The following is a 288358-nucleotide window of genomic DNA, read 5'->3' on the forward strand; positions in this document are numbered from 1 at the left end:
ATAATTTCTGTCTATCACAAAGTGTAAACATCTTTAACACCAATTAGTGTAATAACAAATTGTCTGGAAGTTTAATTCTACAAAATTAATGGTTGGCATATCAAATTTCATTTTTTCTCAATTTATTTTCTAAAACCCATTACAAATAATAAGATATTTATGAAGAAAGAACACAATTTGTATTGCCAATTTGGTAAATACCTTTATAAAACAAGAATGCATTTGTGAAATGCAATGCAATTGTATCATATAGCACTAGAAAAGTTTATCATTTGCTTGTATGTAATGTATTTATCGCCTCACCAAAAACACCTCTCAGTTAGCTGCATTGGTAGAGCCTCAGACTGTGAATCTAAAGACTTGAATTTGACTCCCAGACAGCAAAGGTCACTTCTGCTGTGATTGATCATAAAATCCTTTCTATTGTCATTTGCACTATACCTCTGTTCTGGCATGTTCAGAAGTTGAATTGGCAGTTCTTTGCAAAAATTAAGGCATCTAGTGGAACAAGGCAGTGGTGAACTCATCGTCGGATGCCCACGATTGATAAACATGTTACATAACATGCAATCAACCGTGGGTAAAATGAATCGATTTGCGTCGATATACAGCAACAGGTGCGTAAAATATCTACCAATGACATCACGTTTTACAAAATCTATATTCTTCAACAGCGGAGGTAAAAAACAATAAGAAACAAAATGGCAGCGCCCACGGTTAAAAAACTGTTGTACGTGTCTTGCTTAAATCAATGGAAAAACCTATAACCACCAGTTCTAACAGGAAGGAAAACATCACGCTGTAAAAGTAAAGTATCTATACTTTTTTGCTGGACATCGTTTAATTTTTCTATGTTGAACTTTTCACAAACTGATTTTAACGTGTCGTCTATGGTTGTCGCCATATTGTCTGTAATACCGAACGTCGTACAGAACGAGCGTTTTGATTGGGTTTAATCGCCTCATGAAATGGTGAGGCAGCCAATGAAGTAGCTGCCTTTGACACACCTCTAATCGACTGAATATCGGCAAAAAATCCCACGGCTGATGAATGTAAATGGTTCGGCCGTGGGTATCCGATGATGTGGTGAACTGGGCTCTGGTAAATTCAAAGTGGCTTTCTGCTGTGATTCAAAGGATATTTAATTATAAAACACCCACTTACCTTTACACAAAGATCAATGTCAACTAAATCTTTAGGAAAATATTTCAGCTGTGTGAAACAAATCACAATTATTGTATGAATCTAATGTTACAAAGAAGAACAAAACAAACTATTAAAAAGAACTTGGATCATGCAGGAATTTTCAAAGGAAAAGAATTCAATTAAAATCCATTCAACAGTTGCTTGTCTTGAATAATGAACAAGTCAAACATGTCTCTAAAGACACCCTGAAGTGGTTAATGAGAAATGTAGCTGTATGCAAATTGCAATAACATGTGATACCTCAACACCAAGGCCAGGTCAAGAATGAATCAAATCTCATCTATCTTTTAAATAGTCAAGTAAAGAAAAACAACATTGTTAACAGAGAATTTCTGTAGCATGACTTCTAGGTGATGCAAATGTCATAATAAGATCTAGATCCAAGACACTGCTGCAGTGAATTTTTAAAGTAAGTTCTTTATATTTCTTGGAAACTGGTATATAATCAAAGGCTTCAAAATATGACTGCCATAGACTGCAGACAAATTATGACACATTAACATCCTTTTAAAATAGGAGAACATATTCCTCACCTTGATTAATAGTATAACCAACAAAGCATTTTAAAGAGAGAACATGAACAAATTAAATGTTCATCTTTTGCAACAGTTAATGGCATAGCCATAGGTCATCAACACATCATGAACTACACTGAATTGAGTCACACAGAAATATTAGCCAGATTTCAGCTGCAAAAAAATAACAATAATTTGTTCAGAAACCATGTCAACTGCTGATTATAAAGTGGTAATAAAAGTAACTACTCCTCCATATCAATCTTTGACTGCCAAACTTAAATCTAATGCCATGGAGAACAAGCCTATTGCTTTAAATAGTGCTTTTTGACTTAACAAAACAACAGCCTGGATAATTTTTCAAGCTCAAAAAGAGCCATAATTCTGTCAAAATTCACGTAAGAGTAATCAGCCTTTGAAGTTAAATCTGTTCCGTTCAGAAGTGCTTGAGATGCTGACTTGCATTCAAAAGCTTAATCAAATGTGTCATTGACAACTTGTTGACTGGAGACAAGTTAAAAATAAGATGCACTTACAAAAGCCAAGGACCCCCACCTTTACATTATTCTGTAGTGACCAGCCTTGGTCTGATGATTCATTTTCATTTTTACAAGCACAAATATAAATGTCTATGTGACAAAATGTTATAGTGCTTCTTCTTGCTATACTTTCATTTCTAAACGATAGAGGAGTAATTGATCTTACAAACAAGGGGATTAAAAAAGTAAAAAGTTTTAGAATAATAATTATATACATATATAATTATTTCATTTAAGGGTTGTTACATCCTTAATTACAACATACAGGATCTTTAACTATGTTCTTAAAATAAATATCTTTGAAAATAAATCAGAATTAAATTAAATCTTCTTCTTATTTACAATTTTAAGGAGCTTTTGATAGACTTGTGGAATGACAAGATCTATTTCTATAACAGCTTTACTGCAAATAACAAGCAATTTTCTACTGATTTGATCTTAAACAAAACCCGAGTGTCATCATGACATGGTAGCTTAATGACAATCTTGCAGACAAATTAAATTTCTGAAATTCATTTTTCTTGGAAAACTTAAAGTGTAAAGTTTTATTATTCAATAAAATATAGCTCTATTTGGAAGCAGCCAATGAAAGATTGCTTCATTTTGAAACAGAGGCAATACTCATAGATCAAGGTAAAGTCAATCTGTCAAATTTGCACAAGGGAAATAGAAAAGGAATGTCATGTTAATAATTCTTTGCTCATGTGTGCATTTGTTCAAAACAAAATTACAAATCATTCAACTGGCATTTCAAGTTGAATTATTATGGCGGTAAAATAATGTATAATATTGAACTGATAAAAAATTTGTCCACCATACAATGTCACCGGCCAAGATACATGCTCACATAAAAGATCTACAATAAATCAAAATTCTTAAACTTTATATTTATTCACAAGGTGTTCTTTATTCAGGTGGTCTTTAATACGGGTTTGACTGTAAAGACTTCAAATATTTCAAAATAAAAGGTATACAGCAAGCTTACAATAAACACTCAATGATATAAGGATAAACAACTAGTGAAGATAACTCATTTCATACTATAGTCAAACCTGTGTTGAAGACCACATCTGAATAAAGATCATGGTAATAATAAAAACTACTTTTCGACAAAGTTTCATTGGTTAAATAGATTAAAATTACCTTCAAATAAAGACAACTTGTCTATAAAGGCCAATTTCAGCCTCACCTTTGGATGGTCATTGCTCACAGTTTTGACTGTATTGTGACAAAGAAAGCGTAAAAAATATTGCAAATCCCCGAGAATAAAGCAAGAAGAAAACAAGATATGGAAAAACTGTCAGTATTGTCAAAAAGTGTGTCAATTTTTCCCTGATAAGTAATCTCCTTATCTATGCTTGAGAACATGAAAGACTTAAAAGTACAAATCTTGAAACCTATTAAAAAACACAAATGACAGGATATTGTCACAAAACCAGTCTGCTTATACTGAATGAATTATATGATAGATCAGTGAAGGTGTGGTTGAAGTCCTTAAAGAAATGTAGGAGCAGTTGCACACAGGAAATATTCCACTAATTTAATTCTGAGAAAAATCTCAAACCACTTAACCCCTATATGATATCCGAGGGAATTTGGCTGACAAATAGCTCTGTGAAGGTTGAACATTGAAATCCCTTAAGAAAAGCAGAAGTTTCATACAGATAGAACTGTGACATGAAAATCTGGTTAAAAAAACTTTATCTTGGGACATTAAAAAGTGACACAGAAATCTATATGTGCATAATGGATGAAGACAAATATGGCAGAAATCAACAGGCCTGAGTTAGCGTGACTATATATATTAATGGCATAAGTTATAATTATCCATAATAGCTTTCAGAGAGTTAATTATGGTAAAAATGAAAATAAAGATCTTCAATGAGAATCCCTCAGCACAATAAGAGCAATGTTCAGTACTATGTCATTACCTCGGTCATTATTGTAATATCTCATCAGAAATAGATATTCTTTAAAAGCACATTGTGCCTCAGAAATGAATAAATATTGACTTCTATAGAAAAATGGAACATGAATTTTATAACTATGCTAATTTTTTTGTAAATGAAGTTGCCCTAGTTTGTATATGAAGTTGTCCTTTGACAGCTCAGTCATATTAAAACAGCAAAATAGAAAAGCACAGATCAGCCACAGCAACATTCCTAGGCAGGCTGTCAAGCAGCTAATCAGTACCAGTTACCATTACTTTTGCAAGGAACTGATAAACTTCTGTACATGCAAGAGCAGAGGTACACTGCCATTGATTGTAGAAATCATTTCATGATCAAATTAAAAATGATTACTACAAAGTGACCTGCAACATCCGGAAATCCACGATGCCAGTTTCATAGTTCAATGCTCTCATATTGAGCTGACACGACAGTGTGGTTATGTTGATAATATAATTTTTCCAAAATTTTGGATTTTCAAAATAGAAAAACTTGGTGGGTGTGTTTTGGTCATTTGGTAATTTCCAGAATGGCTTTTTCTTGGCCTGATTAATCTGGATTGCATGAGAATCATAATGACACTTTTATCTCCAAGAGAACCTTGCAGACACATCCAATTTCATAGATTTATTTCTTGCTTTATCTTGTAAAATGTTTCCTTGGTCATGGCCACACATGTGTATTTGTTTGTACTTTAGGAACACTATCAATTTTCAAATCAGCTTTCACAATGAAATTACACATATCCAAAATCAGAAACATCATTTCTAAAAATACTTTTGAAATGACATCTATAAAAGACTTAAGCATGCATGCTTATTTTTTAGCTTCTTTTAGTGTATTTCTCATCAATTTTTGAAGTGATCATGACCAAATGACACACTGCCAGATTATTTTTTTGGGGGAACATCTTGTTCTTAAAAATGATCAATCTAACTGTTCATTACAAAAATTGTAAATGCTGAAACCTTAAGAAATTCGATCAACAATTACAGCCAATGTTTCCTTTTCTTCCCCAGCTATTAATCTTAAGAGTAGATTCACTTTATAGCCCCCTTGGGTTCTGTAGCTTGCATGCTTTATTCAATTTCACAGAGCAGAGAAACAAGAAAAAACATAATTTCTTTAAGCAACCAATGCTTGTTCTAATCAAATTTCCAGTTCATTTCTGCTTTATTTGGAACATGACTTTGCAACATGTGTATTTGTTTAAAGGCCCATTAAACCATTATGCCAATTTTTTTTTAAAAAGCCTTTTTCTTTTTAGTGTCCAGTGTTACAGTAGCCAAAACGTTACTCACTGCTCATACGTATTGTAGCTAAACCATCACTTGTGTCTTTTGCTTTTTGACAATTAGTACACTTAAAGTGATTGATTATTTTTTATGGCAGGTATAATACCACTTTTTTTACATAATTATGACTACTTTTACCACAAATTATTACACATTCAGTGCTATTTACTTCAGCAGGGATGGCATGGTCTATTGTTCCTATAGCCCTGGTTGTCCAACAGCCATGTATGGTCAAGTGAAAATTTTCATGAATTTGCTATATAAATATCAATGGACAAGTAAAAGAATGCTTCTGATGAAATTGGACAAGCAAGTCAAAATCAGATTTTGCCAGCCCTGCTTCAAGTGATAAGCATCTTACATGTTTTAAATCTATTATTACAACATTATAAAACACATGTTTGCCCATTCTGCTGAAAGAAAAAAAAATATATCTAAGGCTTAATGTACCTTTAACAAATTTACAATCCAGAACTTTTTAGTTCACATTAAGCTAATGTTCTAACAAATCAGTTTACATATCAATGAGCAGGGTATTTTATTTAGTATGAAAATAAACCAAACTTAAGTTCTTTATTGTCTCTTAAATCTGCAGAATAATCATAGATTCCAGGAAGTAACAGAAATATTCCATTTATTTCATTCCATACTACAGCAGGCATAAATATTACATTTTATAACAGTTCTCTTTCATGTAATTTTCAATGAAATTCAACATGCAATCTTCTTAGAAGAAGGAAATAAAGTTGCTAGGGATAACTAAGATTTTACATGTGATTGTTCAATTACTATCCAGATCAGGAAAATTGCGCAACAATTAGTATAATTATTTCGTCAATTATCCACCAATTAATTAAGACAGATCTGGGGTTATAAACAAACAGCAAACACCCTTTTAGCAATGATTCTAATGGAGAAAATATGTAGCATGCTTTGAAGAGATTGTCTATCAGGTTAAATCTTAAAAGGATTTAGAAACATCTTCATTTAAAAGACCTATACACTCCTACAGGCTTCTTCTTTTAATATAATCTACACATTTGTTTTTTTTTGCTCAACTAAACAAAGTGTATGGAAATTGGTTCAACTCAAGCATTTGTTTTCTTAGATACTGGGGAATAGCATGGCATCTTTTTTTTCTTTGTTTAATAACTTCCTTGTTATGTAAGGGATCTACTTCAAACTTGCAGGGCTTGGTCTATATAACCATCCACATATAAAAAATGACAAGGTTTCATAATTCTGGTATTTATACATTAACAAGAACACTGCATGTTGTGTTAACTCCGATCTGTTATGAGCAACAACTATTTATAACCAATCTGACAAAAAATCTAAGTTAAGAAGGAGTAAAACCCAAAAGATAAAACTTTAAGAATTTTGACCCTTTCCTAACAACTGTACTTTGTCATGATAAGCAAGTAAACCAAGTTTCATGTTGAAAAGTTTAAAAATATTTCAATAATGGGCTACATTAAAGTTTTGCAAGAGATCAATAGTTAAATGCCACAGTGCTTATAAATAACTTATAATATATGACTTCTTCTTCGGAGTAGACAAGCTGAAAATGATTCCATGAAAATTATTTCTATTGAGAGTTTCATATAATTTTGAAGTTGTTTTGCTTAATCTTAAGATCCTTATGACAATGGTATATGAAGCCTTTATCATATAGAGTCTCACAATAGTTAACTAGACTGTCTCCTTGACAGCTCTCTTAAACGTAGTTCCAAGAAAAGATTTACAATTTTGTTGAAAATTTACAATTTCACCTAATATAGTGTATGAGAAATCAGTGAAAATAATTTACATTCCCCAGAAATATGGAGTGTCTGTTGTTATGACGACATTATTTATTGTGGTTTTACTACAGACAATAATATTCTACATACAACGCTTCAGATGTCAAGGGGTCTGTAATATCTAATATCATCTTCATTTCTCATGAATAACAACTACAGTAAATTCCACTTATAACAATATCGCTTACAACATTGCTGTTGCGGAGTTCCGACTCTTGTTTTCAAACTGGTTGCCTTTTGGATATAAAGATATCCAGATATGTTGATATAAATTCAGCTGTCCCTTGAATACCATTATAAGTGGCTTTTACTGTTTGTGGAAAATGTCCATGTATATCAAGGCATGAATGCGAGCTTCTTGTCAAATCATTTAGATTTGTGAGCATAATGCCTTTTATGCCACACTTTGGGGTTATTAATTGCATCCTAATCAGCACAGAAAATAAGGAAACTTGAAAAAAACTAGAACTGCCACTATCATGGCGTGAATACCCCCGCATACCACTTTGTCAGAATCAACAGTGGCCATTTAGAGCTCAAGGACAACCTCCCTGCCAAATCTGAGGTTACTAAGCCAGTGCATTGCTAAGTTATGTATTCTACATGCTTCAAATGTGAAAATGTCAAAATCAATACATTGCGGACAGGACATTCTTTAGCAATTGAGAAGAAAAGCTTTTTTTTTGTCAAGGTCCCTGTGACCTTGACCTTTGACCTCAAAATCAATAGGGGTCACCTTATAGTCATGATCAACATCCATACCAAATATGAAGACTGTGGGTCAAAGGAATCTTAAGTTAATGGGTGGACAAACTTTTTGAAGTCAAAGTCCCTTTGACCTTGACCTTTGATCCAGTGACCTCAAAATCAATAGGGGTCATCTACTAATCATGACTAACCTCCATGCCAAATATGACGACTGTAGGTCAAAGGAATCTTAAGTTATTGGGCGGACAAGCTTTTCGAAGTAAAGGCCCCCTGTGACCTTGACCTTTGACCTGGTGACCTCAAAATCAATAGGGGTCATCTACTAATCATGACTAACCTCCATGCCAAATATGAAGACTAAAGGTCAAAGGAATCTTAAGTTATTGGGCGGACAGGCTTTTTGAAGTCAAGGCCCCTGTGACCTTGACCTTTGACCTGGTGACTTCAAAATCAATAGTGGTCATCTACTAATCATGACTAACCTCCATGCCAAATATGAAGACTAAGGGTCAAAGGAATCTTAAGTTATTGGGCGGACAGGCTTTTTGAAGTCAAGGCCCCTGTGACCTTGACCTTTGACCTGGTGACCTCAAAATCAATAGGGGTCATCTACTAATCATGACTAACCTCCATGCCAAATATGAAGACTAAGGGTCAAAGGAATCTTAAGTTATTGGGCAGACAAGCTTTTTGAAGTCAAGGCCCCTGTGACCTTGACCTTTGACCTAGTGACCTCAAAATCAATAGGGGTCATCCACTAATCATGACTAACCTCCATGCCAAATATGAAGACTGTAGGTCAAAGGAATCTTAAGTTATTGGGCGGACAAGCTTTTTGAAGTCAAGGCCCCTGTGACCTTGACCTTTGACCTAGTGACCTCAACATCAATAGGGGTCATCTACTAATCATGACTAACCTCCATGCCAAATATGAAGACTAAGGGTCAAAGGAATCTTAAGTTATTGGGCGGACAAGCTTTTTGAAGTCAAGGCCCCTGTGACCTTGACCTTTGACCTAGTGACCTCAAAATCAATAGGGGTCATCTACTAATCATGACTAACCTCCATGCCAAATATGAAAACTGTGGGTCAAAGGAATCTTAAGTTATTGGGCGGACAAGAAAAAACCGACGGACGGACGGCCGGACGGACGGACAGCTGGACAAGCTGATTCCAGTATACCCCCCTTACAACTTTGTTGTGGGGGGGGGGGGTATAATTATCAACAAAATTTTAGTCAATGGGTATCTTAATCACTTGTAAATGTTTCACAGAATGGAAGGACAATGACTTCATTATCATAAATATGGGGTATAATTAAGCTTTTAAGTTTTCTGAAAAATCAGAAAAGAATTGGCAAAGTGTTTCTAATTAGGAATAATGATTATGTGACTGTGGTTTTCTTCACAATTCACCATTGTTCCATTTACTTCCATATGATGATTGTGTTTCAGTGCCATTGTCCATATAAGGAAAGTTATTTTTCTTTACAGAATTTCAGTACATTGGCATAAAAGCAGCATGCCTCTAGAAGATTATGTTGCGAAAGGTCGTTATAATCAAGAGTTGTTTAGCTACTTATACTATAAATGTCTTACCTGTGACCTTGAGCCCATCGGATCTTTCACACCAGACAGTTCGACCCTTGGCATGCGTCCATTCAGATGTCTGCCAATGGAAGGAGAAACATTTTGTTGCCTCACATGGTCGGCTCTCCCACAATTGTTCAGGGCATGGTGGATTGTTGAGCTGGGCCTTGGCTAAGATAGCGCGGGATCGACTCTGTACACCTCTTGTATAACCTTTAAATAAGTTGTACATAAAAGTAAAACATGATCAGCAAAATTTTTTTTTTCTCCTATAAGTTGATTAGAACACACAGGCACCACTTTGTGTCCTAAAAAAAACAATCTGATGGCATGACACCTAAGGCCTTTGACCATCAGTTAAGCTGTTAAGTTTCCACATGACCTTTACAGTGCTGTTGGCACATGAAACCTAGCAACTTCTGGCATTCACAAGTCCAAAGCCAGGTCAACCTGTATTTATAATTATGGTGTCTGGCAAAAAAGGCTCGATATTTTCCTGTTTGTTATTTAGATATTATATCTCAATCTCATCTCTCAAACCTACAATTCACATCAGAATATGTCCACTGCAAAAAAACATTAAGGTAAATGTTGTTTGGCCTTCACGCCTCTTCTAACACTAAATTATTATTTAAGTCAAGCAGTGTTTACCTACTCTGTAATAAATTTAGACTTAATAGCTTTTCTAGCAACAAATTTCTAATAAACTTCATTAAACACATTAAATGTTAAAATCAGTTGGCATAATTCTAAAATCTGCTGGAATTAACCTCCATTTGCACATCAATAGTCCATTTATAGGGTAAAAGATTTACAGACATAAAAAAACACTTCTCTAAAAATGTCAGACACCTCTGTCTAAGTGCACTGATTATCTAGATGCAAATTAATGTATTTAATGATGACTCTAGTTCTTCAGGAAAGCGTACAATTTCAGACAGCGTTAATATTAGCATTCAAATAGTTATACTTTGATCTTGTAAATGTGGTTGCAACGTATGCACATCAGATATCCGGGTGGCTTTAAAATAATCTAAAAGAATATCCTTTTTACAGGAATTTAAGCAAGAATTTGAGAGACCATATATAAAATTGACTGACAAAACCCTAAAAAAAAATCCCTTTTTACACTGCAATGAGGAAAAACATTTTTACATATTCATTTACTTCATTAGAAGTTATCTGGATCTTGGCAAATCTAGGCCTACCCATCTAATACTAGGGTGCAAACAAACGTTTACAACTTAAGCTTCTTGGTGCACTGCCAGTCACAATGGAGTGGTCAATCAGTAGATGTTATTGCCAAAACATTTACCAAATTGTAATGGTAAATGTATCTGTACTGGGAAATACCAACATTTGCTATGTTTCAGGATTTTTCTAAACAAGAGGGCCATGATGGCCCTAGATCGCTCATCTGATCCATCAAACTCATCCGAACAATTACCTAGACAAGCATACTGACCAAGTTTGATGATAACTGAGTCAAAAATGTGACCACTAGAGTGTTAACAAGGTTTTTGCCATATTTGGGCTGTGTGACCTAGTTTTTTAACCCAGGTGACCCATAATCAAACTTGATCTAGAAATCATCATAACAAACTTTCAGACCAATTTCAAGGATATTTGGATCAAAACAGTAGCCACTAGAGTGTTAACAATATTTTTCTATTTTAGCTCCTGTGACCTAGTTTTTCATCTTCAAACTCATCAGAGAAATTACCTAGACATGTATCCTGACAAAGTTTGTTGATGATTGAGTCAAGAATGTGACCGCTAGAGTGTTAACAAGGTTTTTCTATTTTTAGCTCCTGTGACCTAGTTTTTCATCTGAGATGACCCATGTTCAAACTCATCCGAGCTATTACCAAGACAAGAATCCTGACAAAGTTTGATGATGATTGAGGCAAAAATGTGACCACTAGAGTGTTAATGAACAAGTGTGGACAGACGACAGACATTCAACGATCCTAAAATCTCACCCTGAGCTAGCTCAGGTGAGCTGAAAAACCTTAGTATTAGCTCCATTTTTATTACAATGACTCTTAGTAAATGGAAATTACATACTATGAATCTGATAGTTTGTTTTAAGTTGCATCAAGTCAATATAGGTCATATGGGGACTTTCAAGCTTTACTGGTGGAGTGAGACGTCAGGTGCCATTCCTTGCATTATTTCAGTTACAAACAAGCACCTGCGTAGAACCATTGACGTTCCCTAAACCAGCTGAATAGACAGGTTATTAGATAACCATGTTTATCATCCATAAAAGTGTCAGAAATATCATTTTACACTTTCTTTCTTAAGTGTTCTAGTCTGTAACTTAAGTGCCCTTTCACTGCAGTGACATCTGCAAATTGTTTTTTACATATTCTTCAATTGTTGAGTGTCAAGTGAATGACCTGTTAAGTCACAGATATCATTTGTTAAAGTAAAACGGAGAAAATTCTATTTCACGCACTCTTTTAAAATGTTTTCCCTTGGGTTTGCAGGGCAATGACTTCATAATATCATTATTCTGCAGAAACGCAACTGTTTCACAGCAAGAGTGAAAAGTACTTTTCATACAACACAAGATGTCAACTGCCTTTATACAAACACAGGAAGAATATATCAATCTTACTTGCAACCAAAAATATAGGAATAAGACAGGAATGTTTCATGTTAAAACAATAAAATATAAGAATTTTACAGCAAATATAAGAACTTTCAACCTTTCAAACCAATAAAATAAAGAAATTAAATTTTCACAGTGAAACAAGGAATGCTCAGAGGACTCTTGGGAAGGTTTAGGCATAAAAAGTGTAGGAAGAAATCTTTAATATATTATTTAAATATCTAATAATCTTTATAATAGTCATGTAAACATGTCACAAAAACCTTGTTAATTAAGTTTTTTTAAAGGTTATTTATAGTGCATAGATAAATTTTTCAGCCAATTTTGATAATAATTAAAATGGGAGGAGTTTCTGCAATATGAGAATTATTCAATTGGCTGACAGTTACCTCTGATACCTAAACTTGCATGAACTTCTATTTTAAGAAAATGCTCTTTAAAACTAGATTATATACAGGAAATTTTAATTTTATACTTACGTGGTCTATCATAGTTTTTACAGTCAATAAAACAGTCGTTCCATTCAGTCCACTCTGTAACAATACATTCACCAGGGCATGGTATTTTACATGGTTGCTCTATCTGAAAATAAATTAACACAAATGAGCTGCTCCATGACAAAACCAACAAAGTGGGTGTGACAACAAAGTGTTTGTGACCAGCATGGATCCAGACCAGCCTGCGCATCTGCAAAGTCTGATCAGGATCCATGCTGTTCTCTATCAGTTTTTCTATTTGTAATTGGGTTTGCAAGCGAACAGAATGGATCCTGATTAGACTGCCAAGGCTGGCCTGGATCCATGCTGGTCGCAAACACACTATGTTGGTTTTGTCATGGCACAGTTCAAATATACAAGCATTAAAATCTGACACAAAAGGAAGTCAGACCCTGAAAGAAATTGGAAACTATTTGTTGACAAGACATGTGATCTTCAAATAAAATAGAAATATAATTCCAAAATACACTTAACTAAGAAAGTGTCTGCGACTATTTTAGGGTATAAAGAAATTAATCATAATTTTTTCATACATCAATATATAACAGATGATACTGATACAATCTTTCAAATATAGAAACCTGCCATAGAAACTGTTATCTGTTTATCCTATATTTAACAATATATAGACACATGACATCAGTTTCAATATTAAAAAAAAAAAAGGAAAAATTAATAATAAATAGAGGATATTGAATGAGTGTTAGTTTAATACTGAATTTATTGAACAAGTTGAATAAAACTATATTTTGCGAGTTTCTGGCAGGCATAATACTATTTTATTCAATAAATTCAGTAATTTATCACACACCAAAATAAAGACCATTTTTCACTGAAGCGCATATTGTATAACGCTTACATTTCGCGCATCTTAACGCTATGTTTATATCATGCAAATGACGTCACATCAAAATATATGCATGGCCTTGCAATACCATTTTTACGTAGTCGCAAAAGCGGCATGGGTATGTGATAAAAGCTCCTATTTTCAGTCCTAAGACAGGTTAAAATCTTTTTTTCAGTTTTTTAAATACTGTAAATGAACTTACAGGAAGTATAATAATATTTAAGTCTGGATCACAGTTTGTTGCATTAACAGGAAGACCGCCATTCGCCTCACATGTTACATTACGTGTCTGTACACCATGACCACATACTCCTTTCTGATTGGTGCATTCTGACCAATCAGAGACAACCCATGTGTAACAACCTTTAACAAAACATGGCTTCCTCTGCTCAAATATGTCCGGGCACTTGCGGCCATTACCTCGTGGTTGTTCTACAATGTCTCGCATACGAATCTGCTGGCCTGAAAACATATGGAACAGTATGAATTTTACACTGTGTATAAACTCTTACAAGGTCAAACTATCTGGAGGTCATACTGAATATAACCTATGACCTTTTTTCTTTGTTGAACTATAACTAATAATTAGCACATAATGTCTTACACATTGTAGTATTTGCTATCTCTGAAATTAAATTATTTTCCAATTAATACTTTAAAGAGCAATCAATATAAGCTAATGGCCTAGTGACAGTGCATGAACATCAGCTACAGACAAAGATTGCTATACTTGATACATTTTGTACTTAGAAAGTAAGATAAGGGTGAAAAAACTAGGTCTTTTTTCACACATAAATGCTTATAAATAGCTATGAAAATTCCAAGAATATGAAGCCTGTCAAGGCATTTTCTTGTTAAGATAATTATAAATAGAAGATAAAATATAGATCAAAATGATCAAGCATTATACTACTCTCATGAAAGGGCATAAACATTAAAATTTTATCCATAGTTAAAAAGCACATCAAGCCTTAGAAATACTTTTTCTTTCTGTAGAAAAGGGCAAACATTGTTTTACAGTTTTAGAACATTTTAGATGCTTATCATCAAAAGTAAATAGCATTGAATGCGTAAAAGTTTCTGATTTCATTTCAATACAAAATACTGTATCACTATAACTGTACTAATTCCAAAACCCTTAACAAAGCAAAAGATGGCTTGGCTATATGGCCCATATGTATCATTTTGGAAACTGTAAAAATCATTTGAAAGATTAAAATATAACCATTTTTTGAGGCTTAATGGAGAGAAAATTTCAGACATGAGCAAATACATATATGACAGTAGGATAAGTGATTATAATTTACTGACAATTTAAGAGGAACTCCATTTTTAGTCAAAGATGTCATTCAAATTGGTATAAAAGTTTCATAATTATAGCATTAAAAAGAGCGTAATTTCAGTCTGAATATCCCTGTGATTCTAGGTCTTGTACTTATCCAAAATTCAAGAGACAGCTTAAAAAAAAACTTGAGTTTTTTTATTCAAAAAGATAAAATTTAAAAATAATTAAATAAAAACTTTTATCAATGACAATAATAATGCAATACCAGTTATCTATATATTATACATGTATTTTAATTTCTAAAATCATTCAATTAAATCCTATGACTGGGGGAGTATAAACTTTAACACTTTTTATTGATCACACTATTGGGAATGGATATGCTCAATATCCTAAACAAATTGTGATTTTCTTTAGTAATAGATTAAGATTGGGTGAAAATAAATACAAACTTTTATTGTACAAGTTACTAAGAAATTTGGACCTGAGAATTTTTGCAATCGGTGAATGAGTCTTTCGATGGAAAAGTCCATGAAATAAACTCAGCAGGAAAACATTTAAACACTTGTTAAGCTATATCCAGACATATATCTTAAGTCAATCATTTTTTAATACCACCACAAATCAATTTGCTCAGTCAGTCTCTCTTGAATTAGCAGTCACGGCTTTATCTCATCATTGACTGGAACTATATCACGATGGCATGACATCATTTTTGAAAATCCTAAGTATCTGACATATAAATGTCAGCTAAAAAACAATTTCCTCCACTTTAATGTAAATATTATTCATGAATGCCATATACTTTACATCAGTCATCATTAAGACCATTACCATCTGTTTTTTTTTTATAACACTAACATGCAATCCCAGTCAGGAAATGGACAAAAGTCCTCCCATTAAGAAATGACAGGGCTGACAAAAGCCCTCACATGATAATGCCCACTCCTTTTCACTGGAGGCTTTTGTCCACCCCGCCTTTTTCATGGGAGGGATTTTTTTCTCGCCCAGTCATTTTTGGATACGGAGGGCTTTTGTCCGCCCAGTCTTTTTTATGGAAGGGATTTTTTTTCGCCCTGTCATTTTTAGATGGGAGGGCTTTTGTCCTACACTCATCCTAGTATTTCATAATACAGTATTATACTGTGACTAAATGACAAAACATGCCCTGTATTGTAACAGCTTTTGTATGTGTTCAAATGTGTGATCATGTGCTTTAGTTGTCATCATTCATTGGCGCAGTTGTATTTGAGAATTAGTTTCATTTGAGAACTTTCGAGAACCGCTGCCGCTTGATAATAAAACGGAATATATTTACTATAAACTATCTAAGTTATAGCCCTTTCCTTTTGTTACGCCTTTTATAACTTGCTTGAAAACATTGATGGCTCGAAATTTTGCCGTTTAATTTAAAGACCGATTCATGAGTCAAAGTCCCAATAAGTCAAGTTTTTAGACAAGTCCTTTCAACTTTGACTTACCAAAGTTCTTCTGTTCTCTTTCAATTATGGTACATTATTATGTCAAGAAGCATAAATGTTCTATCAAATAGATAGCCTTATCTTACCTCATCTAATAAAATGTATACACAATTAACAGAGAGTGACTTATTGATGTAAAAATCTGGATTTTTTTTTAACAAGATAATTCACATTTTACTTTCAAAACAATGTACTTCAAGATTAAATGTAAAAAGTTCATTCACCAGTCATTACACTAGAGATATTTCCAAAGCTTCAAATTGACTGAAATTAATCAAATAACTCTCCTTATTTACAATCAACCAAGAAAATGCTGTTTATTTCACAAATAGAATGGATTGACCTTGATAAATAAACATCTTCATACAAAATAAAGAAAAAAATATGTTGTTTTCATTTTTCTGTCTTATTTGTTGTTGTTTGGTAATATATTAAACAATTTGATTGGTCTGTAATGGGCACAATTTTTCATTAAGTATTTCAAATATTGATAAAAAAGAAACAACAATAGAAATGTATCATTTGGATATTCTTGTAAAATATTTCTTGATTAAAAAATGTTGATAAGATTTCTAATTTAGAATAAACATTTAGATGATGAATAATAATATTTTCATCTAGAACATTTTATTTATTGCTATACATGTATTCAGATATGTAATATCGGATAATGTGTTTCACATTTACCAACATCATTCATATAATTTTTTCAAGGTTTGTTGTCATGTATGATACAAAACACTTTCAATAAAATTATCTACGGATTTTACAGTCCTTTCATTATAGACCGATTCATTTTAAGGTGACACATGGCAACTTCTCAGATAAAAAAAAAACATCCTGGTAACTCTTCATTGTATTACTTCAAGCAACATTCAATTGTTGGCCAGCTGAATAGTTTCCTCACATAAGAAAAAATTCAAGTCTTCAGTTGTGTTTGTCTACTGGGACAAAAATTTAATGTCCTCTTAAATAGGGACAAACTGCGTGAACTGGGACAAAATGTCTTCATAAACTAGTCCAAAATGTCCTCATAAACTAGGACAAAATATCCCCATGAGCTAGGACAAAATGTCCTCATAAACTAGGACATAATGTCCTCATTAACTAGGACAAAATACCCTCATAAACTAGGACAAAATGTCCTCATAATAATTACATACCTAGATTACAGGTGCTGCTACACTGACTCCAGGAAGACCATTCTGTCAACAAACAATCAACATCACATGGTATCTGACATGATACAACCTTCAGTTCTGTGGACTCTCCCAGTGCCTTAAAAAGGTAAGAAACAAAATAAAATTTTGTGTCAAATGCCATTTTAGAAGTTTTGTCAGTCTAAAGATGTATAGTGTGACAAAAAAAGCAAATCTATATATACCCCCACCCCCAAGAAGAGGAGGCTTTAAAATGAACACTCTTAGTGCTTGACGTTTTAGTCATACTCACAGTTTTCGTGCAAAACAGTTATATACCTACAATAATTTACCTAACAAGTCTTCTTTGACTATGTTCCAGTCCAATACAAGCATGCTTATCTGCATGCTTATCTGCAAGTAACTAACAACTTCTCCACTTAAATGAGTGGTGGAAGACTTCATGGTTTGCAATATTTTTCTGTTAAGGAAGCTGTCACACAAAATACATGTGCAACAAGGATTTAAACATGTGAACCCATGGTCAGTTACCCACAGCAAAAGTCATTCATGACAGACGTTAAACAACCAACCAAACAAAACAACCAACCAACCAGCAGATGGGTTAAATCAAATTAATAGGAATCCCTTTTTCTCAAATTCATTGAAGAGTGTCAGGGCCTGAATATAATTGATAGCAATTGCAAAAATATAGAAACTGAAATAAACGATACCTCTTCAGTTACTTAACAATGCTTTAAAATGCATAAAGCTATAACTTATATATATTGATTATGATTGACAATTATTTTTTCCCATTGTTCCTATTCAACTTTTCAAATATTTCAAAGAACACTTTGTTGTTGGTTTTTTTGAAAGGTTTTATTTCCCAATCTTGTTGACAACAACCTTAAAACGTCTCATAACTCAACAGTATAATTTCCAGGCAACAATAAAATATCTGCGTGCGATTTGCAAGTTAATTCTACGCAGAAAAAAGTTTTATTCCTGTCTGAAGACTTTTTATTGCCACCAGAGACGTGAAAAGAATATCGTATTGCATACATATGGGAATATATTGAATAAAATCACAGTGTATGTATTATATCATAAGATAATACATAAGTACAAATCTCACGAGATATGAAAGTAGATTAAGATTTTACGGTTTGTTATTTCACATCTGAGACATCGAGATTTTACTTTACTTCTTCCATCAATACATTGTAAACAGACAATTTTTTTTTTTTATCAATACATTGTAATATTTATATCTACTTTACTGCAACTCTTGAAATATAGTTATTAAGTAATCAAGTGTGTTTTAGACACCATGACTTTCAATGAATGCTACAAAAGTGTGTGGTATTTAAATTTTATGAACTTAGGGCAGGGACGGACTAAGAGAAACCACACTTCATCACATAATACGTTAAACTGATTGATTAAAGTCGACTAGTTCCGATCATAATAATGATCTTCACCAGGACAAAAATTGTTTGAAAAATAACAGTTATTAAGTACTATTAAAGTGGTCACAAAAAGTCATGTGTTACTAAAAAAAAACAATATGTTACTATTTATAACATGAAACTGGAATTTTAAATTTTATAAATAAACATTGACCAATGTCAGGTTATATCATAATTAACCAATGTCACCCTGATCTTCTTTAAAGACTTTTGATCACATCTATTTTTCAAGAGAAAGGGTGTTTTCCATAGCAATGTTAAAGTAATATTATGCTCATATTTTCATTGTCAAGTTGAGCTGAATTTACTTTGGATTTCAAAAGATTGACTATTATAATAGCACTTGCCAACAGCAGCTGATAATATTGGAAAACTTAAGAGTAAAATGTAAATCTGCCTAAAATATTAAAAGACTGCCACACTTTTTCTATAAATTGAAATTTACATTTAAAATCTGGTTAATGTTTATATCAAATTTTCCTGGGCCATGCAAGTTATTAATCGTTCACCAAAATTATCAAATTTAAACTAATTACTGCAAAATATAAACTAATTTTGTCAGTCACCTGTTCATTTACTGCTTACCCTTGAATGGGCATAATGTCACTTTAATATTAAAGAATGACCAATATGTTGATTTGCTTACATGATCATTAAGGTCTGTTATCTATTAATAACTAATAGTAGCAGGCCATAGTAGCAACGCCAAAATACCATAAATCAAGAGGGTGTGATGTTGAATAAAACTTTTTCTTTTACCAAAGATGTAACCTTTAATAAACCTTTTATTTCTACCAACAAAATGCGCCTGGTCACCTTTAATCAACTTTTTTTACAAAAAGGTGTGGCCTTTAATCAACATTTCTTTTATCAATAAGGTGTGACGTTGAATAAACCCCTTTACCAATAGGGTACTCTTTTGTTTCTTACTAAGAAATAAAATAATTTTTTGATTTTGAATTTTTTAAGAATTTAAACATTATCAATAATATTGAGGAAAATATTCACCTCAGTACATTTCTCATCTTCTACAGTTCTGCCTGTTTGATCCTGGCAGACTGGGTACCTCTCTTTATGACCAACTCCACATTCATCCTCCCCATAATTCACCAGACAACTGGTCCAGTCAGTCATCACCCAGATATACTCTACACAGTTGTCTCCCCTTTTACAGAAGTCATCGTCAAGCAGGCGCGGACAGAAATGTATCGGATCATCACTAGGCTGCCGTAAAACCGTGCGATGTCGTCTCCGAGTCTGATTTGGATCTGCACATGGCTGAAAAAAATTGTTCATTATTATTAATCTGGTTTGGATCTGCACATGGCTGACAAAAATTGTCAATTGTTATAAATCTGGTTTAGATCTGCACATGGCTGACAAAATTGTCGATTATTATTAATCTGGTTTGGATCTGCACATGGTTGAGAAAAATTGTCAATTATTATTTTTCTGGTTTGGATCTGCACATGGTTGAGAAAAATTGTTCATTATTATTAATCTGGTTTGGATCTGCACATGGTTGAAAAAAAATTGTCAATTATTATAAGTGTGGTTTGGATCTGCACATGGCTTAGACAATTTATCCATTATTATTAATCTCCATTTCCACAATTAGAACATCAATGTGAATATGTTTCCTGCTTGAGACAACAGCTAATAATAATATGTCCTTAGATTTAAGTACTGACTAGACTTTAAATGCAGCATAATCTGAATGTGTTTCAAATATGACCAAAATATCTTTAAAAATATATAAAGTTTGATCTGATTCTTGGATATTATAATCAGAGTTTGTATTTATCAAATATCTTTTATGCTGGTGTAATTCAATCAGTTAAATTTTACATAATATTTTTTTGCTTAAATTGTCCAAAAAGAAATCACCAAAGTTTGAAATAAATGCATTCAGAAAAGTGATTTTTAATAATTATTTGCATGAGCACTGTTTGCATGAGTGAATAAATCAATACTGTCAAAATTATTTAAATGAAGCAAACTTTACATTTTAAGACTGATTTCTTTACATGTTAGTTAAACTTACTTATATAAAACACCTTAAAGTACCGATTACTGAAAAACTTGCAACTCCTTTAAAAAAAAAAATTGGACCGACTTCCTATATGTGCAGCCCATATTTACTAGTGATAATAAAGTAGAAGAACAACAATCATTATAAAAATGTTCTATTCATTAAAAGTTAACAAAACTAGGCACACCTGTTGGCATCTTGACCATTCTGACCACTCACTGACCACACACTCCCCAGCACATGGTGAGTTACAGAATCTCTGTCTAGGTGGTCTCTCGTGGAAGGCACACATATAATCCTCTAACACTTCATTGATAAACCCATGTGTTGTTAAAACTTCACACCTGAAATAATTCAATTAGTTACAATATTATATTTGATTTTTTGTTTGGTTTGTTTTAATAGAGAAAAATATGGCAAAAAATGTCTCCTAATGCAACTACAATTTCATAACGTCGCTGTGACAACATATTTGTGAGAAAAATTTGGTGCCATGTTTCTGGTAAAATATCAAGGTAAAGACTTGAACATTCAATATTGAAGATAAAAACTTTTTAATGAATAAACATAGAAAAATGGTAGAAAAATATGATTTTACACTTCTAGAATGTGAACTAATGTCCTCTCTTACACTTTTAGACTGTGTACCATTGTTTTACATTTGCACCTTACACTACAAGACTTATACTTTTGGACTGTGTAACATTGTCTTCCCTTTCACTTCAAGGCTGTTAACCATTGTCATACACTTCTTGACTGTGTACCATTGTCTTACCTTACACTTTTAGGCATGAACCATGGCCTTACATTTCTTGTCTTACCTTACACTTTTAGTCAGGGTGCAATTACCTGTTTTAGCTTATACTTCTAGACTGTGAAGCATTGTCTTACCTTACATTTTTAGTCTGTGTAGCATTGTCTTACACTTCTTGACTGTGAAATATTGTCTTACCTAACACTTCTAGACTGTGTACAATTGTCTTACACTTCTAGACTGTGTACCATTGTCTTACCTTACACTTCTAGACTGTGTACAATTGTCTTACCTTACACTTCTAGACTGTGTACAATTGTCTTTCTTTTCTAGACTGTGTACCATTGTTTTACCTTACACTTTTTAATTGTGTACCATTGTCTTAACATACAGTGTTCCATTTTGTTACCTTACTCTTCTATACTATGTACTGTTGTCTTACCTTACACTTTTTAACTGTGTTCCATTGTCTTATCTTACACTTTTAAACCCTGAACCATTGTCTTGTGACCTTTCACCTCTATAAAATGAACAATTGTCTTACCTTACACTTCTAGACTGTGTACCATTGCCACAGATAGCACCATAATCAGGTATACAAGGATCCCACTTGAAGGTACGCCATTTGTTTTTACGACAGTCAGTTTGGCATACACGACTCTGGGTTTCCTGCAAAAGTAAAACACTGTATAGAAATACATAAAAATCATCGAAGCTTTTATTCCAATTTATGTAACTGTTTGAATACGTAGATTCATGTAATCACTTGCAGCAAAAACATATTTGCAGTCATGTCATATTAAAAAAACCTCAGTGGACTCCCTTTAATGACACTTACATGTATATCAATTAATGAAAACAGATTAGTAGATAAATACTTACTTTTCCAGCATTATCCAGAGAGGGACACAGTCTACCTCCATCAGAAGGGTTCTGTTTTATATGTCTGTATCTCATCTGAGTACCAGTCCCACAGGAAGTAGAGCAGTCTGTCCACAGGGACCACTCTGACATAATACAGTCAACTGGGCATGGTATAAGGCACATTTCCTGTTCATATGCTGAAATGGAAATTGTACTTATTGCATCATAATGTATGTATGCAATAATATCATTTCAAACTAATGAAAATAGGAGAACATAATGGCAGGTCATTGCTCATAAAAATTTATCAGAAGATAATCTGAACTTAAGACATAGCTTTTTTTCATTATAAGGCAACCATGCATCAACCCCAGAAATGTCATTTTTCAGGTGTATGAACACGGTTTCTTGATTTGATTGACACTTCTTGGCATTATCAAAATGCACCTATTACCTTTTTTTCTCACATCTATTCAATATTGGTCCTTTATTGTCACTTCTCTAAGATATGAATATATTTAAATATAACAAACTTTTTATTCACCTTGATTTCTTACATTTGGTATTAAGGGATGACTCCTTTGCAATGACTTCCTTGCAAATTAAATTTACTTGTTTTATTATATATTATTGGACCATCATTTGCTATGATGCAAGAGTGGGGAATCATGGAATACAATTTTATTAAGACCTTACGTTTAAGTGAGCATTTATTTGCAGCTTCTACCTCGCCAATCTCATTCTGGCAGGCCAGAACCTTGTATCTCTGTCCAGGACCGCAGATCGCATTCACACCGTAACTACCTGATAATCGAGGAAGTGGAGTAACGCCTTCAGTTCTTTCACCTGAAATATGTAGCATTACTGTTTACTTCCATTTCTTCAGTACCGTATTCTGATAAAAACTCTAAACTCAGTTTCATTTGATTTATACAAAATCTATTTTAGTTCGATTGTGTAGGAAGCTATGAGCTTACACAAACACTTTTGAATCCGTTCCTGGAACCAACCTGTACTGAGCAATGAGTGTTAAGTTTCTTGCTCAAGGAAACAACAACTTGCCCCTGAAGGGGTTTGAACCCATACGGCTAGCGATCATTAGATTACTAGTTCAACCTGTTAACTACTCAGCCATGCCATCACGTTTCATTTAAATGATCTTAACTTTCTCATGTGATCAATTTGATTTTCAAGTTTTTGTTTTTTTATCAAATACAGGAGAGGAAATCCAAATCAATCAAACAAGAATATATTAACTTTGTGGGTTTTGAATAATTAGATATATCACCAAAGTACCTACAAAAGTACTTTTAAAGAACAAAAGGCCAAAGATTAGACAGCTACATGGATTGCATCTGTCATGTTTTTATTTATGAACCATATAGCTCTAGACTGAGCATATCTTTTTATTCATGAACCATACAGTTCTAGATTGAGCGTATCTTTATAGTTTATTCAATCTTTACCTTGGAATGTCCTAGTCCGGTAGTATGTCTCGCCTTCATCAAGAACACATTCAGACCAATTACCAATGGCAACAGGCTGGTGTGTATCACATAAACATTCCTCAAAAGAGTCAAGGGGGTAGAAGCGGGTGTCCTGGCAGTGTAGTTTGGTTACTATTCTAGGATCTTCTGCAATAATACAACAATTTTCAAATTTTCAATTTCACATATATTAAATACTTCATTTGTAAGTTTATATCACTTTATTATGTACTACCCATCTGTACTAAAAAACATTAATTTACACAGAAACAAAAATATATATACAAGAGTGGCAACTCAAAATGGTGGGGAAAGTATCAAGGGCTATAACTCAAAATGGTGAAGAAAGTATCATGGGTTATAACTCGAAATGGTGGAGAAAGTATCAAGGGCTACAACTCAAAAAATGGTTGAGAGAATCAAGAGCTATAACTCAGAAAAAAAGGAGAAAGTGAAAACAAAACATACCAATGAATGTTATAATATAATCTTATCAAAACCAGCTTGATAAATACATGTCTGGGTGTATTTTATTTTCTCTTTGCTTGTATATCAATACTATAATTCAATTTTCCTATATCTGAATACATATCACCGGGGAACAAATACAATTTTCCCATGCATGAATCAAGCGTAAATGTTGACTGTAATGAGATCACTACATTTTCGGTAATGCATTTACCCCAGTAATGTATTTACCCCACCCAGACACATCTATCAGGACTGGTTATGTAAGTGTGTTTGAAAAAAGTATGTCACACCCTGAAGCTGAAATAATGAGATTCTAGGATGGAGATGCTGGCAGCAGTAACAGGACATCAGAATATCTTATTTTAATTAATCAGTCATGAAATTAAATCTATTTTTAGTTCACATAATTCATGGTTACATAACAGCTATCTATTTTTACTGACATTTAGAAAGACTAGTTCATAGTTTAGGCTTTCTTGAGACCCAACAGCACTTGTTTAAATTTAGTTACATAGCTAATTAAAGAAATAAAGTAGGCTTTCAGCAAAAAACTTCTTTTAAAAAAAATTTGCAAATCCAATTCCCCTGTCAAAATAAATTACAAATAATATATGGGATAAAGCATTCATTATTAATTTTAACAAACTCAATAGAAACAAATATATATACCTCAATTGAAACCAAAATGTATTGTGTTTTATTCCAAAGCAAACACAATTCAGCTTTATTTGTCAAGAAACACGTCATCAAAATAATTAAATTGATTGAAACAGACAGAAAAGTGATAAATATGTATATGAGAGAAGTAGTATGAATATGTTAACCAACATTCTCAAGACATTTTACTAACCATCTTTAATTTCTTAATCTTAAATATGCTTTCAGAAATTAAACACTTACCTTGCTTGAACTTTAAGTAATTAGTTTTTTTACAAAAGTTATAGAGCAAGGTTGTGCAGTCTACCAGGTTCTTATCATGTTGGTTGCTCAATTTTTGTACTTGATACTGAACTCCCTTTAAACTTCAAATGGACTGTTCCAAATACAAAGCAGGGGAAATCTGTTATACAAAATTACTGTATAAAGGACTAAAATCTATTTGGTCTCCTTATCCAAAATCTTTTCTTCCACATCATTTAATGTTTTTCTTCTCCAAATCATAAATGCATAGTAAGGTAATACAAAGAGTTTTCTACAGAAAATATCAAAATGTCACAAACCAATAAGTTTCCTTGTTCTAAATCTTTTGCCATTACACCCATTAACACACTGGCTCCATTCTGACCACTCCTCAAACACACATTCTTCATTACAAGATTTGTAACATGGTTTGGCAATTTTGGGTAATGGACCAATGTGTCGTATACAAACGTCAATAGGCTGGAGCGTGCCATTCTCTATTCTACATGACACATCTGTAATGGAAAATTAACAAGTGTATTTAAAGTTGATGTTTAGTCTTTTTTTGGTACAAAGAAGCAAAATTCTTCAATAATTAAAAAAGTCCCAGGAACTACTTTGTAACAGTAAACATAATATAAAACAAACTTCTTGTTTTCTAACTTTGTTAAATAAACAAAGTTCTCACCTTGACAACTTCTAAGTTTTGCAAGAGTTTTGGCACTGATGGCCTTTATCCTTACATAGATGATACCTCTAAATTTGATGACTTCAAAAATTTCATATAGAACTTATGACTGACTTTAACAGCCTTATTCTATACAAGATATAGTTCCTTCAGCTTCTACATAAAACCACACCTCTGACAGTTACTGAGAAACATTAATACACAAAACAAAGCCCTGGTCTTTCTTGCAAACTCAGTATACCTCTGGCTATGACAGCATAATTCTTGAACAAAGGATAAGAACATACCTCTAGCTTGTAAACCTTGACCACATTGAGGTATTTTATGAGGCGGAAGGGCACATCTGCTCCATGTACCAAGATCCCAGTAATAACCTTCGCAGAATGTTAGATTGTTACAATGTTTGACCTCTGTCAGTACATTAGGGCACGGTGCTCCTCCATGTCTTGGCTCTTGGACAATATGGCGTACTCTGGTCTGTCTTGGTAAAATCTGAGTGGCTAAAACAATTATAAGTCATAGTACATATTACTATTTCTTTTATCATGAATTATTTTCAAAATAAAATGTTTGACAACTGTTCAATCAAGATGTTAATTAATGTTCATTATGTCTAAATAAACTACTGAATTATTTTACAATGAAAATTACAATATATTTACAAAGTGACATTAATAAATTTTAAATTCATTCATTCCCCTTAGTTTACTCAAGATAATACAACAGAACAATGAACATCTTGTGCAACAACTCTTTATTAAATAACCAGAACAGAACAGAAATTAAGTGAACTCAAGAATACACAATAAAATCATTATGTCTATATTATCAAAGTTATCTGAACTTATCTGAACATAAATTTTCTGTCATAATTTTATCCCCCTTTACAAAATAATATTTGTTTCTATTAGTGATTTAGAAAAGAATTCTGTAATTGTATTATAAATTGTTGAAGCTAAACATGTGGTCAAATGACTGACTGCCATCCAATTATACTATGTCCCAAACTTCATTATAATGATCAAGGGTCTTGGTTGATAAAAGCTCCGTAACCCCACCCAACTCACATTTCATTGGTCATAAAAATATGAGAAAAGAACAAGTGTAGTATCTGTAACAACTCTTGTTCATTGTTTCAGGCAAAGTACAAATAAACAAAGTCATGTGGATGCTTGGGCTGCCTAAGAAAAAATTTGAGTCACACCTTTTTTAAGTTAGTTGATCAATCAGGTATAAAACCTTCAAACTCAATTAACTCAAATTTGAAGATGTGATAAAAACACTGTTGAACTGAGAAACTTACACAAACCCAATATTATTTTATTCAAGAAATGAGACAGAATTATTTTGTAGTCAACTAGGTTCGCTAGAAATGACATTATATTCACAGGTATTGAATACCTGAATATATATTTAACATGGCTCCATTAAATGCAGAATATTAAGGCAATAAACAGACCTTTTCTCAATTTTATTCCCCTTCTTTTAGTTCATAACCAGTATTTTACAAAATAATATTTGTTTTTATTATAAGTGAAAAAAAATCTGTAAATTAATATATCAAGGTTTAAATAGGGTGACAGTGTAGTTTTACCCTACAAAATTAGTTTTTTAACCTTTTACCCCATGAGCATATTGCGAAAAATGGCCGTTTTCATTGAAAAGCCTCCTGTAACAAGTTCAAACTGCTATGAAACTATGAAAAATGCTTCAATACTGATGAAACTTGGCACAAATGTTGACTACACCATAGCCTCTGTAACAGCATGCTCAATCGTAAATTTCCTGTTACCATGGCAACGGGGGGACGTCTCAAAATTGCCAAAAATCACTATTTTGCATTGTTTTTTTCCATCAAAACTGATTTCAAAGTGCTGCAACTTCTCAATGAATTGAGATAGAGTAAAAGGCTTTTCAGCGTCGGTTACTAGTTACCCTAAGATCGACCTGAGGCCATTTTTAGCTTGTCACATGTCCAAAACTTTCTTGGCGATGAGGGGGACTCCGCCCCCCTTCAAACCCCCCAAACAGAAGGGGGCACATCCCCCTTCTGGCAACCCCCTGATGTAACATTTAGATGGGGGACGGCGCTGAAAAAGTGGTCACTTTTTTTAACAACATTTCTCAAATGAAAACCAGTGTTTGGGGCCTAAATTAGGCACTTTTTCACTGTTTGAGGCCTCAAAAAGGGGGGGGGGGGATGGGGGCAAAAAGCCGTCGAAACACGCTTATATGAGGGAAAAGGTTAAAGTGAGTATGATATATACTTGTAAAATATGACATAAAACATGTAAAATAAGGGAAAATTGTCCGCTATTCAACAAAGGAAAATAACAAAAGAAATGAACTCTGAAAAAAAAATTTATACAGTCGAGACTGCCTTAGCGACCCCCTGGTTTAAACGACTCCCTGCCTTATCCGACCTTGTTTCAGTACTCCCAACGTATTTTCCTCTATAAATGGTCTGAATTAAACGACTCCCTGTCATATGTGACAAGCGACCTTAATTGTCTGGTCCCAATGCAATGTTTTGTCTGATTTAAACGACTTTCACACCTTTTAATTATCCGTTAATCAGATAAAGAATACCTATTTTAACACCCAGAGGGCCAAAATAATTAAGTCCAATTATAATCCAGCACTGTAGCAAACAAAGTCTACACACCTCTATCTCAATTACACAATTAGCGTGTATATACCGGTAGATACATGCAGGTACCAAGTGACGTAGCGTCTGTTCATGGAAAGCATGATGAAATCGATGTGTGTGTAATGTACAAAATGGCCTGAATACTTGTGTTAGATTTTTTTTTAATTTTAGAGTGCCCACGGAAGATTTTTTAGGAAGCATTTTTTTAATTTACCTTTCTATGGCTGCATAATTAATACGGAAAAAATAAAATATTGATACCGAACCAGAAACAGCTTTGGATATGGCAATTGTTTAAAGATCCTGTGACACAATTTTTTTATGGTTTTATTTCATAAATATGATGCTCAAATTAAGATTTGTCAATATTGTAAGTTCAAATAAACATTATTTATAAAGATATCACCCAATTTAACATTTCATGTAAATAAAGGCCATTAAAGGGAGGTAATTAGAACTTTATTTTCTATAAATTCTAAGTCAAATTTTCCAATAATAAATCAATGCATGTAATTTATTGATTAAATTTAATGTGAACAAATATTTGCAATACACATTTTACATATTCTTTGATGTTTGAAAATTGTTTTATTTGCATAATTATATCCATATATATTTTTTTGCAAGATACGTAAACACAGTAACAATATCAATCACAAAACATACAGGATCTGTAAGTCACATTGGTATATAGACAGATAGATGATATTTAAATTTAATTTTCTTTGAGACTGTATTTAGAGACTCCCTGTCATATGCGACCTTTTTCTGAAGATCCCTTGGAAAGTCACATATGACAGTCTCGACTGTATATGAGAACAACATATTTCTGAACTGCACAGAGACAAAAAAATGTGTTCAAGTTTACTGACCTCTATCTATGTTTGTGCACTGAACTCTCCCTGATTTTAACTTTGAGATGTCTATATTAACTTGTTTTTTTTAATGACAACATTAGCATTTGATAGTTATTTTTAAAACAATAAAAGGACCATTATTCCATTTAGTTTAACACTGAAAATACCAGGTATCAAACTTTTAAGAGACAATATTTGTGTGTGTTGAAGAAAGAGTGATGAAATTTATCTAGAGTGAACAACTTATAAACAATGAAGTCAGTATCCTCAATTTAATAATGTCTCCATAAACAGAAAAACAACACAACAATTCAAAGACAACAACCGAAAATAACAAAATACGAAAGCTCTTACCCTAGTTGTTAAGATTAATTTATATTAATGTCTATTTCAAGACAGAATTTGAACAATATAAATGGTAGAAAATTCAATGTGGTAAACAAGCTTTAAAACATTAAACTCCAAAAGGGTGTTACTTTTCATAAACAATTTATGTTAAAATAGGTCAAAAAAAAAATTAAAACAAGAAATATGGCAATGTCATGAAAGCAGATTTTGAACAATAGCAATTGGAACCCTGGACTTTTTCTTATTAACAAGAATGCATAAATGGATGAAGGTCATTAAAATGCTGAAGACACATCTGAATTACTCAATATTACGCTTGATCTGTTTCAGTTTGTACAAATCCATTAATATATCACTAAGCTTTATAATATGATCAAGGTCATTAAAGATTCAGGGTCATAATCACTTGTATGTTGTTCAAAATTTGTCCAAGTATTTGTCCTCAAAATTGAAAGATATATGACTTTGACATTCAATCATTTTCAGGTTATATATCCATTATTTCACATGTTGGTTCTCTCTTATAATGACAAGACATGAACTAATTTTCAAGATTAATGTTCCATTTAATGAAGGTCTACGCCAGTAACTAGTGATCTAAAGTTGTGATCATTTGCTAACTCCTTTTTCTAGTAATATTAAAGTGAAAAATAACCTAAATTGAAAAGCGTTGAAATACTGTTTACTCAAATGAGGCTAAGAAAACACAAGCATACCAGTTACAATTCATTTCTAAGTATATTTCTTAATCATATTGCACATATATTTCTGTTTTAAGTGCCCCAATTGATATTTGTAAGAAATTCAAATATATTTTTTGGCTTTTGGACCTCAGTGGAGTTCCTTTAAAACTTTTATATTTCAAGATAAAATAAAGTTTTGCCTAAAATATAGGGCCAGCATTTCATAAATTCTGTATTTAATTAGGCAATGTCTTAATTAATCATATTAGCTATCTTAAACTCTTTTTTATGTTAAATTTCAAACATTTATGCATTTTCATGTATTATACTGAGTATTTATCAAGTTTGAAATTATTCTAAACCACTGAAAGTAAACAAGAAACAGTTTCTTTGTTGGAAATATTGAACTAAAGTGATACTTGTTTGGTACATTTATGCATTAAATGTTTTTACAATACCTTCAAAACAAGAGGCGCTGCATTCAGACCAATCCGAGTATTCAGTGACCTCACAGTTGATAGGGCATGGCACTTCACAGGACTCCTCCGTGGATGGTTTTACCTTTAATGTACATCTGTAAGATAAAAGAGTATATCTGTACATTTTTTGTATAATAAAGTGCTATAAAAATATCCCATCACATATACATCTGTAAATAAAGAGTTAAATGCAGTAACAATACCCTAACACATGTACATAATTATGCAAATAAAAGTACATTTAAGCAAATGTACATCTATAGTAAAGTACAGTTTAACAGATTTGCACCTGCTAATAAAAGATGACAGTTAAACACATGTACATCTGCAATTGATAAAGTAATGTGAAGGGCATCATTTAGTAAATGTACACATATATAAAAGTAATAAAGTACAATAAATTTTGGATATGTTACAAATATGTTCATCTGTAAATAAAGGAGTACAATTAAATTGGGATATGTTAAGTTAACGTAAACCTGTAAATATTATCAGGATACATTGAATATATATGGGTTAACTTCTACTGAGGAGCATTCTAAGCTCCCTGTAAAGAAAGTCAATGTTATGTCTATATTTATCTACCTGATGTCATTGACCATTTGACCAAGTAGACTGTAACAGCCAACATCCCTCTTCCTTTTACCTGGCCCACACGGGACACCATTCTCCCTAGAGACACACATACCCCAGGGGTCACTTTGCCACACGTATACAGCACACTCTATGGTTGTAGGACATGTCTTTATCTCCTGGAGTTCTCTGCTAAGTGGACACATCTTTCCACCTGTTGGCAAATTTTCTTGTATAAGTATAGATAACTCTTGTGAGAATAAAGCAATTTAGCATGTAGGAGTTACTTCCCTTACATCAAAAAGCTCACACATGATTTTAGCAATAATTTTTTAGATACTCAAGAAACTACAAAACATGCATTATTTTTTGCAGTTATCAATAATTTCCACAAAATATGATAAAGATTTGTAAAGTACAGAGATATCAACATTCAAGCTGCTAAAAAGCCCACCTCCCGGCACAAGGGGAGCAAATATAGGACAAACAAACCTCTACCAGACTGAGCTAGAATCATTCTCTCCCTTGTTTGTATGGGCGCGTCTCTGTCCCGTCCCTCCTGACATAAATTAGGGCACTGTGACCATGGACTCCAATGTGATACAATACAATCCCCAGGACACGGAACACTGCAGTCCTCTTTCTGTGCAGGTTTTTCACTTAGTTCCTCACACTTTGTGTCGGCTACCCGTAACTGTAAACACAAAAATGTATAAATGTACATGATTGTATAAGTTTTCTATAACTATATATTCAGCATTTTACAATTTACCTCACTGTTAAAGTCACAGATGACCTCTTTCTGAAAATGTCCACACTTGAGCCTGCATTTCTTAGCCTTAAATGTGCTTAAATTATACCAAATTTAGAGTTTTAAGGTTGCTTAGGATAAAGAAACCAGTTAGATATGCAGGCTGCATGAACTCTACGCTAATGGCATAAACAAGTTATTCTATTCCTGCTAACATTCCTAGCACTAGAAAAAGCCATATCAAACAACATATGGCATTTAAAACGACATTTCCTCTTGTGCCATATATTGCCATCTTTATTGAATTTATAGGACAAAATCGAAAAGTGACTCCCATAAATCCTCAATGAATAGATGCTTTCCTGACAGATAAAGTAACAAAAGATGTTATTTTACACATTCATCAAAGTTTTGTGTGTATATACAATTGTATAACAGTAGACAGTATATATTGATGTGCATTAAACATGAAATGTCAACTATAGATAAAAGACAGAAGAGCATTTTGATATCTGGATCAATGCAATGTCTTTTCTTGTCTTAAAATTCATTGAATGAGTAGTTTGCCTTACATAAAACACTTATCTTTAGGGTGTTATATAATATCTGTCCCTGTAAAAATTTTATTACTACTTATATAAGTTTATTACACTTGCCAAATACATCACTTTACAGTAGATACAAAATATATCTGTGATATCTGATGATGGTTCACACTGTTCACTATTCAGTCAACCCAAAGCAGTGAGGGTAAAAAACCTAAACCACTTGACCATGGACGCCCCTACATTGTCTAAATAGCAAACAGTGTAGACCATGATCAGACTGCACTGGTCACATGGATAGAATTTGCCGCCAACAGCAGTTTAAATGCTTGCAGGTTATTTTTTTCACAGGTTGGGGAAGCAACCCATTCAAAGAATTTTTCTTTGGGGAAGCCGCCCTATCATAGCCCCTGCTATAGAAGGAAAAAAAGGCCTTGGTTGTAACTTAAACTGCATTTTCTAGTTCAATACCTTTCTTTTTAGTTTTTAAATTCATGTTTTTGTGTTGCACTGTATAATGCTATGAAGATGTATTCTTACTCCGATTTTATTTACACAGGAAATGGTTCTGTAAGCAGTGCCAAGACCACATGGTGGTGATGTGTTGATATTCAGTAACTGGCAGGCTCCAACTGTCATATTCCAGTGGAAACATGGCTGGGGGTCACAAGTTTGAGTCTCACTAAGGTGTGGGCACATGTTACCTTTACCTCTCACCTCTGTCAGAATGTTCCTTGTTCTATACCTCTGACCTGAAAATTATTTACAAAACATCAAGAAATTTCTCCTTCAAATATTACTGGCTAAAAGATTTGTCATCACTCGTCAGAATTATTTTTCCCAAAAGTACAGTCTTGACAAACAACAAAACTGAAGTACTGCTTTTTATGAATATTCATTTTGGACTCAGCAAACTTCTTAACAATGCTATGATTAAAATGGTACAAGAGGTGAGGTGGCCTAAGTAAGACTGTCTCTCAATCCAGGAGACCATGGGTTCAAGATCTACATTTGTTATGATTATGTTTTTCAATATGACATCAGTACTACATGGACTTTTAGGAAGCAGACTTGAGACTGGTTTAAAAAAGCTTCACACTTCAATTTTTCCCCACCATACACAATACAAGATACAAAATGTAAACAAAGCAGTATTTTGACTTCCATACGAAATACTAATTGCCTAAAAACAAAAGCAATAGATAATTTAGGTAATTGGCCTGTGAGAAAGTTTAAAGGAACTTTAACAGGACACAAAGAAAGCAGAGCTTTTGAGAAATAAAAATAAATGCATTTCTGGGGCACAATGGGCCTTTAATAGTAACATATTTTGAATATTAATGTAACTGAGAATTGCTTTAAATATGATGGTCAAATCTAAATAATAGCGCCAAATGCTAAAGGCTAAATGGATTAAACATACCTGTACCCTCATTAGTTCTTCTACGCCTGAGATAGAGTTCACAGTCCGTGACCTTGCACTCTGTCCAGTGGGTCCAATGAGAAACAGTGCAGTCAAGGTCACATTCTGCTCGACAAGTTTGTGAGGTCAAAGGTCGTTTATCTTTACAATAGCCATCAGGTACTGGCTTTTCTCTCCCATTATCTATCAATAACAAAACAATTATTTACAAATTGCAAGTACAATGTATTTTGAAAATAATAGATTTGTACATATCATATAATTATATGAACAGAACTAAAACTTTGGTTGGTTTTGACGCTAAAAACCTTTGCAATAACCATGGTATTAAAGTTCAATTTTAAAGCAGGAGAAGTTCAAAATACAATTTTCAGGGTTCCCACAAAGAAGAGAAATCAAAATTCCCTGACTTTTCCATGACTTTTCCCTGACCAAGACCATTTTTCCCTGACCAATAATAGCGTCAAGTTTTCACAATCTTTCGAGCATTAAACATATTTTTTTTTGTATGCTGGCCTCCTCTTCCCTATTTTCCTCCCTTTCTTTATTTAAAATTATTTCAGATACACAATACATATATATGAATATATGCAACAATTGTCTTTAGCTACTTGTGTAGTTTAATTTCAATTAGCATGAGTACATTTATCTAAAATGAAAAGTATTTGATAACATATGTCATGCTCAAATATGTTTCATTCTCGAACATATAAAGCAGTGTCATCAAATTTTTGAGATACTAACTACCATAGCTAGTTTAGTGTAATTCCTGCTATATACTAGTATTATTAGCTTTGCCTACATTTTGCTTTTCATGAAGCCACTTCATTACTTGTCATGTTTTTTCTTGTTAAAACAAGTTTTCAATTGATAACTAACATTTATTCAAGTAAAATGCATGCCTATTTCTGTCAATCCTCCATTGATTACACTGCTTTGTATGGGGAGGGGCCAAAATATAAAAGATTGCATTTGTAAGTAAATGTTATGCCACTGCATCAATGTTACAGAAGTAGATTTTTTTTTGTTCTATATAACTGAACTTTACCATATGCAGTTGTGTCTAGTGGATTTCAGGGTCAAGGTCATATTTCAGCATGACATATGAAAATAAATGTGCAGACATGTCTAAATGTTAAGATACAAAGGCCATATATAGTGCAATAACTGATTGGTGTTTACTGTATTACATTGCTGTTTTAAACTTTGAAATACAGTTACATTTTTTTTCTTAATTTTTTCTTAAATGCTATCTTTTTAATTAAGCATTACCTATTTCTTATAAATTAAGATTTAAAAGAAGATTTTTTAATATTTTTACTAAATGTAAATAATGAAAATCAATGAATCAGCGAATATTGACCCCTCGGCTATAATTTTAACAATCCTGGTATAGGTCTATTACACAAATTTTCATGCTAATCTATAGCCTTTGACAATTGAGAGAAGATTTTTTTTAAATTTTTACTAAATGTATCAATATATAAGGAAAAATTATGACCCCTTAGGCTGGCCAATTTTGATGCTATGGGCAAAATTTGAGCAACTTTGGTAGAGGACCTATAGATGATATAATATACAAAATATCAAAGCCCTATTCCTTGTACCTTCAGACAGTAAGATATTCTAAGTTTTTACTATATGTGCAAAATGAAAATCAAGGACCCCAAGCATGGGTCAATTGTTAGAGGTCCAATAGACGATGCCTTTGCAAAATATCTAAGCTCTTGGCCTGGTTGGTCTTTAGAAGAAGTTTTTTTTTTAAATCTTTTTTTTCTTATAATTTCTTTTTGTTGCCATGAAAACCAGTTTCTTGCAAGGAATAAAATTATTTTAACAAATTTGGAAGCCCTTTACCAAAGGAACAATCCTGCCAAGTTTGGATAAATTTAGACTAACAATTTAGAAGATTTTTTACTTCACTATTAAGTTAAAGTTACTTTAAATGACAAAATATTTCAAAATTTTTTTGAAATAAGCATATTTTTTAGAGTAAGATATTTACAAGAATAAAAAAGATGCTCATAATGATAAATAAATATAAAGATACCTAAAATAATCAAAGAAACTGCCTTAGCCTTGACTGAATTTGCTTCCTACAGTTTGACCACCATTTTTCTCTTACAAAATTCCCTGACTTTTGCTTATTTTTCAAATTTCCCTGACTAATTTCAGAATTCCCTGACTTTTCCCTGACCTTGAAAAAAAATCAGTTTTCCCTGACTTTTCCCTGACCGTGGGAACCCTGATTTTCAAGGAATGAGGTTTAACTCAATATAGCTTTATGACAGTTATATTGTACTCCCTTAATGCTAAATTGGTTTCTGTGACTTTCCTTTGTAATTTATCAGCCATATAAAGACAATAATATAACCAGACTAATGCCCATCTACTGGACAAGCCTGACAACTGTTATTGGCAAATTGTTCAAAAATAGAAACAAAAAATGTCAAAAAAAATCTAACCAATGGGCATGTGTTTCTGTAAAAAGAAACTTGACCTTTTAAAATTAGTTTTGGCCTTTGGCTATAACCGGATATACTTACATATACAACAATTTAATGTCTTAAATATACATCTTGAAGGTAACTGTAAATGTCAAGTTTTAGCAATATTAATCTTAAAGTATCATATTCAATAATATACTATTTTTAATTTTAGGTAAAATACTTTTAATTTAAGAAATTAATTGAATACAGAATATGTCTAATTTGAGTAAAGGAAAGCACAAAGTATGTTCAGGAAGCTGCTTTTCCCTTTTACTGATAAAGTTAATTTGATCCTTTCTTAAACTAGAAATGTGTCATCATGCCACGGATGCCCCCGCATGCAGCCAAAATTTCAGATGGTGCATTAATTATTTTTTTCATTTTAAGTTCAAAAGCCCTTAAAACTTTTTAATGTTAACAAAAACCATTTTCATACAATGTTCAAGGCACTGAAATTATTCAGTCTTAACCTTTTAAAAATAGCATATTGCATATTTGTAGCCAAAATAATGGCTAAAAGTATGAGTGCTGAAACTGAAAGTTCAAAATTTTTCCAACATTCAGGAAAAATAAGTTTGTCTAAAATCATTGAACCACGACCAAATTCAAACTTAAACTGCTTATTCCTAAGATGTATCTATATTATTTTCAAAGTGAAAGGGACATAACTCTGCCAAAAAATCATCAAACCATGACCAAATTCCAACTTGTCCTGCCCATTCCTTTGACATTATCTATATGTCAAATTAAGTTGAATATGTAACACTGTTGGGTAGATAATGAACAGAAACTGTAAATTTCATATTATTTTCAAAGTGAAAGGGGCATTACTATGCCAAAAATCATTGAACCATGACCAAATTCAAACTTGACCTGGGGATTCCAAAAACATATCCATATGTCAAATTTGAGTTGAATGTGTTGTACCATTGGTGAGATAATAAACGGAAACTGAAAATTTCATATTACTTTCAAAGTGAAAGGGGCATAACTCTGCCAAAAATCATTGAACCATGACCAAATTTGAACTTGACCTGCGCATTTCTTTGACGCATCCATATGTAAAGTTTGAGTTGAATGTGTTGTACCTTTGGGGAGATAATGAACGGAAACTGAAAATTTCATATTATTTTCAAAGTAAAGAGGCATAACTCTGCCAAAAATCATCGAACCATGACCAAATTCGAACTTGACCTGTATTTTCTCATGACATATCCATATGTCAAATTTGAGTTGAATGTTCTTAAGATAATGAACGGAAACTGATGATGAGGGAATGACGGAAGGATGGAAGGACGGAACAGGGTAACACTATATGCCCCGGCCATTACATGGCGGGGGCATAAAAATCTCCCAGCTTGTTATTCAAATGACATTATGAGGGGGCAAGAACGATATCAGTCAATTTAGAATTTGAAGGGAGCACCAATGCTGTCGGTCAATTTAGAATATTAAGGGGGAAACAATGCTGTCAGTCCATTTAGAATTTTAAGGGGGCAACAATGCTGTCAGTCAATTTATAATTTTGAGGGGGCAATAATGCTGTCAGCCAATTAAGAATTTTGAGGAAGCAACAATGTTGTTTATGTGGGCAAGGATGCTGTTTTTTCGGTGGCAACAATGCCATCATTTAATTAAGAATTTTGAGAGGGCAACAATGCTGTCAGCCAATTTAGATTTTGAGGAAGCAACAACGTTGTTTATGTGGGCAACGATGCTGTTTGAGGTGGCAACAATGCCATCATTCAATTTAGAATTTGAAGGGGGCAACAATGCTGTCGGTCAATTTAGAATTTTAAGGGGGCAACAATGCTGTCAGTCCATTTAGAATTTTAAGGGGGCAACAATGCTTTCAGTCAATTTATAATTTTGAAGGGGCAATAATGCTGTCAAACAATTTAGAAAATTTAAGGGGGGAATTCTGCTGTCAGTAAATTTAGAATTTTGAGGGGGGGGGGGGACAATGCTGTCAGCCAATTTAGAATTTTGAAGGGACAACAATGCTGACAGCCAATTTAGAATTTTAAGAGGGCAACAATGCTATCAGCCAATTTAGAATTTTGAGGAAGCAACAATTTTGTTTATGTGGGCAACGATGCTATTTGACGTGGCAACAATACCATCATTCAATTTAGAATTTTGAGGGGCAACAATGCTGTCAGCCAATTTAGAACTTTGAGGAAGCAAAAATGTTGTTCATGTGGGCAACAATGCTGTTTGAGGTGGCAACAATGCCATCATTCAATTTAGAATTTTGAGGGGGCAACAATGCTGACAGCAAATTTAGAATTTATAGAGGGCAACAATGCTGTCAGCCAATTTAGAATTTTGAGGAAGCAACAATTTTGTTTATGTGGGCAACGATGCTGTTTGAGGTGGCAACAATACTATCATTCAATTTAGAATTTTGAGGGGGCAACAATGCTGTCAGCCAATTTACAATTTTGAGGAAGCAACAATGTTGTTTATGTGGGCAACAATGCTGTTTGAGGTGGCAACAATGCCATCATTCAATTTAGAATTTGAAGGTGTCAACAATGCTGCGGTAAATTCAGAATTTTAAGGGGGCAACAATGCTGTCAGTCCATTTAGAATTTTAAGGGGGCAACAATGCTGTCAGTCAATTTATAATTTTGAGGGGGCAATAATGCTGTCAAACAATTTAGAAATTTTAAGAGAGGAATTCAGCTGTCAGTTAATTTAGAATTTTGAGTGGGGGGGACACAATGCTGTCAGCCAATTTAGTATTATGAAGGGGCAACAATGCTGACTGCCAATTTATAATTTTGAGGGGGGCAACAATGCTGACAGCCAATTTAGAATTTATAGAGGGCAACAATGCTGTCAGCCAATTTAGAATTTTGAGGAAGCAACAATTTTGTTTACGTGGGCAATGATGCTGTTTGAGGTGGCAACAATACTATCATTCAATTTAGAATTTTGAGGGGGCAACAATGCTGTCAGCCAATTTATAATTTTGAGGAAGCAACAATGTTGTTTATGTAGGCAATGATGCTGTTTGAGGTGGCAACAATGCCATCATTTAATTTAGAATTTTGAGAGGGCAACAATGCTGTCAGCCAATTTAGAATTTTGAGGAAGCAACAATTTTGTTCATGTTGGCAACAATGCTGTTTGAGGTGGCAACAATGCCATCATTTAATTTAAAATTTTGAGGGGGGCAAATATGATGTCAAACAATTTAGAAATTTTGAGAGGGCAACAATGTTGTCAGTTAGTTTATAATTTTGAGGGGGAAACAATGTTGTCAGTCAATTTATAATTTTGAGGGGGCAACAATGCTGTCAAACAATTTAGAAATTTTAAGGGGGGAATTCTGCTGTCAATAAATTTAGAATTTTGAGGGGGAGGGGGACAATGCTGTCAGTCAATTTTGAATTTTGAGGGGGGCAACAATGCTGACAGCCAATTTAGAATTTTGAGAGGGCAACAATGCTGTCAGCAAATTAAGAATATTGAGGGAGCAACAATGCTGTTTTAGGGGACAACAATGCTGTCAGTCAATTTAGAATTTTGAAAAGATAACTAAAACCTGACATTTGTCATTAAAAGGAGGGACAGCTCTAACTTTTGAGAGCTGCTTACCACTGTTCTGTACACAGAAGGCTTTTCTTGTCTGTAGGCCAGTTGTACATCCATAACTTCCAGGTGGAATCTCACAGTCACTCCAACTTGACATTTTCCAGTATGTTCTAAAACAATGAAAAAGAAAAATGAAACAGTTTCACAGTCTCATAAGAAAAAAATTTGTCTTTTTTTGTGTGCATAAATCATGCAGTTCAGAAACATGTTCTAAATCATGTTTGACAGTTTTTTGCAATCAGTTTCAATGACACATGCTACAATGTATGCAATCAATAATCTTTTCTTTGTGCAACAATATCAAATCTTTTTGGCAAATCATTTTTCATTCTATTACTTTATTACACTGACATGAGTGGTTGGCAGGAAAGCGTGCTTGACTATTCTCAATGCTTGATAGTATAACGAGAGCCTTGGAAATGAAGAATTTTCTAAGTTGAAAAAGGGCCATAATTCTGTGAAAATCCATGTTAAGAGTAATGGGTCTTAAGCAGTGAGCTCAAAAAATGCTCTCGATAAAGTGTGTGAAGTTTCAACTCATTTCCCAAGTTTTGGAGATACATGCTTAACTAAAGTGTGACCCTGATGCCTGGGCTAAAAGTAGCTAAAATTTTCTCTCTTTTTTGGTATCTTTTAAGTTATAATGATAGGTCTGTACAAAATTGTTATTAAATGTAAAACATCAATGTGTGAACAAAGGTTTTCAGCTACATTTACATACATTACATGTGTAAGTGTCTGAACAGAAGAATTATAAAATCATATAATTCGAAAGTTATCACTTTAGTGAAAATTTATTGTAGATATTAACAATGAACAATGTAGAATCATATCCTTATAAAAACTTAAGTCTATAGTGTGCAGATATATTGTTTTAACTACTAATAGTTTATACACTTTTTTTTCGTACTTCTATTCTTATACAAGAAGACCAGCCCTCACAAAGTTATCTGAAATTTTCTTTATATATTCGATTCTAAGATTAAGCTAAATAAAATACCAACTACTGATTCATTTCAATTGTTAAAGCAAAAGATGCAAATGAGCTGTCCATGATTGAGATTGAAAATGATCTTCAACCACCATTTCTATAAACTTATATAGCTATGCATTTCCTGATTGGTTGCTTCAAAGCACATGCTTCAAATCTGACCAATGGGCACAAACTTTACAAAACTTAACAAACAGAATAGGCAGAAGGCAATCATGTTCTATATTAACACAGCATAGCAACTTTATACCATCAAGCTGATTATATGTTATTAATGCAACTTTTGCGAGCCTAAGTAAAGCTTTAATACTAACAGACACACAAACGTACTAAGAGGATCCATAAACAAGAGGGCCATGATGGCCCAAAGTCGCTCACCTGTATATAGGCCCCTGGAGCGGGGCCAGTTTAAACCCCAGGGCTTTTATTTGAACAAACTTGGTTGTATATGTATGCATGTATATATATATATATATATATATATATATATATATATATATATATATATATATATATATATATATGTATGTATGTATATGTATATATATATATATATATATATATATATATATATATATATGTATGTATATGTATATATATATATATGTATGTATATGTATATATATACATATATATATATATATATATACACACACACATAATATGTATATATATATCTATATATATATATCTATATATATATATATACATTTATATATATAAATATATATTTATATATATATATATATTTATATATATATATATATAAATATTAAATATATATGTATATATATAATATGTATATATCTAAAAAAAAAAGTCAAGCTAATGAATGACCCCCGGGGCGGGGCCAATTTTGACCCCAGGGCTTTTATTTGAACAAACTTGGTAGACACCCATGAGAACATGTTTCATGCTAAATATCTTAGCTCTAGCTCTTTGAGTTCTTTAAAAGAAGATTTTTTAAGTTTTTACTATATGCACATAGGGAAAATCAATGACCCCCGGGGCGGGGTCAATTTTGACCCCAGGGCTTTTATTTGAACAAACTTGGTAGACACCCATGAGAACATGTTTTATGCTAAATATCTTAGCTCTAGCTCTTTGAGTTCTTTAAAAGAAGATTTTTTAAGTTTTTACTATATGCACATAGGGAAAATCAATGACCCCCGGGGGCGGGGCCAATTTTGACCCCAGGGCTTTTATTTGAACAAACTTGGTAGACACTCACTAGAAGATGTTTCATGCTTTATATCTAAACACTAGCTATCTGGGTTTTTTCAAAGAAGATTTTTAAGTTTTTGCTATACACAGTCATATAAGGAAAATCAATGACCCCCGGGGCGGGGCCAATTTTGACCCTAGGGCTTTGATTTGAACAAACTTTGTAGACACTCACTAGAAGATGTTTCATGCTTAATAGCTAAACTCCAGCTATTTGGGTTTTTATAAAGAAGATTTTTTAAGTTTTTGCTATACACATATAAGGAAAATCAATGACCCCCGGGGCGGAGCCAATTTTGACCCCAGGGCTTTTATTTGAACAAACTTGGTAGACACCCATTAGAACATGTTTCATGCCAAATATCTTAGCTCTAGCTCTTTGAGTTCTTTAAAAGAAGATTTTTTAAGTTTTTACTATATGCATATATAGGGAAAATCAATGACCCCCTGGGGCGGGGCCAATTTTGACCCTAGGGCTTTGATTTGAACAAACTTGGTAGGCACTCATTAGAAGATGTTTCATGCCAAATATCTAAGCTCTTACGGTTTTTTAGAAGAAGATTCTTTAAGTTTTTCTTATTGGTTGCCATGGCAACCAGAGTTTTTAATGGAATTTAAATTTTTGAACAACTTTGAAAGGGGTCCACCTAAGGATCATTTCTGTAAAGTTTGGTTGCAATTGGCCATGTAGTTTAGGAGGAGATGTTGTTTGAAAAGTTTGACGCCATTTTTTGAAGGACGCACGAAGAGCTTTTCAAACAAAAATGCATCTGGATTGACCTACATTAGTACTTACTGGTAGAGAAATGAGAATAATATATATTAATGCAATACAGCCAAAGAAAGGCATGTTATTATTCTTGACGGGCAAAACAAATGAGGTAATAAACACATAAGTAAGATAGCAGGTGACAGATATGATTTGGAAAGACATCATTCGAGTGTACCAACTTACAGACGACTGTAACAATAGGTATATCAACAAGCAAATATTACGTTTCAGACAATAATCTTTCAGCCTACACAGACACAGAAAAGATATAATAGGTATGGCAGAGTACATCAAATAACAAACATGTTTTCAGACTTGTCTCCATCTGAACCAACAGCAAAAGGAACAAAAAGACAGACTTTTACATCAAACTGCTACATGTAAAAGCTCAAAAATTATATGAAAACTGGACTTGACAATATACTAAAACGAAGAATAATTATTATAATAACTATAATTAACAAATACCAAAATACTTTAAAATTTTATATACAGGTCATACATATACATGCTTATATCATTTAATTTTCATTCTACATAATTATGTTGTTTTTTTTATTAGTATTACTATAATCAAAACAGACAACACAAAAGTAATAGTCTGGTTTCAAAATATATTACATCCAATATGCATGCTACATTTTCAGTCTTTCTGACGCGTTATTAGAATACAATACTGAAAACTCATATATCTTACACCTCAAGGTAATTAAACTATACATCATCTCAAGTGACTTACTTGTATGCAAAAATCAATTAAATTTGTGTTAATTTTATCTATGGATGCAAATTTGTTAACAGTGTGTGTAATGCAATGCATATCATAAAATATTATTATAATATTGATTAGTACGCACATTAAACCCTTACCAAGCTAATTTATATCTTAAATGGACTTTAAAAAAATCGTTCAATTCGGACAAAACCTTAATCATTTTAGGGAAAATTTTTCACAATTAAGTACTGACAGCAGAAAAGCAAACAGTGCAGACCATGATCAGATGAAATTGATGTGACGGCTGATCTTGGTCTGTACTGGAAGCATGGGTAGATGAAGGCTAAGGATTAATTAGTATGTATTAAAAGTAAAAAATAATAATAATAATAATGATAAAAGATACCATTATTTTTTGACCACTTAAAAAATCATTTATTTTTGCAACTAGCTAAAAATATCTTAAAATTGTAAAAAGTACATTGTGCTAATTCTTAAAAAAAACAACAATGTGCTCTTTTGTGCAGAATAAAAATTGTTCTAGTTTTAACAGCATTTAAAATGTTAAGAAGTTAAAATATTAAGCATCTAGGGCTTTATTAAATTAAGAAAACATGTTTTAATTAAAAATTAGAAAGATTGGCTTCACTCTAAAGTTTAACTGCCAATAAAATTCACGCTTCAAAAGAATTGTTACAATAAAGCATGACTTATGTATCAAAGCCAATTCATCAATGTTTTACAATTTGGCACTCTTTTCTTAAAAAACAGTTAACTTTAGAAACAATTAAATTGATAAAAGTTCACAAATGTTATAAAGGAAGCTAAAGGAATCTCTTTTTAAAGATAATAAGTGTCAATTTAAATGACTTGTAAAAAGGCATGACGCTAATTGGATAATAATTGCTTTATTTTCAGCATGCTAAATTCTGTAAGAAAATTACATAAACAAAAGTTACATTATATATTTGCCAAAAATAAAATTCTTACCTTTTGTATCTTTTTAAATTAAAGTTAAAACACATGTTTTCATCAGAAAAATATGTATTTCACTAGTAAAATTTTAAATGAGGACATTTAGTATGAAGACATCATTCTAATGTTAGAAGTAAGATATATTATTTATATAAAGTATGTTAGAATGGTTATTTAATTCATCCCCTGACCATGAACACTTGACTCCTTCAACAACAAAGATATGTAATTCAACTTCATTTTATGTTTTATTAAGCACCAGTCAATAGATGGCAGTGTAGGGGATAAAGGGTAAAATATTGAAATTGGAAATTGTTTTTACAATTTGTCTGTCCGTACACTGCTGGGACAATGCCATTGTTTAGTTATGGCACCAAACTTTCACAAGATATGTGTAACTCATAGTGCCATGGCATTAGCTTGGATTTTACCCTTTGACTGATGCCACAGAATGGGATTTCTAATAAGACATTATTTCATTTAGTAAACTAATATTATATTATATCCCTATTGAGAAGCATATAAAATATGATTTTGGTAGTAAAGCAAAAACTGAGACAATAAAACCAAAATTATTGTCAGTATTAAAGCATTAATTTTAATTGATTGGTAAAGATAATGGTGGTAATTGGATAATAATAAGTTTTATTTTTAGCATGCTAAATTCTTAGAAAAAGCTTTGAATACACAAGTGACTATTATCAATATTTGCAAAAATAAGCTCCTTACCTTTCAAAACTAAAATAAAATAAATTTACAATCATTTTAATGAAGGAATAAAAAAAATAATTAAAATACAAGTTTATTGAGATGTAATGCAATCGTGATCTGTAAATCATCATTTTAAAATGTAAAATATTTTTTCCATATTAGCACATAACTATTTTCAGTTATCTCTTACCATGCAAAATATCTATAATGAACTTGTCTACATTTCAATCTAGGCAAAACCATCTATTAATTTGGGGGAAATTTCAAAAAAGAATTTGACTTTAAATAGCATACAGTGCAAATAACAATGCACTTGTCACACGGGTAGAGAAAGCTCAGAGTTTATAAGTATTTGAATAAGTCATTGTTTCTATTTTTTGTAACAATGACCAGTTGCCCAAATATTTTCTTTCCTTTTACATTGTATAGAATAAAATGTCTACCCTTTACAAAAAATTTAACTTAAGACATTAATAATTCAAATAAAATGCATCACTAATTGTCTCTTCCTTGCTATAGTTTAAAGAAATTAATATCCATTTCAAAATATTATATAGATACATGTAATGATAAAAGAGAAGTAAAAATATAAATAATATAAATAAATTATATAGTTTAAAGTAAAGCAATATTATATTGTAGTAATCAGAATCCTTTGTCCTGCTCACCTTAGCCAAGAAAGAATTTATGATTCCAAAAATGTTTTATATCATGCAGTCCTAAGAATTTTTACAAAGAAATCTTTATTTCTTTGCATGGATCTACTAATTTTAACAAAATTAAATTCATATTTTTCATACAATTCTAACAACTTCTATGACAAAGTTTTGAAACTTAGATTTCAATAAAGAAACCAGTTCCTAAATGGTCATTTTCAAATATACTGTACCAGGATTAGCCAATAAAGTGATCTCCAAACTCTTGCCTTATGTTTCTTTCAAAATAGAAATTCCAAATATATTAAAAATATTCAAAAACAATCAATTTAAACCGCTTAATTAATGTCATGCTCTTAAATTTATTTTTGCATTAAGTTTTTCCTGTTGTTGTTGTTTTTAAATCTAATTAAGTATTTAGTATATATACATAATGTAAACAATCACAAAAAATATTCAAAAAAATACATTTTGAACTGCTTGTCATGTTTTTATGCCATTTTGCGTTAAGTTGTTTTTGTGTTTTTTTTTCTTGTTTTGTTTTTTGTTATTTTTATCTAATTCAGTATATATACATAATGTAAACAATCACAAAACACAATGTCACTATAACATTCACCCTACATTCAAGCAGTAGAATACATACTTGTCAAACTTTAAAGGGGCGGAGCTAACAACCTCAACCTCACTGAAAACAGGTCACACAAAATGCACATTCAGTTTTTGGTTCTTCACATTTATAAGGGTGTTTTTTTGTTGTTGTTTTTTGGTCATGTTAGTAGCATAGCAAACTTAAATGTACAGATTATGAGATTTATATATAGTGAGGCAGGCATACTAATGAACTGTGGAAAAAAAATGTCATGTTTTGTAGTAAATTTATCAGTTCTTATTTTCTGCTTCCTAAAATTTATGTACGTTTTATAGTAATCCCCGAATTACCTAAATGTTATTGTCTTTGATCATAGCATTAAACTTCGCTGAAAAGTGTGCAATTTTAAGTAAAAATGCAGCAGTCAAAACCAGTAATATAAGTGACAGGAAGTTATTTTCATCGTTATATTAATTATGGCGGTACCCGAGGGCACCAACACCCTACAAGATATTCTACAAATATTCATTATTGGCTGGTCAACCTTCAAATAAGACAGTTTTCTTTCTTTTCAGTGTTTCAGCTAAGTTAGGATATCCCTAATATTCAAAATGTAAACAAAAACATTTTTGACCTAAAAAATGCAAACAAATGGTCAGCACAGAACAGTTTTCACTTAAAAAAGAGAAAAAGAGAGTATTTAAAAAAAATTAAAGCCATGAATTTGTTATGTTTGGATTTTTTTATTACTATTTACCAAAATCTCCTATGCAATACTTCCAGAGGCAATACAAGAATGATTCCTCTGTACAGCTTTACTTTTTTTCTTTCAAATTCTGGATCATAAAGCTAAAGAGAGTGCAAATATTAGAATAATCTAATCATCAAGTAAATATGGTGTATAAAGACAATCAAAATGATTTTTAATAACAATGTAATTTCAAAGGATAAAAAAAAAACAGAGCAAAAATTAATAAAATTGAACAGGAAAAACTGGTTTTAATTAAACATGTTCACATTTCCAAACAAAGCTTTGGATAAATTGATTATAATAAAACTTTTGTTTTAATTCATGAAAAAATGTTAACAGCTAAAAAGTCGTGGTATATAAAACACAAAATGAGCTGCGTCATTTCAAAACCAACATAATGCGTTTGCGACCAGCATGGATCCAGACCAGCCTGCGCATCCGCGCAGTCTGATCAGGATCCATGCTGTTCCCTTACAAACCCTCTTACAAGTAGAGAAACTGATAGCGAACAGCATGGATCCTGATCAGACTGCGCGGATGCGAAGGCTGGTCTGGATCCATGCTGGTCGCAAACGCACTATGTTGGTTTTGTCATGACGCGGCTCAAATCATTTTGTGCAGACTAAGCATTCTATGCTTAATAATCATAACAAGTGCATGGCAATTAATAACTTGAACTAATTACTTGAACTAAGATATAATAGAACTAAGCTCATTCCCAAGGCAGTTACAAGAACTAACTGTTCTGTACTGACCTAACACAACTTCCTGATAGAAGTATCACTACATCCTCATCTCTGAAAAATGTATGTATTTATGCATGACAAATAAAACTTTTGTCATATGAAACTGCAATCCCATACCTACATAATTATGTAACTTAAAACACCATTTAAAGGCCCATTATGCCCCAGAAATGCTTTATTTTTAAGTCACAAAAGCTTTTCATATTTGGTGTCCTGTCATAATTTTTAAAAAGTTACTTGTTGGCCAATCACTTAAGAACCATCTTTTGCTTCTGTTGCTTCTGGAAATTAGTCCAGTCATAGTGATTAAGTATTTTATTTGACAGTCAAAAGACTACTTTGTTTACATTTTGCTACCTTAATTGATGGTTGCCCTTTCGAAAGAACGAAAATTTATTTGTTTCTAAGGCATAATGTGCCTTTAACCTATAACATAAAAATTAAACTGTTTTGAACTGCTTCAGTATTGACTGGTTAAGTGACTAATAAAACTCAAATGCCATGTATAAGAATTAAAGTTTTCAACTTTTTTTTGAAAATTCTCATATTTCTCAAAATGATAGTTTTACATTTTCCCCCAATTTAAACCTTGGTCATTTACCCCAAAATAGCTAGAAAAGACCCTGTGATCACTTTTTAGAGAATAGCTAGAAATGTTTTCAATCAGACAAATTTTATCATGTAGGAAGCATACCTAGCAAATGGTAATTTCATAATGACGGCCTTAACCTAAGAAGTGTAATAGCTTAATAAATTAATTAATACTAATTAATTTTTTTTCAGTGTTTTATTTCCTCTTCCTCCCATACCAGTGTATGCTCCTTGATTTTAACCACAGTATGAAAAGTATGCCTGTCTCACAGTGTCATAATCTGTACATGTGTATTTATGATATTTATCATTTTAACAGTTACATCATAGTTTTATAATAATTTTTAAAAAAAATGACAAATGGTTAGAATAATGTCTGATATTATCTCTTCTTCATGTATATGAAAATTCATTTACATTACAATTTCAAGTGTTGAGCTATATTAACAAATACATGTATATAAGTATACATACACACACAAAAAATAAATGTGATGATCTAATCCTTACAGAAATGTAAAAAAAGTGTAAAGTGTCAAGCCAAATGATAGTAATGATTTTAATTTTAAATGATAATCATAACTTATAAATTTGCATTCAAATGCTTTCATATCTGCAGATTTTGACAAAAGCCAATGCAGTTAAATACACCGATATCTAAAATTTCGATTAAAGCCATTGCAGTTGAGTGCCTTGATATATTAACATTTTGACAAAAGCCATTGCAGTTGAGTGCCTTGATATCTTAACATTTTGACAAAAGCCATTGCAGTTAAGTGCCTTGATATCTTAACATTTTGACAAAAGCCAATGCAGTTGAGGCCTTGATATCTTAGCATTTTGACAAAAGCCATTGCAGTGAAGTGCCTTGATGTCTTAACATTTTGACAAAAGCCATTACAATTTAGGACCTTGATATCTCAAAATTTTGACAAAGCCATTGCAGTTGAGTGCCTTGATATCTTAACATTTTGACAAAAGCCATTGCAGTTGAGTGCCTTGATGTCTTAACATTTTGACAAAAGCCATTACAATTTAGGACCTTGATATCTCAAAATTTTGACAAAGCCATTGCAGTTGAGTGCCTTGATATCTTTACATTTTGACAAAAGCCATTGCAGTTAAGTGCCTTGGTATTTTAGCATTTTGACAAAAGCCATTGCAGTTAAGTGCCTTGATATCTTAACATTTTGACAAAAGCCATTGCAGTTGAGTGCCTTGATATCTTAACATTTTGACAAAAGCCATTGCAGTTGAGTGCCTTGATATCTTGACATTTTGACAAAAGCCATTGCAGTCGAGTGCCTTGATATCTTAACATTTTGACAAAAGCCATTGCAGTTGAGTGCCTTGATATCTTAACATTTTGACAAAAGCCATAACAGTTTAGGACCTTGATATCTTAACATTTTGACAAAAGCCATTGCAGTTGAGTGCCTTGATATCTTAACATTTTGACAAAAGCCATTGTGATTGAATGCACTGATAGCTCAACTTTTTGGCAAAAGCCATAGCAAAAGAATGCTTTAACATTTTAACAGTTTTGAAAAAGCTAGTTATTGAAAATCTTGACAAATTAAAGTCATTACAATTGAATGTCTTGACAAATTAAAGCCATTGCAATTGAAAATCTTGCCAGTTTGACAAATTACAGGCATTGCAAATGAATATCTTGGCAAATTAAAGCCATTGGAATTAAATATCTTGATATTATGACAAATTAAAGCAATTTCAAATTGACTATCTTGACATTTTGACAAATTAAAGCCGTTGCAATTGGATGCCTAATCATCTGAACATTTTGACAAAAGCTTTTGCAGTTAAATAATTTCATACTTCAACATTTTGAAGGAAAAAAAACACCATTGTATTTGAATAATTATTTATGTGAAAATCCTGTGCGGACATAAATGTTATTACAGATGCAAAGGCCTTTGTAACAGCCTCTTGGTTTGTAAACAATATGTGAACATATTATTATGCTCATCCACTTTATAGTCTTTTCCTGAATTATTTTTATCTGAATATAGGGTGACAAGTTAAAACAATGGATGGTGATGCACGGCAAGTCAAAAAAAAAAAAAGTTAAAAAATTAAATGAAAGATGCATTTTTTTCTACTAAACTACACATTTCTATTAATTTCAAACTCACCTTGCACATGGCTTCTCCACATTTGACTTTAATGAAAAGTAATGAATGAGTTGAGGACAGGGCTTGCCAGCACCTAGTGGAATTTGTAGAATACTGCGAGATCGAACCATATACCCCTGGCTTCGGGAGCCATCCTCTTGAATACAGCTGTCGTTGTGTGGCGACCATTGAGACCACTCCGACACCATGCAATCCTGTGGAATGATACAAGTTTGGCTGCCAACTAGTTGTGAAACGCTTGAGCGTAAATGTTCCACGCAATGCCTGAAATGAATGCAATATAATACAGTCTATAAATGGAATATGAAAATGATTGAGAATGTATTAGCCTGAATAAGTTATTGAAATCCTCTCATTAAATGTCCAAAATGTATGTGATTAAATCAATGACATACTATTTCTGTACAAGTCTTTAAAGCTGATTTAATGTCTGAAAAGGTATACAACTGAGTTAAAGTTGTATGATATGGGGTCATAAAATAAATGTTTTGTAGTGAATTCCCCCCAAAGAAAATATAGTTAATATCATACAATACCTGGAAGATCTATAATTGAGGTAATGTCTAAAAAATGTCTAAAAGGTTAATTGACTTAATGTTATACAATGCCTGAAAAGTTTGAAATCTACTTAATGTTACACATTTAATGTCTGAAAGGTTTGTAAGGTTTGGTAATGACTTATTGTAATACAATACCTGAAATGCTTATAATTGATTAAATGTCATGCATTGGCTAAAATATCTTATACCTGAAAAGGGGTCGGACTTGGTTAATTTGTAAATGACATACAATACCTTACAGATGAAAATGTCTGAATTAAGTAAGTAAGTGAATCATCCATTCTGTAGAATATCTTATTATGTTAATTGCTCATACAATTCCTGAAAATGGCTTTTAAGACAAAAATCATACTGATATTGACTGTGTAATGTATGTCAGCATGCATGCATATCTATCTAATAAAGGTGATAATTTTTTGACTGAAACATAAAAAAAATTATATTTATCATTTTTTACAAAAACAGCCTTTGATGTATGCAATATTTGCTGTAAAGCAAATATAAATTTAAAAAAACAAAACAAAAAAAAACCTACATAAGTTATGAAATGAGCTTGTATATAATAAAAAGTCTGTGTCCCATTTTCCCAGACCTTTCATGCCCTCATTCATAACATTATACAGAAGACTTATTATATTTTTTTCTCATTTATAATATATATTTTATTATATAATTCTTATCAGAGATGATTACTATTAATTGATTATATCTCAGAATTGATAACTATTGCCTGTAACCTAACATTTAATCCAATATTTACAATATTTTACTGGGAATTCCATGCTAGAATAAATATTAGATATCTGATGGAAACTGTTAATTGTACCTAAGGGAATTTATTACATTAACATTACAATATTCATGTAAATGAGATGGTAGTATTTTTTCCTGATATAAAATAGTACAATCAAAATGAAATGGAATGGAACATGCAAGGCAATGAAATTGTAAGAGTATGTGAAAATTGCACAAGTTAATTTAATAAATGATTGACAGTAAGGCCTTTCTGCACTAAAGTTCATTGAGTGGAATCAAATCTAAATGCGAGACTATGTGATTAGAAACTTCTTCTGATGATAAAAATTTTTGATTTCTTTTGAATAAATAAGCTTGTTTTGTGATTTATTTCTTGGTTAAAAGCAATACAGATATGTCTACAGATATCTTTCGTGCATATTTTAGATATAAATGGGCACATGACCAATAATTCTTTGCTTAAATTAATCATTTAAAACATTTTTGATAAGCCTCGAACCCTTTTGACTTAAAAATAATTTGAGTCCATGATTATTAAACATGCTCATGTATATTTGATTCCTGCAAAGCATATTTCACACAATTCTCAAGACAATCAATGCTATTTAGGTAAGCCCAGAGATAGGGATACTTACTTATATAAGACTAAGGTTCCGTAATTATTTATACACTGAATATTTCTCTTTTGAAATCCTATTTGAGGGTGAACTTGACCTCTGATATTAGACGTTGCATTGAAAGGAATACAATCGCCCCAAGCTCCAATATTATACGTAAATACATCCACACAATTATCACAGGGAATCATCTCAGAGAACGACGGACATGAATGACCGCCATTTGCAGGGGGAATAATCAGCTCTCGCGTCCGAGTTTTATTTACAATTAAGCATTTATCACAGTTATTTAAATTCCATGAGGAAAACATAGAAACAACACAATTTTGCTGACATCTTAAATCACACTTCTGTTCCGTGTCCGGTTTCGGTTCAAATTGCAAACAAATGTCATCATGTGCTGGATCACCATTTTTACTCCACATGCATGTAACATTTCTGTAACGGATGCCGTGTTTAATGGAACATGTACGGTGTTCAGGACGGAGCGTGCACTCTGACCATTGGTCTGCCACCCATTTGAGGGCGCTCTGATGGTGGTCACACACCTTGAAACATTCCTGCCAATCCTGAAACAACAAAACTTTCATTTTTATTTTTACCCAACAAACTTATTACTTTGTATACTGAAATTGCTGTGCTTGAACTGGAAATTTAAAAACTTCAAAATCAAAATATTTAAGAAGTAAATAGTATATATACAGGCCAGTTCTCTGCAAACCAATGGTCCATTGTAAGGCTGATCAAACTATACTATTGCCAACTTAATTTTAGCTTTTTTTAAAACTTACTCACAATTGCACAGAAAGTCAAAGCCAGACATGATTGACCATGGTAATTGTTAAAATAAATTATAGTTCAAGGTCAAACAATTGTCAGATATTACAAAGGATAATATCGGAGTAATGCCAAATGGCAACAAGGGCAACACATGTGGTGTTAACGTTTGTCTTATAATTGCATGTTAAAAAGGGGCATAACTCTGAATTGCAAGTTAAAAAGGGGCATAACTCTGAGTATATAGCTTTCAGAATTATGCACCTTGTCTAACAACTTCCCCTTGTCATGTATAGCAACTTTTTAAAATATCATATATTTTTAAATAATTGTCTACATTAAAATTTTAACATGACCACAACAGCACACTAAACGTTTTCTTTGAAACAGACTAAAAATGAAATATATGGTACGAAGAAAACTTATGAAATAATTGTCTTTAAGTGGAAATTAAAATATACTTTTTTGTAAAATTATCAAAGTACAATAATAAAATGTACAGATTTTTGTCAAGGAAAAGATTCAGAAAGTAAGTCAATGAAAAGGTACATTAAAATCTCCTTTGTAACTTTCAAAATTCAGTAAGGGAGATAATAGAATCTATCATTGGGTTAGATAGAGGATAGGGAAATCTCAACCCGAGGGTGATCGGTTCCATCGGGAACGAGCCTTGGCGAGTTCCCGATGGAACCGATTGCCCGAGGGTTGGGATTTCCCTATCCTCTATCTAACCCAATGGTTGATTATTTTTCTCACTCATCTGAACACACAAATATCAGTGAATCTACTTGCTACGCCCATTACAACGTACCTAGTTTTGAAAAGGGGGCGGGGCTTAGGCGCCTGACTTTCTATGATTTAAAAGCATTATGTACGTCCGCAAAAAAATGTTCTGACCAAGTTTATGTGTGAAAAATTTAATGAAAATAAATTCATATGAGACCCCTCATGAAAAAGCAAGGTTATCATGATGAAACACATCGATATTAAAAACGGAAAGTACCAAACTATAAGTGTTTATAAGGAATTCAGTCCATACTTCAATGGTTGACAAAAAAGCGTTTACCGTTTGCAAAGGTTTTTCTACTTTTTCGGTTATTTTGGCCGAATATTCAATTAAAATATATCAAAATGATATTCGTCATCAAAAAGCATCGTTATCATAACAAAAAACATGAATGTTTTTCAGGCAAAGTGTCATAATATCCGATTTTACGAAGAACGTTTCGATATTTTAAAGTGTGCTATTTTTAGTAACAGATCGTTATTGGAAAGGGCGGATCTAGGTAGAGTAGGACTCATTGCAGTGTGAAAGTTAATATCAATCTATTTTGATTCCGTAGACAATTTAATAGATTAGCTTACAAATTTTTAATACATTTTGACCTTTTGACGTTTAATTTTTGTTAAAATAGGAGTGAATCGCGTATTATTTAGAACTGCTGCACGTTGAGTGTGAGATAAGCCCATGTGAGATAAGATTTTCCAACACCGCTATTTTTAGTATCATTTAAGGATTTTTCTATCTGGTTAGTGAGAAAACTGGAGTTGTACCTTAGCTAAAGGTTTTTTTAATCAGCTTCATTCGGAAACAGCTAACATAAACCTTTCATTAAGAGATTATATAGAGAACATTGTAATTAAACTGAAAGTATATGTTTGTGTTACCTTTGGTTTTGATGAGTGTGAACACAAGTCTTCATCATAGGTATTATAGTTGAACTCCCCTGCCTCGCTACAATAGACATGTCTGTACTGACGTCCTCCTTTCCCACAACTTTCATGTTGGCAATCAAACCATGCCCCTAAAATAGTCAAACATCAAAGATAAGACAACTCTTTCTATATATTTTTATATATAACCTCCCTTGATATATTTGATCTATAGGCAATAAAGCTGTATCTCTGAAATATAAGCCTTCTTTTAGTAAACAAACTTTGTTTAAGCAATTAAAATTTATCCCTTTTGTAACGCTTTTTTCCTGCTATTTTTTGGGGGAAAAAGACCTCTGGCATAAATTTGGAAATATTATTTGACATTTTGAGAAAATTGAGAAATTTTATAAAGTTGAATATCTACCTTATACATGACTTTTTGGTTTTTTAACATAAGTATGAACAGATTAACCTATAAACAAGTCAAAACAGTTCAATTTTTTCAAAAGACTTTTGGCCTGCTGTTTTGTTGTTGTTGTTTTTTTGGCTCCTGGAGGTAGCTCTTACCAAAGCTGTCAACCTACTACCCATTCATTATTTTAATGGAGCAAAATAGTATAACAGATATTAACAGAAAAACAAAATGTTTCCTCTTTTTTCCATACAATGCTATCAATTTCAAGATGTTATTTCTGTTATAACTTATACCAGTAATTGAGTATGAAAAGGTTGGAAAACTTATTTTCTGTTCTTTTTTTTCAACAATTATTAAAAGGGACCAAAACATTTTTATTACTAAGATACAAAGAAAATAAGAATCATAAATAACCGTAGGTAAAGATATAATGTTGGATATTCCGGGAGATAAGCCAGTTTCAGCACCTGCAATAGTTTTAGCTTAAATACCCCGGAAATGGAAAATCTTTATTATCAAAATATTGATACATTAAAACAGGGTGCAAAATCAACCCAGATTATCATTCCAGTCCTTTCATGTTGGTAAATACAACTGATGTATAACATGCAACTGAAAAAACAGCAAATTATTTTCAGACATTACATTTAACAGGTGAGTTCAAAGAGAATGAGATTCCTGTTAAAATATTTACACTATTTTTTACATTTAATGCAACAAAAACTCTCTCTTTTGTCAGCCTTCTCTCAGTGCACAGAGAAGAGTAAAGAAAATAAATAAACAAGCTAATGACAAGACGAATGCAGTATGGAGAACTAAACATAATTTTCTGAGTATGTCCAAACATATAGTATCATAATGCTATACTTCAAAGTAAAAAAGATACTTTTGTATAAAATTTTAATAAAGCACCTTCATTCATTGATACTTTTATTTCTATTGTACAGTAATCATACTTAAACTATTCTATCTCATGAACAGAGAAAACTAATCTGCCTCTCTGTTAATCAGAGTCCAACAATTCATATTCACATTTAAACAAAAACCAAAAAAAGATCATTATGGTAATTAAGTACATATTTTATCTGATTTTTCCAAGTATGTGTATGTACAATGGGAATAATGTGTAATTATTAGGCTTGATTGTAATTGCTTAACATTCTAATGGTGGAGATGCGTGTTTCTGAGTAACCACAGTTGAAATACTGTCAATTTTTTTCAAACACTATCTTTTCCAATGGAAATACCTATATTCATGTATTTTATCACTTCCTTCCATTGACACCATGCTGCATTCATTCCAAAAAATGTTAGCAATTCTAGGAACAGCTGTATTAATATGAATTTTCAATGGAAATACCTATACATTTTATCACTCTGGAATTGTCTTTCCCTTTCATTGACACTATACACTATTCATACCAAAAATATTAGCAAATCTAGGAACAGCTGTATTATGAAATTTCAAATGGAAATACCTATACATTTTATCACTTTAATGGAAGTGACTTTCCTTTCATTTACTGACACAAGGCTCTTTTCATACCAAAAATGTTAGCAAATCTAGGAATAGCTGTATTATGAATTTCCAATGGAAATACCTATACATTTTATCACTTTAATGGAAGCGTCTCTCCTTTCACTGACACAATGTTTCATTCATACCAAAAATGTTAGCAAATCTAAAAACAGCTGTATTGTGAATTTCCAATGGAAATACCTAAACATTTTATGACTTTAATGAAATTGTCTTTCCTTTCATCGACAACATGCTCCATTCATACCAAAAATGTTAGCAAATCTAGGAACAGCTGTATTATGAATCAGGTTTAAAAGAACATTTACCGTCCTTGGGCCAAAAGCATTCTCTAGAGTTAAACATATGTTCTTAATTTACGGACACATAATTTTGTCTGAGACAAGAAAACTGTGAACTCTTTCCTTGCCTTAAGACATGATACAAATAATCAAACATTAAATCTATTTTCTGATTAATATGTTCCCAGGGAAAACAGAGGCAATGATGGTACCTTAATGTTAAACTTTCTGATAATGCTATAAAGGCACACACATGTCTAGGGTGCGGAATTAAAGAGTTTACTTAACTGAGATTTTTTGAATTTTTTTGAAAATCTATATCCTGCTGTTTTTGTTACAGATCATTCTGCTTTTTGCTTCGAATTTGGAGATGTCCATCCAAAATTATTCCAGGGATTATATTATCATAATCTTTTAAAATTTAGCTACCAACTGTAATATAGAGACTGGTCATATTGCATGGATGTGCAGACTGACCTTGCTCTTTACTGGCATGACATTTTGTTTCCAGCATGGTAAAAATTCAACCAAAGGATTTCAATGCCACAATGCTGAAAATGTGCAACTAACAGCGGTCTTCCGGTTGGACTGTTGAAATGTGCAGGCTGGTAAGGGGTATGTGGGATAGCAATATTTGACTATTGCCATTATTACCTAATTTACGGATAACATCATACAAATAGCAAAAAAAAAAAATCACATAAATCAATGAACAGTTTTGTCCAGATGAAATGATACAGAAGTCCTTTTAAGATATTTAGCATAGTTAAAGGGTTAAAATAATGTAACAGAGCATAGTTACAAAATGCAACTGAGCACTAAAATCTTTATTCTGCATGTCACCATCTAATTAATTTAAATTTCCTGTCATATGCTTTTTGAGTTTGTTATTGTGACTGTTTTTCCTGAATATGACCATTTTTCTAAACATGTCTGTTTTTCACAACATTATTTTGATTTGTAGTTATGAATTTGTCACAAGTAGCCTTGTTACAGAACTTTATTGTGCCAAATTACTATCCATTGCTCTAAATTTGTTAAGAAAATTACTTGCTATGTTACGCTGTAAAACATAAAAATTTAATCATAATGGGCTGTCCCAGACACACTAAACAAAATTGTATGTAATAAGGGGCATAAACCATGTCAAATCAGAATGGTCTGCAATAACTGGCATCTATTGTTTATTAAAGTGTAGGGTGGATATTTGAATGTAATGAAAATGGGGCATTAAGGAAGGACACTTGCACAAGATAATATATTGAACTTTACAAGTTTCCAATGGAAATGGTCCAACATTTACAGTGTCTAACATACCAAGCCCACATATCTGGGTTCAGACATTTGGTTTTATGTTGCTAATAACATGGTAGCACTTGGTACATGAAAAGAAAATATTCAGAAATTTCAGTTTATTGGAAGCACACAGTTAAGAATTTGTGATTCATTACCCAAACTCTATTTTTATAGAAGAAATATCTTTGAAGACGACAACATAAATCATAGACATTTATATAAAATCAACATACCAATTACCAAATTATTTTATATACTATGCAAGTATCTCTTTATACAATTTTATAGCACTGCAACAAATCATTCCATACTTACAACATAAAGGGAGGTAATCAATGAAGCAGAAATTTATGACAATTTTGTTATGTATTAAATTTTATTTTAGCTATAACTTAAGCTATAACTATTTATATAGACCATTTATCTCTAAATCAAAGAAGTATATTAACTTTCACAGGGCTTATAAAAGAAATCATGGATATTTTAAGTCAAGTTGTATTCCAGGTGTTACAACAGCATAGAGAAATTTATTTCCAAATACCTTAAGTAGTTTTAAAGATTGATATTCCATGCAAAACTTTAGCCAAAATTTTTCCAAGTTGAAAAAGGGCCATAATTCTGTCAAAATCCATGTTGAAATTATATGCCTCTATCATGATCCCAAAGACTTGTATTAAGTTTCAAGTGAATACCTTAACAGTAGTTTTGAAAATTGATCTTGCATGCAAAACTTTAACCAAGAATTTATCAACTTCAAAAGGGGCCATAATTCAGGTAAAATCTATGCTAGAGATATGGGCCTTGGAAAGTGACCTCTTATTATCCTCTTAAATATGTGTTTATTTACAAGAATGATAAGATATGATGTTAAATACAAAACTTTACAAAGTGTTACCCCTATGCCAAGTCGGCAACACCCACAACCAGATAAGTAGGATAGCCCAACCATTCTTCGAAAAGTCGTGGTGAAAAACTCATCATTTGTAAAAGCATTGTATTCATTCATCTTATTTGCTCAAAATAGGTTTTTTATTTATATTACTTTTGTTTCAATTGTTGCACAACAGGGACTGGAGAAAATCTCTTACCAGACTCCCAATACTATCCAATAACTTGGTATTACTTTGTCAATTAGTTTAAATTTACCAAATATAGCTTTTTTGTTCATTGCTGGGATAATCTAATTTCTGTTTCTGATCACAAATGAGGAAGTAAATTTATATTAATCCTAGATTCTGATGAATTAAAGAAATAGGAAGGGTGACACAAATTGATAAAAAATTTAGCTTTTAACCCTTACCACACTATTTACCTCAAATGGACTTGTCCATCTTTCAATCTGGACTAAACCATTCATCATATCTGGGGAAATTTTCAAAATAAGAACTGACTAATTAGCAAAGAGTGTAAACCATGATCACAAGTCAAAGGGTTTGAGGGGTATTCAAATGATCCCAATTCCAGCAAACAAAGTTAAACTGTACTTTATTTCAGATGCACAATAACTTTTAACTTGGAAGCTGAAAGGCTAAAAATAAAATTTTCTTAAAGACAATTTAACACATATCGTTGACAAACTTTCGTAGTAGTTTTAATTCAGCATTTACTTCAAAGGAGTACATTTATTTCAAAAACAAGTTCTGTGAATTTTCATTCTATTTTCACTTTAATGATATTACACAGTAAACTTTCCAAATTTAAATATTTTTTTTAAATCTGGAGGCAATCGACTTTAACCCTAGACTGAAATTTCAATTTACTTTAAAATTACTCACAGCTAAAAGTTAATTCATTATCTTTAATACCTTTTCTACTTTGAGCTTCCAAGCAAAATAAAAATTGAAAATCTTCTCAATTTTCTGACTAATAATTTCCCAGTGACAAAAACCTATCACCTCCCTGGCAGCCTGAGGTCTTTTAACAAAGAAGCAATGAGGGTATTCACATTAATTTCTCTCATTGAATTGGTTACAATGACTCCTTTATGAAAACCCTGCTGATAATGTCATCTCTAAAAAAAAAATGTCAACTAAAAAAGAAAAAAAATGTCATGTCTTAAAATTAAAGAGACGATACACATATTTATTACATGCTTTTCGGTGGTTTATAGAAATATATCAGTAAAATAAAAACTGATAATTTCACTGTTTTGAATATTTGAGCCCGGTACGTTGTTTCAGTGAAATACAAGCGTTCACAGTACTGGAGACCAACTTAATGATGTGACGTCGTAAATGACGTCACGTTGTATTATTATTTGGCGCCCTTTTTATTTAGTACTAGGTTAAAATGTCTTTTTAAACGTTTCTATGCATATAATAAAAAGAAATTTGTTAAGTTTAATGTAAGATCGGAATATATTTCACTGAGTGAGCACCAAAAGATATATTTCACGAGTGGCGCAGCCACGAGTGAAATATGAACTTTTGGTGTTCACTACACTGCACTAAACAAATATCCTCTTTATATCATATTTTTCATCCTGAATGACTGGGAAAATATTTGATCAGAGCATTGAAACAGTTTTACTTTGACTTTTTTTTTTATATTTTCTACTTAAGTTATCCTGATGCAACTAAAGGCTATGACTTTAATTTGATTTAAATCCACTAAACAAAACATGATACTAAGAATTTCACTTATAAATTATTAATTATTATTATGATATAACCATTCTTTTATTATTATTATTTTTATAATTATTATAAACAAGGGCTGAAAATCATATCCAACATTGCTGTTTTCTAGGGTTAATTAAACACTTTATTTCCTCCTTTAAATAATGCAATGTAATAAAGTTTTTGAAGGGGCAATAACTACTGTAAAAAGTAACAACAGCAAACAATCAAAAGATATTCCATACCAGATGTATTTATACTGTTATAATTATTATCATTTTAACAATAAGTTACTGTCAGTTATAGCTTTTACATGTGGACCTGTGTCAAAAAAGTCTGTCTACTGAGATTTGACTTGTAATTACCAACAACAACATAAAGTCTACAGATATAACAACAAAAATATTCATTTCATTACAATCAAAAGGTACTATTACGTAAGCATCAAGTTCTTGTGGCAATTATGCACTATAGATTGTTATGGTTCACCTTTTTATATAGCAACACTAAACATATATTTGAAAGAGGTAAGTCTTTTGAAGAAAATACCTTGAATAACTCATTTTTATTTAAATGTTCCTTAGGTGCTAATAGTGTGGCCTATAAGTTTACATATTTGTTACATATATAATATGTCTTTAATCTATTGAGGTATTTTATATAATGTCTAGATTTACTGCACAGCAAGCCGGCACTATGCATTCCCTTTGATATAGATGCATCATAAATCCCAGGCAAATTTAATAGCTGAACATATACATCCTTGACAGATCTGACATAACTTTGAAGTTGTATTAATGTTATACAAGAAACACTTTGAATATTATATTTTATGCATTGAGTCTACCATTAAATTTATTTTCCAAAATTTTAGTAAAAAAATGAACAAAATCAACAAAAGCCAAAATTATATATGATTCATGATTTTGGAAAACTTTTTATTGCTATCAAGTGCTAACCCAATTAAAAAGTATGAAAATATATTAATAAGTTTTCATGAAACCATCAAGATGTTAAAGTAAATGTAAGTAAATGAAAATCAAAATAAAAAACACAAGTTTTTTTAAAAGGTTATCAGTGTCTCTGAAAGTTGCCAGACTAAAACCATCATTATCATTCTGATCAGGTATGAACACATTACAAATGATAATTAGTATTAAGTAAACACAAACTAGACCTATCACTGAAGGTGATTAATACCCCCACCAGCAACTTTGACTTTTGAAAAATAAGTAATCTGAAGAAAAATTTGAACACAAACTATCAACTGTGTACAAGTACATATTTCAATTAATTGTGATCACAACTGTGGTCTCCAAATAAGCCTGCTTTTCACAAAGTTTGATTACAATATCTCATTCCTAACTCTAGTTATTGTCTGGAAACCATTTTTCTATTTTAAGTAACACTGTAACAGTGACCTTGACCCTAGAGGGTCCAAATGCAATAAAAAATCAGGTCTTCATATAAGCTTCCTATACACCAAATTCGATTACAATATCTCATTCCTAACTCAAGTTATTGTCCGGAAGCCATTTTTCTATTTTTTGTAACGGTGACCTTGTTCCCAAGGGGTTCAAATGCAATACCAACCCGGGTCTTCATATAAGCTTGCTTGCAAGTTTGATAACAATATCTCATTCTTAACTCTAGTTATATTGTCCACAAACCATTTTTTCTATTTTCAGTAATGGTGACCTTGACCTTGACCCCGGGGGGTCCAAATGCAATAACAACCCAGGTTTTCATATAAGCTTGCTATACACCAAGTTTGATTACAATACAGAGCAACAGATAAGCTTTAAAAGTGAATTGGGTATTACTCCATCATTTCCTTTGGAATTGGGTATTGGCTCCATATAATTGGGTATTCCAAAACTCAATACCCTATGATTTCAAGATCAATTGGGTATTCAATTATGAAGATATGAATTTTATTGTTTTAATATCAATAAAATTAAAACTGTTTAAAAAAAAAATAGGATTAACAATTTACTAGTCTAATAGGATTAACAATTTACTAGTCTAAGAACTTTTCACAATTATTTTATTTTTTATATAAAATGCTCATGTTATATTTCATAATAGTTTTAACAAGTTCGTTTTCTGACTGATTTTTTATTATTTACGACTGTTTTGTTTCAAATCATTTTCCCTTTTGTATGACGCCATATTGCTTTCAAAGCGTCTATTGATACAGCTGGGACCTACTTATTGACGGTCTCCGCAAAATCAACGGTCTCTGCCGGTCTGTAAAGACCGTCGACCTGAGTAGACAAATCGACGGTCTCATGCTTTATTGATATGGCTTAGTCGGTCTTTGGAGACCGGGGACCGTCGAAGACCGGAGACCGTTGATTAGTTAGCATTTATTCGGGAATCTTCAGATAGCATGCATATCTATATAATTTGTCCAAAACTACGAGCATACGACAGATTAATTTTGCGGTGATCAAAATGACAATGCGCACGTGTTTTTAAGACAATTGCATATTTTATTTTTTTAAATGGGTTTTGATACGCATTCTTAAAACATCAATTGCGTATTTTATAAAATTAATTGCGTAAATAAGCAAATACGCACCTTATCTGTTGCTCTGCAATATCTCATTCCTAACTCAAGTTATTGTCCGGAAACCATTTTTCTATTTTTAGTAACGGTGACCTTGACCTTGACCCCAGGGGGCCAAAATGCAATACCAACCCAGGTCTTCATATAAGCTTGCTATACGCAAAGTTTGATAACAATATCTCATTTCTAACTCTAGTTATTGTCAGGAAACCATTTTTCTATTTTTAGTAATGGTGACCTTGACCCCAGGGGATCCAAATGCAATACCAACCGGAGTTTCCACATAAGGTTGCTATATACCAAGTTTGATTACAATACCTCATTCCAAACTCTAGTTATCATCCGGAAACCATGATGTGGACCGACCGACGGACCGACCGACAAGCTGACTCCTATATACCCCCCCTAAACTTCGTATGTTTACCGTCACTAAATTTTTCTTAACATTTTTATACAAATGGGGCATCTGTCTTTATCTTCAAACTATTTCTACAAGAATCAAAAAGTCCAAAGTGTCTGTGGTTTCTGACTTATATTATTTAAGGATTTTCATTGGTCAGTGAACATTCTATGCTAGTTTCTGACCAATCAAAAACCTAAGATCTGAGATTGAGCTTAGAAAAAAATCATTATATATAACCTTTGACCTAGGTTTCCTTGTATGTCAACAATAGTGGTAGATTCCAGAACTTAAAAGTGAGCTATATTATAAAGTTGCAAGAACTTATTTCACAAACAAGCTTAGTTATGTTTACACTTACTGCACACAAGATAATATTTCAGTTACTTTGATAAGATATCAGGTATGTGACTTTGATGATGTAAGATATAAAACATAATGTATTATTAACACAACATGGAGCCCAGCATGCACCACAACATCATACAGCAATATTAATCCCAGGTAAATTGTCTCACAAAGGATATTTTTGTTCTTCTCTTTTCATTAAAAGATTGAGAATGGAAGTATAAAAATCCTATTTTACTTTCTTAATATAGTTGGAATTAATTAGAACAAGTCTGATTTTCTTTTTTATGGAGCATTTAATTTTTCTTTACAAATTTCCTGCAATTTTTAACAAAATTTCCTGCAATTTTTAACAAAATTGTCTGCAATTCGTAACAAAATTTCCTGTAATTTTTAAATTGATACACCATGGTAATGACAATAATTATTGCACCCTATCATTAATATCTTTTCAAAATGTTTGATTAAATAAACAATGGGGAGGGGGTTGAAATGATAAATAAACAAGATATGTTTGTAAAACATGTATGCCCCCTATCAGCAGCCAATTATTCATGTGATAAGGTAATTATGCATGACTTCTGACCCAGTGATCAAACAATTAATAAGGGTTATCAAGTATCTACTGGTCATGACCTTGACCTTTGACCCCTTGACCCAAAACTCAATAGGGGTCATCTGCTGGTCAAGACAAATCATCATACAAAGTTTGAAGTTCCTAGGCCTAAGCGTTTTTACTTAATTGATCAGAAACCGTTTTTACTAACAAGGTCAATGTGACCTTGACCTTTGACCCCTTGACCCCAAAATCAATAGGGGTCATTTGCTGGTCATGACTAATCACCATGCCAAGTTTGAAGTTCCTAGGCCTAAGGGTTCTTGTATTATTGATCTGAAACCGTTTTAACATACAAGGTCAATGTGACCTTGACCTTTGACCCCAAAATCAATAGGGGTCATCTGCTGATCATGACCAATCACTATGCCAAGTTTGAAGTTCCTAGGCCCAAGTGTTCTTTAGTTATTGATCAGAAACCGTTTTTACTTACAAGGTCAATGGGACCTTGACCTTTGACCCTTGATCCCAAAATCGAAAGGGGTAATCTGCTGGTCATGAAAAATCACCATACCAAGTTTGAAGTTCCTAGGCCTAAGCGTTCTTAAGTTATTGATCAGAAACCGTTTTTACTTACAAGGTCGATGTGACCTTGACCTTTGACCCCTTGACCCAAAACTCAATAGGGGTCATCTGCTGGTCACCACCAATCATCATACAAAGTTTGAAGTTCCTAGGCCTAAGCGTTTTTAGTTAATTGATCAGAAAACCGTTTTTACCTACAAGGTCAATGTTACATGACCTTTGACCCCTTGACCCTAAAAACAATAGGTCATCTGCTGGTCATGACCAATCACCATACCAAGTTTGAAGTTCCTAGGCCTAAGGGTTCTTAAGTTATTGATCGGAAAGCATTTTTACCTACAAGGTCAATGTGACCTTTCCCTTTGACCCCTTAACCCCAAAATCAGTAGGGGTCATCTGCTGGTCATGACCAATCACCATACCAAGTTTGAAGTTCCTAGGCCTAAGGGTTCTTTAGTTATTGATCGGAAACTGCTTTTACCTAACAGGTCAATGTGACCTTGACCTTTGACCCCTTGACCCCAAAATCAATAGGGGTCATCTACTGATCATGACCAATCACCATACCAAGTTTGAAGTTCCTAGGCCTAAGGGTTCTTTATTTATTGATCCGAAACTGTTTTTACCTAAGAGGTCAATGTGACCTTGACCTTTGACCCCTTGACCCCAAAATCAATAGGGGTCATCTACTGATCATGACCAATCACCATATCAAGTTTGTAGTCCCTAGGCCTAAGGGTTCTTTCGTTATTGATCGGAAACCGTTTTTACCTACAAGGTCAATGTGACCTTGACCTTTAACCCCTTAACTCCAAAATCAATAGGGGTCATCTACTGATCATGACCAATCACCATACCAAGTTTGAAGTTCCTAGGCCTAAGGGTTCTTTTGTTATTGATCGGAAACCGTTTTTACCCAAGAGGTCAATGTGACCTTGACCTTTGACCCCTTGACCCCAAAATCGTTAGGGGTCATCTACTGATCATGACAAATCACCATACCAAGTTTGAAGTTCCTAGGCCTTAGGGTTCTTTACTTATTGATCGGAAACTGTTTTTGCTTACAAGGTCAATGTGACCTTGACCTTTGACCCCTTGACCCCAAAATCAATAGGGGTCATCTACTGATCATGACAAATCACCATACCAAGTTTGAAGTTCCTAGGCCTTAAGGTTCTTTAGTTATTGATCGGAAACCGTTTTTGCTTACAAGGTCAATGTGACCTTGACCTTTGACCCCTTGACCCCAAAATCAATAGGGGTCATCTACTGATCATGACAAATCACCATACCAAGTTTGAAGTTCCTAGGCCTTAAGGTTCTTTAGTTATTGATCGGAAACCGTTTTTGCTTACAAGGTCAATGTGACCTTGACCTTTGACCCCTTGACCCCAAAATCAATAGGGGTCATCTACTTGTCATGACCAATCACCATACCAAGTTTGAAGTTCCTAGGCCTAAGGGTTCTTTAGTTATCACTCGGAAACCATTTGGTCTACGGACCGACGGACCGACAAGTGCAAAGCAATATACCCCCTTTTTTTGAAAAGGGGGCATAATTATATGCTTAATTGAGTGCTAAATAAAAGTGGGTCTTTGGAAGTTTGTGATTTCATTATATTTTTGAGTCAGAATATATTTGACTGTCCTATACCAATATATGACTAATGTATCTTTTCAGCAACACACTACCACATTTGTATTAGTGTTTTCTATTAAACTAATCACTCTCTTCAATAGATCATCATTATGTTAGAACAAGTCTATGCCTACAATTTTATATACCAGTACATGTATATACTACATGTATGCCTAATATACATGTCTATATAATTTTCATGTACATATATTTCTCTCCTGGACAACATAAAAAATAATCAAGTAAATTAGGCAAAACAATGCCCCAAACTTTTCCCCAAGAAACTTGTATTCTGAGTGATATAGATACTATTAATATAAAATCAATTTAGCTTTATTCCAAAACTCGGCATCAAATATAGATTTACACTATAGAGTATACCATATTTGATTATGGCTTTTGTACATCTTTTCTGACAAGAATTGCCATAACTTGGTTAATAAACCTTCCAGAAATGAGACAACTTACAAAATGTAGAGATGCCACAGATACTGGTATTGAAGTATACATATAATGTGATCAAAATATCATATAATATTAGAACACTGGCAACACAGAACAATTCTCTTATCAAAGGATATTCTCGAAACATAGCCCTTGATTTTCTTCAATAAACTTGTCAAGCTTCAATTTTTAAAACTTTCCCCTTTTTTTAATCTATGTTTTTTTTAAATTTTGTTGGGTTTCATGTCCCATCAGTACAGTATAGGTCATATTGTGATTTTCCAGGTTTAGTTGTAAAGGAAGATGTCAGGTGCTCTGCCGTGCATTATTTCAGGCACAAAAGGGCACCTCAGTAGAACCTCTTAAGCTAGCTGGATAGCTTCCTCACATGGAAGAATTCAAAGTCTCTGTCTTAAGATATGAACCCAGTCAAGGGGCAAGTGGTTTGAAGACAACAACCTTAACCAATCGGCAACGGACGCACCACTTTTCATTAAAATTTTTTAATTTTAGACATATGTTAAAATGAGACTTTACAGTTAAAATCAGCCAACAGTATAGAGAGCCTGGATGGTCAAGACTATGCATATGGTAGTAAGACTTAGTAATGGAAATCAGATGAAATTTGTCCCAATCGATCATCGGTTCAGTTGGATGGGACATAATCGATAACTTTTCGGATAAAGTTGCGTTAAAAAGAAATAGGGAAGTGACATTTCATCCAAAGGCACTTGATTATAATTAGTAACATGAACTTCATTTAGAACTTTTCAACACAGTTTTAACCTTATATAGTCATAATTTTACGGAATAGATTTTATTTTTCAATAGATGTCAAATAATAACATTCACATCACATTATATTACTATTGTTTACATCACTTATTGATCCTGTTCAACTCCAAATTGTCTCTGAGATATTTTTTTGCGATCGGCGAGGTGTTCCTAAAAGAAAATTACTGTCAGAATTAATTCCCTTTGATACTTCAAATATTTTCGACGTCGTCGCGGAACAAATTTTTGTGAATCGATTATTGTCGATTTACATAACAGTAACTGATTATCGGCGACTTGCAACAATCGGAACATCACTAGTAAGACTTATTCATTGTTCTGACCTTGCTCTAAACTGGTGGCAAAAGCTCATCACACTTATATATACTTCTGTCTTCGAAAAACACTTGAAAAGTCATCAGTGCTGGCTGTAGGAATGTCAGAACATGTGGAAAAAACCTGCTGCAAAAACCTCAAAATTATTTACAGACATTTCTATAATACAGGTAATTTCCTATCATTATTGAACACCTGATAAAATATTTACACAATTAAAACATAATGAACAACAAGTCTTTATGATGTATTTAAGGAAAATATCTTTGTCTAATATTTATAGCAAATGTCATTCTAAACAAAAAGTTTCATTTAATGAATTGACAAATTTATTATTGAATATTCATTTTTTCAGTTTCCTATTTAATCATCGTATATAAATCAACAAAAATATGAACTCATTACCAGCACATTTGTACTATTGTTTGCTGTAAAGATTGCATTACAGACTAGTTTGCTTTCTTCACTAAATCATCACATGGAAGAATCAATCTGCAAAAAGCTGATTACTTTCAAAGATCTCTTTATCCTAGGGAAGGGTTGTGAAAAAAAGAGACATTGACCCGACTTGTTCCCTTCCAGACATGAACAACATCATCCAAACCAAATAACTTTTAAGATTAGATTTCTTTCCTTCTTTTGGTTAGGGCTTAAAGAATTGTCACACTGACACGGTCATGTTTTAACAAGAAAAGTGTCCTTAGGACACTTATATCCCATTTCATTTTTTCTGTTAAAGTGCATATTTTGTGCATTTTTGAATTTAATAGGTAATATAATTATATAATGTTAGTATTTTAACTAATAAGTGTCACAAAATTTTGACTGAAGAAACTCTAGTTAGTACATGATTGGAGCATCTGACCAGGAATGTCAAAGGATGCCAAAAATAATTTCTGCATGACATAATCTGTTATAAATTATTTACAAAATTGTTTGACAAACACATAACTTGATTTATATTGTTTATTATTCAAACTTAAACTAATAATCCTCTTGTACAAACATATCAAGACATTTTGATGAGTTTTCTAGAGGGCAAAATACATAATAATTTGTCAAAGAAGTTTCTGATAACATTTAAAATCTCTCTTTTGTTGGATGTAAAATTTAACTGCTATAAAACTGTTTTGTTCTCTCCAACAATCATTGAAATAAACAATAAAACAATAATAAATACCCCATTATCTGTTGATAATCTTTCACTTGGAAGCGGAAATCATTAAACTGTTGAAATATTATTCATAATCTATCCTAATCTATTTAAAAGCTAAATATCCACATATAAAAGCAGTAAAATATGAGAAATGGGAAAACTTTGTTAATATTGTCTAAAATTAAAGAAAGAATTTTTGAATACCCAAGTATTCAAGCTAATTGAATAAAATTGCTAGGGAGGGAATTAAGGAATAAAATGGAGTTAAACAAACTTCTCTGAATAATGATAATTTTGTAAAAAAAATATTAACAAACAAAAAATGCACTAAATGTGTCCTTGTGTACACATATTTACATATATTTTGTATTTCCTGATATGTCCTTAAGATTACATATATTGTATGTCCTTTTATGTCCTTGAGATTACATACATAAAATTTATGTCCTAATTTGTCCTAAAGATTACAAATATAAAACTTATGTACTAATTTGTCCTAAAGATTACATATATAAAATTTATGTCCTAATATGTACTTATGATAACATATATAAAATTTATGTCCTAATATGTACTTATATAAAAAATTTATGTCCTAATATGTACTTATATGATTACATATATAAAATTTATGTCCTAATATGTACTTATGATTACATATATAAAATTTATGTCCTAATATGTACTTATATAAAAAATTTATGTCCTAATATGTACTTATATGATTACATATATAAAATTTATGTACTTATGATTACATATATAAAATTTATGTCCTAATATGTACTTATATAAAAAATTTATGTCCTAATATGTACTTATGATAACATATATAAAATTTATGTCCTAATATGTACTTATGATAACATATATTAAATTTATGTCCTAATATGTACTTTTGATTACATATATTAAATTTATGTCCTAATATGTACTTATGATTACATATATTAAATTTATGTCCTAATATGTACTTATGATTACATACATTGTGTGTTCTAAAATGTCCTTGAGATTACTTGTTTTATGTCCTAATGTGTCCTAAAGATTACATATATTGGACATCCTGACAATTTAGAAGAGAGGAGGACAATTATAATCTCTCATAGCTTAAATTCCTGGCTAAATCTTTAATGTTAAGTATTGTATTCATACCTTCAAATGATTTTGAATCAAATACAAATGTAATAGATTATAGTTTTTTTTGTTTTTTTTTTTGTTGTTTGTTTTTTTTTGTAGAAAACCACAGAAATCTTTGAAAATACGATTTAAAACAAAATGCTCTTGCTGAGAAAATTCAGCATTAAATACTAATCTACAGGGACATATTGTTTGTAATATGTGCCAAATTGTTATATATGGTATAAGAAATGGGAAAATATTATCTACAATTTGTATGCAAAATGTGCACACACCAGACACATTTTCTCCCAATGTTTCCATATTTAGACATGAAATTAGATATCAAATTTGGCATTAAATTAGACATAATAGATTGATCTACCATAAGCACCACACTTTATGATTTACTCTTTTATGTTGAAACTGATACATGCAAGGAGTTCTTCTTGTCTAGGTAATTGCTTGGATGAGTTCGAACTCATGCTAACATCAAACAAAATTTATTTAAAGGCAATATCAGTCACAATTGTTTAACCTGTTGCCAATATTATGGTAAAAACTCCATTTTTCAAGCCAGTAAACTGTGAATGCATTTGTAGGAATTATTTCAGAATATTAAACAAGAGGGCCATGATGGCCCTAGATCACTCACCACTTATCAAACTCATCCAAACAATTACCTAGACAAGCATTCTGACCAAGTCTCATGACAGGTGAGTCAAAAATGTGACCACTACAGTGTTAACAAGGATTATCCATATTTGAGCAGTGCGACCTAGTTTTTTACCCAGGTGACACATATTCAAACTTGACCTAGAAATCATCAAAATAAACTTTCAGACCAATTTCCAGGATACTTGGATCAAAACAGTAGCAACTAGAGTGTTAACAAGATTTTTCTATTTTTAGCTCCGGTGACCTAGTTCCAAATGTGATTTCGAACTCATCCAAGCAATTACCTAGACAAGCATCCTGACCAAGTTTGACGATAATTGAGTCGAAAATGTGACCACTAGAATGTTAACAAGGTTTTTCCATATTTGGGCGGTGTGACCTAGTTTTTCATCCAAGATGACCCATGTTCGAACTTGACTTAGAAATCATCAAAACAAACTTTCAGACCAATTAACAGAATATATGGATCACAACAGTAGCCACTAGAGTGTTAACAAGATTTTTCTATTTTTAGCTCCGGTGACCTACTTTTTCATCCGAGATGACCCATGTTCAATTTATTCCCAGCAATGACCTAGACAAGTTTCCTGACCAAGTTTGATGACAATTGAGTCAAAATTGTGACCACTAGAGTGTTTTAACAATATTTTTCTATTTTAAGCTCCTGTGACCTAGTTTTTCATCCGAGATGATTCATGTTCGAACTCATCCGAGCTATCACCAAGACAAGCATCTTGATCAAGTTTGATGATGATTGATGCAAAAATGTGACCGCTAGAGTGTTAACAAGGTTTTTCTATTTTAAGCTCCGGTGACTTACTTTTTCATCCGAGATGACCCATGTTCGAACTCATGCGAGCTATCACCTAGACAAGCATCCTGACCAAGTTTGATGATGATTGAGGCAAAATTGTGACCTCTAGAGTGTTAACATGGTTTTTCTATTTTTAGCTCCTGTGACCTAGTTTTTCATCCGAGATGACCCATGTTCAAACTCATCCGAGCTTTCACCTAGACAAGCATCTTGACCAAGTTTGATGATGATTGATGCAAAAATGTGACCGCTAGAGTGTTAACAAGGTTTTTCTATTTTTAGCTCCGGTGACCTACTTTTTCATCCGAGATGACCCATGTTCGAACTCATCCGAGCTATCAACTAGATAAGCATCCTGACCAAGTTTGATGATGATTGGGTCAAAAATGTGACCGCTAGAGTGTTAACAAGGTTTTTCTATTTTTAGCTCCGGTGACCTACTTTTTCATCCGAGATGACCCATGTTCGAACTCATCCGAGCTATCAACTAGATAAGCATCCTGACCAAGTTTGATGATGATTGGGTCAAAAATGTGACCACTAGAGTGTTCACAAGGTTTTTCTATTTTTAGCTCCTGTGACCTAGTTTTTCATCAGAGATGACCCATGTTCGAACTCATCCAAGCAATTGACTAGACAAGCATTCTGACCAAGTTTGATGATAATTGGTTCAAAAAGTGTGACCGCTAGAGTGTTCATAAGGTTTTTCTATTTATAGCTCCTGTGACCTAGATTTTCATCAGAGATGACCCATGTTCGAACTCATCCAAGCAATTGACTAAACAAGCATCCTGAAAAAGTTTGATGATGATTGGTTCAAAATTGTGACCACTAGAGTGTTCACAAGCAATTGTGGACGGACGACGGACATTCACCGATCCTAATAGCTCACCCTGAGCAAGCTCAGGTGAGCTAAAAAAAACAACAAACAAACATAAACTGAAATATCTAGGTCTGCACTAGTTGTATTAGAAGGATCTGTGCAGACACGTAACAGGATAAAGAGTTATTAAAGGGACTCCAGTGAGTTTGTTTTTTTACATAAAGGGATTGGAGTTTTTTTTCTGGTTTCCGGGAATAATGATTTTTATTGTGCAGAAAATGATCAAAAATGAAATGAAAAGCATTACAACAAATTCACTAAAAAGAGTTAAATATCTTGATAGAATTTGATTTTCAATTATATTCTGTGTTTATTTTTTATTATCTTTTGCAGACTTTTTCATTTAAAGGGCAACTTTTATTATAAAAATATATGCAACAAATTCAAAATTTATGTTTTTACTGTAATATGCTTTTTTGACCTAAGTGGATCTCTTTTATGACATTGGCAATATCTTTTTTATTTGTGCTTCTTTACCTATAAAGTAGAAAATATATCACAATGGCATTGAAATATTCTTTCATAAAAACATTTATATTCACAGATAATAAATAATAACATTAAAACCAATTGGGGAGCTTTAAAATATAATTGATCTCTGTAAAAAATTAAACCAAGCTTAAATAGTACAAGTTATTTTAAATAATATGTGCTTCTAGAGAATAAAGTTTGTTTTTTGGACACATAGGTTATTTATTTAAAGACATTATCATTTGCTGCAGCACCACAGAAATGTGAAGACTCATTTGAAGCCTTCAGTAAAGTACTCTGACTAACTATCAATCGATGCATAATTCTCATCAAAATTATTATACAAACATTGTTTACATTACAATATTGCAATACCAAAGGACAATTACTAATATTATTCTCTAATTAACACTTATACACTTAATAGAATTGAGGAATCCATATTTATAGTGTTATGTATATTATGAAATTAAGATATTGTCTTATGATGCCTTCAAAAAGAACAAAGCACTCTTAACATTCTGCCTTTACACAATATAATAATAACAGTATAGATAATAAATGATTAATTTCAGGTGAGTATGAAGATTAATGGTAACCAAAGTATGTATAATTTATCCCATCAATAAGAGTCCCAGCATCATGTCTCTTTTATTTAAGTATAACAAATTTCAGGAAAATTTCATGATAAATCTATTGCTTTCAGTAAATGATAGCTCTTTAGTTTGGTTGTTTTATGTTAACATGTCTATTTTCAACATAATTAGTGTAAATTTCATAATATACTACATAAAAGTAAAGCTACTCGATGCAACATCAGTAAATAAACATAGTTGTAATACATAACCATGCCTTTTAAATTGCTAAATTTCAGGGTGGAAATCATTTTAAAAATTTGGAAAATGAACACTCATTTAAAATGTATGGTAAATCAATTTCATAACAGTAGTTCGTTCATTTTTAAGGCCTTTAAAATATACTTTTTAAGTAAAATCCTTTCCGAAAGGTCATCTTGAGGTTATCATAATTTTGGTGGTGTTTAAAAGATTCCTGTTTATGTTCAATTTCCAAAAACTATGTATGAAATTAATGGATTTCCTATTGGTTCCAGCAATACATTATCCTAATTCTAATTTATATATGGCACTCTCTAGCATTTCCTTGTAAATATGTTCCCTAAACTCAACAACGGACTTTAACACAATTATCACCTCTGCAACAAACAAGAAAGCACTTTACCATATATTTTATTCTTTCCTGGATGTTCATAAATTGAGAGAAAACAAAATAAAATACAAGTCAACTGAACTGTCTTGGGGAAATGACAGGAGTCTTGTAGCATGTTGTTGGGTTTTTTCTCAACGCATCATACCCTTGACCCACTGGCTGTGAAAGTATTACTAAAACCAACAACTCCGTATTTTCGACCCATAAGGGAGGAAAATTTCAATGCACAATGGGGATACCCTCCACTACAATTTTCCTTTTATGAAAAAACTTTTCTGCCATTTTATAGCCAATAAAAGATAACAGCTTATTGAGACAGTGCTTGTTCCTGTCAGTTTAATCTGTAAAAATGTGAGGGAGAAAATGAATATCTTCAAACATTTAATTGAATTATGTTCAATAGATCAAAACTAATGGTCAACATATCAAAATTAATGTTAAATAAATCAATTTGTAGAAATGCCATAACCACAAATATTTCATTGTTCCCAAGGTTTGTCTGTTTCTGAAATTTGTCTAGAAATATTATAATGATTGTTACTGAACTAATGTAGAGTTCAAGACACCCAAAGTATACCCTGCAACAATAAAACAGTTTTTGCTCATTTAAGTTTGTCTGTTTTAGTGTTAAAGTACTATCAAGCTTTTTGTTTATAAACAAAAGCTTGATAGTACTTTAACACTAAAACAGACAAGCTCATTTAAGTTTGTCTGTTTTAGTGTAAAAGTACTATCAAGCTTTTTGTTTATAAACAAAAGCTTGATAGTACTTTAACACTAAAACAGACAAACTTAAATGAGCAAAAACTGTTTTATTGTTGCAGGGTATACTTTGGGTATCTTGAACTCTACATTAGTAATGTTTTTCCAATCTTGAGGCAAAAAAACATGAGTTTTATATTTGCCAAAAAACATCTATTTATCAATAGCTCCATTTATTCTGAATACATAATCTGAAATTCACTTAAATTATAAGCAACATTTGATCAAGTAATTGTACATTTCTAGAAACAAACCTATGATAACTAATAAGAAAAGTATATGGTAAAAACAATTAAGTAATATTTCTACTTGTGTGGTAGAAAGTACACATGTCTGGGGCAACACAAGTTTGCACAGACATTACCAAGTTTCAGTAAGGCCAATTTTTTAACATTATCTAGAAACTTAACGTAACTAGTAATTTAGTTTCTTGATTTCTTAGACATTACATTTTCTTTTTAATATTGTACAGCAAATCTTTACATTACTAAAATGACTGCCAGGACCTGTAATAATGTAAAGAATTTTCAAAATATGTTCATAACAGCGGGCAGTCTTGCTTAAAAAAGCAGCAAAAAAGTTAAAGCTCCGGTTTGAACCAGGTGATAATAGGTTTTGAACTCAGAAAAGTACACCTCTTGCAGTTTCAGTTGTGTCCCAGACAAAGTTCAAAGTGCAATAATTCCAAGAGAAGGCAAGGCAGAGTTAGTTTTCTTTGCTCTGCACTTCTACTCAATTAGATCTATCTACCAACTTAGTTTCTTGTTGATACCTCTTGTAGTTTCACAGTAATATCTCGGACAAAGTTCAGTGTAAAATTGAAAAAGGGCAATAACGCCAAAAATAGGCAAGGCTGAGTTACTGCTCTTTTGCAATGCACTTCTTTTTAATGAGATCTATCTACCGACAAATGTTTATGTTAATATCTCTTATAGTTTTAGAGCTATTGTCCTAAACAAGATTTTTCTAATAAGAGAGATAATTCCAAAACCCCGGCAAAACAGAGTAATGGTTCTTTGGCACTGCACTCCGCTTCATTGCCCGCTACCACTATGTGCAGTTTAAACAAATTATGTCCAATGTTTTAAGGTTATGCTCCGTACGGACAGACAAGATGGCAACTATATGCTTTCCCTTTGGGGAGCATAAAAAAACAAAACAACCCCAACGTTAAGAACTTACCTGTCTTCCAGACATATCTAATGGCATTGGTCCCTGAGATAATGGCAGACAGTAAGAAGAACAAGAACAACACGAGACAATGGAGATGGGCGTGGCTCTCCGCAGTACTACCATGTCCCATAATCAGGTGTAACGGTCAAGAGCACGTTCTTCATGTAACGGACACATTGAGAACCTCTCTAGTCGACATTTCTCATTGTTCTGTCTGAAAATATATAAGACATAGAATTATAAACAAATAAAAGTTCTTTGACACTTTTTTATAATCAGTTTTATTGAAATTTTTATATTTTTTATTTATTATTTTTATGTTTTATTATTTCATCCATTCTTAAAAATAATCCCATTATAAGATTGCTTATAAGCCTTGTATTGAGTGACAAATTATTTATCAATTTGAAGAATAAATTATGACCTAGTCGTAAGACATACTCATAAACACTAACTTCTTTAAATACCAATATGTCAACCAATTTTCTAAATTACAAGATAAATGTACTCCATTTGATGCAATAAATCTTTAAAACTAGACAAAACTTTATAAACCGTTATCAATAGATTACAAAACAATTACAACATCTGTCTGGTATACCGATGATAAAATATTATCTCCCTTGAACACCATTAAATAAAACTATTAATGAATTTGTTCTTATGAATGATGAATAGCAAGCTAAATATATACCAAATAATAAACCTTTTATTGAAGAACCAGAAGTATCTCTTAAATAACCAATATATAAATAACTGGCTCTCAGATTACATATCTTGAAAAACACATTAATGAAAAGCAAGGCACTCTTTATTAAGTCTCAATGTAAGCTGATTACATTAATAACAATTAATAATCAAGCTCACTCACATACAAATACAAACAACTGCTGAATATAAGCTCTCATAGATAACCTGAATACATACATCTTGTAAAGAACATAATTGAACACACATCAACATAATTCAATATCTCTATATTAAACACCAATATATAAATATATTTATTGTAATAATATATTAAGGAATATTAAGCTTCCATGAGTACCAATAATATATTATATTGACAATATTAATGACTCCTTAAAATACTAATACATAAATTACTAAAAACATCAGTTATAAATCATTAGAAGTCATTTTAAAGAACCAATGCATAAATCTATTGTGTGTATTTGAGTTATTTATACTTGCAGTGGATTGTAAATTATGGCCATGTCAAGTCATTTCAGATTTATAGAGGATAGTGCAAAATACAGAAAGATGCCCAAATTCAAGAAGCTTCTCCTGGTTCTTCAAGTGTTTAAGCAGTCATGCATGGTACCTCAATTTTAAGTCTAATTTGAAAGACTAGTTAGTAATTTTAGTTGGCCAGCCACAATGTCAAGATTGCATGTCTCACACTCTATCCAACAGAACTGATTGACTGATAAAGTTGTCTTAAATACCAGTGAGTTAATAATCTATTGACTAAAATAACAAGCTGTCTAAAATACCAATACATCTATCACAGAATACATTGACTTGTCTAGGATGCTGGATGTCTATAATTTCTAGTAAAATTTCAGACAGTCTCATTAGACTGGTACTCATGTTTCAAATTGTCTTAAATAAAACCAGCCACAAGAGCACAAAATCAGCCACAAGAGCATAGAATCAGGTAAAAGATTCTTGGCACTACAGTCACAGTCTATAATTTGATACAATTATTAACCAGCATGAATATATTTAGCTTCTTATTTGCTTATTTTTGCATTGTTTCAACTTCTATGAAAGTGATATTTGAGCATTTAGTGGCTTTTTCATTTCAATAATTTAGTTGTCACATTGATCTTCTTTCTTGTGCTATGGCACAGAATTTCAGATAATAATCTTAATTTTAGAGTTAATTTCACAACAGAAAGCACAAGAGAATTTATATGTAAGCGCTCTCTTGCTGAATTTGCATTTAAAATGGTCATTGCAAAAGCATGTAAAGGAACTCCACTGAGGTACAAAACATAAAAACATAAAATTTGAATTTCTTTTTTAGATCAGCTGGGGCACTCAAAGCTCTTAAGCTCAACTATTTGAGCTTCCTCACAAGAAAAAAATCCAAATTCCCACTTCACAGCAGTGTGGGAAAAGCAGTTCAAGGTCAACAACCTTTATCACTTGGCTATGGATGCCATTTGCTCATTTGATTGACAAGACTGTTTTTCAATGACTTATACTGTTTAAGAGCTAAAAAGTCTATACAAACTGATAATTTTGCATAAACCATCTTTGACACTCCCATGATAACATTTAATAGCACAATAAATGTATTCTCATACATAAGAATTCTAGGAAATGTCTTAAATTCAAACACGTCTCATTTGATTACAATAACATAATAATTTCATTCTATAACATCCCCTCATTCATAAGAAAGCTTTGATCTTGTAATTTGTCTTTTATGATAATATTTTTGTGAAGCAACTATATTAAAAAAAAATCCCAAAATTTCTTTCACTTGCATTATTATCATCTAAGCAAAATCAAGCAGAGATATTTCCTGGCACAAAGTATTTGTTTAATCGGTTGGATAAGCTACTTGATAAGTTGTTATTTAATGATAAATCTATGTAGTGGCCAGATAACATCTAGATATTGAATAAATAATTCTATAATTTATATTTCACATTACACCTGTCTCCAGCTGATACAGGGTTTACTATAAGTGAGTTCTAGATTACAGTTTCTCTGAATGAAATAATTCTACATGCAGACAAAATGATAACACAAATCAAAGATTATGATTCCAGTGGAGTACAATTTATTCTACATTGTTTCTATCAATGGAATTCCTTTGATTTGTCAAGTAGATCATCAGGCTTACTAGACAAATCACAGAGTTTAAATGTTCTTGACCTTTGTGTAAGTCATTCTGACTTTTTGCTTGTTTCATATTAAAATGAAACAGAAGTTATTCTTGCATATAATCAGACTTGCATTTCTGGTAGTTTTACCCATGCTGGAAATGTCATCTGGCATGGGGGATGCCAGATGAGTTGCACAGCATTTTAACATTATGAAAGAAGTTGTAATTTCATGGAAAATTATTGAATAAAATTAAATCAAAATTTGGAAGGAAATGAAAACCATAATAAAAACTGAAAGTTTATAGAAACCCTTGCAGAAAAAAACTATTTCAAGTCTATGTCAATAAAAAATATCCTATACAGTCAACTATCGTTATCTCGCTTTTCTCGATATTTCGTTATATCGATGAAATTTTGAAAGTCCCGATTTTCTTCTTTCTTTATCTATATTGGAAATATTTGTTTATCTCGATATTGTTATTTGGATATTTTCATTATCTCGAAGTAAAATTTCAGCCCCTACAATAATTTTCACGCTATTATCCTCTCTTTATCTCGACTAATAATTTTTGTCTCTTCCCCGCAGAGGTGCGAAAAACACAAACCAGACGATAATCACTTAATAGCATGTGTCATAATGATGACTATGTTTGTAACAAGTCGAGCTTTGTTTATAAAAGTTTACCTAATTATCGATTGATTTATGTCCAAAATGAGTGAATCTTCCACTTTTTATAAAATATACTAACATTGTATTTAATTCATTGTGACTTTAAATGTAAATAAAAAAAGTGTTTAGTATAGAAACAAAATCATTGCAATATTGTTTTAAAACATCGAAAAAAACTTCAAACAGCAGTATTATCTCGACATTTCGTTATCTCGATATTTTTTGGACGGTCCCGATGACTTCGAGATAACGGGTGTCGACTGTATTTATATCTATCAATTTACAAGTAGCTTTATACTGTTCAAACACTTGTATTATAATGATAAAACAACTGCATGAAAACTATTGTTTTACCTCCTATTTTCTATCAGTTAGTGTAACAAATCATCATAAAAATCTTCATTAGAGCACTTGTAAATCCCAGTTTCAGGATATTAATTAATAATTAACTTCAATGATGAAATAATTAACAATTAGATGAGGAAACTAGTGTATTACCACATGTGAATTGAACCAGACTTGCAGCCCACACATTATATTAAATTATCATTCTCATAATTTTTTATTCATTTTATTGCATTTTAAATAAAGCACTGCTTTTAACGAAAAGGAAGACAAAACAGTTGAATAGTGGCAATGTTTCAAACAATGCAATTTGTTAAATTTTGGCTTTCATTTTCGTTTTACAGAATAATACAGTTAATGTTATTCCTTTGACTTTCACTTTGCATTACCATTCACAATAGAGTTATCAACTGGTTGTGCTTATAATTAAAATATTTACCAAGTTGTTACAGTAAAAGTTTGCCAACTTCGTAACTCGGCATAAGATGGCAAAAACCCACATTAAATTTTGTCAAGTTCTGTTTGCAAAATGCTGCTGTACACCATATATAAACCTCATTTTAACAAATCTAAAGCACAAAAATCCTCCTGTAAATTTACCATAAACAATTATAAACAACAGAAATCAAAACACCATTAAAACTTTAAGCACCATAAATCATAACACCATTGAACTTTAAGCACCATTTAAGACTATATACACTAAGAAAGCGTTAACAATTAAACTCAAACACTCTAGCCTTCGTGTACAATTGTCTGTCAATATGTAAACTAAAGCAAAACTATCAGAATACAGTCGAAATCCCATAGCTCAGACCGATTCATATAGAGAATGACAAAATACAAAGATTAAGTCTATTTAATATATTGAAAAATATCTTGATAGGAACCTTAACTAGTTAATATAGACACCTGTTTGTCTACAGTATACCCAGAGGAAATCTACATAGCAAATTTGCAATAGCAAAATGTCTCTTTATGTCAACATAATTCTTGATAAAATCTCTGACAAAACAGATAAATTCTTCTCTGCAGCTGATGACTAGTTATAAAAAAGTTCTATTATGTTACCTAAGCTGCAAAATTTTAAAAATCCTACAGTCAGTTCTAAGAAATGAGAATGTGTATGAGGACTCGGGTAATGCTATTTTCAAATGTCAAGATATAAAGACTATATGCTTTAAAATATTGCCTCATTTAATCAAATGCCAGAATGTCCAAAAAGAGATTGTGCTTAAAATAGTCACTTTTTAAGAATCATTATCCTTCTGGTTTTCTTTGCCATCTGAAAATCTCAAAGATAGATTCAAGAAAATATTTCTAAAATGCCCAAATACTAGTATTCACATATTTGTTTTTGTAAGACCAATTGCTATGGCACAGTTACAGCTTTTCGTGAGAAGAACATGTAAAAAGCTTTTCATCAACATTAATTTAATGATATTAGCAATAGTAGTTTTATATAATCATTTGGAAAAGTGCTTGATGGTTTAAAATCATAATTACATAGGCCATGGCAATCATATAAGTAGACTCACCTAACTTTTGATTGAGCCTTCCAGAAAACACTCACATCAAAGAGAGCAATACCCCTAATTGTATGTATGTTTTAATACACAGAAATCAGTACTATTGGGTTTAGACAAGTATTATAATGATATACTCACTTAAAAAATTTTTTCAGAATAATCATTTTCTTTGTGCAAAGTAACCTGAGAAAAGAGTTTAAACTCAAACACCTGGGCTTAGAATCAAACTAAATGTCTATTTTCAATTTAATCCCAAGTTGAATTCTTTTTCTTATCTTTTTCATATTTTCCATTTTAACTGCCCCTGTGGATCTATTTACAATTTTCAAATTCTATGCTTTTAGGCTTATATACCTCTGTTACCTACAGTTACAGGAGGGAACAAGAGCCATGTCAACATGGCCATCCCCCGCCGAATGTGTTTGCTCATTGGAAGAATGTATATGTAGTAGAACAGAATAATTCTATTTTAAGAGGTCTTTTGGTAATGAAAACTGATGGCTATACTGATTACAGATTTGAAACCTATATGAATACTGATGGCTGAAAATAACAAAGGGCAATAACTGAAAAATAATGCAGGGTAGGTTATCATTCTTGTGTGCTGCATCCCTCATCAGTAAAATCTATCCACCTATGAAGTTTCAAGTTGATACCTCAAATACTTTTTGAGAAAAAAATTGAATTGAAAAATTAAGTATGAAAAATAACAAAGGGCAATAACTCAAAAATTATAAAAGGTAGAGTTATCATTCTTGCGCAGTGCACACCTCCTGAGTGAGATCTATGCACCTATGAAGTTTCATTTTGATATCTCAAAGGCTTTTGAGTTATGCTCTGGACAAAAATCATTTTTGAAAAATAACAAAGGGCAATAACTCAAAAAATCATGCAAGGTAGAGTTATCATTCTTATGCACAGCACTCCTCCTCAATGAGGTCTATCCACATATAACATTTCTCCTCAATAAGATCTATCCACCTATGACATTTCATGTTGATATCTCAAACACTTTTTGAGTTATGCTCCACTCAGGTGAAAAATTAGGTATGAAAAATAACAAAGGGCAATAACTCAAAAATTATGAAAGGTAGAGTTATCATTCATGTGCACTGCACACCTCCTGAGTGAGATCTATGCACCTATGAAGTTTCATGTTAATATCTCATAGGCTTTTGAAGTTATGCTCTGGACAAAAATCAATTTTGAAAAATAACAAAGGGCAATAACTCAAAAATCATGCAAGGTAGAGTTATCATTCTTGTGCACTGCACTCCTCCTCAATGTGGTCTATCCACCTATGAAGTTTCAAGTTGATAACTCAAATACTTTTAGAGATATGCTCCGGACAAAAATGTCGGACGGAAGGACGGACGGACGGAAGGTCGGACGGACGGACGGAGACTATTTCTATATCCTCCGCCGAAAATTTTCGGCGGGGGATAATAACCTTTGTAAATGAAAATTAATATAAAAACGTCAGCATTTAGCATGACCAATTCATCCAGTAAATTTTTACTTAGGAGAAGGAGCAATAATTATTGGCCTATTATCATTACAAAAAGCAACAAGTGAAACAGTAATAAAACAGATTTCATTTCACATTCGGCATTCTGTTGTCATCCTTTTAAAGAATGGGTAAAAATCATCAGAAAAGATACCAGTAGAAGAGCAATAGGAACAAATTAAGTATATAATAATGTATCAGACAACAATTTGTCTACAGAAAACCCTGAGGAAATCTTCATAGCAAATTTAAACAAGCAAAGTATCACTGTATGTCAATCTAATGACTACTAAATATGTTTTATCACTATGGCCTTTTCTGAAATGGTCACTGACTTTATAGTATTTGTAATATTGTTGTGAAAATAACACTGACAAGGAATATGAAATGCTTTTAATTAAAGCAGCCAACATCTAGAATTGTTGGTTTTTTATGTAAGTACTAAATGACTTATTTATTATGTATTATAGATAATATCCGGAATTCTTTACGTATTTTAATAACTTGTAGGTATTTTCTGTGGGTGCTAAGTTCAATCACCTTATTTGTACATTCAAAGGTATTTTTACTCAGTACAACATTACAGGTACTCATGAACTCTGCAAATGTAGGTTTTCCCCATCTAGTAAAACTGACAATAAATGTTGGTCCAAACATGCAAAATGACTGTTCCAATACATATGTCAAAAAGGGTAATTTAAAGAAATTTACATACTTTATAATTTCATCTGGATCAGAGTTAGATTTAAGATTAATTCTTTTATGGTAATAAATGAGGGTAAAAGTCAGCAACAGAAATCTATCAGTATAATCAACAGTGCAAACAAACCATTAATGATAAATAAATGCATAATTATATACAATTTTAAAATTGTTCAAATGGATACAAAGGCTTTTCACCAAAGTTACAATATTTTGAAATACATGTATTCATTATGCTATAACCAAACCACAAATTTGGACAATTTTTCTCAATATCTTTTAGTTGTAAGAAACAAAACATACTACTATCATACTATATAAGGAAAAATGTTGACCTAGAAATGAGATAATTGCCTGTAAAAGGCAAAAACATATAGGTTTTATACCCTGTAGACTATTTAAGAGCAAACTGAACATCTGTGAGTCAGATTAAATCTAAACATTTGAGAACTAACAGGACAGAAAGGAAATACATCTCCTGTAACAAATAAGTTTCTAAAGGAACTTGGACAATTCTAAATTAAGGACAAGAAAAACGAGAAAAAAGCAATGAACATCTGTTGTGTAAAATTATAGCTTACCATTTGTTTGATTGTACAGGAATCTTACACTTATAGCTTTATCTCTTTCATCTTAATTGTTGTCTTTCATAACAAGAAAGCATTTTCTTAATATAATAATAGATTTTGTTATTCTCCTATATCTTGTCATATTAACCCTTATAAATATCTTAAATGGACTGGTCCATCTTTCCATTAAATTTTGGAAACAATAAAACCAGATTCAAACAACAGCAGTGATTTTTTCCCCTTAATTTTTGTTAGAGTCCTGTCAAAAGAACCATTCGCGATCCAAAATACAAACATTTTTTTCCCGAACCAAAAAAGTTCCAAAAAATATTAGCTTGAGATTTCATATTATTCCAGTTATAAAATCAACAAAAAATATACTTGATTATAAAAATTCAGAATGCCCAGATGAAACATGACTGTTAACAAGCATAAATGAAATATTCAAAAGAAACAAAAATGGAGACATTGATCTCTAATGTAAAGATATATCAAACAACAAATGATATTGTGTTAACTTTAAAAAAAAGCAAACTTAATTTTGGCATTGCACAACACATTGTTCCCCAATTACACCAGACCTAGACCATTTTCTAAAATTAAAAAAAAACAGTGATTAAAGGAGCAAACATGATTTCTCTGTCAGTAAATCATAAAACTAGCATATGACATATTCTTCTTACCCCTGCGAAAGCATGTTCATCAATTCATGAATTTTCATGAACAGTTCATGAATATTCATGAACATCTTTCAATTGTTCATCATCTTGGCAGAAATGTTCATGAACAAATATTCATGAACATTCAAGTTCATGAATATGTATGTCTGTTCACGATCATGTTGATGTGTTCATGAACATTTTGGCATCATTCTTGCTCTGTTCATGAACATTTTGGTATGTTCATGAACAAGCTGACAATAATCATGAACTTTAAAAACAAATTTGTCTTTACAATTCTAACCCATGTGAATACTTTTTAGTGTTAGAAAAAAAATTCAGTTCATGAACTCATGAACTGAAAAATTGTTAAAACACATGTAGAGCTTTGTTTCTGGCGGCCATGTTGACTTTTGCATTATGGGTGTAACCAAGGTCAGCCAACTCTTGTTGATGATCAGTGAGTTCATGAACTGATCATCAACAAGAGTTGGCTGACCTTGGTTACACCCATAATGCAAAAGTCAACATGGCCGCCAGAAACAAAGCTCTACATGTGTTTTAACAATTTTTCGGTGCAAACTTACTTAAAAATGGAATAAATAACAATGACTTAGCAAAATGAAGAAAAAGTGATGTATTTACATAATGGACTATATAAAATCTTATTGAAAATTGTGTCAAAGAAATAAATTGAAGAGCAAACTGGCAAGTCGTGAATTCTAATGACAATTCAATTTGTACATAGGGAATCAATGAGCACAGTGTTTAACAAGTTTCATTACCTGTGTAATGGGCTTTTGTGTTTTGTATTTGTACTAAAACACTGTCTATTGTGCATTTTATGGCTGGTACAAATCAGCAGTCTTAGAATTAAATGAAAATTGATTGTGATGTCACATTATTATGACCCCTGGGAGAAGTTTTTGAATTGTTCATGAACATATTCATGAATAATTTCATGAATGTGCATTTGAACAAGTTCATGAATGTGCATGAACAACAAATGAGACTTTTTTTCTTTCATGGACAATTCATGAATCGATATATTCATGAATGTTTAACGAACATATATTCATGAACATGTTCATGAATATCTTGATTCATGAATTGTCCGTGAACGAAAAAAAGTCTCATTTGTTGTTCATGCACATTCATGAACTTGTCCATGAATATGTTCATGAACAGTTCATGAATTATTCATGGAATTCTCGCAGGGGTTAAGGCCCCCAATAAGAAATTCTTCTATTTAACTTTATCTCTATAAAATACTTTATATATCATTATAATAAACATACATTATCTTTCATAAGTTTCAATTGTAAAGAAAGCTATAAATCTACTCAAATGCTCAAGTACCCTCTTGAAATTCTCTCATGAAAATGCATTTTGCCAATTCACAAATGAAAAACAACAAAACAGCAAGTGTTACCTAATGAAATGAGATAGTTGCAATGATTACTGAAATAAATTACTCAATATGCGGTGGTAGGTACATAATAGAACAGCAACACAGTGCCACCATGATCAAAGCTTAGGTCAGACTGTTACATTTCTGCATTAGCTGTTGCACACCTAAACAGAAGCAAATAGTTACTTAGAAATAAGGATGCATATGAAACGATATGTTTAAAATTTAATCTGGAGCTAAAACTTAACATGTTCTTAAAGTTAAAAGAGCACCATTATATTTTCCTCATTGCAACAACTTTTTTTGTTGCTGCAAATAACAGCATTTTGCTGTCTAACCTAACAGAATCCAAAGAACTCCCCCAAGAAACCCTGAAACAACATTTGAAAGTTAAAAAAAAATAAAAGATTAGATGCCATTAAGAATGCTGTAAATTGAAAGAAAAAAGAAAGAAAAGTACACCTAAAAAAACAACAACAAAAAACAAGAATCTGCATAGAGTTTGTACAATAACAAGAAATAGAAATATGATTTTGTTAAGATAAAGCAAGACACTGAAAATCAAACACAAATTCAATTTAAAGATAACTGATTATTTCTTGTAACAAGTATTTCAAAATAAAAAATTCCTTCATGATGAAAGTGGTAAAATTCAGAGTGTCTAGATAATGTCCAAAAAAAGACAGAAAACACGTATAACAAAAACAACAGAAAAAGAATTGATGATATGAAATAATAAGAACACGAAAACTACAATAAAGAAACTCTTGGATGAAAACTGAAGCATCAAAATCAACTCGGTGCAGATTAAGTAAGCAGAAAAGAAAAGTTCACATCAAATAATTTTTGGTTCCTTTTAGTTTCATTTTAAGTCACACAAACACTGTTATGTTCACAATTATGGCAACTTTCAAGCTTTACTGAAGGGAAACAATCTCATGTGCCTCTACTGCATTATTTCAGGCATGAGCAGGTACCTGATTTGAACCACCAGTATTCTATAAAATAGCTAGCTCATATGAAAGAATTCAAAGTCCATGACAGAACCTGAACCCACAGTGGTAAAAGGAAAGTTGTTTGAAGTCAAAAACATTACCTACTAAGCAATGGATGTAGCAAAACAAAACAAAATATGTCAGCAAATTAATAAATCATAGGTAATAAATTATGTTCTAGCATACATCTATTTAAAACAAAGTTTACAAAGGCAAAATTTCAAAATGTTTATAATAGATTATATATTTATTTGATTGTGCAGTTCATAAACAACTAAACATTGCAACCTGATGTCTTTTTATTCCTGGCAGTATCAGAATTTATTGACTTACAAAACCAATATTTTGAGGAACTATGTTTGGATTAAAGAGGCAATCTTCATACTATGGCTGTATCTCAGGAAAAATCTGAAGTGACAGTTTTTACAAATTGCCTTTCTATCTCTAACTGATGTATGTTATTGAATATCAAAGTTTACAATTTAATTGAATGTGAACAATGACCTGTTAGATTCTGGAGCTGATTTCAAAGAAAATCTTTTCTGCAGTCTCATGAATTTAAGGTTCAGACTAGTTTAGATATACAAATACAATATAAGCAAATTTAATGAGCAAACTCTACAGAATAATCTGATGGAAACCTGAACTTGTGATTACAGACACCTTTTTGTCTAGAAAATACCCAGAGGAAATCTGACAAATTTTGAGGACCTATTTGTCACATGTAGTCAGTAAGCTGTTAGGTAATTGTGATGTAATAGAGGCATATACAAATAAGGTCACCAGATTATACCTTTCCTTATGTGGCTCATTAAATTCAACATTTGAATGCATTGTTAGCTTCTTCTTTTTTTCTAAAAAGTGCCAGAATTCTAAAGGACAAGAATCAAAACAAAAATTATACCTGATTAGTAAAAGAGAAATATCATTTTGCATTTTTCTTTACTTAACAATATGACAATATATGGTCTTGGAAAAATATATTAAATGTTTTGGACCTATTTAGATGTATTGGCTTAACTGTCCTGGACTGTGGTTATGAACATAATTATTTCCTGATAAAGCAACAATACTAGTTACCACTTTCACCCTGTTAAATTTGCTTTAAGAACTAGTATTGCTTTGCCTGCTCTGAATTTGCAAATGTTGTCAAAGTTTAAATTGAAGGGATTTAAATTTCAAAATGTTAAAATTATGAAGTACAGTCAATAGTCAACAGTATTGAAACTTCTCAGATAGCAAAAATTCAAAAACAGGCTATTCATGGATTAGGTTACCGCCATAAACAGTAGCAATATAAGAGTAAAGTGTATTGCCTTCTTCTGAAAACAGCAGAAATATTGCTATAAGTCTTCTGAAGATCAAACAGTATAACTTAATTGCCTTCTTTTAAAGACAAAAGTGAAAATATTGTAATCTTCTAAAGAGCGAAGTGAAAACAGCAGAAATATTGCCTTCTTCTAAAGTGTAAACAGCTAAATATTGCCTCTTTTTCCAGAGCGAAGTGAGAAGAGTAAAAATATTGCCTTCTATATAACAGTAGAGTAAATACAGCAAAAAGATCCCTCTAAAGAGTGAAGTCAAAACAACAGAAATATTGCCTTCTTTTAAAGTGGTTTGGGTCATTGAAACATAACTATGCTCTCTGTGTGATATTTTCCAATTTTGAAAACTTTCAAACACAACTTTATAACAATGAATAACACCTACTTAAAGACATACAGCCAAAGAAGAGCAACACATTAATCAAATATGACATTATAAGAGAAAGTAACAAAAATATGGATTTCAGACGTTCAGTTTGTCAACAGAATACCCTAAGGAAATCTAAAAAAGAAATTTTGTACAGGAATAAGTCTCTCCAATACGTAGTGAAGTTTCTGATGTCACAAAGGCAAACCCAGGGAAATACCAAATGGGTTTAAAACTAACAAGATAAATTTTGTAAAAAGTTCAAGAAATTGTACAATTAACGTTTTCATAAATCCTTTGATCATATCATGTGAGAGTAAAAATTTAACAATAAAAGTTTGTCTTATTCATCCATAAAATATGAAATTACAGAATAAATTGTTCCCTAACTAAATATTCAGCAACTCAATCGTGTTTGGCAAGTCTGGTATTATTTGACATCTATAAAATGCAATCTACTTTTCAATGAACCAATCTATAGACATGTTTCAGACCAATTTATCTTGTTTGTTTTTGGATTATTTTTTTCAATTACACAAGCTTTTTGTATGACCCTTAAATTGGTATTGTTTTACATTGCCCTTTTGGATGCTTTTTCTCAAGAGTGATAGATACATGGCCTATAAGTAATTTTGTATAAATCAAATGTCATGAAGATGTTTATTTGTCAATTACTTGACCACTAAGGCTTGCTGACATATTTCTAAATTTATTAAGTTTGGTTTCAGGATAAACATTCACATGAGCTCCTTCCTCAATTGAAGCTTTCATGTAACTATGGCACTTGTGAAAACAATAATATCTCGTAATAATGAAACAGCTTGTTTTCTTGTCATCAAAAACAAATCTGATACACAAGTAATCTCCCTTTTTCATGACAAAATGACATTATGAAATGGTCTGATAAAAAACTAGAATCGTAACATTTAGTCCCCCATGTAGTTCATGAACAGAGTAATGCTAAACAAGCATCTCTAATGTTTGTTGCTAATGGAAACAAAAAATGTTAATTTCATGTAATAGGGGAATCATACACCATTTATATAATGAAGAAGTTACTGAATCTTCATGCCAACAGCAATCTTCCTTTGAATTATATTTGATAGAGCCATAGAAATACAACCATCATGATAATTTTCTGGTGTTCCAAAAGATAACAAAATATTTTTACTATTTAACAATGGTTAAAGGAAATATCATATTATACTAATTTTCACAAGTATGATATTATTGTTACAGGCATTTGTAAAAAAAAAATTGCTAAAATTTCATTTTTAATACAAAAGTAAAATGTTAACTACAGCCATTCATGTAATGGGGGTTTTTCTAATGGGGGTTATTCAAAGACTTCAGACATCATAAACAATAGAATTGTCAGAAAAAAACTTGAACGAAAGTTTTAAGTCTGCTCAATTTCTACATTTACATAATAATCAAAATCATTCACTTAACTTTGATAATTCAGGCATAATATTCAAAAATGTCAGATTATGACGTTATATCAATGATATAAATTGAATTTCTGTTCTACCTAGATGAATACAAGATTTGGAATCTGACATAGGATAAGATAAAAAAAATATAGGCATCAAAAATAACTGTTCAAAAAATATTGTTTTATTTATATCAGTTTTTCATGCATTATCAGAAATTTTACTAACTCAAGTGGTATATGGCTGAAACAGTTCTTTGGTGTATTCAACAAAGTGGCTTTCTGCCTGATCCTGAGGTTAAATAACAAAAACCCAGCCACCTAAGGTATTAATCAATCTAAAAACAGTTAAGATATTTGAGCAGCAAACTGTGTAGTCAGGTCATTCTGCAAAAGTGTGTTACAGGATTTTCATTTTTTATTCCGAGAAACTGATGTACCAACAAAATCAACCACTTTAGTCATGGGTCAAAGGCGTTATTTTAATCTACATGCTGAAAATACAATTGATTTTAACAACATTTCAACTGATGATATGGACCGCCAATCTGTTACTTATGAAAACCATGGTATTGGTCAGTGGGCTTTCCTGCACGGCCCTAGGGTTATTAAACTTATTTCTAAGTTATGTCTTGAATCTTAGGAAATTCATTGAACAAACTACATTCTGTGCCAGTTTTTGACCTAGACCAAACACATACCTGAAATCTGAGTTTGAGCTTAGAAAAGTTCTATATAAATTCATTGGATTTTTTCCTTCAACACAGATTGTTTTTTTTCCCTTGTAATATCCTTTGAAAATCATACAATGTATTTTCATTAACATCAATTTTTCATCTTCTCCATTCACAAAATACTGTATAATCTTTGCCCAGTTCCAGGGAAATGGTTCCTACCCTATCAGTTCTGCATGAAAAAAGGCCCTGGCTGGTGAAGGCAAGTAATCATCTAACTCATTTCAAATGAAAAATTAAATTTTGATATAAAAAAAAATCTTACCAGTTTGATATACTTTCCCTTGATAAATGAACTGGAAATACAAAAAGAGATGATATTAATGATAAGAAAATCAGTAACAAACTCAAACAGTAACAAATGACAGATGGTACAGAAATTGTTATGAATTTCAAAAATAATGATATTGAATTTATCCTTTTCTGCATTATCTTTTATAAATGACTGGTAAAGTCATCTGACAAAGAATTTCCACTGAATTCATGATGAAAAGGAATCAGTTGCATCAGTACACTGTCATTCTGTATTTTATGACATATCAATCATCATGATATATTTAAAATCAAACTTGTTCAAAAACCTTCCCTGCTTTGCATCTGGAAATCTCCTAACATAATTTTATTGAACATAACAGTGCCATACTTGGTGAAAGGCTGGTCTATTTTGAGCCACAATGGATTATAACAAGATTTACAGTAGTTTAAAAAATATTTTAGTTCAAGTAACTGTTGATTTTAGCTTATTTGAACAATTTTTGAGTCCTCTTCCAGGAACTAACTAGCAGCGGTATCATTCAGGATTTCAGAAGGACTTGAATACACAATACCCAAGTTGAGAGGCAGAGTCATTTAACCACTAGGTCACTTCTCGACATTAAAAACAAATCAACTAAAATTTGCTACCTATCAACATGTATTTCATGATATTATTTTTTCAAGTGCAATTTTCATCTTGTGTTAATTATAATAAACTGCAGGAGCTAATTACAATAAGATAATATTCAAATCCCAATGCATTTTTTAAAAGTGCAATCTGACAGTATCATAAAAACCACCTGCTTCAATCTACATACAATTTACCTAGAGGAAATAGGCCTAAAAATTAGCTGATATTCACGTATAATGGTACCATATGAAATGTTAAATTCAGAACCATAGAACATGCTAGAGCATTGTTAAAAGACTCAGAAGAACCATATTAAAATGCTAGTGCATTGGTTCAAGACTTTGAACCTTCTACAATGCTAATATGTATAATGCAATACTTAAACAATCATAATGCCTTGAAACTATTGAAAATTTAAATGATATACAAGCATTAATTCACAAAGGAATAAGAATACTAGAGATTTTCAAAACATTTTGTAATCACATCTTCTAGAAAAGGTTACCTGGAGCCATTTTCTCCAGCATGTCATAACCCAATGTCATCACTTCAATTCTTTGATAACTTTGTGAACAATCTAGAGAATATGTTTAAAACATACAGCCATAAAACCTATCAAAAGACACTACAATATATCTCATATATTTTAAACAATATTCTTGTCTTTTCTCTGAGGTGATAAAATATTCATGAAATTCTTCCTATGCATGTAACAAGATTATATTTAACAGAGTATTGAAATAACTTCTTTAAATTTCAATCCAAATGAAATAAATTGATAAAATATGATATGAGATTGCTTTAAGTAATAAAGAAAAATTACAAAAAGTACAAAGGGTAAGTATGAAATATATCTATTATCACCAGCTTTTATAGCTCTATAAATTTAACAAAATATTAAGGGCCTTGTCACTTAATAAAACTGAAATAAATATATATACAATTTTATAAACTCAATGCATATCACCAGTATAAATCTGAACAACAAAAATTTTGAACATATATATAAACACTAACAATTAGGCTATGTGGAAGAAAGAAAAAAAAAATCATTAAAATTTGCTGAACATTCTCTCTGCATTGCACAAACAGCATTGATTTTCATTTACTCTAAATTTATCATTTACCTTAAATTTGATTAAGAGGAAAACTTTATTTTGTTGAACTCCACTTTAATGTCTTCTCCAAATTTCCTATTTTGTCACAGCACTTACTCAATCCCCCTTACTTTTTTCTTTAGTTTACTGACGCCAATGTTATACCAACAAAATTTACACAAAATATGAGAAGTTTAATAAACCATGATTTAATTTATACATCATATAATTATTTGATAGTGATTTTGCTAGTACTATTTATTATGCTAGATAATTAAAGAAAATATAGAAAATAAGAATAGAATATATATATTTATTGATCTAGAAAATACAAGATATTTTTACCAGCAAAAGACTAGCATGTAACCAGTTTCAGTACATAATAATGTAGTCCGGATTTTACAATACCAGCTAAACAAAACACACACTCAAAGAAAATTATATACACACCAGCGTGTGATCTTACAGAAAGATTCAATCTATATAATCATTTTAAACAATTCGTATATTGTTCTTACAACAAAAAGAAATCTGAATAATAATCTAAAGACAAAAACCATTGGTGATGAAAGGAAATTTTGTTTGATGTTGAAAGGAAATATCTCTTCCAATCGATAACAGTGTAACCTTGAATAAAACATTTAAAACCATTTTAAAATAATTTTCTTTTCATCCTTTGATACTCATTTAAACTGTAATCTTTTTAAAATCTTCTAAAATGACCATTTTCTAGCTTGATGAATTGTTTAACATATCCTAGAGCCATTAATGGCAATTTGGACATGATTTTAAAGCTGACTGCAATGCCAAAACAGTGCACTAAAAATGTTATGATAATGTTCATATGGGAAGACTGTTTTCTCAAATTTCAGCCAGTTTTATGATCATGACACCAGCATTATGATCTTGGCCAGCTTAATCATATCTTGGCCAGCTTTATGATCATGACACCAGATTTATGATCATGGCCAGTTTTATGATCATGGCCAGCTTTATGATCTTGGCCAGCTTAATCATATCTTGGCCAGCTTTATGATCATGGCACCAGCTTTATGATCATGACACTGGCTTTATGATCATGACACTGGCTTTATGATTTTGGCCAGCTTTATGATCATGGTCAGTTTTATGATCTTGGCCAACTTTATGATCTTGGCCAGCTTTATGATTATGACATTAGCTTTATGATCTTGGCAATCTTTATGATTATGACGTTAGCTTTATGATCTTGGCAATCTTTATGATTATGACATTAGCTTTTTGATCTTGGCCAGCTTTATGATCCTGGCAAGCTTTACAATCATGTCATAGGTTTCAATAAACGTTAATAAATATATTTGACCAAGTGACCTAGTATCTAAACAACAAATCATCATGCATAACATGTTAAGTTACTTTGTGTTTTGAACAACCTTCAAGAAGATTAAGCAAAATCTGACAAATATTTTGATCAAGTTACCCAAGATTGTCAATCTTTATTCTTGGATATTTTGTATCATGGCTATTATTTCAGTTCTAGTCATATTTGAATGATTTGACCATAGAAATTTAAATGTGAACAATAAATCATTGAAAGCACTATGCAAAAACACAGTGGTTAATCTTAGCTGAAGTCTCAGAAACTTATTCATACTTGAATAAACATTTTAGAGGCTTTTTTTTTTCTTTTTAGAAATCTATCAAGATATACCATAATTTAATCTTTAGCTAGAAAATTGTTACAAAACATCCATTTTTTCAGAATGACAGTCAAGCCATTTAAGAAACCATCGTTTATTGACCAAGTTCTAAATTCCAAGACACCCATAATTATAATGTTGTTTTTTTTAACTTTGCACAACAATGCTCTAATGCAACATACAATTTTCCAAGTCACTTGTAATTCTGTTTAACATTAATTCCATGGAGAGAAATGTTGTTCAGAATTTATTGGAAAAATAATTCCAAGTGAAGGGATTATAGAGCAGATGGAAATCTACGGAGACATTATGATTATGGATGCCTTACAATTGTTTCTATTTAATTACTAAACTGTTATGTTCATTAAATATGCAATTTTACTATAAAACTTAAAGGAGGAACAATATGGCCTTTGCTTTGTCTGGAGTACTCACTAGCTCATTTCCAGCTGTCACTCTGAGTCTAAGAATTTCACCATAGACTTGCTCCCGGTCTTCAGCCGCCCTACTTGCCTAAAAAAACTTACATTCATAATCTAGATTATACCACGAATAATAACTAGCAACAATATCAGGCAAAGGATATAATAAAATATAATTATAACAACACTACATAAGAGATAAAAAAACAAACACAAAAATGATTATCCAAATCATATAACAGTATTAGATTTCTCCATATTATATTTCACAGGTAATATCTTCACCTAAAAAAATAGGAATGTTGAAAAACAGTGGAAAAAAATGAAAATCCAAAAAACTGGCAAAAAATGAAAAAAAAAAAAAAAATATAAAATACATATCAAATTACAGAAATACAGAGATTATCAAATATACACATTATATAAGAGACATGAAGCAAAAATTATACATACTTGCGAAGATAACCAAGAATCGAAAACATATAATTCAACAAACAAATAAAATTTCTGAGTTCTATCTTGTAGATATTAGTTCTGTCTCCTCAGTTGTATAACAATTAATCCACTTTAGTAGAGAAGTTAAATTAAATTATATATACCAAATAATTTAGAATAGGGAGATATCACATAATACATATCTTTCCAATAATAAATAAAGATAAAGGAGAAAACCTCACTTCTCACACACACATTTCTGGAAATAAATAGAGGGGAAGATATACACTCATCCTCACACATTACCCCACACACATATATATAGGATTATAAGGGAAAAGAAATATACCTCACATAACTTTCCATTTTATAAGCGGAAGTATCGCATCACTCCCTCACAACCACTTTCTGGTTATACGGGGAGTATCCTCACTTCCACTACAATGAGGGAGTATCCTCACTTCCTCACACATTTTCTGGTTACAGAGGGAGTATCCTCACTTACTTTCCACTAGATCAGTGGAGGAGTAAATATACATAACTAATGAAAGTATTAGTTTGTTTTCCTTAATAAGTTTAGGTCTGCAGGTGTAAAAAACACACAAGACTTTTCATACTAAAAATATTCTTCTTTTGATTCAAAAAATATATATACAGTATAAATAATCTCTTTGACCTTGAAATGAGACATTGCTGCCACAATGATTTAATATATATAAATATTTGCAAACATTTATTATTGAAATTATTTAGTAAATTTTCAAAAATTGTACAAGAATTTCAAAAATCTTGGAAACAACTTATTTAAAAGAATGTAACATTTACTAACATTTAATTTATTGAATTCAATTCAAAAGCATCATAGAAGATTTTGGCTACATTCCCCCCCCCCCCACATGTCAGCAAATTGGTAAAAGAGACACTATATCACCCACCTAATGCAGTTTTTTGTCAGAAAAATTTGGAATGGCACATCTGCAAATTGATCTAAGACCTGAAGTATGCTTCCATTTATGGCAAATTTTCGTCAATTTAATTTAAACTGAGCAATGCCTTGAACAGTCCAACACCTAAACAAAGTAAATTTAGAACTTGAATTTAGAACTTGTCAATCAAGATTAACTTTTTTCAACAAAAAATAAGACTTAAAAGTCCCAATTAAGAGTTTCAAAGAAATTATCCTGAAATAATTATAGATGATATAAATCTAAAACTAAGCAAATTAACAATGAATGGATATTTTCATTTTAATAAGTGTTAAGAAACAATAATTAATGAACATCAATCAAGAAATTTTGTCTTTTCCATAAACAGCAGTAGTTATTAAAAGCCATTAAGCATAAATTGCTAGTAGGCTGGGCTTATCTGTAACATGATATTATTAAAATTTTAGTTATTTTCAAATTTCCATATTGTAAAAACTACATGATAATGATGAATGAAAACTTATAATAAGGCCAGTCACTCTTCAAAGTACAGTAGGACTTTGGTAAGTCAAAGTGAAAATAAGGGACTTGCATAATAACTTTGAGACAACGGAACTTCGTCTCATGTAACTTATATAATAGGTCTCAATTTAATGACAAAATTTTGGGTCCTTGGTGTTTACAAGTGACTTACAAATTTAAGGTAAAACAAAAGGAAAGGTTGGTTAAAGTAAATTGTGTGATCATCATGAGACACAGGGTCTCTTAAAAGATCCAAAACAAAACTAATTCATATAATGCAAAACAGCAATTATAATCATTTTCAAATGAACTTATTCTCAGACGTAGAAACATATAAAAGTTGTGTAAATTAACACCAGTGTTAAAAAAATCTGCACATAAATTTGACTGATGTATTGGTTATAATAAAGACAAGAAGCGCCGCAATGCGGCGAAAACCAGGTTTTCAACGTCCAAGTTTTGATGTGACAGCAATCAATAGGTCAAAGTGCACTGAAGTTATTGAGTACAATCTGAAAATTCTATTGTAAGCAAATGACCTTGAACTTGCTCCCAGATATCTAAGTGGCAATCCAAAGCTGCCACTCAGCAAGTTTGGTGTCAAAAGGTCAAAGCAAACTCAAGTTATAACATGAAAACTAAATACATTAACCTTGATCACAGACACCTGGGTAGCAATCCCAAGCTGCCTCTTGATATAAGCTACCCATTCATCAAGTTTGGTGTCAATAGGCCAAAGCAAACTCAAGTTATTGAGCAGAAACTAAATTGCTATTTTTAGTAACAGTGACCTTGACCTTGATCACAGACACCTGGATAGCAATCCTAAGCTGCCTCTTGATAAAAGCTATCCATACACCAAGTTTGGTGTCAATAGGTCAAAGCAAACTCAAGTTATTGAGCAGAAACTGAATTTTTATTTTAGTAACAGTGACCTTGACCTTAATCACAGACACCTGGGTAGCAATCCCAAGCTGCCTCTTAATATAAGCTACCAATACACTAAGTTTGGTGTCAATAGGCCAAAGCAAACTCAAGTTATTGAGCGGAAACTGAATTTCTATTTTTAGCAACAGTGACCTTGACCTTGATCACAGACACCTGGGTAGCAATCCCAAGCTACCCCTTGATATAACAGGGATAAAAACTTACCATTTAAGCTTGGTGGCCACCTGGGCCACTGACTGTAAAATTTTGGTGGCCCAGTAAATATATTAGTGGACCAACAAATTATGAACAGAAAGGGACTAGCACTAGCAAATATTTTTTTAGCCAATTTTTTGGCAACAAAAATTGCGTGCCTGTATTTTATTTTCAAATAAGGCAGAATGGTATGGCATGAGGTATTTAGAAAAACATAATCTATATTGTCCACTTTTTTATTTTGGTTCCTACATTTTTTATCACATTAACACATCAAACTTATTAAATTTACAGTCAATAATTATAAAAGCTTCCAGCTCAGTAGCTATGATATTTGCCTGGTTAAAGTCAGTGGCATGACAGTAACAGCAGAAACACATTCCTTTTCCAATGTGCTGCTTCAGCTTGCTTGGTTAATGACAAAGATTTGGCTTGAAGACTATCTGTATCTGAAATAATACAGAAGAAACAAGCTTGAAAGTAAGAAGAGTGAAGAAAATAATATTGAAAATTCTAAACTAAAGACAATTAAGGAATAAAATCACATGTACTACTGTCATTATAAGAGTACAGGAATCAGTATAAGTTATCTTTATTCTTTTGTATGTTACTTAACTGAATCTTTCTTTAATATTTCACAGTCATAAGCCATTTATAAATGAATACTTCTGCAAGAGCTTTAGGGGTTACAAAACTTAAATTTGATTTTAAGTCAAATCAAGGTCAATCTTTTTTTCCAAGGAATTTTCTGTAAAGTCAAATGTCAAATAAATTTCTTGTAAAGGCATAATTAGGTTAGAATAAAATGGCAATCACCCCCCTCACTTGAAGAAAAAAAAGAAAAAAAACAACCAAAAAAAAAAAGAAAAAAACAACCATTACTCTTAACCAATATTTTCTTTTGATCTGTTTATCAACAACGATAAGATTTTCTGAATGCAAACTTACCGTCAACAGGTCAAGTTGTCAACTGCAGAACATAATTTGTCGCTATTTCATACCCAAACTTCAGATTTGATTAGCGATAATCTTGATTAATCTTGGGATGCCGCTTCTTATTGTTTTATATTAAATATTTAGACCCAATTTTCCAATGCATATTCAACAAACTGCCAGGTATGTTCACGACAATTAGTGTCATATTTATCAGGTATTAGACTGTGTTACTTTTCATATCGATATTTAATACAGAAGGGGAGGTAAAAATATAAACCAGTCAATGACCCACAAGAAGTAGACTGTGTCGCTGTCTTTTGAGATAAGAAGCGTTAAAGCGGAAATGGAAAATGGAAAACCAAATGTGTACTTTTCCATTCTTAAAATAGCAAATGCTAAATTTAGACTGGAGATTCCAAAAGTATTTGAGCCAATCGTGATTTTCTTGAGCCAAGTTAATAATTTTGGAGCCAATTTGCTCATTTGCTCCTTTGATTTTTCACATGAGTTGATTTAATGGCGGATATTAATATTATCTAGGCCGATTTTTTTAGTCGCCGACTGGACGACTATTTTGAAATTTTTGGTGGCCCAATTACAAATTAAGTCGCCGTGGGCGACTGGGCGACCGCTAATTTTCAGCCCTGTATAAGCTACCCATTCATCAAGTTTGGTGTCAATAGGCCAAAGCAAACTCAAGTTATTGAGCAGAAACTGAATTTCTATTTTGAGTAACAGTGACCTTGACCTTAATCACAGACATCTGGGTAGCAATCCAAAGCTACCCCTTGATATAAGCTATCCATACACCAAGTTTGGTGTCAATAGGTCAAAGCAAACTCAAGTTATTGAGTGGAAACTGAATTTCTATTTTTAGTAACAGTGACCTTGACCTTGGTCACAGACACCTGGGTAGCAATCCCAAGCTGCCTCTTGATATAAGCTATCCATACACCAAGTTTGGTGTCAATAGGCCAAAGCAAACTCAAGTTATTGAGCGGAAACTGAATTTCTATTTTTAGTAACAGTGACCTTGACCTTGATCACAGACATCTGGGTAGCAATCCCAAGCTTCGTCTTGATATAAGCTATCCATACACCAAGTTTGGTGTCAATAGGTCAAAGCAAACTCAAGTTATTGAGCAGAAACTGAATTTCTATTTTTAGTAACAGTGACCTTGACCTTGATCACAGACACCTGGGTAGCAATCCCAAGCTGCGTCTTGATATAAGCTATCCATACACCAAGTTTGGTGTCAATAGGTCAAAGCAAACTCAAGTTATTGAGCAGAAACTGAATTTCTATTTTAGTAACAGCGACCTTGGCCTTAATCACAGACACCTGGGTAGCAATCCCAAGCTGCATCTTGATGTAAGCTATTCATACACCAAGTTTGGTGTCAATAGGCCATAGCAAACTCAAGTTATTGAGCGGAAACTGAATTTCTATTTTTAGTGACAGTGACCTTGACCTTGATCACAGACACCTGGGTAGCAATCCCAAGCTGCCTCTTGATATAAGCTACCTACACACCAAGTTTGGTGTCAATAGGCCAAAGCAAACTCAAGTTATTGAGCGGAAACCAAAAGTTGACGCCTGCCCGCCCTCCTGCCCACCCGCCCGCCGACTTCGGCATTACAATAACCCGGTTTTCGTTGAAAACCTGGTTAAATATATAAGGGAAATGGGAAAAATCAAGACTTATTTTAACTCCATCGAGAAAATTAAGTAATCAAAGTTCCACATACAGTAAAGACTGTCTTAGCGACCCCCTGTATATAGCGACGTTCTGTCTTTAGTGACCATAGTTAGGTGCGCCGAACAGTATTTACTATATAAATGGTCTGTATGTAGCGACTCCCTGTCTAGTCCGTACAACGACCATGATTTAGTCACCCGTTACGGTATTTGAGCTGTGAACAGCGACTTTTGCAAGGGGAACAAGGCTTGAACTAGGTGACGACTTTGGCGAAGAACTCGCCTTCGGATCAGCGACTTTGCCTTAAACAAACTTCAAAGAGATTTTGAAGTCGCCCGATTTTTATAATTTTCCGTCATACTTATTTACGCCGCTAGGTCTGTTAATAATTTGTTTACCTCTCAATTACAACCAATTACCGTTAATCCGCTAATTAAGAACGCGTGTCAACATCAACAAAGTTAAATACACGCCGCAAGGCAAGAGTTCACTATGTTTATCTCATTATTTGTTCATGCGATTGACGAATCAGAACGCGCGTTTTATCTACGGCAGGTTGCATTGACCAATCGGCGACACACTAATACACTGTGGCAGTTTGTTGACAATTACACAAAATGGCGACAGATTCAATCAATTTTCGCCGATGGAATGATTAAAGACACCTGCATATACATAAATGCCGCGGTGTTTTGGCGAGTAAAGATTAACAATGCCAAACGTCTCAAAGGTGAGGTTATGTTTGAAACCTCGATTGTTAATTTTTTTCGGAGCACTTATCTGTAGAAATTATGTGAAGATTTGTTAATACATTGAACTCCGTAAAGTAAACAGGCTGATTATACAAAATTAAATGTCTCTACAGTAACATCTCATTAGTAAAATTGAAATTAAACATTTTTTTACAAACAGATTTATCAATATAAATTACATTTTCATGAATATGTAACTTTTGAATACTAATGTTATGGTGTAGTTTATAATCTTAACCAATTATACATGCAATTTTAATACTCTCTTGTTTTTTATAAATGATATTTGTTATGTTTAATATCAAAAAAATTTAATTAAACCCTTAGTATGGTACTATCTATATATATTATATTTTCAACATAATATTGGTATGATATGTTCATATATCCGAATAATGTAGAGACTGTCCACAGTGACTCCCTGTCCATAATGACCTTTTTTCTTTTCTCCCATCGAAGGTCACTGTAAACAGTCTTTACTGTATAGACAAATGTTTGACACAAATTCATTCATGTTTTTGAACTTCTGTGGGCAATTAAGGTTAGATTACTCAAAGACACTAATTCAATTGGCAACTTACCCCCATGTTTTGAGATAAGAACAAGAGCACCGCTAGGCGGAGCATTATATGCCCTAAAGTGATTTTTTTTTTTTTTAGTAAAGATTAAGCAAGTGTAAGACATTGGAATTAAGTAAATAAAGTATTACCTCCTTCAAATAACAATCCTCCTTTGAAGTTTGAATATTGTGGTCCAAATGGAACTTAAGTTATGCTCCAGGAACTGTTTTCAGTTTTAAGGTCATAGTGACCTTGACCTTTGACCTTGTGACCCCAAAATCAATAGGGGTCTTCTACCTAATATGGACAATCATCCTATGAAGTTTGAACACTGTGGGCCAAATGGGACTTAAATTATGCTCCGGAAACTGTTTTCAAGGTCATAGTGAACTTGACCTTTGACCTTGTGACCCCAAAATTAATAGGGGTCTTCTACTTAATATGGACAATCATCCCATGAAGTTTGAACACTGTGGGCCAAATGGGACTTAAGTTATGCTCGGGAAACTGTTTTCAGTTTTAAAGTCATAGTGACCTTGACCTTTGACCTTGTGACCCCAAAATCAATAGGGGTCTTCTACCCAATATGGGCAACCATCCGATGAAGTTTGAACACTGTGGGCCAAATGGGACTTAAGTTATCCTCCGGAAACTGTTTTCAGTTTTAAAGTAATAGTGACATTGACCTTTGACCTTGTGACCCCAAAATCAATAGAAGTCTTCTAACCAATATTGACAATCATCCTATGAAGTTTGAATATTATGGGCTAAATGGAACTTAAGTTATGCTCCGGAAACCAAATTGCTAACGGACAAACGGACGCCAGGGGGGTATAACATAATATGCCCGAAATTCTTGCGGACATATAAAAAGGTGGCATTTACAATATCAATACATAAAAAAAAAAAAAAAAAAATATATATTTTTATATTTTTATATTTTGATGCTTTGTTTGGTGCACTTATCTCTTTTATCATGAATTGAATTGTTCGTATTTGTTCGTTTTTCCGCTAAAGTGGGCGTGACGTTAATTGTAAAATTACGACGTCACGTCCGTTGATATTATTATTATTTATTTACCTTGAAAAAGGCATACATTTGCCGAAACGTTGGAAAAATAAAAAATGATATTATACGTGTTATTGCTGTGACTTTATTATTTTAATATCAATACATCAAATTGTAAACCATTCAAGGTAATACTTTTAACAAAGACAATCCTGTTATGAATATTAGACAAACATATTAGACTGACCATTATTTTTCTTCTTAAACCTTCAAATTTCAACACCTTAGGTCATCTAATATTTAGAAAGACAGTCTGGCAATAAATTACAATTTCGAGACAGCATCTGTATAAATTTTAAACCACCAGTAAGGTCAACAGAAGGTATTGTTCACAAGTTTAAATAATATATACTCAAGTCTGCCACAAAATATAATTTATAACAAATTTCTTCTAGCTTTTTTCTAGTCATTCTTGACTGGCATTTTAGAAAGCTGATTCAGTCTATTATTGTTTTGTTTTTTTTCAGTTACCATTCAAACAATGCTTTCTGAGAGGAGTGCAATTTTTTTACAAAAGTAAATAGGAGAATTTAAACTACCACTAAATTGGGGGTTACAAACAAACTTTCACAGTTACAGCTTCGAAATATTTAGACTAAACGCAAGAGGTTGACTAGTGTGAAGTAAAAGTAATGGGGGATAAGCTAGGAAAAAGCCACATTTTGCAGAGTTCCGGATAACACCTATTGACAGATTCAGAAAATTTCGTTGAATAAAAAAATATTGCACTTAGTCGATTGATAAAATATTATACTTTGTTTCTTCTGATATTTTTGTAAGAAAAATTAAATTTTCCTGAGGCTTTTCAGTTTTTTGCATGAAACCACCATGTTGAAGTGCATTAAGTTTCAAGAAATATTTTGAAAATCTTGGGCCAAATAATATAAAAAAAAATTCATTCTCTCCATGTAATCAGTAATCTTGTGTGTCATTAACAGAAATTCATCCCTTTCATCTTAAACTACTTCAATCATAAAACATTGTTGAATAACATTATAACACTTTATAACTAAAACAGTTTAAAAGATATAATCATCTTGTAAAAAAAAACAACAATTCATCTCATTAGATTTGATTGGTTATTAAAATCCAGAAAGAAAATGCAATCATGAGATGACAATAACATCCATTTATACTTCTTTCTTGTCCATATTTTATGTTCTTCAAGCACAATTTACTGCTTTATGTGGCAAACGTTATAGTACATGCATAATTTTGTTTGCGCTTATTAAACCAACCAATTAATTTGTAAAATGAACATTAAGCATTGCTTTGACTATTTGATCTCTCCAATAGTTTTATCCTTAACTTGGGAAAAGTGGGGTTTTTTGTTTTCTTTCTTTCCAACTCCCCGGCCCCGTACAAGCAATCTTTTCCTGTAATAGCTTCATAGTGCACTAACATTTACAATAGATTAGTCAACCAGATGTTATTATTTTCAAAGTTCTTTTTCTCATCCAAATTAGCTGTGAAAACCCAAAATATTCTTAATTCGGACTTAATCTTTATTTTTGCCAGTCGCAATATACGCCAGTCACAGAAGCTTTTGATAGAGATGTGGGCATTATAGCAATGCATATAGGAGATATTCTCTTGGCAATATCCGGAAAATATCTGGATATATTATCATCTCTAGTGATTTTTTTATCTTAACTTTGACCCCTATGTGTGACCTTGACCTTGGCTGCAGGGACCTAAATTTTGCAAGCCACTCCTCCTCAAAATAGTGAACAATTGTGCCAAGTTATATTGAAATCCCTTTATGCATGTAGAAGTTTTGCTCAGGACAAACGTTTTTCTATGACCTCTAAGTGTGACCTTGACCTTTGACCTAGAGGCCTGGTTAATGAGCACGACACTGCTTCTCATAGTGGTGAATATTTGTTTGAAGTATCATTAGAATCCCTCTGTATGTGTAGGAGACATGCTCTGGACAAAATCTCTATATTTTATCATCTTTAGTGACCTTGACAATCATCTTTAGTGACCTTGACAATCATCTTTAGTGTCCTTCACCTTACATATATTAACCTAAATCCAGTAGTCATGATAATGACCATTTGTGTTTCAATCCCTCAATTTATGATGACTCAATGGTCCCAATACACATTTTCGTATTTTTATCTGAACTTTGACCCCTATGTGTGACCTTGACCTTCGCTGCAGGGACCTAAATTTTGCATGCAACACTCCGTCTCACAATAGTGAACATTTGTGCCAAGTTATATTGAAATCCCTCTATGCATGTAGAAGTTTTGCTCCGGACAAACGTTTTTCAATGACCTTTAAGTGTGACCTTGACCTTTAACCTAGAGGCCTGGTTTATGCGTGTGACACAGCTTCTCAAAGTGGTTAGCATTTCTATAAAGTTTCATTAAAATACTTCCATGGGTGTAGGAGATATGTGCAGGACAAAAAGTGGAAGCTACCAGCCCAGCCGCCCGCCAGGAGGGAAACTATAATACAACCCGTTTTTCAAACAGGCGTATAAAAATTGTAATGTAAATCTGAAAATGCAGAGTTCCATTCCTTTTCCCAGCTGTTTTCATGAATTTTCTTTGCAACATTACATTTTAAATAATTTTTTGGGCTTATATGATTATGATGTGGTAGTTTCATTTTCCAAGAAATTGCAACATCCTTTTTAAACAAAGCTTCATAATTTAATTACAAATATTTGCTATAATTTATTGCTGCAGCACTTTATTCTAAATGGGTAAATAATACAGTTATTCTGTCCTCAAAAGAGCCATTTAAAGTTTCTAGATAATTATATTCCTTTAATACCAACCTTTAACTTCCTTAAATATTATCCCATATTCTAAATTCTTACATCAAAGTCTCCTAAATCAACTATCATAAGAGAAAATTGTCAGTGAAATAAAACATAAATATTTATTACTTCATGCTACCTTCAACTGGAAATATCCTAAATAACTTCAGCAATTATAACATAAATTTTCAAGTAATATATGGATGAAACAGATGTTATCATCTGTTAATATTGTTTATTAAAAGAATTTTATCGTGAAAATCAATGGAACAAAAATGATCATCCTTTGCCATGCAGTCTGTTTAAGGCTCTTTGCAATGTTGGCTGACTGAACATAAAATTTCCCCCTTGATATCCCCAAAATTGACAGTTTTAAAAATTAAAGCTGTACAAATCTATCTAATTAGTCCAGCATGTTTAAAGTTACTTAAATAACCTTTTGTCACAGTCTCAATAGTATAGCAGTGATTTTCCTACTTATATAACAGACTCCGAAAAAAAGGCCTTTTCCCAATTGAAATTTTCTTTGAAATCATTCAGTTTTCCCAAAAATCTGAACTTAAACCAGCTTTTTAACTTCCCAAATCAGCAATTTTAGCAATAATTTTTCCCAAAATCAAGAAGCTAAGGCCTCTTCCCAATTAAGTGAGAAAAATCACTGTATAGTTTTCTGACTTTAACCTAAAATCATCAAAAGGATTTTGTTTAAAACTAAAGGAAATTTAGTTGACATTAAAACTGAGACGATCAAAAGCCAAAAGTAAAATTATTTCCTTTCTATCTATTACATAATGAAACATGTTAAAATTCAATACATTGTCTAGAGACATTTCCTATCAGGTGGGATCATCAAAGGTAAATGTGTTTTCCTGCATTAACACCATTACAACAACAATTTAACCTTATATCAGCTGGAACATCACATTTCCATGAAGACAATCATTATTGTCATACAATTTATTGCTATGTTATATATAACTAGACAATTTTCAATGCTTTAGACTAATTTAATTAAAGAATCAAATTTGTGCTAAAGGATTTAAGCTATAAAAAAACAAGAAATGTGGAACGACACATATGCTCCCCTTTCTACCCCTTGACTCACATTATTGGTAATTTTGTTATAGAAACTTGCCATAAATGGGTACAAAAAAGTGTTCAATTATGGAAAAAAGAAAAATAATGAAGACTTTGTGATAAAAAGTTTTCAAGATATAAATGAGCGGAAACCATTCTGACATTTAAGGCCCCTGTGACCTTGACCTTTGAACTAGTGGCCCAAAATCAGGGGTCATCTTTTAGTTATAACCAATAAATATGTGAAATATGAAGACTTTGTGATAAATAGCTTTTAAGAATAAGCGGAAGGCATACTAACATTCAAGGATCCTGTGACCTTGACCTTTGACCTAGTGACCCCAAAATCAATAGGGGTCACTTACTAGTTATGACTAATCAATATGTGAAATATGAAGACTTTGTAATCAATAGTTTCAAGATAATAAGCGAAAACCATTCTGATGTTTAAGGTCCCTGTGAACTTGACCTTTGTACTTAAGTCACCCAAAAAGCAATACGGGTCATCTACTGGTAATGACCAATCACTATGTGAAATATGAAGACTTTGTGATAATTAGCTTTATAGATAATGAGCTGAAATCACACAACCATTCAAGGACCCTGTGACCTTGACCTTTGACTTGGTGACCCCAAAATCAATAGGGGTCATCTATAAGTTATGACCAATCAATATGTGAAATATAAAAACTTTGTGATAAATAGTAACAAAGGTAATCAGCAGAAACCATTCTAACATTTATGGCCCCTGTGACTTTGGCCCCAAAATCAATAGGGGCCATCTACTAGTTATGACCAATCAATATGTGAAATATGAAGACTTTGTGATAAATAGTATGCAAGATAATGAGCTGAAATCATACTACCATTCAAGGTCCCTGTGACCTTGACCTCTGACATAGTGACCCCAAAATCAATAGGGGTCATCTATTAGTTATGACCAATCACTATGTGAAATATGAAGACTTTGTGATCAATAGTTTTCAAGATAATCATGGAAACCATGTGGTTTACCGACAGACAGACCTATCAACAGACAGACAGACCGACCGACCAACATTAGCAAAACGATATAAAAACATTGAAACACAAGGTTACCTGAAAACCCACCCTCCTTCCCCTTTCAAAGTAGTAACAGAATGCTTGAATGACAAAATCTTGAAATAACTTATCTTTGGATATATATGTCTGGTAAACAATCTTTTATTAAAAAAAGAAAGATTTCTATAGCTTTAATATTCTTAATTATTGTTTAACAAAAAGCAATCTTTACAAAAAACCTGCAAGGTAGTAGGAATCATACTTAATAAAATGCACATACATAAATCTTGTGCACTGCCATGAAAGATTCTTTCAGTCAGTCAGGGTCAATGACCTCTCATGTATCACTATTTTATTTGGAAGATCATATATTATCTGGGCAAGACACAAAAATTGTAAGTCTCTACAATTATTACACAGACAATATCATTATTATGTTGCCATGCAATACTTATATCAATGTCAAATCAAATTTTAATACAATATTAACTTGTTTATATGAGTGTGAGTGTGGGTGTGTGTCCTACATATTTCTTTTGAACAAACTAACATACATGTGTCCTTGATTTTCAAACAAATAACAACAACAATTGAAGTACCTATAACTTAAAGACCACCAGAATAACATAATGGGATATTTGCTCTTTTTATAGCCATTATGTTAAGACTAATAGCAATTTAGCTCTATGATACTCCTTAGTGTAAATTAAAGAGAATTTGTACCACACAAAAAAATCTGTGATATTTGTTAACAGATAGTAATTAAACAACAAACTCCAATTTATCAAACATAGTAGGATATTTTCAGTTTAAACAATAAAGTAAGACATATTTTGTTCTCATTTTATAAGTAAAGTAAAACATATTCCTATTAATTTGAGTGTTTAAGTAAAAAATATTCTTATATTAACAATAAATTTAAACAAGCAAAGAAAAACAATATTCACAAGATAAAGCCTGCAACATTTTGTTTTTGTTATGTTGGAACAACACCAATGTTTCCTTTTTCACCATTTTGTTTCATGTGCTAAAAATATTTGTAAGGTAATGTATATGAGTATTCCAGTAAAACGATTTTAGTTTTTAGGTGGAGATCATTCATTATCTGAGACATTTATTGTTTTCTTGTTTATTTACTTTGAATTACTATATAACAAGCTGTTATCAAATTTATACAGGAACCATTAACTTAAATGCAAGAATGTTTAAATGGACTACAATAGAGTAAACTTGTTCAGGTGCCATGCATTTTAAATGCTCATTAGAAAAAATAGATTAACATAGTTTTTTATCAATAAAATTCATTGCATTATGTATGCTTTTTCTAAAACTTTGTCCTTCCAACGTTTTTGGTACAAACAAAAAAATGAGGGTAAAAAGCATTGATTTATTATCAGCACCAAATTGGTATAACATAAACCAGTCTAAACAATAAATAGAATAATAATATGTTATGATTTGAAATTATGGGCTAATGATAGAAACATGCTCTATTAAATTGACATAAAATCAAATACAGTGAAAAGGAACGAAATAATGATTTACAATTAGGACTAACTAGTATAACTTAATGAACCAGTAATAAACAATTTATCATGACATTCTGTACTTATTAACACTTTTTTTACAGGTGGAAACGTATACAGCAAAAGACTTTTAAGTGCAATACCTGTCATTTTTATATTTAGAAACAATTCTCTTATTCAAATATTTCAAACTTAAAGGAACTCCACTGAGGTCCATAAGCCTTAAAACATAAACTTTGATTTTTTAACAAAGTTCAGCTGGGGTACTTATAGTAGAAAGCTATGCAATAGATAATTGAAAAAATATATTATAAATAAAATTGTATGTTTGTCTTATTCTTAGCCCGATTTGAGGAAAAAGTGTTGCAACGCTTATCAATTCTTAAAACAAACTTAAAAGGAACACAAAGATTCCTAATTAAAAACTAAAAAAAATGAAAAACATATTTTTAGCAAAATACATAATGTGAATAGGTAATAAAATTAACAACAATCTTATCAAAGGCAATTAATTGCAATAAGCACATCCAAATACATTGTAAAACAAAAATTGTTTTTTCAACTTAATGGTGTTAATATATACTTATCTAAACTTTCATATCAAATGGGTACACTTTCTATGTCATCTTTTAATATTTATTTTTGTTTTGGGTGGGCTCTGAACAGAAGTGAAGTTTTACTTAAGGTGTGAATTGGAAGTTTAAAGAATGCACTTTAAAGTTTTACACTTTCCATAATATAAATAAATGCATTAAATTTGAATGGGTTGGGATTATATCTCCCTGAAAAGTAGTATGACATTTTTGAAAGATATACTTGTATATTAAAGACATGTATAGGTTACTATAGTGCTCACATACAAAATGTCTTGTAATTTTTCTTACAAATATGATTATGAGAGTCAAAAACCTTAAAACATTTTATCTTTAAACTTTTATTAACAAGGACTGTTGCAATCTGATTTTCGATCTCAATTTTTGATAACAGCTTTGAATAAGAAAATGGTATTCTCTGATATACAATTAATATTCAAATTCAAAATTTCAGCACAGATGGACCTTATACATGACAGTTCTAGCTTTTAAGATAACATTATTCTTCCTGTAAAATTTAGGAGTTAGAAACAGTTATCAAAATAACTCCATTTCTGAGTAATGGCGCCCCTATTTTATGATGTTCCATAGTAATGTTTATGGAATATATCTGTTATGAAACCACATTAATTATCTCACATTGCTATATAAGATGTCTTATAAAGATGAAAGAAATTTCAAATATATCTCATTTTGTATGATGGATCTGTAACAGATAACAATGTATGGAACACTTTGACCAATTGTTGGTGAACATTAAATCTTTGTCCTGGCACATCCAATTCATCTTGCCACCAAAAACACTGCCCATCTATCATGTCCAAATAAAAACACATTCCATCAATGGATTAGCTAATACTATGTTTGGTCAATTTTATATCTTTAGCCTGTAATTGGGCTTGCTGTACTGATCTTTGGGTTATTAAAGGCTATTTTTACTGCCTTTTATAGAGTGGCTAAAGAGTATTTGGCTTTTCAGACATATAAATCATCTTAGAATATATCAAAATTTAAAACTAATATAATATTTACTTTATTAATCTGATAATTAGATTAAGACTGCTAGGGAACTTTGCATTGCGCTATGACGCCAGTCAATGTAATTACTACAAGTTGAATACTTTTGTGGCTTACTTTATTGCTTGTATAATATTTCACAAAATGAGAAAAATATCTTGATGAGATGAAAATTTACATATCTGTAAATTTACACAACCTTTAAGAAACTTTTGCCTCAATTTTGATTATCTTAGTTCTAGGAATACAAACTCAGTGCTGGATAAATGGCGCCAAAAATGATGTGAGGTAAAAATGTGCATTCTAACTGTAATTTACATAGGAACTGTAAAGCTGATATCTGTCCCAGAAGAAATATTTCAACTTTAAAATAAAGAAACATGCTCTAGATATAGGGAGAAAAATAAGCAAAAAATAAATCATTAAAATTATTAGTCAATAATACAGTTATATAAAAAAAAGTTCTAATGTTTACTGCCTATTCTATGAGAAATTCATAATTAAATTACTTCTGCTATCTTTTCTTGGAAATAAAACAACAATAATTGACAGCTTTTCAAATGTTTTTTTTCCTTAGCTTGTCTGACATTATAAGTTTTTTTTGTATATAAATTGGGACAAGACATGAACAGTATCTTTTCAAATTGTTCTCTTTATTTCACTTTGCATTAAAATCTAATTAGAACATGATATTTTGTCAATTCAAATTTACTTTTAGCACTATCTCATGCAAGAATATTGGCTTCTAGAATCCACAAATGCTTCATGAAAGTTAATACCAGTATTTAAACTGTTATGATTTTATAAATGCAGCCATAAAAAATAAAGCACAGAAGGCGCTGAATATGTTTATGTCTCAGAATGTCAGAAAGGTGAAGGTAATGAGATTATAAAACAATTTGTTTTTGTAAAGTGCCACCAATGCTTTCAAGCGTTTTAATTGTAGTAAATTGGCTATAAGACTTATTACAACACTGATATTCAATCCAATGTTTATTTGACTTCAACAATTTGAAAAAAAAAAAATGAGTTGCCTTAACTGGAATTTGATTTCCAAACCTCTCGCTTCCTAAGCGAGCGCGCAAACCCCTCGGCCACGGTAAATTTATATATTAATGGTCTGAAGAAAACCATATTATTCTATATTAGGGTTTGTCATGACGCTAACTGTTGTTTAACACTTGTGTAAATAATCATGGCACTTACTAAAAGCATGTATATCTATAAAGAATAAAACAATATTAGAAATCTTCTGCCATTCGGGAATTATTTTGCTTGAAAATTAATGCGTCTGTCATTTGACCATATTTACGCAGTGATCTCCCCTGAATTTTGAGGCATTAGTGTTGCATATAAAGGTAAGTAACCGCTTCAAAAAAGTGGACTTCTTTCGGCATTTGCAATTAACAGCATTAGAGTCTGAAATTTCGCTACCATTATTTGTTTGGTCTGACAACCCAAACAAATAAAAATTCCTTTACTCTTCTTATCAACATATTTAATAAACAAACAAAATTATGTACATTAATATGAAATTATTTATCTTGTCTATGCAAATGTACCTTGTCAATGAAACTTTTAAGCAGCAAAAGTGTCTCTATTTCCGATTTATTCCTAATATTTATGTGGCAAGTTTGACTGCTATACTTCAAGGCAAATTTTCTCTGAAACTAGGCAAATCTATTGGGTGTATTGCAATGCAGTGCTTTTTAATTGCAATCTAACAAGTGCAGGGTTATCAAGGGCACTTCGACTTGGAACAACTTTGTCCATAGATATCATCATGTAAATGAGCATGAAAAAAGCATTATTCTCACTGATAATGAGAAGAAATTTAATTATCATTCCTTCAAGGATACCAGGACAGTTGACAAGTTACACAATTTACTTTTTTTGTTGCAGGTGTTAGAATGAACAAGGCATTGTTCAACTTAAATCTAATTGGAGATACTGCATACTCCATTACCAGACGAAATCAACCAATCTGAGAATTGCCTCATTCTTAAATGTCCCTGACAAACTGCTTTGTTGGTGAATTATAGAGTCTGTAATCCACTTGAAGAGAAGTTAAGACCGGCTATTGTCACAGGAATTCAAACTATTGTGCATCAGAATGTAACTAAATCAGCTGTAACTTAGTTAAACCCAAATATCCTTCATTCCAACTTTAGATTTGATTGCCTCTTACTTAAGATGCATTCTGTTCAAGATTAAACTATTTTATGTATAAAGAATGAAACAAGCAAGTTGTTAAACAATAGGTGGTGCTAATTAGATGGATGTCCTCTCTTGTATGGAATAATCCACTGAAAGACTTATTAGGTTAGTATGAAAATCAAAAAAAATCTGCAACGTTCAAGGAGTATGAAATTTCATGATTATACACAATTGACAATGCTCCATACCATTCTACAGTCTGATATACAGTTATTTTTCTGTAAAAGCAAACAAAATGACAACTGTTAAAGAACACTTTCCTATTCTACTCTCAAATTTCAATTGATCTGAAATTTCATTTACTCCATAATTCCAATGAGTATGAATTTATTTACTCCAAAATTTCATTTATTACAAAATTGGACTAGTCCTCCAAAATTTTACTCTTTAAATTTCCATTGACTCTGAAATTTCACAGACCCTGAAAATTCATTTACAATGACATTACCAGTATTTCAAGAACCAAATGACATTTGACAAGTTTTGAAGCATATAATATACCCAATGGATTCTGAAATTCCTTCTTTTTCTGCTTAGTTAGAAAAAAATAACAATTTTATGACAATTGTAGTAGAGTACAATCTAATTTTCGTAAACCTGATGTCTGAGACATTTCAAGAGGTGATATGAGAACTATATAAGTACACAAGTTAATGCACTGAGGGCAGAATTACTCCATAAATGTCTTTTTAATTTGACTTACAGTGTCCAATCTATCTTTAAAGATGATTAATGTCTCCACAGAGACACAGAGTTATTGAAAGATAAAGCAGCTGCACTTCATGGCATTCACAATTTAAGCCTTTTCTTGTAAAGTATACCATGTACTACTTCTTTGGACCGATTTGGAAAAGAAAATGATTATCCCCTCCCCCCACCCACCTAATAAAAAATAATAAAAAAAACAACAAGAGCACCGCTAGGCGGAGCATTATATGCCCGAAAGTATTTTTTTTTTTAGTAAGGATGACCTGAACCGTTGACCTTTTGACCCCAAAATCAATAGGGGTCTTCTACCCAATATGGACAATCATCCTATGAAGTTTGAACATTGTGGGCCAAATGGAACTTAACATATGTTCCGGCAACTGTTTTCAGTATCAAGGTAATAGTGACCTTCACCTTTGACCTTTTGACCCCAAAATCAACAGGGGTCTTCTACCCAATATGGACAATCATCCTATGAAGTTTGAACATTGTGGGTCAAATGGAACTTAAGTAATGCTCTGGAAACTGTTTTCAGTTATAAGGTAATAGTGACCTTGACCTTTGACCTTTTGACCCCAAAATCAATAGGGGTCTTCTACCCAATATGGACAATCATCCTATGAAGTTTGAACATTGTGGGCCAATTGGAACTTAAGTTATGCTCCGGAAACTGTTTTCAGTATCAAGGTCATAGTGACCTTGACCTTTGACCTTTTGACCCCAAAATCAACAGGGGTCTTCTTCCCAATATGGACAATCATCCTATGAAGTTTGAACATTGTGGGTCAAATGGAACTTAAGTTATGCTCCGGAAACCGTTTTCAGTTTTAAGGTAATAGTGACCTTGACCTTTGACCTTTTGACCCCAAAATCAATAGGGGTCTTCTACCCAATATGGACAATCATCCTATGAAGTTTGAACATTGTGGGCCAAATGGAACTTAAGTTATGCTCCGGAAACTGTTTTCAGTATCAAGATAATGCTGACCTTGACCTTTGACCTTGTGACCCCAAAATCAATGGGGGTCTTTTACCTAATGTGGACACTCATCCTATTAAGTTTAAACATTGTGGGTCAAATGGAACTTAAGTTATGCTCCGGAAACCGTTTTCAGTTTTAAGGTAATAGTGACCTTGACCTTTGACCTTTTGACCCCAAAATCAATAGGGGTCTTCTACCCAATATGGACAATCATCCTATGAAGTTTTAACATTGTGGGCCAAATGGAACTTAAGTTATGCTCCGGAAACCAAATTGCTAACGGACGGACGGACGTACGGACGGACGGACAGACGGACGGACGGACGGACAGACAGACGGACGCCAGGGGGTATAACATAATATGCCCTTTCGGGCATATAACAACAAAGAATAATGCAATTGCTATACTAAGCATGGAAATGAATTAAGTCACTTTTAGAGTAAGGGCATAAACAATTTATGCTATTGTTACAGTATTAATACTTTTAGAGTCTCTAAAGTTATTTTTACAATATAACGTTTTTAGTAACAGATCCTGAATTTCAGAAACACTTAAGTAGTGCAAAAAATAGAAAAATTGTCGTCTTAGAAACTTATAAATCCATCTTTTTACTGGTCATGCAGAATGTATTGGGAATAAAAGTTCTGGTCTTCAGAAAAGTGTTTGGGAATACAAAAATTGCTGCTATTAAAGAAATATTGATAAATGCGTAAAAAGATCACGATAAATGAGATAGTGACAAAGTAATTGACCTAACAATAATTTTTGATGAATGAATTCGCCATGTACTGACCTCAACGCTCAATCTACTGTCCTTCGGTTATTACATTTACATCAGCAGACCATGATTGTACCAATTTTTTCTTACGTTTACCTTTTTTTTTTGTTCTTTTTTTTTTTGTTGTTTTATTTTTTTTTTCATGGATGGGGGTGGAGTTGTATGAAGTATAATTGACTGAATTGACAGAAATTTTCAATAGGGTTGTCATTATTAACAGATTGGCGATCCATATTATAAGTTGAGATACTGTTAAAATCAGATGTATTTATAGCTTGAAGATTAAAATATCCCTTTTGACCAATGGCCAAATCAGTTGTTTTCATTAACCATCTTTTGCCTTAGATGAAAAAGAAAACTGCCTAAGGTAATTAAGTTCTTAAAACATTTAACTGCTGGGATTATAAATCGGCCTAATGCTTATCAAGCTTATCTGAATATCAGGACCTATATTTGGCATTGGCTAACATTTTATGTAATCAACTAATTCTTCTCATTTTTTTTATTCAAAACTTAAGACTGCACATCTTAGTTCATCAGACCAGAAGCAGTAAATGTTATTCCCTGAAATATTATGGGTATTATCCTTCAATAAACCCAAAGATGAAAACAGACACAAAGATAAAACAGACCCAATTCTAAACAATATAGAAATTGACAAATATGCCATTTTCCAATTCCTATGTGAGATATTGTCTTTATTTGCAATGGTTAATCTGGGGAAAAGGTGCATTGTCAGAAATGATAAATGGCAACCTTTACTGACAAGATGACTGTATAAACATCCCCAGAACAACTTTTCCCAGACTATAGATTTTTGTCTCCTAAAATCTACTGATATAATAAAAATCATAGATCTTACTATCCTGTATTCTTTGTAAATTTAATTGTGACCTAGATTTCAATTGATGAATGAATTAAAAACCATTTTTAAGATAATGTAATATTAATATACTCAAAAACACTCTTCCCACACATAATTAATTTTGAGCTTTCATCATTTCTGGATCATATCTGAACACATTTTCAGAAATCCTTTATTGCAGTTTTAATTGCCTACAAACATTTTAGTACATAATATTAGTGTTCTTCATCTTTAAAATGACAAAAATCAAGCAAAAATTAAGAAAACAAGAGGGTTTGATGACATGTATCGCTCAACTGAGGATTATGGTTTATATGGACAAAATTTCATTATTTGGTCATTAATATTTTATATTAAAGAAATTTACATCAATATCAGCCAAGAATTTTCAACAAAATCTGCTGTTTGCTTGAGAAAAAATTCTATTTTTAGATCTGGAGACCATGTTGTTCAGTAGACTGGAACAATTTTCGCAACTTTTTAAAAAGTCAACTATTATGATCCTTCCTGTTAAGTTTACATTTGAAATTAATTCTGGTTAAAATATGAATTTACTACTACTAGGAGTTGCTTCTACTTAATAATATGACATTCAACTTTTTATTTGATAGCTTAATCATAATGATGCAAATTAAGTTGTTTTACATTTGCAAAATTTTGCCATATTTCACACTATGCGGAACATTTACATATTTATCAAGAAAATTTATATCATTACATAAATATGCACAACAAGTAAGTGTAACCAAACTAACATAAGTAACAATTTATAGGAAACATTATCCCCATTAAAATATTTTCAAAAAGCTAAAATGTAGCATAATGAGCAGTTATGGTTGTTGTAAATATTCAACAAATAATTTGAACAAATTTGTCCCAAAAATTGTAGAAATATCACAATTTGAAATATCTACAACATAAAATGACAAGTAGACAAATATCTTTTTTTTGTGATTTTGAGATCTTTATTTGCATCTTCATGATTATTATATTTGTTAGTGCTAATAGCTATTAGTAAAGCCCCCCCCCCCCCTTTTTTTAAATAGTAAAAGAAACAAAGTATCAAAAACAAGAGCAGTTTATTATCAATTCAAGAAAATAAGCATAAATTTAAGCACATCTGATGCTTCCAGTATTTATAATCAGTAAGGATAATAATTTCCAGTAAGTTTTTTTTTTTGTGTCCCATAACAAATTTAATTTTGTAAATACTTACAAAAGGACATTCTGCTGTGTAAACATGATTTTATGTAATGACTTTCTCTATAAGCAAAAAAACAAAAATGATCGCTAGTCATTTTCATTGACAAGGTAGCAGAAACTGCACTAGCTATCAAAACTTTTTTTAATGATCATAGGTTTTGCTTCTCCTACAAATCATGATAACACTAAATATTTCTTCATTTTAAATGTCTTTTTATACAAGACATACTATTAATGACTGTAACACAAAGCTGAAGAAAGAAAAAATCAAACTGATAAGGGAATATTGCTGCTAGTGTAATCTTAAGCAATTATGTGTTATTACATGAGATTCAATCTTCATAATTGTGACAGAAGTTATTTCCCCTTCAAAGTAATTTAGTATAGAATGTCTCTGTGATTTATAGCTTATCTAATCTATTAATACAGAAAAGAAAATCTGGAAAAAAATTCTCCCTCTTTTGTGATGTACAAAAAAAAAACGCACATGGCATATATTCAAAATAAACAATCAGACAAATTAGTCTATGAAAATTCTGCCATTTTTTGCATGCATTCCTTCATAAGAGAAGCAGGGTAGACTTCTAAAATTAATGGTGATTACATAAATAATGGCAGTAGTGAATTTGTAAAACAAACAGCAGGATCTATAAGTAATATTACTATTAGAATGAATGAGAACTTAACCAATTTTCTGGCATAATTCTACAATTATCTGCACACAACAATGCATGTGTTTTTCTTGCACAATATAACAGTATTTAATAGTAAAATGGCTGTCTATTGGCGTAAACATGTCATCAGAAGGTTGTTAGCATTTGGTTCTATTTGTTAGACTATTTATTATTTCTGTACTCAATCAAATTAATGGGAAAACTGTCTTAGAAAACAAGAAAACAGTTTGTTGTGATTTCCCCATCTTTCTGCAATTCTTATACAATTATGATCTGTTTTGGCACCCAGTTTCCTACAAAATCATGTACATGGTAAACATGGCTATGTTAATGGCAGCAATGTTAAGAATAAGGATTGTTTAAGAGATATGGGGTAGGTGCCTAGTGGTAAAGGAGTGGTGGCCTAGTGGTACAGGAGTGGTGGCATAGGGGTAAAGGGGTGGTGGCCTAGTGGTAGATAGGTGGTGGCCTAGTGATATAGGTGACTGCCCTCTCAACCTAACAATCACAAGTTTAACCCCTACTCAGGACATGACTCTGTTGCTCAGCTCACATGATGCCAGTACCAGCAAAATTCCATTATAAAAGTAAGTTGAAAAACTAGTTTCACAATTAAGCCTGAATTAAAATGTTTGAAATAAACTTACAAGGATGACTATTTTTGATATCCAAAGACTTCCCTTTAAGCAAGCGATGTGCCCTCGTCCAATGAGCATGGTAATACTATTTTAGTTTGGAAGTCAGTGTTCATGAGAATCCTGGTATTGTAATAAGAAGAAACTGTCAACGAAAAAGGCAAAAAAAAAAGTGCTAAAAATGACGATGAGCACAGCCAATTCCTCTCTTCTCATCATTACATGTTGGTGCAGGTTTTTAGGTAAAGCCTGTGTCACATTACACTCCGATTAGGTTTACGATTGAGTACCGATGCCTGATCGGACTGAAATTGCCAATTTTTTAAAGGTCTCCGGCCGGTGACCCTCCGGTGTCAAGTGACCGGTGGGGCACCGTACGGATAATCGGAGAATTTTAGTGCAGAGTTATTTTCTTCCGGCATCCGGTACATCGCCATCGCAATGTAGCAGACACGGTAAAATACCCTCTGATACCCGACCGGACACCTTTTGTTATCGGTTACATACCGGTTAGAAATTTTACCTCCTGGGCGCCAAATATTCCTCCAGTTTCCGAGCGGTATCTGAGCGGTCACCGAAGGCGTCTCGGCAGATTACTGACCGGGACCCGGATGGACGCAGTACGTCGCACGTATGGTCCTAAAATGTCCGTAAGGATAGCGTTGGGCAAGGCTTTGACCCGTGTTCAATTCTCGGACGACGGTGAAGGTCACTTTCGTTCAGTACCTTGCGAAAGTGAAAAAGATAATTACTGTTTAACTGCTTGAACGATGCGGTGGCTGAACTGTGCTCTGGTATGTATATTACTGCCAAAGTCCTCAGGGTAAATCATAAATAACACCATCATTCTCTCATTAGACAGCGTGCAGAGCTGAATCGGTTAAATAGCTGGACTTGTAATCTGTACATTGTGGGTTCGATTCCCGGGATGACCAACTGAAATTACTAGGAATCTTTTAGACGAGACTTTAAAGCAAGGTCCCGTGTGAGTGCTGAAACACTTTGATAGGTAAAAAAGGAGAAGATTATTTTAGGTCCTGCTTAGCTCTTTGATGTTGGTCATCCTGTGTTGCTAGATAGTGTCGGGGTTGCGTTCATTGAACGCCGCTTTCCTTATTGATCTTGTTTTTCATATTTTTCTGAAATGGGGGCATCTTGCTATCTGTATCTTGCGCTGTCCTCCAACATCTAGAACGACTAATACTCTTCTGGAGGACTCTTCTATACGGGCAACCGATGGCGAGTATTTAGAAACTCTCTCTGTTTTCACACACGTTCATGGCGGTTACTAAAAGTTTTCAAGTTTCATTTGCAATCTTTTATGGAAAACTTTGATTTCAGAGTGTAATATACCTTCCAAAACAGAAAACAAAGAAGGGGTGGGGGAGAAATCAGAGGAGAAGAGGAAAAATGCCAACAAAAGAGGGGATGTGAATAACGGCCGGAAAATGGGATAGTATGCCATACGAATACCGTCCGACAGCCGACCAGATATCGCATGTACACTTTACCGTCACAGTACGATTGTTGCAAACAGGCCAGATAACGGAATGCAACTGGAGATTTATCGTACGGTAGTCTGCCAGGTACCTTTAGAATATCGACCGGTGTCCAGAAAGAAGACGCCAAGGGTTTTCACCGGATGTCAGGGCGGGTACCTTTCGGAAACCGTCCGAATACCTAACTGACCACAGAGGGAGAATGACCGCCCACTTCTTCCCGGACATGATTGAAATGTTTCTCTCCGATCTCAAATTATCAACGGTGTCCCATCGATCCCTCTATATCGGCCCGTCCCCGCTTGTAATGTGACGTAGGCATAAGTTAAATGAAGACTGAATAAAATATGATTTGCCATTTGAAATTTTATCAGTTAATTATGTACATCTTTTACTTGCTATTTGTTAACTTCACTTATAATTTACATCTTCAATTTGTAATTATCACTGAATCCTTAATTAACAACAATATAATTATGTGTCAGAATTGAATCTGCGCAGGGTTTGCAGTTTAAAACAATCCCCCCGCCCCCATTGATTTTATTTATGGACTCATTGTTTTTAAATAAAAGCACCCTCAAACTCATTATAAGGAATTTCTAGATTAATCACTGCATTAACTGAACACTATTATAATTATGTTAAAAGCCTTGGCAAAAAGCCCCAAATTACCCTTTCTTAATTTGTCACAACATATTATTTTAAGGTCTGTAACGATGACTCAGATACTGGGATATTAGTGATTCAAACCATGACATTATACAGTTGCCTTTTAAGCAACAATATTTTTTTTTTAATGACATAAATTAACAATAAGATCATTTGTGGTTCCATTTATGAATCAGCAGGGTTCGAATTGTGGAACATCATATTGAATTGCCTGTTGGCTGGCAATCAAAGCCTTAAAGATCTTAATACAATAATAGTTATTTCATGTTCTGTTCTGTTATTTCAGGCAATGGAACTATATGCATTTACTCCCTTTATCATCAGATCCCTTTAACATTAGGCAAGAAATTATGTCTTCATAAAATAAATAAATATGCCTTATACAGGTGTCAAAGGCTAATTACTTTTGTTCCTGCAGGTTACAGGAAAAGCTTAGTCAATGAAGGTGATCTAATCTTGAAGAAAAAAAACAACAAAAAACAAAAAGAACAAGAGCACCGCTAGGCGGAGCATTATATGCCCGAAAGTGTTTTTTTTTAGTAAGGATGAAGCATTCATTAGACATGGGAATTAGCTGTTCATCCTATAAAATTTTACAGATGAAGGTTGATTAATACTTAAGTCATTAATAATGACCTTAACCTTTGACCTTGTGACCCTAAAATCAATAGGGGTCTTCTACCTTATATGGACAATCATCCTATGAAGTTTGAATATGTGGGTCAAATGGAATTTAAGTTATGCTCCGGAAACTGTTTTCAGTATCAAGGTAATAGTGACCTTGACCTTTGACCTTTTGACCCCAAAATCAATAGGGGTCTTCTACTTAATATGGACAATCAACTTATGAAGTTTGAACATTGTGGGTCAAATGGAACTTAAGTTATGCTCCGGAAACTGTTTTCTGTATCAAGGTAATAGTGACCTTGACCTTTGACCTTGTGACCCCAAAATCAATAGGGGTCTTCTACCTAATATGAACAATCATCCTATGAAGTTTGAACATTGTGGGTCAAATGGACTTAAGTTATGCTCCGGAAACTGTTTTCAGTATCAAGGTAATAGTGACCTTGACCTTTGACCTTGTGACCCCAAAATCAATAGGGGTCTTCTACCCAACATGGACAATGATCCTATGAAGTTTGAACATTGTGGGTCAAATGGAACTTAAGTTATGCTCCAGAAACTGTTTTCAGTTTTAAGGTAATAGTGACCTTGACCTTTGACCTTGTGACCCCAAAATCAATAGGGGTCTTCTACCCAATATGGACAATCATCCTATGAAGTTTAAACATTGTGGGCAAAATGGAACTTAAGTTATGCTCCGGAAACCAAATTGCTAACGGACAAATTGCTAACGGACGGAAACTGTTTTCAGTATCAAGGTAATAGTGACCTTGACCTTTGACCTTTTGACCCCAAAATCAATAGGGGTCTTCTACCTAATATGGACAATCATCCTATGAAGTTTGATAATTGTGGGTCAAATGGAACTTAAGTTATGTTCTGGAAATTGTTTTCAGTTTTAAGGTAAAAGTGACCTTGACCTTTGACCTTTTGACCCCAAAATCAATAGGGGTCTTCTACCCAATATGGACAATCATCCTATGAAGTTTGAACATTGTGGGCCAGATGGAACTTAAGTTATGCTCCGGAAACCAAATTGCTAACGGACGGAAACTGTTTTAGTTTTAAGGTAATAATGACCTTAACCTTTGACCTTGTGACCCTAAAATCAATAGGGGTCTTCTACCTTATATGGACAATCATCCTAAGGAGTTTGAACATTGTGGGCCAAATGGAACTTAAGTTATCCGGAAACCAAATTGTTAACGGACAAATTGCTAACGGACGGAAACTGTTTGCAGTATCAAGGTAATAGTGACCTTTGACCTTTTGACCCCAAAATCAATAGGGGTCTTCTACCCAATATGGACAATCATCCTATGAAGTTTGATAATTGTGGGTCAAATGGAACTTAAGTTATGCTCAGGAAATTGTTTTCAGTTTTAAGGTAATAGTGACCTTGACCTTTGACCTTTTGACCCCAAAATCAATAGGGGTCTTCTACCCAATATGGACAATCATCCTATGAAGTTCGAACATTGTTGGCCAGATGGAACTTAAGTTATGCTCCGGAAACCAAATTGCTAACGGACGGAAACTGTTTTCAGTATCAAGGTAATAGTGACCTTGACCTTTGACCTTTTGACCCCAAAATCAATAGGGGTCATCTGCCCAATATGGACAATCATCCTATGAAGTTTGAAGATTGGGGGCCAAATGGAACTTAAGTTATGCTCCGGAAACCAAATTGCTAACGGACAAATTGCTAACGGACGGACGGACGGACGGACGGACGGACGGACGGACGGACGCCAGGGGGTATAACATAATATGCCCTTTCGGGCATATAAAAATTAAAAAAACATTAAAAAACAGTAGCATCAAAATAAAAACATTGGTTCCTGCAGGTTACAGGATGAAAGTGATCTCTTCTTTAAAGAAAACAAATAAAACAACAGAAAAACAAAAAACAACAGCAATAAATAACAGTAACATCAAAACAAAAACATTTTCAATTAACATGTCAAAACTAATTTTGATATCCAGTTACTTGCGGAGGTGGCGTGATGCTGAGACATGAATGGAACATTAATCTTTCTAAAGAAATCATTTAAAAATGTTTTAAAGAATGTATGAATATACAGAGCCTCTGAGAGGGTAACAGTCTTGAAAAAATAGACTTAAAGGCCTTAGACAGGCAGTTTTATGCTCATGTTAAACTGAAACATTTTAAGGCTAAAAAATTGTTGTCAAAATAACATCAGATATTTTATTTTCCCACAATGTTTAAATGCTATATGTTATTTACAACAAAATCAAAGAAAAGTGATTTCTTTTAAAAAGGGGTATACATATATGCAAAAGAAATTTTACATTTCCTTCTATTTTCATCATAATTCCATTCATTACATGAGAAATTAAATATTTGCAAATGTTCTAATTATAATGTCTAACATTGATAATGGAAAGTAAAATGTGTCTGAATGAAACCTTTTAATAACTTTCCCTGACATTTATTGGTGAACAAAACTGGAGAAGTTTTGCTAAAATTTGCATTCAACTGCAGTAAACAAACACTGTTTCTTATGTTGATATATCAGGAAATTCTAATTGCTGCTATTTACTTAACTTAGACCTATAAGTAGTTATGAAACTTGGACTTTGTAATCAAAATTTAGATTTCCCTATACAAAGACTTGATATGTCAACTTCCTTAAAAGAACAAATTAAAGGAAATATATTTATTCAGTATTTTGAACTTTTTATTCATCAAAATAACAATTCCTTTTTGTGATATTTATACAAATACTCCCTGTTAAATTCAACAGAAGCATTATCATCTTTTAGTAAAGGCCCCAAGCTTATAATGGGAAAAAAAACATACAGCATTTTGGGAAATTTAAGTTTAAAAAAAATAATTGAAAAACTACCTTATACAATGACTTTTCAACATTGATTTCTGTGTGTATAGTCACATACCCTGTTACTTTTTAAACAGTTTTTACAATATCTATCAAAAGTTGAAACATGCAGTTTGATTTCTTTGACTGCTGTTGAGAATTTTTTGAGAGGGACATTGGCAAGAAAAGAGGTTATTTTTATTGGGATTTGGACCTTAAATTATTTGGAGTTGGACCTTAGATTATTGGAAATTGGGCCTGAACTGATTGAGATTTGGACCTTAAATTATTGGGATTTGGACCTTAAATTATTGGGATTTGAACCTTAAATTAGCCTCTTGTGATCAGGAGAAAATGCCCAGTTAAAACACAGAAGAACCTCAAATGAATCAAAAGAGTCAAATACAGACCATGGCAACAAGAGACAATATAAAAATTGACAAATGTTCAGCTACCTATTCCTATTGGAGATATCATCTTTCTATGTTAAACTAGCTTTGAGCTATTATTTTGTCTAAATACTGATCAATAGCAACCTTTAATTAACAAGAAGTTAAGGATGAAATTTGTAAGAGAACAAGATTAGGCCAAAATAAAAAATATGTCTGGTTCAGGGAACCCGACCGACCCTATTTTTTTAACGCCGACCCTAAACTTTTTTTTTGATTTTCGGTACGAAAATTTTTGGGTACGAAAATTACAAATGTGAAAATTTTGTTTTACGATGCCTGTTGAAATAGCCGATGAGTAACAATCTTAAAATAATAAAAAAATATTTAATCTTATATGATCAAAATCAACAACAAGTAGAATTGTGAATGTTTCTGCAGGAAACAGACAAATTTTCAATTGTCACATATTTTCGCGATGCCGCTTTTTATAATTAAAAAAATCGTAACCAAAAGGAAGATATGTTTTGTTAAAATGTGTGTAATAACACTTAAAATATAGTTTAGGAATTAAATTTACTAAAGATATTGTTTACATTAGTTGAGATGGAGCCATTACCAGTATGTGTTTGTAACATACAATGAATATTTTCCTTTTTAAGGGAGGGGGGTGTAAGAAAACAGCATAATGGTCTGATGATGTATGTTTTTGAAATAATATTTCAAATCTTTTCAATCACTTTTATGGTACAGTGTTTTCCATTTGGGGCATATTACTTTTTTCCCGAATAAGCTTTTTCTCTGTTTAAACTCTGACTCCCCAACCCCTTTATAGTAACTCTGCTATACATCATATTTGTCAACTGCATAAGTGCAGCAGAGATGGCTTTACATATTCAATGTGATCTGGAACTCCTACTTTTTTGTGCTTGGGTGTCCCAAGACTCCTTCATTGTGTGAACCCAGCAACTGTTGGCACCTGGAGTTGCACATATATATCTATAGACTTGCACCCCCTGAAGACCATTTGAATATGTTTAATATTAAAATTATATATAGCTGTGTTATTTTGGTCCCCGGAATAGTGCATATCAAATGCTCTAAGCTTATAATACAGCATTATTATTAACTTGTTACAGAGGTGACCCTTGATCTTTTAATTGTCAGACCTGTCAGATGCAGGTTAGCATAGAATAGCTGGTGATTCAAAAGGAAAGGGTACATAATAAGCAGAATAGAAAGCAAATTAGTATGAATACAGGTGCTACATGGTTAAATGACTACATACAAGAAATAAACAACACAATATCACATGCTGATAGTTTATTACAAAATGGTGTTTGCATTGATTGATTACAATCTTTGTTTAAGTATGTTAAGCAAGCAACACATCTATATACTGATAAGACATTCTCCCAACAAAAAAAAAAAAAAAAAAAAATTCCCTACCCTCCTAATTTTTTGGACCAATGTTTCCTGAACCAGACATATTTTTTTATTTGGCCTTATAGAATATAGAAATGATTGGTCAGTGTCTGTCCAGATTCCTATCTTTAATGGACCTGTGATATAAAAAAACAATGATATATTTGACATTGTGTGTCTACTCTAGGACATCTCATTGTTTGAAAAGATTGATATGTGATGATCTTGCACTTTAAACAAGTGCTTGTATCATTGGACCTGTGATATAATGAACATGATAAAATTTACATAAATATATTCATAAAAGAGCACTGAGTTGACTGTCGTAATATCACTTTGGCTCTAACTGCTTTCTAACAAGATCATATGACTTTAAAGTGAATTTATTTTACAATAAAAGAGAAACAATTATTTTGTGAATTGGTTAATGATTCAATGGGCACATTTTTTATAAGTATTTCAAAAATAGATAAAACATTAAACATATGATATTCTTATGAAATATTTCTGGTAAATAAAGGGTTGATAGAGTTCTTAAGTGATTTAGTATGAAAATGATTATATGACAATAATAGTATTTTGTTCTAGAACACTTTATTATCTGCTATGTATATATAATTATGTCATATAGGTTCATATATCTAACACTTACCAACAACATCCATATATACATAATTCTTTCAAGATTTATTGTCATGTTTGATACTTTGAACACTGAATACTATGAACATAATTATTTATAGTATTGCAGATCTTCTATCATAGACCATGCATTATTATGTACTCATGATATAATGATGTTGGTTACAGCATAATTATTTTCATTTAATTAAGACTGTTTGCCCTCTTCTGATTCAATCAGATAAAAAGACATTTTTTCCTGAATTGTTTTCCTGTACTCTGTCAAACAAATGGAAACAGACAATGTAGACAAAAAACTAGCATGTTGTGAATTTTTTCATCTTTTTATTCCTAAACAATTAAGCGATTCCTCTCTGTATCTAGTGGACTAGCACTATTTTCAATATGAAAAACATTTTTTGTTAATTTCAGCAATAATGGTCCAATCAGAATTCTATACCTTTCAGACTGAACCGGGTGGCATGGGCTAGTCGCAATCATCAACACTTGTTCAACTCCTTTGTTCATATAATTAAACCTGTATGACATGTCAATATGCAGTATACCAATTCATAATTTTATTTCAGTACATTGAATAAAATACAAAATGCAAGTAAAATGATCAAAATAGCATTACTTGTGCTAAATCACATTTTAAACATTTCCTTGGGAAGGATCATTGATAGTTAATTAATAAATAAAAGTTTAGAACCACCTGGTGTCCCCTCCCCTTTATTTCCATCCAGAAAGATTAGATTGTTTTGAAGTTATTATTATATGATGCAATGGGCATTTTATCATTTGTTACAGAAATTCATCAATCAATCTTCAACTCTGCTTTTGCTTAATATGAGAGATGCCAATATTATTATCTTCATCATCATAATATAAGTCCACATTTTAGTTCAAATTGTACACATAATATTTTTTTCTTCTTTTATTGTAAAACAAAATCTCAAGGACACATGCACAAATTTTTTCAGTTCTAATTGATAGCAAAACAAGAATTTAAGAAATTCAATATTCTTTGGTGCTTGCCAGCATTTATAAATATCAAAGTAAATCAACTAGTCTTTTACTTAACTATTCAACAACAAAATCTAAGAAGAATTTTATTTATATATTTATTTATTTTTGTGAAGTGCCACAAGGATGCTTTGTATGACTTGTGTACTATTAAGTAAGGTCCATAAAAGTTCAATATCACATATGATTCCAGCTTTATATTTGTTTTAAACATTGAAAATCATCCTTATTTGCAATCATTAAGTAGGTGCATGGTGAAAAGAAAAATTAGACACTTACCTTTCACTTTTAATATTTTGTATAATCCAAATTCACAAAAACTTTTCACTTTGTTTTTATTTACTTTAAATAACACCAAATCAAGGAATATATTCCAAAAGAGAAGTCATTCACATCCTGAAAACACAAAAATGAAATAACAATCAAGCAGGCTGTAAATTTGGTTCCGCTGTGGACAATAAAACATTAGCCAAATAGAATCAAGCAAATCACTAGGAAAAAACAAACAGTGTGAAGAGTGGGAAATAGCAATCAGCATTGTTGTTATATCTTCAATAACTAGACAAGCACTTCACACATCAGCTTGCCACTACATTACAGGTTTGAAGTGGTATTGCAATTTTCCTTTCCTTTGTTACTAATGATAAATTAATTACTCATATAAAAGCCAGGGATTCTGGCATTTTGATTGGTTTTCTCATAGGCAAGTCTACAAATTGACCAACAGCCATCTTAATAAAATTTGACTGGTCTCTCAGAATAAAAAAATAACATGCATTTATAACAATTTTTATCACATAAACCGTGGCGCAAGAGTGTAATAAAGCCATTTATTACATGCTTTTCGGTGGTTTATAGAAATATATCAGTGACATAAAACTGGTAATTTCACTGTTTGAAACAGTGAAATTACCACTTTGATAATTTCACTGTTTTGAATTTAAGCCCCTTACGTTGTTTCAGTGAAATACCAGCGTGCACAGTACTGGGTACCAACTTAATGAAGTGACGTCGTAAATGACGTCACCTTGTATTATTATTTGGCGCGCTTTTCATTCACTATTAGGTTAAAAGTCTTTTTAAAACGTTTCTTTACATGTAATAAAAAGAAAATTTGTTTAGTTTAGTGTAAGATCGAAATATATTTCACCTTGTGAACACCAAAAAGTTCATATTTCACTCGTGGCTGCGCCACTCGTGAAATATACCTTTTGGTGCTCACTCGGTGAAATATATTTCGATCTTACACCGAACTAAACAAATATCCTCTATTTAATAAAAACGATAACAGTGTTTGAAATTTGCAGTAGTCCTATAGCCCCAGACTACTAAATTTCTCCTTTGGCTACCAACTTTTCACAGTAACAAGCCCGACCAGGCTACTGTATTTTCAGAGGCAATACAAACAACTGTTTTGAACAAATGAATCATGCTAGTCAAATGTCTTTTGGGCTAGTGAATATTCAAATCTGGTAGTCCGACCAGCCTAGTCGATTCAAATCCTAATTTCTTACACTGCGATAATACACTAGACAATATTACACTAGTGTAATAACACTCTGATGTGAGGTCATTTGCGCTATAAACATAGTGTTAAAGCGATAATGTTAGCGTTACACTGTAGGAGTGTCAAAAAAAAAGACTCTTAAAAGACTCGTTAACAGTTTACCTCTTATTTTATATATGTGATATTTTTAAAAGAATATATTATATTCATGTTGATTCAATACTAAATTTATTGAACTTGTTGAATAAAAAAACAATATTCTGCTGACCAGAGGCTAGCATAATATGATTTTATTCAACTTGTTCAATAAATTTAGTATTAAACCTACACTCATTCAATATCCTCTATAACTATTGACTTTAGCTCTTTGTGACACACTTGTACTGAGGCACAAGAACATTAATTTTAGCTCAACAACAAATTTTCCAGACAATTTGTAGAATCACATGTAGTTTCAATGTAATTATCAAGATGCAGAAAAAAAACACCAGCCAATTTTCATACAAAATGAGAAATTAATTATTAAAATTTTAATCAATATTCATTTTTTTTCTTCCTACTCTCTTTCATCTTTCATTCATTTCAACATCTAAAATGAAACAAAGCAACTGAAATTACTGTTACTGGGTTGAAACACTATATAATTTATTAAATGCAACAGTTACATTGAAAAAGCCTCAAATTAGCATCCAGTATTCAACACTGTTTGATCTATCAATATTAATTTTCATTTTTAAAATGAACAAAATAAAGTTTTCACTTCTGTTTTCAAAGGAACAAGCATTTGAATAATGACCAATATTATTAATAGAAAATGGAACTTTTAATGATTTTTGTAATTAATTACCAGTTTTTATCCATTCTTCAAAATTTGAAAATTATGATTGGCATGTCATTTCAGAATGGATAATTCATTTCAAACTTATCAAAAATTCATGCACTATCATTCAAATATAATAGTAACAAGCAAATAAATCTTTCATTTCGTTTTCTGTAGGAATCTGGGGAAAAAAGTTTATTTTTCAATATCATACTGCAAAGTTCATAGTACTATAAAAATAATAATTATCAAATTTATTTAGCCTACTTTTAACTGTATGGCTAAAAAGCACAGGGTGGTAATAGAAATTTGCACAAAACCATCATCATTAAAATTTCAGAATGTGTTCCATGATAACACAGCACAGATTTGAATGATTTTTTCTAATTCATGGTACATTAATACAAAGATATCAATTTGCTGGAGTTTTTAACAACTGCTTGAAAAGTATCATTATATTGTCTTTATTCACATATTTCTATTTACCTCAAAATTGTTCCATTCAATGCATTGAATTCCAACAAATCTATTGTGTTTCCCAAAGATCATTAAAATGCTATTTAATGCCTCTTTAATAATCCAAGTTTAGATTTTGTAACAGGCTGTACTTACCAAATCTCTAAAGGAATATAATTCTATGTAGTTGATCGAATTCCTGAACTATTTGCTTTATATTTATAAATCTGCAAATCCTACTTTGAAATATATATGTAAATAAATAATAATAGAAATTACATTAGTCAAAGTCACTACACATAGCTTGTAAAGATTTTTACAAATAGTACATTTATTCAATCACAAAATTGACAGAAATTTTAAACTCATTCAGTGAAAAAAGAGGTATTACTATCATTATAATTCTTGTACTTTTGATTTAAAAAAAAAAACAACAACAAAATTTAAGTTACGGCAGAATTCATATTACGAAAAAAACTTTCGGTCAGCGTTATAATCCCCATATTTGTTGTAATGAAATAACGTTTTTCTTTATCGGTGACGGGAACAAATCTCTGGCAAGTAGATGACACAATAAACAAACCTTTTATCCTCTTTATACAGCAATTACTTTGCAAATAATTTCGACCCAAAATGTTTGATGATTCAGGTAATGAATCCTACATGAATACAGAAGTGCTAAAACTTACTTCAGGCACTTTTTGAATTTGCTGAAGCCATTTTTTTGAATGTCAGTGATTATACAAGTGTGAATACAATGTAGGTAGGGTATTTAATAGTGTTTTAAGAAAATTGGCTTAAAAGTACAACTTTAGAATGTCATTTACTCAACTCTTGTTATAACATATCATTTGAAATCCTACAATCTCAAAATAAACATCTTACTTATATTCTCCAAAAATATATAATCTGTTAATTTCAATGGCTTGAAATGTTAAAAAAAATTCATTTCTTCCTCTTTTTCCTTCTTAATTTTAAGGTTTCTTTTACTTTGAACAAAATTGCATAAGAAAAAGGATAATCACAGTCTTTAGTTTTCAGTCAGGCTTTTTCAGTAAATATAATTTACCTTACAGAATGTAACTTTTATGTTAAAAACACTGCCTCAATTCCTCACATTCAAGGCAGGTGGGATAGATCTAAATTATCATCTAAATTATCATTTAAATTATCACAGGTAATATTTATAGTGAATTATTATCATTTCATGTAGAAAATTTATTTCATTTTGCCCGTCAGGAACAATTATAGTTTGAAATTATCTGCATCTATAAGTCTTCCTTGGCACATTATATAGCAGTAAAAAGTTAATTATTTATTTATGTTAATTTATCATAAATAGTGTTAATGCTAAAAATAACTTCCCCTTTACATCAAATCTTGACAAGTACCATCACAAGTTTACATTGAGAAGTTATTTTTCTAAAAGATTTAGATATTTACATATAAAAAATGTTTATATTATAACCTTGCAGTTATCATACATGTATATTTTCATCTATTTCTAAATCTACAAAAATTTCTATTCATTTATTATGCCCACATTCTTTTAAATTTTAATATAGTTTTGCTAGAGTCTTGTAATTTTGCAATATTTTCACTGTAATATAATCAAAACATATGATTTACTTTGGTATATATGAGTTTTAAACTGATATAAAAAATTAATCATAATACTGTATCAAATCTACCTGTAAAATAATAATATGTAATAAAGTCATTAAAAAATCTAACCTGCAAAACTTAACAACAAAATCCATATTCATTGAAAAAAAAAATCTTTGAAAAAAAAAAATAATAATCTTCAAATTAAGACACAAATAAAATCCAAAAGCATATAAAAATTGCTTTAATTTTGCACTGAAAACTTTATTTTAATTCTTAAATCCTTTAAGACAATATTGATAAAATCGGAATCATTAGAACACAATAAAATTTACATTTGTAATCCACTTCCTAATTTTAAAGCAAAACATACCATAAAAAGTCATTAAGCCTAAAAGCTTACCTTTTCAAATGATTCGCACTTAAAAGTATCATCATATTGACTCGAAACTCCAATAATGGTAACGTCAAATTTTTTCATGAAATTTAATTCCTTTTTTAATTAAAATATTTATAACAAATTATTCAAAAAAGATTTGTCAGTAACAAAGGATATTAAATACTTTGTTTACATCAGATTAATAAAGAGGTTGCCGTACTAGATGAACATGTTTATGACGAGGCTTAATCAATTGAAATATATATATATATAAAAAGGCTGAATTAAATAAAATAAACAAGTCAAACCGGTCGTAAAACTAACTTTGAGTGCACATTCTTCTCAGTGGTTACAATCTTTGTTACAATGCGTTCATTTTTAATTCCTAACCTGCTAAATATCTTAAATGAACTTGTCCAGCTACTGGGATTTGGAACAGACAGTTTATTTTGACAGTCCATTATTAATTATGGGGATATCAAGATATTATTTAATTTTACCCATGAAATATGGTGCTATATCAGTCAAATATATTTCATATTTTTTAAAAATAAATATGAAATATAAATATGAAAGTGGGCGGAGTCAAAACTCATATTTATTTTAAGGGACTTCTTTCGCCATTTTATTTGAAAAATCTGATAAATACAAAACAATTTTCTGATGAATTTTGTTTTGAAAACAATCTAGAATGATAGAAAATGGTCTAACTAAGAAAATAAATCCAAACACCAATATCTTTAATTCAGTCATTTACGCTGTACAGACGTTTAAAGAGTTGTTTACCTGACGTCACAATGTAGCGCTAAATATCGCGTGCAAAACAAGACATAATTATATTACATTTGCGCTGTACAATTGCAGTTGGGTAGCAAGCAAGGGGGGTCGTTACCATTTTTCTTTGATAATGAAATTAAATTTTTCGTTATTTTTTCGTTTTTAATGAAATATGATATATATTTTCACTTAACATGATAAAATGCCACATATTTTCACTTTTCACAGCTCGTGAAAATGTATGGCATTTTATCATGTTGAGTGAAAATATATTCCATATTTCACTCAAACGAAAAAAAAATCCTCTTAATAATTTACAGTTAGTCAGTCCCAGCAGAATAGAACCTGCTCAGACTGTAGGAATATGCAGACTTACATGGTGGGGGGATCCCTTTTTTACATCCCAACAGCAGGTGTTGAGCCCTATACTTCACTTCAGTGTTGTTATATTTTTCTGGTCCTTTGGGATCATTGATTCCAGCACATAAAGTGTTGAAGATTTAGTACCGCTCAAGTCAGTGCTAGGGGGCATGAGGGATGATTATCCCTCATGTACAATCTCAATCAAACGGAGTCTGCAATTTTCATGTTATTTTTCTAATTTTGATGCTTCGAGGAAACCTTTTACCAGATTTCTATTCAGCTGGTGGTGGCTTATCATTTTCTAATTCAAAAACAGAAAATAGTTTACCATGGTATATCAATATAGTGCATAAATATTTTCATTAATAAAACACTTAATTTAACATTAAAACTGTCCTTAAGAAACCATAATAAAATGGATTTGAATGAGAAAATTATTAATAAGATTTATTAGTTATAAAATGTGAGCATCTAGTTAAGTCTATATAAGACTTTATCTTCTTTCCATAAACTGTTTTCTTAACTTCTACAACCTTTAAGTACCAATCCATACTAGTAGGAAATATTCAATTTCATTACAGATGCTCCACTGATTCTGATAAAGTAGGAAACATGCAACAAAAAACCTACTTTATACCACATAGGGATTTGAAAGTCTTCATTTAAATAACAATATAATATAATGTAGATCATATTTAAGTCCCCTAGGAATCATTTATGGTAAGAGAATGTACAATTGAGATAGGGTGAAGAGTCTTCACAACTTACTAACACTGAATAAGACCAAAGTATAAGATCTCCATTAAAACAAATAAATTGATCAGAATGTTTACTGTCTGAACATCTTCAGGGTTTTCATAATTAACAGATTGGCAATCCATATTATCAGTTCAAATGCAGTTAAAATCGGTTGCATTCTTACCCTTGACCAAATCAGTTAATATTATTAGTAAGCACTTGTTTCAGATGAAAATTTAAAAAAATATTTCTTACAAAGATTTTTTATTCATAATAGAAACATGCAAATGTATCAGAAAAGATCCCGCTGAGGCCTGTATTCAGATTCCTGGTTTTAAACAAAAGTAACAATGTTCTAAACCACCGAGCCAAAGTATCAAGTTCCTGACGCAATTGTCAGAGGTTGAACTTATTGTCACCAAGGTAGGTGTGGACTCAACTGCAACATATCCTAAATTAACTTTTAATTAAGAAAAAAATACTTGAATTTAGATTAACCAGCTTAAAAAACAATAAATTGCAAAAACAGATTTTTTTTTTTTAAATTTACTATTATCTTGTTATTGTTTGTGTATGGAGCTTTGTGATCAAATTCTAACATTATTTTGTCGCATAATGAAATATAAATTAAATTCTAAGATTTAACATTGCAGGAAATACTGTACTGCAAAATTAATGTATCTAAAAGTAAACATGTTAATGTGAACAATAAACTCTATTGCAGATGTGTTCTTTTCTGTCATAATCATAAAATTCATTGTAGAGATGCCATTTCTATTGCATCCATTGCAGAATGATATGCTATTTTCGCTTCTATGTAAACAATTAAGTAATAATTGTAATAATTGCAGACATGTTAATTTGTAGTACCGTTTAATGCAATCAATGTATGCAGAACAATATAACATATCAATCTAATTTAAATTATCTTCACATTTTATTAACTACCTACTGAAAACAGTAACTTTTTAACAAATATTCTGCAGCGTGTATTTTCTTTGGTTTCAGAAAATCACTTAACTGTGAATTCCAAGGGTAAAAACCATCATCAATTGAACTTTGTTTTAATTAAAACATACATGTTTCTATATTATGGAATAATTATTGACCAACTCCAGATCAATATATTCATAAAGTGACATTGTTTACTGACCATACAAAATAAAAATTTGGCATAATTTTATCCCAACAAGCAGCATACAGCATGCCCACAACAGAAAAGACCATCTAGCTATGAGATTATAATTTTCACCTGACATATAAAATATTTGCTCATCTAAATAAGATTGAAAACAAAAACCAGGTAATTATTTTATTAAGTGTGAGGTCTGTTGAATAATAAAGAAATCATCTCTGAACATCTTTTCATCATTAGTTAATATTAAGATGATATTTGGGATTTATGCGTGTTTACGTAATCCTGGTACCGGTTGAAATGCACTCACATCAAACACTCCTGCAACATTCACTAAAGCTTTTAACAACATAGTTTATATAACTAAACCGATTAGCAACATTTATGCAAAAATATCTTGTAATCAAGAACAGAAACATAATGGGAGTGAATATAAAACAGTGCCAAGAAGATTAAGCTGGGTGTTTTGTTACAGAATTCCTGAAAAAAATAAACACCTATCAAGTTTTTGTAACTAAGTACCTATAAAGTAATCTGGTGCTCTAAAAAGCTTGCACTTTTATGAGAAGTATCAAAAGACCATGGTTGATATCTCTCTTCCATGGCCTTAAAATAATGTTTACAGGTTCCACAGGTTCCACTGTATATAAGTTTACAAGATCAGACACTTTAAAACAAGATAATACCTTATTGTAAGGATCCACAGTATCCACTAAAAGCTGCATCTTTTTAATTTCAGATAAGACAAAAACAAAATGAAAACATTTCAGTAAGTAACAAAAACAAATTAATGTTTCCTCCTTCAAGATTAATTTTTTTTCTCTTTATAACTACAATAAGACAGTAAATAATTAAGTTCAAAAATACAAATGAAAAAAAAGGACACAAAAAATGCAGCTATCAACAGGCCAAAGAGACAGCTGAAGATTTATTTAAAACCATGAGATGAAATAAATATATTTTAGTTGTAAACTTGTCATAATTGGTTTGTGGCAAAGTGTGTGGCATGCAAAAATTAAGGTATTAATTTTCTTCTTAAATTTGTCATATCTTTCAACTGTGTGACAAAATTGTGGTATTAATCATAAAAATATGACAGAGATAATTAATATATAATTGTAAAACATATAAATATTAAGTGGACTAATTAGTGAATTTGAATATATTTATTTCGGTCCCTAAGCACAGGACATATTAAGTGTAAAATGGATCTCTGTTAACTATAATCACTATGCTGGACCAGAAAGTGAAAAGCCTTTTGCCACCAATACAGTGGCAGGCCAGAGTCCATGGATGCTTGCACATCCATGCAGTCTGACCACAGTCTATACTAATTTGGTTGATCAACTTTAAATTCTCAAAACTGATAATGGACAGTTCCAAAAATCTTAGCTGGACAAGTCCATTGCAAAGTCAGCAGGTAAAATGGTTAATGCAAAAAAAATTAATTATTAACATTAAACTACCCTAACCCTCCCTAAAACCTTTACCAGTATAACTGATTCTTTCTTTGTTGTGAATGTTTTTTATAATAACATGCAAAATATCTATTACTATCATCATTAGTTGATTGATTGATTGATTGATTGATTGATTGTTTGATTGATTGATTGATTGATTGATTGATTGACTGATTGATTACCTTCCAAATTTTTAATGGCAGCTAACTAACAGTAACTGTACATCTAAATAAATAATTTCAATTTAAAAAGTGCACTTTCATCAACAACCATGATAACATTATTATACCTCAGTCAAGTATTAAACACTTTATAAATGGCTAATCATCATACTGATAAAAAATATTTACAGATTTACTAGTAAGGCAGACAGACAACCAAAATATGACCAAATAGGCTTTAAATCTCCAAAAAAACTAGCCGATACAAAAAATTTGCAGTATATACTGCACAAATTTCTACATGACTAGTTAAACACCGTGTTATTCAGTAGGCAAGAAACATGTAATTAATGATGCCACTAATTTCCTAGGAAACACAGATAAATCTTCAAGATACACTCATCAAACACTACAACAACATATCATAACCTGGTTGTCCTATCAATATACAACAATTTATCAATTACTACATGATAAAGAGATATCATGAGAAATTCTCAAACAGTTTGGACAGCTTGCCTACAACATTATTCACCCTGTAGCAACAGTAATGCAAGTAATTGGTTACATAAACACCAGAGGTTGTAGCTACAAGCACCAGCTGTTAATGTTTGGACTATTAGCATGTATTGGCTAGTCTTGTTGATTGATTGTTAATTATCCTATCCTATAAAAGATTAGGATGAACATTATGTGAAGAATCAGGAAACTGGTGTTATTCCTGAAACTGCATTAAGCTCAAGTTTGTTTTGTTAATGACTTTCCAGTTTTACTGCTGTTGGTACCCCTTCATGCATTTTCCAGGCACAAGCTGTCACCTGAGAAGAACCCCTGATCGTTTCAGATTTACAAATGAAATGAAAAAGGTATATAAAGTTTTGAAGAAATGATTTGCCTCTACTGCAAATATTAAGCTGTGTCATGTCTGCTTATCATTGCTGTTGGTTGCTTAACTTAAACATAATTATTGACAAGGGAATTAAACATAAGTCCAATTACATACATAAGTCCAACATACAAATTTAGAACTGTGTGGGTATGATCTTTGACATTTCAACATCAAAATATTAGAAAATTCATAAAACAATTAACTTCAATTCTATTAGAATTTCATAAGAGCAACAATTTATAGGAAATAAAGAAAATGTGACTAGAAATTGTCACAAAACCAGATTACACAATGTGAAAGAAAATCAAATTGCAACAACTATGCTGAAGATGATCAAATCACAAGATCTCCAAAGACAAATGATGACAATCAGTCTGTGAAATTTTGGCTGAAATCCCCTGAGGTGTGTTGGAAAAGTTTACACCCACCTACCTATGGGCCAACATGAACCCAACTTGATGACATGTTTTCCTCTAAAATTTTAAAAATTGTACTATGAAGAAATAAAAAAAAATTTAAATTTAAAATTGTACTTTTAATTAAGAAATATAAACGCTAAACTTTGGTGTAATCAAAAACACTTACAATTACATATATGTGTATCATAGCAACTGGCAAAACCAATATGTAAAAATTATCATCAAATCAAAATCCTTTTTAAAAATAAAATCCATTAAATACCACCGTCTATAATTTTCCATAGTTCTCCAAGCATAATATTCCCATTCCTAAACAAAAATGCCTTTGACTTTATCATTAACATATCTAATAAAATTCAATTAATGGAAAACACTGTATAAAATCTTGACAGTTTGTTCCTATTATATGTAATATAGATGCTATCATAGTTTATAAAATACCTACAAATGTTTATTTATAGCATGTAAAAAATGCTAAATGCATCATTTTGTAACCATTCAATGTTTCTTTTTCCTAACATATCAGATTTGGCTATCTTTTCCCAACCTTGTAGAATATTTAGTATCTGTTAATATTGCCAACAGTAGTCAGTAAGTGCAAGTTAAAACTGTACAAAGACCTGTTTAAAGAGACCACCTTTGACACTTTGAACCTTTCAGAATACTTAAATTTCCAGTGATCTTCTTGCCACATTAATGCCATTGGGCATTTTGTCCCGATCTAATTCTATAATCAAGATCATTGTACCAATTTTCTTACATCGGTGAATCTTCATGTACATCTCAGAGGTATGACAAGATTCCATCTTTCTAAACTCAAAAAGGCCACTAGGCTTTTAAGGTACTTTTTAAAGAATAATAAATATATACATGTATATCTATCAAAAACACAGTCATGCAAAGTAGTCTTAATTCTCAAACCTGTAAGTCAGACAAAATGTAATAATTTGAAATGAAAAAAAAAACTTAAGAAAATCTTTATGGACACTAATCTGGGTGTTTCTGGGTGTTTCTCAAAAACAGTTACAGTAATACAACAAAATCTGTATTGCCTGTCATGGAGATGTACACGAATGTAAAACATTTTGACATTTTGACAAACATTTCTAAGATATAAATCAAAGTTTCGTCAAACATTGATTGTAGCACTCAAGAGATCCCCAGTCTGTAACAATATACCATGGCAAAAAATACATCTCAGAAAATCAGCTATCAATCATAAATGCCTTTTCAAGCTTCTGCAAATGTGATTGTAAATACTAAAGTTTCAAAAGAGAATTATTCACTTATGAAAAATTAACTATGCCAACTTTTGATATTTCATTAGACAATGAAGAAGCTTTTGCCAGCAAAAGTTAACTCTTATAAGTACTTATAAAATTAAACTTGAACAACCTGATAAAAATAAAGAGTAGAAAGGAAAAGGTCAGAATTTCGAAAATAAAGACAACAGCAGTTGTAAGCTAAACCCATCACACTAGATCAGTGTTCTCACTGAGATAATGTTCAAGTCAAAGGTGAGGGAGTAGTTCAATCATGCATCCCCACAGCAACACATTGTCATCACCATCAGACACAGACATTAAACAGATATCAACACCAAAATGTTCTGATAAGAATGGACTGCCATAAGGATGCCACAAAAACGCAGTAACCTCGCCTACCAAGCCATTGAAGCCTCACAGTGTGAAAGCTGCGGTTATCCATGAGGGTTGCACTGAAATTGTGTGTAATTCTCAAAGATGTCACTGCATCTCTTCTGTTCTTATACTGCCTTAAAAGTACAGTATAAGTACTGTAAGTGTCATTGCCATGAAAGCACTGTGGATGCAGTGGCTGTGCTGTGCAAGTGCAGATAATTGACAGGAATGCAATAGAATGCCCATATACCTCTGTTAGTAACTCTTGGTCCCTTAACAATATGGAAACTCCAACTGCATGAAAAAGATCACTGCCCTCTGCAAAATGAAGCTACACCATACCAACACAGTGGAAATCCAGTATGTATGGAAGCAACTTCACATTAAAAATATTTTTTATTCCACTGTGTCATACAAGGTTAAATCAAATATAGTAATGGAAAACAAAGTACTTCCGCCCATTGTTTATGGCACATTTTCTTTCTCTTGGAGACCGTAAGTCACTTTTACTGGAATGGCATGGAAAATTTAAAGTTCCTGGCAGGATTCAAAGCGACAGCAATGTGGAGAGAAGTTTCTTGGCTTAAAAATTCATCCTTTCTAAAACAGTAAATGGTCAGGGGTTATAATTTCACTGAAATTTATCTTTAAGCAGAACAAAATATATGCTGTTTTACTCCTTTGAATGAAAAAATGAAGGCAGACAAGCAAGGGCAAGGAAAAATGGATGGATAATTGCTGGCACAGAATGGTTCACCGTTGCATCATTATGTGTCTTTATATAAAGTTTGAGACACAGTCATTTGTTCCACAGGAAATGAGCAGATATATTCCAACACATTCTCCTTTCACAAAATGGTTGCAGACATATTAATCAAATTAATGAGCAATGATACTAAAATAACAACTTCATATGGAGATATTTTTAATATCATAAAGTGTAAACAACTCTTCTAATATTAAAAGTACAACACTACTTTATACTAGTATAAGAGGACAAAAATTCAACAGCTATGGTAAAATGCTGCAGAAATAGCACTTGGCAACTGCCAAAGATATTACATAATTCACTTAACATTCATCATAAAATCACAAGAGTTTCAGGTTTTTTACAAAGTTATGACATCCATATGAAACCATCAAATATATCACACAAAATTTATTGTATTCATCATCTAGAAAAAAACTTCTTCCTATATTTCAACTGCAAGTGTTTGTTGAGTGAATGATAACAATTGAAAGTTGTTGTTTTTGTTACATTATGAGAAGGTGTAAAAGAGGTCTCTTGAAAATATGTAACTTGAAATGCTATTTATACTTATCAGCACTTAAAATAAAACAATAATTATATACATAAAAGGGAAAAGATACATGATGTATAACGGTAACTGAGCCAAGGACATGCTTGTATATTAGCTGACTTATATTCGACATTCCAATATGTGGCCTTGACCTTGAGCCAACACAAAGGTGACATAGGTTCAGCACATTGCTTTTAAAACCCATGGACAATGGATGGACTGACTGACCACTACAGCAGTAATAAGGCTCAATTTCCAGACCACACTCCCCTTCCCCAATCCACACTTTAAATTGTATGTGTTGAGGGACCAGGGGTATAACAAGTGTTGTAGTATTTTCTCAATTTCACATGCCCAAATTTGTTATTAGTATTTGCATTTCAATGACATGGCATTAAAAATATATATCTTTAGACAGATTTTGAAAGTGTTTTTTTTTTGGTTTGAATTAAAATTACATGACACTACTGTGTGCATATGCATGAATATTGCAGTTTTTGTCCCATGCAATTTTAAACATCAGCATTAGGTGATATCACCTTAAAAAATAGGATAATTAAATTTGGCCAGCCTATAATTATTATCAAGTTATACTATCAGATTCTGAAAACCTTAAATAACATATAACAGACTGTTCTTACTTTAAAATGGGAAATCTATTTCAAATATTTGGCATGGTTATAATGCCGAAATGCATAAAAAGGAAAACTGAAACCTTTTCTTTTATTGAATGCATCAAATGGCCACTAGTTTTTCATTTAAATGCACATTAATTTACTCATTGTCATAGACATTTATTGATGAAAATAGTTTTGTTGAAGATGTTACAAGTGTTAACTATTAGATAATATACTTGGTGTAAGCCTTGTTTAATGATTTCCAAGCATTCCATTACATTTCAGTTAATAAAATTATCATCGGTTATTCAAATATATCAAGTTAAATATTGTTACAATTTTCAATTTTCCAAACTGCAAACCATGCATGAGAAAAAACTCTCAAAATTGAGTATCAATCATAAAGGATTTTCCAGCTCCAGAACATATAATTGTCAGATATAGATTTAAACTTGGAAATTATTCAGTTATGAAGAATTGCTTTTCCTATTTTTGACAAGCTATATATCTCAAAACATTTGGAAAGTTATTAGAATTTATGTACAAGACAAGATCATCAATTCTGAATATCTGAAAGACATGGAAATACAATAAAGTACATGAACAGGCAGAAAAAACAAAGGAAAGAAAATTAGAAACATTTACTGACAAGAGGGCCATGATGGCCCTAGATATTCATTGTAAGAAATGGACAGAAATTTTTAATTAAGAAGGAGGTAATTACCCTACTGATTATATAAGGGAATGTCAGTTTTGTCATTCATAAATTTTTATGGCAGTCCAATAAGAAATGTAACTTGTTAAATAACTGATAATGCTGTACAAGAAGCCACGGTAAGTATCTAAGATTTTTATTTGTTTGGGTCGTCAGACCAAACAAATAATGGTAGCGAAATTTCAGAGTCTAATGTTCTTAATTGCAAATGCCGAAAGTAGTCCACTTTTTTGAAGCGGTTACTTCCCTTTTGTATGTACACTAAAGCCGAAAAATTCAGGGGAGATCACTGCGTAAAGATGGTCAAAGACAGGCGCATCAATTTTTAAGCAAAGTAATTCCGAATGGTCGAAGATTTCTAATATTGTTTTCTGGTATTTTCTGATCGAAAATAACTAAATACAAAGCGGACATTCAATCTCTGACACAGAAGTTTATGACAAACCTAACAACAAGTAGTTCTCAAAACAGCTTAAAACTAGCGATTTAAAAGAAAGAAATATTTTATTTTGTTACAAGTATCCAACAAATTACAACGCATTTAAAGTTAAACAATAGTGTTGGCTTATAGAATTGTCAATAAATGCACAATCACAAATTACGCGGATGAATATGATTTTATCAATGAAAATACTATTTTTAGCCATGTAGATTACCGAATACTACACAAACCGAGTAGTGGAATATATAGATTCTACATGTCGGACTGTTTGGGCGAGAGGATTTTCGCTAAAATATTTACTTCAATTTTAAACAACAGGTTTACCCTGAACAAAATACCTCGAAATTAATTAGGATTACAAACCTGAATGCAATGGAAGTTCTAAATTTAGAATGACTTGATATTATTCAGACATACTGTGTATAACTTCTCCGTGGTACAGTGGTAACGCGCTCGCTTAGTGAGTGAGAGGTCTCGAGTTCGAATCCCAGTCGAGGAAATTTTTTTTTTGTTAAATTCTTTTTTTAATTGTTTTTGTTAAGGAAGTAGCCATGATTTACAAGGATAAAGTGTGGCTGTCGTAAAAAAAAAGTACATAAATGATTTTTTGATGCAACTCTAGTTATGCAGAATTCCGTATGTGCCTTACAAAATGAATTATAATACATAAAAATAAACTTATACAGGAAAATGCATACAGATATACAGTACGATTTAGATTGCAAAGATCAGAAAATACCAAAGAACTTGTAGCCCTTTGATTCTTTATAAATATACATGCTTATAGTAAGCTTCAGGATTATTTACATCTGTGTTAAACAACAGTTAAAAGTCGTTACAAGCCCTAATTTAGAATAATATGGTTTTCTTCAGGCCGTTCACATATAAATTTAACCGTGGCTGAAGGGTTTGCGGGCTCGCTTAGGAAGCGAGAGGTCTGGAGTTCAAATCCCAGTAAAGGTAACTCATTTTTTTAAATTGTTAAAGTCAAATAAACATTGGATTGAATATCAGTGTTGCAATTAGTCTTATAGCCAATTTACTACAATTAAAACGCTGGAAAGCATTGGTGGCACTAAACATATAATCTCACAACATGCACCTTTCTTACATTCTGAGACCCAAACAAATTCAGCGCCTTCTGTGCTTTGATTTATACATTGGATTTTGCACATGCTGATTGGTACTAATGTACAAGAATTCTATGAAGTTGGTTATATATTGCCTCAATACATATACATGTATTAACTATACCATATCTCCCTGCCCATTATTTAATAAATCCTCAATTAGATATCATTTGTTTTGAACACCAGTTTCATACATTACTAAGGGCCATATTATAACATCAAAGGAGCTTGACAGGTCCAAAAGCCTTAAATTTTGAAATCTCAACATAGATCAACTGGGGCACACAAAAAATACACAATTTCAATTTGGAACGAACATGAATATTAGTAAAAGTGAAGTGAGCAAATGGTCTAAAATTCTGTAAACAAGTGATTGCTTCAGACCTTTTTATAAATATTGTACAAATCTGAAAAAAAAAAAATTCCAGACCTCTGACATGGCAAAAATGTCTGTGGAGTCCCTTTAACAAGGCATATGTCATACAACTTGTCAAGGAATAACATCAAAGCCTTTTATTAATTAAAGATAATTACACAGACAGTTATTGCTTTATATTTTACTTTGACATCCTCACTACATAAGTGAATGCAGGTGAACATTATAATTGGGATAATAATGAGACTTAGTGCAGGCTATAAAACAAACTAACATTAATGCAAAGTTAGTTTGCAAATGTTTGCATAACTACATCAAAATACGTCATCAGCCTTAATCAGTCGATGTAACGCACATTTTCGTAATACCATCATAGATTAGGCAATTAAACGCAATGCACCAATGAATGTTTTTACAATAACAGTGCAGATCAAACTTTAGCAGGTGACATGTTAATTACTAGAGTACCACAATTTATTGGTGTACTTTAATGAAATATTATCAGTCACCACTTAGGTTTATTAGTTCGATTGTGTAGGAAGCTATAAGGTTATTGACACACTTTCCAATCCGTTCCTGGAACCAACCAGTACAGTGAGCTATGAGTATAAAGTTTCTTGCTTAAGGAAACAACGACTTGCCCCTGATGAGGTCTGAACCCATGCAGCTAGCGATCATTAGATAACTAGTCTGACGTGTTAACCAGTCACCATCTTTTTTACACAGAATTTAGTGAAGGAAGCTTTTAGCTTATATAGACACACTCTTGAACAAACCAGTACTGAGCAATGAGTGTAAAGTTCGAAACAAAGCGGATAGCGATCCTTAAATTACTACCCCAGTGTGTTAACCACTGGGCCATGCCGCCACTTATGATCCAATGCCAACCCATGTTTTTTGGCTTTAGTGGAGAACATATAAGTTAATCAATTAAATGCCCTAACATTATGCCATGATACGGAAGTCAGGCATATATGTCCAGTTTTACTGATGTTTTATTTCTGGTCCTTCAGATAGCAATACCTTTGACACTGGAGATCTAAATCTGCTGAAGCAGGCATTGGTCCTTCAGATGGCAATACCTTTGACACTGGAGATCGAAATCTGCTGAAGCAGGCATTGGTCCTTCAGATGGCAATACCTTTGACACTGAAGATCGAAATCTGCTGAAGCAGGCATTGGTCCTTCAGATGGCAATACCTTTGACACTGAGTATTGAAAATTTGCTGAAGCACTACCTTTGACACTGAGTATTGAAATCTGCTAAAGCAGGCATTGGTCCTTCAGATGGCAGTACCTTTGACATTAAAGATTGAAATCTGCTGAAGCAGGCATTGGTCCTTCAGATGGCAGTACCTTTGACATTAAAGATTGAAATCTGCTAAAGCAGGCATTGGTCCTTCAGATGGCAGTAACTTTGACATTAAAGATTGAAATCTGCTGAAGCAGGCATTGGTCCTTCAGATGGCAGTACCTTTGACATTAAAGATTGAAATCTGCTAAAGCAGGCATTGGTCCTTCAGATGGCAGTACCTTTGACATTAAAGATTGAAATCTGCTGAAGCAGGCATTGGTCCTTCAGATGGCAGTACCTTTGACATTAAAGATTGAAATCGCTGAAGCAGGCATTGGTCCTTCAGATGGCAATACCTTTGACACTGAATATTGAAATCTTGGTCCTTCAGATGGCAATACCTTTGACACTGAAGATTGAAAATTTGCTGAAGCACTACCTTTGATACTGAAGATTGAAAATTTTGCTGAAGCACTATCAAATACATTCTTTTGATGGGTTTCTGATTAATTCATATGTATGTAATGCTTCACACTGAATACTGACAGGCAAATGCAAGCACATGGTAAAATACCTATGTGAAATGTCACAGTCTTCTATTTATAATTATCATTACTAACACTTTGCAAAGAATAATATTGGCGAGCACTTAAAAGAAAATGTATGTATTTATACAACATTACAGAACAATAGATGAAAGAATGCATAAGAAAATCACGGCTGAAAACAGGTGCCAACTAAACAACAAAGGTTTCATAAATACACATCTTCATCCTAGGCTTTTTATGTTATGAATTTTGACACCTCAGGCTGGTTAGAAAAACATAAGAAGACAGTCTACAAGATCAAAACCTCACCTTATAATTATCTAAGAAACTGTGAAAATATCCCAATAATCTGGAAGATTATTAGTAGTAATGCCTTTTCTCACTTTAGCTGATGCATTTCTGTTTAATAATCAAAAACAAGGCACTAGGTGGCCTTCCCTCTACATCAGACATTATTTTAGAAAATGAAAAAATTCAGTTACAGGGAAATGGTAGTACAGTGTTAATTGTCAACATAAATCATAGAATCTGCCTGAAATTATACCTAGTATAGATCTTATCACAAGTCATAAACCTTACAGATAGCATCTATCATTATGACATTATGCTGTTATTTTGTTGCTATAGTTGATTTTTCTTCCCTTATTTTGCAATATTCTAGCATGTTGAACAGATAGTTTTCTTTTAATGACAATTTATGATTTCCGCTCATTTACAAAATGTAAAAATTTCCTTGTCAACTGACATTATTCTTTTCCACAAACTTATCTTTATCCTTTGTTTAGTTGAACAATTTGTTTGGTTTTACGGTGCACCAACACAGTTTAGGTCATATGGAGCCAAAATTGTGTTGGTGCATTCTAAAACCAAACCAACAAACAAATAATTCAATTAAAGAAATGAAATTCGAGTTCTTTGCCAGTCAAGTCAATTTTATTTATAAAGCCAGATACATATTATACATGTAACAATAAAAAAAAGCTCTAATGAGCTTTTTACACCAACTCCTGTACCGTACTACATATTATAATCAATACTTGGATAAAATATACAATATGAAAAACATGGTTAGGACATAGTTACAATGCATGATTTTTAAAGGCTTTTTAATTTTTTTTTCACATAGTAATAATATAATCTTGCTATTAATTTGGAACCTTTTTGTTTTCTAGTATGACTGTATGCAAATGCAAGCCAACCTATATCTAAATTTTCTGCATATGATATTTATTATAGCAACTAGGAATCAAATTAAATTCCTACACATATTGACAGTTTTCTGAAAATTCTTCTGCAAAATAAATCAAGACATCTCATAAAATTCTGACATCAACACATAGTAATCAGAGCATGGTAGGAAAAGAAACAAGCAATTTCATTACAACTCATAACCAATTTTCCCACTTGTTCAATATAATAGTTGTCAGAACAACATATGATGCCTTGACAGCGAATTTCATTTTTAAAACTTGGTTAACACACTCTTGGTTAATGCACTTCACAATGTACTTTATTTCACAACAAATAGACTTGCCCCATTTGCACCACGTCATGATGTTTCCACTTATCAATTAAGCCTCGCTTTCAATTCATCAAGTCTAAAAAAACTGCTTATCAAACCATATTGTTCTCTAGCCTTGTTTTCATATATATACCAGAGATATTTAAGAGAGAGAAATAAACTGTTATATTTATATTGGATAACAAGTGTGGGTTATACCGATTTTGATATTAAAGGGACTCCACTGAGGTTTTTCTTGACATGACAAGACTGGAAATATTTTTTCAAGATTTGTGTACAAGCTGATGAAGGTCTGGACCAGTAAAATGTATACAAAATTTCAGATCATTCCATCACCCCATTTTTCCAGAACAATCATTTTTATTATGCAAATGACACAACAATAAAAAGCTTTACAATTCTTTTTTTACTCAAATCCCGCACCAAAAAAAATTCAAATTAGTTCCGAGTATAATTCTTTATTATCCTTTGCAGATTTCTCCATTATAAGTGCTTCAATAGATCTTTAATGTAAGGTTTTCACATTTCAATTTTTAGGCCTTTAGACCATAGTGGAGTTCCTTTAATCATAAAATTTATGTACCATACTGATATAAATCAAAATATGTTCAATTAAATAGCCTACAGCCTGGGATGGCAAAAAGGAAAAAAGTCACACTCACATATCTAGATAATACTTACATCAATCCAATTTTTTCCTCATTCCTTTCATCTATTCCATCATTTCATAAATCCTGATTTGAACAACACCTGAAAAATATAATTTGATACATAAGTTGCCGCTTTTCATTTCTGAATCTTAGTAACTGGAAGCTTTCAATCTAAATTTTATATTTTTCCCAACACGTCGTGAGTCTTCAATGATATTTATTTTTTTTTTCGTGAATTCTTGATTAAAAATATCAGTATATAAATATATCACAGACAGAATAATTTACACAATAAAGTTAACAATAAAATCCGCCTACTAAAAATTCCTCCCAAAAAACAAAGCACTTTTATCCAAGCAATGTAATAAGTTTAAAGCTTCCACTCTTAACAAGCCTTTGCTAAGAGAACTAAACCATACTTTCAAACAAGCAACTTACACAACATTAACCCTAAATTATCTTCCTGACAGTACCATTGTTTAAGACTATTATTCACCACTTAAACATACATTAACTTATTTGTATGGTAGACATCTCTTACATAAATGCATGATATATGCTTATATAATACATGCAATGTTTCAGACACCCGCTGAAAGCATTGTTTTTGGAATAATTGCACCCTGGCTGAGGGGTATATATTTACTTATTGCACAGACAGACCAGCAGGTTTCATTTATAAACCTAGCTAGTGGTTACTTAGAACTCTAAGCCTCCAGTTCCAAAATTACAGTTAATTTAGCTCTATTTGTAAATTACAAAGATCTGGCTCAGATGCCAAAATTTTGACATACAGTTGTACATAAACTATTACTCTATACTATCATTGTATATAAGTATAAACTATTATATAATTCCCTCTATCATTTTGTAAATGAAATACTCACTAACTTTCTATTATAACAATAATTTTGGATAATTCAACAGGTAACTGTATGCCAAAAGTTAAACTATTATAGATAGAAAAAAAGGTAATTTCAGGTGGAATTATTTCAAAAAGTTTCCTGGAGTGTATATACATAATTATACAAGTTAAAACATAAGGAATGAGCACTTATAATAAATCATTGTGTGTGTTAATCATAATAATAACATTGTGAGGACTTCCTCACTTTGATACTTAAAGAAATATTTTTACGTAATGAGGTTAACAGAAGATAAAGATGCTGTAATTAAATTGATCAGCTTTACAGTACCAGTTCATGTTTCCTTTAATATTATGTAAGCTCTGATGTTCCTTATTTATAATTCTGAATCTAATATCTTATTTTCACATCACATGGTTTCCATAAAAAGATCTTAATATGCCTTTATCAGAAATATTCTCTGTCCATAAAAAAACCTTTTGTATCATCAAATAATAAGATTATAAGATAATCAACAAAACTAGAAAATGTTTAAGATATATAAACACTTCTTTATGTCCATAAATCATGTTAAATACACATTAATATTTTTCAGTTTCATTTTAACACGAACAAACAGAATCAATCATACAAAATAAGATAGAATCAAATAATGTAAATAATTATACTGACAAAAATAAAGAAGACAAAAATACTCAAGGACCAAAGATAAAGAAACTCAAGAGGTGGAAAATCCTCTAATTCAACAAAGATACATTAAATAATCAAATCAAGATGTTTTCATTAAAAGGGTTAAATACAATGAGTATAGAAGTACAAGAGAATAAACAAATTAGCTACTTATCTCACCATGTCATACAAACTTATTCTATGCTATGATTGTTTCATGTTCAATCCTAACACCAGGTGACCTATCTAATTAACAAAACCAAGGTTTCCTCAGGTGGAAAAGCTCATTTGATCTTGGCTTTACCATACAAATAATTAGTGGATCCTTCCCTTCAAAAGGTTGGAGATCACAATAAGAGAATGCCAAAAATGATTTAAGAGAATTAAACCAGCATCAGGTAAGTAATAACAAAGTTCCTGCTGCTAGATCTGCTGTGATATACAAGTCTTTGTTCACTGCTATATGTCTTCAATTAAGAATATAAAGTCTCTCATGTGACTTTTATAAAGCTACACAGTGATTCAGTTTGGTGAAGGCTTTATGTTTGTTTATTTGCTTGCTTTTATGGTGCACCAACACAGTTTAGGTCATACAGCAGTGCACCAACACAGTTAGGTCATACGACAGCACATCAACACAGTTTAGGTCATACGGCAGCACACTAACACAGTATCTGTTACGGTCATACGGCAAAACCACCAACACAGTTAGGTCATACGACAGCGCATCAACACAGTTTAGGTCATACCGCAGCGCACCAACACAGTTTCTGTCATATGGCAAAACCACCAACACCACATACGACAGCACACCAACACAGTTTAGGTCATATGGCGCCAAAACAGGTGAAGGCCATCAAATATTAATTTTGTGGGGGAAAAAAGAATAAAAATTTTGAAAATGTTTAGATTTAAAAACTAGTCATCGTATGTCATAAATGAAGCACTGAACACAAAATAACAAGATAACAGAGAGTGATATACATTTATTTGTAGTCACCAGAAGTTGCCAGATATGGGCAACTCACTGATATACAGATAACTCTTCTTACAATGATATCGCTTATAAAGATATACCATTTATAGACTTTTGCCGGGGTCCCAACTCTGTTTTCAAATTGGTCACCCCTCCGTTATTACATTATAAATAAGGTGGTCCTCTGACTAGCATTAAAAGTGGAGTTTGCTGTAGAATTTTCTTTTTTTGATACACATGTAATGTATACAGAAATAACTTCATTCCTGGAGAAACGCATCATTACAAAGGAATCTCATGCGAAAGACTGATTATAAATTGTAGTTAAAGTAGTGGGGCCACAATTTTGCTACTTCTGCATTGTTTTTTTACTTTTACCATGCTAAATTTTGTTTGTGAAATATCTATGCCCATTATGTGGACTTCTTAACTGTGAACTTTGTTAACTTTTAGTGATTAAGATTTGGTGACCTTGACTTTTGACCGTCATCTCCATGCACAATCTTAAGACTGTAGACTTTTTATTGGTTGGACAAGGTTTTTGTCTACTGACCAGCCCAATTGATTAAGCAACAATATGCAAAGTAACATAAACTCTTTGTTTTTCCTAAGGGGGCATAGATATTTGTCCCCTATAAAATTTGAACAATCAATATTTGTAGTTTCAAGAATTTAAATATCAAAAAATTTCAAAATTAAATTGAGCAAACAATATGGAATCAGATAGACTGCTAGCTTGCCTCTATCCTAACAATCATGGGGTAAAAAGGGCATTTCCTCTTGCTATTAAAAAGAACATTAAAAAAAGTTAAGAGCAAAGAAAAAATACCACCCAACTCAAGAATGTATTCAAGTTTATGTATATTTATCAAGAAATGCACAAACTTATCAAGTTTAATAACAAGTGTTGCAGTGAGTGTATTACAGCATGTTAGTTGAGAGACAGTATTTACAAAGATTTAGTTAATGATGTTTGTTTTCAAGTCTCACCTGTGTCTACCTGTACATTTCTGCAGGTGTAACAATAATCTGAGAGACAAAACATTTCTGGAACTGCATCAAGACAATGTGTTAAACATATTTCTATTCCAAGCCAGAAAACTAAGATACAATTCTGACAAACATAATTTTCTGTACAAATGAAGCGTTTTTTGCCCTCAGTTATAACATTAGCAGACTCAGACTCTTGAGGGATTAGTTAGGGTCTTTTCAATTTATCCTAAGGGAGTCTACAGTCTGTAATAGCATGAAACAAACATGTGTCAAAACTGTTAAAGCTTTAAACCATGAAATTATTCATGCAAGTAAAGGAAAAGAACAATCAGAAAACAATCAGAAAATCATCAAAAAGTCAAAGTAGAAGATGAAATTGAATAGAAATAAATCAGTATGCCAGTGCACACCTTAAGAGAATCTTTTCTTTGACATTGTCACTTGAAGCAAAATATAGAGAGGTTATGGGTCAATACAGTTTCTTTAAGGACAATTGTATAACTTTTTTCAGCAACTGAATTTTATATTAAGAAACATTTTGGCCTTATACTTAGCTCAAATGGAAGAGCACATTAGTTATCATTGGGTCACTGGTTTGTATCAATATTTATTTAATCAAGTGAGGCATCAATGATGTTCATTGAAAAAAAAAGACTTAAGCATCAGAAAAAGTCATATTTATATATAAATGACTGAAGTAATTCAAAAATGCCAAGTGGCTACATGGCCGAGTGTTTAACATGTCAGATTAGTAATCTAAGGATTGCTGTGAGCATGGGTTCAAATCCTGTCAGGGGCAAGCCCTTGTTTCCTTGAGAAAGAAACTTATACTTATTATTCAGTACTGGTTGATTCCAGGAATGGATTTGAGAGGGTTTCAATTAGCTGATGCTCTTCCAACACAATCAAACTAAAATAAATAATTATATAGTAAAAGTGCCAAACTGAAACTAAGTTGACACACATAAAAACATCACTGCAAAAGTTTATAACTAAAAATCTTGACATTAAGGATTGAACCAAAATGCATTATATCAAATTTTCTCTCAGAATAAGGCTGACAGGGCAAAATAAATTAAAATGAACTTGTACAAATTGTCTAACTATAAATACATCAATCTGATCATCTCCCAGGGAGCAACCAAACCTACCCACTTAGAAACTACTGTATTATTGTTACTATTACAACAGAGTATTCCAAACACAAACTGTTTTATGATGTTATTTCCCTGTCAGAGAACATGGAGCACAAAGGTGTAATGATATAATGATGCTTATCATGAAAGTTTAGATCAATTTTATGATTTTTTTATCCTATCTCTTATCTATCTCAGATATTTAAAATGACGTAAAATTACTAAAATTACAGCTGTATTAGCTATGTATACGATATGAAACGGAGGGTAATCTTTTCTAAATCATTAAATACCAGAGAAAAGTAAGAATCTTGTATATTTTGGGATTGAATGAAGGTAAAGAAAACATGCAAATTTCAAATAGGCATTAGTCACCTGAGTAATGTTTTTCATGGGTTTTTGGTTAGCAACAAAATTATTGTTTTTGTTTTTATTAATAAAATTATCAATATTGAAGATTAACATAAATTTTTACCAAAGTCAAATTTTTTTTTTTTTCAAAGTCAAATTTCCTTTATTACACACATTTCATGTTAACGTGAATAAATGTGGTTAGTAAAGTAGAGGCTCTTTAAACAAATGTACAATGTATATATAATTTGAGTGGTAAAATAATTCGTAAAAAGAGTATTTATTCATATCATTTGCTGAACTGCAGTACGTTCAATTAACAATGTATCAAAACCACAAATTGTTAAAGTTCTTAGTAAATATGTTACCACAAAAAACCGTGAGGAGTCACGTAATTTAGACACTCTCTAAGGGTATAATTTCGTTTTATATTACCTTTCTTTTTATTTATCGACAAACAATGAGAATAGTTACAAAAAAGAAAAAGGAAAAAGAAATAATAATATAGACAACTGACAAGTGATGTACAATTATGTACGACATAATATTTTAAACCTTTACAATGAAATTTCTAGACTCATACTTATAAGCTAAATGAAAAAAGTGTCATACTATTTAGACAAATATTATAACAAACAAACACTTTACTATGGGTAATAAAAGATTAATCTGTGAAATATTCGTGTAATAGTCTTGGAATGTAAGTAATTCTTGGATTGTAAGTAATCACATATGAGGTGAATACTAATTTAATTATCTTAAAATTATTGTTCTAACAAATTTACATAATTTCAAATCACTCAAACATTTTGTAAAATAAAATACCTGAAATGATAAAATGCATCATGTAGTAATCATAATTGAGAATTTCTAAAAAAATTTCCACAACAGCCAATTAGGAAAATTTAACATGGTAATCACTAGAAACTTATGAAATTTAAACATATTCACTTTGTTCATATGACAAAAAACATAATTATAACAACAGTGTTTTCATGAAAATGAATAATATGCTTAAAAGTTAACTTTATGGAAAATGTTCACATTTTTTAGAAAACGTTTAAATTTTTTAACGGAATTTAAAGATTAAATTGTTAATCTTAAACAGTTTTTATGAAATGCCTTTATTTGGTGTGATTTATGTGTAAGAAATATCACTGACAATACAAAGTTTAATACTAGAGAGTTATGTTCTTTGCACCTTACCATCTTTATAAAACTCATTAAATTATGCAGAAAATCAATCATATATGAATTCATTTACTAATGGAACAATTAATTCCAACGCAAAACATATCTGTCCTGACCATCAATTTGTTATAGTCCGCCATCACAAGTTGTAAATCAAAGATAAATCAGGGACCTTAATTAAGTGAAAACAATTAGTAGATGTAATATGCTGGTAAATCAATTAGCATACCTCTGCAAATATGAAAGAATATTCATTACAGTGTACTATAAGTAGAAATACATCAAACAATGAAGAGGAGAAATTCCGGTCATTGTTTGTTTTTTTTTATCAATTACTGTACTGCTTGAATAAACTTCATTTCTTTGACTGCAATTTTATGATTTTGTCATCACAAAATAACAATATTTCATATTTGTTTGTCAGAAAATTAGATCATAAACAATACATGGTTTAATGTTTCCTAACAATTTTACAGACAAAAGAGATATAAAACATTAATATCAATTAACAAAACTGTTGTATGCAATGTCTTTAATCATTTGCTTTTCTCCTTGGTTAAACAGAGGTTAGTCAACCACAAAGACTAGGATTGGTTATAAACATTTGTATCTCTGATACTAAGAAAATTTCCAAGTTCTGCCAAGTATACTTTTATACAAGTGAAAGTCTGCAAGATATTCAGCAAGCTTTAACCCTAAGCCTGCTGGTGGTAATTTTCAGCAAGTCTACCCATGCAACCAATGCAGACAGAGATTGACTGGCATTTCCATCCAGACTGAGTGATTGATCAGTTGAACAAGATAAGTGTATATTAATGAAGAAGGTAAGTGGTTATAAAGAAGTGGCTGCCTCTGAAGGACATGAAAAAGCCACCATATTACCTGAACAGTCTGAATGTGAAACCAACCAGTATATTAACAAGAGGGCCATGATGACCCTAGATCACTCACCTGACCCATCAAACTCATCCAAACAATTACCTAGACAAGCATTCTGACCAAGTCTTATGACAGGTGAGTCAAAAATGTGACCACTACAGTGTTAACAAGGATTATCCATATTTGAGCAGTGTGACCTAGTTTTTTACCCAGGTGACCCATATTCAATCTTGACCTAGAAATCATCAAAACAAACTTTCAGACCAATTTCCAGGATACTTGGATCAAAACAGTAGCAACTAGAGAGATTTTTCTATTTTTAGCTCCGGTGACCTAGTTTCACATGAGATTTCGAACTCATCCGCGAAATTACCTATTACCATATTTGGGCGGTGTGACCTAGTTTTTCATCCAAGATGACCCATGTTCAAACTTGACTTAAAAATTATCAAAACTAACTTTCAGACCAATTTACAGGATATTTGGATCACAACAGTAGCCACTAGAGTGTTAACAAGGTTTTTCTATTTTTAGCTCCTGTGACCTAGTTTTTCATCCGAGATGACCCATGTTCGAACTCATCCGAGCAAGTACCTAGACAAGCATCCTGATCAAGTTTGATGACACTTGTGTCAAAAATGTGACCGCTAGAGTGTTAACAAGATTTTTCTATTTTTAGCTCCTGTGACCTAGTTTTTCATCTGAGATGACCCATGTTCGAACTCATCCAAGCTATCACCTAGACAAGCATCCTGACCAAGTTTGATGATGATTGAGGCAAAAATGTGACCGCTAGAGTGTTAACAAGGTTTTTCTATTTTTAGCTCCGGTGACCTACTTTTTCATCCGAGATGACCCATGTTCGAACTCATCCGAGCTATCACCTAGACAAGCATCCTGACCAAGTTTGATGATGATTGAGGCAAAAATGTGACCGCTAGAGTGTTAATAAGGTTTTTCTATTTTTAGCTCCGGTGACCTAGTTTTTCATCCAGGATGACCCATGTTCGAACTCATCTGAGCTATCACCTAGACAAGCATCCTGACCAAGTTTGATGATGATTGATGCAAAAATGTGACCGCTAGAGTGTTAACAAGGTTTTTCTATTTTTAGCTCCAGTGACCTACTTTTTCATCCGAGATGACCCATGTTCGAACTCATCCGAGCTATCAACTAGATAAGCATCCTGACCAAGTTTGATGATGATTGAGGCAAAAATGCGACCGCTAGAGTGTTAACAACTAAATGTGAACGGACGACAGACAATCATCGATCCTAAAAGCTCACCCTGAGCATGCTCAGGTGAGCTAACAATCCAAAAGTTCAATAGATTAAAAAAATGTCAGGGGAAAAAACACAAGAATAACAACAAACCATTCAATAAAATAAAACACCCATGGGTGTTGTAAAAAACTCACAGCTATTTTTAACAAAGACAGATTATTGTACTTTTATGAGACAATACCTCTTTAAACTTGTTAAGAGACCTAGCACAACAATATCAATATAATGAACTTTGTTATATTTACAGGAATATTTGGTTAAAGTTAATGGAAAATTATCATCATGAGATTTTTTACCTTCACCCTTGTCTGTAATAAAGGGATCATTACTGTTGGAATAAATGACAAAATAAATGTCGATTTCAATAAAGAAATAGAAGTGATATAGAAACAGAAGTGATGCAGGGTCTGCCATTCTTTCAAAATTTCACCTTTAGGTTAATAAATTTGGCTATTTATAATTGGTTACTTAATTGAAAAAGCCAGTTATGAAAAACAAGTAATGACAATAGCATGAAATACTATAATAACAAAGAAATTCCAAGCAACTATGATGTGTCTTTTTTATTTAAAAGTTCAAATCATTTCATGCATCTGAGTTGCTGTCATATATCTGAACAGAAAAATATGAGATTTTTCAAAGAAATATGTCACCTTGATACTGCCTTTAAGTTTCCTTGCTGCTAAATGCAAGTTAAACCAATTTTACATGCTTTAATCTGAAATAGTCTTACCTAGTATGTATAAAAAACATAAGTCACCTTTACCAAGCATGCATGCCTAAAACAATGTAAAATTTATTATATTTTAGTATAAAATCAGTTATTATAGAAGATCTCTTGTGCAAAATTTTTTTTTTGATCAGGTACACAGTATTGGCTACTAAGTTTGGGCCTGGGTACCAACTATTAGAATGTACCCTATTTGCAACAGGGCTGCAACAATTGCCTTTAATAGTGTTCAACAGAATTCTGCACTTTAAATCTATTTTCATTGTAATTAGTTTGTTAAATTATTGTGTGGTAAAAAAACATCTTGAAAACACTTTAAAGACATTTGTTTGTGTACAACAATAAGTCAAGAAAACTCTTTAAGACTAAATTACTTCTGTCTCTAAATGTCTCTAATTGTCTCTCTGCTATAATGTGAATATCTTCTCTTTAAATGTGAACAAAGTGTGTCAAAAGCATAAAATTTTTATATAATAGGATCTATTGTTGAGAAAACTTTAATACAACGCAATGACACAATTCTAAATAATGTAACAATAAGTGCTTTACAAAGAACAAACACGGAAGTCTAAAGGACCGCTATTATGTAACCCTGTGCTGCAATACATTTTTTTAACCTTATACCAACTTTTAACTATGACCTTGACCTTGGAAGTACATTCTGGTTTTTAAGCTCTGTGCATCATCTCATAATAGTGATTATTTGTTCCAAGTAATTTTAAATCTTTTAAGCAGTTTAAAAAAGTTGATGCAGACATGAAATGTGTTCTTTTATATTGGCCCTTTAAGTGTGACCTTCACCTTGGAAATTGCAAAGTGACTGTTGGGCTCTGCATGATGTCCCAGAATGGTGATCATTAGTGCCAATTTTTCAGTAGTATAAAGATTATGGAGAAGACACAAGATGTGGACTTATTATATTTGACATTTAAATGTAACCTTGACCTTAGAGATATTGACCTTATTGTGGGGGTCTGCACATTGTTTCATAATGGCGATCATTTTAAAAAACTTTTTTTTTTGTAAACAGGGCCAAAAAACCCTTCTTTGTAGAGGCCGAATATAGGCTGCTTCCCCAACCAAACTAGCCTCTTTTTTTCCCCAGTTTGGTCCTCAAAATTCCCCAGTCTTTTGACATTTCCCATAGAATTAAGAATAAAGTTAAATAATGGTGTTGAATTAAGGTCTTTTACTGCCTTATTTGTATTTCCCAGTGTTTTTTTGCTTTTCTATTTTGAAGACCTTGTTAAAAGTTTGTGTTAAATTTGAGACCCCTTTTCCCAAAGTATGCCAAAATCATGCATATTTTCCCCAAGAAAAAGGCTGAGGCCCCTTCCCCAAAAATGGTGTTTTGGCCCTGGTAAAGCTGTATTATGTCCATGAAATGGCAGATGAACTAATTAAACAACATGCATAACATAGAATTCCAAAAAAACATCACAGAAAAAAGTAAATCTTACTATGTCTAGGTTCCAGAAGTTATTTGTACAACACTAAAAAAGAGTTTTTTCTTAATTACTATTAGGCTGAAAATGCATTTTGCTGTTAGGTATGTTAAATAATTATACACGGAGGTTAGTCTCTGTTTAAGTTATTATACTGACAGTTTGTAAATACTTTGTATCCAACATTTGGCATCCAAACACACAAAACATAATTTTTGTGTCTATACTAATTTTTTTCCTTCCATTGTATCCCAGGGTTTTATAGGAAACTAAACTAATTAAGTGGTCATAAACTTCACAATGAGATAGTGATAGTTTCGGGTCATGTTTTAGACCAAGTTGTAACAACAACAAAATTACCATTTCTTGTCTTTGGTCTAACTAATTTTTGCAGCACAAGAATTGATAAGGTTAATGATAATTACAGTTTTGTTGTGTTTATTGTTGCTTTTTCCAGTAAATGATAATCAAGTAAATATTAACCTTTTACGCTGCTGGAACCAAAGTGATAAGCCTTTGACCAGACCAGCATGTATATCCATGCACACTGATCAAGCTCTGAAAATGTTGGTAGCTTAATTTTTGTATTTTACTGTCATGAAACATATTAATAGAATGGCCTATTAATTCAAACCAAGACAAACCCATACATGCTATAAATTCAGAATGCTTAGGGCTGTTTTGTTTGCACCTTGAATAATGTTATAATCACCTGTATAATTAAAATTCAATATGAGTCAAGGAAATGGAAATTTTTTTTAAAAAAAAATGAAAGAAACCTAAATTAGTTTAATTCCCTTGGTATGTGAATGAGTATGATTTCTTATTAAAATGTAATTTTCTACTTCTGGAAATAATGTGCCAAACGACTTAATGCCCTATCAATAGCTTACAGGAAATGTAATTCTTTCATCTACTGAATGTCTGGCTGGAAATTGTAGTAATGTATTTAGATAAAAGGTTTCTTTGAAGGCTGATTAAAATTTAAATAAAGAAATTGAAACCTTTCAAATGGTAACTACTTTTACAAAATATTATCCATTTTAAATGAAATAAAGTCTCAAATAAAAAATTTTTATAATGGAAATATCTTAATGAGCTATTGAAACTGTAAGAATTTATGAAAAATTGATAGCAGTAACATTTAAATGCTTTTAAGTGAATAAACTTGTGAATATTTCAAACAATATATCACACCAACTAAACATTAAATATTTAAAAAAAATAAAATATATCTAATATTTTCATTGCAAAAAAAAAAATTTAAAGTAAAAAACTCTCAAATTTCAAATAGACAAAATTATCAAAATCTAAAAATCTTAGTTTGATGATGAGAATAATACTATATTTAATAAAATCTTAAACATTGAACAATTCTTGTGGCATTTATATATTAGTTACTTCTATGAAATACAATAAATAAAATGTATAAAAAAACACCTGAATGAAAATTTTAAGCTCCAAGAAACTTGTTGTTTTCATTAGGTTATTATACATGTATAAAGTCACATCAACACTGTAAAGTTGAAATGGAGACTTTCCAGCTTTTACGGCTAGAGGAAGACCTCACATGCCTCTCTGTGCATTATTTCAAACACTAATGGACACCCAAGTAGAACCTGCAAAATTCCATAAGCTAGCTGGATAGCTTCCTCACATGAAAGAATCCACAGTCCTGATTCAAACTTCGAACCCACAGAGGTGAGGGGCCATGCAGTAGTTTGAAGTCAATGACCTTGTTGTGGTGATGAAAAAATATGTTTTAATAGTGTTACTAAAAATAGAAGCAGGCCTCTATCCCACTTGTTGTGGTGTTGAAAATGAAAAGCCTTAAGTTTTCTATAAATAGAATTTAGTTACTTATTACCTAATATTTACTTTTTAATGTTCTTCGTTTGTTCAGGAGTACTCTTTAATGGGATAAAATCTAATCGTCAGGATGACACCACCCTTTGAATGCAAAGGGAAATAAAACACAAATGTTGAATAAATTGAAATCAATCAAATTTTTAATGAACTAAGTTTTTATTTACACTTAACTAATGTTGACAAAAATGTACTTTAATATAAACTGTTTGTAATTAACCAAAAATATAATAATCAAAATAAACTAGTAAATAAAAGATTTAAACTGGTTGAAAGTTGTTTAAACTGTCACTAATTAAAATATGAAAAATAACCTTAATGATTCTGTGCTGTTAATAACTAATAAATCTAAATTGTAGCAAGCCCTGTTTTAATCTATATCAACAAAAATAAAGATCTAATGATTCAAGATGGCTGCCACTTAAAACAAAGAAAAGATATTCATTAATCTTAAATTAATTCTGTAAAAAATAAATTACTAAAATTACTTACAAAATTATCAAAAATGTTTCAGGGAATTTAGATAATCTCTAAAGTTCAATTATATGCCAAAAAGCCTAAAATAAACTAAATAATTAATTGATTAATCAACCTTAGAGAGCTTTCAGAGATGTTGCCTCTTCAAGCATTAGTAACAGAATGTCAAAACTGCCTGAGATGCCTGATTAAATGAACTTTTGAATCCCAAAGGGACCTAGCATCTACAAACAACTCACACTTTATGTAACAACTTATCTGATTGGTCTGCAATTACAGTCAACCAGAATTTACTTAACAAATGTTCTAGGCTTATCAGTTCTTTACATAACTAGTCTAAAAATAGATTATGATTCATGGAAAAGTTTAACATGAAACAATATTGACATTTTCTATAAAAGATGATAATAATGACTAAGTAATACAAAGTAATCAAAATAATCAAAATACTAATAAGAAACTAAACATATTTACAAACATATATGAATGCTAAATCAGTAACTTGTATCCCACTAAGTTTAAAGGCCAGTATAAGTTTAAGTAGAACCATTCTCTATATGTTGTATATAAAGAGTCTTAGGCCATGTTAAGTTACTGTTAAAGAGTGTATCAATAAGTTCTACTAACTATTATCAACTATAATCAACATTAAACTAATGAATGATAAGAATGAAATGTCTGTAAAACAATACAATATTCAATATGATTAAACTTTAAAATAAACTTAAATCTCAGTTAAAGTTTAAACCCTTAATATTTCTTGAAAAATATGTATGAAGATTATATATGATTTACTTCTTTAGTAATATTATACAATATTATGTAATGATTATATAACCTGTTGTAGTTGGAATCCAACTTTACAACAATACACCGGTTTTGGAAAAAGAAAAAATTTATTGCAAAAAGCAATAAATTTTTTCCAAGATAAAACTTGAACTTAAACTGTATCATTAAGATACCTCAAAGAAATAGCATATTATCTTATCAAAAATGTTCATGTCAATATAATATATGGATGAAACTATAAAGTATAAAACAATAAACTAACAAATCTACTTAAAGAATGAATAAAGAACATATTTACAAAAATGTACAAGCATGCAGTCAATGTGAAATATTATTTATCTCATATTACATGGAAATAGAAATATCTTATCAATAAAATCTATGCATCATGTAAATACAAAATGAGAATATAATAATTAAAATGTCTTGTCCTGGAATAGAAGAAATACTGTAATACAAGTGTTATATTATCTATAAAGTATAATAAAAGTTGTACAATATTATTCTTCTTTCTGTCATCATCGGGGTTTTCTAGTTTCGTCTTGTTCGGGTTTACTTTTTGTCATGTTCGGGGTTAATAGTGTGCTGGCACAGCCACCTGAAATGTTCATACTGTGCCCAATGTCTTTGCACTAGATTTTGTCACAATTATGGGATTTGATACTTATGCACGATAACAAGGTATGTTTAGTATAAGTGCATGATGGCACAACCACCTTAAATGTTCATTGCACCCAATGTCTTTGCACTATTTTTTACATGTTGCGCGATATCATTTAAATTTGTCTCTCAGATGCACGATTTGGTAATTTGTTTCTCAGATGCGCGATTAATTATATTTACTCAGATGCGTGATTTATTAATTTCTTTCACTTTGCGCGTTATTCATTTCACTTGTATCAACACTTTATTCTACACTTTAGATTTTCTTAATCACTATTCATAAAACATTTTATCACTATTCATATAACACTTTACGCGAATTTTCTTTATCTTTTTCTACACAAATCACTTTCTAGAAAAGAACATCACCTTTTAATAGAATCAATACTGAATTTAACTTTTAATTTGTATAATGCCAAAAGTTTTAATAAAGAATCAGTTACACCACCATGTTAAAATACAATCATAAGAAATATAGCTTTGACAGAAAATTAACAATACTGTATCATTAATAAAGTAGCATCAAAATGGTTAACAATTATACTATAAGTAAACCAGGTCTATCTCATACAACAAAAATATATGATATCCAACCTAAATCTTGTTAGTCTAATGACATGCAAAAATACATATTAACTTTTAAATAAATCAAAGTTTCACACCACTGTGAAAAAATCACAAAAAGCATATGTGTTAGACCTAGCTGCGATGGAGCTATGCACATCTATGGTAAGCAAACGCTTACTTTAGGATCATTACTTAAGTGAACAAAGAAATGTCTGTGAAACATATCACCAGACGCCTATAGATCTTAAATCCTATAGAAAATCTCTAAAACTCAAAAATTTGATGTTTCAAAACATCAAGCCCATAGCAATTTAAATTCTATATAATGGCATACATCAAAAGCCCATAGCAACTTAAATTCTATATCATGGCATAAAAACTTATAGAAAATTAGAATCTATATAATGGCACCTCAGTCCATAGAAAACTAATTTCTATCTACCAAAAATACAAAAATCTCATAGAAACTTAAATCCTATATCATGGTACCTCAAACCCATAGAGATTTAATTTCTATCTAAAAACACAAAAACTCACTAAGCACAATCTAAAGCAGCCTTACATAAGTTCAAACAGAAAAATTTGTACTTCACAAAAAAGTTAACAAATAATCACACAATATCAATTATTGTAACAAAAATTCAACTCAACATATCAATATTTTATATGTATACAAAAGTCTTTTTCTCAACATAACAAAAAACAACATGGTACGGTATGACAGTGTAACTAAAACTTAAATTACTTTCTTATCAATTTGATATAAATTGAAAAAGGAAACTTAATAAAAGGTGGCATCTTTTCTATCACCCTAAATGTTTTTATACTTGTTTCGAGTATTATTTGTCAATATATGAACAAACTCGGGTTTGCTCAGTTTAACGCAGTCGCGATTTGAATAGTTACCGATTTTCTTCTCTCTTCTCGGATACACGCAAGCATCTGGTCTGTGGTATTGGTCATCTGATTTGTACGTGACATCTTCTTGTGGTATATGGTCTTCGTCGGGTATTCGTTTGTTGTCTTCTTGTGGTCCGGTATTGGTATTGGCATCATCATCATTGCCTATTGATATTTTATCGTATATGACTACTGATAGGTTATCGTAAATAGTAGCCGTGCAGACTGTCCAATCGAAGATTGCATCTTTTGGTCTGCTGTTTTCATCCGTTATTTCGTCATCTATAATTTCTTCAGGATTAAAGGGTTGTCGTTTGGTTTTCATTGGCATCGGTCTTTGATCTTTTGTTGAAGTGAAGCGAATATTGTGACTGAATGATCTGTCTTTGGTTCCAACTTTATTGTTAGTATTTGTCTTTTGAATAGGCGTGGAATCGACGAACATCACTTCTTTTACTCTACCCGATGCCGTTGGTGGTCTGTCTTCTGGTTCATTGTCGGCCATTTCATCGAAGTTTTGGGTTAGTGTTTGGACTGACTCTTGGCCTGCAGACTCAGTCCATTGAAGTTTAAAGTTTTCTTTTGTAGTCTTTCTTTTCTGACTTTCTTTTGCTTTGGTTCACTTTGGATATTCTTCTTTTCTGGGCATTTTGGAGCTATGTGACCTACTTTATAACAGTGGTGGCAAATTAATGTTTTAATCATCTTTGGCTGATACACTTTCTTTACAACTTTTTCTTTCCTGTAAGTATGGTCATCTAAAGTTGATTTTTCATTCTGCAGAGATTGAGTAAGTTCCCTTGCAAATTGGGAAAACCTTTCTTCTGTTATGAATCTCTTGCGGTTGAGGCGTCGTAATTCAGAAGGTTTCTGTTGGTGGTAAGTTGTTGTGGATGAGACGTGATTTCTTCTTCTAAAACTGTCTTTACTGGCTTGATGATGGATTATCATATCTACTGCTTCTGAAATGGTTCTTGGAGTTCTTATTGATATTTCATATGCCATTCGCTGATCTTGGAGTCCTTTAAGAAGGTATTCGATCGCTAATTCTGCATAAGTTGTGGTGCCAACTATGTCTGGGTAAGCCTTTGACATCATGATCTGTATCTTGGAGGCATATTCTTGGATGTTTTCTTTTGGACATTTTTGGATGTTTTCTAACTTAGCTCTATAAGTTCTTGTTGGTATTCTGTGGCTAAAACGTTCTGTTAGTGCTTTGATGAAGAATCTTGTGTTGTTTCTTATGCCGTCAGATAGATTGGTAGTGAAGGATGCTGCATCCCCTCTCATACATAATATCAGGTTGTCTCTTATGTTGATTTCGTCCCATCTGTATCTTTTGCATAGTATCTCAAATTTCATCCAGAAACTTTCCCATTCATTTGGTTTTCTGAAGAAAAATGGTATTGATGGTCTCGGTTCATCGTAGTGTCTTGGCTGGTGTGTATGTAATACTGGATATATGTAATCATACTCAGGACTTTGATGGCTGTTACAGTAGTGGTGTGTTAAGTCTAGACTATTGACTGGAGAGATGTGGTGTGAATAGTCTTCTCTGGTTCTGTGTTGTGACTTCTCGAGTTCATTTATTTGTTTTTGTAAGAACTCTATTTCTGCCTTCAGAAACAGGTTTTCTCTGACCGAATTCTCATTGTGATGTGAAGAAGGTGAAGGCAGTTGTCTGGAGGAGGTTGTTGAATAATGGTTGTAATAGTAGTTGTCGTCTCTCTGGTTGGAAGTTGGGTATTGTAGTGTAGCTTGTAGAGGAGAATAACCTGAGTAGAAGTAGACATCTTCTTCTGACGTGTTGATGCCGACATTGGTTTGAAGGGTTCTAGATAGTGGTTCCATCTCGGCGTAGTGTTAAAGTGTTTAGCAGCTGGTCATGTTTGACTTTGAGCTTTCTTCGACCATTTGACGAGGTTTGACAATATGAAGTTGGAATCTTCTTTCGTATTATTTCGGAGCCAATGTACGGGCGAATTTTGGTAATATATTATTTCGGAGCCAATGTACAGACAAATAATGGTTTGCCAAGTATAGTGCCTTTTAAAATAAAAATTTAGAATTTATATCATAAAGATAGATCGAAAGCTTTCTGATTATACACACTATATAGCCTAAAATGTGTGTTTGTGAAATAGGCACTGTCGGACGCTGAAAATAAAGTTGTAATTAGTTGGAAATGACTATGTACTTCATAAATCAATAACTTTGGTTGCTATTGATCTCTGTACTTATGATTTATATTTCTGGGTAAGGGACTCTCTGGGTATTGGCCTTTATATGAAATTAAAGAGGTAAAATAGGGCTGGCTGGAAGATAGAAAAGAATTTTACAACTCTAGGATCATATATGACACGCTTGTGCTTCCAGCTGCCAGAACAGTATAGCCAGAAATATATAATCACCTATTATTGTATAACTAATAGAACGATTACCCCATATAACATCCAGCTTGCCGGACTGCCGCAAACGTATAGCCGGAAGGATGTCAATGTATTCACCGTCCTACCTTATATAAAATTAACTGAAGCTAAGTTAGCTGTTCAGGCTTGTGACAAGCTTCAACCTTCAGGCCGCCCCTATCAGTTGAAATAGAACAGATCACCCAGTAGCAGTTGAAAGAAGAAAAGATAGGTCAAGAGTGTTTACTGATAATTGACTTCACTATATTGCTATTAATTGATTTTGTATTCAAAAATTTACTTCGACAAAAATCTTTATTTTCAAAAATACAAAAATTTACTTATTAAAAATACTGTACACCTGAGTTGAGAAAATTTACTTATTTTCAAAACTATCAATACAAAAATGTACTTATAGAAAAATATTAAAAATAATGTACTCCCGAGTTGAGAAAATTTACTTATTTTCAAAACTATCCCGATACTGACACCATTGTTGTGGTGATGAAAAAATATGTTTTAATAGTGTTACTAAAAATAGAAGCAGGCCTCTATCCCACTTGTTGTGGTGTTGAAAATGAAAAGCCTTAAGTTTTCTATAAATAGAATTTAGTTACTTATTACCTAATATTTACTTTTTAATGTTCTTCGTTTGCTCAGGAGTACTCTTTAATGGGATAAAATCTAATCGTCAGGATGACACCACCCTTTGAATGCAAAGGGAAATAAAACACAAATGTTGAATAAATTGAAATCAATCAAATTTTTAATGAACTAAGTTTTTATTTACACTTAACTAAAGTTGACAAAAATGTACTTTAATATAAACTGTTTGTAATTAACCAAAAATATAATAATCAAAATAAACTAGTAAATAAAAGATTTAAACTGGTTGAAAGTTGTTTAAACTGTCACTAATTAAAATATGAAAAATAACCTTAATGATTCTGTGCTGTTAATAACTAATAAATCTAAATTGTAGCAAGCCCTGTTTTAATCTATATCAACAAAAATAAAGATCTAATGATTCAAGATGGCTGCCACTTAAAACAAAGAAAAGATATTCATTAATCTTAATTAATTCTGTAAAAATAATTACTTAAATTACTTACAAATTTATCAAAAATGTTTCTGTGAATTTAGATAATCTCTAAGGTTCATTTAAATGCCAAAGTGCCTAAAATAAATTAAATAATTAATTAATTAACCTTAGAGAGCTTTTAGAGATGTTACTTTTCCAAAAATTAGCAGCAGAATGACAAAATTGTTTGAGATGCTTGTATAAATGGACTTCTGAATCCCAGAGGGAGCTAGCATCTACCTACAGGTGGCACTGTATGTAACAACTTATCTGATTGGTCAAATTACAGCCAACCAGAATTTACTTAACAAATGTTCTAGGCTTATCAGTTCTTTACATAACTAGTCTAAAAATAGATTATGATTCATGGAAAAGTTTAACATGAAACAATATTGACATTTTCTATAAAAGATGATAATAATGACTAAGTAATACAAAGTAATCAAAATAATCAAAATACTAATAAGAAACTAAACATATTTACAAACATATATAATGCTAAATCAGTAACTTGTATCTCACTTTAAAGTTTAAGGATAATATAAGTCAAAGTAGAACCATTCTCTATATGTTGTATATAAAGAGTATTAGGCCATGCTAAGTTACTGTTAATGAGTGTATCAATAAGTTCTACAAACTATAATCAACATTAAACTAATGAATGATAAGAATGAAATGTCTGTAAAACAATACAATATTCAATATGATTAAACTTTAAAATAAACTTAAATCTCAGTTAAAGTTTAAACCCTTAATATTTCTTGAAAAATATGTATGAAGATTATATATGATTTACTTCTTTAGTAATATTATACAATATTATGTAATTATTATATAACCTGTTGTAGTTGGAATCCAACTTTACAACAACCTGAACCACTCAGCCACATACACCCCTAACAAGACAATGTTATGAGATAGAATCTCACTTATGGCGGAGTACATGTAGTTCATAGACCTGATCTTGAGACTAATACTTCGTGGTAGTAAACATTTGGAAAGACTGAAGTATGGAACAGGATAGGCTATTTTGTACATTTATAACATCTACATCAAAATCACACATCTACATCAAAATCACCCCATGATGTCAATGATAATTGTTGAACCTATTGACATTTCAACATTCAGTCCATCTCCACTTGTTATCACCTACAAAATTACAGGCTCTATTGCCACTGAAAGAAGTAATATCAAAACCACAAGTTGGTGATTGCTGAAAGTCAGGTAAAAACACCACAGGGACTCCTTGTATTTAATCATCCATGGTAAATATGTCAGCTACTGAAGCTGGAATTTTATGATTCATTTTTTATATGTAAATAACATGTGTGAGTAGTTAATAATTATGTTGAAAATGCTGCATTTGTTCAATAAAAAAAAGAACCCTCTATAGATGTGAAAATTGGCTTCATTAGAAAAGAAAGCTAATGTATTGTGGCAACTTTTTAACAAGGATAGTCTCATTATGCAAATAAATGATGATTCAGGTAAATTACTGTTAAGTTTATTCTATTGTGAAGGAACTGAATTAATTTCCTAGCATATAAGATTTTCATTCCCTTCTTACACAGTTTTATGAAGCAAGAAACTGTCCTGTCCAACTTGGACCATCCAATCATAATGACGAAGGATTGGATATCATATTTGTATTTTCAAGCCAACTCCAGGAACACTGAACGTGGAAAAAAAAAGATTATAAAAATTACAGATCTTGATGACAGAAATTATATTATCATAATTCAAACATAATCTATGATAATTATGATACGGCAACTTAATTTCTTTTGAATATTGATCAATTATTTTAACAACTTTCTATAAATATTTGATGCATTTTTTTTTCATCTTTAGATTCCATATTTTTCAACCGATATTCTATAACACACAGTTGTAATGATGGTCTCACATACATCAGTCTATGCAAAAGTCAATTTTTTTTTCAGGCCACAAGGACCGAGACCCTTAGGTTTATTTCCGGCCCGGATGATATTTTTCCGGCCCAGACATTTCAAGCATTATTTTATAATAACTCGGTTGAATGTAAAAATGATTGTCTTTCTTTAAATTAGTGAGACTATCAATATAGAAACATAAGAAGATGCTGACCAATTGAAATAACTTAAGCAGGGTTCTCACTAGGTTTTTAAAAAGAGGAGTCCTTGGACTCCCAAGCACAGAAAAAGCTTTTTATTCAGGAAAATGGTAGTATGTCCCAAATGGAATACATTGTACCATAAAAGTGATTGAATAGATTTGAAATATAATTTCAAAAACCCTACATCATCAGACCATTATGCTGTTTTCTTCCAGACTCACTCCACACACCCCCCTCCCATAAGAAAATATTCATTGTATGTGACAAACACATACTGGTAAATACCTCCGTCTCAACTAATGTGAACAATATCTTTAGTAATTTTAATACTTAAACTACATTTAAGTGTTATTACACACATTTTAACAAAACAAAGTTTCCTTTTAGTTACGATTTTTTTTAATGATAAAAAGCGGCATCGCGAAAATATGTGACAATTGAAAATTTGTCTGTTTCCTGCAGAAACATTCACAATTCTACTTGTTGTTGATTTAGATTATATTAGATTAAATATTTTTTGATTATTTTAAGATTGTTACTCATCGGCTATTTCAATAGGCATCATAAAACAAAATTTTCAAATCTGTAATTTACGGCAAAATTTACCGTTGTTGATGAAACTTTTTGAAGACAGAGCTGACTGGTATTTATTTGACGGGTACAAAATAGATCTAAGGTTGGTCAATATCTTCTTTAATAAATTCTTTGCATCACCGGGTACTTTTTATCAATCATGTCATTGATATTTTTGACTTTTTAAAAATTTTATTCGGACATGAGGACTGACGGAAAGGATTTTTTCTCGGACCGCATGATTTTTATTCGGCCAGGACCGAGGACCGACGGACTTTCGCACAGACTGATACATTACTAAAATTAAGAAAGAAAGACAATAATAACACATTACCAGAGAAGCAAAAATAAACAAGATATGTTTGTAAAACATGTATGCCCCCTATCAGCAGCCAATTAGTCATGTGATAAGGTTATTATGCATGACTTCTGACCCAGTGATCAAAAAATTAATAAGGGTTATCAAGCATCTACTGGTCATGACCTTAACCTTTGACCCCTTGACCCAAAACTCAATAGGGGTCATCTGCTGGTCATGACCAATCATCATACAAAGTTTGAAGTTCCTAGGCCTAAGCGTTTTTAGTTAATTGATCGGAAACCGTTTTTACCTACAAGGTCAATGTGACCTTGACCTTTGACACCTTGACCCCAAAATCAATAGGTCATCTGCTGGTCATGACCAATTACCATACCAAGTTTGAAGGTCCTAGGCCTAAGGCTTCTTTGGTTATTGATCGGAAACCGTTTTAACATACAAGGTCAATGTGACCTTGACCTTTGACCCAAAATCAATAGGGGTCATCTGCTGGTCATGACCAATCACCATGCCAAGTTTGAAGTTCCTAGGCCGAAGCGTTCTTTAGTTATTGATCAAAAAACCGGTTTTACTTACAATGTCAATGTGACCTTGACCTTTGACCCCTTGATCCCAAAATCAATAGGGGTAATCTGCTGGTCATGACAAATCACCATACTAAGTTTGAAGTTCCTAGGCCTAAGTGTTCTTAAGTTATTGATCAGAAACCGTTTTTACTTACAAGGTCAATGTGACCTTGACCTTTGCCCCTTGACCCAAAACTCAATAGGGGTCATCTGCTGGTCATGACCAATCATCATACAAAGTTTGAAGTTCCAAGGCCTAAGCATTTTTAGTTAATTGATCGGAAACCGTTTTTACCTACAAGGTCAATGTGACCTTGACCTTTGACCCCTTGACCCCAAAATCAAATAGGTCATCTGCTGGTCATGACAAATCACCATACCAAGTTTGAAGTTCCTAGGCCTGAGGGTTCTTAAGTTATTGATTGGAAAGCATTTTTACCTACAAGGTCAATGTGACCTTGCCCTTTGACCCCTTAACCCCAATATCAATAGGGGTCATCTGCTGGTCATGACCAATCACCATATCAAGTTTGAAGTCCCTAGGCCTAAGGGTTTTTTCGTTATTGATCGGAAACCGTTTTTACCTACAAGGTCAATGTGACCTTGACCTTTGACCCCTTAACCCCAAAATCAATAGGGGTCATCTGCTGGTCATAAACAATCACCATACCAAGTTTGAAGTTCCTAGGCCTAAGGGTTCTTTTGTTATTGATCAGAAACGTTTTTACCCAAGAGGTCAATGTGACCTTGACCTTTGACCCCTTGACCCCAAAATCAATAGGGGTCATCTACTGATCATGACCAATCACCATACCAAGTTTGAAGTTCCTAGGCCTAAGGGTTCTTTTGTTATTGATCAGAAACCGTTTTTACCCAAGAGGTCAATGTGACCTTGACCTTTGACCCCTTGACCCCAAAATCAATAGGGGTCATCTACTGGTCATGACCAATCACCATACCAAGTTTGAAGTTCCTAGGCCTTAAAGTTCTTTAGTTATTGATCGGAAACCGTTTTTTACCTACAAGGTCAATGTGACCTTGACCTTTGACCCCTTGACCCCAAAATCAATAGGGGTCATCTACTGATCATGACCAATCACCATACCAAGTTTGAAGTTCCTAGGCCTTAAGGTTCTTTAGTTATTGATCGGAAACCGTTTTTGCTTACAAGGTCAATGTGACCTTGACCTTTGACCCCTTGACCCCAAAATCAATAGGGGTCATCTACTGGTCGTGACCAATCACCATACTAAGTTTGAAGTTCCTAGGCCTAAGGGTTCTTTAGTTATCACTCGGAAACCATTTGGTCTACGGACCGACGGACCGACAAGTGCAAAGCAATATACCCCCTTTTCTTCGAAATGGGGGCATAATAAATAAAATAATGGAGAAATCTAGCTCAAACTGCTCAGTATCACAGTTTTTTTCAATATTTTAAGTAAGAATATGAGTTCTTGAAACACAATAAATAATACCAGGTATTTTCATTTAAAAGGTACAATTTTAAACCATTATTTCACTAGTTATATAAAATATGATGCATGAGTCAATAATTTAGCAGTAAAACAGTTCTTCAACTTCCTATCATCCATCATAATCATCACATAACAACAGATTTTCAGGGGAAACAGCAATTATATGTGCATTGTCCAAAAAGAAAGAGAATTGTTTCTTTCAATGAAAGTGTGCATTCAGAGAAAAAGAGAAATTTAAGAATAAAAGATTCCATTACAATCATATACCCAATTATAACATTAAGGGGGATACAAAGGACAAAAGTCACTTTTTTAAATGCATTCAGAGAAAATGATAATATAAGAATAAAATATTTTCTTACACAATCATATATACCCAAGAATAAATAAAGTGTGTTAAGAGCAAAGAAAAAAAGTCACTTTTCTTATCTTGAAGGCAAAAAAATTGATCAATGCGTTAAGTCTCTTTAAGTGATCAGCATTGTCAAAAATACCATATTAAGAACAAACAAGAATAACTTAATGACATATGTTAAACTTATTTGTCTGTCCGTGCAGCTGTAACAAGACAGAAAACAGTTTATGGCCATACTTAAAGCAAGTCTCCACTGACAAATTTGTCTGAAGGGGATGAGAAGTGAAAATTGGAAAATCACAGTTTATGCACTTCTCACTTCAAAGTTATGGTTATTTATTTGAGTCTGCAGCTATGTTTACCAAGGTATCATGATCAGTGTATACACCAGACTATTACTGGGTAATATAAGCTGTAAAAGATACATTATATATAACAAACGGTATATATAAAATATAGTCCCAATCCTGGCATTAATTTAGTGACAATATGTGAATCATTCCATACTGAAATCAAAACCTCAACCTAAAGTGACCATATGTGAATCATTCCATGCTGAAATCAAATCCTCAGCCTTTAGTGACCAAATGTAAATCATTTCATACTGAAATCAAAACCTCAACCTTAAGTGACCATAATGTGAATCATTCCATGCTGAAATCAAAACCTCAGCCTTTAGTGACCAAATGTGAATCATTCCATGCTGAAATCAAATCCTCAACCTTAAGTGACCATAATGTGAATCATTCCATGCTGAAATCAAATCCTCAACCTTTACTGACCATATGTGAATCATTCCATGCTGAAATCAAATCCCCAAGCCTTTAGTGACCATAAGTGAATCATGCCATGCTGAAATCAAATCATCAGCCTTTAGTGACCATATGTGAATCATGCCACGCTGAAATCAAATCATCAGCCTTAAGTGACCATATGTGAATCATTCCATGCTAAAATCAAATTCTCAGATTTTAGTGACCATATGTGAATTTATCCATGCTGAAATCAAATCATCAGCCTTTAGTGACCATTTGTGAATCATTCCATGCTGAAGTCAAATCCTTGGTTTTTAGTGACCATATGTGAATCATGCCATGCTGAAATCAAATCATCAGCCTTAAGTGACCATATGTGAATCATTCCATGCTAAAATCAAATTCTCAGATTTTAGTGACCATATGTGAATTTATCCATGCTGAAATCAAATCCTCACCCTTTAGTGACCATATGTGAATCATTCCATGCTGAAATCAAATCCTCAGCCTTTAGTGACCATATGTGAATCATTCCATGCTGAAATCAAATCCTCAGCCTTTAGTGACCATATGTGAATCATTCCATGCTAAAATCAAATTCTCAGATTTTAGTGACCATATGTGAATTTATCCATGCTGAAATCAAATCATCAGCTTTTAGTGACCATATGTGAATCATGCCATGCTGAAATCAAATCATCAGCCTTAAGTGACCATATGTGAATCATTCCATGCTAAAATCAAATTCTGAGATTTTAGTGACCATATGTGAATTTATCCATGCTGAAATCAAATCATCAGCTTTTAGTGACCATATGTGAATCATTCCATGCTGAAATCAAATCCTCAACCTTTACTGACCATATGTGAATCATTCCATGCTGAAATCAAATCCCCAAGCCTTTAGTGACCATAAGTGAATCATGCCATGCTGAAATCAAATCATCAGCCTTTAGTGACCATATGTGAATAATTCCATGCTGAAATCAAACCCTCAGTCTTTAGTGACCATATGTGAATCATGCCATGCTGAAATCAAATCATCAGCCTTAAGTGACCATATGTGAATCATTCCATGCTAAAATCAAATTCTCAGATTTTAGTGACCATATGTGAATTTATCCATGCTGAAATCAAATCATCAGCCTTTAGTGACCATTTGTGAATCATTCCATGCTGAAGTCAAATCCTTGGTTTTTAGTGACCATATTTGAAATATTCCATGCTGAAATCAAATCTTCAGCCTTTAGTGACCCTAATTATGTGAATCATTCCATGCTGAAATCAATTCCTCAGTCTCTAGTGACCCAATGTGAATCTATCCATACTGAATTAAAATCCCCAGGTTTTTAACCATATGTGAATCATTCCATACTGAAATCAAATCTTCAGCTCAATCCAGAGAGAAACCAACTGAATCAAAGTCAGTAACCTTGAAGTCTCCCAAATGTCTAAATAAATTCGATAAATCTTGTCAGAAGACAAATCGAGTTTTTAAAACAGCTGTGATTTTTTGCTCATTTTTTACAATTTATTTTTGTATTTTTATCATAAAACAACTTCTTCTGAGGAACAAAACTTACATATTATGAATGGACCATGATGCAATAATGGCTGTAGAAATGCGGAAAAGCGGTTTATTAAAAGATGAGATGAAGTCATGAAATGTTGGAATATGATATTTGTTGATAATATTGTTCTTAAATATTGATTGTTGTAAGAGATATTAACCTTCAGCTATGACATGTCATTTATAATATTGTGAAAATATAACAATAAAATCTTAAAACATTGACAAATTCTGGTGACATTTCAATATTAATAATTACTTCCCATGAAATATAATAAATATAAAAAAAACCTGAATGAAAGTTTTAAGCTACAAGAAATTCCATATTTACTAAAAGTTTGTTTGTTTGTTAGTTTTGTTTATTGGATTATAAGACACAGTTAAGGTCTTAAAGTGATATTCCACTGCTTTACTTGAGGAAGAAGACCTTAGGTGCCCCTTTATATATGCATTATTTCAGGCATGAGCAGACACCTGAGTAGAACCATTGCCATTCCATAAGCTACCTAAATAGTTTCCTAACATGTAAGAATCCAAAGTCCCTGACGGGATTCAAACTCGCAGTGGTGACAAGTGATTTGCAATCAACAAATTTAAGCACTCCTCCATGGAGTCTCAAATAACAAATATATGCAAAATTCTGATTAATATTAAATTGTATATCTTTTTTTAAAGTGTGTTTCTGTATTGTTTTCATTTGAGGTGAAAAATCTTGCTTTTAAATATTATTTAGAATACATCAAACAAATTCAGACATTACAGACCTCCCTCATAAAACAATTCTCCAGCAACGGCATGCACATTTCTTCCTGATAATAATTACAGTTATTATAGTCTGGCTGAGGCTGTATTTTCTAACTTCAGGAAACTTTTAATTTGTAAACGAAGATGGTTACTTTAGACTTAGTTGGAAATTTGTCATCAATTTGGAGATATACATTATAAAGCAACACAGAATTTTAGTAAATATCAAATTTTAGATCTTGATTGAGAAAATCATGTGCAATTTCATTAAAAGTATTTTATTAAGATAAAGCCATATATCTTTAGATCTAATTCAACAAACATTTAAACTGTACAAACTGTTACCCAACAGCTAAACCTAGATGGACTCTTGTTTAATGTTACAGAAAGAACTTGTTTACAAGGAAGCACCACAAAATAAGGACCTCCTTAATTTGGATACATTCATTTGTGCCAAACACTTGACTAAATCTATTTATCAAGAAAATGACACAAAACAATTTGTTGCCATGGGTTTACAGACAGTGTAAGGGTTCATCAAGCCTTAGGAGACTGACAAGACAATTTATCCTGTGACCAAAAACATTCTAGCATAGGTCAAATAGGGCAAGAGGAAGAGGAGAAAATGTCACATCAAATTTAGATCCATAACTGAAATGTCTTATTGTCTGGAATTGTATTCTTACAAAAACTTGAAAATTGTAGAATCATTGTTTGTTTGTTTCATTTTATGCCTTTTCCCCAACAGTATTTCAGTCATATAGGTGGGTAGTTTCCTAACCTGAAACCATCGTTCCTGGAGAGTTACACCAGTTCTAGACTACCTTCCTCCGCGCTTAACTACCAAAACATCTCCCGGGGATCGAACCCACGCCAGAGGTAACTGGATTAGAAGTCATCGACTCTAATCCCTCGACCACGGAGGCAGTGTAGAATCATAGTAACAAGTATTTGAGACAATATTGTTTTTTTTTCAGAATTTTGTATACCATTATAGCATTAATTTATATATGTAGAATAAAAATGTTCTCAAATAAAAAATTCCTCTTGCATTACAGTATTTATAAAACAGAGATAATTTCTTTTTGACAAAACACAAAAAAGGGTGTTCACACTAAGACCACAAAGCATTAAGATTTAAAATTTGATAGCACAAGTCCTCATTAAGGTCACTAAATGGAATTGATAGCAAAAGACACAACTAAGGTTATAAAATAAAAGCACAAGTTTCAAGAGAGCAGAGATAAGTATTAAGAAAGTATCAAATGATCAAACTGTCTGCTACTGATGGAGTGTGACATGAAAAACAGAAATTACAATGTCTGTAGACTATTTTAAAGCTTGCACAGTGTTTAGGATTTTAGCCACTGTATTAACTTTTTTTCATGTGAATTATCCTAATAAAAATGGATATGTTCATTCTTTCAATCTTCCACAATACCATTTATCACTTTGAGAGAAATTTTCAAAAATTTCACTGACTGAATAGCAACCAGTGCACAGAGGTGCCAGCTGTAGGTCGCAAGGCTAGAATCTGTTGCCATCAGCTGACTTGACGGAAATAATTTTCCAGAAAGCTTACCCTTACTTTACTGAAATACTTAATGAAAATACTTCGTGGACTTGGCCTTGTGAATTTTCAAACTTAAGGATTTCAATATATCAAAATATAAGAATTCAGCAACTAACAGTATAGTACGAAGTTCTTCCTCAAATAGTTTTTTAACCATCGTAACTCCTGAACCTGGATAGCTGTTAACATATTAAATTTATTTTGATACACTGCATAATTAAGGAACATGCTCATTTTATAGTGTTGATTTCCTATAAAGTTAACACTTAATTCATTCAAATGTGCTATCAGTTCATCAATAAATCAACAATACGCATATGATAAAAGATATCCTTTAATGACAAAAGATAATAATCATTTGTACATAACTATACATAAAAACTTCAAAATCAAATAATTTCTCATGAAACAACACATTATAATAATGTCCTATTTTGTACATCATGCAACTCTTGATTATTATGAAGAAGAAGACCATATTTCAACATTCCAACTTAAATATCACCTTCCTGAATATGTCAAATTACTTAATCAGAAATCTAAGACTTCTAAAACTATCTGCAAATTCAATGCAATGCTGCATTATGTCATGATCAATAGGCAATCAGAAGTTTCACAAGTAATAAATTATCACTTTATTAGACTTCTCAATCAGAATTTATCTATTCTTCCGAGGTAACAAATCATTTCAATTCCCATTTAATTTCATGAAGTATCCTGGTAATCTAAGAAATGTTATTTGCCTCACGTAACCAACATCTTATATTGGCATGCAATGCATTCATTTTATACTCTACTGTTCCATCTTGAATGTTTTTGTTCTTCTTATTTATTTTAACTCTTATCTTTTGTGATAAATTTTTTTAAGATTCATTTGAAAATGTGGACATTTATCATTTAAATTTGTTTATCATATTAGTTATAAAGATTTTGACAGCTTATATGGCCTTAAACAACCTGTTCTTTGTAAATATAACCCGAACCGCATAATTCACAATACAGCAAACTTCCTTTTTTACAGACATCGAAATTTCCACTTGTCCCCTTGTAATTACGAGTAGAAATACAGGGTGAGTAGAAAAATGATGCCAGCACATTAGATTTAGAAGCTACTTCTGCAGGATGAGTGACTCTGTAAATATTTTTCAGTGCCTGTTTTTAGAGGAAATTATGAAATTACATAATAATTTTAAAGCAGCCGTGTAAACTATATAGTTTATATTAACGGCATGGTTATCCAATGGAAAATGATTTTACAACATGCAGTATTATAATTTATTTTATTTTGTTCAATTAAACAGTCTATATTTTGTAATATTGTACTTTATTATTATATATCTGTTATATCCATCATTTTATCAGCATATATTTACAATTATTCATTTGATATTGTTTTTGTTTTTTTCATTATTATTTATTTATAGTCAACATAAAAACAGTATGATAAAAGTCGGTGTTTTTTTTACGATATTGAGGAATCAATGACATGTCCCTTATTTGGCCGGGTAAATTTAAAATGCATTAACAAAAATGTTGATGATGAATAAAATGAGTAAATTTAACTGACAATGTCGAGTCTTGACAACCTGCACTGTTAAATAGGGAAAGGCAAGATACTGAAGTTAAATGTTTGTAAGGTTGGTATTTTATACTGGTAATGAGAGTGTTCTACTAATAAGCTAAAATTAATATGGTTAACAAAGATTAAGTAATACAGAAAGATTTAATGAGATTATAAATGACTTACTGCAGGATAAGTGGCATTATATGCTATGTTTATGTATGACAGATTAGAAAAACTAAACTAAGATTTTAGAAAAAATTAAACCAAGATTTCTCCAGAGATACTTGCATTTCAAATAATGTAAGCAGTAAAAGGAATTCATTTACTTTTTAAAAGTGAACCAATTTCTTGCAGAAAATATACCTTAATGCAGAAAGTTTGCTTACACTAAAGACACATTATTAATGTACAGATATTTTTCAGAGTCTCTTCTCCAATGTAATCCTGTTATTTAATTAATCAATTAAAACTGTGTAATTAAGATCATCTACAAAAACTTAAGCATAGCATTTAATTAGTTCATTGTATTACCAGAACACAATCAATTGTAAAATTTTCAATTGTAGGCAGTGTAAATTCAATCAAAGGTTTTTATAATGAAATTTCAAATTCTTGATATTGCCAGCTTAAGGCTTGTTGCTTGACATCATTCTTCAAAGTTGTCAGTGCTTGAATGCATTCAAATGATTGATCTAGCATGGAAAAAATAAATGTTTATCTCAGAATAAGGCATCAAGAGTTTATTTAATGTAAGAATAAGAATAAACAGAATAAGAATAAACAAATAACCGAACATTTAGAAATTATTCAAAGCAAAAATTTTTTTTAAGAAAAAGAATGAAATAACAGTCATTTTGTAACACCCCAAAACTATTGGAATTGGGAAAATAAGCATTGTAAAAGGGGCCAAATTGGGACTTTTAGAGGATTATACTCACAGAAACTGATAAACACTTTGAAAATAAAAAATGCTTCTTTTGATAGCATATTAGTATTCATATTGTTTAGTATAAGTTATTTCAAGGGATTTCTTCTTGGACAAAAATAATACTTTTCATTAAAGAAAATCACCAACAAATATTTAGACTGACATCTAATTTAGTTTATATTATAAAGAATTCATTTAGTTCAATTGTGTAGGATTAGCTCTAATTTAACAGACACACTCTTGAATCCATTTCTGGAACACACCGGAGTTCTGAGCAATGAGTGTAAAGATAAAATGGCTTGCCTCTTACAGGGGGTTAAACCTATGTGGTTAGCCATCCTTAAATTTCTACTTAGTTAACCACTCAGTCATGCTGCCACTTACGAATGAATCATGATTGGGTAATTGTATGCCTCTCAACTGGGTAAAAAGCATATTTTTGTATTGGGAATGCCTATGTTTATGTATAATATATATGTAAGGAAAAAAGTCTGAATTTATGTATAGTAAATATGTAAGGAAAAAAGTCTGAATTTTAGTGTATAAAGCTATATATAATTATTTGCTGTCTGTAATTAAGATTATTACAGAATACCAAGAATGGATGAAATTTGTCAGTGTAATGTATTGACAGCAATTGCGACATGTATGAAATCATAGCTAAATCTACTATAATAGCAGCAGAAATATTTTATTTCGTAACATTTTATTCTGATTATGAATAATATTCATAATTGAGCCGTGTCACGACAAAACCAACATAGTGGGTTTGCTACCAGCATGGATCCAGATCAGCCTGCGCATCCGCGCAGTCTGATCAGGATCCATGCTGTTTGCTTACAAACCCTATAACAAGTAGAGAAACTGACAGCGAACAGCATGGGTGTTGATCAGACTGCGCAGATGCGCAGGCTGGTCTGGATCCATGCTGGTCGCAAACCCACTATGTTGGTTTTGTCGTGACACGGCTCATATTATATTACAGAGACTAAATTTCTATCTCACAAATTCAAGCAATAACCATTAGGTTATGAAAACTTCATTATTTATTGTATCTTTTTTATAAAATATTTCATCAGATTAAAGCTTTTATAAACATTAAGAATATAGGCTACTTTTTTTTAAATAAAAAAAGTAAAAAGTAAAATGTAATTAAGTAAAAGTTATATGATTCTTTTTAATTAGGGCCATTCCAACTTTAATAGAGGAGTAGTATATAAAGTAATTTAATAGTATTATGTGTTTGGTCTCACAGCATTCAATGACTGATTCATGACCGTTATATTCACCTTAATTTGCATTTCAAAATCACTACAAAGAAAAATTACTACAGGATTGAGAATAATACCCTGATTTTTTTTTTCTGGAAAGTTTTCAGACACTTATTGTAGCGCTAATACTTGTGTGGTAACTTTAATACAGTAGTTAGAAACAGGTGCCCCCTCATTTATATATAAGTAGTAACAATGTCATGTACAAAGGTACTAATTACTAAAACATATGTTCTGTTAGACAATAAGTATGATACTTACGGAAAGAAAGAACCTGAATTCTTTACAAAACAACAACACTACTGTAAACCTGGTGAACAATGTTATTATGATATTTTGACTGAAAAATTAATTTCTATTTCTACTTTATTTTCTATTGATATTTTTCTTTAATTATAACAACAACTTTTAAAGCAAATTAGCACACTAGTCTTCTCTACTTTAAGGTGTTATATTTTCAAAAGTGCAAAATATTTTGATTATCTGCTTTCAATTGAAGATCTGTCTAATAGTACTATATTTTTTAATGAAACGGCATAAAAAAGGTGTTTTGTAGTTTACTCTCCAGACCATGGTAGAGTTCAGGCAGGCAGACTGTCAAGCAGTGTACCAGTTCTAGAATCTGATACCTTCGCTTTTGAAAGGAACTGATAGCTTCTGTGCATGCCAGAGCAGAGGTACAACGTGAATGACTGTAGAAAGGATTTTATAATCAATGTTAACAAAAACTAAGTAGCCCAATTCACAGTTAAAAACACTAAAACTAAAAAAGTTTTAACCCAAAGGGTTTGTGGGTCTGCACAGTTTAAGCTGGCGGGCCCTTTAAACTAAAATTTTTGAAAATAAAATTTTGCCAATGTAAAACGGGTTTTAAATAAGCTGTTTATTTAGTGATTTTAGTTAAAAAACCCTTTAAATTTTCCCTTTTGCCTGGAACAAAAATCCACCTTTGGTTTAAAAAACCCCCGAAAAAAAAAACCCATCAAAATTTTGCGGGATTGTCACATTAAAAATTCATTTTATTAATTTAAAAAACTTTTTTGTTTTAGGGGGTCAAATTAAGTTTTAAAAATTTTCCCAAAATTTAATGCAATTTCAGTTCAAAAAAAAACATTTTCAAAAAACAGAAAGGGGAAAAAAATAAAAAAAAACCTTTTTTTAAAAATTTTTCCCAAAAAGGGCATTGTGTAAACCTCGTTTTCCTTTTCTTTATCCAGGGAATGCGGGTTCCCAAAAAATGAATGAAATTAAACGAAAAATTTCTTTTTATAAAAAATTTTAATTTTTCCAACCCCCAAAATTTAATAAAATTTTCAAAAAAAAATAAAACCTTAAATTTTTAAAACTTTTTTAAATTTTAGACTTGTTTTTATTTTTTTTCTTTTTTCAAACTTTTTTTAGAAAACGGGGCATTATACAATATATATGTTTTATTTAGTGTTATGTAACATTTTTTAACGGTCGGGTATGAATGGTTTAAAGGGTTTACGTTTTTGGCGTATTGTCTTTAAAATTTTGCATTTTAATTTAAAACCCCTTATCAACGTGGTTTGGCATCGGAGGAGCATGCAATTATTTTTTTTCAAAACCGGGCCGGGTTTTGGAAGTTTTTCCCTGCCATTTTTAGTGAAATATATCGTCCAAAAGCCATTTTTTTCGGGAAAGGGAAGAATTCGTACTCAATATTATTCGAAACTAAGGATTTGTACTCAATATTATTCGAATTTAGCCTTCGTAATCGGTATTATTCGAACAGGACAATCATGCAGATATGTTTTTAGACCCCCTGGACATTTAGATGTTTTGAAAATTAACATATCACACAACTTTATTGGATATCAAATGGAAGCGCCAAAGGAAATTTACTTTACTCAGTTGTTTGACTGCCAGTGGAAATTTTGCTTGAGAAAAGATGAAAAGATTACAAGTTGTAAATATTTCCTCATTTACACTGTGCTGGACCTAAAGTTATCAATTTACATGGGCAAATGCAGAACATTAAACTGAAAGTGAAAAAAAAATTATTTTTGACAAAATAGAAAGCTATTGCAATCCTAGAAAAAATGAAGTGCTAGAATCACACAGATTTTGGGTAACAAAATCCAGATAATTATTCATCATTTTGACAGTTTTTCTTACAGAGTTTTGAAAGCATGTTGAGTCCAGAAATATATTTTGAAATATGTTATTTACAATCAAATCACTCAGTCAGGCTGAGCCACCCTTAACATTTTTTACATAACTCCTTAGACTATTGATATATATATATAAGGTAAAATTATTAGCCATATATGAGCTTATGATTGCATGGGCAGTTAAATTAAAGCCATTAGTAAAAAAAAGGGTTGACCTGGGATAACCAAAGTGAAGAGTGAAATATGACACTCAAACACAGGTACATTTCTAAATATTTAGATTGATGTTTATGATCAGATTTAGCACAAATAGTAATTTAATTTCCCCTGATACCACAAAATTTTGAATTTATTTAGAGTCCTGAAGATCTTTTTATGATTGAAATCTTAACTGAAAAACCAGGTTTAACTGAATAATTATAAAATTCCTTGCCACAATGATAACTTAGAAGGTACATAAAGCCAGTCAAAAAAAAATATTTTCTATCCATATTCATCATTCCTGGACCTCCATCCATTTGATGAATTTCTCCAACTGGTAAATTTTTTCATCTTATTATGATTTGTTTGTTAATATAAAAGATTTTTTTTATGTTTATATTAAAGCTAGAATAGTCTGTAATGGCTAAGATAGACAGATAAGAACAAAAACTATTTAGTAAACATGAGTTACATCCCTTCAAATGGAGATAAAGATGAAACCCATAAGAAATTGCCATGTCTGACAGACAGCAAAAATTATAAATTTCTGCAGGGCTCAGTTTACTTAGGCCCATTAGGAGGTAGTGGTAATAACTGTGGGTCAAAAATGAAATGATATCATTTTCAAGGGATGTTTCTGATATGATTTACTTTAAATAATGGCTCATTATCAATGAATGTTTTCTTTGACTTCTTTGCCCATTGTGTAATAGATAATTGACATTGCCAGCTAGATAGCTCAGCTGAGTGAGTCAGTTACAGCCCACATACATGTATAATATTCTGATTCAGGTTTGATTCCGGTTTTTCAAAACTGCACATTTTTTTCTCACCCTGTGATATTTTCCCACCCTGTTACTTTTAGGGTCCAATATATGTTTATGATGGTATACATAACTGAGTTTCATAAGTCAATTCACTTTGGTTACTTAAGTGTTGCCAATGAAAAAGGAAAACATTTCAATATGCTGTGGATTATGGTCAATACATAGAACTATGAGACTGAAAATATTTAAGCTGTAGAGGCTGCTGAATATGGTATTCCAAGGGTTCTGGGTTTTTTTGGTAGTGCTGAGGTAGGTATTCTGAGGTGTCTCTGGTTTGAGTTTTAGTCAGTCTGCATTTCATTTTTCTCACTCTTTTGATATTGATGAAATATTTTCAGCCTCATTATTGGCTGGACTGCATATATTAATGATTTATTTGTATTAAAATCAATATTGTTAAAAAATTTAGTTATTGTCTGTATTAATGCATGTGACTTTATTTTTTGATAAGGCATCTTTTAACAGTACTACTTCTAATTTGACCTTTTTTTGTATTGGGGGGAAAAGCCCTTAATTAACTCCTTACCAGTAAGTTTTTATTGTACACGCATTGATGATAGCTTGAAAGGATTTAGCTTAAAAAAGATACTACATGAATCTTTTTTTTTCCTATTTGGATTCTTTGTTGAAATATTTATTGATTGTCAAAAAAACTATATGGAGTTCTCCTCGGTGACATTAAACAAGTCCCAGCTTGGCCATACATGCACGACCTTGCAGACCATGAGACAGGATGGTCTGTACCAAGACAAATCCGATATCGAGACCAGGTGGACAGGGACAGACAGTGATGTTTCAGATCCCCCACTCAGAAAGGAAGTTACTACACTCAAAAAAGGTCCTGGTCTTCAATTACTTTCATTTGCTTACTTGGAGTAAAGGTGCCGGAAAACAATAGTATTTTGGTATCACAAAAAGCACAGACTGTTGATAAAAGTCAAACCAAAAAAAGATACTATAAACTGAATTCATAGATTATATAAAAGAAATTTTATTAATTCTTTAAGTTTATAGTTTAACAAAAAAAAAAAAAAAAGATACTGAGTATTTAAATTTTGATATATAGCATATTAACACACCACAAAGTGGCATTATGCCATATAAATTTTCAACTTAGTGCTTAAATACTTTCTGACATGAACTCAGTAAGCAAACATGATTTACTAATCTTTGGATTCCCACACTCCTCTCCACCTAGCTCCAAATGAGATCCACTTGGTTGACCATAACATGTACCATTACCTTCATATTGTTTTTGTTTACAGTTTGGAATGAAAAAAATGAAAGTTTATTTTCTAGATATTATAAAGCTTAATTTTATTAAATTTCACAAGGCTTTTTCAACACATCAACAATGTAATTGTCATTTTTTTTTTTGAAAATGTTTGTTGGACTGCTGGTCTGATGCATGTAGATGCTGTGTTGGCATATAGCGATTCCCCTCTTTTGTGTGTGTGTGTGCATGCATGCGTGCATGGTGTGTGTGTTTTATACATTATATAGTTAACATCTTTTTGAAAACATCTTGTCCAATTGCAACCAAATTTACAGGGTTGTTCCATGAGTAAAGGTGGGCTTTCCAAAGTTGTTCAAAGACTTTAAATGAGGCCTAGAGCATAGATATTTTTTGCAAAAGGCATTGTCTTGGTAGACATTCACAAGATTTTACATTATACCCTGGGTGTCAAATTAGCCCTGCACTAGGGTTTCATAGATTTTTTTCCTGATATGTATGTAGTTAAAACTTAAAATCTTCTCCTCCGAATTGACAAAGACTAGAGGTTAGATATTTGTCATGAAACATTTGGTAGTTAACCTCTTACCAAGATTATTCACGTTACAGCCCAAGGGTCAAAATTAGCCTCACCCCTGGGGTCATATATTAAGGTTTTCCTTATATGTATATAGCAAAAACTTTTTTTTTAAAAATTTTTTTTTATCAGAAGGTTTTAAGGCTTAGAGCTTTAAAGATACTTGCGTAAATAATATCATAAAAGTACGTCCTTTACCAAAAGTTGTTCAAATGTTGCCCCTAGTGAAATAGCACCAGGGTGTCATAGGTTTTTCCTTTAAATGTATAAACATGTATAGAAAAAAAAGGCTAGATGTTTGATATTTGGCATGAAACCTTTACGGGTTGTGTAATAAACCTCTATCACTATTGTTCAAATTATAGCCCTTGGGTTTCAAAATGGCTCTGCCAAGGAGTCTTTTTGGGTTTTCATTATATGGTATGTATACAATAATTTTTTTTTTTAAATCTTGTCTGAAGGTACAAGGTTTACCAGGCACCATTGGTGTCTTAGGATTCCCTTAAAAATGTATATACATGTATAGAAAAAAAAAAACTTAAACAGTATTCCCCTCTGAATTGACAAAGACTAGAGGTAAGATATTTTGGCATGAAGCATTGTTTGTAGTCGACCTCTACCAAGATTGTTTTTAATTTTAGCCCTGGGATAAAATTTGCCCCCTTGGGGCGGGGGGGGGGGGGGAGTCATTAATTTTCGTAATGTACTTGTAGTAAAAATTTAAGAATGTACAAGGCTAGAGCTTAGGGCTTTGATGCCTAAATTTTGTCAAGTACAAATGCTTTTATTTTTGAAATCAATAATTGCACTATGGAGTGCATTTTTTCCAGTGAATGCGTTTTGCATGTAAACAAAAATGTTCACCTAACTTTTAAGTCTTGCTGAATGATTCAATACCACATTTTTTGTAGACTTACAAAACCCACATGTTTTGGTCTTTTTTTTAAAAGTAATAGATAAAAGCACTGAAGACTCTATTTTACTATTTTTTAGCATTGTATACTGCAGATAAATAAACCGGTTTTGAAAACTGATTTCTGTATTGCTCTTCAATTTTCGCAAACCATATAGTATTGCCTGGAAAAACACAGCACTAGTCTGTATGAACAACACCTCTTTCTTGTCCTATTTAATAACTTGAGAAGAAATAAGCCTAGATTTGTGTTCGAAATTGATTGTAACCAGCAGATGACTTTCTATTTTTGAGTTCAGTAGATTAAAATCACATTTGGTCTTTTGATGTCAAGCAATGTATACCTCAGTGCTTGCAGTTTGCTTTGATTTTTAGAAAATGTATTGGTCTATTATTATATCTAACTTGTACTCAATGGATTTCAATAAAAACTTCTTCAGAGTGATCATAATAATACTGTTGTTCATATTTCTGTGGAAAGCATAATCCACATTTATTGCAATTTTGTTCTGGAAAGCAAAAATAATATTAAAATCAATATGTTGGTTTATATTAATATTTGCTTTCTTTCAAGACAAGGATGTATAATATTATACATATTATTAAAATGTATTGTAATGTATTGCAATGTATTATCACACTATGTATGATTATGATTATGTACTATGTACAAGTCGAAATAAAATAATGTTCTGTTCTGTTCTGTTCTGTATTATTTCATTAAATCATACAGATATATATGGCCAGTAAAATAAAACAGAATACATGTATAAATGTAAACAAATTTAAGAAATTATCATATTTCCTTTAATATTTCCTAACTTTCTTTCAAGACAAGTATGATTAAAGGTAGGATGTTAAATAATATTTCATTAATTATATAGATATTTATGGACTGTAAAATAAAATAAAATACATTTATGACTGTATGTAATCAAATTAATGACACTGTCATATTTCCTCAAATAAGGTTGTAACTTCCCTGAAACAAACACCATAAATTAATATTAAATATAATGGTAGCAATTATCAGACATAAAAAGACAAATAGTTCATTCAACCAAACAGACATAAAACATAAACTATAATTGAAATCATTTACAGAGTTATTTACCATATTTTGTATATAACAAGCCAGACTATTTTCTGCAGGGAATTACGCCTTCACTTATCGGAGACAGTAATGCAGTGGTATTATTATGTTATTATATAATGCATGTGCATGGTTGGTAATGACATTTATGGCTTTAGATATCTTACATACCACGAGAGTCATCTCCAAGTCTGGCAAGTTTTATGATACTATTTTATACCAAGTCTTCAGGGCATGCTTGTATAATACTGTAGATGTATAATATTCACTATTTTAACAGTACTGCAAAGAGAGGGTATGCTTGTACAATATTATGCTTGTATAATATCCAACTATTTAGAGAGGGTATGCTTGTACAATATTATCCTTGCATAATATTATTCTTGTATTCTATTCAACTATTTAGAGAGGGTTATATTGTACAATATTATTCTTGTATTCTATTATATTCTTGTGTTCTATTCAACTATTTAGAGAGAGTATGCTTGTAGAATATTATATTCTTGTATTCTATTCAACTATTTAGAGAGGGGTATGCTTGTAGAATATTATTCTTGTATTCTATTCAACTATTTAGAGAGAGTATGCTTGCAGAATATTATATTCTTGTATTCTATTCAACTATTTAGAGAGGGGTATGCTAAATATTTGTGTTCTATTCAAGTATTTAGAGAGAGTATGCTTGTACAATATTATTCTTGTATTCTATTCAACTATTTAGAGAGGGTATACTTGTACAATATTATACTCTTGTATTATATTCAACTATTTAGAGAGGGGTATGCCTGTACAACATTATTCTTGTATTCTATTTAACTATTTAGAGAGGGTATGCTTGTACAATATTATTCTTGTATTCTATTCAACTATTTAGAGAGGGGTATGCTTGTACAATATTATTCTTGTATTCTATTCAAGTATTTAGAGAGAGTATGCTTGTAGAATATTATATTCTTGTGTTCTATTCAACTATTTAGAGAGGGGTATGCTTATAGAATATTATATTCTTGTGTTCTATTCAACTATTTAGAGAGGGGTATGCTTGTAGAATATTATATTCTTGTGTTCTATTCAACTATTTTGAGAGAGTATGCTAGTAGAATATTATATTCTTGTGTTCTATTCAACTATTTAGAGAGGGGTATGATTGTAGAATATTATATTCTTGTGTTCTATTCAACTATTTAGAGAGGGGTATGCTTGTAGAATATTATTCTTGTATTCTATTCAACTATTTAGAGAGGGGTATGCTTGTACAATACTATTATTGTATTCTATTCAACTATTTAGGGAAGGTATAGACACTATAATGTTTGTATAATATATAACTATTATAACAGTATTGGCAAGAGATGGGGGACATTAGTTTAAAGGACAGTGACCTAACCATAACGTTTTGGATGTGCAATGAACATAGCGAGAAGCAACAAAACAATAACAAAACCAAGTTTGTTATCCTACTTATCTATGAAGGCAAAAATTTCTTATACTTACCATTTACTCTTTTTCTTTGTGAAATGTAAAATCCAGTTGTATTAACACAGCTGAAAAAAGTGCCGAGGCAATCAAGCATCTAAGATTGTCACGTAATTTAATGTAATGAATGATAAAATAGTGAATCACTTAATCCAGACACAATAATTGTGTGACAATGTCAATGTCTTGTTTATAAATCCACTTTTACGATTCTGCTTCTTTCAGAGTCCTTTAGAATATTTACAGTGCACTTTATATCAAACATTTAAATATACACATTTCAAAAGAAATAAAAAATCACCTTATCTTAATATCCACAATTCTTACTTTCACTATAAGTAACAACACTCCACCAACTCTATTTTAAAAGCAAACTGTCAAACTTTAACAAGTTTCTCTAATATCCCAAATGAAAGAAACTTGTTCTTTAATTTTCTCTCCCAAGAAGAATCTGTAATCCAAATGTTCAAAGAAAAACAATTACAAAAATCTGAAAATTGTTCAGAACACACTTCTAGATTTATGAATGATTAAAACTATGAGAATAAATTTAGAGAAGTCACTACAATGATCTGTTTTCACAGTAGGAGCTGATTATCTGTATTAATATAAGATGAAACGGAAACTTAGCCCGATCTCTAATCACTGTAAGAGTATAGTTTCTATTCCATCCTGTAGGATAGCAATACTGCCAATGTAGTAGTTCTCTAAACCAATACCTCTAGTTTATAAGTCGGATGACTTTCTTAAAGCCCATAGTATTTGATACACCAAATCCTCTGCTTGAAAACACTCAATCTTGTCTTTTTTTTTAATTCTAACCAAATGAGAGAATTGGGATTATGGTGATCTTATAAAAAAAAAGAATTTTCGCTTCTATATGTTTTTCAAACATGACTTGAAAGAAAACAAGAAACTTTTACAACAGGGAAAAAATTATATAAATTCATGTAAGAACACAAAATAGCTCTCGGTATTTAAGTGAGAAAAATAAATCTTAATAAACACATACGAGGCATCATTAAAAGTAAAGAAAAATTTAAGCATTACCACACAAAGTCATGTACAATATTAGAATGTACCAGTAATTATGATGTCATGTCATGATTAATTTAATTTTTTAATAACATAATTATGAAGAGAAAAAGAGAAAGAGAGAGAAACTACCTGTTTCCTATTATCTCCATAGTAAAAAATTAAACATCAAGTATGTAGTGATGAAAGACATAAAATAAGTGTTTTTATTGCTATAAAATTGCAAACTGATGAGATTAAAGAGTTTCTTAATCACTAATCTTTGATTGCAATCAGTTAACACAGGATTTCTGATATGGTAGAGTAGTGATTATTCTACAATATATATACACGGTTAAAAGTATTAATTAATCTGCTGATATAATTAGAGTTTAAATTTTTCTTTTTTCGTAATTCATCATAATCTGAGAGTTATGTAGACATTATAAACTGTTATGCAGACAGTAGACTTAAAAATTTTCAAATCTTATTCGTTCAAATATAAAGTTGCAACTTTTTTATAATTTATGCTCTATGCAATTGTTTGATTAAATAGAACAAAGTGTTTGTTATTATTATGGTCCAATAGGATTGCAGAATTTTAAATAAATCCTAACAAATTGACTTCAATGGCAAATTGGCTAACCTATTAATCAGTATTGTAAATCAACAGTTGTTAAAATTAATTTCAAACACTATATTAGAAAGCTTTTACCAGAATAAATTGTTGCCCCATTCTTGACCAATTTAATTTTAAATGCTTACTAATGAACACTGATCTATACAGTGTGCATTACAATTAAACCTTCAAATTAGTGGTGCTGTCTATATACTTATAGGAACTGTAAGGTGTAAGATTAGCCTCTCAACCCAGGGATCATGGGTTTGAGCTCTATTCTGGTCACACCCATGTTTCCACATGGGACAGACACCTTACTGATTAGTATCATGAGTGATTCTAATATGTTCTCATAATTAAGAAAAAATGATTATGTTTAAACTAATCATAAAACTATAATATACAGTCACTTATTATTGTAATAATTTCAGACAGGAAGTTGACAGGCACTTGTGTAGAAAAATATTAGGAATTTAATTGACATATTTGATGATTTGAAAATAAAAACACATAGATTTTGCAGAAACAAAACAAACAAGAAAAAGAAAACAGTAAAAAAATGTTTATTGATAAAGATTGCCAAGAAGGTGCTTAATAATAACAAGTGGTAAGTGTAATATGTAATATTGAAATGTTTCAAGGAACATTATGAAACATTATGAAACGGTCTGGTTGTATCAAACCCATCAATAACATAGAACAACACTTATTCTTCACACATTGACAATAAAGCAATTTCAATTTCATTTCTGTCAAATTTCAAATTATTTCATGCAGTTTTCAATGAAAGCACAGCAAATGGGAATTCTTATTCAATACATCAATATAATAGGCTGCAGTGCACTGGTACCACCATACGTATCTACTATAATCTAGAAATAATAGAATCCTTCTATAATTCAGTAAGTCATACAAACAATAAAATGGCAGTGAAATGTTGACTACATCAACTGCCAAAAGGTATAATCACAAACACATGTCCTAGGTAAATAATGTCTTCCAAACTGTCAGTGCTCATTTCAATTACTGAATTATTTACTTCCAGTGGATGCCTAGTGGAGTCATATACACTATAATAAATTTTTAAGTGTTGTATGATCATTTATCTCCGGAAAATCTCAGGTTAATAATTTCTGCATGTTTTCCTGAGTAGATGATTACTTTATTACAGTATAATATACTGTACACCTTCATTTTTTAATATCAAAATGATAAAATTAATAAATCACAAAAACAAACTGTTTATCTATAGGGATTTTGTTTGTTTGCTATTCTGTTTGTTACTCTTTTTTATCTTTTTTTTTTTAAAGAAAGATTTTCAGTATTTAAGTCATGTGTTTGTTCAAAATTGATATCACTTTCAATTTAATAATATATATGAATGATATTTGAATGATGTGGTAATGATGAATAAGTGATATTATCTGTTTAAATGATACTTTGGACATAAATGAACCACCTTTCCCTCACATTCACTCACAGATTTTAATGAATTGTAAAATACAAGATGACTGCAATTGTCTTTGCCAGATTTCAGATGATCATATCCTAAGGCCCTACTCATACAGTAATTATGGTAACTATATTCTTGTTACAATAACTAACAAAAAGTAAATATTTTCTAGTACATATGTAGTTAAGCAAAGTGTCTACAACATGATTATAGTTATTACATACATTTATACAGCACAACTATTCAGCACAGACGATATTTAAACCTTAGGCATGATGGAGACTAATAATATCTGTCATAAGTGATATTATATCTGTTTAAATGATACTTTGGACATAAATGAACCACTTCTACCTGACACCCACACACAGATTTCACTGAATTGTATAATACAAGATGTTACCAGATTTCAGATGATCATAATTATCCTAAGGCCCTACTCATACAGTAATTATGGTAACTATATTCTTGTTACAATAACTAACAAAAAGTAAATATTTTCTAGTACAAAATGTAGTTCCACAAAGTGTATACAACAATCTTATAGTTATTACATACATTTATATAGCATAACTATTCAGTGCAGAAGGTATTCAAACCTCAGCCTTCTTACACATGTGACCAGTGCAGACTAATATCAGCAAGCACACCTTTGTCATCTGATCATGGTCTGCACAGTTAGCCATTCAGTTAGTACATATTTTGAAAAAATCCCTAAAATGGATGAATGGTTTTGCCTTGATCAGTGTTGCATCTAGCATTAACTGAATTAAGTTAAAAAGATCGTCAGATGCTCGACTTGGCTTCATTGACTTCATTAAAATGCGCGTTCTGCAAAAAAATATGCGCAAATTGAGGAAGCACTTAAAAAATGAAAACACTGCTCATTTAAAACGTTTGAGTCAATTAAAAATATAAAACGGTAAAATTAAGGATACTTTTTTTAAAAACAAAAAGTGCAAGAGCAACATGGGCAACAAACCTGATTTTTTCGTCAAACCCAAGTTTACCACTTTTGCAACAGCAAATTTTACATTAAATTAATTAAAAAAATTTTAAAAATATTCACCCTTTTTGATCATTTTATAAAGAAATCTTAATTTTTTTTTATAATGATATTATGTAGGAAATTAGAGCTTCTTAGTTTCACTATACTTTGATTTTTAAATTTAAACATCAAATTTGTTTATTATATTTTAAAAATGATACATTTATGCTCCCCAAAATTATAGTGAACCCTTTTATTTGAATTAAGTGTTCAAATTTTAGCATACCCCTTAGCCCAGCTACTAATTTCCCCTCGGGCTCCCAATTTTTACAGTACATGCCCGACCAGGCTACTGCATTTTCAAGGGGCAATATAAAACAACCCTGTTTTTGAACAAATGAAATCGTGCTAGTAAAAATGTTTTTTGGGCTAGTGAATATTCCAATCTGGTTGTCCGACCGTAGCCTAGTCGATTCAAATCCTAATTTCTTACACTGGAATTACTCAGATTCTGTTCTGGTTGTTTAATATGGAGAGTATAAGCTCAAACCTATTGATTTCCTGGGTTTCAGAAAACATACTGAAACAAAACAACAAGACTGCAACACATGTTTTTTTCATTACTTTCAGAACAATATATTGGTACAAAATTTAATTCGTTTTACTAAATAGTTAGAACAAGTATTCCAAGAATGCCTGTAGTAAAATGCTTCATTTACAAGGAGGCAGTTGAGGAATGACCATCACTAGTGGCAGCCAATGTAAACATGTTTTGCTCAATTATCAAGGATAGTAAACTAGCTGGTACTGTTCTAGCAAATTGAAGGCAAAATTAATGATTTCCGAGTCACTGACCGCACCATTATATGACCACTTAACTCCAGGTTCTTTGTTAATTGGAAAAGGCAATTATTTGGTTACATAAATAATGATCATAAGGATTAGAAAATGAAAATGAAAATTAAAAAAAATTAATGTCTGAAAAATTATATTTTCCTTATTAAAAGTACTCAGTAACTTTCTGCATACCAGATTTCATGAATGACAATCTTATGAAGCTCCTGCCATTAATATAGCATAGTAATTATGATATCCTTCAAATGACTGCCACTTTTTTGCAAACATTTTCATAGAGACCCCAATCTAAAAGTGTAGTCTGGGCACTGGGGTCTTTCAACCTCATGAAAATGTGATTTAGTTGAATGTGACAAAATTGTATACATCTGAGCATGTTGTTTCAGGAAGCTACTGTATGTACAAGGCATCATGGTTACTGTGCACTGTATGCTCTGCCAATAAAAAAAAGAACTAAAAAAACAAAAAAAAAACATCGAAAAATACAAGTGGTGACCCTGTATAATATGTTTCTTGTGCATGCATGATTTTGCAAATATCTTGCAAATTTCAATGGTTATAGCAAATATACATAATAACCACATCATAACTACTTTCAGAATTCTCAATCAAAGAGTTTACTCAATGCACCTTTTGAAAAGCTTTTGACTTGAAAGTGAACCAGGAAACCAGAGGAAAAAACAACAAAGCATTCTCTAATGTTTAGAAGAGATCAAAATATTATGAACCCACATAATAACACAATAAAGCAACAATAAGGTTAATAGAATGGGATATAAAAAAAACCCTCTTTCTGTTCCTTTATATTCATAATAGATACATAAAAAGACTGTAGAATCTAGTAAAAATGTATATAACCATTTGCTCACAGAGAAAGAAAAGGCAAATATTTTGTCTCTCTAATAAATGGAAACTTAAAAGTTATAAAAAAAATATTTTTGCAGATCATTGTCATATAGCAGCAAATTAAGTCTGTCATAATATACCTTGTTTCCATTGTCATTGCACAGCATTCAGGTTCTTTTTCAAGGCATGTGTTCATTATATTAGCATGCTCACAGTCAGTATTCTATGGGATCCCATTGCATCTACTGGCATTGCCACTGCAATTCTGTGGCAAATGTTGCAATAGTACTGAACTTTTCTAATAAACACCATGAGAATGTGGCCCTAGTGTGGCAGGGATTTAGTGTATGGTCAGAGCCGTACAGAAAATAACATAGATGTTAAATGTTGGTTTCCTTTATTAAACTTACACCATGACTTATCCTGCTTTTGGAACATTGAGAGCTGTCTGGTTTTTTTAAGGATTCAAACTTCAAATGCAGGCAACAGCAATTGAGCCCTGTCAGACATTACAGTTGTGCAGTTTTAAAGAAACAGTAGTCTGGCTTCTTAAGGCTTGTTATTTTAATAACTGCTTAACAATGGAGTTCTAAGCTCTTTTTCTACATTTTTGCTAATTAAAGACCAAAAGACAGCATTAAATTTTAACAACAAAACATCTCACCTTACTATATACTGAAGACTTTTATGGTATTAGTATACTTTTTTCACAAAGGCAAAGAAAGAAATTTTAAACAAGTTCAATGAATTTTTTAAAATCTTGCATGATTAAAGAAAATAATTCATAACAAGAAACATGGCATGGTTTTCAATTATCACCATTGTAGATAAATATGTTGTATTTGAAATACAAATACAAGCAACAAACAATGTAACTATGTGCAATGTAAAACATGAATAATGTAGGAGGAATTGCCACTGAAGAAGTGTTCACTATAATATTATGTATAAGGAAAAAAACAAAGGGCCATAATTAGGTCAAAAACTATCCAATCACAAAACCCCGACAATATGTGCCAGGGTGCTTGATGACAAAGCTTCTGTGAAAGTTTGAACAAAATCCGTTGAGAAATGTAGGACGAGTTCAGCACAGAAGAATTTGTTCACTATAATTATATTGATAATTCTGTTATAATGAAAAACAAGTTACAAAGTAGACATGAAATAATATATCATATCTTTTTTAAATTACCTCCAAAGATGATATGACCTTTGACTGCCAAATCAAGTTAAATCATGTAAACAGGATTTTCAATGTTAATGTCACTGTGACCTTGACCTTGGAGCCAGCCATGCGGAACATGCCTTCTGCACGTCATCTTGATGTGGTAAACATTTGTCTGAAGTTTCATCAAAATTCTTCAAAGGGTTGAAGAGTTACAGAGCGGACAGAATTTTCAATTTAATGTCACTGTGACCTTGACCTTGGAGCCAGCCATGCGGAACATGCGTTCTGCACGTCATCTTGATGTGGTAAACATTTGTCTGAAGTTTCATCAAAATTCTTCAAAGGGTTGAAGAGTTACAGAGCGGACAGGATTTTCAATGTTAATGTCACTGTGACCTTGACCTTGGAGCCAGCCATGCGGAACATGCGTTCTGCACGTCATCTTGATGTGGTAAACATTTGTCTGAAGTTTCATCAAAATTCTTCAAAGGGTTGAAGAGTTACAGAGCGGACACAATTTCGTTTGACGCCCGCCCATCCGCCCATCCGCCCAGCCGCCCATCCGCCCGCCATACCCCAATCTAATAACCAGGATTTTCAAAATTGAAAACCTGGTTAAAAACTGATGAAACAAAAAATAGGGTGACCATCCTTCTTTTTTAGTTATCTGCCCCTGAAACAGATATTTTTGCCCTTATAGGTCATTCTGCCTGTTTGAATTTCCTTTTTTGCCTTGATAAAAGAAAACAACTAATTAATTGTTCATATAGAGAGTTTAGAAAAAAAAGTGCACTCACACAATCATATTCACTATTCACAACTGTTTAAAATGTGAAAATTAATTTGAACCACCTGTAAATGATAAAACAAAAGAACCTGTTCACTATATATAATTGTAGAGGCAAACCTCTTCACTTTCAAGCTGCAACATTTCCAAGTTAATTCACCTAAGTATGTTCTTCTTCTCCTCCAATGCATTAATTTTAATCCTACTTAAACATTTAATTAAAAGTTAATTACAGCAGCACAATTACACCTAGCATCTCTAATTAACACTGGCATATAGACATTCTGTTTCCTACATTAATTTATTTCAATTTGCAAGCATCAAGTAATTAGCACACTGGAATGAAGTTTACAGATACACTCAGCTTTTTTTAATTCCAAACAAAATACGTAAATGTGTCCATCAACAAAATGAATGTTAAATCTTTTATCAGTAGCTGTTTTTTGGTAAAGTTTTTAAGCATTGAAAGAGATAATGAATTTTTTTGTAAATCGGTCTGAGATACATTCTGGTTTATTGGTTTCACTTCTATAAATTTCTACATAAAATGTTTAATTTTAAAGCATCACACCTTCAGATTCACTGGCGTCTGCGCCGAAGCGTGACATGGACGCCCCTTATGGAATGTAATCAGATTTTGTGAAAGGGCAATTGCAACTTCTCGGGCCTTTTAGTTGGTCATAATAGCCGATCATTCCGATTGGTATGAGGATGTTTGATTATTAAAAATGAAATATCGCAATATGTACAATGAATAGCGAACTGGAGAATTTCTCAATGCAAACATATTCAAATGAAATAATCTTTTCCGTCAATTAATCGCGCTCTTCGGTTTTTTTTTATTAATCATTTTGTAGTACACAGTGGGTTAATATGCAGGGTTTTACGGGACGCAGAATTCTGCGTCCCTATACGCATAAATTTTGACATGTACGCATATAAGTTATCCACTTGCGTCCAAGTGTACGCACAAAAATAATCCTAGACAATAGATATTATTGTTTCTGACCCGACATGATTTTATCTCTTTCTTCTCGAAGCTCACAAAATTCCATTTTAATCTAATACAGCGTGCAGAAATGCTTGCATTTGTTTATTTCTGAAGTTAACATAATTGAAATCTACTGCGCATGCTATTTGCAAGTGCCCGCTGCAGAAACTGATGACGTTTATCGTGCAAGCGACAGTAACTGATGAGGCTTACCGTAAAATCTATTTTAGGTAGCCGTTTTTGGTTTTTCTGTTGCTATATTTAGACAGACTATTTATAACAAGCAATTACTATTGGTTAGCGTATCCAAAATGTCGATCTACCAGTTCGGCGAATGTATTTTGTACATGAACGGCAATAATAAAAAAGTAGTGCTTTTTGCAAACCTATTTTCATGTAGTGTTAAAGAAATTAAGTTACTGGGTATGTTATTATCGTTGGTGTTATAAATATAATGGTTTCAGCGAACTTAAATTATGAGGAGGTGCAAAAGCGGTTTCGTCGGCCTTTTTGTATGATATTTTTAAAAACGCAACATATTTAGCTGACTGGTCTGTAAAGATATCTATTGTGTGTTTACTAGTTCAGCTAAAATATTTACAAATAGATCAGTACAAATTTTCAGTCTGTTGGTGTAATCACCTTATCAATAACAAAATATGCTACTAAAACTTGACATTCCAGCCACTCAAAGACTTAAATAAGCCTTGGAAATAGCACATGACATTATTGTAAAGGGCTTTAAAAAACCTAGTGATAAAAGATATTGAAATCATACTTCTTAAGTTATGAAAACAGTACAATATACATGCATATTTCTCACAGGTAAGTGATTTTATGCAAAATAGAGTGGTCTTCATAGTCTTTTATAGTGAATATAATTTCGGACCCCTAAAATTCAGGCCTGGACCCCTACTTTTCTAGGCTGTGCATCCACTGGACCCCTAAAATTTCAAAGAGATGTAAAACCCTGAATATGTATGTTATTGTTGTACATGTATCTGAAAGCTATAAATAGAATGATGACTTTAACATTGTGAAAGTCCAAAAATCTATTTATAGAAGCAGTTTTAGTTTAACGAAATGGTCACTTGTGTCGCGCTATGGTAAAAAATAGCAAACTGGAGAATTTTGAAGGAAATGAAATGGAAACATATTCAAACAATTAATTCCATTCGTTATAAATCTATAAAAAATTTTAAGTATGCCATTTTTCACGAATTGTTATATCATAGTATTATCATTTTGTAAAAATCTTTTCCGTAGGTTCTTCGGTTTTCTTTTTTACGGCCCTGATTGCACTTATGACATTTTTACAGTGAATATTTAAAGTTCATAACTTTATATGTCGCTTTTATTTTGACGTGCGACAGTTAACAGGTCTAGCAGTAGTATACTATAAAACCTATTTGCTGTTCAAGTCTCTTTTTCTAAAATCGACCCTAAAAAATGTCCACAGAAATTATCTGCATTTGTTTGTTTGTCTGTTGTTTTTTATACACCAATTTTACACATTTTACGTTATATCATGGCTGGTTGATCCACATAACTGGATTTCATTCATCACCAATTTCTCACTTCTAATCCCTCATTTTATCTGAATCAGTGGTGACAGACAAATGACCGTTTTTTTATTCACTAGTAAATTGGTAATTTTACAATTCAAAAAAAAATCTACAAGTTTTTTGCTGACAGACTGGTTTGTGAACGCTGCATGTGACTTATATATATATATATCATATGACTATAATTACCACTTATATGTGTATTTTGTAAAATAAAAAATATAAGTGGTTATCCACTGTGATTTTATACATAGTATACTGGAAATATAAGCTACCCATAAATATGTCCAGGATATGGCTTGTTATCCACTGTGATTTTATACATAGTATACTGGAAATATAAGCTACCCATAAATATGTCGAGGATATGACTTGTTATCTTCTGTGATTTTATACATAGTATACTGGAAATATAAGCTACCCATAAATATGTCCAGGATATGACTTGTTATCCTCTGTGATTTTATACATAGTATACTGGAAATATAAGCTATCCATAAATATGTCCAGGATATGACTTGTTATCCTCTGTGATTTTATACATAGTATACTGGAAATATAAGCTACCCATAAAAATGTCCAGGATATGACTTGTTAACCACTGTGATTTATACATAGTATACTGGAAATATAAGCCTTCATAAATATGTCCAGGATATGACTTGTTATCCACTGTGATTTTATACATAGTATACTGGAAATATAAGCTACCCATAAATATGTCCAGGATATGACTTGTTATCCTCTGTGATTTTATACATAGTATACTGGAAATATAAGCTACCCATAAATATGTCCAGGATATGACTTGTTATCCACTGTGATTTTATACATAGTATACTGGAAATATAAGCTATCCATAAAAATGTCCAGGATATGACTTGTTAACCACTGTGATTTTATACATAGTATACTGGAAATATAAGCTACCCATAAATATGTCCAGGATATGACTTGTTATCCACTGTGATTTTATACATAGTATACTGGAAATATAAGCTACCCATAAATATGTCCAGGATATGACTTGTTATCCTCTGTGATTTTATACATAGTATACTGGAAATATAAGCTACCCATAAATATGTCCAGGATATGACTTGTTATCCTCTGTGATTTTATACATAGTATACTGGAAATATAAGCTATCCATAAAAATGTCCAGGATATGACTTGTTATCCTCTGTGATTTTATACATAGTATACTGGAAATATAAGCTATCCATAAAAATGTCCAGGATATGACTTGTTATCCTCTGTGATTTTATACATAGTATACTGGAAATATAAGCTATCCATAAAAATGTCCAGGATATGACTTGTTATCCACTGTGATTTTATACATAGTATACTGGAAATATAAGCTATCCATAAATATGTCCAGGATATGACTTGTTAACCACTGTGATTTTATACATAGTATACTGGAAATATAAGCTACCCATAAATATGTCCAGGATATGACTTGTTAACCACTGTGATTTTATACATAGTATACTGGAAATATAAGCTACCCATAAATATGTCCAGGATATGACTTGTTAACCACTGTGATTTTATACATAGTATACTGGAAATATAAGCTACCCATAAATATGTCCAGGATATGAATTGTTATCCTCTGTGATTTTATACATAGTATACTGGAAATATAAGCTACCCATAAATATGTCCAGGATATGACTTGTTATCCACTGTGATTTTATACATAGTATACTGGAAATATAAGCTACCCATAAATATGTCCAGGATATGACTTGTTATCCACTGTGATTTTATACATAGTATACTGGAAATATAAGCTATCCATAAAAATGTCCAGGATATGACTTGTTAACCACTGTGATTTTATACATAGTATACTGGAAATATAAGCTATCCATAAAAATGTCCAGGATATGACTTGTTATCCACTGTGATTTTATACATAGTATACTGGAAATATAAGCTATCCATAAATATGTCCAGGATATGACTTGTTAACCACTGTGATTTTATACATAGTATACTGGAAATATAAGCTACCCATAAATATGTCCAGGATATGACTTGTTAACCACTGTGATTTTATACATAGTATACTGGAAATATAAGCTACCCATAAATATGTCCAGGATATGACTTGTTAACCACTGTGATTTTATACATAGTATACTGGAAATATAAGCTACCCATAAATATGTCCAGGATATGAATTGTTATCCTCTGTGATTTTATACATAGTATACTGGAAATATAAGCTACCCATAAATATGTCCAGGATATGACTTGTTATCCACTGTGATTTTATACATAGTATACTGGAAAAGAAGCTACCCATAAATATGACCATAGCACTCACTGTAGTCATAATGTCTAAATATTAGCATCACAATGCTGCATTTTAAGTGATACTTTTCAGCAACAATACCAACACATAAGTATATAAAGTAAACAGCTTTCATGCAATTTTGTTGTCATTAATAATGCTTCCGAGTGATCACTTTATTTCCAGATATTTGTATTCACTAGTAAAGTGGTAATTTTACTAGTCAAAAAGAAAATCTACTAGTGTTTTGCTGACAGACTGGTTTGTGAACACTGACTTACTTATATATATATCATATGACTATAATTACCACTTATATGTGTATTTTGTAAAATAAAAAATACATGTTATAATAAATAAAAGTTGAACTTAATACACGTTGACTGTATTCGGCAAAAATGGTTTTCAGGATTTTCTCAAACAAGCACTTCAAATTTAAAGTGTCGAACATCTTTGATCTTTTCTGAGAAATGTATCATAACCAAGAAGTTCATGACCAAAGAGAGCGGCATAACCTAGCAAAAATAATTCATAATGTTATTTGCCATTTAGAAAGCAGTCTAATTTTAAAACTAAACAGGTATTCAAAGTTTAAAGAGAATAGTAACTTGTTAATTTCTGAGACATAGAGACTATCCAACGCCAACGAGAGGGTTATGACTATATCCACACATTGTCTCTTTGAATAATGGGGCTAGAAATTAAAGGGGGAAAAAACAAGATAAATAATGTCACAGCTCTTAAATGCTTTAATTCAGTAATATAGAACAAAACATTGAAATTTCTGACAAAGCATGCCCAACATATATGGTTACAAGCAATTTTGAAGAAAGCAAACATTAGATGTTATTTCATGATAATGGAAAGTCAACACATCATTTGTTCTGTAGGAGAGAAATAACCATCCATGCTAATTTGTTCAACATAGGCTTTAAAATAGAGTGAAATTTATCTTTATTTATCTATATGGCAGGGTTTTTTAACCATATATAACAGATGTCAATATTAGGCTTTTTCCCAATAGAATTTTCTCTAAAATCATGCAGTTTTCACAAAAATTGAATTCAGTATTTTAAGCGACAATTCTTCACAAAATGAAAAGGCTAAGACCTGTTCCGAATGAACCTTGTATGAAAATAATCAAAGTGCATCATGGGTCATTCCTTGACGTTTTAAGTTATTTGGCAAATGGCTATATAAGACAGCAGTTTTTAAGAAACATAGAGTGAGAACTGGTCTCAGGTGGGAGCAAACCGAAAAGTCCAGGTGTTGCTAAAAAAATTTGTTTGTTTGATTTGCTTTTATGTCACAAGACACAGTATAGGTCATATGCTTTACTGGTGGAGGAGGACGTCAGGTAATCTTCCATGCATTATTTCAGGTGCCTGTTCATGCCTGAGTAGACCCACCAACATTCCATAAGCTAGCTGGATAGCTTCCTCACATGAAAGAATCCAAGGTCCCTAAAGGCAAGGAAACCCATCAAATTGAGGGGCAAGTGGTTTGAAGTCAACAACTTTAACCACTTGGCCATGGACAACCCAGCTGCTAAAATGTTTATGATGATTACCACAAAAACCAATCTAAACCTATTAATGATTCTCAATAAATATCTTAAATGGATTTGTCACTTCTTCAAACTGGAAAGAAACATTCACCTTTTTAAGGGAAAATTTCTAAATTTGTACCGACTGAATAGCAAAGTGAAGACCATGATCAGACAGCACTGGTTGCATGGGTAGAATCAGTTGCAGCTAGCAGGTTAAGAGTTAAGAAAGTAGTTGACCTATCACTTTATTCACTTATTAGCAACATATACAATTCTTAACTTATCCATTAAATTGTCAAGTACGGTCCTCTGAAAAGTGTGTTTGTTTGGTTCAAACATTAATTTCAACACATTTCTTTTATGAGCCAGCACTATGCATTAATTTTTGACTTACAGATTAGTAAATCTGAAGATAGGTCACAAAATGATACAACTGTACAAATTTTTTTTGCCATACTTCAGATATTTCAAAGAACTATCAAAGAACTATTTTCAGTGAGGTAGAAAAAGTAAATTAAACAGTAAATCTTCATTTTCGTTGCAGACTCCAGCAACACCCTCATAACAAACAATTTGGCATTGATTGACAAATAGAAATATTGCTGTATAAACAACATTATCAAAATCCGTCTGAGAGTAGAAAATACGTCAGGAACTAGTTGTTATGTCAAATTGATGTCCCAGACCAAAAAAATGGTCATTAAAAATACAGGAAAAATACCATACAGTTTATGCTTAAGAAGCAACTGACGTTTTATGAAGCTTTAAGGGATAGAGAGATAATGTATTACAAGTATTAACGTTACATTTTTCATGAATCTTAAGCCAACTTTTTTGTTAAAAGTTTAGCTTTCTACTTGTTACCAGGAAACAAAATACTTTCTATATGATATCCAGAAAGCTTCTTTTGATTTTCCACATCCTGGATAAAGCCCTGTGAAAAAGCCAAAAAACATCAAAATTTGAAATCCTTACACCCATCATTATGTCCAAGATATGGCTTATTATCAACTGTGTTTTTTATTGTAAATATACTGGAAAATATAAGTTACCCATAAATATGTCCAGGATATGACTTTTTATCCACTGTGTTTGTTTAAATGTTTGTTTGTTTCATTTTACGCCTTTTCCCAACAGTATTTCAGATTCAAATTAAACTACCAAAGCATCTCCTGGGGATCAAACCCACGTCAGAGAGGTTTAAATGGGTTAGAAAATCAACGACCCCCTAACCCTTCGGGCAAAGGTATACATCCCTCATGGGTTTCCCTTAACTCTCGGTATTGGGTAGTTTATCCCTTTGACAAATTTTAAAAAAATTATAAAAACTGTAAACTTTACATTAATCATATATATTTTAAACCCCTTAGTCCGAATCAATCTTTCATAAAACTTTTCCAAAATATTTTTGGTGTTTGCCAAAAGAAATTTCAGAATTTAATATACCCTTGTTACTCTTTTATTTTAATGGGCAATAATTTTTCTAATTTTTTCTTTCTCTATTATTAAAATAATGTTTCCTGTCGAGCAAATTTTTGCTAAAAGCTTTCAGAAACTTCTATTTATAATGCTTTGTAAGATAAGTAACTGAGATATTCAAGTTTTCTGAGTATACATGTACAGTGATTTTTTTTGAAATTTTCAAAACAACCTGTGGCTTTCTGAAAGGGAAAATACAGGGCGATAAATCAGAAAAGGGGAAATCAAATACATGTACCAACAATTGAGAATGGAATTTACCCAACATTTATAAAAAATTTATTTTCATTTCAATTTAACATGATTGGCACATAGCAGAGGCTATCTATAGGAACAGCTTTATCTGCTAGGTGATATTAGTCAGCTGCTGTTAAGTCATGGTTTTGGTGAAGAATGTGCAAAGGGCATTTTAGGGGAAAATATCAGCATTTTTAGGGGAAAATATACCTATTTTCGGCTAGGGGAAACAGCCTTTATTCGGCTGTAAAATACACAAAAAAAAATCACTGATGTATTTACTGGTATTACACAGTTTCACAGCACCTTTAAGTTTCTAGAATTTTACTACTGTGCTTAATATTATATGCAACTATGTAAGATTTTAGTGTCTCTGAAACTGCTGGCACCAACATATTTTACCCATGTGACCAGTGCAGACCAAGATCAGGAAGGACTTTCATACCATCTAATCATGGTCTGCACTGTTTGCTATTAAGTCAGTGTATAATTAGAAATATTCCTGCAATGATAAATGGTTTTGATTAGATTAAAAGATGGACAAGTTGATATAAGATATTAAGATTGGATTATGGTTAAATAAAACAGACTTTAGATGGAGTTATATTGACAACTCGGGCTGTTTTTTGATATTTATGAATAATATTTTTCTTACATTGTATCATGGTAATAAAAACAGATACTACTATATTAACCAGTGTGTTTACATTTTTACTTGTTTCGTTTTATTTTGAAAAGAGTAATTCTATATACAAGTAGTACTAGTGAACTACATTTCAATGAACATTCTTCATTAATTCCAGGGAAAAAAAATACAAACAGCTGTTGGAAAGAAATTCTGTTCATGCCTTAACCATAAAACATAGAAGACTGGACATTTTGACATGTGTCTGCATTGAATTTCATCTTTTGCCATTTGAAATGGTCATTTAAACTGGACAACCTGTCTCAACAGGAAAGAGAGATGTCAAAATATTCATTTCAAGCCCCATTACAAATAGTAATTAAGAAATATATGTGATAGAAAAATTCAGAACCCTGAGCATCTTTTACATATTTTGTGAGTTTACATGGCATAAATGTCAATCATATAGCTCAGAAATCTAATTAAAACCCCTTGAAATCGACTGACAGTAATGACTAATTACCAGACTGACAAAAGTTTTATAGAAACTAGCCAGCTGACCACATGTAATGCTGGACCAACCTTAAAGTGACTGACTGTCTCATTTTACATCTTTTTGATATCTTATTCCAATAGTTATGTGTATTTTTTACAACATATTATTAGTGCCAATACCTGATTCATAAATAAATTTTCTTTGATTCATAATTTATTCATTATACATAATCAATAATATACATCATCATTTTCACTTTTTTTATAATTTTTATTTCATTTGAAACCAAGAAATGAATAAATTTCCTTTATTTACTGCGAAAACTACACTGGCCTTTTTTGTGCAAGTTTTGCTAAAGAAAAAACATGATATATAATTTTTAGCATATAATCTTCATTGGAAATGACACTAATTTCTGCATGAACAAAATTGATATAAATGTGTGTGTCCAATATCATTTGAAAATTGTCTGTAGAAATATTTCAATATTTTTGATAATCAGTCATGTTTATTCAATTACAGTTTATAATGTCTGACAAATTAGATATGACTGAAAACATTTGTTTTATTGTTTCTATTGATGATGTTGTTTTTTTGTTGTTTTTTTTTACTGAAATATAAGGCTTTCACATATTAAATCATCACAAATTATTATAACGGTAGATTATTTCCAGTTCTTATTAATTCTTAACTTCAAAACAAAACAGGTAATATCTGTCTCATACTTGCCACATTTTCAAGAATTTGCAAAATTGTTGTGTTATGAGTCTACTTTCAACCATAGTTACATTACAATAACGGTCGATAAAAATATTTAAGTGATTACATGCCATGAGTTCCTGATAATATTATAAGCAGCTGTATATTAGGACAGACAGACAGACAACAGAGAAGTAATCTCTTTATGTTGCAGTGACTGTGTACCAGGCGACACAAAAATGATTCACAGGCCAAAGGGTCTTTTTATTCAAGGGCCATAATTCAGCCAAAAAATGTTTCAACCCCCAAAACCAGTTATACTTCAGAACCAATAAATCATGTTACATTTCATTTCATTCAAATTGCCTAATTAGCAGCCTAAGAGAAGAAGTCCAGATAAAAATAATTAAAGGGCTGTAACTCTGATAAAATCAGAGAACTGGAATATGCCAATAATAAGCACAACTAGACATAGTACTGATCATTCCTATGTTTTGATGCAATTAGATCATTAGTTATTTAGTTGTAGTCTGGACAAGCTTTGTGACAGACGGACAGACTATTGTTGCAGGAGACACAAAAAATAAACAGTTTCTTGCAGAATAATGTTCAAAGAGTTCAATTACAAAAACTGCTTCAATGAAATGTTCAGGTCTCCAGAAGGGCATTCACATTAATTTCTTTAATGTAGTATAAAAGTGAAAATAGTAAACATAATTAGATTTAATTACCAACCTCATTAGCACTGTCATTATGCACAGAGTTCTGGAACATTTAGTTGTCATGGTTCCTTATTTTACAGGTTTCTAAAGTCCTGAAAATTAATGATCTATCATTTGATAACAATTAAAGGTTACAAAGCTGTATCTTATAAAATACTTATTTAACATTTATAAATGGAAAAATTATGTTGTTTCAAAAATCTATGGTCAATTTTCGAAAGGGTTGTTATAGAGCTGTCATCAATAGAAGCAAAATCAATACATTGTCAATTTTTTCTGGCATGATCAATAATCAATACACATTAATTTTGAAAAAATCAATAATTTTGACTGAGTGATTTAATGTCAACAAAAAAAGGACTGTGTCCATGTCTAAAACTATTCTGTTGTTATGTAATTTACATATTTCATAGCAGTGACCGGAAAAAAATCATGCAATTAGCATTTAAAAATAAGACACATCATAATTGTATAAACAAAATAATTATGTGCTTTACTGGAACTGTTTTAACAGGTATGAAAGTGAATTAAAAGACAAGAAATGTTTAGGTAATTATCATTACATATCTGTGATCAACAATATTTGTCACATCACACGATAGCGATATATCATCCATTTGCTTTGCACTGAATCAATGTCATCTGGAAGCATGCAGCTTTAACTATAATATGGCATCACATGCATAAATATGATAAATAACAAAATTAAAATGAAATTACAAAAAAACTGTATTAATCATTTGACCTTGCATCCCACTTTAAAAGTTAACATTTTTGGCCTTGTAAAAACCTGTAGACTGACTACTGGTCGAAATGGCTCATGTTTTTCTAGCTCAAAAGCCTCTAATATATCTCCTTATAAATATCTATCTCACCAACTTTTGCCTCTTATATATTTCACAAGAATTTGTTTTTTCAGAGACATGGTATTTGTGTAACTTTTTAAGACGTCAAGCTAAATCCTCTAGGGAAATTTGCTTTGTTTTGAACTCTTACTGGAATAGTTACATGCTACATTTGTGTTAAGTCATAATGTTTTCTTATTATAGACATCAAATCGTCCAATAATCCATTCAGTGCACATAGTGTACCAGAGAGAATTCAATTTGATTTTCCAAACTTTTCACAAAAAATTACCAATTTCCATAGAACCCATTCATTTTCTGTCAATAGTAATAAATGTATTAATATATTTTGAAGGCTAATAATATTTTGCTGTAACTCACTTGACAAGAAACTGGAAGAGAAGGTAGCTTCTTCTGAGTAAATGACAAGAAATGGGAAATGAAGGTAACTCCTTCAGGGGAGAAACATCATGGAAATCCTTGGTATTTAATCCAAACTTTTTGTTTACATCTAGGAACAACTTTTTTCTCTGTGACAGAAATAATGTAAGAGCAGACATAAGACACAGTGCTGCCAAGTTGGTAGCTTTGATAAGTGTCTGTTGCAATCTCGGTGTAATCTTGGCATGCATTTCTGATGAAGATGAATGCTGCTAATCTTTCTGCAGAATTATTAACTTTTCTGATAAATGTATTTCTTTGATGAGATGCTTAAATGAGCCGCGTCAAGACAAAACCAACATAATGGGTTTGCGACCAGCATGGATCCAGACCAGTCTGAGCATCTACCCAGTCTGATCAGGATCCATGCTGTTAGCTTACAAACCCTATTACAAGTAAAGAAACTGATAGCGAACAGCATGGATCCTGATCAGACTGCGCTGATGCGCAGGCTGGTCTGGATCCGTGCTGGTCGCAAACCCATTATGTTTGTTTGTCGTGACGCGGCTTAAATGTTTGCTTCACAACATCTGAATACATGTGTTATCATTTCTGTTACTAACAAAATTTCTAGTTTATTCAGACCACAACAACTTTGAAATGTAACATTAGGTCTTTTTCACATGTAGATTGCAATAACTTAAATTTGGGAAACTAATATAATAGTATTTTTACAAAAATAGGCTGATAAAAAAACTTTATTTATATTTCGGAATTATTTTAAAGAATTTTGCATGGGAATGACGCCTGTTAGCAGTTCCTGCTGGGAAAGCTGAAAAAAAGCCCTGTTTGGTATGCATATTATATGTTGGTGTTGGTATTGGTAGTTTTAACTCCAAAGCACCCCAGGAAGCCATATTGAATTTACCTGAGCACAGTTTAGCCCCCCCCCCACATTTTTCCTGGGCAGGCTGTCAAGCAGTTTACCAGTACTAGTTGCCTTAACTTTCATAAGGAACTGATAACTTTATTATTAGTCCTTTGATATAGTTATATTAAAAGCAATTAAGTCTTAATCTATATTCTAGTAAACATAGGGCTTTTTTTTCGACAGGTAGGGGTAACAACCCTATCCTAAAAAAATTTGTGGAAAACAGCACAGTATTTTTGCTAAAATTGAAAACTTTATGTAAATTACATTATAAGGGGAAAACTGTGTAACTTTATAAGTATTTTCCTGACCGCAAAACTGCAGTAACTTATATGAATTAAAGAAGGACTTACAACAGTTTTGCGATCAACCCTAATAATGTACCGTATAAGTACTTTTTTCTGCGGGAACTTTATTTCTGCTATTTCTGCGGTTCATAACAACACCGCAGATTTAAAAACCGCAGACACTATGTCTTTGTCGGAATATGTCAACTACCGGGTTGTATAATTAATTACATTATCATGTACCGTTATCGCTTTTGTAGATGGGATTTTTTCTTTATGTATCCGTCATGAATAAAATATTAGAAAAAAACTTTACTTTACTTGTTCTTTTTGTTTAAATAAATATCATGTTTGTATGATTTTCGCTCACTCTAAGCTTGATTTGTTTTGTAAAATAAAACTTTTATAGTTTGACGGGTGCAATAAACATACCCTTTTGTATTTGTACAATATCTTGTGTCTATGTGCGCTTTTACAATCGTTAATTTTTCACACTTCATATTTATACACATGCAGTATTACAATTAATTGTTGTCATTGCACGTTGTTGATTTTTGTGTATTAACGTTTATATACCGATACATGACGATTACGATGAAACACATAAGTCGTCTGCATGTTTACCGGAAGTAATGTACATGTTACATCAACAAGTTTTGAAATGTTGTCTGTTTGTACCAGTTATAAAAAAAAATATGCGAGAATGATGACACCGCAGAAATAAGATACGCAGAAATTTAAAACCCCTTATTTTAACAAAAATCGCAGAATATTAAGCCCGCAGAAATAAGTACTTATACGGTAATGTACATCACATTTCATTATTTTGAATTTATGACAGTATTTATTATTAATAATCATCCAGGCAGACATAATCCTTTCAAATCCTTTATTATAGTTAGTAAACATTCAAAACATAATTAGTCTCAGTCTATTCTAGTAAACAAAATTTCAAATACATTAACAACAAAATACAGACACAACCTTCCTTTTTAACAAAAGGGAATTGTTAAGGCAAGCTGTAACATTGCATGATAAAACATCATTATTACAGAGTCTGTAGAAATCTATGAACATTTGTTTGGTGTGCACTTAAGATGAAGATAAATGAGCCAACTGCATCATGGTATCATCTGTCTACTAAATCATTTACTTTTAGTATTTAACTTGATAAGATACATCTATCCTATAGACAAGTTTGAAGCAGTTTTCCCACCCCCTTTCATTTCTGTTTCAACTACCTTGAACAATATATTAGATAAATCACACAAAAAAAACATGAACCTCATTCATTCATTTGAACTTAATGAAGAGATTAGATTTGCAACATGCACTTAATATCTTGGCAATATACTGTTTACATTAGCTTCTGATGCTGACACTTCACAATGTGCAGATCCAATAAAAAATTTCATTGATAATAGTTATATAAAATGATCATTCTTTTTCAAAAATAGAGAAGTTTATTGCTACCTTTATTGCTCAAGTGCCTATTATTACAAGGTTTTTAATTTACAACTTGAAAGTGTAAGAACTATCTAGCTATTTGGTGAAGTTTGTGAAATTTTGTGAGGTTTTGCTCAAAATTAAAATAATATTAATTATAATTGATTATAATTATAAATATATTTATTTGTTGTGCCCACAATTTTCATTTCAATTTTCCCTGAATGTAATCATGGGTACTAAGCTTAAACTGTTTGCTATCAAAATTTTAGCTTGGTATGCATTATTATTATGATCTTTGAATCAACTTTATCATTAGGAAACTATTTAACATGGCAATATGGCACATCTGTTTCAGCTAAATATTTGGTCAGCTGGTAGCCACCAGAAATACACATACATCATCCATCATAATTATATGATAGGAATTAAACATGTCTATAAATCATGAAAGTAAACATTTACTCACAGCCCAATCTACAAATTTGATGTCTTAAGTTAAATTAACACTAAAAATCTTGAATAAAATTAAAAGTTAGTTTTATGCAAGAATTTCAGTGAGGGTTCAAACAGAAATTAAGCACTTTGCAATAATTTTTCATGGCCAATTTTGCAATTCTAAGAACAAGCACCACAATTAATTTCCTGCAATCAAAGATTCAAGCAAAATTCAACAAAGATTTCTATATATAAGCACATTGTATTATTTGGACACCTTAATTATCACAGATAAAATCCTGCAGTTTCTATGTGTACATGTATTTGTTCTTTCTATGGCCTTTCAATGCTCTTACCCCCATACTGCCTATTACAATGTTCTTCATGCACAACCAACAATTAGCCTTTCCCACACTGCTCAATTTTTTTAACAAATGGATAACCTTGAAGCAACTTTAATTCAATAGAATCTACATTTACTGATTCATAAAACTTCCCTGACCATGCTTAAATGTTTCTGTTCATGAAATTTGGCATCGTAAAGTGCACATGACAAAATTAGTTAGAATAAACACAGAGCCACTTACTGACATGCTCGTTACTTTTTCGTAACAATTTTTGGCATATGGGCAAATTTAAAAATTTCCCAAAAACAAAATTTTTTTTCTCCCCCTTATGCATTAATAAAACCCCTACTATGTAAAATCGGGGTAAAGGGTATGTTCTTTTTGTTTTTGGTCTTTTGCATAATAATTTTTCCCAAAAAATGAAAAAAAAAAAAAATTCCCTGTGACAGTTTGAGCAAAGTTATAAAGAGGTAGCAGTTTAATATTACAACATGTTTCAATAGTTTTAAACAATGTTTAAACAACATAATTTTCATAACGCCTTCGGTTTTGGCATGCATACATAGCGTTCCATCCTGAAAATTTTTAAATCACACTTTAAAAAAGAATCAAATTTTCTCCGTAATGAGGTATTCCCCACTGCACATGCGCAGTTTAATAATACCATACAATACCGTAAGTAAACCCCTGAAATCTCATAATATATATTGCAACAATTGTTTAAATAGTTTTAACATTTTAAAACAGCAGTAAGTCAAAATGTGGAGAAAAAGATATATTTAAGACAGGGAGGTGCATGCAACAGAATTTCTCTGAATGTAAAAAAAAATAAATAAAAAAATCTGCCTGCAAATAACCCAGACATATAATTAAATAGCTCATCTTCTATCAGACAATTGAGACAACTTGTCTGATAATAATATCATACTATAGATTTCATTATCTGACAATTTTGATCACTCTTCTAGAATTATGTGCTATATCTATAGACTGATGAATGTAATTTAATTGGCTGTATCTAATTCCATCCTAATTTTGCTATACAATCTATATAATAAAATCATGAACTGAATATAAAATTTGTCTATAATTTAACTGTATCAAACTATAGTAAACTATGAGTTATGCACAATCAAACATTATTTATTTAGCAAGAAATTTTTATACTGTCAGTTTATACTGATATATTCATTCCAAATTTAGATAATGGCAGTAAACAATTTGAGAATCATTAAAGCATTATTTCAGTGAAAGTACTTTACATAAGTTCATATTTGATGAAAAAAAAAATAGTTCAAAATAATCATGTTCTAACAACTTTAAATATGCCTTATAAAAATGAAATCTATACAACTAATGAAATCTATAAATGATAAATGTAGAATTTTTGATAAAGATATTAACCTCAAAAGCAAACTGCCTATAAGAACAGAAAAGAAAAAAGAAAAAAAAAATCTTAATTTTTTTTAAACTTCTCCTTACAATACAAATTAGTTACTGGCCATGTCATTTTACTTATAGATATAAAAATCACCGGTGTTTATTGTTTATTTAAATCTATAAAGCCCTGTATTAGTATTTACTCAAACATCAACAACAACAAAATATTTAGTATAAAAAATAATTTTTATATAATACTTAGTTTTGGCGGAAAGATAACATATAGTGACAATATTTATTTCTAGTTTCTAGAAATCTTATAAATTAATTATGTCATGATGCTATTTAGTATTAATGGCCAATTAAGCAGAAAAAAAGCTATTTTGTTAACCCCTAAAAACAAAATTGAGCCGCGTCACGACAAAACCAATATAAAGGGTTTGCAACCAGCATGGATCCAGACCAGGCTGAGCATCTGCGCAGTCTACTCATGATCCATGCTGTTCGCTTACAAATTCTTTAACAAGTAGAGAAACTGAAAGCGACCAGCATGGATCCTGATCAGACTGCGCGGATTCTGGTCGCAAACCCATTATGTTGGTTTTGTCATGGCACGGCTCAAATGTATTTCTAGCAACTGTAACAGTTTCCAAAATGGTGTACTTTGACCATATCTCTGTTCTACATTTTGCTTCTTTTGCTTTTTGGCCATTTGCAAAGTTATAGTGATTTAATATTTTGTATATTTTGTTTGCATTTTGTTATATTTCTATAATAAATACATAAGCACATTCAGCACTACATTAAGTACTTTCTGACTTCCTGTGATATCATAAGCATCTCACATAACTCTAATACATGATCTAAATCCATTAATTAATAAGATATTATATTACCATTTCTTGAGATGAAAAATTGTAGTTGAAATGTGCTTTAAAATCCTTATGAATCTGTATATATATCAACTAATAATATCAAAATAAACCAAAATCTGCCCTGACCTTCTTTTTGCTAGTTTTTGTAGTATCTTTTTTCAGCACACTAGTGAGTTTTTTCTTCTGTGACATCATTATTCTAAGGAAATACCAATATGGTAGCTTGCATGCATGCTTAGGGATTATAATCCTTCAGCAATATTATATTATATATATCTCAACCTATTATCAATGTAATCAGGTATTAGAACAGCTATAAAACTTACCTTTAATGCAGATCTGCTCCCTGTTTTAATGCTGTGAGGTCTTAGTGAGTCAAATTGTAAGGATAACTGAAATATTAGAAAATGAGTCAGTTTCAATATCAAAGTGTGCAATTTTCATTTTAATGGTTAATCACTTATTAAAATCATGCACGATTACATTGGGGATTATTCTATGAATTTAATTATTACTACAGCAAGAAACTGAAAGTAAAACACAACAAATTTTGTTCATGAATGTGGCAATATACTTAATTTCAGTTGTGTTCTTTGTGTTTTACACCAAAAGAAGTGTTAGCAGCATTTTATGCAAATATTATAATCAAAATTGTCTATATTTGTTTTGAATTGTCTGTAATTCTGAAAATGTAAACATTTCCGGCAATTTCAACTGACAGCAAAATCAATGAGGACAAATTTCATCAGAAACAGTTAATGTGAAAGAAAACATAACAGTTTCCTTTCAATTTGAAAAATATTCTCAAGCCATAAGTCTTAATCTATGAAACCATTAAGATTGTCAACCCATATCTGTATAATAAGTAATTTTCTTGAAATATCTTTATATATCTTTGATGGTAAGCCACCATTCCAATAATTACTAGAATTATTTTTATCATACCTAACATTATTTGCATTGCAGGGATATTTTTTCTTTTTATCAAAACAACCCATGCATGCATTTGAATGGAAAATTAAATACAAAATTGGGAATATAATTTAACACAATTTGCAAAACATGAATACTTTATTAAGAATAATCAAAATTCATGTTAATTGTACTATTCATAAAACTTGTATGTGCCTAAATATTTGGGCTGATCAGGAGAAATTCTTACAATTTTGGGAAACATGATAAAATTGTGAATTTTCAACTTTTTTGTGACTTGGGAAGAGGCTTATATTCAGCCTCTTATCACTGCATTTAATCATATCATTAATTTGCATCTGTTTGCAAACCTGGCTTTAGCCCAGTTTACAAATGTGATATTCATTTAATAGAAATAGAATTTGCTCTCCTTTTGTTATGTGGATAAAAATAATGGCAATTTATGCAATTTTTATTATCTTTAGTAAGTGACTGCAAGTGCCTGCTGTTAAAACATGGATTGAGACATTTTGGCAATAGGGTCCACCATTATATGTAAATATTTGGCAAGCTGTTAGCCACAGGAAAACAAATGATGGCTTTTTCTAACATTTGTTAGAAATTAGATTCTTATTCTATGCTAAGCAAACCTTTGAACAGAAACCTATTATGAATGTACAACAATAAACAGCCAGTCAGCAGAGGGTCAAAATCAACAAACCTGATTCACATTTTTATATTTCAGCTATCCAGTATAGCCAAGTTGTGAACATGTGCAAACTGATGGCAGAAACAAGTCAAATTTATAATACAGCATTTTGAAATGTTCAGTAGTAATTGTCTTCTTTTTGTTTAAGTCCACTAATGTTATTTTGAAAATACAAAGCTTACTGATGCACTCCAAAGGATATGGAGTGGTTAAACCAATGCCCAGTGCAAAGTCTTAACAAATATTATGGAAAAAATGTTTCTGTTTTATCTATGAACTTATTCATGGATATTTTAAAACAGAAAATGTTAATTAGAAAATGAACGATTTTTTTCTTCTGATATTCCTGTTCATAGGCCTTCACTACTTTCATATTACTTAAGTGACTATGTGCTTGTTTGTTGAAAAACAAAGTTATAACAATTATCCTCAAGGTACTTTATACCGGGAGGTACTTTGTACCGGGAATGTCCAGATATTACTAACAATACTTACATAAAAAATGTCTTTTGTATGCAAGTGTTTTTCACTTTAATTTCATACAAAATGTATCATTTTTTGAAGAAAATTCAAAGTTTTAATAACCCTATTCACATAAATGTGTTTTACATATAAAAACCAGTAATATTGCTATCGATTTGGACCCAACATGATATTTTGAATGTGTGTGCAAATGCTTATCAAATTGTTACCCTTTTACTGTGTGATAACTGATAAGTATTAAATAGAACTTTAGTATCATTAACAGTAATGGACCATTTACATATGTTTTTAACTTTTTATTGATTGCTTAAAAGTCATTCCTGGTATTAAGTACTTAAAAAATACAAAGATGACTGCCACTCATATGAGGTTATTAACAGAACTATCTTTTTGATGTATAGAGTCACAGTACCTGTGCTCGACCAGCCCAGTGCTCGACCAATATTTCTATTTGTGTACGATTTATGCATAAAAGTGGAAAACCCCTGGGAATTTGTTTGTGCTTTTTGTACCTGACCCGAAACCTCTACACCATGTACAAGTACTCCAACTTTGGTAGAAGACTGTCCATTTTGCAGACAATATTTAACAGTACAAAAATACATTTCTATAATAAAAGTAGCAGTAAAAACTATTTAAAACACTGAAATAATGGTAATTTAGGGCAAATGTGGACTATACTTTGTTAAATTGCCATTACTCTTATGATTCCAATTGATTTCCATAGGAAAGGTGCTTAAAAATTATCAAAAACCCTGCTCTCCATAAAAGGCAGGGGCTATGAACATGTCAACAAATATGGCGGCTGTACGGAAACAAATCGGGAACACACCACTAAAAGCGTAGACCATTTGTATATTACACCAAGTATCACACTTAAATATGTTTGCAGAGTGATTTTAGTAAAAAATATGAGAATAAGTAATTTAAAACGCCCAAGTATATGTAAATTCCAAAACTCTTATAAACACTTTTTTGTCAATGTATAGCATTTTCTTCGTATCATATTTACTCTGATATTTACATCTATAGACACTAAAACATAAAGTTTTCAAAATATTTTTGTAATAGAATTGTTGAACATAAAAAATCATATCTGTTTTTATAAAATAAAAGTTCTAATAGAGATAAAACCACCTGGTCGAGCACTGGTTTGGTTGCCTGAAAAATATAGTGGTTTTATACCCTATATACAACTCCGTGGTAAATTGTAACCTGATCTGTGTAATTAAAAAGCTTTAGCTTATTGTGAGTTTAAAAGGGCCAGCTTTGTAACAAAAATAAGTTTCCCAGCAAACTTTTTGTTCTGAAAGAGTTTTTACGTGATTTTGTGAAAAACTGGTTGAGCACTGGTACGGTGACTCTAGTTAAAATTTCCTTTGGATGACTGTCATTTTCATCAAAATTGGTACCTTCTACAGAAAATAACTATTTTATCCTAGATTTTTTTCTGTGTTATATGATGGTGGGCCTAATATGGCTTACACATTCCCGGTAGATAGTATAACCAGGATATATTTATCAAATGTCGGGGTTATCTACCTGTTCGAGTTATCTCAACATTAAAATATGGAAAAATCTATAGCTCTATCCTACAAATGGCCCTGGGATTTAAATAACGAGTACATATTTGACCTTTTCTGTTCTGTTCCACAATCGTGGTTCCACAGAAACACGACTGTCCACAATGAATTTCACAATGAATCGTTCGCGAAAACCTATGACGAAATATTAATAAACGAAAAAAAAACTAACCAATTCTTGTACCTCATCGTCCTCCGGTGTGTTTATATCAAACTGACTGATACTGAAATGAATAACTGAAATAATGCCGAAATATATCAGTCTTACTGTGAAAACCAAAAAAATAGAAGTGCTGTTCCGTCTGCATGCCGCAATCAACTTCCGGTTATGTCTAACTTACAGACAAATAACATGGGGTCAGATGACGTGTGTGGAGTCATTTCTACAATGATTTAACATTTAAAAAAATTTTTTTTAATAATAATGTATCTACTGTTGTATTGAGTTTTAATAGTTGTGTAATAATATAATTATTTTCATTTTTGTTCATTTTTTGTTGCAGGGCCTTTCAGCATATAAGCAAAATGTGATACCACGGATCTTAATTGTACTATAAAACCGCAAGTTAATCCGCCCGCTTTTGAAAGAGCAGGGGTCGCTGGCGAGGCAAACGATCTTAGAAATTGAGTCTTATGGTCATTTGTCTCTTACTGCAGACAGAGAAATCGTGTGGGATTAGTAGTTGGTCACTCTGGTACAAAAATCTTTTGGTCCCAGGGTCACTTGAAAAAAGGTAAGTTATCCAGGAAAGTAGATTAGTTATGCATAAAAGTATGGATATAGATGGATGGATATGGCCAAAATGTGTTAAAATGGACGTAAAACCTGTTTGTTGAATAACAAACAAACAAACAAAGGTGTTCTGAGGGCTGTGTCACTTAACCGATTTTCAACAGGAAATAAATGGTTTGCACAGCGTCTGTCGGTCAGAAGATCACACATTGGCCGGTCAATAGCTAGAGTATGCTTTGGCCCTCAGACCTTAGAGTTTGTTGTTGATGTGGATTGGTCATGACTAAGAGACGACTCCTATCGATGTTTAGTTCAAGTGGTCAAAGGTCAATGTCACACTGAAATCAAACACAAAAGAACTTGTCCGGCCAATAACAAGAGAACACTTGGTTAGTTATGGCCAACAACTGGCTCCGATTGCTGTTGAGGTCAGTTTGTCAAAAGTTAAGGTCACCGTGACATATAAACCCAAACATAATCGTGGTAACTAGTAATATATAATGTCTTTGGATTTATAGAATTTGCATTGTATTTAAGATTAACATGTGCATACAGCCACTGTTGTATTGAATGAAGCAGAATAATAAGTATGCAGTGATATGATACAGTCATGATCTTTTAACAGTTAACAAAAGTCTATGTAACATGACATATTTGTTTCCATTAGGGGGCATTCAAGTTTCACAAACATCTCCTATTCTTGTTTTTATTGCTCTCAATGGATCTCTTTTCTTCCAGCATTGTAAAGATCATTCTTTATAGACTGAATACATTCTATGATTATGTTCACAGTTTTAATATAAAGTAAAGCAATTGCATCATTTTTGTACATTTTTACTTTTATATATAAATGTTGAATTCTGTAAAAGCATGATATAGATGCTCTGGGCGATAATTTGTATTTACTTCTGCTTTCCATGAACAGGCTCAATTTAACCAAACCTGTTCAATTCGCCTATGTCAGGCGGCTTTCAAGGTTTCCGCATTTAACCATTTATTTCTTTGGTTATTCTGTCTTTTAGAACGTTCATAATCTCGGATTGGCAGACGGATGGACATATAGACAATAGTAAAATATATGCATCCCAAGTGGGTCCTATATGATTCATTTTCCGAATTTTATGGCCCTAAGTCTTGGCAACATAGATATAACATCTTCAAATGTAAAGAGTAACAAATGGCAGAGTTCATGGCGTATGAAAACTGTAACTATTTCAAAGAATTTGTCTGCCAAAAATGTCCATAAATATAATAAAATATCTCCATAAAAAGACAATCATTAACCTGAAAAGGAAAATCTACAGTAATAAAAGTGGAGAGAAATTGAATTTAGGATACTGGATACTCAATAGGTTGTCTGGAGACCTTAATGGACAATCATAAGCCTATGTCTTCGGCGAGTCTTTATTCTGACACTGTTATGAAAAATGTTTATTAAACTTTGTTTACAGACAAATTGTGTCTATCTAAAACAATAGATGAGGATTTGTTGTTGCATTGTTTATTTTCTCTTCAAAAGAACATAACCTAATAGAATTGTAAGCTAGGGTTATAACAAGCGGGTATTGTTAGCCCTTTTATCAATCGCACGATTGACTAAAAGAAGGACGGCCATTCCAACCTTACCAAATACTAGAGAACTATAGGATATCGGATTAGAAATAAACACATCCAAATTTCACTTTTGACATTTTTAATTGTTGAATACCGCTTAAGCCAGGGATAGAGAGCTTGTACTTACCATTAACGTCCATGAACAGGCTCCATTAAACCGAGCCTGCACAATTTTCAATTTTCCCGTTAAAGGGCTTTCTTATGGAATTTTGCTCTTTTCCCTACCCTATTGTAGTCTTACTAACATTGATCCTTATAAACACAAATCCATTTGACATGTTCCAAGGAAAGAAATGTTCACATAATATCAGAAATTATGAAGTCAAGTTTAATTCGAGAAAATGTGGAAGTATATATGCACAATCAATTTATACCTGTGGTTGGCTTAATTTTGAAATACGGGCTACGATTTATATTAACCTTGTACACATGTAAATTTGAAACATTGATATTTTTTCGTCAATGTCATATACAATAAGCTATCTCCAACTATAGTCCTTCAATTTTCAGCTTTGCGTAAAATTAACTATGACTAATATCTACAATTAGTTGAGCAATCTTAACAATGTTACACCTCAAACATATTGTTCTCTTGACTTTAGATGATTTTAGATTACGTTAACATATAATTTAGCACCAGGTTAGAAACTAACTTGACGCATTTGAACATAATACAATGTATAGCTTTATGACAGTTTTGTCAAATATAATGTATTGATTTCAGCTCCATATATTTTTCTAAAACTCATACAATATAGGAAAACCCCTCAAAAGACATTGAAATGCAGTAAATCAAAACTGACATTTAAGCGTGTTTAAGTTTACTGTTCCTCTGTAATCATACATCACAAACACGTGAAATTACTTCATAACTTGTGACTGTTCACTATTCTCAGATAGTGCCAATTAATAGCTGTCCTTCGAAAGTTTCACCTTGAAAAGATAGTTTCATACATTGTATTCAAACAAATGTTTGGTTTTACTTTTTGTTTTGAAATTATGTTATTTTAAATAGCTCTAATTAAATAATGAATGATGAGGTAAACAATGATTTAAGATGTACATGTAGTTGAGTTTGTAAAGGGACATACACAAATACATTTACTTGTAGCACATACTGACCAGTATTTTTCGTCAAAACAATAACCTCTCTAGATAAGTAAAACAGTATGCAAATATTTAATCAACAAGTATTTAATAACATTGTATTTCTTCAGATTTGTTTACATCAGCAATTATTTAATGATATTGTATTTCTTCAGATTTGTGAAAGTAACATGCTATTTTATTCAAATCAGTCTGTTTTTATTTTAGTTCAAAACTAACTAACTGTTAATCAAATATCCAAACAATACACCAAAGTTCTAATGCTAAATTGGCATGAGTGTGGGGGACATTTAATTAAGGGAAGGTTGACTTTAATGTTTGGATTGATATTTATTGAACATTTTGTGTTTATAATCATTTCAATTTGATAGAAAAGCAGACTTGATTCATTGGCAATCACAACAAAATGATAAAATTAGAAATAGTTTCGTTAATTTTGCTTTAATGATTTCCCATGAGCTTAGTAAGTCTGTTAACAGCACCTGCAACAAGATCGTTGCCTAAATAATTAAAACACAAGGAAATGTCAAGTTCGTTTTCCAAACTGAAATGGTTTATTCCCGATATAACGCATAATTATATTTAAAAATGTTCATTTTGTTTTGCTCATCTAATAAAAACGACTTAAAGGCCTATTATGCCCCAGAAATGCTTTTATTTTTATTTCTCAAAAGTATTTTTTTTTTCATTTTGGTGTACTTTTGTAGCATCCAAACAGTTACACATTGGCTAATTACCGGACCTATCTGTTACATCTGTTGCTTTTTGGCAATAAGTACTCCTATAGTGAATAAGTATTTTGTATGGAAGTCAAAATACTACTTTGTTTACATTTTGCTACTTTTATGAGAAATTATTTCACATTTATCGTTACTTTCTTCAGCATCTTACATTCTCTTAAACCATTATTTAAACATAAACATTCATGTTTGCCTTTGTAAAGAAGTAAAAAAAATTGTTTCTGAGGCATAATGGACATTTACACAGAATTGCAAATTTCAAGAAGATCATATGCATGTACACAAAGCTAAGAAAGTTTGTTTATTTCCCAGTCTATTAAAATCCCAATTGTATTGTATTATTAAACTACATTTTTATATTCACTTTTTGAAGAAAAGAAAGGGAGCTACTATTATGTGACACTCTCGTTGGGTCCGGCGTTGGCGTCAGCAATGGTAAACCTCTTTTGTTAAGGTCCATTTTTTCAAACATTGTCAAAGTTATTCACTTCAAACTTTCTATCAAAGTTAACTATCAAATTGTGACACCATTTCAGGAGGGCAGATAATTCTATAACTCATTTTTGCAAAAATACGCTCTTTTTTAAATTCATTTTTATTTCTGCTGAGGTCAATGGTTATCAGTTAAAGTTAATGATAATCACTTCAAACATGGGCTATTTGTTCAATGTTAAGATTGGGCAAACACTTAGCAAAATGGTTTTCAAGATTATCTGCCCCTTAAAATGCTATTTTTTTTAAATTTTGTGGTAAACAAATCTTCAAAGTATAAAATGAATATATGTGATGGCAAATATATAATATAACATTAACTTCATATTTTTATTTTTCTCATACAAATGAAACTTAACAATATTTATTGGGAAGTTATAACATGTTTGTGTATAATTTACGTTTTGCTTCTTTAGCAATATCACGTGTCTTACTCTTTGCCATTTAGCTGATCATACTAGTGTACTGAACCGAAAGAGGTCATGCATGATTCAAATTTTAATGCTTTTTTTAGGCTTTTGAACCTCAGTTGAGTTACTTTAATGTAAAAATGCTCAAAGATTTTGACAATACTTTATGTTTTCTATTTTTTACTGTTTATATAGTATTTTTAATGTCTATATCTTCGAACTCTGCATTTTTTGAAATGGCTTTTGATCCAGACGTAATTTCATACCCTATGACTTTTAAGACAAGTTAGATATCTTGTCTGATGATAAAATGATTCGACAAATTTAATTATGTAATCAATTTACTAGAATGATGTGCTCTATCAATAGTTGATCTATATAATGTAATTTTACAGACTGGACTATGTCATGGTCTACCTATTTTGGTTATAAAGTTAAAGCTAACGGGCATCTTCGATGTGAGTCACTTTTGAATGGGCAACTCATAGCCTATTCCCTTTTTAATCAAATAAGGGTTCATCATCAAGAGACAATAATAGCGAATCATGAATTTTCGACTTGAAATAAAATGTTAAATCCTCAAATTGATAAAATAATTTTTGATTTATGTTCTTTGTACAATGTTTGTTTTTATCCGTCAATAATCTATAAAAATTATATGTATAGCTTTTCTTTATATATTTACTGAAAAATTTTGAGTTGTATTTGCATAATTGTAGTTATGGCACATTACATAATTTAAGTTTTAGGTTATATTCAGGGAAGTAAATCAATGTAATTATTAGGATTGTCCATATATGGAATAGCATGGCTCCAGATATCTTAAATGTGTCTGGTCCAAACTATCATGAAATAGCCAGCTAGAAGTATTAATGTGGAAACTTTGAACTAAATTATTACCTCAGATGCCAACCGACTTTAACAATAAAAATAAACAAAATTTCTCATTTCGTTTTGACTTCATATGATTGAGTGGCCTTAATCAATTTGTTTTTCTTGTTTTCAATTAAGCGAAATGAATACGAATGTCAAATTAAATATACCTAGTTGAGGTCTCGTGATCTTCACGGGGAGGAATCACGCCGTTCGTTACCCAAACAAACAAGATGCCGGATGCAGCCAAAAAGTAGGTTTTTCCCTTTTTTCTCTGAAATTCGTGATGTTCTTGTGTAAAGGTACATATAACAACCTACTCCACAATTTTCCTGGCACACAGAAATTTATTTCACGAGGTTTCGTCCCGTACTTCTTCTGAAATGCGCGTCACCAGATTCGAAGCGAGAGAATTTTCCACCGGTTTGATCGTGGTAACGCACGGCTTCTTCTCTAAAGTTCACTGTTTCGTTTACATATATGTATATTAACTGAAATCACTGACATTAAAAAGTTGTAATATGTCGGCATCTAAGTATTCATGCCCATTCTGACTAGAATAACCGCTGAAAATATTAAAATCGTGGCATTTTCCGGAAATGATAACGTATGGCGCACAAAATATCAATGATAACGTACGGCGCATTTTTGTCTGCTTAATTGATTTTCTATATAAGAGAAAAGTTATGTTACCAGTAACCAGACATAACAGGGTGTGTAGAACCAAATAAAGAAACTGAATATCATTTAGTGTTTGCATAATATCTGTCATGTGTTTTTGTATAGAATGGAAATATCCGATCCGATGGCTCTTTCGCAGTGGGCTGTAACGATGCTTGCTAACTTAAGCCCTTGTGCAGGTGCCAGTGGGATGGATATTAAAATCCGATAGGTAATCACGAGTGATATGTTTTCTTGCATATCATAGTCGAATTTAGAGCAACTTTCCCACCTTTGGTGATCTTAAAGTTTCGTCAAAAGTGAAACTTGATCCCAAATTTCAAATATCTATTGTATATGTTAGTGCTCATCCGTACTGTTCTATAGAAATTATAGATTTTGACGGGAGCGATAGCGACAGAAGGATGTTTTAACTTCTGTAGAACAGCTACGGATGAATACTAACATACTACTAAGTGTCAAGCTTTTTTGGCATTTTATTACGTCACTATGCTGTTCTATGAATTATTATGAAAATGAGAAATCGACTATGAACGGAATTCGATAAAGTATCGTCTTTTGTCCTTCAATGAAAATTAACGCACATATTTTCTTTAAAGAAATACAGCGCTTTCATTGGGTGAGAAATAAATTTGGACACTACATAAACTTCTATTTTCATAGTGCTTCATAGAACCGTGTTCGTAAAATAGACAAGTATAGCGACGAAAGAAAGTAAATATTTATGAAGCCAAATAAAGCTTGACACTAAGTATGTTAGTATTCATCCGTAGCTGTTCTCAGGAAATAAGAAACATTCTACGGCCGCTATCGCTCCTGTCAAAGTTTCTAAATTCTGTAGAACAACACAGATGAACACTAGCTGATTACTACGCTACTATGATAATAGTGTTTACGAAGTGTATGTTACTAACATTTACTTCGTAAACACTATGTATATGTTAGTGTTTATCCGTGCTGTTCTACAGAAATTAGAAACTTCGACGGGAGCGATAGCGACAGGAGAATGTTTCTAATTTCTGTAGAACAGCACGGATGAATACTAACATATTTAGTGTCAAGCTTTATTTGGCCTCTTTATCATTCACTTTATTACGTCACTATGCGGTTTTATGAAGTACTATGAAAAATAGAACTCGACTATGGACGGAATTCGATATAGTATCGACTTATGTACTTCTATGAAAATTAACGCACAGAATTTTGAAGAAATACAGCGTTTTCATTGGATGACAAATAAAGCTGAACACTAATATCATAGTAGCGTAGTATTTTTTACAGTTGTTCTTTCATAAAGATAATGACGTCATCTGAGCGCATTTATGAGCGGTCTAGCTTTAGTGGTTTCAGACGGGTTCTCGGACATGGCTAAACATCGAAATCCAAATACGATTTATTTTTAGTAAAAAACTGTACGGATATGTCGTGCTAATATATCTGACGTCATAGTGGCACAGCGTCTCGCTAAATAGAAAACGTTTCGTCAAATAAACTGGAAATTTCTTATTTAATTAATTTATTGAACTTTTTCGCAAAACATTATTTTCTAACTAATTCAATAAATTCAATATAGAACCTATTCTCATTCATTATTCTCTTTTATGAATTTTCTTTTAATGAGCGACCAGATTGTATAAACACAGGCTCATCTCATCTGGGTGTAAGCTAGTCGCAATCACTTTTCGTTTTGTTTATGTTTGACGTGGTTCAAATATTAAGATTTTCTTATCAGTAATTTGTTAAAGTAATTTTGGTAAAGAAAAAATATCAAGTCTTCCGTACCATTTTAACATTTTTGCTTTGGTGAATGCATTTCTTCTTTCTGATAAGGGGATAAGACCATAATTATCGCAAAACACTGGCGAAATTTGATGTGAAGACAACAATAAACAAATGTTTCCTGAAAGTGGAGGCTTTTCTTTCCATTCTGCATTTTATACAAAAATATTCTCAAACTATAAACGTATGTTTTACTTGGTATATTTACAACGAATATCTATTATGCCACCAGCTAGAAAGATATTGATACCCGATGGTGCAGCATTTTTTAATAATTTATTTCTGAAATGACAAACTTTTTTTTTCAAATATCTTTCATTTTCTACATACAAATAATTTATTATCAGCTGACTGGACAGATAGAAATCCACCAAGTAGAAAAATGCGCCGTACGTTACCATTGATATTTTATGCGCCATCCGTTATCATTTCCGGAAAATGCCCCGATATTAATATTTACACCAGTAAATCTAGCCTGAATGGGCATGAATGATTACTTGACAACATATTACAACTTTTTAAAGTCAGTGGTTTCAGTTAATATACATATATATATATAAAAGAAACAGCGAATTTGAGTGAAGAAGCCGTACGTTACCACGATCAAACCGGTGGAAAATTCTCTCGCTTCGAATCTGGTGACGCGCATTTCAGAAGAAGTACGGGACGAAACAACATGAAATAAATTTCTGTGTGCCAGGAAAATTGTGTAGAAGGTTGTTATATGTACCTTTACACAAGAACATCATGAATTTCAGAGAAAAAAACGAAAAAACCTACTTTTGGCTGCATCCGCCATCTTGTTTGTTTGGGTAACGAACGGCGTGATTCCTCCCCGTGATCTTCGCTAGTCTAAATATTTCGACTGCAAGACCGACCGATTTTAGAAAGTGATATTACATAGATCTCGGTCTTCACGAAGGGCGACCGTCGTCTCCCCAGCGCACAATTCGTTGGACAAGATCTTCCCGTGACTGACATAGTGGTGATCTGTACTAATATAATGTCAGTTGATAGTGAAGATATTGATAATTGACCTTCATACTCGTATATAGACTCTTTAAAGGAGGTCCAATGAGGTCCAAAAGCCTAAAAACGTAAAATTTGAATTTATTACAAAGATCAACTGTGACACTTGAAACAGAAATATGCAAAATATATTTAAGAAATATACTGTAAATTAATTTTAAAATCGTACTTTTGTGCTTTTTTGGCCCGATTTGAGTAAAACGCGCTGCAATGCTTTACAATTTTGGATAATAATTCACAATTAGAATAATCATTCTGAAAAAAAAACAGAGTGAGCGAATGATCTGAAATTTTGCACACAAGTTATTGGCCTAGACCTGTATCGAATGTTACATTAATATCGAAAAACTATTTCCAATCCTGTCATGTCAAGAAAACCTCAGTGGAGTCCCTTTAAATGGTATTTATTGCGCCTTATCAAGTATGAAGTACATACAGAAAAATGCAGTTCTATTTTATAACCTGTAAATAGCTTTGCAATGTCTTACTCTGATTGGTTAAGTCATCTCTCAGGTCAATATCAGGGTATGTTCACCATCATAAATAAAAGCCAACCAAAGTAGTCTGTTATCGTTGGCGTCTGTTAATTTTGTATTTAGGAATATGACGGATTTAGCGTTCCCTTGCAACCTTTTATTATTATGGAAACGATAAAAACAACTGAAAAATGTAAATTGCGTCGGATTTCAGAGGCAGAATTGTATAGCAAATAAAAATTGTTTATAGGTTTTATAATAAAGGCAATGTTGAATCTTTAGCTAATGAATAAGATGTGTTAAGTAATGAAAAATCTATATCACTACGTTCAATATTTATTCATTATACATATAACATCATATTCACCAGCCATATTTGTTTTTCTATATAAATATCATTACTGAAATCAGTTAAATACTCGTGCAACCCACGCTTTGGTTATTGTGCCATTTTAATGGCTGTTCGGCGTTTCAGGAAAGAAAAATACCTTTGTTTCCAATTTTTATACAATAAATACACATTAATTTTACATTCTTCTTTTATTATATTCACAAATGAATGTTAAATAGTCAGTACAAGACATAAGATTTTACAATGAACAAATTCATTATTGTTATCAAAATAGATTAAAAAATACTATAAATCACACCGTATTACCGGCGGCAGTGATGGCAGATCACTGCAGTGATGGCAGATATCTTAAAATTACCGATCGATACAGGTAGGTTATAAATTTGGTTGGTTTAATTATATTACACAAATACGGCCCATTTCATTGCTATAAAACTATTGTCCATTGAATGGAGATACTGTAAGGTAATTTTGGACTCGTTTTTTCCTGTTTTCAGACTATTTTGAGCAGGTTAAAAGTGAAAGCCTTAGAAAAATCCGTGAAAATGTCTGTTTTCTGTTCAAAATATCTCAAGTTTTAAGTAAATGGCAGGATTTCCTGTTATCAATATAGACGTTCATCCATTGGGGTCACGCAAGCCAAATATCTACCCCGTGAGTCTTTTCTTGAAAGTTTTACAGACGCTCAATCTTGTCCGGTCGAAGAAAAAATGCTGCCGTTGTAGGCAGATACATATTATAAATGCTGCCGTCGATGGCAGAAATACCATGAAAGTGGCTTACATTCTGACAGAAAATCAAGTTCAATCTTTTATCAATTCCTCTTTTCTTTGCGTCCTTTTAGTCGGAATTGAGACGTTAAACTATCATTTCTAATATTTTCTCAAGATAGAAAAGTTATTAACCCATTACCCCATGAGCATCTTGTGAAAAATGGCTGTTTTCATTGAAAGGTCTCCCGTTACAAGTTCAAGTTGCTATAAAACTATAAAAACTGCTTCAATACTAATCAAACTTGGCACAAATGTTGACTGGACCATTGCCTTTGTAACAACATGTTCAGTCTGAAATTTCCTGTTACCATAGCAACTAGGGGACATCTCAAAATTGCCAAAAAATCACTATTTAGCGTTGATTTTTTCCATCAAAATTGATTTCAAAGTGCTGCCACTTCTCAATGGATTGAGATAGAGTCAAAGGCTTTTCAGCATTGGTTACACGTTACCTTGTGATCGACCTGGGGTCATTTTTAGCCTCCCACAAGTCCAAAGTTTTCTTGGCGATGAGGGGGACTCAGCCCCCCTTCAAACCCCCAAACAGAAGGGGGCACATCCCCCTTCTGGCAACCCCCTGATGTATCTTTTGGTTGGGGGTGGGGGCCGCGCCGAAAAAGTGGTCAATTTTTTAAACAACATTTATCAAACAAAAACAAGTGTTTGGGGGCCTAAATAAGGCATTTTTTTCACCATTTGAGAAAGCAAAAAAGGAGGGGGGGGGGTGAAACAGGCGTAGAAAGGCGTATATATCTGGTAATGGGTTAACAGAAAATGATGAAGAAAAAAAACGAAATTACCCCAAAACGCGTTTTTCCATGTTAAAACATGGCCTCACATATAATTTTGAAGAAAATTGCTGTTTTGTAGATTTTTTGATTTTTTTCATTAATGAAAAAAGTTTTGATTTAGTACCACAAAATTTCACTATAAATAGAGAAATGAACATGAAAAACTTCATTTTTCTATATTCATGCATGTGTGCTTGATCTGTTGTGTCTGTCAGTTACATGCATACAATACTATAATTATGTATCTTAAGTTTAGCAGCGCACTCCCTTTTTAAGACATAACGCCAATTGTATATTACAGCAAGTAACTTCTGTAAGTGGATATTCATTTGCTAGCATATGACATTATTTTCTCGAGGTAATAATGTTCATCGCTTTATGACAAATAAAGGCTGAAATTTACTTAATCGGCGCAGATTATAAATTATTAAATTGATGTTATAAAGGGGAGACTATTAACCTCGCAACTGGTATCAGTGTTAATGTAAAATGGAAAGATAATATTATTGACAGTTCAAATATTTTCCTATATTATCAAGTTCTTGAAAAACACGACAACGTGGATTCATTTCTTTAAATTTTCATGTTTGTAATAGCGTTGTAGTTTGCCTTTGAATTACATTTACTATGCTAAACTATTAACAACAGTTCTAACATCACGTGCTCCCATTTAACTATGTATTTTTTCATTCATTTTAGTTGTAACCATGACAATTTATAAAGATGAACCTTTCGATGAGTCATATCACAAGATGAAAATAAATCCTGTATTTATAGGAAAAAAACTAGAATTTTTTTATTTGTTATATTCTTTTTCTCTTTTTTGACCTTTCAATTCATATGAACAGATCAAGCACACATGCATGAACATAGAAAAATGAAGTTTTTCATGTTAATTTCTCTATTTATAGTGAAATTTTGTCGTACTAAATCATCACTTTTTGTATTGTAACTGCATGTTGCTAAAAAGCTTTTTTCGATGCACACACCGCATTAATAACTTTTCTATCTTGAGAAAATATTAGAAATGATAGTTTAACGTCTCAATTCCGACTAAAAGGACGCAAAGAAAAGAGGAATTGATAAAAGATTGAACCTGATTTTCTGTCAGAATGTTAGCCACTTTCGTGGTATTTCTGCAATCGACGGTAGCATTTATAATATGTATCTGCCTACAACGGCAGCATTTTTTCTTCGACCGGACAAGATTGAGCGTCTGTAAAACTTTCAAGAAAAGACTCACGGGGTAGATATTTGGCTTGCGTGACCCCAATGGATGAACGTCTATATTGATAACAGGAAATCCTGCCATTTACTTAAAACTTGAGATATTTTGAACAGAAAACAGACATTTTCACGGATTTTTTCCAAGGCTTTCACTTTTAACCTGCTCAAAATAGTCTTAAAACAGGAAAAAACGAGTCCAAAATTACCTTACAGTATCTCCATTCAATGGACAATAGTTTTATAGCAATGATATGGGCCGTATTTGTGTAATATAATTAAACCAACCAAATTTATAACCTACCTGTACCGATCGGTAATTTTCAGATATCTGCCATCACTGCAGTGATCTGCCATCACTGCCGCCGGTAATACGGTGTGTAAATCCGGGACTTAAAACTTTGAATGTAAAGAAATGTTGAATTTAACAAATTTTGTTAACGTTTTTATTGTAAAAAAAATGTATATCATGTTTGTAATCTTTTCACCAATGTCACTGACAGAAATTAAATTTTGAAAATAATCAAATTAAATATGTTACATTTAACACAATATTTTTTTTAAAAAGTAAACAACTTTTTTACGTTATCTAATATTCTTTCCGCATTTGTTTTCAAACTTGACTTTGACTTGCTTAGTCTATACATTTTTCTTAAAGGGAGACACAGGCAAAATTTTCAATTCTTCGATTTGAATTTTTCTTTTAATATTCTATAAATGTCCTCTATAAATGTCCTCGAAATGAATATACTAAGCAGTCACAGGAACAAAACTTTTATCCTTATAAAGAATAAAATGGTGGTCACATGGGCCAGGTTAGAGCATCAAGATTTCACATTATTTGTCACAGTGAACTCTGGAAACGTTAAAAAAACCCATTAAATGAATGACTAAAACTTATTTCACTCTAATAATATCCACAATATCAGATATTGTTATTTCAAGAGTTATTTTTCTAGTTACATGACTTGTTTTAAAACTACTCGGTGACTGTGTCGGCGTCTTAATTTCGTTCAACACATAAAGATATGATCACGCTTCAAGACCAAAATATATAGTATTTATAAAGAAATTCCTGCTTGGACTTTTAAAAATATCATTTTAGCATTATTTGAGTAAGAAAGATCAATTTAATATTTTGTCAATCATTTGCCATAGTATCCCTGTTAATCAATATTTTCATAATATCATTTAGTAAAATGAATAACAAGTACCAATCAAGCACTACGTAATTGACAGGTTTTGTATGAGTTTTGACTGGGATCTTTATTTTATGCCAAAAACAGCACACAGACATTTTCTATTTCATAATAGCCAATCCCACATTTCAAATAGCTGTTACCACATTTCTCAATTCCTAACATACAAGGCATTTTATTCTGTGGAAAATTTATCAATTACAAAATATGTTTGAAATATCGTTAAATTATTATTTAAAAACCCAACCTTAGAAAAAATATATATCTTACTCCTTAAGTTGTTTGCATTGCAATGAGATTATTCAAATGTGGATTTTATTAACAGGTTTCATAAATATGATTTACGGATTTGCGGATTGCATTCAGCAGATGAATGTAATTGATAACAGGTGCTTACTGTCAAATATGATGTAGAACATTCTGGCCATATTGGTAAATATTTGGCCAGCTGTTTGCCAAGGGAAGATTATTTTAACAAATCGACCTTTTTAACATTTTTAAGCTTTATGCACGATTTTCTACGTAAAGGTGAGTAAATTGAAAATGACATTACATTTTTTTGATCTATCGATAAGTATAAAGCCACCAATATGTACCTATTTTCTAATGCCCCTCTGTTACTGCAAATGGAATAAAACGAACAAAATTCTATTATTTATTGATAATATTTGTAGTTTTAGAAAGATAGTTCTTGTGTCCTGTAATTTATTAAACATTATTTGTATAGTTAATATATTTTCCTTTTTTATAAGATTAATAGAAACTTAGGTTTTAGTAATGAACATTGCTATTCTGGCAATTTTATTAACAATGTTGTTCAACTACATGATGGAAAATGCGTAACAGTATTGTCATAAATGGTTTGTTCTCAAAGTATAGATATAAATGCTTATGTTAGAAACTAATGTTTGTGTGATTTTCTTTTTTATTAACATTGTAACGATTCTACAGCATCTAGGATAAATGTTTATTATAAAAACCATTCTTAACAGCATTTTCTTTTAATAACAAAGTTTGCAATAAAAAAGTTCAGGAAATGTTACTTCGAAGTTTTGCTTTAAATATAGGGATATCATTAATTCCTTTTGATAATTTTCATTAGAAAGATTCAATTATCTTCTTTCTGTATATGTATAATACACCTATGTATATCTATATGCCGAATCCTTCATATATAAGATATTTTCAGAAAAGTGCATGTTTATTACCATCGCAGTTTATCTTAGAATTTAAATTTATCATCTTTTATTTAATTTAGTTTTGAATTTTTCATGGAAATGAAACCTTGGAAACGGCTAAATCAATCAAGTTTTTCAATTCAACTTAGTGTATATATTCGGACTTGAAAGCAGCATTGCATATAAAACCATACACATATTGGCCCGTCCACATGTACAGTTTCTGTAGAATATTAAGTATAGAAGATTTCGTTCTGTGTATCAAACCATTTACCATCAACGTGTTTGAGCATTTTTCGAATTCAATGTATCTTTTTCGCGTAATTGCTAAATAAGTGAGGTATTGAATATAAAAGTATGATTAGAAAAAAACACAATATCACCAAAAGGACATGCTGGTATATATTTCTTATTTACAAATACATAAAGTTAAGGAGGTAAAAAATAACATCTTCAAAGAAGCAAAAGAAGAGCAAATCATAACATAAGACTATAGTCTATAACAGACCATATTTCAGCTTACAGGCGGCAATTATCCAAATATTCTTGCTCTTCATGCAAGCTAAACATTACATGTCTTTATGATTATAAATCGATTTATTTCCTAATATGATACCTATCTACCGAAAGATTAAAAGGCTATATTGCAAAAGCTTTACTTAATGTCTGCAAGATATACCAATTATTCAAAAATCCTTCAGTAATTATATGGACACAGGTAATAAATAAATGCACTAAGTCATTGTGTTGCATATTGATCAATCTAATGTCATATTTACAAGTTGTGTTTAATTTCTGACTGTTCTGCAGTTACAACTGAGTTTTTCAATCAAGGATTTCCTCGTAGGTCAGTTATTAATTGTTTTAGTATAAAATACAATCAGATACCGGACACAACAAATCAAAATGGTCCGAAATATCAACAACTGAAGGAGTATATGCTATTTTGATTTTCTTAAAGACACGTCTATCTGAACGGAGCTTCAATATTTTCTTGACAAATATTTAAGTAGTTTGAAGTTCATCATATAAAACATTGTCCAAACAAATGGACCAATGAAACCGAGCCTGCAACATTTTCAATTATGCCGTTTTGGACTTTCTTTAAGGATTCTTATTTTCTCTATTTTAGAGTTTGAAAAATTTAAATATTTTAGAAAGTAAACATACTGTAAAACGATAATAAATTCCTAAACATCTAACATTAAATCATGTGCATCAATTTATATCAATATAACATCAAGAGAATCTCTAATACAAGGTTTATCACAAAAAGATATATGAGCCAAGCATTGATATGATTATATAAATATTTATATGAACTACAACGTTTTATTTCTATACCATTCCTTCGTATATTGGTTAGCGATCAACTGGTTATTTAACATCTACAATATTGGGTATTAAGGTATTGCCATAAACTAGTTTGGTTGGAATTGCAACACTTAGGATATATGACCTTTGAGTCGTCGAAGGGTGTAACGACTAGGCTTTGTCCCACACTTAGGGGTATTATTGCATGTATCATTAAATATTACTTGCCTAGAAAAATGGTGTTTTTTGTATTGGTCACTTGTTATAATTTTTTATGAGAATCATTTTCTCGTTCATTGTTAGATGTCAAAATTACTGCTGTCTTGCCATATACTTCATCTTAACATTGTTACAATTTCCTAGTCCTTATGAGTCAATGATGCAAATACCATAGTACCGGGTGCTAGGGTGCTTTTTATATACATTGTCTCATATACAAGTAAAAAGGGAGTCCGTGGTTTTTAAATTTTTCTTTGCCATTTTAGCAAATTCATATTGTTAAAAAATAAGATGAAACAGGCTACATGTTTGAATTCATGTTTAGAACAAAATTATTTTATATGATTTAAAAATCAAAACTCCTCAGGGACTAAAATCTTCGGTTCTCATTACTGGCGACAATATTAAGAAGCTTACAGTGTCTGATGTTTCCATTTAAAATTCTCTAATGTAAAATGAAAATAAACATGTATTGAGGATTTTGCCTCTAAAATGTTTGCATTTTTCATTCAAAAGTCTAGGTAAACGAACTTTTATGAAAGTCCTGGGTTTCATAGAATTACTGATTTTGCAGTGTGATTTTCAGCGAATATTGCGATTTTGTAAGAACATTATTCTATTTTATCAAAGGTGAGTACTAAGGTGAAATTAGGATCAACTGATTTCGTATCAAGCAAAGAAACAAGTGAATATAGTAGCAAAATGTTATTAATCTACCCATAAGTTTAAAGAAATAACTTGATAAAAATCAAGATCCATTTGAGCTTTGTTATATTTATATTTTGATATCTTTCTTGTTTTGGCTATAAACAAAACAAATAAATTGCTCGTTTGTCTCAATACGTACTGTCATTTATGAACAAGTCTGAACATTCCTTCCGGAATTCGACTGGAAAGAGGAAAAAGATATTTAAACTGAAATAAGCAACGTACACCATAACTTTTCTAAATGGAGACAGATTTGTTGTATGCGCTAGGGGATATTAAAAACCTTTCTTTCTTGAGTCTATATAAACTAAAAAACTGTACGATTCCTCTGGAAATTCGCCATATAACCTTTACAGTGTGGCTTTTACCTACAAAACAACAACAACAAAAGAAAAAAAAACCATCAACATAAAACATGTCTGAATACGTTGTATATGGCATTAGAAATAATTATTAAGTTAAATTACGATACAAAAAAGCTCAATGCTTTTGAAGATTTATTAACTTAGTGAAGCGCACCATAATCCCTGCTTGAAACATTCATTTCTCAATGACGAATGTAAAGAAAGTATGATGTCAAACTTCTTTACGTTTTTTTTATCATATTAACATACCATAAAAAGCCTTTCTACAGGAAAAGTACTGATTTATAGCACGATAAAGGACAATAAACAAAATACTTACATTTCTTTTTGGCAATGTTTACCGGATAGATCAGTCTGGAACGTAAATTGAAAACAATAAACAGTTCACAAAATATGATAGAGTTTATTCTATGAATGTTTGTTTATTTAAGAATGATATTTATCAGTGGATGTCCTATGGGAACACAATTTCTGATTTTCAGCGAATTATATATAAATATTTGAGATATCCTTTTAGGCAATTAACACTCATGAGAAAAAGAAGCTACACCACCTAAATATACGCAGAATTTCTTAAAATACAAATGATGGTTGAGATAGTCGGATTTATTTTTATCTTGAAGTTATAATGTGCTGAGAGAACCGGAAAGGTCCCCTGACTAGAGCCCCTATGACTTCTTCCTTATTTCCAAGGCCCAAAGAAAAACCTTCTTCTGGAATTGAAAGGTCTCTTGGCAGGGTCATTTATCAGTGCTTCCAACAGATACCTTTATTTGATTGGTTAGAAAAAGATAATAGATATGTTTGTAAAAAACTTGTAATGAAAATTTTACAACGAAGGGTCTATGACTTGAGAACGTAATGACAGAACATTTGCAGGTTGCATTGATAAAACTAAGATCAAGTTATCATTTGTGAATACCAAACAAACAAAAAACAACCAAATCTTACTACCACAAGAATTTGCTAGTGACAGTTTGATGAAAGATTACTTGATTTGAAATTTTAGACATCCAGATTTACTTTAAAAGTACTTAACTTACTATATTATTTTATGTGTCTTTTTATAGAGTATTGAACATGAAAATTACTGGTATTTAAATTTGCACATTTTTGTGGTAGAAGCGTATAAATTTATAACTTTTCCATGACTTTAGCACGCAATCCATTCATAAAAGGTGACGAAATAATGTCATTCTAAAGCACGCGGCTCATCTGGTACCCAATGCCATGATGTAGAAATGTTAGCATGTGCTAAACACCAGTTACGGATGCAAAGAAGTCATTTGGGATAAATTATATAGCGATATCTATGACTACACTGTCCATACGAATTTGTTCTAGGCAAGAATAAAAAGTTTAAAAGTAAACACTTTGCTCTTTATATTTCCCATAAGTTTATTGAATAAAGAATAATCAGTTAGTAACAAGATACAAAAAAGAAAACAAAGAAACTGAACAGCCACTGTCTCTTTGTTTTTGATGTATAAGTCTGTGTCGTTATTTGAAGGCTGTTACAAGTTCCCAAAACATTTTCACCTGTCAGACGGATAGACTTCATGCATTGTTAAAATTTATTTATATACCATAGTTTATTTCTATCTGTCAATAAATAATTTGAATGTGTTGCTTTTTGTTAGTAAATTACGAATCTTTTGTACCTTAAATCAGACTCTATGTCATAGAAGATGAAAAAATCTTTTGTTTTATAGAAATCATTTTATATAAAAGCATAAAGCCAATGAAATATAAAAGTAAACTATAATAATTGTGTAAAACTGTCTTGGTGTATGCAAAATTAAAGATGTCATAAGCAATTTACACGAAAACTTAAAATGAGGTTCTTAATTATATGAAATGGAATCTTGATTTTAGTACTTTATAAATGTACGTTTTGATTTCATATTGAAATTTCTTTTATGATGTAAAACTTGTGTCATTACTGTAATAAACCCTACCCTTCTAGAAGAACTTACTTTTTAATGAATTGCTTAACCATAAGTATAGTTATAACTATCTTTCATTAGGCATAAAACGTGTCCGTAATAGTTCCAAATAAAACAAGCTTAGCAAAATTAAACAACAACCGATGCCAACAATTTGTTACAATTTGTCTGGACGAATTGATTTTAACTCATTGGCAACAAATGCGTTCTACTTCAAGCCCAATTATTGCATCCATTATTTCATTACAGTAACATATATGTAGTGCAGTATTCAGGCTAGAAGTTATCATGAAATATTAATACTAAAAGTTTTACAGGCGTGATCTACCAGCTATCTATTTAGAGTATAAAAGTTTGTGGACCAGAATTCAAAATTGGTGCTTTGTCTGACAGCTGTTCAGGGATTTAGTAAACGCTAATATCCAATTTGATAAAGGCTTCTCTTGCACTATGTTTTATTTGAGTAAATACAGAGCCCGTCAAAGGGTTACAGACAGTCATAAAAATTCATGAAATTTGGTAAAAAAAAATTTATTTTTTGTATTGAAAATTGAACAAAAATATATTTTTCTTTTTAAACATGTATTTTACACAAACAGTTATAAAATGGATACAAATCAAATACAAAGTTTTAACAAATTTACTTCCAAGAAAAGATATCTGTTAAACATGAACAAAATGTCACCATGATCTGCTTAAAATCTAGGGAACAGGGAACGTAAAACAGAAAATGGATCTTTTATCTTTTCATCGTTTTATGGTCAATATAACTAACAAGTGTTCCGAGGCTATTCTATGCCAAATTTCCTCACTTTAATAAAGATTAAATAAACATTTTTGTGAAACTTTTATGCAGTTAATACAATGTTTTAAAATGAAACGCAATAACACTTTGCTATCCTTCTTTCATATATATTATATGGTTGACAATTTTGACAAAATAAAACATGTTATTGAGTTGCCACAGTTAGAAAAGTAAACATATCATAAAGTTTTAAAAAAGGCTTCGTCACTGATCAAATACCAACATTTTTATGTGAATTTTGAATGTCGGAGAAAAAGTACAGAAGAACGGTTTGCGGAAATATAATTTCCATTGACTTGACACATGTGAATTTTTTGCAACACTTTATTTGCTAAACTGTTACCCGCAAATGTGATTACTTATGGCACTAAGTTGAAGCGAGACTATTCATTTTCATGGCATTTATTCATAGTTTTCACTGTATCATACAAGGAAAGTGAGTATGAAACGATACGATTGGTCAAGAAATTATCAAGTTAAAATATCATCATGGCGAAATCATTTGTAGTCAAATGTTATGATGTTAATAAGAAAACTGCTGACAAGGCAAATTCGATTACATTGTTCCGAATTTGGTTTACTGTATTTCAGAATGTCAAAGAACGTAGAAAAGTATACAATAGAAGCTATTCTATTTTTTTATATTTTTTCTAGTGATACATGTAACACATCTTGATAAATGTTTGTTATGTTTATTACAAAACAATGTCGTTCAAATTCTATATCAAGTATTATTCTACCTTATAATAACACGGAAGAGATACAGCTTTTGCTTACAAATGTTTTCAGTGCTCTGTGACATAGTTCTGAAAAAAATCACAGTCAAAGAAACACTTTTGGAACAAAGTAAGTTTATTGTTTAACAATTTTTTGAATACTATAATTTCTAAGCTGCTCCCTTCGTTGTTTTACAAAACATGACGACTGAATTATTTTGCTTGCTACTTTCTGAACCTTATTAATCGGCTTCATTTTGCAATAGTTTCACAGATACAACACATTTACTAGTTATATTTACCAATTATTTAAACAATTACTTAAAACCAAATTAAACATAAACTGTTTACAGGTAGATTTTTAACTGATGATCAAACAGTTGCCAATTTTCTTAACTAAAGCTATCTGAAAACTATTAACGTATTAAATGATTATTGATCAGTTTTATAATTATGAATAACAAATATTTCAAATGAAGAAGGAACCGTAAACAGTAATTCACTTCAACGACATTTCTTGTAATTTAATATGACTTGCTTGCGAATCTTCAAGTATATCTTCTGACAACAAACACCGTGAATATTGTTATGTTTGTCAAACGTTATTTGAGTTAAAACAAGTACACATATATTTCCGTGTATCTACAACATTCATGTACATTTACACTGGAAACAGATTTTGGCACAAATGATAGCATATAATTACAATAGCTGATGAGAAAAGCATAACTTATAGTCTATTTTGAGCTGTTTTGTATTACAATAAAATACTATTATTTGTACCAGGATGACTCAATCAGCTCAGAGGCTACATGTGTACATTTTGTAAAAAGCAGAACTAAGGTATAAATGACAAAACTTGAAAACTGTTTTGGTCTAGAATGCCAATATGTTGATCAAAAATTAGATGCAAAAAACAGATACTAGTATCAAAATTAAATTGACTTTTACATATTTGTCTTAAATCTACCAACAAAACGTTGAAATTCTATATTTCATGTTTGTATTTTGTGAATATATGTGTATATATGGACACATATGGACATATAACTATTGCTTTTAAACAATTAAGTATTTATTACTTAATGTAAAAAGGTCATTGAAAGGCGTTCATAACTACACATGATCAACTTTGTAGAGCGTAACTATTTCCAATTAATCACATTTCCTTTTCAAATTATATTTCTATTTAAAATCTTTCACTGCTCAATGGAGCAGAAATTTGTCTGATAGGATTTTATTGAAGTCGGTTTATTAGATGTCAAGTTTATATCAATTGTTCAATGATTCGACATCCTTGGGCTACATACAAAATATTAAATGTGGAAAACTTTGCTATATAACTAAGAAACTGTCAGTGTCTCATATTTTCAACTAAGTTCACTCTTTCGTCACATTTGGAATACAACATGTACTACTACAGTCAAACTTCTGAGGGTTCTTACAATTAAATTGATAGTTCGTATCACCCGATGCAAGTTTATCTGCATAAATTTTCTGTTGTAAGCTTAGGTAATTAGTTTTACATTGATTTAAAAAATTTAACTTTTGAATCTTACTTGCATCAACTGAAACTAATCTGAAACACTCACAAGAAAGTTGCCTGGACATAATAATTACTAGTATCGTATGAGGAAACATGGTTGTGACACGAGTAGGGCTCTTACGTACGTATTCTTCCTTAGTTAGGAGGCAGATACCTTAGACACTTAGCCACATCTCCCTTTTTGCAAACGTTATATTTCATTCGTTTGAATTTTATGGACTTTAATTTATTATAACGATACAATTTTTGTGAGATTTTTACATAAAGTGGAACAAGTAAAGTGCAAAAAAGAGTAAATCACCAAAAAGCTGAGTGCAATGATTATATCAACTAAAAAATAAATGTGGCAACACCTTATGTCCAAAATAATTAGTTATACATTCCTTTTGTATGTTTCTTCCTTATGTACAAGTCTGAGAAGAAGGTTGAGCTAAAAATGCAAAAGCATTAAGCAGCTAATCATTGTGTTTCAAAATCTCTTTGTAAATGACATTTGAAAATCACAAAATTCATTATATAACGATATGGTAAGCATAGAGTCACATAACGTATGCGTTGCCCTTTTGAGCAGCATTCCAATGTGTAGTTAGAAATTGTATTTCTTTTAACGTTGCTCTTCCTGGTTGATCCTTTTATGTTCATTATATGGAAAAAAACACATACCGGTATTCTATTTCACAAAATATGTATATCTGCTAGCAACTTCATTTCGAATAAATATAAATGTATGCACTTTATGAATAAAGTAGTTGATTAGACAATTTTTAAGATCAATATCAGTATCCCTCAATATTACCAGCTTTTCATATTTAAGACAAGAAATGCTATAGCAGGCTTTTAAAAAAGATATCTCATTGTGAAAGTAAGGTAAATAAATGCATTTTACAATCATTATGTCATGAAAATGAAAACGTGCGCAAAAGCCTAAAGCCCTCGCATACATTCTGGATTTTATTTGTCTGTAAACCAAGTCACAATAAGTTAATAAGAGGGTTGCACTTTCCAGTACCGTCCATGAACAGGCTCAATCAAACCGAGCCTGCAACATTTTCAATTTTGCCGTGTTGGGCTTTCTTTAGGGATTCTGTTTTTATCTATTTTACAATATTTCTTTTATATCATTTCTTTTCACCTCTTTAGCAAATTGTTCTATACATTATATTACACCTTTCATATAAATCATTTGAATATGCTTTAATTTTGTTCAAGTATTTTTGAAAAAAGTTCTATTTCTCTGACCCTCTGTACAGTTTCATAATCATAAAGTGCAAATCGAGCTGACATAAATATTAACATCAACTTATTTTGTTTTGTCTCTTGACAATATGTTTCATTATAACTGAAATTAGTTGTGTAATAAGCTTAACCGAGTGGTAATAAATAACATTACCATTAATAACTTAAATGTGAAAGTAATACAAATATGGTTAACCCGCTATTAAATATAAGTCAAAATAAAATTCATTAAAAATTTGTAATTTTGTAATTTTATTTCTCTCTGTAAGAGTTTTATCCTCAAAAGTGTTATTTAACGAACATTTCCTTTAATTAAGTAAAACATACACAGTAAATATGAAGCATGGTATCATCTCATGTTTCGATGCTTTCAGAACGCATATCATAGCTTGTTGGAAAACAACTACAACAACAACAACACCATCAAAATGTTCTTATTTAATTAGACGGCCTATATGACCATTTGACTACATTTTAATATATGAGCGCCCTTCAGCATTTATTTTCTATTGGGAAAACAATTTTGTTTTGTTTCGACCTAAATATTTCAGTAATGTTACCTTGGAAAAGTGCATCATATCACCATTTACCCTTCTTCACAACGGCGTCCCGAAAGTGTCAGTGCCCTCCGTAGACCGAGAAGCGAATCGTCCGCTTTACTAGTTCAAATATAAACAGCGGATCTGTTTCGGTGGTTACCTTATTGTTTATGTATTTTATCGTTCAAAGATTTCATTTTTCCGTCTTAATTATTTTGATATGACAATTATATGAAACAATTTATAAAAAAATAACATATTTTATTGTTAGAAAAGCTTAAGGCCGCTTTAACGAGAAATTGTGACGAAAACGACAGTTCAAATTTATAGAACAATCATGTTTCAACTATCATTTGTTTTACCAAGAACAATAGGTATTGTCAAAATTTAAGGATGTTATTTTATTAAATGGGTAATACAGCAATATAACTTTGAAGAAATTATTTGATATAAATACAGAGCATCTCAGAGACAGTATGTCTATTGTAGTATTGTTTTATTAAGAATAAACAAGAAAATTACAATCTCATTCTGCAAAAATGATCATTTATTAATACCAACATTATGAAAACGGCCCTTGTCAAGCAATTGTTACCTTTGAGAATTGTCTGATCTTTCATTATATGATCTTTGAACCCAAATCAACTATAGGAACTTAATGATCTTTCAATCTAGTTTTGAAGCCAAAAATATATACCCGAACGTAAAATTGATAATGTTGTGGAAAAAGGAGGTAAAAAGAATTAAATTAAAATTTTCACGTTAGAAATAGCTATATTGAAAACTTTGATACTTACATCGTCTGTTTGCTAGCTGAACAGTCTCTTTAATATCATTTGATAAGAAAACAAACCTTGCAACTATCTCATGACTCAAAACTTCTTAATATATTTCATAATTGGAAATGATAAAATATACTCGAATTTGTTCTCGTGAACTGAATATTGCAGAAACATACGAGGAAAAATATACATGTATACGATGATTTAAACTAAGTATAACATCCCCTATTATAAAGACCTAAGTCATAATGATGTTGGTCATCTTTCATAACGGACTAAATACATTCGAAATAGTAACAGAGAACATAACTATAGCACGATAAACGACAATAAATAAAATAGATACATTTGTTTTGGTAATCTTTACTGAATATATGAGTCTGAGTTGAAATTAAAAACCATAAACAGTATACAAAATATGACTACATCAGAAGATAAAATTTGCTAAATAAAATGTCTATATTCCAATTATTCTTTGTTACATGATTAATTTCTGATGTCTCACGATGCTAGTTCGAAAACTCAAGTGTAGTTTGTTGGGTAAAAAGTAATATCATTTTAGAATCTTCATTAAAAATAAAAAGGTTGATTGTTTCTAGAAAAGGCCACTTTGTCAATACTTCCTTTGTATATACAAGAGTCTTACACTACTTGCCGAGACATACATAATATCTTGCCTGCGGATAATTGTTTACGGCGGTAACAGGGCTCTGTCGAGTTCCTTAAAAATGTGACCTTTAGTCAGACATTCATGTCTTTAAAAAATCTATTTTTATTAATTTTCTTGCATATCATATATTTATCTTATTTATCTTATTTCGAAAAATATTTAAGGAAACAATAGTTTATCTATCCGTTTTTTTTTTCTAACAGTAGCGTATAAATTTACAACTTCATTCATTACATTCTAAGCACGCAATTCTTTGATAACAGGCGACGAAATGACGTCAGTTTAAAGCATGCGACTTATCTGGTACCTCATACCATGAAAATTTTTCAGCATGTTTAAAACACCAGTTTAAGATACAAGAAATGCATTTGTATAAAAGTATATAATTTTAACAATATGCGCACTGTCCAAATAAAATAGTCTTTTAGCATGAATAAAGAAAAGAAATGATTTGCTCTTTATATTTCTAATCAGTTTACTGAATAATAATCAATTGTTATGTAATACAAAAAAAGAAACAAAGAAACTAACTAGCCACTGTCTCTTTGTTTTTGTTGTATAAGTCTCTTCATTTGAAGGCTATCACAAGTTCCCAAAAACGTTTTCATCTGTCAGACAAATAGACTTCATACATTGTTAAAATTTATTTATATACCATAGTTTATTCCTATCTGTCGGTAAATTATTTGAATGTGTTGATTTCTTGTTCAGACTCAATGTCATAAAAGATGAAAAAATCATTTGTTTAATTGAAATCTTTTAATATGAAAGCATAAAGGCAATGAAATATAAAAGTACACTATAATAATTGTGTTAGACTGTCTTGGTGCATGAAAAATTAAAAATGTCATAAGCAATTTTAAATTACACGAAAACTTGTTTAAATGAGGTTCTTATATGAATAATATGAAATGGAATCTTGATTTTAGTTCTTTATAATTGAACGTTTTGATTTCATATTAAAATTTCTTGTATGATATTAAACTTGTGTCATTATTGTAATAAACCCTACCCTTCTAGATGGATTTAATTTTTAATGAATTGCTTAACCATAAGTATAGTTATAACAGTCTTTCCTTAGGCATAAACAAGGGTGCCATAGTCACAAAATACGCCCGTTTACGAAAGCTTTAGATGGAGATGGGGGCATTATGGATATGTGTTATCTAGCAAGCAAGTTTTTATTCTTGGCACTGTGTTGGTAAATGAACCTTAAAACAAATCAGTAGGGAAGATATGCACAGGATGTGTGACCTTGACCTTGGTCGCAGGGACCTGAATTTTATGCACGGCACACTCAGCCTCACAATGATGAACATTTGTGCCAAATTATATTGAATCCCTCTATGCATGTAGAAGTTTTGCTCCAGACAAGCGTTTTTTCTATGAGCTCTAACTGTGAACCTTCACCTTTGACCTAGAGACTTGGTTCATGGGCAGGGCACTACGTCTCATGGTGGTGAACAATTCTATAAAGTAACATTAAAATTCCCTCCATGCAGGTAGAAAATATGCTCCGGACAACATCTGGATATTTAATCATCTCCAGTGACCTTGACCTTGCAAATATTAACCTGAATTAAATGTGTCACACCTGTAGTCATGATAGTTACCATTTGTGCTACAATCCATCAATAAATGATGACTAAATGGTCCCTATACACATCTTTCAAATTTTTATCTGAACTTTGACCTCTATGTGTAACCTTGACTTTGGTCGCAGGGATCTGAATTTTTGCGTGCGACACACTCACCTCACAATGGTGAACATTTGTGCCAAGTTATATTGAAATCCCCCAATGAATGTAGAAGTTTTGCTCCGGACAAGCGTTTTTTCAATGAGCTCTAAGTGTGACCTTGACCTTTGACTTGGAGACCTGGATCATGCATGGAGCAATACATATCATGGTGTGTGAACATTTCCATAAAGTATTATAAAAATTCTTCCATACATGTAGGAGATATGCTCCAGACAAAATCTGGATATTTCACCATCTTTAGTGACCTTGACCTTGCATATATTGACCTAAAGTACATGTGTCACAGCCGTAGTCATGATAATGACCATTTGTGTTAACAATCCCTCAATAAATGATGATTAAATCGTCCCTATAACACATCTTCATATTTTTATCTAAACTTTGACCTCTATGTGTGACCTTGACCTTGGCTGCAGGGACCTGAATTTTGTACGCGACACTCCGCCTCACAATGGTGAACATTTGTGTCAAGTTATATTGATATCCCTCTATGCATGTGAAAGTTTTGCTCCGGACAAGCGTTTTTCAATGAGCTCTAAGTATGACCTTGGCCTTTGACTAGGACCTAGTTCATGTGCGTGACATGGCTTCTCATAATGGTGAACATTTCTATGAAATTTCATTAAAATCCCTCCGTGCGTGTAGGAGATATGCTCCGGACAAAAATCTGGATATTTCATCATCTTTAGTGACCTTGACCTTGTATATATTGACCTAAATTATATGTATCACAGCCATAGTCTTGATAATGACCATTTGTGTTACAATCCCTCAATAAATGATGACTAAATGGTCCATATACATATCTTCATATTTTTATCTGAACTTTTGACCTCTATGTGTGACCTTGACCTTGACCGCAAGGACCTGAATCTTGCGCGCGACACTCCGCCTCACAATGGTGAACATTTGTGCCAAGTGATATTGAACTCCCCTCTATACATTTGGAAGTTTTGCTCCGGACAAGTATTTTTCAAATGAGCTCTAAGTGTGACCTTGACCTTTGACCTAGAGACCTGGTTCATGTGCGGGACACTGCTCCTCATAGTGGTGAACATTTCTATGAAGTTTCATTAAAATCCCTCTATACATGTAGGAGATATGCTTCGGACAAAATTGGACGCCGTCCGCCCGACCGCCCGCCCGCCCGCCAGGGGCGTTCCCATAATACGTCCCGTTTTTCAAACGGGCGTATAAAAGTGTCCGTAATAGTTCCAAATAAAACAAGCTTAGCAAAATTAAACAACAACCGGTGCCAACAATTCGTTACAATTTGTCTGGACGAATTGATTTTAACTCCTTGGCAACAAAGGTGTTCTATTTCAAGCCCAATTATTGCATCTATTGTTTCATTACAGTAACATATATATAGTGCAATATGCAGACAACACTTTCAGTGCTAGAAGTTATCATGAACTGTTAATACTAAATGTTTTACAGGCGTGATCTACCAGCTATCTATTTAGAGTATAAAAGTTTGTGGACCAGAATTCAAAATTGGTGCTTAGTCTGTCAGCTGTTCAGGGATTTAGTAACCGCTAATACCCAATTTGATAAAGGTTTCTCTTGCACTATGTTTCATTTGAGTAAATACAGAGCTCTCCAAAGGGCTGCAAACAGTCATAAAAATTCATGAAATTTGGTATAAAATTTATTTTTTTCTATTGAAAATTGAACAAAAAAATATACAACATGTATTTTTCTTTTTAAACATGTATTTTACACATAATAGTAATTAAATGGATACAAATCAAATACAAAGTTTTAACAAATTTACTTCCAAGAAAAGATATCTGTTAAACATGAACAAAATGTCACCATGATCTGCTTAGAATCTAGGGAACAAATGAAACATGAAAACAGAAAATGGATCTTTTTTCTTTTTATGTTTTGGGCAATTAACTAACAAAGGGTTTCCCAAAGGTATTCTAACCCAAATTTTTCCCCACTTTAATAAAAATTAAATAAAAAATTTTTTTTTGAAACTTTTAATGCGTTAATACAGTTTTTAAAATTTAAAAAAATCCTCTTTCAATATATTATTTTGGGTTTACAATTTTTGACAAAATAAAAAGTTATTGGTTCCCCAGTTTTGAAAAGTAAACATATCATAAAATTATAAAAAAGGCTTCGTCACTGATCAAATACCAACATTTTTAAGTGAATTTTGAATGTCGGAGAAAAGGTTTGCGGAAATATAATTTCCATTGACTTAACACATGTGAATTTGTCGCAACACTTTTTTTGTTAAACTGTTACCAGCAAATGTGATTACTTATGACATTAAGTTGAAGTTAGACTGTTCATTTTCATATCATTTTATGCACAGTTTTCGCTGCATCATACAAGGAAAATGAGTATTTAACGATACGATTTGGACAAGAAAAATAAAATGAGCCGCGTCACGACAAAACCAACATAATGGGTTTGCGACCAGCATGGATCCAGACCAGCCTGCGCAGCCGCGCAGTCTGATCAGGATCCATGCTGTTCGCTATCAGTGTCTCTACTTGTTATAGGGTTTATAAGCGAACAGCATGGATCCTGATCAGACTGCTCGGATGCGCAAGCTGGTCTGGATCCATGCTGGTCGCAAACCCATTATGTTGGTTTTGTCGTGACGCGGCTCAAATGGTTTTCTTAAGTCAGTAATAATCATTTGATAATATTTTTTCTATGGATTCATATTCATTATCAAGTTAAAATATCATCATGGCGAAATCATTTTTAGTCAATTGTTATGATGTTTCAGATGCATGATGTGCAATACTCGGCATTTATTTCCCTAGAGATAAAAATGATATAATCTCCAACCTTAAAACAGCATTTGTCTTGCATGTTTATTTAAATAAGAAAACTGCTGACAAGGCAAATTCGATTACATTTTTCCGAATTTGGTTTTAATGTATTTCAGAAATGTCAAAGAACGTAGAACAGTATACAATAGAAGCTATTGTATTTTTTATATTTTTTCTAGTGATACATGTAACACATCTTGATAAATGTTTGTAAATTAAATGTTTTTTACAAAACAATGTCGTTCAAATTCTATATCAAGTATTATTCTAACTTATAATAACACGGAAGAGATACAGCTTTTGCTTACAAATGTTTTCAGTGCTCTGTGATAAAGTTCTGAAAAAAATCACAGTCAAAGAAACACTTTTGGAACAAAGTAAGTTTATTGTTTAACAATTTTTTGAATACTGTAATTTCTAAGCTGCTCCCTTCGTTGTTTTACAAAACATGACGACTCAATTATTTTTGCTTGCTACTTTCTGAACCTTATTAATCGGCTTTCATTTTGCAATAGTTTCACAGATACAACACATTTACTAGTTATATTTACTAATTATTTAAACAATTACTTAAAACCAAATTAAACATAGTTGCCAATTTTCTTAACTAAAGCTACCTGAAAACTATTAACGTATTAAATGGTTATATTTTTTTTATAATAGTTTTATAATTATGAATAACAAATATTTCAAATGACGAAGGAACCGTAAACAGTAATCAACTTGAACGACATTTCTTGCAATTTAATATGACTTGCTTGCGAATCTTCAAGAATATCTTCTGACAACAAACACCGTGAATATTGTTATGTTTTCAAAAGATATTTGAGTTTGTATCTATTGTACCTACATCATTTATGTACGTTTACACGGGAAACAGTTTTTAGCACATATGATAGCATATAATTACAATAGCTGATGAGAAAAGCATAACTTATAGTCTATTTTGAGATGTTTTGTATTACAATAAGAATATTATTATGTAGCAGGATGACTAAAGCAGCTAAGAGGCTACATGTGTATATTTTGTAAAAAGCAGAACTAAGGTATAAACGACAAAGCTTGAAAACTGTTTTTGATGTTATCATAATTATTGTCTAGAATGCCAATGTGTTGATTTTTTATTTATAGTAAAAAAACCAGATGCAAAAACCAGATACTAGTATTAAAATCTAATTGCATTAACTTATACAAAATTGTCTTAAAACTACAAACAAAATGTTGAAAGTCTATATTTCATGTTTGTATTTTGTGTATATATGTGTATATATGGACACATATGAAAACTGTTATACAACTATTGCTTTCAAAAAATCAAGAATTTATTACTTAATGTAAAAAGGTCGATGAAAGGCATTCATAAATACACACGAACAACTTTGTACAGCGTAACTATTTCCAATTAATCACCTTTCCTTTTCAAATTATATTTCTATTTAAAATCTTTCACTGCCCAATAGAGCAGTTATTTGTCTGATAGGATTTTATTGAAGTCGGTTTATTAGATGTCATGTTTATGTCAATTGTTCCTTGGACTACATACAGAATATGAAATGTGGAAAACTCTGCTATATAACTAAGAAACTGTTAGTGTCTCATATTTTCAACTAAGTTCAATCTTTCGACAGATTTAGAATATTACTACAATCAAACTTTTGAGAGTTCTTGCAATTGTATTGATAGATCGAGCCACCGGATGTTGAATTTATCTGTAGATCATAATACTCACATATTTCCTGTTGTAAGTTTAAGCAATATTATTTTACCTTGATTGTGATAAAACCTTAGTTTAAAGCGTATTTGCATCACACAAAAGCCTTTCTGAACCACTCACAAGAAAGCTGCATGGACGGTATATTAGGCAACATGGTCGTCATACATGGTCGTGACACAAATAGGTCTCTTACGCATTATTCCTTGGCTAAGAGACAGATACCTTGATTACAAGACACAATTCCCTTTTTAAAAACATTGAGTATGAACGAAATAAATGACGTATTTTTCTCAGAACAAACTATTTTCTTATATAATTTATTATTCCGATACAATTAATGTGAGAGTTTTACATAAAGTTGACACTGTCAAAGGCAGAAAAGAGTATATTACAAATTAGCTCACAGGAATACTTTATCGCTTAAAATGTGCCAGCACTTTAAGACCAATACTAAATTTCATATTCCTTTTGTCTATTTCACACTAATGTACAAATATGAGAAAAAGGTTAATATACATAATATATCATTGTATTTTAAAATCTCTTTGTAAATGAAATTTTAGAGAGTCACAACAGTAATAATATAACGATATATTAAGCATAGAATTATATAACTTTTAATCGGTCCCCCACTGAGCAGCATTCAAAAAGTGGTGTTGGAAATTGAATAGCTTTGAACGTTGTTCATCCTGGTTGATTTTATCATATTCATTATACGAATTTAATTAAATATGATATTTTACAAAACTATGTATAATTGCAAACTTTCAATCCTTATTCCTAATAAATGGAAACGTTTGTATTTGATGAATAAAATAGTTAGTTACTTTGTCGATTCTTAGACACATGTTTAAGATCATAATCATTATCGCTCCAAATTATTAGCTCTTCATATTTTATGATGTTTATTTATCTATTAGTTAAGACGATTAATAAGCTACGACATAAGCTAGATTTTATGAAAATGAAAGCAAGTACAAAACCCTAAAGCCCTCGCATACCATCTGGTACTAGGGACGTTAGGGATGTTGCACTTATTCATTATCCCTCATGTACAGACTCAATCAGACCGAATTTAAATTTTTTCATGAATTTTGGGTTTTTGATTAAGGGCTTTTGGGTTTAAACTTTTTTTTCCCAGATTAAAATTTTGAGCTCATATTTTTAAAAATTTTTTTTACTGCTTTTTTAAACAAAACTTTTTATATGTTTTTCGAAACCCATTTTAAAAACCCCTTCCAAAACCCAAAATAACAAAATTAAGTTACTACGGTATATCAAATCAAGTACTTACAAAACTAAGTGATAACATACATAAGCAGTGTTTTTAACGAGTTTCCCGTATTTATATATCCATTTTATTCTGCCTCATCCAAAAGCCAAAAGTATGTTTGCTCAACATAATGGTATAAGTATTTTAACCTTTAAACAGTATGTGCATTAATTGTCATTTTTGAATTAGCATTTGCTTTAATACCATTTTGTTACAGTATTTGTGTAACAAGTTCTAACCCTCTGAACAGTTTCATAATCATATAGTGCAAATCTAGTTGACGTTGACATAAATATTACCCCATATGTTTGGCATGAAATTATTTTGTTTTGTCTCTTGACAATATGTTTCATTATCACTGAAATTAGTCGTGTAATGAGTTTAACCGAGGGGTAAAAATGAGACCAATCATTAAAAACTTAAATGTGACAATCATACAAACATGTGTCAACAATTATTTAATGTCAATTTGAAATTAATTTAATATTTGAAGTTTTGGAATTTCATTTTACTCTGAGTTTTTTCTCTAGGGAAAAAGAAATGCCTCCATAGTTCTGTATCCTATCTGGAATTTTAAGGCTTTTGTATGTTATTATTATGTATTCATTAGTTCATTTTTATTTGTTTGGGTCGTCAGACCAAACAAATAATGGTAGCGAAATTTCAGACCCTGATGCTGTTAATTGCAAATGCCGAAAGAAGTCTGCTTTTTTGAAGCGGTTACTTCCCCTTTATATGTACACCTAACGCCCCGAAAAAAATTCAGGGGAGATTCAACTGCCGTTAAAAGAGGCGCAGATTAAAATTTTCGAAGCAAAAATAGTTCCCGAATGGTCGAAGATTTCTAATATTGTTTTATTTTTTAATATAATATAATAATATAAATGCTTAATAGTAAGCTTTCCAATGATTATTATATCTGCTGTTAAAAACAAAATGTTTAGCGTCGAAATAATAAGAGTTTACAAATCCTAATTTAGAATAATCATTTGGTTTTTTCAGCCGTTAACATTATAACTTTTACCGATGGCCGATTGCTTTAGGAATCGAGAGGTCTGGAGGTTCAAATTCCCAGTCAAGGCAAACATTTTTTTAATTGTTTAAGTCAAATAAAACATTGACTTTTGAATATCAGTGTTGCAAATTAGTCTTTATAGCCAATTTACTATACAGTTAAAAAAACTGGAAAACATTGGTGGCACTTATACAAAAAACAAATTGGTTTATAAATCCACAACCCCCTTTAACACCTTCTACTGACATTCTGGAAACCCTTTAACAAATGTTCAGGCGCCTTCTGTGCTTTGATTTTATATTCAAATCAACATGTGAATTTCTTAGGGATTAAAGAACAGAAGAAAACTTTAAATATAAACAACAACAACATGATGATAATATAAAATGAAATAGTGATGCTATCAGTATTGTTTAATTAGGTACGCCGAAATCGTGAAATCAACCATCATAAAATGAACCTTTAAATTGAACACTTTTTGAGAACAATGCGACAGATCTATTGCGATTTAATAATTGATAAAAAGTAATGTTATAAACATATAAAGACAAGATTGTTATCTAGAAATATTATCATCCGGGACGACATCAAAAAACATTTTAATAGAGAAAATCCGAGTGTTACTATACACACAGGCAAGTGCTATATACTGTAACTGTTTATTGTGTGATAATAATCAATAAGATGCTTCAATAATGTGATATTGCCTTTTATTTATTTCTCTATCCTTAATGAATACAATTTGGAATCAATCACAATTTTTCTCCATTTTCATTAAAATTCGACTCGATCACATTTAATTTGGCTATAACTTTCAATGGGCAATTTAAACTAATTGGTTGGTTTTTGTACATGGCATTTTGGTATATACAGTGTATTTTAACCTATCAATTGAGGTCGAAACAAAGACTGCATCATTACACAAGATTAAGTCAATATATAGTGTGAGGATTGATATTGTTTTTGTGCTTTGTCATATGCCTGTTTTCACGTTCTGATCATAATGCATCCATTGAGGTGATGATTGGCGTATTGTTACTTTATTGTTAGGTATGTATTAAGCTACAATGAGATTGATAGTGTCGGTAAGCTGAAGACCCCCCCCTCTAAAAAAAAAAAAAAAAAAAAAAAAAAAAAAAAAAAACAGCAAACCGGAAAAAAATGTTAAACTTATCATCCTTACATTAAAAGACAGCGTTGTCAAAAATTTTTCAAAGAAAGAACAAAGTTACATAAAGCTTAAATATTTTACAATATATTGATACAATGTTTCAAGCAGATTCATAATAACAAGAAAAGACACATTGTTACGAACATAATCGCAATTAAATGAACAACATTACAAAAAAAATGCATGTTCTTTTTCATTTCTGTTTGTATTTTATGCATTGACCTTATCGAGGCTTGAGTAATGAATAATGAGCTTTAAATCATTTGCATGTTTCAAGATCTTTTTTTTGTATTTTATTATAAGGACACATTTTAAATAGCAAATATGCAGATGTCAACTCAAATGTGTTGTTAAACGAAGATTTTCTTGAATTAAGTAAAAGGAGTTTCCTTATTGTTTATGTATTTTATCGTCCCAAAGTTTCATTTTCAATCTAAATTCTTTTGATATGACAATTACATGAAACAATTTATAAAAGATATTTCATTGTTAGAAAAGCTAAAGGCCGCTTTAACGACAAATTGTAACGAAAACGACAGTTCAAATTTATAGAACAATCATTTTTCAACTAGCATTTGTTTAACTAAGAGCAATAGGTATTGCTAAAATTCAAGGATGTTATTTTATTAAATGGGCAATACATCCTCTATAATTAAGATCAGGCCTACGAATAAAGTCATTAAAAATGTAGGTATCCTTTTATAAAGTAGCGTTTTGGAAATTTTCAACCATTCATTTCATTCTAAGACGAAAATTTTTTGAAACAAAGGGGACGAAATGACTCAGTTTTGAACATTTTCCCCTTTTTTCTGGTTTCCTCTACTATGGAAAAATTTTTCCCATAGGTTTTAAAAAAAAAGTTTAAGATACCCCGAAATTTTATTTGTTTAAAAATTTTTAATTTTAAAAATATATGCCCCACCCATCCAAAATAAAATAGTCTTTTTGCATAAATAAGAAAAGAAATGGTTTTTCTTTTATATTTTCCCCTCAGTTTATGGAAAATTTAACAAATTTTATTTTTAAAAAAAAAAAAAGAAAGAAACTAACTAGCCAATGTCTCTTTGTTTTTGATGTATAAGTATGTGTCTTCTTTTGAATGCTATCACAAGTTCCCAAAACATTTTCATCTGTCAGACGAATAGATTTCATGTAGAATTGTTAAAATGTATTTATATACTATAGTTTATTCCTATCTGTCAATAAATTATTTGAATGTGTTGCTTTTTGTTATCAAAATAGTTTGCTTTACCTTAAAGCAGACTCAGTGTCTTAGAAGATGAATTTTTGTTGAAATCGTTTTATATAAAAGCATAAAGGCAATAAAAGCAACTATAATAATTTTGTAAAACAGTCATGCTGCATGCAAAATAAAAGATGTCATAGTAAGCATTTTACACGAACATTTTTTAAAATGAGGTTCTTAATTACAATGTATATAAAATGGAATCTAGATTTTAGTACTTTATAAATATACATTTTGATTTCAAATTGGAATTTCTTTTATGATATAAAAATTGTGTCGTTATTGTAATAAATCCTACCCTTCTAAAAGAACATACTTTTTAATGAATTGCTTAACCATAAGTATAGTTATAACCGTCTTTCTTTAGGCATAAAACGTGTCCGTAATAGTTCCAAATAAATCAAGCTTAGCAAAATTAAACAACAACCGATGCCAACAATTTGTTACAATTTGTCTGGACGAATTGATTTTAACTCCTTGGCAACAAATGCGTTCTACTTCAAGCCCAATTATTGCATCCATTATTTCATTACAGTAACAGTATTCAGACAACACTTTTAGTGCTAGAAGTTATCATTAAATTTTAATACGGCGTGATCTACCAGCTATCTATTTAGAGAAAAGTTTGTGGACCAGAATTCAAAATTGGTGCTTAGTCTGTCAGCTGTTCAGAGATTTAGAAACCGCTAATACTCAATTTGATAAAGGCTTCTCTTGCGAGTAAATACAGAACCCTCAAAAGGGCTGCAGACAGTCATAAAAAGTCATGAAATTTAGTATAAAATTTATTTTTTTTGTATTGAAAATTGAACAAAAAATATATTTTTCTTTTTAAACATGTATTTTACACAAAATAGTTATTTAATGGATACAAATCAAATACAAAGTTTTAACAAATTTACTTCCAAGAAAAGATATCTGTTAAACATGAACAAAATGTCACCATGATCTGCTAAAATTCTAGGGAACAAATGAAACATGAACTTTTACCATGGTCAATATAACTAACAAGTGTTCCGAGGCTATTCTATGCCAAATTTCCTCACTTAAATAAAGATTAAAAAAACATTTTTGGGAAACTTTTATGCAGTTAATACAATGTTTTAAAATTAAACACAATAACTATTTGCTATCCTTCTTTCAAATATATTATATGGTTGACAATTTTGACAAAATAAAACATGTTATTGAGTTGCCACAGTTAAAAAAGTAAACATATCATAAAGTTTTAAAAAAGGCTTCGTCACTGATCAAATACCAAAAATACTGTAAGTGTTTACATTTAAATTTGGAAACAACCGCAATTTTTGTCCTTGCCATTAAGCTTCACTACGATCATATACTTGATCTTGTTAAAAAAAATAATTGTCATGGAAACTGAATCGTTACAAGATACCTTGTCTATAACAGTCGATCTTTTTGTAAAGATTTGCAACAATCCTTTGTAATATCATGGGTAACGTGTGGTAAAGTGGTCCTTATAGACAACCTATTCAGTTAAAAATGTGGTTATCAATCACCGGTTAGAAAATATGTAGTACAGAATCTTTTTACTGTTAAATCAAGACATGATTTCCGGGTGGGAAATTTTCTAGCAAAATGATGCGTGAAAGAAAAGATTTCACAATAACATTTCCTCGTAATACAAAGTACTGAGCACAATACAAAGTATCATAAATATGAATATAGTTTAAAGTAAAGAAGGTATACGTAAACATGAATCAATGCATACAAACAGTTTTATATTTCTAAATGTTTACTAAATTAACAGATTTTTAATCAAGTATAGCAACACAGGTACAATAATTTTATTAACAGAGGAAAAAATCACTTTAATCAATTTATGTCTTTTTTTTCAACCGAACAAATTACGTCTCGGTTACAACAGCTGATACATTTGAAATCAACGGTTTATGGTTGATATACAGAATTACGAACAAATGTTATATGACAAAAAAAGAATAATGATTTCATAAAATTTAAAAGGGACACCAAATTTTTGTAAATTGTATATCAAGCATGTAAAAGTTATTTAAACGTTAAAGAATTTCCAATGAATAAAAAAAATCACCACATTATTTATATATTTAAGGAATGAATTGTGAAAAATAAAGTATTATTTTACTACTTTAGTAAAATACATATTTGTTGGATACAAAAAAGAAACCTTTAAAAAGATTCAAAGTATCAGTTTTTTTTTACAAAAATATAAAGATTACTGTTCTCTTTGAAATGTTCGTGCGCAATTTGGAACAGCCGTTATATACATTATTCAATATTATTTCTAACTTTTCGATGCATAACAAAAAATAAAAACACACACACAAAAACAAAAAAAATTATTATCGATACGTTAAAAGAAATCATTGTTACAATATTGCTAAAAAAAGAACATATTAATCATAAATTATACTTTTACTCTTCACATAATAACATACCCCATTGGAGTTCATATATTTTCTAAATATTATTCCTTTATATTTCAGCAATATTTTATGTTCAGGCAAAATGTTTTTGCAATGATATATTTGTATCAAGCAGATTCATAATATCAATTAAAGACACATGCTTATGAACAAAGTTCAACAATTAAATGATTAATAAAATAATTAAAATACACTGCGCACAATACAGCCATCAAATATAGGACTTTGAAAATCAATCGGGCTTTAACAACTTAAAGGAAATAATTAATGATGAAAACGTGTTCACACTGTTCACATGCAGTTTCTCTTTTTTTATTAATTTGATCAATTGTAGTCAAATAGATATCGTTCAATGTAATAACGTGTTTAACAAACATTCGCTTGCAAGAAAACAAACGTTTTTTTTTTCATTTTTTTTATCATTTGAATATTTGTACGAATATGACTATCATTTCTCTATTGTAAATTTTAAGAAGCATAAGGTAAACTTTTTACGATTCCTAAGTTTGTACTATATTCGAAATATGTACTCGGGTTTATCTTTAGATGAGACTTGTACAAATATTTGAAAATGAAAGAGCCTACAGATCAAAGTTAATTGAAAGATGCACTCCCCTGAAATGTATGTCCGTTTTAAACTTTGTTTGTGTTTTATCCCTTGATCTTATCGATGACACTGAGTGATGAATAATGAAAATCAAAACATAGGCATGCTGCAATATTTTTTTTGTATTTAATTAAAAGTGCAACTATTAAACCGAACAAATATGCCGATGTAAACTCAAACGTGTTATTTCACAATAGTTATTGAATCAAGTATAATATTCACAATAAAATAAGAAGCATGATGACCTCTTCCATTTTATCAGTCATGTTTCGATGCTTTCATAACACATATCATATTACGCTGAAAAAACGTTTTATTTTTAAATGGATTCATTACCATATGCCTACATCGTAAGACAAATTATAAGAAAAAAGACAATTCCAATTTATAAAACAATTATTTCTCCAACTTTCATTTGTATTACCAATAACAATAGACAATGTTAAATTGTAGGGATACTATTCCATTTAAAAGGTCAATAAAAACTTATTATAAAAACAGTACAACTTAAGTAATTATCTAATATAAATACAGAACATCTCAGAGACAGTATTTCTGTTACAGTATTGCTCTATTAAGAACAAACCAAGGGAATTGTAATCTCATTCTGCAAAAATTATCTTGGATTGATACCACTTTAATGGAAATAGCACTTGTCAAGCAATATTCTTGCCTTTGATAATTGTCTGATCGTTCATTATATGATTAACACTGCGTTAGCTTTTAGCCAAAGTCAATTGTTGGCTCTTGATCTTTCAATCTAGTTTTGAAGCCATAATATATGTATATGGCATACGCAGATAGAACGTAAAGTTAATAATGTTTTGGGAAAAGGACATAAAAATGATTAAAATAAAATGTCACGTTAGAAATAGCTTCATCGTATTCATTATACTTTTAGTTGTAAGTTCTAAAACAAAGGAAAAATTAATATTAGACTAATTTATATACCTGTATATTGAAAACTTTAACACTAACATCGTCTGCTTGCTAGCTGAACAGAACAGTCTCTTTAATATAATGTGATAAGAAATCATCTTTGCAACTACGTCATCATGGTCATGACTCTCATGGCTAAAAACTTCTTTACAATGTATTGCAAATGTTCTCGTTGAACTGAATCTTACAACATACGAGGAAAAAATATATATAATGATTTAAACTAAGTAAAACATCTTCTTAGATGAAGATAAGACATAAGTCATAATAATGTAGGTCATCAGTTACGTTCGTTCGATGTAGTAACAATACATATTCGTAGCACGATAAACGACCATAAATAAAAAAAGATACATTTGTTGTGGTAATTTTTACTGAATATATCAGTCTGGGTTGAAATTAGAAAACATAAACAATATACAAAATATGACTTTAGCTCAGAAGATGAAATTTGCTCAATAAAATGTTTCTATACCAATTATTATCTGTTACAAGATAGATTGTTGATGTCTAACAAGGTTAATACGAAAATTGTAGATATATCGTCATAGACGTTTTCTTCTCATATTTTTTTTAAAGTTAACTGTCTAAAGAGATTTCAGCACCTTTAATGATAAAAAATATATTTGTGATAGCACATAAAAAAATATACTTACATTTAAACCAGGCGTTTTTGTTTCTTTCTGAGTTTTAAAATTAATGATATTTTTTCAGTTTAAAACTTGGTTTTATGTAACAATTTCGGGAGTTTTTGTCACTTTGTCAATAACTTCTGGATTATAAGAATTATACAAGAATTAAACACTAGTAACCGAGACAGACTGAATATCTTGCTTGATGGTAATTGTTTATGGTGGTAACGGGGCTCTGTTGAGTTCTTAAAAACAGTTACCTTTTAGCCAGATAATCCCGTCTTTAAAACAACTGTTTGCATATTATATATAAATCTTCTTTTGGAAAAAATGTATTACTATTATCTTACAGTATTAATTAACAACTTCATTCATTACATCCTAAGCACATAATTGCTGGACAACAAACGACGCAATGACGTCATTTTAAAGCACGCGACAAATCTGGCACCTCACACCATGAAAATATTTAGCATGTGTATAATTTGACATACAAGAAATTATTTAAGCGTTCTACTTAAAGCCTAATTATTGCATTCATTATTTCATTACAAAAACAGATCTAGTGCAGTATTCAGACAACTCCTTTAGTGCAAGAAATTATCATGAAATGTTAATAGAAAAAGTAGGCGTGTACTACTAGTTAAGTACAATGTATTGAGAGCATTATGTTATTATGCTTATAAAACAATTTTCAAACATCGAAGAATATGTAAAATATGTACTTCAAATATTTGTACATTTTATATGTAATCATTAAAAAATATGCATTTATTTCTTATTTCAAAATTTGACTTAGACTTTAAAATAAATTTTTTATTGCCTTCCTTTATTTACATGAAATGTTAAATTCAGTAATATCTTTATAAATAATGCTTTTTGGAACTACAAAATTTCAGCATCATATTTATGATTTAAAACCATAAAAAAATTGTGTTACAGGATCTTTAAGAAAATGCCTCGACAAGGATTAAACACAAAAATGTTTTGTAATTTTGAATATCGAAAAAAAAAGTACTGAGGAACTTATGGGTGAAATGTCAAATAAAAAGTACCAAAAACTAATGCCAGAACTATATATCCATCGACTGAACAAATGTGAATTTGCCGAAACACTTTATCCGCTTTGTCGAAAGACGTTTATACTGTCACCAACTTTTATTTTTTGCATATATTACACTGTATTATACACAGAATCGAGTATCTTACGATAACATATGGACAAAAAAAGAAAATGGCTCTATTTAGTCAATAACATTCATTTCATCTTTTTTCTGTGAAACTAAATACATGATTGAAAATAATATCTCATGGGGAAATCTTATTCAATATCAAGAAGTTTCAGAAGCATGATGTGCATATAATTTTCAACTTTAAAACATCATTTTACGTCGCATATAAATTTAAATAAGACAACTGCCGACAAAGCAAATTCAATTTAAGTGTTCCGAATATAGTTTAAATATCTTTCTTAATGTCAAATAAAATAGCAGAAAATGATAGGAATTGTATTTCAATGTATTTCAAGTGCCAACATATCTTTATAAACGATTACAAAACAATATCGTCGAAATAAAAATTGCACATTTAAAAGGGATGTTGCTTTGTGCTATATTCATAAAACAAGTCACAGACTACGTAAAAACCTTTAGAACAAAATGGGTTTAATATTTAATACATATCACATGGTATGGTATCAAGATGATAAGTTTGCGTTCTTGTTGTCATATAAGGACTGTAATTTTGAGGTGCTTCTGTCATTTCTTCTGAAGGTTAATAAACAAGATGATGTTAAAAACGCAAGTTTAGTGATAATATCTAAAAAAGCCCTGGCTTATTACATGATTTTCGATAGGTTTTATTGTTATGAATAATCAATATTTAAAATGAAGAAAGAACCATAAACTTTTGTTCTTACTTAATACGACATGCTTGCAAGTAATTATCGCCTGACAGCAAACACCATGTTTACCAATAATTGTGCGTACCTACAGATTTCATGTACAGTTACATGTGAATCAGTGTTTGGCACAAAAGATAGATTATAATTTCATACGCTGATGAGAAAAGCAAAAACTCTATTTTGAGCTCTTTGTGTTACAATAAAAATACCGTAAATTAGTGGTAGAATTACTTAGGCAGCTAAGGGATGCATGAAATATATTTTGTAAATAGTTATCTACGTCAGATGTTGTAAATTGATTTTGATGTTCAAGTGTAGTCTGATTTGTTAGGAAAAAATCATCATCTGTGGTGATCTTTGATTTGAGGATAATATTACACCGAAAAAGATATTAAATTATATACATATTTATTTTCAAAATGTCGTCATCATTTTTTTAGACACATACATGCTGTTACAAAAGTTGCTACGAAAAATGTGAGACAAAATTTCAAAGTTTGATACAAATATAACTGACAACTTTCAGGTTGTTTTATATACTACACAATAGAGGCAAACATACTTTAATGATACTTGTAACATATTATTGTTTTTACATTATTGGAAACACTGTAGGTATAAAGTTAACAATCTAATAATGTTCATAATCATTCAGTGGTTTTTTGTTGAAGTGTACAATAGACTTTGTACAAATCAGGTGACAGGAGAAAACCCAAAAATATTGTCAAGTATTTTACGTGTAGTTATAACTAAATAATGGAAAGTTGAACATTGAAAATGAAAAAAAAGAGATTAACTTCCCTTGAGCAGGAGCTTATATTTCAGAAGTTGTATTCGCTTTGACAAAAATTTCTCATAAAAATACATACAAAATGTTCGAAGTTTGTATTCTTCTGCGTGTATATAAATATGGAAATATATGATAAAAGCTTTCATATTATTATCGCTTTAGTTTCGTTTTCTAATCAGGTATGCTAAAAGTAGATAAAGAATTCACTTTTAGGCATTCATAATTACAAATGAAAAACCTGTAGAGCGTAAATATTTCCGATTTATCACATTTTCTTTTCAAAGACGTTTTATTTAAAATCTTTGACAGGCCACTGAAGCAGATATTTGTCTGATACGATTTATCGAAGGAGGTTAATTAAATGCCAGGTTCATTTCAATTGTTCATTGATTCGACATCTACATACAGAACATGAAATTGAAATATGAAAACGATAAAACATATCAAAGAAACTTTCTTACATTTTCAACTAAGTACAATCTTTCGTCAAATTTTGAATACCACTACAGGCTACAGACTACTTCGGAGGGGCGCCCATGCAAATTTGTTTTCAAGAGACAACTGAGGTTGAAAATTATCTTTATCTGTAGATTATGTATACATATAATTTGTCAATATTGAGCTTGTATCTTATTTGAATCACAAACCACTCACAGATAGCTTCTTTGACCTAAACATTAGTTTTTCGTATATGTTATCATTCTCTTACCCGTCCTATTTGATCCTTATTTTCATTAGAAAAAGACTCTTTGCAGACTCGATCAAACCGAGCCTGCAATTGTTTTCGTTTTGGACGTTCTTAAGCGATGCTTATACTCTCTTTTTAATACCCTTCCGCAAAGCGAGGAGCGGATTATAGGAATGACCTCCGTCTGTCAGTCCGTCCCTCCGTCCGTCCGTAACACTTTAGTGTCAGCTCAATAGCATTTAATCCTCTGGAATACTTTTGAAATAAGATTACTTGGCAGAAATGATCACCATTATGACACCATGTGCAGAGCACAACAATCAAGTCACTTCCCTCAAAGTCAGTGTCACACTCAAAGGTCCAATGTTAAAACATCTTTTTTTCGTGTCAGCTCTATAACTCATTGACAGACTATTCAAAGGTTTTAAAATTACTTGTTTGAAAAATTAATACTCTATAACATCTGTATTCTAGATGTTTATCTAACGAATTTTCTCCAAGGACTCAGACAAAACAAATATTACAGAAATTTTTCATAAAAGAGTGATAGTTAGGTAATATTTATATAAATATATTGACTTAATTTGTCTGTAAACCAACTGTAAAAGGAAAAAGACTTAATAAATTATTTAGAGGTTTACAATTTTTCGATTATACAATTTTCTTTAACCCCGAAGCAAATTGGTGTTAGCTACACCCTACACGCTTCCATTATTATTAAATCATATATTAATATTTTTTATTTAATTTATATTTAATCATTATTATCTTAACTTCATAAAGAGACTGGCACCCAAGCATGCATATTAACTGAAAACTAATGACGAAGTTAAAGAAGTCTTAGCATTGCTTATTTAGTACAGTGAATTTAAGATACGTCTGCTTAAACATGTTAACAAATAATCAATAAAGAATCAAAATTGTTCTTCTCGTTTCTTTTCATGAAAGGTTGTTTTTGTTTTGCTTTTTTTTGCAATACCATTCATTAATGGTAAATTTGTGCATTCAAATACAAAACTTCAGGAATCATTATATTAAGAATTTAATTCCTTACTTTGATTTTAACTAATTTTACTTGTTCGAAAAATTCCTATAGAATCTGTGTAGACAACTACATTGATATCCCCGAGATAACGAAAAATTCAACACGTAAATATATGAAGCTAACTGAGGTAAATAATGACTTAAAAACAAAACAAAACGATGGTAATTATAGTTTCTCCTTGGCTACTGTTGGTATTACAGCTTTTTAGTAGATTTCTTTAGAAAAACAATGATTTGCGATAATTGCCCGATGATTTCCATAATAACCATCTTTTGTACTGGGCAGTCCTAGCAATCTTTTTCGAATTTACAATTTAATAGTTTCTTCCATCATGCTGGTTTTGCTAAAATAATGCATCTCAATTTAAATTTTGTTTGAAAGTGACTTTAAAATTTGTTTCATAGATGTCATTTTGGTTTTACCTGAGCACTGTGTAATTTGACGTTATTCAAAGAAATGCCGATAATCAATAGGCTAAATTTGCACAATTAAATGACCTCATGCTACATCGACGTCGGTAGAGTTTCATTTGTCGTTAATATATATATATATAGAAATATAGTAGTATTATATTGTATTTCAATAAAAGTGTTATATTGTAGTTTAAAATAGTACATCTCTTTCTCTTATAATATGTTTTATTCTAATCATAATTGAACGCAACTCAAGAGGTGAAGGATCATTGCTTTGAGCAAGTAGTCTCAATAGAATCTCAAAAATATAATTATTATGGGAAGTTAAATAATTACATGTCTGATAATGTCATTTTCTCGCAAATAATCAACAAAGATATGTCATTATTTCCCTATTATTACATTACCTTTTAAAAAAATAAGTAGTTCTTGTGCAATTGAAAAGCAAAATATCGAATTGTGTTTTAAACAAATTACCGCAGAAATTTAGGTGCAGATGTACTAATGCAGCTTAAATCTATAAGTTAAATGAAAGAGATAACAAAACTTATCAAGTTGCTGCGTCTTCAATTTTTAACCTTTAAATAAATTAGTGGATTGAGTTTCCTTCCTCTACTTGTAATTGTATGTTTTAATTTAAGATACCACAGTAAACGAATTACCGATGCAATTTAGGTGCAGATGTACTCATGGAGCTTAATATTATTAGTTAAACAAAAAAGATTTGAAAACAAAGCTAATCAAGTTGTTGCGAAATCAATTTTCAACCTTTAAGTGGATTTTATTTCTTTCCTCTACTTATCATTTTATTTTTTTGATGTACGAAATACAGTTACTAAAATGAAGCAGCTAGTTTATTCCGTAATTTCTGATCGAGATGTTTGAAGAAACAGTCTGTATATGTACTAATGTTATAGTTTTGTTATGCTACTTAGTTTTTAAACGTTCATTGGGGCTCAAAATGTACTAATACATTTTTTCAAAAGCCTTTTACTTAAAGGTTACTCATTTGGCATACAGCTGAGCCATCGATTATCTGTTAGTTTTGCGTTTAAGCAATCGTACAGAAATAAATAAGTAAATTATTTTACATTCATTTCTATTTCTACAGGTGATAAGTATCTTGGAAGTTTTACAGTATTTCAGCATTATAAAACACATGTTTGCCCTTTCTACAGAAAGAAATAAATGTTCATTTCTGAAGCATGGTGTGTATGTGAATTTGCAACGTAATCAGACAAATGGTGTTTTAACGGTTGGCCAGAGGAAATGGTGTTTTATTACAAAAATCTAATCAATTTATAAACAGATAGAACAAATCACAGGTCCAAAATATTACCGTGCCGAGCGGAAATCTCCCGGACATTTTTCTTGTTTTTCAAGTTTTTTTAGAATTAAATCAAATGAAAATTGTATTTACTAAATTAGTCTGTTAAACATAAGAATTTATCTTATTAAGAATTATTTGGTAATTTTTCAAAAAGTTAATCCAACAGTCAGCATTTCATTTGAGTGTTTTTTTAGAGCTGTTTAAAATATTAAAAACGTTCTTCCCTATCTAAAAGTTATAGAATATGTTTACTCAGAGATATGGTATTACGTTTTAGTGCAGGCAATACTTATATTTAATTTCATTTATCAAACTCAAAAATGTTTTGTCAGCTTTAAAACATTTAAATATGCCTTTACAGCATTTTAAGTATATCTAAAATTTACAAAGATCTATTACTATTTCTCTACGCTCTGCAAGAATTCATTATGATTAAGTACAACTTGAGTTTAGGTACACATGTTTGGTATCTCTTGTCATCTTTTGTCTCTTGACACTATGTTTATTATTGTATTTTTTTTCAACGAGCTTAATCGAGTGATAAAAATATTAATTTTCAATAAAGATTCCATTTCAATATCACATTTGTCAATGTGTGTCAGTGTGTCAATTTCAAAATTCATTCGATATAGAAATTTTGGAATTTCCTATTGCACTGGTACAGTTTCATCCGTAGGGAATATGAAACGCGCACCATGATTCTGTATACAATTTTGTAGAATTTTCGTATGTGTGAAGCTTCATTATATATTTTTTATTTTAATCAACATGTAAAATCCTTAGAGATATAATATAGAAAACTTAAAATTTTAAAATAACTGAATATCCTTTAAGGGTTATACTAAAGGAACAATTTTCTAGTACAGTTGTGAAAAGTGCAAACATAAACTGGTCTGCAAGGAAAATGAATTACTGTAGCTGATGAACTATTATAATGATTTTCAGTTGCCAATATTTATAATGTATGGTAAAACTTTACATACCACATATATTCCAAAATCATGGCTGTGTTATAAATCAGCCATAAATGACGTCGTAACAAAGTATCTAGTAAATTGGCCCTGCTTCGAGAGTAATTTTTCTTAATCTGAAAATAAGGATTTAAAAATTCCTTTCTAAAGCCATTTTAAATGTTAGTTGTTTAACATGGCAACAGAGACCTGCAAACGTCAAGTTGAACTCACATTACATCAGTTGTTTTCTATGAAAAAAATAATACAAAATCTGTAACTTGTGAATATTTATTTAAACTGTATATACATGCGCGGATGGCATCAGTACATATGTTGCTGACTAACCACAAATAAGATATTTCCAACTGTTATCTTCTTCTTTTATAACAAAATAGATCTTTCAGTAAACTATAATGGCGAGAGAACACCATTCAGACTTTAAATTCAGTTTGATTAATAAAATGCATGATAACATAAGAAGCGCTAATAATATTCTGACTGTCAAAAGCAAAATAATAAAAAAGAATGAATAAATAAAAAGAAAAGGAAATGGAATGTTTTTATATTTTGGACAACAATTCACACCATAAACTCCACATGCCTACATAGCTGTGAGTGTTTGAGATAAGTTAATGATAATTGCTGTCGGGAAAATACTGCAATACACTTTGCTGCTTATTAATCATTTAGACAGAAATGTATGTAGCTCCCGAGAACTATTTCTGGAGACATTTAAAATAGATAACTGGTTTTATAAATGCTTAAGGGAAGTGTATGTTCTTTAGTTGCACGGTAGACAAAGGAGCAAAAATAAAATTGGCCTCATTTTTTATGTTGTAAAAAGAGATTAAGCAAAAGGTCAAGTTTTAATGAAAATGCTAAAAATATCTTGAACGTTGATTGCTAAAATACTGCATCGTATTGGCATTGCTACAAAAAATGATAAGGTCAATGAAGTTCTAATGTTGCATTTTACAACGCCACAGCAAATGGTTTAACATTTGAAGTAAAAGCTTGTTTTAAAAAACTCATGTATGCCCAAGAAAACATATCAATAATTTTTAAAATAATGTTTCTAAGTATTTCTCAGCTAGATATGTTATGTTCTTTTGACATTGTTTGGACAGGTTTATTTAAATTAGGTGGTTTTTAATTTACAAGAAAGTAATGTTTGTAACTAATAATAAGTACTAAACTTACTTGAACATGAAAGAAATGGGGGCGGGAAGTTTTGTAAAATAGTTGGCCTAGGGGAACTTACTTTATGACAATGTCCTTTACAAGTTTCATACACTCACAAGTGTTAAATTCTCAAAATATTGGCATACATTCGATAGTAAAGTTATGGTCATACTGTTTTAAGATACCAATTCAATCTTAAACACAAGATCGAGTTGACAGCTATAGGAAGGTATAAAATAAACAAAAGATACCAAAAATTATGCGTATATCATTCAGTTTTTGTATAATTTGCAATATTTCCTCTATAAAAACAGGTAACTGAAATGGTCCTTAAAGATAACCTGTCAGATAAATTTGGGGTAATCAATCACCAGTAGGAAATTGTGTATTACAGCATATTTTTATTATAATAAGTAACATAATTGTCATATCAAGGTATGATTTCTGGGAGGAAAATTGAAAGTAGATTTCTGAAAACAAATAATACAGAATAATATTCCTTCAAGGAAGGAGCAAAGTAATAAGTACAATACAAACAAATCTTTGGAAAACAGTTAGATTGTTAAATGTTTTTTTTTTACTTTAGAGAGGGTTTTTATTGACATATTACTTAATGCACACAAACAGGTTTATATTTTTAAAATTTCTACTCAATTAACAGTTCTTCTATTCAAATAAAAAACACAGGGACACTACTTTAAACAGTTGTTTTCACGCTGTATCAAAAATATAGATAAATGTTCTCTTTGAACATTTTGTACTCAATTTAGAACATACGCTATAATAATTATGTAATATTATTTTTTGCATTGTGCTGCATAACAAATAAGAAAAAACAGATATAAGACGGGAAAAATATGTTACACTAATTAATGGAATGCTAAAAGAAAGCTTTATAACTATATTGCCTGTGTAATTCCCAACCAAATTTCAAAATAATGACACAATCATTTTTGACGTTATCATAAATCATACCTTTGCTCCTTTCTTAATCATTTTTATTTTATCTTTACTTCAAGCTACACATAATAAAGCTTTAAGGACTCTGTTATCTTAAGGCACACATTCCTTTGCCATACAATTGTTTCAAGGAGATTCATTTTAACTTTTTTATACACTATATAATTCATAGTTGTATATTTGCAATTAAGTGTATATTAACAGTATCAGGATAAATAATTATGAAACATAATTCAGCTATTTTATTGCTAGGATACAACTTTACAATTTTGTGATAATAGAATTGATCAAGTTCTAGAAGCAAAGTGTTTTTATGAATGCAAGAACTTTCATTACATTTAAATAAAATAATGTATACATATGAGTCAAAATATTACGTATAATTAAAGTTAATGTGAAAAACAAATACAAATCAAATTTCCTGATTGCAAATTTTATATGTCAATTAAAAAATTTCCATTGTTTGTTTTTGTTTACTTTAGAGATGGGTTTTGATTTAACACACATAGTTATAATAAAATTGGCTCTTACACTCATTCATAAAATATAAAGGTCATCTTTAAGATACAGTTTGTTTCACAGCGTATCAAAATGATGGGTCCAATTTTGTATCTTGCATATTAAAACTATGATTTTCGGCCAAAAAAAAACAGATATCTGATTTTACATAATTACATGTATATGCAAAGAAAGCTTTTTACTTTTCCTGTGTAATTAACCAAATTTAAAATTGACCCAAATTTTCTACGTTAATAATCATATCAAAGTTACTGTCTTTCATTAAAATTTAATTGTTCTTGGACTCCTGTACACATATTTATGAACGATTATTTTAAATGTACTCATAATTTTCAAATGTTCAATGGAGATATCATAATCAGCTTTATTAACAATAGATATACATAGTGGATAGTGAAGAAATTAACTCATAAATTTTTAATATGCTTTACTTAAGTAAAAATTACAAATTATTAACTGTTGACAAAGTTTCTAGAAAAAGTTTTAAGAAAACATTTTGTACATTGACAAATGAAATTAATGTAACTCCAACTGTTATCATTTTTTAACTTGCCAGATTTAAGTAATTTGACCCATCCTTGTTTTAGTGACGCTAAACAATTTATGCTAATTAAGAGGCAGATTTGCAGTATATAGGAAAGTTTGATAAATCCATACGTCGTCTTAATAAAACCTTACCAACATAGTACAAGTTATCTACCCGCTAAAAAATATGAATCAAATTAATAAGATGTCTCTTATAAAAAGGCTACACTAATTATCGAGAACATTTAATTTTAATATAAGCATATATAACAAATTTATTATATATTTTTATTAAACTAAAAATTATAAAGTATTCTGCAAACTCAAAAAAAAAAAAAAAAAAAAACCATTAAAGGATGTTCCTTAAGAAATTTATATAAATTTGTTTTAATTTTTGATTCTCAGAATAAAGTTATGATAAATCTCATAAAAGTATTTCATAACATATAGCTTCATACCATTTAAAGGCAATACCTTTATGAAACTCAAGTTATTATTTGTTTGTTATTTGTTTTAAATACAGCTTACCTCGAGGACATTATTTCTACATTGATGTTTTTTTTTTAGAATAAATTAAAAGATATCATCTCTTCAAAAATTATATATGATTTATAACAACACAAAAATCATAATAGAATTTGCCAAAGAGTATATTTTCGTTACCCTAGAGAGTTGTCTGATAATGTATGTGATTAAAGCTTTGTTATCTTTTGACAGCTTGGTCTCTGACATTCAAGTCAGTTCCGAAACCAAAATAATATATATGCATATATAGCAGAAATGGTCTTGATTTGTTTGATCAGAACTATGGTACAGAAAGGTTAATATGAATTTGTAGATACAAATTTTCATGAAAAGAATATCAAGTGGAAACGCAAAAGTATAAAAACCTATAAATAATAATAATAATAATAATAATAATAATAATAATAATAATAATAATAATAATAATAATAATAATAATAATGATAATAATGATGATGATAATGATGATGATGATGATGATGATGATGATGATGATGATAATAATAATAATAATAATAATAATAATAATAATAAAAATAATTATAATAAAGAAAATAGAAATAGAAACCACAAAGATCTCCGTAAATGAAGCTATTCGAAGCTCTTAACTGGTTACCGTTCCTTGACAGATGTCAATACCACACGGCGGTGCTTGTTTTTCAAAACTTTAAATAACATGGCACCGACTTATTTGACAGAACTGATGACTTTTTCCAACAACAAAATATATAACTTAAGATCTAGGTCACGAAAAGATATGGTATTATGGACAAGACCTAAAACAAATTATATTACAGTGTATTAAAGACACATTTTCTCATTATGGCATGAACATTTGGAACAATGTACCTTTAAATATTCGTAATGTTAATAACCTTAAATGTTTTAAAGAAAAATACAAAATATATCTTGATGTTCATATGAATGAATGAATGAATGAATGAATGAATGAATAAATGAACAAACGAATGAACGAACGAATGATGGAATTCATACGTAAATGTTTAAACAAAATGTTGAGTGTCTGTCGAAAGTATATGAGTTGTCTTTTTCTAAAAATTACTTATTATACATTCATTTTACCTATGCATGTTCGGTTTTTGTTGTTGTTGTTTTCTATTGATATGTACTCTACTGTAGTCAAAAGAGCAAAAAAAGTAAAACTGGTCTCATTTTTAATGTTTTAAAATAAAATTAAGCAAAGTTATCAAGTTTTAATGAAAATGTTTAACATATCTTGCACGTTAATTGTGAAAAAACTGGATCGTTATGGCAATGTTATAAAAATGATAAAGACAATAAAGTCCTGATGTTGTAATGTAGCAACTAAATAGCAAACATTTGAAGTCAATGCTTTTTTTACATAATCTGTGTTTGACAAAGGGAACACATTTCAATATTTCAAAGTTTTTCCTAGCTGGTTTGAACATAAAAGGAAAGAAAAAGGGGGAATGTTGTTTAAATGGTGGGTCGTAGGGAACTGAATTCAAGACAGTGTCTTTAATATGTTTCAAACATTCATAAGACTTAGTGTTAAAATTCTCAAAATATTGGCACACACTCGAATACCAATGGTATAGTTTGTTCATACTGTTTTAAGATACCAATTTAATTCAAACAACAAGATCAAGGTGACAGCTATGGGAAAGTGTAAAACATAAAAATACCAATAACTATGCGAATATCATTCAGTTTTTGTAAAATCTGCAGTATTTCCTCTATAAAAACAGGTAACTGAAATGGTCCTTAAAGATAACCTGTCAGATAAATCTGTGGTAATCAATCACCAGTAGGAAATTGTGTATTACAGCATATTTTTAGTGCTATAAGTAACATAATTGTCATATCAAGGTATGATTTCCAGCGGGGAAATTAAAAGAAGATTTGTGAAAACAAATATTAATAGCATATCTTCAGAGAGCAAATACTAGGTACAATACAAATAAAATTGTGAGAAATATACATTTATACATGTTTTTATTTTAGAGAGGGTATATAATAACATATTACTAAAATTTCTACTCAACAGTTTTTTCTATTCAAATTATAAACACAGAGACACTTCTTTAAATGATGAATATTCACAGTAAAAAGCAGAAACAGGCAAAATAAATCACTCTTAATTCATATTAATGATCAATTCATCAATTCTTTTCTGAGTACATACTCACTTCAAAGAATAGTTCTGTCTTTGTAAACCAACGTCACGGTTGAAATACCTTATACATTAAATTTTGATACCCACCGGTAATATTTAGTGTAAAGAATAAACACATTCTTTATAACCTAAACCATTATTAATAAATGGGAAACAGTTTTATATAATGTATAACCGAAATAAAACCATTATTATTAATAAATGGACACAAAAATAAAATTATGTAGTAAGAAAATAACAATTAACAATAAGTAAAAATTTTTCAACAGGTTGCTATCTTCATATTTTCTCTTTTTATGGATAAAGAAAATGATGAGAACGTACACTATTAATATACATACATGTTGAACACAAAATGTTGCAATAATTAAATTAAAACAAATAAACAGTTGTTTTTACGCTGTAACAAAAATAAAGATAAATGTTCCCTTTGAACATTTCGTACTCAATTTAGAAACATACGTTATAATCATTATGTAATATTATTTTTAGCATTTTTCTGCATAACAAATAATTAAAGAACAGATATAAAACGGGAAATTAGTTTTACTAATTATAAGAATGCTAAAAGAAAGCTTTATAACTATATTGCCTGTGTAATTCCCAACCAAATGTCAAAGGAATGACAAAATCATTTTTGACGTAATCATAAATTATACTTTTGCTCTTCTCATTAATCACTTCTATTCTCATATTTACTACATAATACCTAAAGCTTTTAGAAATCTGTTATCTTAACATGGTTAGGGCACATATTCCTTTGCATCTGTATTAAGTAGATTCATAATAACTTGTAATCACTATTTAATTTACATTGTATAATTGCAAGAAAATGTATAATAACAGTATTAATATAAATTATTTTGGTACAAAATACAGATATTTAATTGAAAACATGCAGCTTTACAATTTTGTAATGATAGATTCGATCAAGTTCTAGAAGCTAAGTGTTATTGATTCTTTTTGGCAGGAACTTCCATTTCATTCAATTAGAAAACACTTTACATGTAACATGAGTCACAATTTTACGTATAATTGGAGTTGTGAAACAGATGTATCAGACACTTTAACAAATTGCATATTGTCTCAAGGTTTGTTTCTCATTTTGTTCAATTAAAATTATTTTCCATTACTTTAACACTTACAAATATGAAGCAATATACTATTGATATGGACCATTAAGACATTTTTCTCTCGCTAAAGCAAAAGAAAAATATATAAGTATTAGTCTGCAGTTAACAAATGATGAAGGGTTCAAAGCATTATCTTATGAAATATTTTTTTATAAATTAATCGGCAATTAAATTATTTTCATTCCATAATTTTGTTACTGGTGATAAATCTTATAAAAGACATAGCTTCATACCCTTTAAGACCAATACCTTTATAACACTCAAATTATTATTTTATTTTAATGCAAAAATTTCAGAGGCATTATTTCTATTGTAATGGTTTTTATAAGAATAACCAAAAGGTTATAATCTTATCCTTCAAAAATGTTATTTGATTTATACCAAAATAATATATAATGATAATAGAATTTGCTTAAGAATATATTTTCGGTATCCTTAAGAGTTGTCTGATATTTTTTTATTTGGTTAAGCTTTGTAATCTTTGAATCAAAGTAACCTGATTTTGATTAAAATATGTATAGTTATACTAAACTCCTTTAATCATTTTGTCTTTGATACTTAAATGAACGTAAAATTTTAGTTGCTCAAAATTAATGCATCTATGTTTCCAGCAATATCTCACCCGTATATAAAAGATAAAGTATAAGGTATAAAGCTATATCTAAATGAAATATTTTACAAAATTTTATCAACAGTTAAATAATATTGGTTTCAATGATCTTATGGTCGATTCCCGAAAGAATTGCACATTTGTAACACAGAAAGTCTCTGCTGTTTAACGCACATGAAATATAACACGTGAATATATAATAAAAAACATTTTTGCTATTTTAAGCAGGGTTTTATTCGTTTAGATATGATTTCGTGTATGTGCAATTCGCTTTTAAGGCAATTCACTACCATATTATTTCATACAAGCATTTTGAAAGTATTATTTCTTTGAAATTCAGAGAATAATTTCCGTCGCATATATATAACTTTATACACTAAGGCTATATATACATCTTTACAATAAATTTCAGAAGTGTTAATGAGAACCTATGACTCTCGCTTAAATTAATCTTAACAAACACAGTTCAAATATACCCGTGATTTAATACCTAAATGAGACTGAATATATCAAGAAAGCTCTTAAGTCATAACAATGTAGGCTATAACCTATAAGGTACTAAAATATAATCAAAAGAGTAACAGCATATATCTGCAGCACGATAAACGACAATAAATAAAAAAGATACATTTCTTTTAGTAATATTTCTGACAATATCAGTCTGAAACTGAAACTGGAAATCATAAACAATAAACAAAATATGACTATACCACATGCAAATGAATTTGGTTCTATAAAAATATATTTACATTCCAATTTTTCCCTGGTTACAAAAAGTACTTTAAAACCAAATTTCTGATGTTTGGCGACGATAATTCCAAAATTAAAGCATATTTTGTCGGGTAAAAACAATTCAATTTTAGGCTAATACTTTTTCAAAACAAATTGCGACAAGAAAGTTGTTTTGATGATGATTATATAAAGATATATTGGAAAAACGAAGGTTTGATAAGAATTAATGTAAGGTCCTTACATGCAATCTTTACAACATGGTCGTTAAAATGGTAGCATCAAATATTAATCTCTTTTTAACCAGATGTTTTGTTTCTTTTTAAGTTTATATAATAACGCGTTTATTTTAATGTCCATTACCGACTTTGTTTAATGTAACCGACTGCTTTTACAGTAAAAGAAACACAATAAAAATAAAATCAAATAAACAGATAAAAACAACAACATGAACTAGACATAAAGTAAAAAGATCACAGAATGCTCATTTGCACTGCTCATTAACACTTTTGACGTGTTCTGAGATGCCAAAACAGTACGCACGCCATTCCTTGACATAAATTTAATGAATGCAAACTTTACAAAGTATGAACTTGAATCTTTATCTTGTTTGTCCCAATGGACCTCTTTTTATTCGTGTTTGACACATTCATCGAATCAGAAATGGAATTGCAATAACAAAACACAGTTTCAACGACTTTTCCAATTTGAAATTACATCATATATATCTCAAGGAAAGAAGTGCAAATATAGCCAATCGAATCCGTTACAAAACATAGCAAATGAACACAATTGTAACAAAACTAAGATTTTACGTTGCAACAAGAAGGAACAAAATCTGGAAAAGTCATGTTATTTCTGTACTTTCTAATATATACTATATTTACCTTATATACCAGACTAGAACATAATTTGGAAAACAACAAACAGTTCTCAAGATGTGACCTTCCCTAAGAAAGTGACTACTTTAGTTCTATAATAGATTTTAAAGTCTTCAGTATTCTTGTTTTCAAATTAGAAATAGGGAGTGATGGGATAAAGTTAATCTTATATTTACTTTTGCATTATTCCAGTATTTGTTATCAGCAAAAAGATACAAATAACTTTGCTGGATTACTTATACCCCATTTGTTAAAAATTGTAATAATGTCATTTTATGATGACTATATATAGAGGGGTCAACTTTTACTTGTCACCTACAAATGTTACAATTTTTACAGTTTTATTCCCAATCACTAATTGGTAATATGTACAATTATATTTAAAGATATAGTATAAAGCTACACATACATGATAAACAAAAAGGCAATGTAATTGTTTTTGTGTATTCTTTCCATTATAAAATGATTCGCAATAAAGATTCATTGTTTGTACACATTAAAAACGTCTTCAAAGTGTTACGCTTTTTGCTCCTAATTATTTTTATTGTCAGGAGAATCATTGTGCAAGATAAATCTTGATGATTGCTTTTGCAAAGTTCCGCACTGCTCTGATTTCTGGACTAATCTACAATATCTTATTCACAAATAATTTTAAATCTATCATTAAAACTATCATGCTTGTTTGAAACATAAAAACATTAAAAAATAACTGACAATACAAGATCAATTTGCTAAGAAATAGATGAAAGGAAATAATAACTAAATAGCTATTCATTTTCTCTTTAAATGTGGATATAATTAATTGTACGCTATCACATGTTCCTAAAATGTTTTCTCTCTATCAGACAATAGATTATTTGTTTTGTTTTTGTTTTCTCTACTAATTTTCTCTGCCAATTATTCATCATATTTTGCTTTTTCTTTGATGTAATAAAACAGGGTACAAATTGTTTTTGTTCTATTAAAATCTGTTGTCAGTTAATGTAGAGGCATTAACGATTATATTTCTATGAAGATGTAAGAACTAGTATTGCAAATTAGATATGAAGATCTAGCAAATACATCGTTTAAAGACACTATTCTAGCAAATACATCGTTTAAAGACACTATTAAAATCATATGAATATGTCAAAGTGAAGATATGAATATGCGCCTTGAAGACTATATTTCATATTTCAAAGTTATGCGTTTTATACATTTTGCAACATATGCCGTTTTACTGGAAATAATTGAAGTATGTTCAGGACATTAAACTGAGATAATAATGAAAGAAATCTCGTCTTTACAAAGAAAAATATTTGATAAGAAAGAAATAATAATCGCCATGAAAATTTAAAAAAGAAAATTAAAATGGTAATAATCATGTAATCCATATCCGTAATAAAAACAATTCTACCTAACACAAGACAATTTATTTTTCATAGCTTACCAAGTTTTATGCGGAAAACCAATAAAATGATCTTTAAGACAGAAAATATAACGCAATGGTTATTAGAAATGCTGCCTGTATCAATATTAACACACAGTCCCTTGTAATTCACCTGCGTCTGTTCGTTGATTGATGCAAAAGATATCAAACATCGAAGAAAAAGCTTTACTTTGTCTGCATACGCAAAAACAAAAAATGATAAAAATAATAAAACCAGTATATTATAGCCTACTGTCAAAAGATGTTTAAGTACCCTATTTCTTATGCTTACGACAATGTCTGAAATGCAAGCATTTTGTCTCATTTATTTAAAACTTCAGGATGTTTCATTAATTTTGATCTTGATAAAACTGAATGAAAACAAACAAACTTTGTGTTAAAATGACCCTTAAAAGGATTACATTTCATAGATACGGGAAGGAAATAATAGTAATCTTACACTATACATGAGCTTCGTACTTTATATAACACGCTTTGTAACATGGCATTTAAATGTTGACTTAAAATTATTATCAACACAAACTTAAAGTAAAAAAAAGCAAAATAATAAAAAAAAAAAAACAAAAAAAACATGCATCAGTCTACCGTGAAGGAAATATTGATCGTGTCTGTCATAATATCCTATAAATTTAAATATTTGCTTATTTTTTTCATGTTCGAGACATATCTGCATTCTGAACTACAGACCTTAGAAAGATGACAATGTTTAGTCTATCTGTAACCAGATACTGGAAAGAAATACTTAACAGTTTACAGAGACACAATACTAATAACTTGCAATTTTACAACACGCTTTAGAAATAAGTTACTTTGAAATACTACAAATAGTGACAAGGTACAAAAAGTATGTCTGCAAAGAAAAACGAACTATTTCATTTGATTTACAATGATTCAATAATATAAAGTAACCCCAAACACCTTTTCATTTTGACAAACCTGAATAGCTCTGTCATTTTTGAAGGAAAACGAACGTAACACTAAATCAAAATAGAGCTCAAACTTACGATCTTTGTACTTATGTGACAGCAGTTGTACTTATAGTAAAGCACCACCTCTTTTTGTGTCAAACGCAATAAGATTAGACATGATATTAAGTGAACTTTATAACTCTGCTTCTTAAAATTCGTAACCTAATAAAGTAGTTAAATGACATATAAATTAAGGACATTTTCACTTAACGTACTTCTAAAGGAACCCATCAATCAAATTAGATCAATTTTTCAATACTGTCTACTTGAGATTAGACATGGTTATTACCGTATATTGTGTAATGCTGTTCTCAGAATAAATAAGTAGTAATAAAATGCTTGTTTCAGCTGTCTTGGGAAGGTTCACATTGTCAGTTATGGCGATATGAATGACAAAAATTTAATAAAAAAGCATTTATGTATTAAGTCTTTAATTAGTTTTAATCAGAAGTTTGCTGAAAAACGTACCGAGGCATTTATATCATTAGAAAAACTTGTACTTTTTACATGTTGAAATATCCATTCACACCAAGAAAGTTTAACTGATAGTGAATGAATTGTAGTTTCATGTTCGACGCTCTAAACATATAAAAGCTCCTTTGCTAGAACGAATTCTTGGTAACTTAACTTAGGAAGTTTATAGATAAAGGTGTATGTTCAAATATAGTGAAAATCGGCCCAAATTTAAATTTTGATAAAACTTGAGCATATGACACAAAAATATGTCCCAAGTAGGTTTTTGTTGATTTTTGTATCATTTTTTCCAATTTGTCAATTTTTTAGGCTCTTTACTTGCGCCCATTGAAACGTATTTTGACGGCAAAATTGCAACTTCAATCAACGACGCCGTAACGTCATATTACTATTTGTAATATGAAACGCTGGTATATGACTCATAAATCTCTTTTCAGTTACGGAGAGAAAAACATTAATTTTTTCTTTCATTTACAAAAATACAGAATTATAAAAACACAATATTCACTTGAATGAAAAATAAATGAAAACAAACTCGTTCAGTTAACGTAATATATTTCAATGACTGTAGGTATTAAATTAATAATTTATTTACATGTATATGTCATAATATTCTGTTTATCACATGTCAAAGATAAAAATTGTTTACAGTAAAAAGAGTATTACTTATTAATTGACGTACTTATAGTGTGACGCTAACATTTCATGCGTCTTTACGTTATGGTCGTATAACGACGCAAAGGACGTCACATCAAAATGTATGTCCTGCCGTGCAATACTATTTAAATGTGACAGCAAAAACGGCATGTGTTATGTGACAAAGTTCTGTTACACACTGAATCATTTACATTATTGTAACAGCTACTTAAACTGCCATGAATTCATCACCTAACAATAAGGAAATATAAACGAAATAGTTAACGGCGTATGATTATAATAAGGTGATCCCTCAAAATGCCAGTCACACAAAATACCCAATCTAGCGTACTTAATATCAGGTGTGACATGCAAATTACTGCTGCATGAAACTATTGGATAGTCTGTAGAAAATCATTTTACATCTAACGACCACAAGGATTTTCTAATATATGCAATAGAATTTGAATGCACATACATGTATAAGTATTCAGCATATAAATAGTTATACTTCGATGTTTTTTTGTTTTTTTTTAATTATATAATATAGTTAGTACAACTGCAACACAATTAATACATAATTAGCTTAAACTTCATTTTAAACAAATATAGTATCAGTTAAGATGCAGAAACAGATATTACATCAATCGGAACATGTCGACAATGTTTCATAAATACACGTACAATGTAGTCTTATCCGAAGAATGATGGAAAAGGCCGAAAAGTTAGAGTAAAAAGTCAAACATATTTTATAACATTCCAGACATTCTCAATAACACAGTAACAAAATCATTGCATTTTGTCACTTAAAACTATTAATATTCAAATGTCTAGAAAAATATCAAATAAAATATTGCAGCATGTTAAGCACACAACAAATATTTTATTACAATCTCATTCATCACAATATTTAAAAATCTAAACTTGTCAACCTCGATTATTTTCATAATAACTAATGACTAGCCTTATGTTTCAAAAACGAGTACTAATGTGGAAATGAATTCGAAACACTAACAAGTAAATATTATGTAGATACTATGGTATTATTCTATCTATTTGCTCTTATCAATATCATGCCTTACATGAATATGTTGATTCTTTATTTATGTATCAGCGGCCTTTTAAAGGCACATTGTGACTCAGAAATGAATAATATTTACCTTTTTTAAATGATCAAAGATGTTTTTAAACGTTTTAAATAATGGTTTAGAGCATGGTTTACAAAACAACTCCCAAGGGTAATTTCAAATATCACTTTCAATAAGTTATCTTTCATCAAAACAAAGTGTTTATTTCAAACCTGCTTGTTAGCTAAATAAAATACCGGCAAATGTAAACACAATATGTCACAAATGTAGCAAAATGAAAACAAAGTAATATTTTGACTTCCATACAAATTACTAAGTTATTATATATGTACATATTGCCTGATAGTAACAGAAGAAGAATACCAATAAGTACTAAAAACTATTTTGAGAAATAAAAATGAAAGAATTGCATTTCGTGAACATAAAGGGGCCTTTAAAAGTATACTATTTACGATGACGTCAGCGGTATGAAAACAAAATTACCGTCTGAGCGAGGATTATTATCATAGTGTGTAACGGTGAGGAAAATAAAAAAGCGCACAAATGCCAATAATTTTCAGTAAAATTTAAAAGAAGTTTTGTGATTTAAACAATATGATTTCCAACGTTTACAATAATGTAACTTGTTATATAAAATAAGAAATAACTCAATGTATATCGGACCTCTTAGCATTTAAGTGACCTTCCAGTCGGCTCGAAACATCAAACGGACCTTAGCCTTTCGCTTCAGTCAGGCTGACTGATTGGTCACTATAATGTTATGAAGCCGTCATTGTTGTATACTATTTCTTAAATACATAGTACACAATATAATTACATATAAATACATTACATTAATAACAGAAGAACTATCATTCAATTTGGTTTGTAACTGTCTTATTATAATTCCATATATCAGGGAAAAACCGTTTGCTGATGTTGTAAGAACTCGTGGTTCAACCCTTTTGCTACTTTCGTGTTTATATTATGATAATATAACGTTATAAAAGAGTACAAAAAGAGCAATAAAATATGTTTAAACCAATAACGTAAGCTAATTCCAAATAGAGTAGACAATAGCTTATTTGACAAGCCCGATTTCATCTTCAGGAGAAAAATGCCTAGAGATGTTCTGGAAGAACGTGATGGAGAGTTATGAATTTTGTCGGCAACATGACGAAACACATCATCAAACTGAGAACGTGAAAACCCTGTTAAGTTTTCATATTCTACCAAAATTCAATTTGATTTGTTTGTAGCAGCATATTTCTCTTAAATGTTTTATAAGTTTTAGGACAGATGTCCTGTTTAGAAATGCTGTTTTTATTATCGGCACATTCTCTAGAGAATCTGAACAAAGCAGGCCTTCACGTATGTGTACTGGACAGCACCTATAACCAACAGTATGAATATGTTCTGTTCTATAAACACATTGAATCTGGCCCCTGAAGACAGAACAACTACTTTTTTCCCTGGTCTTTTGCAGACTAAACATCTTGAATGTGTTTTACTGGTAGTTTTTATATTTAATGATACTGATGGCGGACTGGTCAGTGTTTTTGTTCCTTTTGATTGATATGTTGAAAGAGATGGAACATAATCTGGATCTGACTGGTTGCTGTATTTTCTTGTAATGATGATTCTAATGCATAGTATTTATGTCTACATTTGTTACAAATTATTTCATTGTCTTTACCATCAACAAATAACCGTTTTTGAAGATATTTTCTTATAATGTGTCTTCTTTCTTTTGGTTTAGTTCTTTTCTTGCCCACTGCACAGGCATAAAACTTTGGCCCCGATCCAGGCATCCTGAAAAAACAAACTTAGTACATCAATAATTTGACAGAAAAAATATTTCCTCCTGTATTTTGGTTTTATTAACTAACAAATAAATATTTTTTTTTCACATATCAAATAAATAATGATTTAAATAATAAACTCTTATTTAATACCTGTATTTTTGCTTTGAAAAATAAGATTAAAAAAAATTGCACCTCGTTCAGGGGTCGAACCACCAGCCGGGTCGAACCACCAGCCGAAACGGATCAGCCATATAAAAATTTGTGAATCGAGAACTTCGACCACTTCGCTATCCCCACAACTGTAAACAATTCGTTTTTTTAAATTACATTTACTACTTAAAGTCAATACGTGACTAAATATAAGTAAACGGATGGGATGCTTTAAATTAAATATTCTTTTTCGACCGAGATTTCAATTTGTTATTCTGGCAATTACTTGATAAATATATACATTACCTTCACACCCTTTCTTACTTTATTTAATATTGAGCTCTACAGTACTTAGATAATGTTCGACTTTAAATTATGCAGACGAAACTCACGAAACACAGATTTTAAAAATTCAATGGATAAAACTATACTGTACTTACTTGGAAACTCCCTGTCATGGTTATCACAAAGTCATAGATCTATCTGGACTGGAATACATTCCTAGATCCGAAGAACAAATCCTCACAAAATAAACAACTATTTTAAAACCTGGTAGACTTTACTAGGTAAAGTGTAAACAATGGCTTTGTTGTTGTTGTCGTCGTCGTTGTCATCATCCGCTGGATTTTCACTTTTCATTCAATAAGTTAACAAAAACAGACAAAAAATTAGACAGATTTTGTTTGACTAATGGTTATTGCTTTCGATATCAATGCTTGACCACAAAAAACAAGTAATAATTTATAAACATACAGCTAAAATCTTTGATGTTCTATGCATTCGATTTGCTTTTGCACAGACACCAGGGGATGAAAATATAAATTTTCGTAAAGGGCACAGGCCTCGACCAAAATTATTGATTTGTTTTTGTAAATTATAATTACCCACAATGACAATGACGTATTTTGTTTTTTGGTCGAGACCTGTGCCCCATTCAAATTTTTCAATTTATCGTCGAAAACTGACACAAAATACCGGAAAACGGGTTTTAGCCCTTACTTCAAGCGCATTTTATTGCACGAAACAGACGTATTATCTTTACTGTTTTCCATATATATCAACAAGCTAAAGATGTTCTTCCAGAAAATTGTTTCATTTCTTGAAAATTTGAAGTTTTATAAAATACAAAATATTTAGGCATATTTCATGCATAAGCGAATCTACTCCTTTAAAAGAGGAACTGTATAATTTGCAAATTATCAAGATATCAAACATTACATTAAACTGTTAACTTAAAATATTATAAAAACAAAGTAAAAAATATGCATCAGTCTACTGTCATCGAATTATTTATCGTGTTTGTTATAATATCTTCTTAATTTAAATATTTGACCTTATTTGTTCAGGTTTATCCTGTAGTACAGACCTTTGTTTAGTTTGACTGTAACTAGCTACTGGAAAGAAATAGCGACAGCTTTTATAAAAATAACTTGCAATTATATCATACACTTTAAAATAAGTTACTTAGAAATACTGCAAATGATGACAAGGTACAAAAAGTATGTCTGAAAAAAAAAACAAAAAAAAACAAAAAAGAAAAACAAGGAAAAAACGAACTATTTCATTAAATTTACAATGGTTAGATAATATTAAGTAACCCCAAACACCTTTTCGTTTTTACAAAGCCGAATTTCTCAGTCGTTTATGAAGGAAAACGAACGTAACACAAAAACAAAATAGAGCTCAAACTTACGACCTTTGTACCTATGGGACAGCAGTCTTTTTTATAGTAAAGTACAACCTCTCTTTGTGATTATGTCAAACGAAATAAGATTAGACATGATAAGTGAACAGTACAACTGTGCTGCATAAAAATCCGTCACCTCATAATTATAACTTAGTTTATTGACATTTTAATTA

The 288358-nt window shown here is 31.3% G+C and overlaps 1 protein-coding gene across 1 annotated transcript; it reads right to left on the reverse strand.

The window, feature by feature from the left end:
- Window positions 1-9612: 9612 nt before the first annotated feature.
- LOC132737928 (thrombospondin type-1 domain-containing protein 7A-like) lies at window positions 9613-130724 on the reverse strand (the record flags this gene model as incomplete). The annotated part of the gene is made up of 23 exons (XM_060725309.1): window positions 130546-130724; window positions 77875-78079; window positions 55794-55930; window positions 53367-53917; window positions 51416-51679; window positions 40542-40648; window positions 34447-34629; window positions 33564-33775; window positions 32220-32421; window positions 31740-31941; window positions 31134-31249; window positions 26425-26637; window positions 25770-25964; window positions 24058-24225; window positions 23288-23437; window positions 22610-22788; window positions 22272-22396; window positions 21161-21317; window positions 19950-20219; window positions 17494-17608; window positions 13767-14026; window positions 12700-12802; window positions 9613-9816 (listed from the first exon to the last, which is right to left on the reverse strand). Coding segments are annotated over exons 2-23 (4234 nt in total), but the record flags the coding sequence as incomplete, so codon positions are not given.
- Window positions 130725-288358: the final 157634 nt, after the last annotated feature.

This window comes from Ruditapes philippinarum, unplaced genomic scaffold (genome assembly GCF_026571515.1).
Source record: "Ruditapes philippinarum isolate M1 unplaced genomic scaffold, ASM2657151v2 ctg763_1_1_1_1, whole genome shotgun sequence".
In the NCBI taxonomy this organism is placed as follows: Eukaryota; Metazoa; Mollusca; class Bivalvia; order Venerida; family Veneridae; genus Ruditapes; species Ruditapes philippinarum.